The sequence below is a fragment of the Pelophylax lessonae genome, assembly GCF_965119305.1.
Source record: "Pelophylax lessonae genome assembly, chromosome: 4".
NCBI lineage: Eukaryota > Metazoa > Chordata > Amphibia > Anura > Ranidae > Pelophylax > Pelophylax lessonae.
In genome coordinates, this window is record NC_138771.1 from 494,564,118 (window position 1) to 494,831,760 (window position 267,643).

Genomic DNA, 267,643 nt, shown 5'->3' on the forward strand with positions numbered 1-267,643 from the left:
TAGGTATTCTATACCGGACTATATGCCCATTAAGGACCTTCCAGGACTAACTGTGGATCATTGTGGCGCCCACGGTCTTGCCGCTTACCAGCGATTTTCCACACTGTTCTCTTTCCCAGTGAACCATGTTTATGGGAGACTTGGCACTCCTCTTTCGGTGTATACCGTTTTAATCGACAGCCCAGTTATCTCTATAGGACTTCCTTTGGTAGGTACCCTTATTAAAAGATGATGACACTTCTTATAGAAATGGAACTCCTTTTTCAACATGTCTTTACCTGCATTATACTAAATGTAAATTTGTTTATATAGGTATAATTAGTGTATTGATTTTTGGTTGACCCCTGAACACGAGACCCCGAAACGTGTAGGGTCCAGTCCGGTTCTCTCCACCAATGGTACCTAGGAGTCTTCTGTACGGAAACTGGTCTGTCCTTGCATGCAATTTTAATTCTATGCATATCCAGCTGTTTGTTGGGTATACTGTATATAATTATGTATATGTAGTGATTGTTGGTTTTCTTTATGTAATAAAAATTTAATTTTAATACCTCACTGTCTAATCTTTCAGTGTTTTAGTGGTATTTAAAGTCCCAAACCATTGGGGGTACCCTTTTTGTATCTGTCTATCGGGATGATGGCCACTAACACTGGGTACTAAGTGATAGGATTTAACAATTTTTTCCATTAAATAATGAACATGTTTGTTGTAAATGCAATAGGAGATCAGAAGAAATGCTAATAATTGTACTGTAATATCATGAGGGAGAGTTAAGAGGGGAAACTGCAGTACAACAGTTAGATACACAGCTGAAACCTACAATGAATCTATTTAACCTGCCAGGAGGTTATTAATATATAAATTCAAACCAAAATTTATTTTTTAGCCTTAGATATTAGGTAGGAAACAGCTGTAACCACTAAGTGTGTCCCTTTTGTAGATTTTCCCTTACTTCATGTATAATGAAATGGTTGTCAATGGACAGAAGGTGAGAGAAACTCCCAAGTACTAGTAAAAACTTGCAGGTTTTCTAACCATTTCCTACTTTATCCAAAACTAAAAAATATGTTTTTGGCTTGACATACACACTAATGTACAAATAAGGGATGTGTGCTGCCCAGCCCTGCTTTGCTCCACAGTCACATAGTATAAGGAGGGTGACTTCGCTTTTCAAAGTCTACAAAGCCTGTTTCCTCTATAAACCTACACAAAGCCCCTCTCCCTCCTGCCTTACAGTGCAGCCACTCCCACTCCAAGCCTTATTTCAGATTCAGATTTTAGCTGGCATGTGGCAAGTCAGCATAAATACTAAGTTCAGGTAATGCCACCATAGCTTCTGAAAGAATCCCAGATGCGATAAAGGTGTTTTATGCAGTTGCATGATGTTTTTTTAAAGCAAGAAAAAACCTTATTAATATGTATTTAAAAAAAAAAATCTACAGCCAAATACAAACCCCACTAAAACAAGACAGCTAGAAACTTTGACACTACTTAACTGGTATGCAGCAATACAGATAGCTCTTAGTAAATAAGGCCTAAAATGTCTAGTAATTCGATATATCTTGCTGTATAATGGTAAAAAAAATATATATTTTCTATACATATAAAACAGAAGTAAATTAACGTTTAAACAGCTTATATTAAAATATACATCTCATTAAATCATAATCTAACTGCAAATTAGGCACCTGTGCAACCTTATGGCTGTAAGAAGTCCCACTGTGCAAAGGAAATCTTAAAGTAAAAATTGGCCCTTACCACACCTATTAGCAAGGCAATAAATCACGCTGGTGGACAAACAGCATAGGAGATGGAAGGAATAGTACGTTTCTGTGTAGATCTTCATACAACAAAAATGTGCCTACTTGCAATATTTTACTACCTGCAATAATCAATTTCTGCCACAAGATGGAAGCATTGCAAAGGTTCTATTTCAGCAAATAGTTACTGCATATTGAAATGAATTAGAAAAGAACATTTTAAATGTAAAAATATCTATATATTGAATACATAAAGTTCCATCCTAAATAATTTAGCATTTCATTTTTACTACATTGCACCCAACAAGGGCGCAGCATTCTGTGCAGCCTAATAATACTAATCATTTTGCCAATGACTGCAGTTAAAAAAATAATTTCACTGACAGTGTAATTATAAGGAACTTGCTGCAGTAATCAGAACTGAATAAAAGCAGTCAATAGAATTTAGCAGATAGAGCCCTGCTGGGCTGCTCTTTTCTCTAACACTAACATTAACAGTGGCAACCCCTAATAATGGACATAGCAGGTGTGCTGAGCTTGGAACACAGCACAGGGGTAGTAAGAACCCCTCATAAAGAGCTCAGCAGGGGTACAGACTTGAGAACTAAGTGCAGAAATCTCACCAATAGAGTCGCCTAAGGATAGAAAAGATTGTCAGGGGGTGTAACACTCCAGTATTTAACCAACCACTGAAATATCAGTTTTTTGTTGGTAATCCCTCAAAATATTTACAGCAGGTATGCAGACCTGGGAATTCAGAGCATAAATGGACTGGTAGAAACCCCTCATAATGGGCAGTGTAGGTGTCCAGACCTAAGAATTCAGCACAGAGATAGTGGGGACCACGCTTATTGGGCACAGCTGGTGTGAAAACCCAGGATTGTAGCACTGGGGGCATTGTAGGGATGGAGGGAACCCCTGATGCAGACCAGGGAAATCTCACCAACAGAGTCACCAAAGGATATAAGACAATGTCAGGGGTGTAATGCTTCAGTATTCATCAATGAAATATGACTTTTGGGTGGATTGAGCATTTACTTGCAGAGACTCATGTTTTATAGAAGAAATAAGAAATTCGTATTTGTAGATGAAATAAGCAGAATAATCAAATGAGAAATTACTGGATGTTTTCATATTTGTGCTGATGCAGCTGCAGATAGATAAAATGGCCCCACCTCTGATTAAGCCACTCTGTATTGCCTTCAAGACAACATCAATAAATGTAGAAATTTGATAATGAAAAGAAGTCTCTTCTAAAACAAACTACTGGATGGCTTCTCTCCCTAATAATTCAGGCTCTCAACAATGTTCTCTTGATGTGTGGTCTCTATGAGGCATTCCAGATTTCCTACTGATATTTACTTGGAATATCCCAAAATATATTCACCTATTCCAATAAAATACACAACTTGTGCTATTCCAAAGAGCGGGGCAATGACCAGGGCTCTGCACCAGGCTCCCTTCATAAATGCAGATAAACCTTCGTTCCTCCAGATCTTCCTATAGAGGAAAGGGAAGAAGATAGCGATTGGTGTGAGATAATACAAAATACAGCTATTTTCCTGTACGACATGGAATTACTATCACTTCTAATTCCTCCTGTAAAGCATGGAATTACTATCACTTCTGTTACCTCCTGTACAGCATGGCATTATTATCATTTATTTTCTCCTCCTGTACAGTGTTGGATTACTAGCACTCCTATTCTCCTCTGGTACAGTGTGGGATTAAAATCACTCCTAATCTCATCCTATGTGATTAATATCACTCCTATTCTCTTGTAAAGCATGGTATTTTTTTCACTCTTATTCCCTCTTGTACAGTATAGGATTAATATCACTCCTATTCTCCTCCTGTACAGTGTGGGGTTACTGATATTCTTATTCTCCTCCTGTACAGTGTGAGATTACCATCACTCCTATTCTCCTCCTATACAGTGTGAGATTACCATCACTCCTATTCTCCTCCTATACAGTGTGAGATTACCATCACTCCTATTCTCCTCCTATACAGTGTGAGATTACCATCACTCCTATTCTCCTCCTGTACAGTGTGGGGTTACTGACATTCCTATTCTCCTCCTGTACAGTGTGAGATTACATCACTCATATTCTCCTCCTGTACAGTGTGGGATTACCATCACTCCTATTCTCCTCCTGTACAGTGTGAGTTTACCATCACTCCTATTCTCCTCCTGTACAGTGTGAGATTACCATCACTCCTATTCTCCTCCTGTACAGTGTGAGATTACCATCACTCCTATTCTCCTTCTGTACAGTGTGGGATTATTATCACTCCTATTCTCTTCTTGTACAGTGTGGGATTACTTTCACTCCAATTCTCCTTTTGTACAATGTGGAATTACCATCACTCCTACTCTCCTTCTGTACAGTGTGGGTTTACCGTCACTCATATTTTCCCTTCTGTATAGAGCATGGGCTTTTTAGCACTCTTATTCCCTCTTGCACAGTGTAGGATTACCTTCACTCATATTCTCCTTCTGTACAGTGTGGGATTACTATTATTCCTATTCTTCTCTTGTATAGTGTGGGATTACCTTCACTCCTATTCTCCTTCTGTACAGTGTGAAATTACCACCACACCTATTCTCCTCCTCTACAGTGTGGGATAAATATCACTCCTATTCTCCTAATGTACAGTGTGGGATTACCATCACTCATATTCTCCTCCTTTATAGCATGAGACTTTTATCACTCCTATTACCTCTTGTGCAGTGTGGGATTAATATAACTCATATGCTCCTCTTGTGCAGTGTGGGATTACTATCACTCCTATTCTCCTCCTGTACAGTGTGGGATTACTTTCATTCCTATTTGCCTCTTGTACAGTATGGAATTACCACCACTCCTATTTTCTTCCTTTATAGCATGGGGTTTTTATCAATCTTATTCCCTCTTGTACAGTGTGGGATTAATAATACTCATATTCTCCTCCTGTACAGTATGACATTACTATCCCTCCTATTCTCCTCTTGTACAGTGTGGTAATACCATCACTCCTTTTCCCCTTCTGTACAATGTGGGATTACCATCACTCCTATTCTCCTCCTGTACAGTGTGGGATTAATATCACTCCTATTCTCCTTTGTACATTGTGGAATTACCATCACTCCTACACTCTTTCTGTACAGTGTGGGAAAAATCACTCATATTCTCCCCCTGTATAGCATGGGATTGGTATCACTCTTATTCCCTCTTGTACAGTGTGGGATTGCATTCACTCCTATTCTCCTCCTGTACAGTGTGGTATTACTATCACTCTTATTCTCCTCTTGTACAGTGTGCGATTACCATCACTCCCATTCTCCTTCTGTACAGTGTGGGATTATCATCACTCCTATTTTCCTCCTGTACAGTGTGGAATAAATATCACTCCTATTTTCCTCCTGTACAGTGTGAGATTAATATCACTCCTATTCTCCTCCTGTACAGTGTGGGATTAATATCACTGCCATTCTCTTTCTGTACAGGCTGGGATTATCATCACTCCTATTCTCCTCCTGTACAGTGTGAAATAAATATCAGCCCTATTTTCCTCCTGTACAGTGTGAGATTAATATCACTCCTATTCTCCTCCTGTACAGTGTGGGATTAATATAATTTATATTCTCCTCCTGTACAATGTGGAATTACCACCATTCATATTCTCCTCCATTACAGTGTGGGATCAATATTACTCCTATTCTCCTCTTGTACAGTGTGGGATTACCATCACTCCTATTCTCCTCCAGTACAGTGTGGGATTACCTTCACTCATATTCTCCTTCTGTACAGCATTGCATTGCCACTACTCCTATTCTCCTTCTGAACATAGTAGAATTACCATCACTGCTGTTCTCCTCCTGAACAGTGTAGGATTACCATCACTTATATTCTCCTCCTGTACAGTGTGGCATTACCATCACTCCTATTTTTTTCCTGTACAGTGTGGGATTACTATCACTTCTATTCACCTCCTGTACAAAGTGGGATTACTATCATTCCTATTTTCCTTTTATACAGTGTGGGATTACCATCACTCCTATTTGCCTCTTGTATGGCATGGCATTACTAACGCTCCATTCTACTTTTGAACTACATGGAATTACTATCATTCATATTCTCCTGTACAATTAAGGGATTACTATCACAGCCTACTCCTGTATTGTGTGGGATTACCATCACTCCTATTGTTCTCCTGTACAGTGTGAGATTACTTTCACTACTTTTCTCCACCTGTATGGTGTGGGATAACTGTCATTTGCTATTCTCAGCCTATATGGTTTAGGATAACTATAGCTCCTGTTCTCTGCCTGTGCATTGTAGGATTACGATCACTCCTATTCTCCTTCTGTGCAGTGTGGAATTATCCTCAGTCCTATTTTCAATCTGTACAGCTTGGCATTACTATTACTCCTATTCTCCTCCTGTATGGTATGGGATTACTATCACTCCTATTTTCTGCCTGTACAGTGTGGGATTAATATCCTTTCTATTTGTTCTTATACAGTGTGGGATTACCATAACTCCTACTCTCCTCCTGTATAATAATGGAATTCATATCACTCCTATTTTCCTCCTGTATTGTATGGAATTACTATCACTCCTTTTCACCAGCTGTGCGGAGTGGGATTACTATCACTCCTATTCTCTGCCTGTACAATGTGGGATTACTATCTCTTCTATTTTCTCTTGTACAGCATGGGATTATCATAACTCCTACTCTCCTCCTGTACAATTATGGAATTACTATCACTCCTATTCTCCTCCTGTACAATGGAATTACTATCACTCCTATTCGCCAGCTGTACAACATGGGATTACTATCACTCCTATTTACCGCCTGTATTGCATTAGATTACTATATGAAGTGGGATTACTATCACTCCTATTCACCTCCTGTATTGCATTAGATTACTAACACTCCTATTCTCCGCCTATATGAAGTGGGATTACTATCACTCCTTTTCTCCTTTTCTCCGCCTATATGGTGTGGGATTACTAGACATTTCCTCCAGTGATCAAAATATAACTTGCTTCCTTGCAGCATTGCCTCTGATAAAGCTTTGCCTTTCTGGCAAAGCATGCTGGGTTTTGTAGTTCCCCTCAAGATGGAGGGCCATAATATCAGTGTTCTTGCTAAAAGTTTACCTGGCGCAGTCAGTAATCCCATGATACGTATCTTCACCAATTCCCTTTTTCAGAGTCTGTATCCGCGTCTTTAGCACTGAAATAGATTTCACATTATACAATTATAATGTCTTTTGTTAATTAAAATACCTAAAACCAAGCGCTGGTTTAAACACTGACAGCTCCTTTTATGTACTGCAATTGTTTACACTGATTTCACTGCACGCTGAGCTTCTCACAATGTGCATCAAAAGCTGCAGCATGTGAGATAGAACCTAACCCATTTCTTGGAGAAGATATTAGGGTAACTGGCGCTGCCAAATGCTAAATTAAAAATGTAAAAGTGTGTCTCATAGATCTAGGTACATTAAAATGTTCCGAAAAAGTTATTACTGTGGGTGGTGGTCCCTATAATATAACTAATGGTCTTGATGGTAAGTCACAATAAATATTTAAAGATGTCAATAAATTAATAAAAAAATTAACCATTCATCAATAAATATCACAAATAAATACTTGATAGCAATACACTAATAAGGTAACCCAATCAATAAAAGCAGTAAAGTATCCCAAAAGTTCAAAAAGTGGTGACTCTTAAAATAATTGGTGTGAACACTAGGTGGCAGTGTTGATCAAAATTAAGTAGAGATGTCTGAGTGACTAGAAAGTGCCAGGTGCTATAATTAAGTCAAAAAACTAAGTGAAGTGCAAAAAAATGGGTATCTAAGCAAAATCAGATAAATATAGAAACAAGCCAAGTAGTATAAAAATGCATAAGATGTGCCAAGTGGATGATAAAAAACAAATAAATAGGTGAATTTCTGGTGGTTAAATAAATATGAATATAAATAATAATAAATTAGTCCATATTAAAAGTGAGAAAAAATCCAAAGCAAAATATATGCTCGATATAATAGTCCAAAAACGTGCAATATGGTGATAGGACGTGCCAAAGAAAATCGCATGGATAGAGGGGGTGTCTCCTGGTGTGGATCAGGATGTGGGTGCTGGGTGAGGGAATTCCGTGCTCCCCTTCCTAAAAAGCCCGCACTCACCAGAGAGCGGCACCCCTACAGGGGTAACCAGCGTTGGATAATTGGGGTAAAAACCCGGATGAGCCTCGGTAAGCCTCTCCCTTCCTGGTGGGACCAGTGGTATTTCCTCCCTCAAATGGTGGTTAATGGGGATGAGCGATGTGCAAATAGGGTAATGAGCAGCGCTCCAGCAAGGATGATGTCCGGGATTATATGGGTAAAGAAACACTCATATAGTGAAGTACCGTAATGTATGTTCATTTATTAAGCAGATAAAATCAAGTACTCACATTTAAAAACCGGATAAAGCTTCTGTAAGAAAGTAGGGACCGCGAACCCCTCGTATAGCGGTATATCCGGACGCCGTGCGCCTCAACGGCCGGATGTGCGTCTCAAGGTGCGGAACTGACGTGCCTACGCTCTACGCGTTTCGTCATAAGACTGACGTCATCAGGAGCACTGACGCTGCTCCTGATGACGTCAGTCTTATGACGAAACGCGTAGAGCGTAGGCACGTCAGTTCCGCACCTTGAGACGCACATCCGGCCGTTGAGGCGCACGGCGTCCGGATATACCGCTATACGAGGGGTTCGCGGTCCCTACTTTCTTACAGAAGCTTTATCCGGTTTTTAAATGTGAGTACTTGATTTTATCTGCTTAATAAATGAACATACATTACGGTACTTCACTATATGAGTGTTTCTTTACCCATATAATCCCGGACATCATCCTTGCTGGAGCGCTGCTCATTACCCTATTTGCACATCGCTCATCCCCATTAACCACCATTTGAGGGAGGAAATACCACTGGTCCCACCAGGAAGGGAGAGGCTTACCGAGGCTCATCCGGGTTTTTACCCCAATTATCCAACGCTGGTTACCCCTGTAGGGGTGCCGCTCTCTGGTGAGTGCGGGCTTTTTAGGAAGGGGAGCACGGAATTCCCTCACCCAGCACCCACATCCTGATCCACACCAGGAGACACCCCCTCTATCCATGCGATTTTCTTTGGCACGTCCTATCACCATATTGCACGTTTTTGGACTATTATATCGAGCATATATTTTGCTTTGGATTTTTTCTCACTTTTAATATGGACTAATTTATTATTATTTATATTCATATTTATTTAACCACCAGAAATTCACCTATTTATTTGTTTTTTATCATCCACTTGGCACATCTTATGCATTTTTATACTACTTGGCTTGTTTCTATATTTATCTGATTTTGCTTAGATACCCATTTTTTTGCACTTCACTTAGTTTTTTGACTTAATTATAGCACCTGGCACTTTCTAGTCACTCAGACATCTCTACTTAATTTTGATCAACACTGCCACCTAGTGTTCACACCAATTATTTTAAGAGTCACCACTTTTTGAACTTTTGGGATACTTTACTGCTTTTATTGATTGGGTTACCTTATTAGTGTATTGCTATCAAGTATTTATTTGTGATATTTATTGATGAATGGTTAATTTTTTTATTAATTTATTGACATCTTTAAATATTTATTGTGACTTACCATCAAGACCATTAGTTATATTATAGGGACCACCACCCACAGTAATAACTTTTTCGGAACATTTTAATGTACCTAGATCTATGAGACACACTTTTACATTTTTAATTTAGCATTTGGCAGCGCCAGTTACCCTAATATCTTCTCCATTTTCAGATATAGTTTTACTATATTTTTGGGGTAGGCTGCAGCCAACCACACAATTAGATCCATTAGCGCGGAATTCTTTCTTCACTAACCCATTTCTTGGCAAGAAACCGTCCAGCATTTCATCTAGCCCTTTCCACCCAAATCTTATTACAACATGTGGACGGTACCTAGGGCAGTTTGCATACAAATACATCCTCCCTAGGAACACCCATTCCACCAGGATGACATCCACCCATAAAGGTGAAGCCCAGCCAGCAGGCAGGAGAAGGACTTGTGTCTGTGCTGTGGATGAGACTTACACAGGCGCGGCTGCTTATTACAAAATATATAGTAACCAGCATTATGCCATCCTCCACCCACTAGGGGGGGGGGGGGGGTGAACCGAAGATGAGGACTGCCAGAGACACTGAGAAGTGTGAAGGATTGTGGGAAGTGTAGTTTCTACAGACTGTGTTAGCTTCAGACTCTAGATCAGGGATGTTGAATTCAATTTAATCTCAGGCTGCATCAGCAGTATGGTTACCCTCAAAGGGCCAGTTGTATCTCTAAGACTGTATTTATCCAGGCCTTTTTTCTGGTTTAACCACATCGAACAGTGGAAGGATCTTAAAGGGGCATCAAATACCAGGAGTTTGTTTTGAGTGGAGTTCAGAGATGCACTAAGTATAGGGTTTAGGGGTGTGCTATGCACAGAGTGCAGAGTTTAGGAGTGTGCTATGTACAGTGTTCAGGGTTCAGCTACCTTTCTTTATTGTACATCATGGGACACAGACGGTAATAATGACTATCTGGGTTATACGCTGCCTTTAGGTGATTGGACACTGGCAACCAATAGACAGGAAGTTACTCCCATATAACCCCTCCCATATAGGAAGAACCTCAGTTTTTTTGCCAGTGTCTTGAAGGTGGTGGTCATGGCTGTTAAAGCTCCTCAATTTTAAAAATAATGTCCCAGTTGGGGCATTCTGATCGGATCCATCTGAATGGCTAAGCGCTAAAAAGATTGTACCTGAGCCTCGGCCAAGAAGACCCGAGGTCTTGCCTGTAATGTGACCCATCTGGCACTGGACCCTGGTAATGGAACCCTGGTTATTATGCCAAGGAGTTTGCCAGCAGGGTGCTCTACAGGTCCAAGGGTGTAAACCCCATTAAAAAGGGGGACCCGGTCCTTGAACTGACAAAGCCCGCCGTGGTGGGTAAAGATTGGGTCCTTTAAGGATCCTGCGGCGGGGCTGGTAAGTTTTTCCCTCTCTTTTAAAAAAAAATTCACGCCCGCGCACGTCTGACGTCACAAGCGTGCACGTGGCGCTGGCTCAGTCAAAACATATGAAGTTGCTGGACAGGTTGTTCATGCCTCCAAAGAGATTTCCTTTGCTTTATCCTATGGAGGAGAAATTCAAGAGGAAGTGGTTATGCCTTTGGTAGATGCTGCCAGTGCCGGGACAAGGTCATCTGGTGCCCAGGGTGAAGATGGCAAACTGCGCCCCCCCCCCGGGTATAAAGAAAAAGTCAGTGTCATTTCAAAACCAATATTTCCCTTAGACGCCAATGTTAACGGCTTGCCGACCGACCGCCCACAGTATATTTAGTCAGTAGTACTAAGTCGCTCGCCCAGGAGCCTGCAGGAGGCGAGCGTGTGCCTGCCGCCGGAGGCGCGCTCCCGCCCCCGCTCGTTCACGGACACCCTGCGCGAGTGACCGGCCACTCGCGATCTGCCGCTGGAGAGGGAGAAAGGCAGGCGGCTGATGTAAACAAAGCCGCCTGTCATTCTCCTTGGTGTAACTGCAGAGATCATATGATCCTGCTATGTAGGATCGTATGTCTATGTGGTTACATCACAAGCCACGCCCCTTTACAGTTAGAATCACGCCCCTAGGGACACACTTAACCCCTTGATCACTAATAAAGTTAACCCCTTCCCTGCCAGTGTCATTTTTATAGTAACAGTGCATATGTATAGCACTGATTACTGTAGTAATGTCACTGGTACCCCCAAAAGTGTCAAAAATGTTAGTCAGGGGTCCGATCTGTCCGCCGCAATGTCGCAGTCCCGCAAAAAAAAAAATCGTAGATCGCCGCCATTACTTGTTTAAAAAAAACAACAATAAAAATGACATAAATCTTTCTCTTAGTTAGTAAACGCAATAACTTTTGCGCAAACCAATCAAAATATGCTTATTGTGATTTTTTTTACCAAAAATATGTAGCAGAAAACAAATTGGCCAAAAAATGTTAAAAAATTTTGATTTTTAAATTTTTTTGGGGGAATTTCATATAAAAAAAATGTGAAAAATATTGTTATTTTTTCAAAACTGACGCTCTTTTTTTGTTTATAGCGCAAAAAATAAAAATCACACAGGTAATCAAATACCACCAAAAGAAAGCTCTGTTTGTGGGAAAAAAAAGGACGTCAATTTCATTTGGGTACAGCGTCACACGACCGTGCAATTGTCCGTTAAACTCACGCAGTGCCGAACCGCAAAATAGGGCCTGGTCTTTGAGTAGGAAAATCCTCCCTTCGTGTGTACGGCCCTTTAGTCTTTAGGTTTTAAGATTGTAAATCTATATAAAATATAATAAACGCAATTAAAAAATAATAAAATAAAAAATATATATAATAAATTACAATTATAGACCAATGGCTGCATACATTTAGTGTCTTCACTCAACACAAATGATAAACTTAATAGAGAAAATGCAGTGCCAAAGGTAGGAATCCTATGAATTTTGGATTATGAGTTTTGTGCACTTTGTCACTTTCATGCACTAAATTTATTTACGATACATATTATTCACTCATTTATTGATTGTTATAACAACTTGTGTTTAAACCTTTCGCGCTGCATTTTCTCTATTTAGTTTAGGATTGTAAAGTCTTTGCACTCACCATCGAGTGGTGTCACTGCAACAGCAGCCACAGATCCAGCAATGCATCCCGCAAAGAAAGAGTGGTAAAATGGCGCTTTTTCTTGGGGTGATTTTTGTCCCAGTTTGTTGAGATTGGCAAAAAGTGGAAAATAGATGATGGAGAATGGGACATCTCTGTTCAGAAGAGAGAGAAGCGTTACATTTTTCAGAGCTGGCATTTTGGTTTTACATCAGCACAGAGGACTGGTTTCTCACCTGAGTAGTGTGGCCCCCAGACCTTTGTACACTCCAGAGATGCCCTGGGTACGGAGAAGGTCTCTCGCTATCCGTAAGGCGGAGGGTTTTTGGGCAGACTGAGAGATGGTGGCCTGTCCATCACCAGCTACAACTTTCTGTGTTGCTGCAACAGTAAAGTCCAGAGTTCAGTGGTAGAAAGCACAATGATTATCATATTGTTCCCTTAACATACATTCGGTTTTTCAATCCACCAGGAAATAGTGACATTGTTGTAGCATAAGCCAATTTGTGCCAAACACTTTGATGTAGTCACTAGTTCCTATTGTATTCATAATCTTAATTTATAATGAATATTGACTAGGCCTGCAATATGGCAACTACGACGATAACCCTGAAAGTAATTTAACGGGGATATTGTATATTCTCCAGCATGAAGCTGCTCTCCCGTACCCCAGATTACCCAGGCGTCCTGCATCTTGCAGCTGGATTTTCAGCATCTCCATGGGGGACGTCACCACCACCTGACAGGTCCCAGCCCCACATCCAGCCAACATTTCTCTGAACAGCGTCAGTTCCTTTCTGCAACCACAAGAGGGAGTGACCAACCCACAGGTCATATCAGAGCAATATTTCATATACTGAACTATATTAGAAAACAAATCAGGAAAGAGGACATTTTATACAACGAAAAGTATATACACTGCTCGAAAATATTAAAAGAACACTTTGAAAACACATCAGATCTCAACTGGGAACAATCTCATGCTGGATATCTATACTGATATGAACCGGGTAATGTGTTAGGAATGAAAATGATGCGACATCGTTTGATGGAAATGAAAATGATCAACCTACAGAGAGCTGAGATCAAAGAGAGCCCCCGAAAATCATAATGAAAAAATTATCAAGCAGGCTAGTCCATTTTGCTGAAATTGCATTGCAGCAACTCAAAATGGTACTGGTTTGTATGGCCCCCACGTGTTTGTGTGCATGCCTGACAACATTGGGGAATGCTAATAAGACGGCGGATGGTGTCCTGGGGTATTATCTCCCAGATCTAGACCACGGCATCACTGAGTTTCTGAACAGACTGAGGTGCATCTGGTGGAGTCGGATGGAGTAAAACATAATGTCCCAGAGGTGTTGCATTAGATTTAGGCCAGGTGAACGTGGGAGCCATTTAATGATATCAATTCCTTTATCCTCCAGGAACTGGCTGCCTACTCTCTCCACGTGAGGCTGGGCATTGTTTTGCATCAGGAGGAACCAAGAACCAACTGCAGCAGTGTAGGGTCTGCCAATGGGTCCAAGGATTTCATCCTGATACCTAATGGCAGTCAGAATGCCATTGTCTAGCCTGTAGAGGATCCTAAATGACAGCCCAGTCCCTCCCTTCTAAATGCCCAGTAAATAAAAAAGAACACAGTGGGTGGGATGTCACATCTTGATTGATGGATGATTGTTTTTTTCTTGGGTGGGTACATGTGATCAGCACAGGGCCAATCAGCACTGTCCACATATGTTCAGACAGAGAATTAAGGGTCTTGAAGCCTGATAGGACAATTGTGGGAGAAATGAGAAGTCCTCCTACAATCTATCAGCACTCACTGATACAAGTCACAAGATTGCTCTAATTCCTATATACAGCTGATGAAAAAAATGAATTTTTGTAAAATCTTACCGTAAAATTCCTTTCTCTGAGTCCTCTGACAGTCGCCGCCCACTCATACAGTCTTCACTTATGGGTATTGACCTCTTATCCACAGGAGTAAGCTAGGCAGAAGATTTTGTTAAAAACACAAAACTTTGCATAGACACACCTACAGGGGGTTGTCCCTCTGGTCCAATACCCCGACTAGCCTCATTCCCAATTCAGTTTGGTAGCAAGCAGTAGATAGTCCATGAACCCCAAAAGAGGGGTGGGCGCAGCGACTGTCAGAGGACTCAGAGAAAGGAATTTTACGGTAAGATTTTACAAAAATTCAGTTTTCTCTTACGTTCTCTGACAGTCGCCGCCCACTCATACAGTCTTCACTTATAGGATGTCCCAAAGCAGTGTAGACATGAGGGGTGGGAAACGCAACCGTCTCAAGGTAACGAAGCACCCAAGATCAGATAAAAGAACCTTATCTGAACCAGAAAGGTAACCCACTGGGTAACAGTAAAGCTCAACAGAAGCAAACAAACCCAGGAAGGTAAAATAACCAAGGGGGAAAAAACCCCCACAGAAGGGGACAGGCTAAAAACGTCATGTCTCCCCCAAAGTACTGCCGCACTCAGAACTTTGTGGCCAAAGGAGGCATCTGCCGATACTGAAACATCAAGTTCGTAAACTTTGTAAAGGTGTGCAGTGACGATCAGGTCGCCGCTTTGCACACCCGGGACACCGACGCCTGATGGCGAAAGGCCCAAGACGCACCCCCTGCTCAGAAGAGTGCGCCGTGACAGGGAAGGGCGGAACCCGTTCCCTAGGCGCATAAGCCTGTACAATCGTCCATCTGAACCAGACAGGAATGGTTGCCGCAGACGCAGCCATACCCTTCCGAGGCCCTCAGGAAGGACAAAAAGAGAATCCGACTTTCTGAAGGATTCAGTAGACGACAGGTAACCCTGATCGCCCTGACAACATCCAAGGGATGCAAGGCAAACTCCGTAGGATTCGCACACAGCGAAATCAAAACAATGTCCTCATGGAGATGGATTTCAGACACCACCTTCGGAAGGAAGGATTGATGAGGTCGCAACACCACCTTATCCCTATGAACCACCAGCTAGGGGGAGTGGCAAGATAGGACCGCCAACGCTGACACTCCGCGAGCAGATGTGATCGCCACCAGAAAGGCGACTTTCCGTGACAGTGCAGGCAGAGGAATCACCCGGATGTTCTCAAAGGGAGGACGTTGCAAAACGGACAGAACCAAATTCAAGTCCCAAGGGGTTACGGGCGCCCTCCGAGGGGGGGGGCCAGATGACGCACCCCTTGAATAAAGGTACGGATCAAGGAATTTGACGCCAAGGGTTGCTGGAAAAGAATGGCCAGCAAAAATTTACTGACCCTCAACAGTGGTCAGTGCAAGACGTAGGTCCACACCGGATTGCAGGAAGGCTAACACCCTCGCCACCGAAAAGTAGTGAGGATGGAAACCCTGCGATTCACCCCAGGCGAAGCAAGCCTTCCAGGTACGATAATAAATCTTACCGGACGAGGCCTTCCTAGCTCTAAGCAAGGTAGGAGTGACCTCTGACGAGAGACCCCGATCTCTCAAGATCTGGCTTTTAACAGCCACGCCGCCAAGGCCAGCGATTGTAAAGCAGGATGGAAGAACAGCCCCTGAGACAACAGATCGTCTCTTAAGGGGAGCCGCCAGGGAGGCTCGACGACCATTTGCATGACGTCCGCGTATCAAGGCCGGCGCGGCCAGTCTGGGCCCCCAGGACCACCAACCTCGGTTCCGAGACCAACCTGCGAAGGAACCGTGACAACAACTGGATTGGGGGGAAGGCATAAATCAGGAGATACTGATTCCAAGGCACTCCAGCGCGTCCGAGGCGGCTGCCAGAGGATCGCGTGTTCTTGCCATGAGCCTTCCCACCTTGTTGTTTAGAGGAGGCGCGCCATTGTGCACACAGCATCTGAAACGCCTCCGGGTGTAGGGACCATTTCCCCTGGTCTGGGATCTGGCGACTCCGATAGTCGGCCTGCCAGTGTTCCATACCCGGAATGTGAACTGCCAAAAGCGTCGAGACCCGCGTCTCGGCCCAAGGCAAATTCTCGGCCACTTCCTTGGCCGCCCGGACACTCCTGGTGCCCCTTTGGTGATTGATGTATGCCACCGCAGTGGTGTTGTCCGCCTGCACCTGCACAGGGTGGCCCTGAAGACGATCCCACCAACGGAGCAAACAGAGTTTGATTGTTCTCAGTTCCAGGTCATGTATCGGTAGGGAGGATTCCTCCTCCAACCAAGTGCCCTGGGTAGACAATTTTGCCCAGAACGCCACCCCAGCCCGACAGGCTGGCGTCCGTGGTGAGCACCTTCCATAACAACAGCCATAAGGATTTTCCTTCCGTCAGAGCCGGAGACTGAAGCCACCACAGAAGGTCCGCTCTGACCCGGTGACTCAAAGATATCCTCCTGTCCAAGGACTGAGGATGCCTGTCCCACCTGGCTAGGATATCCGCTTGCAGAGATCGCGTGTGGAACAGTGCAAACGGCATCGCCTCGAAGGCTGACACCATCAGTCCTAGGGACCGCATGCAGGTCCTGAGTGATTAGGATTCGTTGTCCTTGAGGGACCTGACCTCGTTCAGCAGAGTCCGGAGCCTGTCCTCCGGCAGGAAAACTCTCGCATGGGCGGAGTCCAGGACCATTCTCAGAGAAGGGAGACGAACAGAAGGGAGCAATGTCGACGTCTGAAAGTTGATGGCCCACCCGAACTTCGGGAGCGTCTGAACCGTGGTTGACAGATCGCGCAACAGAGTTGAACTTGAACTCGACCTTAACAGGAGATCATCCAGATATCCAAGGATTGCGACCCCCTGCGCCCGCAACAGGCCCAGAACAGGAGCCAAAGCTTTGATAAACACCCTTGGAGCCGAAGCGAGACCGAAAGGTAACGCCACGAACTGATATCGCTCCTCCTCGATTGCGAATCGGAGGTACCTCTGCTGACTCTCGAATACAAGGATGTGTAGAAACGCATCCTTGAGGTCGATTAAAGTCAGGAATCTCCCGGGCTCAGAGAGGCTGTCGGGGTTATTGGGGGTTGATTAAAATAATAATAGGTAAAAAGAAAAGTGATTTTAAAAGCCATGTATTCATATTATGCATAAGAGATTCTGAATGGTGCTGCATGGCGTCCATCTTGTTTTTAAGGTGAAACAAAGTTCATATATATACTTGTTAAACAAAATGTCTCTCACAGGCTTACAAAGGGTCTATGGTTTCAACAGAGATCTTTGTATTTCTATGTAATCGTAAATAAGATTTCTTTTGACATCTCGATCAGATAAAACTTAGTCAGTCTGACGCTATGTTAAGGGGGGATATCTCAGTCTGTCTATAAGTATATAACAATGGACAATACCCCAGTATATTCTAGCAGACATTTAAAGATGAACCATATAAGTTTTTATAGAAAACATCATCATATGTAAGATGTATATTAACGATAATACATTGTATTCTTATTAATATAGAAGTGTGAACTTGATACTTATATAATAATATTAGATATATAATATATATATATATATAAGTATACTTTTCTATGATGTGTAAGGACTTGTGTGTCTTAAAAACGAATTACTTCATGTTAAGGCATGTGGTAGGAGTGTTTATATAAGAATTGCTTTGGGCTGGTTTAGTGCTCAAGGTGTCGTAAATATTCCCAAACCTAGACTATGTCTGACAGCCCTATGTCACAATCCAAATAAGTAATGGCTATTCACTAGCTAGAGGTCAAGAGGTCATGAGATAAGAAGGATGGGTAATTGTTTCAAATTATGTTAAATACAAAATCTAATGAACGGTACGATACTGCCCTCTGGAGGCGAAATACCAGGTGCAGTCTTGAGATAATTTGAGATATTCCAATATAAAAATATTATATTGTGTTAAATAATATAATTATTGAAATGGCATTACTTGCCAAGATAAATGATGGAGATACAGGTGGACATTTATGTATGTACTGATAGTCTGGACAAAGTTTTATGTTGTGTTATATGATTAATCTCACATATAGAGAAATCATCCTTATTTTATTATACCAAGTTTTGGGTTAATTATCAAAAGAGGTGTGTCTCTGACCTCATCAGTTTAGGTATAGAATATCCCGACCAATAGGGATAATGTTTCATCCCTCTGGGTTTTACTTATGGTAATTTTTATAGCTCTTTGTTCTTACCATATAAAAGACCAACCCAGATGAGAGAGAGGACACACTTTACACTACTGACAACACACCTCACACTTACACCACACACGCTATTACATTTTTCGAAAGACTCATACAGACATACTCCCTGGTCCATCATTCATCTGAAACTTGAAGGGAATCCACCATCTTAAGAAAGGCATCCATCTTAGGACTCTGGTAACGATTTGAAGCTAGCAGCCATAAGTGTGGTAATTATGCCTTGCTATGTTATTTGATTTTATTCAACAATTGTTTATTCTTTCCTTATATGTTTTATATTGCATATTTAAGGGTAATGAGATTACAATCCCAGCCGTATAAACCATGGTAGATTTTTCTCTAAAAAGCTGATTTTTGTTTTTATACATTTTTATTAATATCAGATTAAATGCATTATTTGCAATTTTAAGTCTTCCGTTTTGCATGGCTTATTCTCATTTCATCTGCAGTGGAATGACTTTGGCTATGTGATTACGCAGACCATTGTAGTCTGTTTATATAGAACATTAATTTATGGCTTGTACTATACCTGGGAAGAAATGGTAATCTTGCTTTAGTTTTGCTTTCACTTTGTTTTAGTTTCACTTTGTTTCAGTTTCACTTTCATTATTGAGCTAAACATCACATTGCATTGATTATTTGAAGTTAGCATTTTTATGTAGAAGTTATCTTTTTGTGTCATTTCTTGTTTGATCATATATTGTGTTTGCACGTCTTGAGAATAAATATTTTTATATATATTCCACACTGTAGACTGTACTCACTAAGATTGGTATATGCTTTTAAAAAGAAATTAATCAATTAAAAAGAATTCACGACATTGATTTATGGCAATAGGTGAAGACTCTCCTTTTTCACAGATCTTTGCTTATTAACCATAAATAAATACACTGCTATATTCAGAGCAGTATAAATATTCTGACATAAGTACGAGCGCGAGATATTTATTATTAAATATTCTTACAAGGCCACCGCCGATCAGAGGGATTCCATACAGAATTTTTGAACCCGCACAAAGCGGTTCAGAAACTTTAGGTCCAGAATCGGACACACCTTGCCCTCCTTTTCACCGTGAACAGATTTGAGTAAAAACCCCTGAAAACCTGTCCCGATGAGACACCGGGACGATCCCCCCCTGGGCGAGGAGATCCTGAACCGCCAGTTGGAGATCTTGGAAACGATCTGGGGTCAATGAAGATTTGAGGGAAAGAATCTGTCTGCTGGGCGCGATCGAAATTCGATCTTGTACCCCGACCGAATGAGTTCCTGAACCCATCTGTCCTGAATGGCGGACAGGGCTGCCGTGCCAGAGTGGGCGGCTATAGACTTGCCTGCCCAAGGCTTCTTCTGGCCACCAGAGGCCTTGAAGGATACACCCTTGTCATGTGCCTTAAACGCATGAAAGGAACCCTGGTTAGGTTTAAAGGAAGGGCCCCGCTTACCGCTGAAAAAATCTTACCTTTGGACACATGGGGCAGCAGAGTGCTTTTACCCCCAGTGACCCCCTTCACCAACTAGTCCAGGGCGTCCCCAAAAAGGCGATTCCCTGCATAAGGGATGTCGGCCGACCAGCTCTACAGCCACACAAGGCGACGGATTATCACTGAGACAGCATATAAGCGTAAGACTAAACGGGCCTCATCCAAGGCCGCATCACACAGGCATAAAACCACCTGAACAATTTGGTCCACCATCTCCAAAGTAGCAGGAGGGGCGGAATCAGCCACAAGGCAGGGTGCATCTGAGCACCTTAGTCCACTCCACCACAGCTTGAGAGACCATTACTGATGTGAACACGGGCTTCAGCAAGGAACCTGCCACCACATAGGAGTGGCGGGCAAGAGATTCCACCCGCCTATCCCCTGGGTCTCTAAGCACCGGATAAGCCTCCATTGGCATCAGAGTGGCCTTGTGTAATCTGGATACCGTGTGGTCCACCTTAGGGGCCACAGTCCAGTGCGAATCCGTTGGAGACGCAAAGGGACAACAGAACTGAAAACCGCTTAGGTACCACAAAGGTGCGCTGTAAATTGCGCCACTGTTCGCTCACCGTTTCGTGAAACTCAGCAGGACAGGGAAATACCTAAGCCGCTTTCTGGGTGCGGGTCCCAAAGGAGGACCGCTTACCCGGCGGGTGGGGCTCATCCCCCAAAATGCAGTGTATCCTTAACAGAACTATAAGCGCAGACATTGCCGCGCGTTCTCTGGCCGACCCAGAGGGGGAGTCGTCCCCCTCCTCCTCCCCTCCGACCGAGAGGACTGAGACCCTTCAGGGGGTACACTGTCCATGGCAACCATATCTAGCTCAGAATAAGAAGACTGAGACAGTCTGGGTCTTTTTCTAGAAGCCCGCTCAGACATCAACATAGCCACTTAAGACGCTAAAGTCGCAAGTGCAGAAGGAAGGGAGCTTAGCGCAGAAGATTCAGGTGTACCTGAACCCTCCACCAGCGCTGGGGGGAACATGCTGCCCTGGGACTCCAAAAACCTACTTAAAAAAGTTTTTGGCGCTGGCCCTTAAAATCAGCGTCAGCAGCGGACCCCGCCGCAAAGCGGACCAGCATGTGCCGCTAAATATAGAGTAACATAGCTGCCAGCAAGGCATGACCCAGAAAAACAGCATAGAAAAAAATCAGCTCGATCTGACTGAAGAAAGGAAGTGATGTCACGCCGCTAGAGGCCCAAATAGGAACTGAACTAAGGAAAAATGGTTGCCCATGTAAAATGGCCGCCGAGCACATGAAAGATTACACTGCCACATTAAAGATGGCGCCTGAAAGGGCGCAAATACACTAGGGAAAATGGCTGCTGAATGCCCACACATGAAGCCAGAACAGCCTGCCCACACCCAAAATGGCGGCCCCGCTATTTTTACACCGCAGCGACCCCCACAACCATGCCTGTACCCCCAAAGTGACAAAAAACACTCCCAAGGGACTCAGGGACCCCCACAAACGCCCCACAGCGCGGTATGACCGCAAATAGCACCCCAGCAGGGACCGTGAGGGAGACACAGGGACCACACAGACAGACATGATGGGATCATACAGACTCTAAACAGACTGCCATCCCCATGAGAGAAGGCCCCACACACACACCCCCGGACATACAATGTATAGATAGAGGGGGTAGCATGTTACTCACCAATCCATGCGAATTCGTAGGTGCCACTATGCGAGGGGAAGCCTCCCACTCCTGGCGGTGGGGGTGTCGTCAACCAAACAGGATTCTAGCAACACGCGGCGTACCGCAGTTGAGGCATCCTAGCGAAGTGGCTACTTCGTGGGCTTGGTCCCTGAGGACAGGGACAGGTCGTTTGCGAGGCCTGGGCATACGCATAGCCTGCTAAACGCTCGATGGCAGGCTGGGATTCCGTAAGGCTTTAGTACAACCAGTCTGATTCCCAGCTCTGCAAATGCTGTAGTCTTCCGAAGTCTGACTAACTAAGCGCGGGAACAAATAAAAAGCTATTAGTGCAAAGAAAAACACACTTAGCAGAAAATAAAATGTAATAAAACAGAGAAAAGGCTGAGACTGTAGCCCCAGCACAGGGAAGCCTGCCTACTCCTAAGCTAGGCAAAAGACAAACTGAATTGGAAATGAGGCTAGCCGGGGTATTGGACCAGAGGGACAGCCCCCTGTAGGTGTGTCTATGCAAAGTTTTGTGTTTTTAACAAAATCTTCTGCCTAGATTACTCCTGTGGATAAGAGGTCAATACCCATAAGTGAAGACTGTATCAGTGGGCGGCGACTGTCAGAGGACGTAAGAGAAAATGATTTTACGGCGAGACGGGAGACCCGGGTGAGCCGTGGAAGGCGGCGGGAGGGGGGCGTCCCCTCCCGCTCCTTGTAATGACAGCCGAGCAGCTTCTCAGCCGCATCGGTTGTCATTACAAGTCAGCCGACCGTGGGCTATGGACACTGGTACCAGGGTGATGCCTCTAGCTGCAGGCATCACCCCAGGACATGCACTTTTCCTAAATATTGGCAATATCGGTAACCTCAGGGGCCAATTCCGATATATCGGGGAAAGTGCATCTCAGCCCCCGATATATCGGTGTTGCCGATAATTGGTCGATCTCTAATATAAATATATATTTTCAACAAATGAAAAATTATAAAACATAAGAAGACTGAAACATACAGAAAAGTGACATAATGAAGCAGAGCAGATAAGCTCCAGCATTGCCAACATTACAGGAATTTAGAGACAATCCAAATAAAATACGGGCTGTAAAAAAAGACCAAAATATCTGTGAATAACTATTGTTTTTTTTTCTGCAATTCAAAATCATAGTTACAAAGTTTATAATATTTCTAGACTTGATGTAGAACTGAAAATGTTTTTGGGGGCAGCTTTCCAAACAGTGGGCAGCCATAATAGGATTCCCGGTCTTGCACAGGATGAAGCCAACCTGCCTGAGCATTGTCACCACACATGCATATTAAAATATTATTAGGAAAGTGTTACCTACGAAGGGCCAGTGACCAAAATAAGCTCATAATATCACTGCTGGCAGGTATCATATTATGTTAATGGATCCCTAAAATGTCTGAGCCATCCCTCGTTTTTTGGACAGTTGTCCAAAAAAATTTAATTTTGAATTGGAACACGTAGAAGAGAGCAGAATGGAGCAGATGGGATCAGGACAGAACAGGGTAGAAAATAGAAGGACAAAGCAAGGCAGAAGAGGGAAAAGCAGAGCAATTGGGGAGCAGGACAAAACAGAGAGGAGCAGGAAAGGGAAGGACAGAGCAGAGGGGAGCAAGGAACAGTAGGGAAGGACAAAGCAGAGGGGAGCAGGGAAGAGCAGGAAAGGGAAGGAAAGAGCAGAGAGGAGCGGGGAAGAGCAGGAGAGGGAAGGACAGAGCAGTGGACACGAGAAAGAGCAGGGCAGAGCAGAGGACAGAAGAGCAAGACAAGTCAAAGTGCAGAAGGACAGAAGTAGAGGGGATGAAAAAAAAGGCAGTACAGAGGAGGGGAAAACAGAGCATAGGAGATGAAAGCAGAGGGGGCAGGACTGAACACAGCAGAGGAAAGGAGAGGAGAGCAGAATAGAGCCCAACAGAGCATAGGAGAGCAGGGCAGAACAGAGCAAATAAGAGAAGACAGAGCTGAGCAAAGCGGAGTAGGAGAGAACAGAGTAGAGAATAGCAGGACAGGGCCAAGCAGAAGGGAGCAGGGCAGAGCAGCAGACGTGAGCAGGACCGTTTAGACAAAAGAGGACAATAACCGTTTAAAGGGGAGCAGAACAGAACATAAGAGAGAAGTGCGGAGTAAAGCAGAAAATATTGGGACAGAAAAGAGAAGAGCAGGGCAGAGCATGACAGAGGAGAGCAGGACACAATGGAAGAGGGCAGGGAAATCCAGAGGTGAGGGAAGTAGGACTGAGCAAAGGAAAGTAGAACAGGATAAAGCAGAGGAGAGGGAATTGGAGCAGTTCAGCAGAGAGGAGAGCAGAACAAAGCAAAGAAGAGGACAGTAAGCAGGACAGTTTAGAGAGAAGCCAGAAAGAGCAGAGGGGAGCATGAGACAACAGATCAGAGCAGAGGAAAAGAGAGCAGCACAACAGTGTGGAGGACAGCAGGACTATGCAGAAGAAAGCAGAGCGGAGAGGAGCAGAACAGAGAAGAGGAGAGCAAGACAGAGCTAAGCAAATAGAGGAAGACAGAAAAGAGCTTAACAGAGCAGTACAGTGCAGAAGTGAGGAGAGAAGGACAGAGCAGAGAAGATTAGAATGTATAATAAACCTTACCCCTCTTGAGAAAGAATGTTTCGAAAGAAGTCATTAGCTGCCAGTTTAATTGCTTTTTCTGGTGTCACAAGCGTTAGATTTACAGCTGCACCTGTCAGTGATAGGCAAAAGGTGACAATTAGCACAAATGGCTGTACACCATATTTTTGAACATTGTACACAAAATGTAATAAGGACAAAACAAGAAAACATAACATACACCTAAAGCATAGTCGTGTGTATATATGTGGATATAGTCCTGTATAGAATAGATATATGGATATAGTTTTAAATAGATATAGGAAAATAGTTACATATAGTTATATGGATAAAAAGTTGTATGTAGATATATTTGGATATACTGTAGTTGTATATAGATATATGGATGTAGTTGCATATATGTAGATATAGGAATATAGTTGTATATAGATATATATGGATATAGTTGAATATAGATATATGGATATACTGTAGATGTATGTAGATATATAGTTGTATATAGATACTGTGTATGGATATACTGTGGTTGTATATAGATACAGTATAGGGATATAGTCATATATAGATAAATATGGATATAGTTGTAAATAAATACACTATATTACCAAAAGTGTTGGGATGCCTGCCTTTACACGCACATGAACTTTAATGGCATCCCAGTCTTAGTCCGTAGGGTTCAATATTGAGTTATCCCACCCTTTGCAGCTATAAAAGCTTCAACTCTTCTGGGAAGGCTGTCCACAAGGTTTAGGAGTGTGTCTATGGGAATGTTTGACGGAAGCGCATTTGTGAGGTCAGGCAACGAGAACTGATGTGAACAGGCAACTGATGTGAACGAGAAGGCCTGGCTCCCAGTCTCTGCTCTAATTCATCCCAAACATATTCTATTGGGTTGAGGTAAAGACTGTGTAGGCCAGTCAGGTTTCTCCACCCCAAACTCGCTCATCCATGTCTTTGTGGACCTTGCTTTGTGCACTGGTCCACATTATTTGGTGGAAGGGAAATTATGGTGTGGGGTTGTTTTTCAGGGGTGGATCTTGGCCCGCTAGTTCAACTGAAGAGAACTCAGCATACCAAGACATTTTGGACAATTTCATACTCCCAACTTTGTGGGAACAGTTTGGGGATGGCCCCTTCCTGTTCCAACATAACTACGCACCAGTGCACAAAGCAAGGTCCATAAAGACATGAATGAGTGAGTTTTGGTTGGAGGAACTTGACTGTGGCCTGCACAGAGTCCTGACCTTAACCCGATAGAACACCTTTGGGATAAATTAGAGCGGAGACTGCAAGCCAGGCCTTCTCAACATACATCAGTGCCTGACCTCATATATACACTTCTGAAAGAATGGTCAAACATTCCCATTCACACACTCCTATACTTTGTGGACAGCATTCCCAGAAGAGTTGAAGCTGTTATAGCTGCAAAGGGTGGGCCAACTCAATACTGAACCAGTGGTATCAGCAAGAAGCATCGATAGTTTAAAAAAACTATTAGATGGTCACCTTAAAGACCACAACATACAGGGGTATACAATGTTACGATTCATGTGTGTGTAAAGGCAGGCGTACCAATACTTTTGGTAATTTAGTGTATATTTGGATATAGTTGGGTGTGGATTTGGTTATTGTATATAGTATTTAAACAGAAGATATCTTTTTTTTCTGATATTCTGAAGAATTTTGCAGATTTTTACTTCTGTGCAGCCTTCTAGCTGTTGAAGTATAAGTCCCAGTATGTCCCACCTGCCTGCCACTGACAGCTTAGATAAGCTGGGACTTGTAGTTCTTTGGCAGCCACTGCAGTTCACTTTTGCCCTGGCTGGGGAAAGTGGATGGTCCCTTTGTCATACTTACATGAGTTTTTGTGAGTAGAAAATATGGAGCACAAATTGTGTATCAGTGAATATAACAGAAGGCACACGAGATGGGATCACAAGACTGCTGACTGTTGCATCACAGCCCTTGATGTTTGCCCTACAAGGCCTTGTGGAATTCCTCTGGGCCTTTGTTTTGGTAAAATAACATTGCAAAATAAAACTTTGATCTGATTCCCACCCAATACCTCTGTACATTCCAAAAAATCCTTCTGAGCGAACCGTCTTTATGAGGCAGTCAAACCTGTGAAAGGAGAGAGAGACAGAGGGGTAAAGAGAGGGAGAGTGGGGAAGGTGAGGGAGCGAGACAGAGGGAAGAGGGAAAAAGCAAGGAAGAGCAGGTGTAAAAAAAAGAGAATTGGAAAAAAAGAGGAGAGAGAGAAAGGGGGTGCAAGAGAGAATTGGAAGGGGATGTAGTGAGAGGGGGATGAGGAAGAGAGGAAGGAGAGAGAGAAAAGAGGAGAGAGTGGAGGAGAAGGGAGGGAGAGGAGAGTGGAAGTGGAATGCGGGAGTGTAGAAGGTATAAGCAGGGGGATGCAGGAGAAAAAGTAAGAGACAAACAGAGAGGGAAAATAGCGCAGAGGAGTAGATAAAGAAGAACGAGAGAAAAAAAGACGGTAGAAGGAAGAGCAAAGGGAAAAAAAGTAAGAGGGAGAAGAAAAAATTAGACGGAGAGTGGTTATGGGAGACAAGAACATAGATTTAATGAGTTGTGGGGAGGGGGGGGGGGCATGAGAGAGGGAGAGGATAGAGAATTAGGATATAAGAGGGAGAGATAAGTAGGATATAGGAATATAGGAGGGAGAGGGAAGTAGGGGATAGGAGGGAGAGAGAAGTAGAGGATAGGAGGGAGAGAGAAGTAGAAGATAGCAGGGAGAGAGAAGTGGGGGATAGGAGGGAGAGAGAAGTAGCATATAAGAAGAAGAGATAAATGGGGGATAGGAGGGAGAGAGAAGTGGGATATAGGAGGGAGAGAAAAGTAGGGGACAGGAAAAAGAGAGAAGTAGGGGATAGGAGGGAGAAAGAAGTGAGGGGATAGGAGGAAAAGAGAAGTAGGATATAGGAGGAAAGGAGAAGTAGGGGATAGGAAAAACAGAGAGTGGGTAGATAGGAGGGAAAGAGAAGTAGGGCATAGGAGGGTGAGAGAAGTAAAGGAGAGGAGGGAGAGAGAAGTGGGGGATAGGAGGGAGAGAGAAGTGAGGGGACCGGAGGATGAGAGAAGTAGGAGATAGGTGGGGGAGAGAAGTTGAGGATAGAAAAATGAGAAAAGTAGAATACAGGAAGAAGAGATAAATGGGGGATAGGAGGGATAGAATAGTATGGGATAGGAAAAAGAGAGAAGCAGGGGATAGGAGGGAGAGAGAAGGAGGATATAAGAGGAAGAGAGAAAAAGGGAGATAGGAGGGAGACAGAAGTAGGATATAGGAGGGAGAGAGAAGTGAGTGGAAAGGAGGTAGAGAGAAGTAGGATATAGGAGGGACAGAGAAGTAGGAGATAGGTGGGAGAGAGAAGTGGGGGACAGGAGGGAGAGAGAAGCGGGGGATAGAAGAGAGAGATAAGTGTGGGGAATAGGAGGGAGAGAGAAGCAGGGGGATAGGAGAGAGAGATAAGTGGGGGGATAGGAGAGAGAGATAAGCGGGGGATAGGAGGGAGAGAGAAGTGGGGGATAGGAGAAAGAGATAAGTGGGAGATAGGAGAGAGAGGTAGGGGATAGGAGGAAACGAAAAGTGGGGGATAGGATGGAGATAGACGTAGCATAATAGAAGAAGAGATAAATGGAGGATAGGAGGGAGAGATAAGTAGGGGATAGGAAAAAGAGAGAAGCAAGGGATAGGAGGGAGAGAGAAGTGAGGGGATAGGAGAGAGAGATAAGTGGGGGGATAAGAGAGAGAGATAAGCGGGGGATAGGAGGGAGAGAGAAGTGGGGGATAGGAGAAAGAGATAAGTGGGAGATAGGAGAGAGAGGTAGGGGATAGGAGGAAACGAAAAGTGGGGGATAGGATGGAGATAGACGTAGCATAATAGAAGAAGAGATAAATGGAGGATAGGAGGGAGAGATAAGTAGGGGATAGGAAAAAGAGAGAAGCAAGGGATAGGAGGGAGAGAGAAGTGAGGGGATAGGAGGAACAAAGAAGTAGGATATAGGAGGGAGGGAGAAGTAGGGGACAGGAAAAACAGAGAAGTGGGTGGATCGGAAGGGGAGAGAAATAGGGGATAGGAGGGAGAGAGAAGTAGGGGATAGGAGGGAGAGAAAAGCGAGGGGATAGGAGGATGAGAGAAGTAGAGGGTAGAAAAAAAGAGAAGCAGGGGATAGGAGGAAAGAGAAGTTGGGGATGGGGGGGGGAGAGAGAGAAGTAGGGAATACGAGGGAGAGAGAAGTGTGGGGTGGGGGGCAGTAGGAAGAGGAAGAGAGATGCAGGGGATAGGAGAAAGAGAAAAGTGGGGGATAGGAAGAAGAGAAAAGTGGCACATAGGAAGAGGAGATAAATGGGGGATATGAGGGAGAGAGAAGTAGGATATTGGAGGGAGAGAAAAGTATGGAATAGGAAAAAGAGAGAAGCAGGGGATAGGGGGAAGAGAAAAGTAAGGGATAGGAGGGAGAGAGAGAAGTAAGGGATAGGAGGGAGAGAGAGAAGTAAGGGATAGGAGGGAGAGAGAGAAGTAAGGGATAGGAGGGAGAGAGAAGTAAGGGATAGGAGGGAGAGAGAGAAGTAAGGGATAGGAGGGAGAGAGAAGTAAGGGATAGGAGGGAGAGAGAAGTGAGTGGAAATGAGGGACAGAGAAGTGAGGGGATAGGAGGAAGAGAGAAGCAGGGGATAGGAGGGGGAGAGAAGTAGGATATAGGAGGGAGAGGGGGGACAGAGGTAGATAGAAGAGGGGATAAGAAATGAAAGAGAAGTGGGGTTAAGAAGAACAGAGAAGCAGGAGCAATAGAAAGGAGAGAGAGATTTTAAGCAATTACTTTGACTTAATTGAAACATGGTTTCATAACTAGATATGTTTATAAATGGGCTAGATGCTATTTTTTTTACATTTGCCCAGTGTTCTTCAACTTTTTCAACTGTACACAAATGCTATCATCCTATAAAACACTAGTTTGATGACTGTACATTTTGTTGAGAGTTTTGCACTGACGGGGTGCGGTCACCACAAATAGTTCTCCTTTAATAACAAACAGATTCCACTCCATGCTGGAAGTGGTGTGAATCATCGCAGGAAGGAGGAGGAAATGCCAACTACAAAACTCCACTAAAGGATATTTACCACGCCGGCGGCTGCTGGGAAGTGGCTGGGAGTTTGAAAGCAGCAGAGAGCATAATCTGTAAAAAGTGTGGTAACCCCTAGCAACCAAGGAACAGTTGTGCTGTACTTTGAAATGGGTGAAATCTACATGTTGGTTACTCATCGTGGATTATCGTATCGTGCTGTACAGTAAAGATTACTTTTACAGCTGGAAGTTAAAGTGAAACTAAAGTGAAAAAAATAAAAAAGTATAAGCAGAAACATAGAAGCACGATGGTAGAAAAAAGTGCTCCATCAAGTCTGCCCCATTTTTTTAAATTTATATTTTTATATATATTTTGGGGTTGTTTTTTTTTATTTTTTTTATTTTTTGTGTCTGAGTATAGATCTGTTTGTCCCAAGCATATTTGAATCCACTTACTGTTGACTGATTCGCTACCTCTGCTGGAAGTCTATTCCAAGCATCATCTACTCTTTTAGTAAAATAATACTTTCCAAGGTTAGTTTTGAATTTCCCTCCTGCTAGTTTAAGGTCCTGTCCCCATGTTCTTGAAAACACTGCCCTCCTGAACCCATCATTAATTTCCGTGATGTATTTAAAGGTTTCAGTCATGTTTCCCCTTTCCCTTCTATCTTGCAGACTGTACATATTTTATTTGCAATACTCCTGCAAAGAGCCAGATCACTGCTTTAATGTATTGTGGGAGCTATGTACAGCACCCAGTTGGCCCTCCTTCCAGCCACGATCTGCCTGCATTGCATAGAGAACACAGAGATCCAGTGATGGCATTACTGAATATAAAGTAAGGTATGGAATGAAAAGTAATTTTTTTTTTTTATGTAATTGACACTTTGATGAGGAGGGCAAAGATGAACCAAGGAAGGCAAAATGAATGCAGATACAGAAATCACCTTTAACTTATTTAATTTGGGTTTGATTTTACACCCATTTTTGACCCACTTTCAAGGCTCCCCACAGAGCTGCAGTGAATGAATGCATGTCAGCATCTGAAGTGTTTTGTAGAACAACACATTGAGTATGAAGAGCTGCTGCATTAGAACTGCTTTGACCAGTGCTAAAAAAGCAGGGCAAACATGTCCCCTCCTATGAATGAGACCCTCCCACTTCCACAGCTATGAATATACAAAGTGCCCCTTGTTTGCATACAAGGGAAGCACAAGATTTTACTTGCCTGGAATTGTCAGGATTACTCATACTGACAATAATCGGAATGCACAGGTAACAAAAAGGAATAGAATGTGGAAAGATTCATACAATCAGCTGATGAGATTGATGGCCCTAGATGACCTCCTGCCCTCCCGTACCCTCATGCTGCTCCCAATTTTCTGTGCTAGACATAATCCTGCAATTGTTACACGTCTAGCTGACATATATCAGTGTACACAGATATGTGTGCAATATTGCAATATTATCATCAAAGTACCTCCTACTCATGCAGTCACCTAAATTCCTGCTGCTCTTAACAGTGAAAATGAAAAAATTTGTGCCCAGTGCTTATATACTGTATATATACAATCTCTATGTCAAATATTACAATTGTGTCATCATATCAAAAAATGACTAATCAATGTCAAAAAAGTGCTCAAAAATAGTGAATAAACAATAAATACTGAATTCTACATGAATGTCCACAAGTAACTGCCCATCTTCCATTCTTGTTCTGTAAGAAACATATTTTACAATTTGTTCCAACTACCATCAACCCTTGCGGGCCTGCTGCCACATTAATAGATGGACCTTTTAAACTTTAAAAGGTCCTAAGAACACATGTTCCCTTTACAACTGGGGAAAAAAAAGCTATAACCACAGGTATAAATCAGAATCACTCCATGCATGGACTTGTCTGGCTATGCCCCCGTTCACAGCAATGGCACTGTCCCAATCGGTGCGGCGCTGTACCGATTTCCAAAAGTAGTTCCTGCACTACTTTTGGCGACTTCGGGGGCAACTTCAATAGACATCTGTGCATGAACCCGCACTTTTTGACATTGAGTATCGATTTCTTTGTTTAGTACAATTATAATATTTGACATAAAGATTGTGTATATATACAGTATATAAGTGTGGCAAATTTTTTTCATTTTCAGTATGGCAATGTCCATTGTATTGGGACTGACATCCACAGCACAATGACCTCTCCTTCTCATCTGCTGATCCCTATCTCAGAAATGAATGGCAATAGCTCTTTAGATGAGCAGGGAGTGATACAAGCAATGTTTTGGGAAATCAAACATTCTTCCCCCTGCTCATGTGACAGAGAAACATAAAGCTTCCATTTCTATATCGGGTTGAAATTACATGCAGTGCTAAACCTGAGCTGACCTGAGTAAGCACATAGGCTATCATTGCTGACCTACTTGTGAAAATGTAAATTGCTTGGCTGTAATGTTGAGCCTACGGTTTCACTGCGATCATAATCTCTGACCTGAGACAAGCAGGCAGTCAGTGATCTCCACACATCTTCTGGGTCTTGGACATAAAGTACTGAAGCCATTGGGTTACCATAACTGTCATGCAACTAGATTTGTTATTAAGAAGTTCAGTATAGCAGCTGCCATGCTTTTTTGACTACACTGGGAGCTGTACAAAGAGACTGGTGAGAAGTATGCACAATTTGCAGATTTTGCAGGTCCACTATGTCTCCACCATACACTTACATCCCACGATAAATGCTTTGTCCTTGCTGGTTCTGTAGTCGTGTCTTTGCCAGATCTATTGGGAAGACGCAGGTGACTCCCACCAGACCGGCGATGCCGCCATTTATCAGTTTGGCCGGTAAGCTGTAATACAGAATTATTTATATTAATAGATATCTGAAGGAGCAGACAGAATTAAAAACTTCCAGAAACCTGCAGGCCTAAAACACTGCAATTGGGTTTCTTCCACTAAAACAATCATCAGTTCTTTGAAGTGTGCTCAAATATCAGCTGCTAATCACTAGCAACCCCAGAATTCTGAAAAAGGAATGTGGAATGTATAGACTAAAGGCTATAAACTGGTACCTCATCTATAATTAACACTCGCCACACAGCACACCATCAGCGTTTTTTGGGCTCAAATTGGCGCATGTAAGTTGCCAAAGATGGACACAGTTTGTTTGATATATATGATGTTACATGTTATTTCCTTATAATTGATTATTTTGCTTTTCTCCTTTGGATAGGCTAATTTTCTTTGCAGTCAAGATATTGAGGTCCTGAGGAAACAATGTATGTAAAACGTGTCAACCTCTTGAGTTACTAGCAAAGAAATATTGATGAAGCCTAAAAATGTCCTGTATTATCCAAATAAGCACCTATTTCATGGTTTTATGAATATGTTATCTTGACTTTTTTAAACTTTTTGTAATAAAGACATTTTTTTTATGAAATCTTGTTTCACTGTCCTTCTCTGGTACCAGTAAAGTCTGCAAAGTTTTAATATTTGGTTTTCAAATGTGGTCCCTTATTAACTGCCACCTGGAACTATTCATGTGAACTCCAAACAAGTGCCACCTGCCACTAGTCAAGTGATTTCTGAATAACTGTAACCAGTAACTGGCCAAGAGATCTCCCATTACTGGCCACCTGAAAATTGACATGAGAACTCTCATCAACTACTACCTGAAACTGGCCATGTGATCACTCATCAACTACCACCTAGAACTTGCCTGTGATCTCTGACACCTGCAAATCCCCGATCATCTTTCACCTTGATCTCTATAACTGTACCCCATGTCTGCTTATGTGATCTCCTTTATAATAGGCTATCTGCCACTGGCTATGTAGTCACACATCAACCGACATCTGAAACATTTAATATGATCTCTCATTAGCCTCCACCAGGAACTAGTCCTGTGATCTTTCATCAACTGCTACCTGAAACTGGCCATGTGATCTCTTATCAACTGACACCTGCAAATAGCTTTGTGATCCACCACCATTTTTCACCTTGAACTGGTTGCGTGGTTTCTCACCAACTATGACTAGTCATGTAATCTCTGTGTAACTATACCCCATATCTGGACATGTGATTTCAACGGGGAACTAGCCCAGTGATCTTTCATCAACTGTTAGAGGGACAGACTGGGTGATTTGTCATAATCTGCAATGGGTCATGTGCTCTGTTATTATCTGACATCTGAATCTGGTCAAGCGATTCCTCCTTAGCTGCTACGTAGAAAAGGTCCTGCAATCTTTCGTTACCTGACACCTGTATTTTATGTTATGTGATTTTGTATCATCTGCCACACCTCCAATAAAAATTCAAATGTAAGGTTGCAGCAAGACCCAATTCACTTGGATGAGTTGCCTTCAGCAGTGGTACCACATAAGGCATCTTGGCCACAGAATGTGTAAAGCCCCAAATGGCTGCATGCTCTTGTTCAGTTGGGAGGTAAAACCGCAGTGAATGAGCCCTTTCTGTTTTTTTTTTTTAACCCGCAGTGGTGCAAAAACCTTCAAATGGAAAATCCATTAGGTGAACAAAAAACATGCATGTAAAACACACACTAAAAAGTGTACTTAAGGGTGTGCTTTAGTCCACCCCCCGAAGGGGAAGGACCTTTCCCTGATCCCCCGGGGTGCAAGGCTCCTAACAGGGACATAGGGTGCCAATGGTCTGTCTAGCCAGAAGGCCCGGCAGGCCCCTTTCTTCAAGGTCACCTGAAGAAGACCATTGAATACTGGGTCGAGGGGCTCTCTCGAAGAGAGACCCCCTCCCCCCAAGGGCAGGGGAGGAAGGAACCAGAAGGCCACACATCCTCCCCCTAGACATTGAGAACTCCCTTCATCTTAGTGACAAAAAAACACACACAAAAGTAAAAGTGACAAACAGTGGAGGGAAAATAAATTAAAATAAATAAGTGGCCGTGCATGTGCACTGGCCAGGCCCTGAGCTCTGGAAGACAAAAATTGCCCCGAACTGAGCCAAAAGGCCCAGCCCTAAAATGCGCAGTGCAGAAAAAAAGTTTTACTGACTGTGACCATGTGCCTGTTCTCACAGTTGGATCCCACATCCAAGTGTAACTAAGAGCACCCCAAGGGTGACCACTCCCAGGGGGCAGAGACACCACAGATTCTCTGCCTTCCCAGCCTATGGCCAGACAAGGTAGGGCCACTCAAATCAGGAGGAATGGAGTTCTTCCAGTTTTCCTGGGAAAATTACTCTCGTGCCCCGACAGCTTGCGGGTGCCCTGATTTCTGTTCCAGCTGGTACTTCCGAGCCACCATTACTCCAGAAAGGGTACATAGCCAGCCACTCCAGCTCATGTCAATCCAGAATGACATCACCCTTACTGGTCACTAATAAGAATAGATAATATACTTGATCTTAGCCAAAAGGCAGATGAGCCCTTACTGTTAATGTTCCCAATCCTAAACATAACTATAAATCATTTAGTGACAGGTACTGGTAATATAAAGAATCACTATGTGTGATGGGCTTCTAAGACAGCAGATGGCTGGTAATGGTGACCTTCAGTAAGGTGTGAGATTATATATATATTTTTATGTCAGCCATCTTTAAATATTAGTTCATTACTTCAAATGTATGGCACTGCCATATTCCATAGTGCAGTACATACAGTAGTGTGACTGACCTGATCTTCTCAGGCATGGTGCCGCTGTCTTACAGGATGGGTGTGGTTTGTTTCTCCTGGCTGTGTAGCTGAAGGAATAAAGCAAGACAAAAGAAAAAAATGTAAAATACAAATTTAAACAAAAGCATATCATATCGACAATATTCATCAGAGCATCACTGAAGATCAGCTCAGACAAAATTCCAAATACTGAAAAAAAAAAAAAAAAAGCCAAATATCATCTTTGTTTATGTGCATCATAAAATATGAATGGGTACCCAGAGACCTATCCCACTCCTATGGGCCCTGCATGACCGTACATATCAAGAGGAGTTACAATTTCTGGTAGCTGTATAGCAGGGTGACCAGAAGTCCCCAGATTGAGGACACTGTCCCCAGACCAAGTCTGTCCCCGGTTTTGTCCCCGGATTCAGGGTCGGTGTTCTGTCAGAAAACCATACCCCATCAGATTTCCCTACCTACGTAATTTCCGGTGCGGGTACGTCATGCACCAGCTGTAGCCGCATCACACGTCCTACTGCGCATGTGCGGAATAGGTAGGGAATTTGGATAACATCGTAAGGGGGTCAGGCAAAAGTCCTACTGCGCATGCGCACCAACGGATCGGGCAGCGGCATCTCTTATAATAAACATCCATCCGATCTCCATGGCACACCCTGCGCCAAGCCGACAATGGGACAATCCTATTCCTTACCCACACACGCATGCCCACAGTCTCATTGTCAGGTTGGCGCAGTGTGGGGCATGGAGATCGGATTGTCGGGTCAGCGCAGTGTGGGCCATGGCGATCTGATGGATGTTTATGATAAGAGATCCCGCTGACCGACCCGTTGGTGCGCATGCGCTGGCGCATGCACACTAGGACTTTTGCCTGACCCTTACGATGTTATCAAAATTCCCTACCTATTCTGCGCATGCCCAATAGGACGTGTGACACGGCTACAAGCTGCTGCATGACAAATTCACAGCTGATCTCAACCGGAAATGACGTAGGTAGGGAAATCTGATGGGGTATGGAAATCTGATAGAACACCGGATTAACGTAGATAGGGCATCCCATGCTGGCTGAGAAACAGCCTGGTGGCTCGGATGCCAACGCCCCCTGCTGGACGATATCACTGCCGCTCCTGCTGCTGTTCAGTGGAGAAGAGGCAGAGCCAACAATTGACAGATGGGGTCAGAGCTGATGCAGCTGCTTGGAGAGATGGAGAGCTTAGCTGTTGTGGGGGAAGGGCTAAAAGGTGGCTGCAGAGATAAATTGTGAGAGAAAAGTGCAGAAGTGAGCTATGGATGTGGGGGCAGAAGTGTCCTCTGTGCATAGCAAACCTCTGAACCCTGTACTCTATGCCTAACACCCTCCTCTATATTATGTATTCCTGTGCCCAGTGCTCTGTGTATTATGTAGTCCTGTGCCCAGTGCTGTGTATTATGCAGTCCTGTGCCCAGCGCTCTGTATTTTATGCAGTCCTGTGTCCATCACTCTGTATATTGTGCAGTCCTGTGCCCAGCACTCTGTATGTTATGCAGTCCTGTGTCCAGCGCTCTGTGTATTATGTAGTCCTGTGCCCAGTGCTCTGTGTATTATGTAGTCCTGTACCCAGCACTCTGTGTATTATGAAGTCCTGTGCCCAGTGCTCTGTGTATTATGTAGTCCTGTACCCAGCACTCTGTGTATTATGAAGTTCTGTGCCCAGTGCTCTGTGTATTATGTAGTCCTGTGCCCAGTGCTCTGTGTATTATGTAGTCCTGTGCCCAGAGCTCTGTGTATTATGTAGTCCTGTGCCCAGTGCTCTGTGTATTATGTAGTCCTGTGCCCAGTGCTCTGTGTATTATGTAGTCCTGTACCCATCACTCTGTATTATGTAGTCATTTGCCCAGTGCTCTGTGTATTATGTAGTTCTGTGCCCAGTGCTCTGTGTATTATGTAGTCCTGTGCCCAGAGCTCTATGTATTATGTAGTCCTGTACCCAGCACTCTTTATTATGTAGGCCTGTACCCAGTGCTCTGTGTATTATGTAGTCCTGTGCCCAGAGCTCTGTGTATTATGCAGCCCTGTACCCAGCACTCTGTTTATTATGCAGTCCTGTACCCAGCCCTCTGTGTATTATGCAGTCCTGTGCCCAGCGCTCTGTGTATTATGCAGTCCTGTAACCAACCCTCTGTGTATTATGCAGTTCTGTGCCCAGCGCTCTGTCAATTATGTAGTCCTGTGCCCAGCGCTCTGTGTATTATGTAGTCCTGGGCCATTTGCCAAAAAAAAAATATATCCCCGGATTTAATTTTAAAAATCTGGACACCTTACTGTATAGGGTAATGACAGTATTCAGTATATGATGTTTTTATTTGGCATGAAATTGATCTATAATGTTATCTACATTTACATGCAGGCCATGATGTTCAGCAGTAGTGGCAGGGATAGGATTGAGACTAATCATATAACACTGCCCGGGGGTTAAAACGATCAGCTTCTATTCATGTGGTTCAAACCTTTTTTCAAAAAGAAAAAGAAAACTGTTGCAGTAACTGTTTTAAAAGTATAATATATTGTTTACTTAAAGTGTAACTTTACTCTCTCAAACAACATTAATTATTTCTAATCTTTATGCTAGCCCTAATAAATAGATAGGAAAGTATATTCGATTTTTTATTTTAAACTTTTTTTTACATTTCTTCAGTTACTTCCTGATTTCCTGCTGTGTTAATGCTTACTGAAAGACTGCATATAGGCAGGTGGTAAGGGTGGTTAGGGTATCACCGTTATACCCCCCCGACCAATGCCACTTCTCTGTCATGTTAGCGGTACTGTGGAGTGATGACACAAATCTCTGATCTCACAATCAATTCCTCGTTCACTCTCAGTTTTACACAAAGCAGTCACATGCCTGCCACCTATTACTGGTGCTAAAAGGAACCTCCAGACGCCATCTCGGGGAAGCTTGTGATCAGTTATGGCGCTTTTCCACTGCGAGTACCGGCTCGGCTCCACTCGGCACTGCTTGGCCCAGTTCGGCTCGGTTTGCTTTTCCACTGCGTGGTACGAGTCGGCCCGTTTCAGCACTGTATAGGCCCTACTCGGCTCGATTTGCTTTTCCACTAAAGTAGTAAGTGGGTGGGATTACAATGATTCTCTGACCAATCAGTGGCTAGTAGTGACAAACAATCAAGGCTGCATGCGAAGGATTGTGAGATATGGTATAGGTACGGCCCGCTTGGAACCCCAACCGAGGTGGTACTGTTTAAGCGAGCTGTACCGAGCCGTACCATGTAGTGGAAAAGCGCCGCTGTACCAAACTGTACCGAACCGTTCAAACACGTACCATGCGGTACCATTTAGTGGAAAAGCGCCAAAGCGAGCCATAACGAGCCGTACCATGCAGTGGAAAAGCCCCATTAGACATAAAATCTGGGAGGTCATCTGAGATTTAGTGTGATATATATACACATACATATATATATATATATACAGTATATATAGAGAGAGAGAGAATAAAACTACCTCACAGAGGTGCTCATTGTGGCAAGTGTGATTAGGCAGGCACAGGAACCTGTTTTGTTAGGGACAGCTGGGTCTCGGAGCGGGTAGGAGCTCTGTAAACCATTAAGCGGAAGAGGCATACATTATCACATGGGCGAATGGGCACTCCCCTATGCTCCAGCAGTAGACTGCTCATCGGGGTCCTCACATCCGACTACTTGCAGCATGGAGGAGCCTGCAGGAGTGGAGGATTGGGTAAGTTAAAGTGATTGTAAAGTCTCGTTTTTTTTTTTTTTTTTTAAAAAAGCTAACATGTTATACTTACCTACTCTATGAAGTAGTTTTGCACAGGGCTGCCCCGATCCTCTTCTTCTCGGGTCCCTCTTTGCTTCTCCTAGCCCCTCCCTCCTGTCGAGCAAGCAGCTTGATATGGGCGCACCCGAGCCGCGAAGCAGCTTCTTGTGTTCATTCAGACACGGAGCTGCGGTTCGGCCCCAATCCCTCTCTCTCTGGATTGGCTAACTGACTTTGATTGACAGCCATGGGAGCCAATGGTGCCGCGGCTGTGTCTCAGCCAATCAGGAGGGAGAGTCCCAGATGGCTGAGGGATTTGTGAACATCGCTGGACAGAGAAGGGCTCAGGTAAGTATTAGAGGGGGGGGGGGGGCTGAGGGGGACTGGTACACATGAAGGCTTTTTATCCTAATGCAAATAATGCATTAAGATAAAAAACCTTCTGACTTTACACCCACTTTAAACTGCTTTTCCCAGTCCACTAAACATAAATGAGCTGTTAATCCTTGCTGTGCAGTGGCAGCCCAACAACAAGGTTGAATTTTTACATTTCCTGGAGTTCAACTTTAAGTGTGCTCAGAAAACTACAGGAGGGGGCGGATAAAAGACCAGTCACCCTGTACAAGGAGAGAGAGCAGCAGTGACCAGTCTTTATTAGATGAAGCTCCTGCACAGAGGCAAGGTTTTTACACTGGGTTATTGCACAGATCTGGAAGAAATACAAAGCACACCAAGATTCAAGGAAGAATACATGTGATTGTTGTACTTAGACAATATTTGCTTATCCTGAAGTTCAGCTTTAACACTTCTACTTTTTTGGCTATTCAAATACTTAAAATAAATGCATTTTTCACCTCTTTTGCCAACCTCTTTTATTTAGGAAAGGTTGGACAGAGGCATCTGCCTAGGGAGATCAATGGTCGTCTTTTACATGGCCAGTTCTGTACTGTCATGGGACCTCGGTGACCAAGAGCCTGGCAGGCATGTGATCACATCAAACACTCTTATCTACAGGGGAGGAGAGGACAGGAGTGGATCTCAGATATCTGAGTACCTCTTCCCCTGCACCTAGAGCCAACAATGTTTTATCTTGTGACATGAATTGCAGAGCTTGAACCTTTGTTCTGGTGACATGGTCACAGGACATCTGTACCCAACACAATCAATGACACAGTCAGGAATGACAGAAGTTAAATCTCGTTTACATACCTCCCAACTTTCTGAAATGGGAATGAGGGACACCTACTAGCAAAAGTATGTAGGCAAAGGACACCCCCCCACCACGCTCCCTTATAGAAGAATTGTACAAAAAAAATGGTTGGCTAAACCAACAGGTGCTTTTTTATCACTACTATTGCATTATATTGGCTTTCAGAATTTTTATTTTTTCTTGTAAAAATGTTTATTTTGCAAATGCAGCAATTTAGAAATTGAATGAAAAGTTTAGCGCTGGGAAACACTTTTTGATAGATAAGTAGTGCATTTTATATACAACTGTATAGATCAGACCAAAATGAGGGACAAATGAGGAGGAAAGAAGGACAGAGGGACTTTGTTCCAAATTAGGGACAGTCCCTCAAAATCAGGGACAGTTGGGAGGTATGCATTTATAAAAGATCTGAACGCTCTAGGTCACTGATGGCGAACCTTGGCACCCCAGATGTTTTGGAACTACATTTCCCATGATGCTCAACTATACTGCAAAGAGCATAAGCATCATGGGAATTGTAGTTCCAAAATATCTGGGGTGCCAAGGTTCGCCATCCTTGCTCTATGTGATCCCATTTACCAAAATCAAGCTGGCATTGTATTTCAAGCTCAAATGTAATCTACAAATGTTTTGTCTTTCCTAGCTTTAAATTGGTGTGTATCTGACCAGTAGTGGCCTTCAATGGGATTACTGGCCAGGAAGTTAGCTGTAGGTGTTTAGATGTTATCTTACATTGACAGAACTTTCACTTAGGCTGGGTTCACACTGGTGCGATGCCAGACATTACATGTGATTCGCACCGCATTGCTGTGCACATCACATGCGATGTCTGTGTTATGTAAATTCAGACACACAGTTTGTATGGCCAAAATCGCATCGCATTCTGGCCCAAATGGTGCAGGACCCTTTTTTTGGCTTGCACTGGAATCGGATTGCATGGGTGTTCAGACTCATGTGATCCGATCCCGTCCGATTCCACAGTTTGCACTGCGTTCTGCAAACCGATTTGTGCACACCGGGTGACCCTGTTGTTTGGTGGAGGTGTTGGAGTCTACTAAGTGCTGAATTTGCTTCTACCATCCATCTTCTACAAATATTCCATATTGGACACTATATATTGGATTTTCACTCACTGTGATCCATTGTGGACTGTTTTTTGGTTGCACAATTATATATTTATTTATTTATTTATTTGCACAATTATATATTTATTTATTTGCACTCATTTTTATGTGGATTGTTAGGGGATTGCAAAGTCACATAATTATCTAATCGCATTTGCACTTTTGGTATTTGCACTTTATTTCAATTTATTCACATATGCACTTTATATTTATCACAACTTTGTGGTTCACCTAAGTGTATTTTCGGTCAAGCGCAACTTTATATTTAGCAATATTGATTTATCTCATTACACGTTTTTGTGGCTCCTTAATAGGAAAAAAAATGTTTCTACACGTTACGGATTAACTATCAAATTATTTATAATCATTATAAACTTTCCACTGCGCTGGTTTCTGTTGGTGCTTAACAGCATCATTTTTTCAGTTATCCGATTTAGCCTGGATGGAGATCTTAGAATAGAACCTCTTTGAGGCCGACCTTCAAGAGCAGGATAATTGTGTGGTGTATATTTTTAATCATATTTTTTTATTGCTGTCTGTGCCCCCGCCGCAAAGGCAGTGCGTTTTAAATGCGGGGAAGGAAACGCACACGGAACACACCTTTCCCGCACCGTGTTCTGGTTTTATCTAATGACAATTACCATTTTTCGGGTGCATGCAAGAAAGTGCATCAAGAGACCAAATTCTCATTGCTCTTAGCAACCAATCAGAATTCCTTTTTCGTAATAGGGCTGCAACTATAAACGTTAGAAGCCCATTGGTTGCTACGGAACAGCAGCCATTTTGTGGGCTCAAATAATATTAGAAAGCCTTTAATAATGTATTGCTTTTATGAGGTCTGTTTAAAATTTATCTCATACACTCTTATGTTTAGAAGACAGAAACACTTCAATGTGCCCTGAGCTTGCCTTATATGACATAATTAGTTATATTTCTGGAAGAAACCTCCCCCATTGAAGAAAGGGGCCCCAGCAGGGCCTTACAGGGTTACCCCGATGGTGCCCCCTTACTGGCGCCACAGTATTGGTATACAATGCCTTTGGGCATGCTGCCCTCTGGCCTGGCTGCTCTACAACGAACCGAACAAAAACCCATAGCCATGGAAACCTTTTGCTGCGCTGCCCATTGCCATGGAGACCACCTAGCTGCAGTGTCAGTCCAAATCTAGGCCAGGCCACAAGCCTTTGTAACAATATGCCAGTAAAGGGGGCACCGAGGTGGCCTTATCTATCTCCCCTTAGCTTTCTCATATTATCTACGCTGTCCCCGCCCACTGCGCATTATCTGTTCCACAATCACCATGTAACACAGCAGGTTCCACGTGGATAATGGAATCTTGTTTATTGTATTTCAAAATGTTTTTAGAATGTTCTGTGGGGAATTGTGTTAATCAGTGCCAGAGAATTGCTTCAGGTCATCACATTGTCTGCCTCAGCCGCCCTGGCAGCCCGCCACTGACATCAATAAAACACGCCTGGGTGGTGATGGCTCATGAGGAATATACAATATATGTTATTTTATTTCTTCATGGGTTGGGCAATGCAAGTGAGCATACTATCAGAGGGCCCTGCTGGAGCTTGTAGTTCCTGGCAGCACTATATGTCACGTTGTGGTCATTTAATGCAACAAATGGTATAGATTGTTTTGGAACTAGAGTTGTAGCCTTACCTCTAAATCTTTTAGATGAAAATACACCGCCTTGCCTGTTCCCTTCTACAACAAGCATAGTTCACCTTTCCAACAACAAAAAAAACTGCCTGTGCAAGTAAGGGGCATCTGTAGAGAAAAACAAACTGTGCAGCTTTCACCAAAGTTAGGTAAAGCTCTTTCTATAGGTGTAGGCCATTTGTTGCTAGGATGTTGCCAAGAGACTCCCAGTTTATCTTGTTCACTTCCAGCATCACAGGCAGGGCTGTCTTACCGAATGGGCATGCAGGGCAGTTGCCTGGGAGCCCCACTTCCCCGGGGATCACCACCTGCCCAGCGACCCAGCCCTAGCCAAGCGTTAGTCCCGACTCCCATGTGCATCTTACCGCCAAACTTAGCAGGTGGCAAGCGCCTGACGGCCCTGAGGTGCTGTCAGGCCACCTGGGCCATGGAGGGGGAGCCCACAACTGCAGGAACGACTGTCCGGAAAAAGGCACACATAAGACAGTCGAGTGTGACTCACCGGACCCAGCCACCAAACTTAGAAGCTGTCATTAGCCTGGCACTGCAGTACAAATAAATATCGCCTTATCGATAATTTGCATTTTTATTCTCGTGGGTGATTGTATAGGCAGGACCGCAGTGCACTGCATTGCCCAGGGGCCTATAATGCTCTTAAAATGGCACTGATCACAGGAGCGAGTTCTTCCTCTGATTCAAACCCTCTCACATGCACTTTCTCTCCCCTGATCCAGTAGCTCTGAGCTAGCATTTGAGAGCTCTCTGTGATGGTGGAGGTGAACAGTAACATCTGGGAATCTCTTAGCAACATCCTAGCAACAAGGCAGGAAGGGATGATGCGACCTCTAGGAGTTTTCCAGTCAGGCCTCATGAGGTATATTTACTGGCTACACTCATGGCAAAGTCATTATTCAACTTTGGTCAAAGCTGGACATTTTGTTTTTCTCCACAGGCATCCCTTACCTGCAGAGGCAGTTTTTGTTAAAGGTGAACTGTTTTGTTCCATAGTAGCTTCAAAACGTGTCTATACTTTCCCAGTGTAGTCTTGCGTTTCCTCCACTGCCCTGGAATAGGACTGTTTTAGTGCTATTTTGCTCTCAGCAGGAGCATTTTGTGGGGAAATAACCAAATGTGGAGGATAGAGAGACACTGCTGAAAGCACATGAGGAAACTAACTAGAAAGGCAACGTGTTTTAGACAGGAGTAATTGGTTAATTAAACTTTAAAGCCGAACTCTAGGCAGATATAAAATACACTAATGCAGCTTTGTAACCATTAATGCTTTACTAAAAGTATTTTTAAGAAAGTATTTGAATTTGATCTGGTATCAGCCTTTTGCAGTCTCTGAACAGCAGAGCTCAGACTGGAGGAGGAAGAAGCAGCTCAAGGAGCCAAACAAGTGTGTTGCAGTGCCTAAATGTTATCAAAGGGCATGCTGATAGAAGAAGGGAGCAGAGTGACACAGAGATGAGCTCATCAGTCTGCTGCTTCTCCTGTTACTGTCCAATCACAGGCTGTGATCTGTGATATAGGAAGAAGAGGAAGCTAGGCAGCTGAGATTATTATTATTACTATACAGGAATTATATAGCGACAACAGTTTGCGAAGCGCTTTACAACGTTGGGACAGACAGTACACTTACAGTATCTCACAAAAGTGAGTACGCTCCTCAAATTTTTGTAAATATTTTATTACATCTTTTCATGTGAAAACACTGAAGAAATGACAATTTGCTACAATGTAAAGTAGTGAGTGTACAGCTTGTATAACAGTGTAAATTTGCTGTCCCCTCATAATAACTCAACATACAGCCATTAATGTCTAAACCGCTGGCAACAAAAGTTATTACACCGCTAAGTGATTATATCCAAATTGGACCTAAAGTGTCAATATTTTGTGTGGCCTCCATTATTTTCCAGCACTGCCTTAACCCTCTTGGGCATGGAGTTCACCAGAGCTTCACAGGTTGCCACTGGAGTTCTCTTCCACTCCTCCATGATGACATCATGTTGCTGGTGGAAGTTAGAGACCTTTTGCTCCTCCACCTTCCATTTGAGGATGCCCCACAGATGCTCAATAGGGCTTACGTCTGGAGACATAATTGGCCAGTCCATCACCTTTACCCTCAGCTTCTTTAGCAAGGCAGTGGTCATCTTGGAGGTGTGTTTGGGGTCATTATCATGTTGGAATACTGCCTTGCGGCCCAGTCTTCGAAGGGAGGAGATCATGCTCTGCTTCAGTATGTCACAGTACATGTTGGCATTCATGGTTCCCTCAATGAACTGTAGCTCCTCAGTGCCGGCAGTACTCATGCAGCCCCAGACCATGACACTCCCACCACCATGCTTGACTGTAAGCAAGACACACTTGTCTTTGTACTCCTCACCTGGTTGCCGCCACACACGCTTGACACCATCTGAACCATATAATTTAATCCTGGTCTCATAGGACCACAGGACATGGTTCCAGAAATCCATGTCCTTAGTCTGCTTGTCTTCAGCAAACTCTTTTGCGGGCTTTCTTGTGCATCATCTAAAGAAGAGACTTCCTTCTGGGGCGACAGTAATGCAGACCAATTTGATGCAGTGTGGGGCATATGGTCTGAGCACTGACAGGCTGACCCCCCCACCCCTGTTCAAATTGGGCCCAGTTTGCCATTTTCCCTCCCCGGTGTCATGTGACTCATTAGTGTTACAAGGTCTCCAGTGTGAATGGGGAGCAGGTGTGTTAAATAGGGTGTTATCGCTCTCACTCACTCATACTGGTCACTGGAAGTTCAACATGGAACCTCGTGGCAAAGAACTCTCTCAGGATCTGAAAAAAAAGAATTGTTGCTCTACATAAAGATGGCCTAGGCTATAAGATGATTGCCAAGACCCTGAAACTGAGCTGCAGCATGGTGGGCAAGACCATACAGTGGTTTAACAGGACAGGTTTTACTCAGAACAGGCCTCGCCATGATTGACCAAAGAAGTTGAGTGCACGTGCTCAGCATCATATCCAGAGGTTGTGTTTGGGAAATAGATATAAGTGCAGCCAGTATTGCTGCAGAGGTTGAAGGGGTGGGGGGTCAGCCTGTCAGTGCTCAGACCATACATCACACACTGCATCAATTTAGTCTGCATGGCTGTTGTCCCAGAAGGAAGACGATGTACAAGAAAGCCTGCAAACAGTTTGCTGAAGACAAGCAGACTAAGGACATAGATTGCTGGAACCATATCCCTTGGTCTGTTGAGACAAAGATAAACTTATTTGGTTCAGATAGTGTCAAGCATGTAGCTGGAACCAGATGAGGAGTACAAAGACAAGTTTGTCTTGCCTACAGTCACGCATGGTGGTGGGAGTGTCATGGTCTGGGGCTGCATGAGTACTGCCGGCACTGAGGAGCTACAGTTCATTGAGGGAACCATGAATGCCAACATGTACTGTGACATACTGAAGCAGAGCATGATCTCCTCCCTTCGAAGACTGGGCCGCAAGGCAGTATTCCAACATGATAACGACCCCAAACACACCTCCAAGATGACCACTGCCTTGCTAAAGAAGCTGAGGGTAAAGGTGATGGACTTGCAAAGCATGTCTACAGACCTAAACCCTATTGAGCATCCAAGGGAAGATGGAGGTGTGCAAGCTCTCTAACATCTGCCAGCTCTGTGATGTCGTCATGGAGGAGTGGAAGAGGACTCTAGTGGCAGCCTGTGAAGCTCTGGTAAACTCCATGCCTAAGAGGGTTAAGGCAGTTTTGGAAAATAATGGTGGCCACACAAAATATTGACACTTTGGGCCCAATTTGGACATTTTGACTTAGGGGTGTACTCATTTTTGTTGCCAGCGGTTTTGACATTAATGGCTGTGTGTTGAGTTTTCTTGAGTGGACAGCAAATTTACACTGTTATACAAGCTGTACACTCACTACTTTACATTGTAGGCAAAGTGTCATTTCTTCGGTGTTGTCACATGAAAAGATGTAATAAAATATTTACAAAAATGTGAGGGGTCTACTCACTTTTGTGAGATACTGTAAACCCCAATATCACGCCTAATATCTGTCTAAGAAATTCTGATTATCCCTTCCTATACATCTAATGCCTCAATTTGCAGAATGTATTTCCTTCTTCCTGTAGTACACATTGAGGAGTGGCACATGGCCATACATGCCTCACTTTCACTTTCACACTTCAGTTGACTGAAAGGCCTCTTTCACACGGAGCGGACTGTATTGCGATCCGCTCCGGCACTTTTATTTTTCTTTTTACGGACACGGATGACACTTGTGTCATCCGGTCCGTATGTCCGCATATCATCCCATCCGTTTGCGGATGATATACAGACATAATATATGTCTATGGGATTGCGGATGTCAGCGGATGACACCGCTGACATTCGATTTTGCGTCCTTTCCGTTTTTTAAACGGAAGAAAAAATAGGGTTCTGTTCCGTTCCAAAAATAGAACAGAACTGAAAGGACGCAAATCGGATGTCAGCGGATTGTCATCCGCTGACATCCGCAATCCCATTGACATGCAGTGCTGTATCTTGGCCTAGGCCAACAAGGCCCAGGCCTAGGGCATCACTTTGCAGAGGGGCAGCAAAAAAGTTGATGGGGCTGCACTGATATGCTGCTCTGATGGGTACTGATATGTTGCACCGATGAGCATTAATAGACTGCACTGATGGCCACCGATGAGGCAGGACTGATAAGCTGCACTGATAAGGCAGCACTGATGGGCACTGATATGATGCACTGATAGGCTGCACTGGTGGCCACTGATGGGGCTGTACTGATGGCCACTGATGGGGCTGTACTGATGGGGCCGCACTGATATGCTGCACTGATGAGCACCGATAAGGCTGCACTGATGGGCACTGATGAAGCTGAACTTATGGGAACTGATGAGGCTGCACTGATGGGCACTGATAGACTGTGGTTGTGGTCTGTGGTTTACAGATGACAGGGCGGGTCATAAACAGGCCTTTACAGGAAGGGGTGGGTCATATTTAAATTAGGGGTGCCCAAGTTTAGTCAGCCTAGGGCAGCACAAAACCTGAATACACCACTGTTGACATGCATTATGTCCGTATATCACCCGCAAACGGATGGGGTGATATACGGACATACGGAACGCCCGTGTGAAAGAGGCCAAAGGTGCAGATTTACTGTAGATCTATTCAATCACTGTTTGGGAGAGAGTGATTACTGACCTGCAGGGTTTAAGCTAGCCATAAATTGACTGAAATTCGGCTGGCTCAGCAGGGACTGGCCAAATTTCAATCAAGGGGTAGCCACTGCAGTTGAAAAGAAGTTGATCTATCAAAGATGTATAGATAATGGATTCCCTGACTGACAGCCAGATTGAATGATAGAGTCAACCGCCATCGTGAAATCTGGGAACCCTGGCATCTCAGGGAGGACCCTCCATGAGGCCTTGAGCCCTCTCTCTGCTACAAATGTTGGGATCCTTTGGGCCCAGGAATGACGAGCCTTGTTTACTTGTCTATCTCTACTATATTTCTTTGTTCTTATCCTTCTCCTCTTCCTCACTATGTGTAAACCCAATGGGCACTTGTCAAGCCCCCTTGGGATTAGAATTTCTAGCTAAACCACATTGTGTCCTGACTCATTATGTTGCTCTTATGCTATTGGTTCACTCGACATACATGTGTCGCAAACAATATTTGGTTATGGTAATTTAAAGCAACTTTATCGGTTATCACACACGTTTAAGTGTAAATTTCTTTTATACATCCTATGTTAGTTTGCAAATGGAACTTTTTGTGGTTTCCAATGACTGCTATTTCTTTTTCTACTTTTGAATTGTAAAATATAAAAACCTCAATAAAAATTGTCAATTATATAAAAAAAAAAAAAAAAAAAAAAAGAAGTTGATTTACCGAGTAACTTCTGTTCAACCTCGAATGTGTGGATGGGGGATTGGTTTCAGGTTTTTTATATTCTTTCTGCTGGCGTAATGAAACAAAAAATAACCAGTTAATGTATTTGTTGTGATTGGCCAGGGCAATCTGAGCAGCGATAGCCACAGGGAAGGTAATAGTCACTCTAAAGCACAATTTGGCCATAGACAGACGGTGCCATTGTTGCAGCAGATAATACTTGTGTAGATGTAATCTTGTTGTATACAAAGAAACTATTGTTCCAACATTGTTATCAGAACAATTACAATTATTTCAAAGGTAAGAAGACTCTGTAGGTGTCCGACCCAGTTAACACTAATACGATTTCTCCTGTGTCTGCCGTCACGCTGCCATGCACAACAATGGAAATCACATTCTCTATGGAACAGTCAAATTTTAAAGTAAGGTGTCCAGATTTTTTAAATGAAATCCGGGGACAGGACTACATAATACACAGAGCGCTGGGCACAGGGCTACATAATACATAGAGCGCTGGGCACAGGACTACATAATACACAGAGCGCTGGGTACAGGACTACATAATACCTAGAGCGCTGGGCACAAGACTGCATAATACACAGAGCGCTGGGCACAGGCTTGCATAATACACACAGCGCAGGGCACAGGACTACATATTACACAGAGCGCTGGGCACAGGCTTGCATAATACACACAGCGCAGGGCACAGGACTACATATTACACAGAGTGCTGGGCACAGGACTACATAATACACAGAGCGCTGGGTACAGGACTGCAAAATACACAGAGCGCTGGGCAGAGGACTGCATAATATACGAAATTTGATTCATGTATGACCAGCTTAAAGTGATATTAAACCCCAAAACAAAAATGTAATATATAGACATAGTGGCTACATTACTTTTCTTTTTTAAACTTTTTTTTTTTCACTTGTTGATTAAGCCAGTAAAGCTCACCACGCACATTACCATCTGATTGAAAAAAATTGATTGGATAGATTAGGTAGGTCCTCCTATTACATAGTGTTAATAAATCTAAAATCGATTGTACAATGATTGTATGGTCAGATTGTAATGTGTATGGGGACCCTTAGTTGTTTAATTTGCAACTTTCTTCAACAGACCAAGCTGTCCAGCAAAAGTGGCAAACCATTTAAAGTGATTGTAAAGTCTCGTTTTCCAATAAAATAACAAACATGTTATACTTACCTGCTCTTTGCTGTGGTTTTGCACAGGGCAGCCCAGATCTTCCTCTTCTTGGGTCCCTGGCTAGAGCTCCTGGCCCTTCCCTTCTGTTGACTGCACCCACAGCAAGCAGCTTGCTATGGAGGCACCAGAGCCAAGCCACAGCTCTGTGTATCCATTCAGACACAGAGCTGCGGTTTGGCCCTGCCCCCTCTCTCTTCTCATTAACTGAGTTTGATTGACAGCAGCGGGAGCCAATGGCACCGCGCTTCCGTCTCAGCCAATGAGGAGAATCGGACGGCCAAGGCATTTGTGGACATTGCTGGATCAAGATTGGGCTCAGGTAAGTATTAAAGGGGCTGAGGGGGCTGCTGCACACAGAAGGTTTTTTTTATCCTAATGCATCAAATGCATTAAGATAAAAAACCTTCTGACTTTACAACCACTTTAACACTGACAGGGGTGCTTAAAATGGTCAGCTTTTAGTCATTTATGTAAAACCTTAAAGCGAAGTTCCGGCCTCAAAATTTTTTTTCCGATAAAAATACCCCTGGGACAGTCAAGGCTAGTGCATTTCAGCAATGATAGCCTCTGAACTGTCCCCGGGTTCACTTACCTTTTAGAAGAAATACTTACCTTGAAAATGTCTTGTCCAGCGCTGCCATCTCAGGTGCGGGTAGCTGAAGCCAGAGTGTCCTCTTCTGTGACGTCGGAGTCCCAGAATGCCCTGCACCAGCCCTGCTTGTCACGTCTGGTGCAGGCACGGCATGCCCAGAAACTGTTTAGCAGGGAATGACGCGCCTACACCGGAAGTGACGAGCGGGGCCGGTGCAGGCACATTGACTCCTGGGAGCGATGACGTTCAGCTCCCAGGAGTCAATGCAAGCAGGAAGTCACGGCGCAGGCTGCGGCCGCAGAGGGAGGAAGTGGAAGGAAGGTAAGTATATTTTCTTCAAAAACAAGGTAAGTAAAGCAAAAAAGAAAATCGTGATTATCCAATTCTTTTTCAGGTTACTTAGAGCAAGCGGATGTCAAATTTTCGTTTTGAGGCTGGAACTCCACTTTAATCTCAAGTTTCATTAGGCAGGCCATAGACAATGCGAAATTTGCACAATTCCCCCATCAACACAGACAGTGCTGACAGGGGAATCCCTCCTGCTGAGCAATTGTCTGCTCATGGCCGGGGCGGGGGAAGCCATCCCCACCAGGAGAAAACAGTGATTATTTCTAGTGGCTATACGATAATCGCAACTGAATCAAACAGGCTGGTTGTACCCAAGTTGCTTAATTGATCAACTTGGAACATTTAGGCTGCACACACTTGGTTCGAATCTCGGCCAGCCTTAGTCAAGTCAATCTACCTCTGCTAAGGCATCTAAATCCCCGTACACATGGGCCGAATGTCAGGCGCCATGGGCTGGTTCAATAGACATTCGGCCAGTATGTACTGCAGCTGGTCCAACAGAAGCCAATGGCTGGGAGTGCTGACAGGGGGTGGGGGAGTTGGCATGGCACCCCCCTATTAGAACAGCAGGGGAGATTGCTGCACTAACATCAGCTTGTTAGTACAGCACCTCCGACCTGAGCTGTCAAGTCTTTTTTTTTTTGTGCAGCCTACTGGGTTGAACGAAAAAAAACTAGCAGTGTGTACCAGACTTAAAGTGGAGTTCCACCCAAAAATGGAACTTCCGCTTTAGGTATTCTAACCCCCTGACATGCCACATTTGGCATGTCATTTTTTTGGGGGGGGGGGGAGCGGGTACCTAGTTTTGACAGGTACCCGCTCCCACTTCCGCTCGGAGCGCCGCGGCGCCCTGAACGGAAGTTCTCCTCTCCCCCTCCCTCCCTGCAATCTTCTGGGACATGTCAGAGGTCCCAGAAGATTGCCGGCCAATCAAGACGTGCAGCGCGACTCGCGCATGCGCAGTGGGTACCCGGCTGTGAAGCCGCAAACTGTCACAGCCGGGTGCCCACAGCAGTGATGCCGGCGCCGAGGGAGAGGATCGAGGCTTCGGGCGGCCGCATCGCTGGACCGTTGGACAGGTGAGTGAAATGGCTGGAACTCTGCTTTAACGCTACCTTCCCCACAGAGTGACACTGCACTGTCCAAAAGAGTCTCCATTGTCCCTCTATTCATAGTGGAGAAATGTGTTACTGGCCAGATCACCAGGGCATAATAATAATAATAATAAAAAAAAAACAAAAAAGGAAACTAATGCAGCCAATATATTTAAAGTTAAACTAAACCCTCCTATGCTCAACAGCCAAGGAAGTTGCCACCTTTCTGTCTGTTTAATCTGCAGTTGCCATGGTGCTGCACATGTGATCAGTTATGGCATTAGCCATTTGATGGCTTGACCGTTTAGTTAAGGGCTCTTTCACACGGCCTCTCCGTGTGAGAGCTCCGCTGCGGGACTTTTTTTTTTTTTTTTTTCACAGGGAGCGGATGACATTTCTGTCATCCGCTCCGTGTGCCCGCATATCATCCCATCCGTTTGCGGATGATATGCGGACATAATGTATGTCTATGGGGATTGCGGATGTCAGCGGATGACACCTCTGACATCCGTTTTTCCTTCCTTTCCGTTTTTTGAAAGGAACAAAAATAGGGTTCTGTTCCATTCCAAAAAAGGAACAGAACTGACAGGAAGAAAATTGTATGTCAGCGGATGGTATTCCGCTGACATCCGCAATGCCATAGACTTACATTATGTCCGCAAATCATCCGCAAAAAAATAGGATGATTTGCGGACATACGGAGCGCCCGTGTGAAAGGGCCCTTAGAGTTGAGAGCACAAGCAACCGTGACAATTATCATTCACGGCATGTCTTGAATGTAACTGCTTTGGTTTGGTAAAGGGATGGGTTTAGTTCTGTTTTAAGGATTGGTAGGCTGCAATGTATTACATTCTTGCATTTGGGTTTCTTATCGACTGTTATGTTCCCTGATATCTGTACAAGCCCTAAACATTTTCTCTTCTGTCCAGCAGTGAAAGCTCAATTTTTTGTTGCAGAGGAGTTGTCTCTACAGAGGAGCCTCCCACGTTCCTTGCGGTACCTAGCAAGACGTAAGCATTTCGCAGGACAGAGTGAACACATCTAGAGCGTGCGCAAACTGAGGGGCTGAGACTGGTTAGAGATCTTTTACACAAAGCTACACTAAACACTAAAACAAAAAGGTAGACGTTTTATCGAAAGCAATTACATTTTTCATCAAGCCAGCAGACTTGTAAAGTTTTGGTCACCACCCAGCTCTGAAAAACAAACAGTCCTGCATTTCCTAATAAGGAGAAGTGGACATTTTACTGTCAAAATAGTATTTTAGACCTAAAATAAAACACAGAATAATTTAACACAGAGACAACTTACCTTTCTCAGAATGTAGAATCGTTTTTGGGCACGGTTTACTGTTGGTGGCTCTTCTTCTCTTAGCAGATCTGCCATAGGAAAAAAAACAAAAAACAAACTTTAAATAAACTTCCTACAGGATGAACCTATTTTGGATGGTGCAGAATCTGATCTCTCCTCTACCTGCTAAGTGTGGTTACCTGGGTTTGTCACCCAGAAAGTCTCCAGCCTCTCTTCTCGTCTCCTTTTTTTTTTTAAACTTTCAGGATCCCCTTTTTTTTGTATTTGCAAATCTCTGGGATTGGCCTCTGGGAGGGACAGGAAAAAAGGGGAGGAGAGGAGAGCGGCTCCTGGTATACAATGCTGCCTTCAGTTTAAGGTTTACAGATTATCCCATTACCCTGATTGCTGTAAAAGGATCTGGCTCACACTTTATAGACCTCTCCATACACATGTAAAGCTCTTTGAGCATGATTTTCCTGATGCAGTCTGTTAATCATCCGCAGAGAAGAGGAAGGAAATGCACTGAGCTGTGTTGCATACGGTATCCAGGAGACTTTGGTGCCTGATGTTGTGTATATACATGTTACCACATATTCATTCCCCACAATAAATACAAATGAGAAAGCTAACACTAACCTTCAGGCACTTCTGAAAGACGCAAATTACAGAGGAGCTCCAGCCGTTATTGTGTTTATTAAAAGTCAGCAGCTACACTGTTTTAACCACTTGACCTTCAGAAGATTTACCCCCCTTCATGACCAGGCCATTTTTTGCTATGCGGCACTGCGTTACTTTAACCACTTCTGGACCGGAAGGATTCACCCCCTTAATGACCAGGCCATATTTTGCGATTCGGCACTGCGTTACTTTAACGGACAATTGCGCGGTCGTGCGACGCTGTACCCAAACTAAATTGACGTCCTTTTTTTTCCCACAAATAGAGCTTTCTTTTGGAGGTATTTGATCACCTGTGCGATTTTTATTTTTTGCGCTATAAACAAAAAAAGAGCGACAATTCTGAAAAAAAACAATATTTTTCACATTCTGCTATATAGCATTCCCCCCCCCCCCCCCCCCACAAAAAAAAAATGTAAAAATCAACATTTTTTAACATTTCATGCCAATTTGTTTTCTGCTACATATTTATGGTAAAAAAAAAAATCGCAATAAAGGTATTTTGATTGGTTTGGGCAAAAGTTATTGTGTCTACTAACTACAGGAAAGATTTATGCCATTTTTATTGTTTTTTTTTTTTACTAGTAATAGCGGCGACCTGCGATTTTTTGCGGGACTGCGACATTGCGGCGGACAGATCGGACCCCTGACTGACATTTTTGACACTTTTGGGGGGACCAGTGACATTACTCCAGTAATCAGTGCTAAAAATATGCACTTTTACTGTAATAATGACACTGGCAGGGAAGGGGTTAACACTGGGTGATCAAAGGGTTAAATGTGTACCTAGGGGCGTGTTTCTAACTGTGGGGGGCGTGGCTTGTGAAAAGACTACAGAGACCTGTGTTCCTATATAGAAGGATCACAGGAGCTCTAAGATCATTTCAGGGAGAAGAACGGTCAACTGTGTTTACAACAGCTGACCGCTCTTCTCTCTCAGCGGGGAACGATCGTGGGTGTCAGGCGGCAATCGTAGCCGCCTGCCCGCTGCATCGTGCTCGCCCCCTAGCCTCCTGCACGCGACTGACGTATACCTACGTCAATATGCCCAGGAGAGGCTGCCTGCCGCAGTATAACTGCGGCGGGCGGTCGCAAAGTGGTTAACTGAGAATTGCACAGTTGTATGACGATGTACCCAAATTAAATTGATGTCCTTTTTTTCACACAAATAGAGCTTTTGCTGATATTTGATTATCTCTGCGTTTAGTATTTTTTTGTGCTATAATTGTCAATTTTGAAAAAAAAAAAAAAAAACAATATTTTTTACTTTCTGCTATGAAACATATCCAATAAAAAAATGTACTAAATTTCCTGATAAATTTAGGCCAATATGTATTCTGCTACAAGTTTTTGGTAAAAAAAAAAAAAATCCCATTCCGCATATTTTGATTGGTTTGCGCAAAAGTTATAGCGTCTACAAACTATGAGATATATACTGGAATTTGTATTTATTTATTTATTTTTTACTAGTATTGGCGGCAATCAGCGAATTATAGCAGAACTGCAATATTACGGCAGACATTTGGACACTAACTGACACTTTTTAGGAAACAGTGACACTAATACAGTGATCAGTGATAAAAATATACATTCTCACTGTACTAATGTACTAAACAGTGTGGTGCTTTCACTAAGGCAAGTGCTTTATGGTGAAAGAAAATCCATTACTTCTCCACTGACATGACATGGCTCTGCCTTGTTTACATAGGCAGGGCTCTGTCCTGTGTAAATTCGGTACGATTGGCATGTGCCGGTGGTAATCCATTTGCCGGTACTCGCTGATCGACATCTGCTGTGTTTAATCATAGCTCGACCAGGTGCGCGCGAGTGCACCCCCTACCCGGAAGTGGCAGATCACGTACCTAGTACATGATCTGGCGCAGCAGAGCCACCTTTCCGCTGTATATCTATGTTATAGGGTCAGCAAGTGGTAAAAAAACACACACTTACATGTCCCAGAATCCAGCGATGTGATCACCCAAACCATCGCTTCTCTCCCTCTCCTGTCCCCAGCACTTCACAGCCAGGTGTGCACTGCGCATACGCAAGTCGTGCTACATCTCCTGGTTCGATAGTCTTCTGGGACCTGTGATGTGTCCCAGAAAACTGCATAAAGGGACATGGGCGTCCGCATGGGGGGCAAGTGCCCCCCCCCCCGGAATCTCAACTTTCCCTTTAAATTGGTTGTTAAGCCACTTTATACTACCCTGTCTGGTCTGTTTAATAATCCTGTGTCTGTGTTTAAAAAAAATAAGCTGTTCTTTACCAGTTTTCAGAGCGCCGATCGCCGCCCACATTACCCGCCAGCTCTCTCCTCTCCCTGTCTGACAGCTGCCTGCTGCGGGCGGGGCCAAGGATTCCCCACCAACGTCAGTCGGGAGGGGAGGAGGAGAGGCCAAGAGGAGGAGAGAGGCAGCGGGTCACATGAGCGGCGATCAGCGCTCTGAAAACTGGTAAAGAGCGACATTTTTTTCCCCTTTAAAAATAAATATTGGCGTGGTGTGCTCCCTTTGCTTACCTGGTCTCTGTTAGGGACCGCCTGATACATTTTAAGTTCCTGCATAGGATCTATTATACGCCGGCAAGGCTGGCCCGTATTTATCCAACATCCTCTGCGGAGTGCTGGCGTTGCTCCCACTCTCCGGCGGATTTTGGCCATATTTTCTGGCGTTGCCCGATGGTCTGGGATTTCTGGACTGCTGTGCTGGCCTGCATTAAAGCGGTGGTTGAAATTCCGGTTCCTAGCTCTGTTGAGGTCTGTCTTCTGGGATTGGTTGATGGATTGGCCCCCTGCGGGGGCCCTTCGTACGCTGGTCAGCTTGCTCCTCTTTTATGCCTGTAAGGCTCTGCTCCTACACTGGAATGTACCTATTGTACTTATACCATGGGATGGCTGGGGGATGAGTTATTGAATGCCTGTGTCACATTTGTCTGATGCACTGATATTGTCCATTTCTCCTTGACCACCTTTTTAATTGCTTCTCCTTTTATAATTGGGAACTGATGCTGCTATTTGCTGCTCGCTTGTTCTGTGATGTTTCTCTGCACTATAGAACTGCTGATGATGTGTTGAACTGACCTTGAGGGGTTGTCCTGCCTCCTTAGGGGGCTTTGTTTCTGCATAATGAGACCACTGGGTGGAGCCTGGGGGGGTGGGGGTTTGGGTGACCTGTTGTCACTTGTTTCTTTTTATGTGTTTGCCCTGTGTGGCAATGTGTTGTGTTGTATGTTGTATTGAAAAACTTTAATAAACATAAATAATAAAAAAAAAAATATTTGCGGCTTGCGCAGTGACTGACATCAGCAGCCGTGTGGACCACTGTCCTCAGCCCCAGGCCCCGGTGCTATCATTCCAGGAGAGGGGGAGCCCGGGGCAAGGAAATTGAGGAGATTTGTTGCCCCGTGCACAGAGGCACGGCACGTGACGTCACAGCACGTATTGACGTCACGTGCATGCATGCGCTGCCTGCATGAACCCAAAACAGAGGGTCGGCTTTGCTTCTGCATCAGGTTTCTCAAACCTTTGAATGCCTGCGCTGTATGTGATAATGACTGAGCCCCTCCTCTTCATGACATTAATGAAAAGGGGCAGAACATGGCTGGCCTTAAAATGATGTCAGGCAGCATCTTCCTGTTCAATAGAAACCAGCTGAAATTCGGCCCGTGTGTACTGCAGTTGGTCCATTCGGCCTGGTTTCTGTCGAAGGGGCATGACTGAAAAATGGTCTTCCGATCGGCTCCCGATCAGCGCTGTCTCCCTGTCTGAACACAACAAAACAGCTGGGGAGATTGCTGTACAAATGTCGGATAGTTAGTACACTTAGTACACATAGTTAGTATACATTTTTAATTCAGCCCTGCTAGGTTGAATGAAAAAAAAAAAGACTACTAGTGTGTACTAGGCGTAATACAGCTCCCTAATCATTAACACATCTTTAATGCAAACCATGTAAGGCCTCACGCACGCTGGATGTTTTGCCATCCCTCTTAGATGCCTTTCCTCCTGGCAATGGTGTTTTGGCAGAAAAATTGCTTATAAAGGCATGTAATGCGTTTAGGCATGCCAAGAGCTTGGGTGTTACGTAATTTAATTGGCCAGAATAATATATTTTTTTTATTAATAATTAATAACATTAGTTAACGCTCAAGCGCTAAATGTGCCTAGTGCCTAACGAGCATTTAGACGCATTCACAAATGTTTACACGCGTCAAATCTTTTTTTCTGCCAAAATGAGGCTGCTCCTGGACCTTTTTTTTTTTCTTCCTGTAAACGCCCCTGCCACTAAACTCCTCAAAATGCCTATGTGTGTATTGACAGATAGGCTAACATGGCAGGGGCTTTTAGAGGCAAAAAAAAAGTCTGGACGCCCCTTTCACATTAAATCAAAATGATCAGGGGGCTGTAGAGCCACTTGGATCACTCTTACCTGAAAGCCGTAGCCATGATCATGGTATAACCACTTATTCCCCACGGCTGGAAGTGGTTATTAATGGGCTTTTTATTTTTATTGGATCTTTGGCTGGAGTTCTGCTTTAAAGTGTAACTAGAGGCAGACATTTTTTATTTTAAGTTTTGGGTGGAGAGAGGATTGGAGCTCCTGACATTATTGTATTTCTGTGTTCCTGCTAGAGGGAGCCCCTTATTCTATGTGTCCTGGTGTCACTGAGACATAGAGAGGAAATCCAGAATTTTACAGCTGTCACCAGAATAGCCAGACATACATGCACCATCTCACAATGTTATAAAAGGAATAGGGGTGATGGCGCTGCCTATATAATTTAGATATAATAAAAAGCTGTGCTGCAAAGTGCCTTAAACTAAAAGCAATAATGTGTAATATTCAAACAATAATATATTTCATAAAAACTTCAATTAAGTGCAAGTGCAAGGTATAAAGTGCCTGCAGAAAGATTAGAAAGTGACTGGTGCAATGATGTATGAGCAATAAATAATATTTAACATGCAATATTGATGTGCTAAAAAATATATAATGTGCTAAAAAGTATAAAATATAATACTATATAAAGTGAGCTGTTCCACTAATACCACGTGTTGGTATGGGGAATAAAAAAGTGCCAACAGAGCAACAGTAGAAAGGAGTTATTATTTTAAAAAATACAGCTTGCAATGTCCAATAAGAAAGATCCAGTAGAAAAGTCTATTTCATGTGCGGTGACTTCAAAAGCAATAAAAGTGACAACACTCGGAACAAACCGACACTCAGGTGGAAAGGTGACCCCGTGGTGGGTGGTAAGGTGCTGGGATTCCTTTGATAAAATTGCACACTTACCAGAGACACCCACCCCACACAGGGGTATAGAGCGGGTGTATTTATGGGTCTGGCAACCTAGCGGTATCCTCCTATCCCTGGGTGGAGGGCGTGTGCCGAGGATCAGGCTGGTCCTGGTATGGATGTACCCTAGGATGGTCCCCTGTGTGCCTTCCTGCCTAGGTATATTCCGAGGGATCCACTCAGCTCCACTCCCGATATTTAAACCAGAAAATAAATGGTGGACATAGTGTAATTCCGCGATATGCTTTATTGAGCAGAAATTTGAAAAGGTACTCACATTAAACAGGAAAAAAACGAGCGTGACTGTATTGTCCGAGCGCTTGCGATCCAAGCCTCGTTCCCATATAGGTTTACCGGAAATGACTTGACACGCTGTACGCGTTTCGTAGCTTGTACGTCATCATCAAGCTACGAAACGCGTACAGCGTGTCAAGTCATTTCCGGTAAACCTATATGGGAACGAGGCTTGGATCGCAAGCGCTCGGACAATACAGTCACGCTCGTTTTTTTCCTGTTTAATGTGAGTACCTTTTCAAATTTCTGCTCAATAAAGCATATCGCGGAATTACACTATGTCCACCATTTATTTTCTGGTTTAAATATCGGGAGTGGAGCTGAGTGGATCCCTCGGAATATACCTAGGCAGGAAGGCACACAGGGGACCATCCTAGGGTACATCCATACCAGGACCAGCCTGATCCTCGGCACACGCCCTCCACCCAGGGATAGGAGGATACCGCTAGGTTGCCAGACCCATAAATACACCCGCTCTATACCCCTGTGTGGGGTGGGTGTCTCTGGTAAGTGTGCAATTTTATCAAAGGAATCCCAGCACCTTACCACCCACCACGGGGTCACCTTTCCACCTGAGTGTCGGTTTGTTCCGAGTGTTGTCACTTTTATTGCTTTTGAAGTCACCGCACATGAAATAGACTTTTCTACTGGATCTTTCTTATTGGACATTGCAAGCTGTATTTTTTAAAATAATAACTCCTTTCTACTGTTGCTCTGTTGGCACTTTTTTATTCCCCATACCAACACGTGGTATTAGTGGAACAGCTCACTTTATATAGTATTATATTTTATACTTTTTAGCACATTATATATTTTTTAGCACATCAATATTGCATGTTAAATATTATTTATTGCTCATACATCATTGCACCAGTCACTTTCTAATCTTTCTGCAGGCACTTTATACCTTGCACTTGCACTTAATTGAAGTTTTTATGAAATATATTATTGTTTGAATATTACACATTATTGCTTTTAGTTTAAGGCACTTTGCAGCACAGCTTTTTATTATATCTAAATTATATAGGCAGCGCCATCACCCCTATTCCTTTTATATCCAGTGTATAGTCTCCGGACTATCATCCAGGGAGGCTGCAGCCTATTTTTAGATATATATATATATATATATTTTATATTTCATACATTTACTACATATTTTTTATTTATTTATACACACATTTTTTTCACTTAATTATTCACTTATCTATCCACTTAATCCATAGCGCGGAAGTTCTCATTTTTCTCATCTCACAATGTTGTTTGACCCACCATACATCTTGAACAGGGAGATGCTGGTTGCATAAGCCTTCATTTAAAGCATATAAGGGGGGCTGACTGTCCTGCTGCTGGCCTATCTTGGATGAAACAATAGAAGGTTATCTAACCTGTCCAATCTCTTTGTCCCCAAACAATGGTAGATTTGGGCTGGAGGGCCTAACCCCATGAGCCCAAAAATAGCTAGATTCTGGGTATGTCAATGTAGGACTGTCCCCGCAGGGTCAGCTGTGTGATGACTTCTTGGGCCTCCTCTGATTACCTGCAGGCAGTCACTTAGGGACGGTTTACTCATCCATTCTTACTCCCAGTTGCTTGTTACTCAATAAACAGTCCAGGGGTTTTGGCCTTATGTTTATTGTGGAACTTAGATGGGAGAAGGGAATAGTGGAATACTCCAACTTGAAATATTCACCGTAGATAAGGACAACTCTCACTTGGCCTCACCGGGTTATTAGTGGAAGCAGACACACTGCTTTAATCATACTGCCACTTGCATGGAAAAACTAGGTCCTCTTGCTCTCTCTACCAGCAGACTTGATACAACTAAGTTATCTTCAGGACACTTTCTAGCATCCCTTTGACTGACATCCGTCCACTGACTCTTCTAGCAGAAGGGGTGGCCCTCTCAGAACAGACCCCATGACACAGATCTTTACTCAATGTAGGCACAATCAGATCCTCACCCCTTCCAGTCAGCTCTGCAGGACATCTGGGTTCAGCTCCTCTCTAACTCTCTCGACCACTTGAGGCCGCATTGCAGCTTCTACAAAGAAGGGGCAGCCCCCCCCCCCTTCCCCTGGGACCCCGCTCTCCATCTGAAAGACCCCGAGCACATGCACCCTTTCGTCTGTCAATTACCAGGGCTGTACTAGATGCCTGTGCACTTATTAGTCAGGTTCCTCCCACTGTCCAATATGCCTCCCTATTGGACCAGTGTGAAACACTTCAGACAAGCTGAGCTGCACCTGAACACCATAAGCAGACCTCACTAGCAGACCCTGCTCTCTGGTAGGCAGAGAACAATATAGATTTACCTGGAAATCTCTCTGGTAAGCAGAAAAGATCCAAAACTATACTCTCTCTTCTTTCTAACACCTACCTAGAAGCAGGGCCGGCCCTACCCCGGGTCCCGCTGGGTCCATTGGACCCAGGCAGCACTTTGAGAGGGGCAGCAAACTGATGACCCAACATTTTTTTTTCCAGCAGTTTTGTTTGTGACAACTGCCCCCTGGGCCATTCCACTGCCCTGTAAAAAGGCCACCCTGCTGCCCTCAACACACATACTCATAGGGTGCTCACACACAGTCAGTCTAACACCGGCTGTTAAACATTCAAGCACACATGAAGAGCTCAGGTGTGTGTACTGCCGAGGTGGGGTACCTACAGCAGATCCCTCTCCCACCAGCTCTGCCAGCAGCCGATGTTCGGGCGCAGTTTGCATTTCTATTGGGTGGAACCGGAGGAGTAGATGCAATTGGCCTTGTGCCCGGCCCAACTTCTTGCCCTTTGATGGGCATGATTTTTTTTGGGGGGGGGGGGGCAGCATTTCATTCTTGGACCCAGGCAGCACAATGTCTCGGGCCAGCCCTGCCTAGAAGGGTGGGCATCCTATCCTATAGTGCATGGGCAGCCTAAGGAACAAGAACAGAACTGCTTTATTCATCAATCGTTACAGATGTGTATGTGGAAGATATTTATCGAAATATACTGTAGAACAGCCTGCTTCCAGGTAAAAGTTGCAACAATAGTGACCCAGAATACAACAGGGAGCATTGCAATCAACAGAGGGGGGAATTATTGCACTATACTGATCTCCCACACTAAATGTTACATTATAAAAAAGTAACAAACACTTCAAAATGTGTTACATAAAATAGGCAGATTTTGTTGTAGCTATTGAAGGAACTGGTAAAGACTCAGTCTCTAATAAATTCATGGGCTGCATTGTCAGTGACATCACCAGTCTTTAATGAATGGATAGACTTCATAAGCGTAACTAGAACCTTCAGGGCCCCGTTGCAAGAAACCACAAAGGGCCCCCCCTTACCCTCCCATCCAAGCCCTGAGCTTCCAGTTCTAGGAGGGTGTCCATGGACATCCCCCCTGAACCCTGCCTCCTGCATTACAGCTAATCATGGTAAAGGGCCAATCACTACATCCCCTTCCCCTGTTATCAGCTGATCACATGTTTACAGACTTACCGGTTATCGGCAGTCCTTTCCTCCCATGCTGTGTCTGTGTGAGGAAAGGAGAGCCTTTAACTAGCAAGACTGTCAGTACAATGTTTACACTGATAATCAGGACACTGATCATCAGTGCAGCCTATCAGTGCTTCTTATCAGTTCTACCTATCAGAGCTAATCAATGCCGCCTATCAGTGCCACCTAGCAATGCTCATGCTGCCTATCAGTGCTCATCAATGCCGCCTATCGCTGTGTAAATTGACGGCGCTTCAGAAGTACCTGAAATAAATAAAAATAATAAAAAATAAAATATCTTATACCGAAAAACAGTTTACCAACCACTGTAACCCACCCACAAAATGGGCAACATTACCCCATAAACATGGACCTCCAATACCAAACAGTGTCATTGTTAACCAATAACAGACCAACATGCTTAGTCACCAAGACTCAAGCAGCAATATCTTACACCAACCAAATAACAGCAAACCAAATTACCCCACATAAAGGTGGGCTGTGATGAGCGGGACCAGGTCAAAGGATCTAAAAGGAAGCCTAAGGAGAATCCAAAGTCGAGTCCGGCTGACAGACCTGAGGTATATACTGACTTCGTCCAGTGACAGGAGAGGATATACAAGTGAAAGGTTACACTCAAGATCAAGTTGAACGGTCTTCTATCTGATCCCTTCCCCATTAATAATGGTACGGGGCAGGGCTGCCCTTTGTCCCCTCTCTTATTTGCCCTTTCGTTGGAACCCTTCCTTTGCACTATACGTCAGAATCCAGATATTCAGGGACTGAAGGTTGGCGGAAGTCAATACAAGATATCCGCCTATGCTGATGATCTTATGTTCTCGTTGACGAACCCGACCGTCTCCCTTCCGAATCTATTACAGGAACTGGCTAGGTACGGAACCCTTTCAAATTTCAAAATTAATTTTAGTAAATCGGAGGCGATGAGAGTGGGGGTCTGTCCTCCTCTCCTTCGTACTCTACAAACGAGCTTTGGCTTCCGATGGACCGATAGGGCCTTACGTTATCTTGGTACCTTTATTCCATCATGTTTGTCTAGGGTATATGAATTGAATTTCCCCCCTCTGATCGCGGAGACACGTACCCTCTTGGGCAAGTGGCATACGGGTCTCCACTCGTGGTTTGGCAGGTGTAACCTGATAAAGATGAGTATATTGCCTAAACATATCTATTTGATAAGGGCCCTTCTGGTTCGCCTGCCTGCTCGGTACTTTCACTTAATCCACTCTCTTTTCAAGTTTATTTGGGTGCAGAAAAGACCTCGCCTTGCGCGGATGCAATTGATCCTGCCAAAAGCTTGTGGTGGTTTAGCTCTCCCGGATATACAGAAGTATTTCCAGGCAGCTCACCTGAGCAGGGTGGTTGATTGGTGCCGACATCAAGCATCTAAACTGTGGATCACCATAGAACAAGCACAGACGAATATTTCTCTCCGTGAGCACTTTGGTGCTACCCAGACTTGCCATCGCAATTGCGTCTTCACCCTCTTCTGGGTACCACGTTGCGAATATGCCATCAGGCTAGCACGCGGTACTCTCTTTCCCTTCCTTGCTCTCCGTTATTTCCCGTGATTGGAAACCCCGCGGTTTCTGCCGGGCCTTTCATCACCGGACCTGGTGACAATGGGCGCATCCGGGTACACTCGGGCTTCCCAATTTCTGGTCTCGGATAGCTGGCCGACATTGGAGACACTGACGGCCGCGGATGGCCATTTTCAGCTTACCTTTTGGTCTACCTTGCAACTTCATCATTTCCTACATGCTTTACCGAATCCTACGGATTTCGCACGGAGTTTGACTATGTTTGAAGAATACTGCCTGAAAGGGGGGGTCCTGCCACACACGCTCTCTTTATTATATAGTTTACTAACGACACCGTTGGATAGATCCCCTTTGCCGTGTTTGACTAAATGGGCATCTGACCTACATCACACCTTCACACCATCGCAAACACAGAATATTGTCTTGTTATCCTTTAAATCATCTATCTGTACCAAAATCCAAGAGACCAATTTCAAGTTATTGACCAGGTGGTATTATACACCTCACAAACTTCATAGGATCTTCCCGAACGCGTCAGCGAACTGCTGGCGTTGTGGGGGGGGGGGGGGAACGCAACATTACTCCACATTTTTTGGTCTTGCCCGAAACTTTCAGCTTATTGGTCTGAGGTTAGGTCTATTGTTCAAAAATTTACGGAATATTCTATCCAGGAGGACCCGGCCCTCTTCTTGCTTCACTTATCAGACATTCCTATACAGCGATATGAGAAATCGGTGGTGCGTCATCTAATTAATGCAGCTAAGGCATGTATCCCCGCGCTGTGGAAAAGTTTATGCTATCCTACGGTAAAGGACTGGTTACGGAGGGTCGAGGCTATCAATAAGATGGAGGATCTGGTGCTGACATCACATTGTAAGCGGGAGCTATATCATGAGACCTTGAAGCTCTGGAACATCTTTATTTTGTCTGACGAGGGTATTGCCTTGTTACACTCATGAATGGAGATGGGGAGGTGGTCTCCTTAGTCAGGGACGATTTTCTGGCCTTTCTTATCTTTCTCTTCTGTACCTTTCTTTGGGTTTTTTTTCCTTTTTTTTTCTTTTTTTGTCGTTGTTTTGTTTGTCTTGTTTTAATAAATGAGGGGCAAACATGGGATGGATGGGCAACCTGATGGTTTATTTTACTAGTAAAGCAAATCTCCTGCGCTCAAGTAGAATATGACGGAGGGGAGAGAGGTGCACTTCAGACTCAGGTGGAAAAAAGCCAATGGTCTTGCTGCCCCCTCAAGATCAAGGGTATCCAGAACCAACTGAGAGAAAAGACAAAAGAGAAAAGGGGGCGCACCGACCTAGTGCATCACCACTAAAACCATTTATTAAAATATTAATTTATTAAAAAAGCAAATTGGCATGCAGAATGTCGCATGGGGCTGCTGTGGCTGGGCTGACACGTTTCAGGGGCGAACCCCCTTCCTCAGAGCCAGAAAAATTGCTGCACAGCAGCCCATGCGACATTATGCATGCCAATTTGCTACATATGGGACCTTGGCTACCTTGGAGATTGTATATGCAATGTTGATGTGTGTATTATCACACCTGCCTTGTGAGTATTTTGTATACTTTTTAATATTTTAATAAATGGTTTTAGTGGTGATGCACTAGGTCGGTGCGCCACCTTTTCTCTTTTGTCTTTTCTCTCAGTTGGTTTATTTTACTGCCAGCCCTGAATACATGCAGTAGGAAGGTATATAAATTCAACGAGACTCTCTTGTGTGAGTCTCCTGGAAGGGGCAGTGATGTTATAATTTATTTTTTATGATTGCCTGGTTCCTTATGATGGTTTGGTTGAAATGTACTTATTTTTGTTCCGCTGTATGCCCTTTTGTGTTCTAAAATAAAGTTATATTTGAAAAAATAAAAAAAAAAAAGGTTACACTCATTGGCTAGATGTTTCCCGCCAAAAAAATAGTCACCAATCCAGTGCTCAGCAGCTGAGGTAAATCTTCCTAGCAACTGCAGGCAGCTTGTCACCTGAAACACAAAACAGAAAGAACCAGCAAAGCAGCCCCTGAAAGACATGTACTTAACAATCATCATATCCCTCTATTAAGAGTAAAATGTATTTAAAAACAAATTGGTGATAGTGGTGACAATCCCATGGGGTCACTTCTGTATTTCTTTTTTTTTTTCTTTCTTTTGTGGCCCTGACATTCGTAGTGACATCACTGGTCTCTAGTGAACGGATAGGATGCATTCTCAGTGATGTCCCCTGTCTCCAGTGAATAAATAGAATACATTCTCAGTGATGTCCCCTGTCTCCAGTGAATGGATAGAATACATTCTCAAGGATGTCCCCTGTCTCCAGTGAATGGATAGAATACATTCTCAAGGATGTCCCCTGTCTCCAGTGAATGGATAGAATACATTCTCAAGGATGTCCCTGGTCTCCAGTGAATGGATAGAATACATTCTCAAGGATGTCCCTGGTCTCCAGTGAATGGATAGGCTGCATTCTCATGGATGTCCCTGGTCTCTTTTTTTTTTTTTTTAAATCAGATACTTTTTTATTGAAAAAATGTTTTTGCATTTAACAACCAAACCATTACATATCATACGTGCACCACTATTCATTCAGAATTACATAGACAACTAAAAAAACAACAATAAAAAAATAAATACATTTAGCCTATGCAGCTTCTTTATTACGCTATCATTGTAACTTACAGACTCTCAACATTTCAATGACTTATTGCTTACACTCTTCATATATAGATTCAGCTACCTTATAAGACTGGCCATTGTGTTTGATTTAACTTAGACATCTTAGCGACTTATATATCTGCTATCCAATGCCAGATTAGTATCCCTCGGTTTGCATTCATTCTGCGTTGTCAATAGGCTCAACAAATTTACTTGAACAAATTGGAATCTAGTCATCGAGACCAAATTTTTCCAGAATTGTTTTGGGCTTTTCCTATGTCTATATGCCAATTCCTATATGCCAATTCCTTCCTTCTTAAATTAATATCAATCACATCAACCCATTGGACAGTTGTTGGTGGGGAGTTGGATATCAATTTCTGCAGTATTCGTTTACAGCTATATACATAGACAGCAACCACATCTCATGCACTGTAGGTGGGAGAGTATCTTCCGAGATAATCCCTAACAGAGCTATTTTTGGATCTACTTGAACATCTGTAGAGCTTTTTGTATTTAAGATACCAAAAAAATACTCCCAATATTAATATAATTTAGGGCATCGCCACAACATATGTATAAGTGTGCCTGTTTCAGTAGTACATCTTGGGCAGTTTGGCGTGGTTGCTTTACCCCAAGTATGTAATTTTTTTAGGAGTATAGTGAGAACTATGAATGATAAATAACTGGGTTTAGACACTGTGAGGAGGATAAGGAGACTCTGGTCAGATTCTCCAAAGCATGTTTCCATTCCTTATCAATAATAGTCTCTATATCCCTAAGCCACCGCTCAAGACTACCACCCTGTGTATTAGCTTTAGATGTAGTATGTAGAGAGGTGTATATGTCACTAATAAGTTTCTGTTTGGAACTTCTTTTAGATACTGCTATAGTAAGGCTTATAGAGGGATTGTATTTTAATGGGAAAGTCGCTGACTGACTCTGCAGAGCATGCCTCAACTGCAAATACTGGAAGAATAGTTTGTTAGATAAATGATACTTCTCTCCGAGTTTATTAAATTGTTGTATAACTTAATTTTCAAAAAGCTGGTAGAGAAGGACAATACCAGCCCTTTTCCGTTAATCAAAGCTTTTAAGTTTCGCAACCTCTGGTAGTAATACATTTTTCCATATGGGCATAAATTTAGCGTATCCTTCATGATAAGTATATTGTTGCATCATAGTCCAAACTTTATGAATTAAGTGGAATGTAGGGAAGCAGCGTTTACTATAAAAATAATGAGCAACTATTAACTGCACCAGTGACTCCACCGAGAGTTCAGAAAGTATGGTTTGTTGTATAAAGTCCTCTAGGTCTATGACATTCCAACCATTTAAATGTTGCAGTTGTGAGGCCAGATAGTACAATCAAGCATTGGGAACAGCTAGCCCACCCCCACCCTTAGGATGCTGCAGAATTCCTAATCTGATCCGGGGGTGCTTATTCCTCCAAATGAAATCTCTAAAGAGAGTATCCACCAATCGAAAAAAGCTTTGGGGCAACCATACAGGACAATTGTGTAGAAGCTACAAGAATTGTGGCATTTAAACCATTTTTACCAGGTTGGCTCTACCAACTACCGATAAAGGCTGCTTACTCTATATTTTCCTCGTCTGTTTAAAACATTTAAGCAGTGGATCTAGATTTCTCTCTACATTTTCAGACATTTGTGATGTTACTTGAACACCTAAATACTTAAACGTGGAGACTACTGCTATTTGGGATGCGGAGCTTGGGATATCATTCACAAGAGGGTCTATCGGTAAAAGAACTGACTTGTCCCAATTTATTGTAAAACCTTAAAAAAAGACCATATTTAGTAATTAAGGACATTGCTGTTACTAGGGAGTGTGAAGTGTCTCCCAGAAATAAAAGCGTGTCATCGGCGTAGACGGCGATTTTGTCCTCACCTAAAGATCTGCAGAGCCCAATAATGTACAGCGACTAACGAATAGCAGCAGCCAAGGGTTCGTGAACCATATCGAAAAGGAGGGGTGATAATGGGCATCCCTGTCTTGTACCTCATTGTAATAAAAATGGGGCCAATATATGTCCATTCACCTGAAGCCGTGCCACCGGTGCAACATAAAGAATCGGTATCCAGCGTATAAACTGGGATCCAAATCCAAATCTCTGTAAGCAATGCCATAAAAATTCCACTCTATACTATGGAAAGATTTTGCTGCGCAAAACGACAGTATAGCTCTGTTAACTAAATTATCAGTTGGAACCTGCAAATTAATAAACATCTAATATTTATTGCAGTAGATCTGCTTGGAATAAAACCAGACTGATCTGGGTACACTATCCTAGAGATTACATTTGTCAATCTAGTGGCTAGCACTTTTGCCAATAGCTTCACATCTGATGTAAGTAATGATATTGGGCGATATGATTCTGGATTACTAGGGGTTTTGCCAGGTTTTAATAGAACTATGATGATTGCCTCATTCATAGAGGGAGGGAGGTGACCACACTCCAATGCTATATAATATACCTCCAATAGTTCAGGCAATAAGTTGTTTCCATATATTTTATAGACCTCCCCTGGTAACTCGTCAGCACCTGGGGCTTTATTTTTGGGAAAACTGGCAGCAGTGACCCGAAGTTCCTCCAGAGTCAGATGGAGTGGAGTCTAAAAAAGATTGCAGTTCAGCATCTTCATAAGATGCTTTGCTGCTATATAAATCTTTATAAAAATCACAAAACACAGACGAGATCTCCAAAGTAGTACGTGCCATTTTTGTTGGAGATTCTTGTAGTTCTACCACATGAGTCGAGGGTTTTTGAGCTTTTATGATTGTAGCTAAGAGGTAACCTGTGAATAAAACCAAATTAATGCAGCGCTAGCAACAGATTAATAACAAAAATTACAAATTATTTAAATTGAAACCAATCTATATCATGTGAATACAATATGTAATAATAAAATATATTAATCACATTAAGGTGCATAAATTTCTATAGAAATAATTTAAAGTGCATATTTAAACTAAAAAAATAAATAAACATTCAAAGTGTGAGATTTAAAGTGCCAAAATGGTGGAATAAAGTCCTTATAGATGATCCAAAAAGGTGCCAAAGTGCCAAGTAAATAAAGGTGCTTGTGAGGTGAAGGTGCCCTCTTGGTTCCCCACTCACCGGAATTAGATAGTATAAAAGCCCTTGGTTTTATTGCACATTTGCCCAGGATCAGATATGGGATTCCTCCGATGTGTCCTCCGTGTGGAAATCGTTCCCGATAACACCATTAAAAGAAAAGAGGGCCATACATCGTGAAGTACGTAGGTATAATTTTATTCCCCAAAAGGCGATTGAATACTTACAAGATCAAAGAATAAAAATGGCATATAGCAAACAAAGGGCGGAGTTATTATTCTGATACACAAACGCAATCCTAGTATCCTCATCTCCTCCCACTACGACGAGCATGGGCATGTCGCTGTACTCCAGCTACGAACACTCCAACAGACATGGGCTTTGGTGGGTTATCTATGCCCCCAATTCCCCCTCTAAATCCTTTTTTCAGTCCCTCACGCACCCTACCTCCACCTTCCACTGCTGATGGTGGGGGACTTCAACCAGTGTATGAACCCTCACGAGGACAGGGCAGGAAACTCTGTTCCTCCCTGTACCTCGGCGACCCCCCATCCCACCCCTCTGTCCTCTTTTGCCACTAGCCTTTCCCTCACAGATACGTGGAGATTGTCCCATCCGATAGACAGGGAGTTTTCATTTTTCTCGCACCCCCACAACACGCTGACCCGATTAGATTATGTGTTTGCAAATGATCCCATGCTACCCTATACATCTCACTCCCACATTCACGATAGTGATATCGGATCATGCCCCAGTATCGGTCACGATCTCCTTCACGCCTTCTGCCCCTGGCAAGAAGTCGTGGAGGTTCCCTTCCTATCTTGCAAAAGATAAGGACATTAGTACCATTTTGCACGACACATGGCAGGATTTTCTGACCCATAACTCTACACCGGATTGTTCCCCGACCCTCCTTTGGGAGACTAGTAAGGCCGTTCTGAGGGGACGGGTTCTCTCCTATGCCACGGCCTACAAGAAGAGGATAAATGCAGCCTATCAGGCGGCCAGTTCGTGTCTGCGGCAGGCGCAGACTGAACTTAACCGGACCAATACCCCTCTCAACAGGGAAAACTGGAAAGAAGCTAAGCTTCGATTTGAACGGTGGGCCGAGGCGCAGGAGAGCCTCCACTCCTCGTTCCGCAAAAGGCAGTTTCACAGGTATGGGAACAAGCCGGGAAAACTTTTAGCCTCCCTCTGCAAGCCTCCACACACTCAGACACATATTCCCGCTCTCAGGGACCCTCAAGGCACGGTAGTGGACTCCCCAGATGCAATAGTCAAGGTTCTGGAGCAATTCTACAGCACGCTTTATAGTCCCGATCCTATAGATGAGGATGCGGCCTCTGAATTTCTTACTTCAGCTCAACTACCTAAGGTCTCGGAAGATCACCTAGAGTCCCTAATTGCCCCTTTCACGGTAGAGGAGGTCCTAGCCTCCGTTAAAGCGCTGCCCCCTGGGAAGTCCCACAGTCCGGATGGCTACACCTCTGACTTTTATAAGCTTATGGCCCCCTCCATAGCTCCCACCCTTTGCGCGGCTTTTAATCATATTTGGCAGGGGCACCCCTATCTTCCCACGGGCTTCCAGGCCCATATTAAATTGATCCCCAAAAAAGGAAAAGACCCTTTGGACCCTGGCTCATTCCGCCCCATCTCCCTTCTAAACCTAGATTCCAAACTGCTCTCTAAAATGGTAGCAAACCGATTGGCAACCTTCCTCCCTACCATCATTCATCCAGCCCAGTCAGGCTTTACACAAGGTCGTTCGGCCACTTCGAATATTCGGAAGGTTCTGGTTGCTCTGGAAACGGCAAGAGCTGACCCTAGCTTGGATTCTGCCATTATCACCCTTGATGCCGAAAAGGCATTCGATAATGTCAGTTTCCGTTGGCTGGAGTTGGTCCTGAGAAAATTTGGCTTTACCGGCCCTTTCCTCCACCTGATCCAAGCAATGTATGCTTCCCCCTCTGCCCAGATTGTGGCCGCAGGACTCTCCTCCCAGCCCTTCCGCTTATTCAAAGGAACCAGACAAGGTTGCCCCCTATCCCCCTTACTCTTTAACTTGGCACTAGAACCCCTCTCCAGGATTCTCACCTCCCACACACAGTTGCGGGGAATCCGGGTGGGAGACATGGAGCTCCGATCTGCACTCTTTGCGGACGATGTCCTTGTTTTCACTTCGGACCCCCCCCATGACCTCCCTATTATTCAATCCATATTTGAGTCCTTTCGCCACTGCTCTGGCCTACGTATAAATTTTTCAAAGAGCGAAATTTTGCCTCTGAATACGACTAGGACCCCCCATTGGGCCTCTTCTTCTCCACTTAAATTGGCCAAGACCCATATCACCTATCTGGGAATTAAAATAGGTCCCCACCCTTCCTCCATTTACAGGCTCAATTTATCTCCCACTATCGATAGGTTGGTTGCTGACCTTTCCAACTGGAAATCCCTCCCCATATCCTTCTTTGGACGATGCCACCTCTTTCGTATGTCAGGTTTCCCTAAATTGTTGTACCCTCTACAAACCATCCCGCTCCTTCTACAACACAAAGATGTTCAAAGGCTGCAAAAGGCCCTTACCTCCTTTCTGTGGAACGGCCGCCGCTCTAGGATAGCTCTCAACAAACTATTTCTCGCGAAACGGGAGGGAGGGATAGGGCTTCCAAACATTAGGTTATACAACCTGGCCAGCCTGTTACGGGGATGCCTGGACTGGATACCACAAGAATCTAAATATACTAACTATGAGTTGGAACAACAAATGATGGCTCCTTACGATTTGACCTCTCTGCTGCACTGTGCTCACAGGGATCTACCATCTCATCTTAGAGCCAATTTGTTGCTTAAGGATACTATTGCGGCGTGGAGGGCAATTCGTAAACAGCTACACTTCCCTATGAACATCTCCCAGTTCCTGCCCATTCAGGGACACCCCTTGTTTCCCCAAGCCCATCATCAAGGCCTCTGCTCTACCTGGTCTTCAAGGGGGTTGACCAAACTCTCCCAATTGTATGACCCTATCTCCGGAACCCCCCTCTCTCTTACGGACCTCTCTAACCTCTATGGAGTCCTCCCTCAACACCACTTGTTTGTACAGCAATGTCTTAGTTTTACGAACTCTCTCTGCCCCTCCAAATTTTTGAGGTTCAAAGCATCTCAACTGGACACCTGGATTTTTTCACAGAAACATAAAATTTCACACCTATATCATCCACTCAATGCGGACAGTCTCTGCTCAATTGCTTCGCAAATTTCATCGCCTTGGAACAAGGCACTGAACTCACCTCTTGCTCAACAATGTGCATTACAAGGTTATCTCTACACGTGTCGTCATATCCAAAATGAATTCTGGAGGGAACAACAATTTAAAATCTTACACAGGGCCTATCTCCCCCATCTCCGTGCCTCACCGGATCACCTACGCCACTACTGTACGTTGTGTAAGTCTCTTCACCCTACTCTACTTCACAAGTTTTGGGAATGTCCCTCTATATCTACCTTCTGGGATAAACTGATTCTCTTTGTCTCCCGCCTGGTGAACTGTACTCTCCCTAAGGATGTCTATGCTTTGCTCTTTGGCCACTTGGACATACAACTCAGTACTATACCTTCCCACCGCAGGGCCTCCCTGCTACACTTTAAACCCTGGCTCTCCACTTGTTATATGATTGCTCGCAGAGCCATATTAAAACACTGGATTGACGCCTCTCCACCCACTCTCGCGGAAATTAGAGCGGATCTTCTTGCACTCTGGAAACTGGAACATCTGGACGCGTCTATGTGCTCTCACCGGCACTCTTCCAAACTTCTGAAAAAGTGGGATGGACTCAGACCAGACTCTGGCCTCTTTCCAACGCCCCCTGCCACAGGGGATCTGCATACTCAGCTATCGTATTCGCTGCTCACTACCTAGCCCTTACACATTCCGATTGAAATGACTGGTTGACACCTTTGACTGGGAACTACACACTACTCTGATGTTACCTTATTGCATGTATGTATTTTCCTAGTTTTGACAGCAACATGACTCCATATATTGCTTTAACATGTGTTGTTACATCCTACTTTTCATATTCCATACTCCTGGACCTTTCAAGCACTTCTACCCCCTCCCCCCTACCCTCCCCACCTCTCTTACCCTTGTCTACCCCCCCCCACCCTTACTTGTGGTTGCATGTCTGGCCCTATGGGGTCGGGCACTTGTACACTGTGGTACTTTTTGTTCTAGAAAAGAAATGTTTGAGACTTGTTCCTCACCTAGTTATGTTTTTCAGGTGCTGGATTTCCTCTATCATTTTTGATTTGTTGCACTGTATATTGCACTATCGTATTTCTGTACTGCCTTTGACAAGTTTCAATAAAATGTTGTTAAAAAAAAAGAAAAAGGGTCCGGAGCTTCTTTGGGGCGACCAGGAGGCGACCGCCATAGACTTCAATGTTATGAAGTCCATGGCGGCCGCTCCGAGGTCGCGGCTCGGAGGTCGCGGTGCGAAGTAGCGTTGCCCCTATGTGAACGGGGCTTAACAGTGTAAATTTGCTGTCCCCTCAAAATAACTCAACACACAGCCATTAATGTCTAAACTCCTGGCAACAAAAGTGAGTACACCCCTAAGTGACAATGTCCAAATTTGGCCCAAAGTGTCAATATTTTGTGTGGCCACCATTATTTTCCAGTACTGCCTTAACCCTCTTAGGCATGGAGTTCACCAGAGCTTCAGAGGTTGCCACTGGAGTCCTCTTCCACTCCTCCATGACGACATCACTGAGCTGGTGGATGTTAGAGACCTTGCACATCTCCACCTTCCGTTTGAGGATGCCCCACAGATGCTCAATAGGGTTTAGGTCTGGAGAGATGCTTGGCCAGTCCATCACCTTTACCCTCAGCTTCTTCAGCAAGGCAGTGGTTGTCTTGGAGGTGTGTTTGGAATCGTTTTCATGTTGGACTGTGGCCCAGTCTCTGAAGGGAGGAGATCATGCTCTGCTTCAGTATTTCACAGTACATGTTGGCATTCAAGGTTCCCTCAATAAAACTGTAGTTCCCCAGTGCCGGCAGCACTCATGCAGCCCCAGACCATGACACTCCCACCACCATGCTTGACTGTGGGCAAGACACACTTGTCTTTGTACTCCTCACCTGGTTGCCGCCACACACACTTGATACCATCTGAACTAAATATGCTTATCTTGGTCTCATCAGACCATAGGACATGATTCCAGTAATCCATGTCCTTAGTCTGCTTGTCTTCAGCAAACTGTTTGTGGGCTTTCTTGTGCATCATCTTTAGAAGAGGCTTCCTTCTGGGACGACAGCCATGCAGACCAATTTGATACAGTGTGCGGCATATGGTCTGAGCCCTAACAGGCTGACCCCCCCCACCCCTTCAACCTCTGCTGCAATGCCGGCAGCACTCATACGTCTATTTCCCAAAGGCAACCTCTGGATATAACGCTGAGCACGTGCACTCAACTTCTTTGGTTGACCATGGCGAGGCCTGTTCTGCGTTGAAACTGTCCTGTTTAACCGCTGTATGGTCTTGGCCACCGTGCTGCAGCTCAGTTACAGGGCTTCTGTCAGTTACCTTGGTGGAGGCCGAAGTGCTGAGAGGGCTTCCCTTGCAGCTCGGTGCGGATCACCCCTGGTGGTGAAACAGGAGATGACACGTCCCAAGGACGGATGGATCCCGGATGGATGGATGGATGGTGATTTAGGAACGCTTCCAGGAGATCTATATATGCTCAGAGAAAAGAGACAAGGTTAATGCCAGGCCGAGGGTCATACACAGTAAATCAGTCCGAGGAAATGGAGGTACAGAGGGGTAAGACAAGGAGAGAGTCCGTGGAATCCAGGCCGAGGTAGGTACACAGAATATCCAGCAGAGGTATGGTTCAGGCAAAGAGTCGTCAGGCAAGCCGAGGTCAAACAAGGAGAAGTGCAGATGGGTCAAGGAGCAAGCCGGGTCAAAAGCAGGAACGCAGATAAACAAACAGGTCACAGGTACTAGAGCTGATGATAAACCAGCACTGAAGCACAGCCAGAGAGTGCTTTATATAGGGCCAGGGCTGGGAAGATGGGCGTGGTGACACACCTGATCTGCCTCCAGCGTTCTATTGTTGCTGAATGGTAATTCCTTTCCTGACAGTGCCCCCCCCCCCCCCCGAGGGGCAGCCTCTGGATGCCCTACGACCACACTTTCCCGGAAACTTGTTGTGAAAATCTCTCAGGAGTTTAGGAGCATGTATGTTGCCTAATGGTTCCCAAGAATTGTCTTCCGGCGGGTATCCTTTCCATTTGATTAAATATTGAGTGCGATTGCCTTTCTGTCGACAATCTAGGATGGTCTCAACCTCGAATTCAGGCTCCCCTTCTACCGAAACTGGAGGAGGTGGTAACTCTTCTCTTCCAGGGTAGGGGCTTGGTATCGCCGGTTTAAGCAGCGAAGCATGAAACACTGGATGGATCTTAAGAGAGCCAGGCAGGATTAACTCAAAGGCTACAGGATTCACTATTTTTTTTACCTCAAAAGGACCGATGAATCTGGGCCCCAACTTCTTGGACGGGCAAGACAATCTTAGATTAACTGACGAAAGCCAAACCTTGTCTCCCACCTTGTATGCTGGGTCCTCCTTCCGTTTGAGATCACAGAACTTTTTATAGGCCTGTGGTGCCTTCAGAATATTGTCCCGTAACAACTGGAGATTAGCTGCAATGGCTGCTAGCCGATCATGGACTGCGGGAACCGTAATTTCCTGATCCAGATTGGGCAAAAAGGATGGATGGAAGCCATAATTAGCCCAAAATGGGGTTTGGTTGGTTGCGGAGTGCACAGAATTATTATAGGCGAACTCCGCGCATGGAGGCAGGGAGGTCCAGTTGTCCTGAGCACTGGTGCAGAAGCATCGGAAGTACTGTTCCAGGGTTTGATATGTTCTTTCAGTCTGCCCGTTGCTTTGTGGATGATAAGCAGATGACAGGGACACTTCAACCGCCAAAGATTTACAGAGCTCCTTCCAGAACCTAGAGGTAAATTGAACGCCTCGATCCGAGACTATATTGTTCGGAAATCCATGAAGCCTGACCACCTCTTTGATAAATGTATTGGCTGTCTCCAAGGCAGAAGGGGTACCCATCATTGGTAGGAAGTGAGCCATTTTAGAGAGTCGGTCTACGACCACTAAGATGGTAGTAAACCCTTCTGAGGGTGGAAGCTCGACTATAAAGTCCATAGATAGACCCTTCCAGGGTAGTTCCGGAATTGGCAATGGTCTTAACAGTCCCCATGACTTTACTTTTGCCCCCTTGTTGCGTTGACAGGTGATGCAGGAATCCACATATGTTTTACAGTCCTGGTGTAATTTAGGCCACCAAAAGTGGCGTTGAATGAGTTCGAAGGTCTTCCTTACCCCAAAATGCCCTGCAAGTTTGTGGTCATGGAAGGTCTTGAGGACCATCAATCTCACTTGTGTGGGAACAAAAATTTTCTCCTGAAACCAAAGGAACCCTTCCCGCTTATGTAGAGATTCGGCTTCTTGTCCTGTATAATGGGTAGAGGCTTGCTGAATTGAGGACCGTAAGTCCATATGGATCAGAAAAAAGTTTTGAGCCGACAGGATGGTATTGGGCTCTGTTGTATCGGGAGTGTCTGGAAACATCCGGGACAGGGCATCCGCTTTTCCATTCTTAGACCCTGGCCTGTAGGTAATGTGGAAATTGAAGCGTGAGAAAAATAAGGCCCACCTGGCTTGCCGAGGTCTCAACCGTTTGGCGGCCCTCAGATATTCGAGATTCTTGTGGTCCGTGAATATCATAATAGGGTGCACTGCCCCTTCCAACAGGTACCTCCATTCCTCCAGGGCAGATTTAATGGCTAGAAGTTCTCGATCCCCCACATCATAATTCCTCTCAGGAGGTGACATCTTCAGAGAGAAAAATGCTACCGGGTGTAGTAAGGCCTTTGTGCCTTGTCGCTGGGACAGAATAGCCCCCCGTGGCTACTTCTGGGGCATCTACCTCGAGAATGTAGGGTAAAGCTGGATCTGTATGTTGAAGAATCGGAGCGGTCACGAACAGGCTCTTTAATTTATCAAAGGCTAACTGGGCCTCTGGCGACCAGCGGAAACGGATCTGCTGACGTGTTAGCTGGGTGATGGGTGTGACAATTGTTGAGAAGCCTTTTACGAATCTTCTGTAGAAGTTAGCGAAGTCCACAAATCGCTGAACTCCTTTCTTATCCGTGGGGGCTGGCCACTCCAGAATTGCCTTCACCTTCCGAGGATCCATCGAGACGCCCTCTGTTGAAATGATAAGCCCCAGAAACTGAATAGATCCTCTCTCAAATTCACACTTCTCCAGTTTCACGTAGAGTCCATGTTTCCTCAGGGTGGTTAGAACTTTTTTAACATGAATCCGATGAAGTTCTAGAGAGGGGGAGAAGATCAGGATGTCATCTAGGTAAACAATTAAGAAGTTATCCAGAAATTCACGGAAAATGTCATTTACCAGATGTTGGAAAGTGGCCGGGGCATTGCACAGCCCGAATGGCATGACCATATATTCATAGTGGCCAAAACGGGTTCTAAATGCAGTTTTCCACTCATCCCCATCTCGGATGCGGATAAGATTGTATGCCCCTCGGAGGTCTAGTTCAGTAAAGACTCGAGCATTCCGGAAGCGCTGGAACAATTCTGGAATTAGCGGGAGAGGGTAGCGGTTTAATGGTAACTTTGTTGAGTTCCCGATAATCAACACAAGGTCTTAACGTACCGTCCTTCTTCTCTACAAAAAATATTCCAGCGCCAGCTGGGGAGGATGAGGGCCTGATGAACCCCTTTTTCAGATTCTCATCGACATAGGACCGGAGAGTTTCTAATTCCTTTTCAGATAGGGGGAAGATTCTTCCAAAAGGGATCTCAGCCCCTGGGAGAAGCTCAATGGGGCAGTCGTAGGGCCTGTGAGGGGGTAGAACATCAGCTTTCTTTTTGTCGAAAACATCCTTAAAGTCCCGGTAAGCTGCAGGAATGTCTTCGGAGGAATCTGAGGCCGGCTGGATGGCTAGGCAAGTGGCAGGAGCTTGGGATTCGGAAGGGAAGCAATGATCCAGGCAGTATTTGGATGAGAAGGAAATCCTCTTCTTAATCCAATCAATCTGTGGATTGTGGGCTTGGAGCCATGGTAGGCCTAGGATGACCGGGAATAAGGGAGAGGACAGGACATCGAAGCGGAGGAGCTCTTGATGACCCGAGTCCGTGGTAGTAAGGACCGGGTAGGTCTCCCTGGTCACAGGTCCGGAACTAGGCAGGGATCCGTCGGCCAGGAAAACTTGAAGCTGTTGCTCCTTGGCTTGCAGGGGTACCCCTAGCTTCGCAGCTAGTGTACAATCCTGGAAGCAACTGCAAGCTCCGGAATCAATAATTGCCGTGAGCTGGATCCTCTCTTCTGCTACCTGTAGGGAGACAGGAAGGATAAGGTGAGCAGGGGATGGCTCAGAGACCTGACAGTTCGGGACAGACCGTGAACAGCACTTACTAGGACTCACAGGGCAATTGCGGAGGAAGTGGCCGGAAGCTCCGCAGTATAGACAGAGGTTCGCCTGGCGACGGCGTTGTCTCTCTTCGGGGGTCAGGGAGGAACGAATGAGCCCAATTTGCATAGGTTCCCCGTCTGCCGGGGCATTGACAGCTGGTCTTGGTAGAGGAGAGGCCAGAACGCCTTGAAGGCGTTCTGAGCGTCGCTCCCGCAGACGCCTATCCATTTGGATGGCAAGAGCGATTAGATCCTCTAAGGATGCAGGTGTTTCTACCCGAGCCAGCTCGTCTTTTAAAGCTTCCGAGAGGCCATGACGGTACTGGTATTTCAATGCTGCCTCGTTCCAGTCCGTGTCGGCTGCCCATCTACGGAAGTCTACCGTATAGTCCTCGGCTGGGCGTTTGTTTTGCTGGAGGGCATGCAGGGCCGATTCTGCCGTGACCGTACGCTGGGGATCCTCGTATAATTGGGCCATAGCCTCAAAGAAAGAGTTTGTGGAATTCAGGATTGGACTCTTCTGTTCCAAGAGATTGTGTGCCCAAGTCTGAGGTTCTTCGGCCAGTAGGGAAATTATGAATCCCACCTTGACGGACTCAGAGGAAAAGGTCCTAGGTTGAAGGGCTAGGTATAATAAACAAGCATTCTTGAAGGCCCTGAATTTCCTACGCTCCCCACGGAAGCGTTCCGGCGTGGGCACCCGTGGTTCCGGGGGCGGAGCTGAAGCCGAATGGCCGGAGCTAGCTTGGTCCGTTTGGGCCGGAGCCGGCAGCGAGCTAGTGGATGGCTGATTCGGATCAGGTGGAGGAGAAGGGCCGGCCATGTTGAGTACTCGACCCTCTAGCTGGAAGTACCCATCTTGTAGCCTTTGCACAGCTTGGGTCAGGGCTGAAACCTGCTGGCATAGGGCCTCGAGCTGGGAAGCACCTCTGTCGGCCTCTGACATGGCTGGTTTATGCTGTCAGTTACCTTGGTGGAGGCCGAAGTGCTGAGAGGGCTTCCCTTGCAGCTCGGTGCGGATCACCCCTGGTGGTGAAACAGGAGATGACACGTCCCAAGGAGCACTGGATGCGGATGGATCCCGGATGGATGGATGGTGATTTAGGACCGCTTCCAGGAGATCTATAGATGCTCAGAGAAAAGAGACAAGGTTAATGCCAGGCCAAGGGTCATACACAGTGAATCAGTCCGAGGAAATGGAGGTACAGAGGGGTAAGACAAGGAGAGAGTCCGTAGAATCCAGGCCGAGGTAGGTACACAGAATATCCAGCAGAGGTATGGTTCAGGCAAAGAGTCGTCAGGCAAGCCGAGGTCAAACAAGGAGAAGTGCAAACGGGTCAAGGAGCAAGCCGGGTCAAAAGCAGGAACGCAGATAAACAAACAGGTCACAGGTACTAGAGCTGATGATAAACCAGCACTGAAGCACAGCCAGAGAGTGCTTTATATAAGGCCAGGGCTGGGGAGATGGGCGTGGTGACACACCTGATCTGCCTCCAGCGTTCTATTGTTGCTGAATGGTAATTCCTTTCCTGACAGCTTCTTATAGCCTAGGCCATCTTTATGTAGAGCAACAATTCTTTTTTTCAGATCCTCAGAGAGTTCTTTGCAATGAGATGCCATGTGACCAGTATGACCAGTATGAGAGAGTGAGAGCGATAACACCAAATTTAACACACCTGCTTCCCATTCCCATTCACACCTGAGACCTTGTAACACTAAGTAGTCACATGACACTGGGGAGGAAAAATGGCTAATTGGGCCCAATTTAACCACTTAAGCCCCGGAAGATTTTACCCCCTTCCTGACCAGGGGGTATTTTGCGATTCGGCACTGCGTGAATTTAACGGACAATTGCGCGGTCGTCCTTTTTTTCCAACAAACAGAGCTTTCTTTTGGTGGTATTTGATCACCTGTGCGATTTTTTGATCATGCGCTATAAACAAAAAAAAGCGTAAATTTTGCAAAAATAGCAATATTTTTCACATTTTTTTATATGAAATTCCCCCCCAAAAAAATGTAAAAAATCTAAATTTTTTTAACATTTTCGGCCAATTTGTTTTATGCTACCTATGTTTGGTAAAAAAAAAAAAAATCGCAAAAAGCGTATTTTGATTGGTTTGCGCAAAAGTTATCGCGTTTACTAACAAAGGGAAAGATTTTTGTCATTTTTGTTGGTTTTTTTTTAACGCGTAATGGCGGCGATCTGCGATTTTTTTGCGGTACTACGACATTGCGGCGGACAGATCGGACCCTTGACTGACATTTTTGACACTTTTGGGTTTACCAGTGACATTTCTACAGTAATCAGTGCTATACATATGCACTGTTACTGTAAAAATACACTGGCAGTGAAGGGGTTAACTTTTTTTAAAAGGGAGGGGCTATGTGTGTCCCTAGGGGCGTGCTTTCTACTGTGATTGGCTGTGGCTTCAGATGTATGAACAGTGATCAATTATACATACATAGTAGAACCGTATGATCATCCTTCATACACAGGGGAGAATGACAGGCAGCTTGTTTACACTAGCCGCCTGACTTTCTCCCTCTCACCCGACGATCGCAGAGTGACCGGCGGACATCGGGTCCGCCGGTCACACGCGCGGGGGGGCGTCCATGACCACGCTCGCTCGCTCCCTAGACCCTCACAGGCTAGCGACGTAGACCTACGTCGCTTTGCCTGTGAGGGGCTGACCGCTGACGTAGATAGTCGTGCGGCGGTCGGGAAGTGGTTAAACATTTTCACTTTTATTGCCAGCGGTTTAGACATTTATTGCTGTGTTGAGTTATTTTGGGGGGACAGCTAATTTACACTCGTATATAAACTGTACACTCACTATTTTACATTGTAGCAAAGCGTCATTTCTTTAGTTATTCACATGAAAAGATTGAATAAAATTTTTCCAAAAATGTGAGGGCTGTACTCACTTTTTGTGAGATACTGTAGTTGTATATCAAGCATAATATCTTCCGTTGAAGGAAATAGGTCTAACCAATAAGGGTTAATTTTCCATAGGGTGCAAATCTGGTCAGAATGCATAGTTAATTTAAGAAACAATGGAGAATGGTCAGATAATCCCCTAGCTGCATAGGTCACTTCAGTTATCACTGGTAACATTGTGGCTAATGTTAAGTCTATTTGAGATAATGTTTTATGGGTACTGGAAAAACAAGATAAAACTTTATCAAAAGGATGTAACATTCTCCAGACATCTACCAAGCCAACAAATGAAGTGTACACTGGATTCACCTGTCCCATATTTATCTAAGGAGGGATCAGAATAATTATTAAAATCTCCTACCAATCTCCTACCATCAACTAAGGGACATCAGATTTATCAAGGGTAAAATGTAAACATTCTTTAATTACCTCTGGTGAGTATAGGGGAGGTATGTACCACATATGGTTTCCTATATATTGTACAGTATAGGAAAATATAGTGACCTCTAATATCCTTAAGTACCTGTGTGCAGGCAAAATCAGCATAGTTTGCAATCAATATAGAAACACTTCTAGAATATGTAGTGCAAGTAGAATGGTATTGTGTGTTAAATTGTGCCAGTTTCAGATAGTTTAAAGCAGACAATGTTAAATTAATTTCCTGCAGGTAGATAATGGATGGAGAAAACTGCTTTAATGTGTAGCACTGCCCCCTTGAGGACTGCTGAATATTACACTTTCAAGTCCCCCTGGATTGCCGTTAGCAATACTGGCCTTCACAATATAACACTTTACTTCTTGGCTCAGTCAATGATAAGTCCAGGAATATGTAGTTGTTGTTGGTGTTTTATTTTAAATAGGGATGGGAGAAGGGAATAGTGTGATACTTGAAATTAACTATTAACAAGATACGGCCAGGCTGTTGATTCACCCTGCCACTTAGGTGAATTTGGGGTTAAGTTTCTATCAAGATGACTTGATGAACTAAATTCTCTTCAGGACACTTTCCTTGCATCCTCTTTCTCGACCACTGACACCCATCCTCTGACTATCCTACTCCGGGGTGGCCCCCCTCCGGTCAGGGCCCTTGACACGATCCCCTGTACTCACTATACTGTTTTTTTAGGCTCTCCAGTGTCTCCCCCTCAGTCAGCTTTCCTGTTCCTCTGGCCCTCAGGACGACCTCCTGATGCCACGTGCCACTGCTACAGAGGAGGAGGCAGCAGCCACCTTCCTTTCGGGACTCTGCTCACCATCCAAAGACCCCACAGCACATGTGCTCCTGGCTTTTATACAGTATCCCAGAATGCACCAAGACAGCCAGTCTCCAGGACTGTATCAAAGCCTATGTACCCATTGGTCAGGTTTCCTCCCACTGTCCAACATGCCTCTCTATTCGACCAGTGTGAAACAATCTCCAGACCCAATGAATCACATACTGAGCACACTGAGCAGACCTAAATCACAGATCCTGCTCTCTGCTAGACAGAAAGCAATACTCCTCTGGCTCAACTAGGTACAAACTTGGGCCACTTGAGAAAAATGCCGCCTAGCGCTGTCTTGGCGCCGGCTGAATGCGGACCAACGCTTACTGGCGCTTGTGAATCTGACTTGCTGTCTGTGAATTGAAACTTGACTTCTGATACTTCCTTACAGCTCAAAAGTCCTTTACACTGCTCCCTGTAGTCTTCACTGACCGAGGTAGCTACTTGCAATGCTGCTGCAACACTTCAGGGCCCAACTGCTGGCACCCCCTTTACTCTTTAGGGTTATCACTGGCACCCCCTTTACTATAATCCTGCACAGGCTAGCTAGTAAGCTCCTGGATCCTTCTGACCTTCTCCGGAGTGGTCCCCTCTGCTAGGCAGACCCCAGGGGCAGTTTGCAGTACTCACGACTCAGAATGCTTTCCTGAAACTCAACCCCAACAGCTCCGCTGGTCCTCAGCACACCTGGATCCTTCTGCAGCTCAGCTCAGCCCTGTATCCACTCAGGCCAGCCGCCTGGGACACCCAATTCTTCCCGACAGGAGGAGAGACAGCTGTCACCTCCCTCCTGGGACTCTGCTTCCCGCCAAAGACGCTGCGTAATGTGCTCCCCTCAGACTTATATCCTCTCCCAGAATGCTGTGTGGCATAATCTGCCCTCCTGGGATAGATACAAGCCCGGGTGTGCCATTGGCCGGGTTTCCTCCACTGCCCTCATTGGGTTACAGTGGGGAGACTCCCCACTCCCTGTCTCAACAGTCACACCTGGGAACCATGACAACCTAACTGCAAACATGGCAATGCTGATAAGCAGACAAGGCCCACTATACTTTACCTAGCACCTACATTGGAGGGTGTTACAGGAAAAAATATAAAGAAGTAAAACAATGAAACAAAAATCAGTGCAAATCTCACTTGACATCAGAGAAAGAAAAAGTGAAAAACCCTCCACACGGAAGCTAATACCAGAGATAAGGTCAAGACAATATAAACACAACGGCTTAACTCCTAATCTGTTAATCATAAAGAAAAAACTTTTAAAACTGCTAAAGTCTGTATTTTTTTCATAGCCATAGGTTTACGGAGTAAAAAAGAAAGGAGAGAGAAAACATTTTCTTTTTTTTTAAAAAGTGTCCCCCCCCCCCAAAACAAAAGGAGAGAGAAAACATTTTCTTTTTTTTTAAAAAGTGTCCCCCCCCCCCAAAAAAAAAACAGCATGTGGCAATAAATAAACCAGAGGGCTTGTATATGCCCATGCCCTCTGGCATTGAGGAAAGAAAAAAAAATAACTAAATAAATAAAAAACAAAACAAACATTCCTCGCAGGGAACAATTGGAGGGAGTCAATTCTTTTAGGGCCGGTTCACACTCTTGCGAGTGCGGCGATCGCATGTAATTCGGAGCGCACTGCTCCTTCATTACATGCGATCGGATGTGCGGATGCGAATTCAGCCATACACTTTGTATGGCTGAAATTCGCACTGCACCGACACAAAAGACGCACAGGACCCTTTTTTCCAGCCGCATCAGGATCGGATTGCACAGTGGTTCACACTTGTGCGATCCGATCCTGTGCGAACTGTCAGATCGCACTGCGATATGCGATCAAACTGGGGGTGTCGTTAACATCTAATTGACACCCCCTGCGTATCGCATATGGCAGTGTGAACTGCCAGATGTGTGTTTACAATGCGGGAACAGGCTGCGAATTCGCAGCCTTCCCGCATCGCACAAGTGTGAACCGGGACTTACTTGTTGGACTCGCTCCCCCAGCTCTGTATGATGGATACATAAAATAGGCCCGAACATCTCCCAATTATATACAGTATATAACAAAAGTGAGTACTCCCCTCACATTTTTGTGAATATTTTATTCTATCTTTTCATGTGACAACACTGAAGAAATGACCCTTTGCTACAATGTAAAGTAGTGTGTCCAGCTGTCCCCTCAAAATAACTCAACACAGCCATTAATGTCTAAACCACTGCCAATAAAAGTGAGTACACCCCCCTAAGTGAAAATGTCCAAATCGGGCCCAATTAGCTTATTGTCCTCCCCGGTGTCATGTGACTCATTAGTGTTACAAGATCTCAGGTGTGAATGGGGAGCAGGTGTGTTAAATTTGGTGTTATCGCTCTCACTCTCTCACACTGGTCACTGGAAGTTCAACATGGCACCTCATGGCAAATGGGGGAAGGTTTGGGGGGGGGGGGGGGGTCAGCCTGTCAGTGCTCAGTCCATATGCCACACCCTGCATTAAATTGGTCTGCATGTATGTTGTCCCAGAAGGAATCCTCTGCTAAAGATGATGCACAAGAAAACCCGCAAACAGTTTGCTGAAGACAAGCAGACTAAGGACATGGATTACTGGAACCATGTCCTGTGGTCTGATGAGACCGAGATAAAATTATTTGGTTCAGATGGTGTCAAGCGTGTGTGGCAGCAACCAGGTGAGGAGTACAAAGACAAGTGTGACTTGGCTACAGTCAAGCACGGTGGTGGGAGTGTCATGGTCTGGGACTGCTAAAGTGCTGTCGGCACTGGGGAGCTACAGTTCATTGAGGGAACCACGAATGCCAACATGTACTGTGACATACTGAAGCAGAGAATGATCCCCTCCTTTTGGAGGCAGTATTTTAACATGAAACACACCTCCAAGACGATCACTGCCTTGCTAAAGAAGCTGAGGGTAAAGGTGATGGACTGGCCAAGCATGTCTCCAGACCTAAACCCCATTGAGCATCTGTGGGGCATCCACAATTGGAAGGTGGAGGAGTGCAAAGTCTCTAATATCCACCAGCTCCGCGATATCGTCATGGAGGAGTGGAAGAGGTCTCCAGTGGCAACCTGTGAAACTCTGTTGAACTCCATGCCCAAGAGGGTTAAGGCAGTGCTGGAAAAAAATGCTGGCAACACAAAATATTGACACTTTGGGCCCAGTTTGGACCAGGGGCAGATTCCAGAGTCTAGTCTCAGGAGGGGCACTGCCATAAAATATGGTGTTGCTTACAGAAATGTTTTTAACATATTATAGGGTCCTAACCGGCGGGCGGTACTCTTTACGATAAAAATGGTCCCAGCGGCAGATCCGCCACGGGATCACTTTTATGAGCGACGGGAGAGGTGCCCACCCCCCTCCCGCCACTTTCCGGTTGTTTTCCCAGCTTACTGGAGCCATCGGTAGCGGGGAAAACAATCCAATCTGCTGTGTGGATGGGCAGGATGTTGAATGAGGGCATGATGGCCCCCACTCCACGCCCATGGAGGATCAGAGCGACGTCAAATATCACTTCCGCCCAACAGCATTAAAGGGCCACATTTATTTCATTTTTTTTTTTTATTGCTTTTAAGTGTAAATGTGAGATGTGAGCTCTTTTTGGCCCCAGATCTCACATCAAGGAGGACCTGTCCTGCTTATTTCTATTACAAGAGATGTTTACATTCCTTGTAATAGGAATAAAAGTGATCAAAAAAAAATATTTTTAAAGGGACAGTGCAAAAATAACAAATAAAATAAATAAGAAAAAAAAAAATTGTAAGCACCCCGTCCCTCTGAGCTTGCGCGTAGAAGTGCAAACATACGCAAGTCGCGTCCACATATGTATATGGTGTTCAAACCACACACAAAAGCTGCAAATCGTTAGAGCGAGAGCAATAATTCTAGCACTTGACCTCCTCTGTAACTCTAAACTGGTAACCTGTAGAAATTTTTTAAGCGACGCCTATGGAGATTTTTAAGTACCAAAGTTTGCTGGCATTCTACCAGCGTGGGCAATTTTGAAGCATGACATGTTGGGTATATATTTACTCGGTGTAACATCTTTCACATTAGTGTTTTCTTATATTTTTTTATTCATACAAGTGTATTTTTTCCCAAAAATTGTGTTTGTAAGACCGCTGCACAAACACGTTGTGAAAGTATTGCAACGAACTCCATTTTATTCTCTAGAGTGAGTCTCTGCCTACAAAAAAAGTAATTTTTTAGCAAACAATACTGATTTTAACTTGTAAAGTGACAGAAATAGGCCTGGTCCTTAAGTGGTTAAGATTGATGGCAAAGGGCAGCACTTTTTTTTTTTTCAATAAATACCCAATGATGTGTGAATTTAAGGCATGTATTAATTAAATTATACTCACTTTTATAGGTTCATTCACTCAGATTCTCGGTGCTGGCCTGGAGAAGCTGGAGAGAGGAGGTGGGTGGAGCCAACACTCCACTAAGCGCACAGTGGAGGAGGAAGAAGACTCCGCTGTGAATGCTGGGGCCTCGCTCTCCTCCTCCTCAGGTGACGTTACTGGTTGCTAGACGCTAGGCGGCGATCAGTTTAGGGCGGCGGCGGTACTACAACAACAGAAGCTTTCGGCTCCATCGCCGCTGCTGGCCTGCTGGAGGAACTCGGGCGGCACTCGGAGAGGGAGACTCAACTGGAAACTGGAGTGGGTAATATTTTCAGGGGGGGAATTGACCCGTTGCCCCCCTGGACCCACCGCTGATTTGGACATTTTAACTGCACTCACTTTTGTTGCCAGTGGTTTAGACATTAACCACTTGACGACTGCCAACAGTAATATTAGTGCAGCAGTGCGGCTCCCCTGCGTCCAGTCACGTAGTACTACGTGACTGGGGTGCAGGAGCCAGGCCATGCGAGGAGAGGCGGCGATTGCCGCCTTCCTCCCCCGATAATCCGGGAAACTGAGAGAAGACCCGCCTGCTTATGTAAACAAAGCAGGCAGATCTTCTCTCAGACAGGTAGGGGCAGATCATCAGTTTCAGCTTAGCTGGAACTGCAATCTGTCTGTCACAGAACCCCCCCCACACACACACAGAGTTAGTAAGCATATAGGCATACATTAACCCCTTTGATCACCCACAGGGTTAACCCCTTCCCTGCCAATGGCATTATTACAGTAACAGTGCATATTTTTAGCACTGATTACTGTAGTAATGTCACTGGTACCCCCAAAAGTGTCAAAAATGTCAGTTAGGGGTCCGATCTGTCTGCCGAAATGTCGCAGTCCCGCAAAAAAAATGCAGATCGCCACCATTACTAGTAAAAAAAAAAAAAAACAATATAAATGACAAATCTTTACCGTAGTTAGTAGACGCAATAACTTTAACGCAAACCAATCAAAATATGCTTATTGCGATTTTGTTTACCAAACATATGTAGCAGAAAAACAATTGGCCTAAAATGTTAAAAAATTTTGATTTTTAAATTTTTTTTTCTTTGGGAATGTCCTATAGCAGAATGTGAAAAATATTGTTTTTTTTTCACAATTGACGCTCTTTTTTTGTTTATAGCGCAAAAAATAAAAATCACACAGGTGATACATACCACCAAAAGAAAGTTCTATTTGTGGGAAAAAAAAGAACGTAAATTTCATTTGGGTACAGCGTCGCAGGACCGCGTAATTGTCCATTAAAGTAACACAGTGCTGAATCGCAAAATAGGGCCTGGTCAGGAAGGGGGTAAAACCTTCCAGGGCTGAAGTTGTTAATGGCTGTGTGTTGAGTAATTTTGAGAGGACAGCAAATTTACACTGTTATACAAGCTGTACACTCACTACTTAGCACTGAAGAAATGACACTTTGCTACAATGTAGTCACATAAAAAGATAAAATAAAATATTTACAAAAATGTGAGGGATGTACTTACTTTTGTGAGATACTGTAAATGAGCTGCAAAAGGAAGAGGAAGAAAGAGAGGAGAAAAGAAAAAGCAAGGAAAAAAAAAAGTTTACCCACCCCCCGTCCTCATTATGCACATATATTCCAATTTGGAGTTTTACATTATAATATTTCAATCTATTAACTGTAGTGCCTATCTAACCATTGAGTGGTGGCCCCTGGAGTGTCAAAAACATGAACTGCCAAATTTGCCACCACTCTAAGCTTGGCAGGATACATCATTTATTATTGCATTTGTAGTCTTTGCAACCTTTTCTTTACTTCCTGGTATTTAGTGTTTTTGAACTTCCGGGGAGAAATCTGGAAAAAAAGGAGGCACCACCTCCGAGGGACGGACATCCTAAACTGCTGTTCCACCTCCAGAGGGTGCACATCCTAAACAACACTGCCCCTAAGGGGAACTCATCCTCAGAGGCACCACTTCCGAGGGGTGCACATCCTGAACTGCTCCAGTTAGAGTGGGTGCACATCCTGAATGCTACTGCCCCTAAAGGGAGCCAATCCCCAGAGGCAAAACCTCTTAGGGGGATATATCCTGAATGGCACTTCACACTTAGGGGAGAACATAACCAGAGGCATCACCTCCGAGGGGTGCACATCCTGAACTGTTCCTCCTCCAGGGAGGCACACCCTGAGCAGCATTGCCCCTAAGGGGATAACATTCTCAAAGGCACCACCTCTGAGGAACGCACATCCTAAATTGCTCCACCTATAGGGGTACACACTAGGAATGGCTCTACCCCTAAGGAGAGCTAATCCCCAGAGGCACCACCACTGAGGGGCACATATCCTGAATAGCACTGCCTCTAGAGGAAACTCATCCCAGCAGCACCACCTTCAGAGGTTGTATGTGCTAAGCCCCCAGCACCCTAATGGACTGCTTATTCTAAGCAGAGCTCCTTCCTAAGGGCATACATCTCAAGTGGCACTACCTCTTCTGCACACCCTATGGATCCTGGTCAATTACCTGTCAATGGACCCATACTGTGAAATATTTGCTGGATTTTCTCACAGTTTAAAGATTTCCTGAAGAATAAAGAGCAACATTCTTGTCAAAATTGAGAAAGTCACCTGATTTACTGTACTTTCTTGAACATTCATGTTTCTTTCATGAAAAAAAAACCCGGTACGAAATGCAGCCTGTTGTTGGCGACCACCTGCTGAAAATGCTAGGATACTCTGAAAGAGACAACTGATCTATACTGCACTCTAATGGGGACAACTGATCTATGGGGGGAACTGATCTATAGAGATACTCTAACGGGGCCAACTGATCTATGGGGGGACTTTGATGGGAGCAACTGATCTATGAAGTATTCTGATGGGTCAAATGATCTATGGGGGTCTTCTGACAGATGTAACTGATTTATGGGGGTACTCTAATGGGGCAACTGATTCATGGGGGCACTCTGATGGGGGCAACTGATCTATTGGAGCACTCTGATAGGGGCTACTGATGTAAGAGGGCTTATCTGGTGGAGCAACTGATCTATGAGGGCACTCTGAGGAGGCAACTAATCTAAGGGGGTACTGATCAATAGAGTGAACTCTGATAGGGGCATCCCATTTATGGGGGTACTCTAATGAGGCAATTGTTCTCTCGGGGTACTTTTATGGGGGCATTTGATCTTTGGGGATACTCTGATGGGGACAACTGACCTATGGGGGTACTCGGATGGGGAAACGATCTATGGGGGTACTCTTGACGGGGGCAACTGATTTATGGGGGTACTCTGATAGGGCAAGTGATCTAGGGAGATATTCTGATTGGGGCAACTGATCTATAGGGGGTACTCCGATAGGTGCAACCCATCTATGGGGGTACTCTGATGGGGACAACTGAACTATACGTGCAATCTGATGGGGCAACTGACCTATGGGGGTACTCCAATGGGGACAACTGATCTGTGGGAGTACTCTGTTGGGGCAAGTGATCTATGAGGGTATTCTGATGGGGGAACTGATCTATGGGGGTATTCTGATAGGGGCAGTTGATCTATGGGGTTACTCTGATGGGGCGCAACTGATCTAAGGGGGTAATCTAATCGGGCAACTAATCTATGGGGATACTCTGATAGGCGCAACTAATATATGGGGGTACTCTGATCTTTGAGGGTGCCCTGATGAGGGCAGTTGATCTATGGGGATACTTTGTACAATTGATATGAGGGTATTCTGATTGGTTTACTGGATTTATGTGAGTACTCTGATGGGGACATCTGATGTAAGGGGCAATCTGGTGGGGACCCCTGATGTAAGGGGGCACTCTGATGGGGACACCTGATGTAAGGGGCAATGTTGATGGGGGGACACCTGATGTAAGGTGGCACTCTGATGGGGACACCTGATGCAAGGTGGAACTCAGATGGAGGAAGCCGATGTTCAGTGACACTTATGACACCTGGTTTAAAGGGGTACCTTGAAGTAACTGATGTAAGGGGATATTCTGATGGGGGCGTTTAATATGTGGGGAACATTGATGGGAGAAACTGATCTATGAGAGTTCCTTGATTGAGGTTCCTGAATAATGGAGTACTCTAATGGGGGAACCTGATATAAGGGGGCATGCTGATAAGAGTGCCTCATATAAAGGGATTCTGTGCAGAGGTGATAGCCACCAGAAAAGCTACTTTCTGGTACAACACAGGCAGAGAGATTTCTCTGATGTTCTCAAAGGGAGGCTGTTGCAAAATGGACAAGACCAAATTCAGGTCCCACGGAGGCAAAGGAGCCCTCCACAGGGGAGCCAAATGACGCACCCCTTGAATAAAGGTGCGAAGCAGGGAGGTAGCCGCCAAGGGACGCTGGAAAAATAAAAACTGAGACAGGAGTCCCAGCTGGGAAACCTAGTCCTACTCCTAAGCTAGGCAGCAAGAAACTGAATAGCAGAACTGTGTGGCTAAGGATAATGTCTAGAGGGACAGCCCCCTAAAGGTGTGTCTTTGTGTAAAGCTTTTTGATAAGTCTTTCACTACCCAGCCTACTCCTGCAGAGGGCGCCATTACCCAATGGTGAAGGAGATCTGAACGGGCTGCGACTGTCAGAGGACGCAAGAGAAATAGTAGTTTCTTCACAGCTGCATTACCCCCAAAAGATTGCATCACTAAAGTCCTAACAGGAATCATCCACGAAGGACAGTGCTGCACAATCCAGGACAGTGCACACCTCAATTAACCACTGAAACATTAAACGTTGAATAAAATATTCGCTGGACACTTCCACTTTTATCTCTGGTGTCCCAGGAGGACAGTTTGAGGTATAGGCATCTCTACCACCTGGCTATCATCTCTGCCCCAGTCCTGACATTACAACGCCCACACTGTTCAATTTTCAACTGCTTGTTCTCCTCTCCCAACCACACTTCAGAACTCAAATTTGGTGGCTTTAGTGCTCAAAAGAGGTAGGCACTTCTCCAGACAGCCAGCAGCTAAAGGACCCCACTGTCCATCCCACTTCCCACCCCGTTGCCTCCCATCTACTCTATTGCCCCTCTGTCCACCACACTTCACTCCATTGACCCCCCCCCCCCTCCTCCCTGTTCACTATCTATAGATGGGCCTTTTTTCTGACCACTGATAGCAGGCAATTTTTCCTCCCACTGGACACTGATAGTGGGCAATTTATTTTTCATCAAGCACATAGCAGGCATTCTCCAACCATACATACTTGCCATTTTTTCGCCCCCTGACCACATATAGCAGGCATCCCTCCCCTTCCCCTGACTCCAACTGAGCAATGAGCCTTAACAGCTTTTCAGTATACATTGTGCTGTGCATTATATTAGTGCTGACTGCTGTACTCTATATATTGTGCTGTACATTACATGCTCCTGACCAAAGTGTTTATTGTCTCAGCAGTTGCTGGTTGCAGTTTGACTATTTTATTAAAGGTCTTCCTTAAGGTCAAGACAGGGTTTTAGCTGTCAGCCCATATTCAGTTTTACTTTTTCAAAATGGTTCTTTAGGTTGCATGTGGGAATCGCCATTATGAAACCCGAATTGAGGAGTATGTTGTGGGTACAAGGATGGGGTCTACCGCTTTAGGAAAGATTTCCAGCTTTGCTCTACAGTTTTCAGAATTCTCCACAGTACACAGCCTCTTGTGCTTTGGCCGTTTAGTCTTTGTGCCCAAGGATGCAGCATATTTGTGCAGGTGGAAGGCACAGTTGCCCCATTCGGCCCCGCTACTGGCAGATTGTATACGTCTATGAAAGGCTGAGAGCTGCTGTAGCTGGAAAGTGTACAGAGTGGTGCTAATGCTTAAAAGCCATACACACCCAGGAATAAATGTCTGAAACACAAGCAGTCTGTGGTGCAGGCATTCATCCTGAGCACATAAGGCCCTAACATTAGTACATCTCCAGCACCCTGGGTATTCACCCCTAAAACACTAGTACAACTCAGTACATAGCCCGGCCCTGTCTAGCTACAATGAAGTTCAGTCTGCCATAGACTGACAGGCAGGAGGGATGGGCATTTTACCTGTACCTCCCTGGCATACCAAAATCCTAGGTTTGGAGGTACAGCAGCTAGATGCCTCATGTGAGAAGGGACAGTACAGACTAAAGGTTGTAGCTAGATAAACACATAAGTCATTTAAACAATGAACAATACCATGTTAGCTGTATTTCTGTCTCCATTTTAATAAACCTTCCTACACTTTAAATAGTAGAACCATGCTCATTTTAAACACATGACCTACCCCTAATTAAAGTATACGTTCCCCTCAAAAAACAAAAAAAGAAGAGGCTCCATTCACACTTGTGCAACTCCAAAGTTGCAACGGTGGAATTGTAACATGTTACACCATGATTATGGGTGTAACATGTTACAAAAGGTGAACTTATCCTTTAATAGTCATTTTCCCCCTCTAATGGCTTGCTAGACACCCAAATACACAGCCAAAAAAACTAAAACGTAAAAAAGGTGCCCCTGGAAATTCTTTCCAAAAAATGGCAACTATGATGAATTGATTCGCAGTGCATTTTTAGTGATGTCACTGGTCTCTAGTGAATGGATAGGCTGCATTATCAGTGATTTCACAGTCTCTAGAGAATGGATGTGATGCATTCCCAGTGATGTCACCGGTCTCTAGTGAATGGATAGGTTTCATTCTCAATGAGGTCACGGTTTTTTAGTGAAAAGGCTGCATGCTTAGTGACGTCATCGACCTCTAGTGAATAAGCTGCATGCTCCGTGACATCACTGACCTTTAGGCTGCATTCACATGTCAGCTTATAATCGCGGGCAGAACCGCCGCGGTTCCGCCCGCGATTCGGAGATTTATTGCAAATCGCGGAACGCCTAGCGTTGCCCGTTGATTTGCAATAGCCCCCCAAACGCCGAGCGATGTTGCCGCGATTTACGCCCGCCGAATCGTGGCAACACCGCGCAAACAAAATCGCGGGACGCAATACGCTCCAAAGAAGCTCTTGTACTTTTTTGGAGCGTATTGCGTCCCGCGATTTTGTTTGCGCGATGTTGCCGCGATTCGGCGGGCGTAAATCGCGGCAACATCGCTCGGCGTTTGGGGGGCTATTGCAAATCAACGGGCAACGCTAGGCGTCCCGCGATTTGCAATAAATCTCCGAATCGCGGGCGGAACCGCGGCGGTTCTGCCCGCGATTATAAGCTGACATGTGAATGCAGCCTTAGTGCGTGGATAGGCTGCATGCTCAGTGATGACACCAACCTCCAGTAAATGGATAGGCTGCATGCTCAGTGATGACACCAACCTCCAGTAAATGGATAGGCTGCATACTCAGTGACGTCACCAACCTCTAGTGAATGGATAGGCTGCATGTTCAGTGATGTCACCGACCTTTACTGAATTGATAGGCTGCATGCTCATCAGTGAGGTCCCCAATCTCTAGTGAATGAATAGGCCCCATGCTCAGCGAGGTCACTGAATGAATGGTCAAAATGCATTTTTTATGATTCAGTAAGTTTTAACAAATGATCTTTAAACCACTTAAATATAATAAACTATGACAAAACTGTTGACACTTCTCAATACAATATACTCAGAGAACAAATAAGTACAAAGTAGACAATTCCAGCAAAGTCAACTAATGCATTTATTCTAAGAATTTATTTTATACAGAGGACATCTCTTCACAGTGAAAAAAAATCTAATCTGACTTGCATTCTTTTCTTCATGGTATAAAACAAAATTTTCGATCAAAACTTCATAACAAAAAAAACAAATACAATGTATCACACACGGAATTGCTGAGGTAACTGGAGGTTGTGTGGACAAAACTGATGAGAGAAACAATAATCAATATATACAAAAGGTTTTAAAAAAACGAAAAAAAAACACCAAAGCAAATAAATATAATTCACATTTTCTGGGAGGCCTGGTGAAGTCTGGCAGGCTTTGAAGGCAGATATGGTATGAGGGAACATTTGACTTCCAGTGACGGATTTCGGACATTGTGGGTTCGGTGCCACAATGGTATCACACGATCAGAGATGTAGTAAGGGGGTATCCTTATGTATAAGATACACATTTGGGTACTGATGTTAAACACATTTATTCTATTTGTAGAGTGAATGTAATTTTTCAAATGTAGGCCTAGAAGCATTAAAGAGACTGTTGGTGACAAAAACATCCTGCTTTAGGGGAGAGCTTTTATACTGGCATCTCTGGTGGCTCATGTCCCCCTCTGCAGCTGTGGATCCATCCTCTGACCACTCCAACATCACTAAATCCTATAGTGATGTAGGGGCTTGGAGGAAAGAGCCACAGCGCGCTGCAGGGACAAAGGCATCCGACATTTCCAGAACTGTTGAATGCCAAAAAGTCTTAGGAAGGGCGCATTGATGGAATAGAAGGGATGTAGGTGGCTGGAGAGGTTAGTAGAATACCTTCTTTCTAGCAGGGAACTTTCAGCAGGATGTCTGTAACCTGACAAGGTTCCTTTTAAGCCAACAGCAGACCAGATGCTACTAAGTGACATTAGAACATTGATTCATAGTTCTGCTGAAACCAAATTAGGTGTACATGGAATAATCACACTCCCCATAACTTCATCAGATAAGGAGTTCTGGCCCTGGAAGGAAACATTTGCCTACGTACACAGGTGACTTTCTGGTCATAAGACAATATAGTGACCAGGAAGTCACCTGTGCATATAGGCCAAAAGCTATCATTAACATAATGTCATTTAGCTTTTGTACAGACATGGAATGTTTCAGTGTTGCTGACCTTGTGTGGTATAACAAATCAATTTAAAAGTTTTAGGGAAAAAAAATGGAATATGGAATAATTTAGACTGAACTGAGCAAACCAAAAGAAAAGCTCTACTGAAAGAAAATATGGAGTCAGTACATGTTCGTGGGAGAACGCAAAGTAAATTCTATCACCTTGCTCAGTCTATGTAAAATGTAGGTACAGTGGGACATTGTCGCTACTGCCAACACAGGAATTTATCTGCGGTCACCGGTTTCTGGATAAGTGACTCGGTAAAGTTTAAAAAAAAAAAAAAAAAAAACTGTGGCCAAAAGTGGTTAACAGGAAAAGTAGTATTATACACAGACCTCTCCGGCAGCAGTTTCTTCAGCATTTAACACCTACGGAAGCATTGGATGACTAACAGTTCCCCAGCAAAAGAAAATCTAACTAAACTGTGTACCTAATCAGGAAAAAAAAAACAGAGGATGTGTTGCATAGGTTTGCAAATACATACAAATGCCAAGCCATGGTTTCATCTGCCGGCCTTATGTCACTGCCAAATCCTGCAGTGATGCAAGGTAGGAGAAAGGAACCAGCGAGTAGCGGGGACACAGGCATCTGACACTTCTGGAAATGTCAAATACTTAAAAGACTGCAGCAATAGAACAGAGGGGGACCAAGAGGCACCACAGGCCACCAGAGAAGTAGGTAAAATACTTTCGCTTATAGGGAACTTTCAGATGTGCATTTTTAAAGTGTTTCTAAACCAAAAACAAAAATGTAATATATTGAAGCTCAAAAGTTATTAGATTTGGTGGCTGCAGAAATATAAATATATCTACTTATCTTAAAAATCTTTTTGGAGTTTATTGAGGGATACAGCTTGATAACTTAGGGTTATAATGCCACCTACAGGAGAAACGCAACACCAGGTTACTTCAGTGGAATTCCAGTGAAGAATATTATTCTCCCACAGATTTCTAGAATTACAGTCATCCACTACTGTCTGATCCACTTTTTACTTTTATAAATGGTTGATTAGAAACAAGGATCTAATCCATTCCAATCCATTTAGGATCCCGCCTCTCTTGGACCAACAACGATTCCTTTAAGCAGGCAAATGTGACTGCTCACTGACTTTTCCCTTCCCTTTTCCGTTGTTGGTCCCAGATCTCCCAGCTAGCCAACTCTGCTCTGCTGCACTCAGTCCGCCTTTCTTTTCCCTTCCATGTGAGGTATGTATATATGTAGGTATATCACATGCTTGTGTGCAGTTGTCTGTCATAGCACTCCCAGCCAGCCAGTCGCCTCACTCAGTCCCACCTTTAATCTACCCTTCCACTCACATGCCTTCTCATGAATTACGGAGCTAGAAGATAATATGCACGCCAAGCAGCTCTGGTTGCCAGTGCAGGGGGACTACAGTCATGAGAAAGGGAGCAAAATTGCAATAAATAAAAAAAAAAAAAAAAAAAAAAAAAAAGGTACAAAACCAGCGATATTTTACTTTTGGAACATATCAGGAAGGATATTGATTTCTTAGGGTTGCAATGACTCTTTCAAGTCATTGAGGCTTTACAGCCACTATATCATCAAACAGCGTCCTTCAATGGGCAATAAACTTTGTTCTCCTTCTTGGGTAAATTTCCTTCCAGCCTGTGCAACAATCATGGCTACCCTCATAGTAAACAACGGAGATGTAAGCGTAGCCACCCTAAGACAGGAAGAGTGTTATTCGCTGGATCAACAAGCGAAAATAAAAAAGTAACAGCCTGAAAAAAGAAATAAGAAAAACAAATGTAGCCACCAGATCACAGGACTGGTCAGCTGCAATAGATGACATTTTAGTTTTTGGTTTTCCTCTGCACTATAAATTGTTACAAATTTGTGACTGCCTCTACTATGGTTGCCACGCGCGTATTTTTAGGACATCATATCAATGATAAACCAAGCAAGTCGCAGACCAGAGACTATCTAATGGATTTAAAACAATTGCCAACGGCTTTTGATCGCTCAAATATCTGTGCAAAACTGCAATACAGTTTGGAATTCTAAAAATCAACAGTTTATACATTCATAACTGACTTTTTTTTTTTGACGGTTTCAGTGGGTCGCAAAACTATAACACAATACCATGTATGCGGCTTCGTTTGATATTTTAAATAATAAATCACTGTTTGCAAATCGCTCACAGCTAAAACGTTGACAAAATAGGAGCTTTTTGTTTCCGGACTCAATAGAAAAAAAAAAACTTACCAAAAACGTTTCATACCTATCAATTAAGCATACCACAAATTTATTGTTCCAGTTACTCATACCCACAATAAACAAAAAGGCAACTTGTATTTTATTTTCCTTGTCCTAAATTGACTGAATCCATCTCGTCACTGGGCAAAGTCTAGGTTACTCAACCACAATGGTGCCGGGAAAGAAGAGATCCATAAATCTCTATAATACATTAGTTGCAAAACAAAAGAAGATCCCAGAAAGAAACATGAAAGGGGGAAAAAAAAAAAAACTCCAGCACAAACATCAGGGAAAACGTGTGGATGAAGGCAGCAAGACGTAGCGTGTAAACAGAGGAGGCAGTGAAACCATGCTCCTCACTTCCTGAGAAAAGCTGTCTATGAGCCGGCCCCCACGGAGCAATTCAGTGTTATCCAACCACATACTGGGGCTTCTATTTAATAGGACACTTCGTAGGGGGGCTGCAGTAGTTCCACAAGATTAAGCCACATTGGTAGGAGATCCCAGAAGGCACACAGGCCCGGAATGGGCAATGGAAACTTGGTCTAGTGGGCTTTCTTCCCTTCTACACTTCAAAAAGACAATCTGTCAAGTCCATTCCTCTAGGTCTGTAGGAAGAAGAAAATATGTTTTTTTGTGAAACAGATAATCCTAATTTCCTCAGGAAGCACAGAAACAGTTTAGTATGAAATTCATTAAAGACATAGTTACCATCAATTATTTTATTACTACACTCCTAATACTGACATATTTTGTAGAACTGAACAAATAGCCATTCACATCAGTCTCTGCACCAGAGTAGCGTACACTCTAATGTTTGGCCACAGTCAGGCACTAATAAATGGATTTTTGTAAGATCTTACCGTAAAATCCTTTTCTCTTAAGCTCATTGACAGACGTAGCCTTCTTGATTCTCAAGAGCTGGGTTATGTTGTCTCCTCAGGAGTAGGACTAGGCAGAAAGACAAAACGTTCTGGCTCCACCTTAGGGGCAGTCCCTGAGGGTATATCCTCCCTCTCTCTGCTACAGGGAATCAGTTCTGTTCTAAAGCAGTAACAGAGAATTTAACCCAACCCAACTCAATGATAGAGGGGCGGGTACTACGTCTGTCAATGAGCTTAAGAGAAAAGGATTTTACGGTAAGATCTTACAAAAATCCATTTTTCTCTATCGCTCATTGACAGACGTAGTCTTCTTGACTCTCAAGAGCTGGGACATCCAGAAGCAGTGCCACAAATGAGGGGTGGGATTGACAAAAATCAAATCCAATCTAGAAGGCCCAACCGGTGCCAAACTAGACGTTTTAAAGGCTCATTATAAACAAAGAATGAGACTAAAAAGAAAAATTTCCAACGGAAAAAACCCTCGAGGCAGACCACTGGTCTCCTCAAATGGCGGCCTGCAAAACCTTGCGGCCAAACACGGCATCAGATGATGCCATTACATCAACTTTATAATGTTTTGTAAAGGTATGCACCGACGACCAGGTAGCCGCCTTGCACACCTGGACCACTGACGCCTGATGGCGAAAGGCCCATGACGCACTAAGCGCCCGAGTGGAGTGCGCCTTAACAGGGAACGGGGGCTCCCGACCCTTAATAGAATAAGCCTGTACCACCGTCTGTCTGATCCATTTGGAAATGGTCGCGGCAGATGCAGGCAACCCCTTTTTGGGTCCATCCGGGATCACAAAAAGTGAATCCGTCTTGCGAAACGAGTCTGTCGTTTTCAAGTATACCCTGATCGCCCGGACCACATCCAAGGAGTGTAAAGCAAACTCCCGAGGATGACTGGGCTTAGGACACAGGGAAGGTAATACAATTTCTTCATTCAGATGAAATTCTGAAACCACTTTTGGTAGGAAGGATGGATTCGGACGAAGAACCACCTTATCTCTATGAACCACCAGATATGGTGAACGACAAGATAATGCGGCCAGTTCTGACACCCTGCGTGCAGAAGTAATAGCCACCAAGAAGGCCACCTTCTGGGACAACTTAGGTAGAGGAATCTCCCTAATATCTTCAAAGGGAGGTTTCTGAAGAACCGACAACACTAAATTAAGATCCCAGGGTGGTAACGGCGCGCGCACTGGCGGAGCCAGATGTCGCACCCCCTGGATGAAATTCCGCACCAAGGAATGAGTAGCTAAAGGCTTCTGAAAGAAGATAGCTAATGCTGAGACCTGACCCTTGATAGTACTCAAGGCCAGTTTCTGCTCAACCCCTTGTTGCAGAAAAGCTAATATTCGACTAATCGAATAAGACCGTGGACGGAACCCCAGAGGTTCACACCATGCAATGTAGGACTTCCATGTACGATGATAAATCTTTCTGGAAGTCGCTTTCCTTGCTTCAACTAGAGTAGGAATAACTGAAGCTGACAAACCTTTGTCCTTCAGCACCTGGGTCTCAATAGCCAGGCCGTTAAAGCCAGCGATCGTAAAGCAGGATGGAAGATCGGTCCCTGAGACAGTAGGTCCTCCCTGAGAGGAAGTCTCCACGGGACGTCCGCCACCAGTCTGACCACGTCGGCGTACCAAGCTCGACGAGGCCAGTCCGGAGCTACCAGAATTACTGGAATTCCTTCCTCCTCTATCCTGCGAAGAAGTCTTGGCAGTAACGCGAGAGGAGGGAAGGCATACATTAGCTGGTATTGCCCCCACGGGGCGATCAGTGCGTCTGCGGTCTCTGCTAGAGGATCGCGGGAGCGAGCCACGAATCTCTGAACTTTCCTGTTGAATCGTGATGCCAACAGATCCACATCCGGGGTGCCCCACCGTAGGCACAACTGGTGGAAAACGTCTGGATGGAGGGACCATTCCCCCTGATCCAGAGTGACGGCTGAGATAATCTGCCTGCCAATTCTCCACCCCCGGAATGAACACCGCAGAGATCGCTGGAACAAGTCGTTCCGCCCAGCGAAGAATGCAAGCCACTTCTTTGGCCGCTCGGACACTCTTGGTGCCCCCCTGGTGATTGACATAAGCCACGGCCGTGGCATTGTCCGACTGGATCCGAACCGGGCTGCCCTGGAGCTGCTCGGTCCAGTGAATCAGACAAAGTCTGATCGCTCTCAGTTCCAATACATTTATCGGCAACCTGGATTCTTCCGGGGACCAAAGTCCCTGGACAGATAACTGACCGAGAATTCCTCCCCATCCGGATAGGCTGGCATCCGTGGTCACTATCGTCCAATATATTGGCAGAAATGACTTTCCCTGGCTGAGCATCGGAGACCGAAGCCACCAGACCAGAGACTCTCTGGTCTGTTTGCTCAATCGGATCTGATTGTCCAGGGATTCCGGATTCCGATTCCATCTGAGAAGAATCTCTTGCTGTAGAATTCGGGTATGGGACTGGGCAAATGGGACTGCTTCGAAGGAAGCCACCATCAACCCCAGAACCCTCATGCAAGTCCGAAGGGAAGACCAGCTGTTGGATAGTAACAACTGGACTGCTGATTGAATCTTTCGGAGTTTCCCTACCGGAAGGAAAACTCTTGTCCTGACTGTGTCTAGAATTAGACCCAGATATTCGAGCCTCTGGGTGGGAACCAGAAATGACTTTTGCTGGTTCACCAGCCACCCGAATTCCTGTAAAGAAATCATAGTAATTTCTATGTTTTGTAGCAAGGTCTGAGGAGACTCTGCATGAAGCAGAAGATCGTCTAGGTAACCAAGAATCGATATGCCTCTTTGGCGCAGTAGTGCCAACATTGGGGCCAACACCTTCGTGAAGACCCGAGGAGCCGTGGCGAGACCGAAAGGTAACGCCACAAACTGATAGTGGTTGTCTTCTACGGAAAAGCGTAGAAACCGCTGATGTCCTGCGAAAATGGGAATGTGAAGATATGCGTCCTTGATGTCTATGGACGCTAGGACATCCCCTGGATGCAGGAAGGCTGCTACTGTGCGAATGGACTCCATTCTGAATCTTCTTATGTTGACAAAAGAATTGAGTGCCCTTAAGTCCAGAATTGGACGCACTTTGCCCTCTTTCCTGGGTATTGTAAATAGGTTTGAATAAAACCCTTGAAAACGTTCTGTCCAAGGAACGTGGACTACCACTCCTTGTTGTAGTAAATCCGTGACTGCTCTCCGCAGATCTTGTAAACGATCCGGGGATAGTCGAATATTGGAAGGGAAGAATCGCGCCGGTGGGAGAGATCGAAACTCGATCTTGTACCCTGACCTTATGACTTCGCAAACCCACTTGTCCGGGATTCTGGAAAGCCATGGATCCGGGAACCGGCGAAGACGTCCCCCCACCCCAGTTATGGGTGGGGGCGCACCTTCAGGCTTTGGACGATTTATCTTCAGGTCTGGAGGGGGCGGGCTTTTGCTTGCCCGACCAACGACCCCTGACGCCTCCTGAAGGAGCTTTGGAGGACTTAATTTTTTCACCCGCGGGACGAAAAAACCTCTTGTGAGCAGAAAAAGAAGGCCCTCGTCTTTGACGAGTTCCTTTACCTTTAAAATTTTGCGGTAAAAAGGTGCTCTTTCCACCCGTGAGATCCTTAATGATCTTATCTAAGTTGGCTCCAAATAGACGCTCTCCTAAAAAGGGGATATTAGCCAATGCTTTTTTGGAACCTTGGTCGGCTAACCAACCTTTTAGCCACAGTGTACGCCTGAGAACCACTGCTGAGACTGATGCTCGCGCCAATAATGGAGTGGCGTCTAACGCCGCATCACACACAAACTGTAACCCCTGTATCATTTGTTCCAACAAATCTGATACCGCCTGAGGGACCTCTTCTAAGTCCCGGCGTAACCACTTGGTCCATTCAGTTACAGCCTGCGAAACCAGACCAATAGCTATTATAGGTCTGAAAGCTGATCCAATCAAGGAAAACATGGTGCGAGACATAGCTTCTATCTTGCGATCCACTGGATCTTCATTTAGAAATAGTAAAAGTGCGTTTTGGCAGACGCCATTCTTCTTCGATTGGATTGCCAAAACATTTGGGCAATGGAAAAACCTTCGCCACTTTGATGCGTTTTTTAGTCCCAAAAGGGATCTCAGTTTCAGCTATTTCCGACGGAATACCCTGTAATCTTAAGGTTTCTTGAACAGATACAATGAGTGCGGTTACCAACGCTTCCTCTCTGGCTATGGCTGATGCCGAAACATCCTCCTCACTGTCTGAAGAGACAGTACCCGAGACACCAATCCCAGATGAAGTACCTGTAACTGCAGAAATAGGCTCAGAGTCTGAATCCGAGGTTTCAGATAATAAGGGGTTAGGCGGGGGTCGCTTTCTTGCGCCCTGTCCCTGACAAGCCACTTCCACTCGGGACACAAAAGTTTCCATAATAGCTGACCATGATTCAACCATCAGTGGGGTGCTGGAGGATCCTGCAGACCCCTCGAGGGGATCCGGAGGAGATACATGAGTGGCAGGGTCCATGTTAATTCAGGACACCTTTGCCAGAAAAAACAAAAAAACTTTTTTTTTTTTTTTTTTATGCGTCTCCCCCTAGCGCAATAGCGCCCCTCAGAGTACCTGCTTCTCGATCCCCACAGAGAGAGAGAGGGACCCCCAAGGCTCACCAACTGATGCAGTGAAGTTTCCAACCAACTGCAGTCAGCGTCTGTCTTTTACAGACTGGAAGGAGCTGTTGCTTTTCCCCGGGTAGAAGGACGTGGCTCCGCCCCCTGTGTACGCCTTCCGGCGTTCCCAGCTCTCCACGAGGTAGCTGGGCTCATGAAACATGGCCGCCCCCATACAAGAGACATAAGACTCCAAAAACATGGCGGCCGGCGTGACCTGAGGACATACATGCACTTGGTCTACGGCAAAATGGCGGCGGACCGCCGAAATCGTTTTCCCAGCACATCCACCTGCATCTCTGCTAAGTGGCGATATATGGATCTACAGGAGATACACTACAAATAAGGTAGGATTATACCTCCTATGTCTGCTGTAATGTTACAGTCTGCTGGGTAGAGTGTTAGCTTTCAAACCAAGTCCACTTCCCACAAACACATACTGTATTTACAAGGGGGACTTTTTAGTGTCAGATATATACTGACCATGTATGGAGGGGCCCATAATTCATACTGCCTCATAACGAGGAAAGAAAAAAGGGAACGTTTACTCACCATACCAAACCAACAGGCACCCTCTCTTCACAATACCCTCTCCACCGGGGTGGGGGGTTGTGGACCACTCCGGATGCCTCGACTCTCTGGTTCCTGGCGTCCAAGCGAGACTTTTAACTCGCAAGGTCAGTCCCTCTACTGGGACTCCGTCGCGGCCGACCCAGCGCGGAGCTCTGGTCTGCACGCGCTCGTAGGCAGAAACCGGGGTGACCACTGGATCTCAACATCCAGCCCGTCGCCCGGCCCCGCATACTTACTTGAATGTGTCGCGGCCGACCAAGCGCAATGCAATGGTCTGCGCGCGCTCGTAGGCCGGCTGGGGTGACCACAAGTGTCGCCCAGTCCGGCGTTTTTGCTTGAAGATCTCACAGGAAAAAAACACTGGAGAAAAACTACCTAAAAAATGTTTTTTCTAAAGAAAAAAATCTTGCCAGGACCAAAAGATCCCAGCAAGGAACTTAGGTCCTTACTCCTGACTAGACAGAAAAAAACTGATTCCCTGTAGCAGAGAGAGGGAGGATATACCCTCAGGGACTGCCCCTAAGGTGGAGCCAGAACGTTTTGTCTTTCTGCCTAGTCCTACTCCTGCGGAGACAACATAACCCAGCTCTTGAGAATCAAGAAGACTACGTCTGTCAATGAGCGATAGAGAAATTATTATTATTATTATTATTATACATTTACACTGATCAGCAATAAAATTATGAGAACTGGCACGTAAAAGTGAACAACACTGAATATTTCATTACAATGGCATCTGAAAGTAGGTGGAATTTATGAGACAGCAAGTAAACATGTTGTCCCTGATCTTGATGTGTTAAAAGCAGAAACATAAGCAGGCATTAGGATTTAGGTGACTTTGACAAGGGCCACATTGTAATGGCTGGACGACTGGGTCAGAGCATCTCCAAAACTGTAGCTCTTGTGAGATGTTCCCGGTCTGCAGTCGTCAGGACCTACCAAAAGTGGTCCAAGGAAGGAAAAACAGTGAACCAGCAACAGGGTCATAAGCAGCCAAGGCTCACTAATGCATGTGGGGAGTAAAGGCTGGCCTATATATTCTTAATCCAATAGAAGAGCTACTGCAGCTTAATTCTTGAAAAAGTTAATGCTAGTTCTGATAGAAAGGTGCCAGAACTCACCAGTGCATCACTGTTTGCTGTGCATGGGGCTGTGTAGCCATAGACTGGTCTGTGTCCATGCTGACCCTTGTCCACAGCAAAAAGGGCCCACAATGGGCACATGAGCATCAGAACTGGACCACAGGAGCAATGAAAAAAGATGGCTTAGTTTTTTGAATCGCATTTTCTTTTACATCATATGGATGGCCGGGTGTGTGTGTCCCTTACCTGGGGAACAGATGGCACCTGGATGCAGTATGGAAAGAAGACAAGCCGGCAGTGGCAGTGTGATGCTTTGCACAATGCTCTGCTGAAAAACCTTTGGTCCTGCCATTCATGTGAATGTTACTTTGGAGTTCATGCCTAGGTGGGTCAGGGAGTTTTAGCAGGAAAAGGGGAGCTACTTAAAAGCAGAGTTCCACCCTAATTTTAAGGTTAATAATTTACACCATCAATAACATTAAAACATTTCAAAAACGAATTGGATAATTTTTTTTTTGTTTCACTTACCTTATTTTGAATGAAAATTAACTTGCGTTCCTGCCACTTTCTCCTTATGCGGCTGCCGACATAATTTCCTACTTTGCATTGACTCTTGGGAGATGAGTGTCATCAATCCCAGGAGTCAATGCGCCTGTACCGGTGTCCCTCGTCGATTCCGGTGCAGGCACAAGAACAGATTCTGGGCATGCGCAATGACAAGAAATCCAGCTGTGGGATGACGCGCCTGAACCAGAAGTGACGAGGCATGGCATTCTGGGACTCCTAAATTCAGGAAGAGGGACACTGTAGCTTCAGCTGCCCACACCGCAGATGTCAGCGATGGACAAGAACTTTACAAGGTAAGTAATTCTTCTTACAGGTACACTAAACAGGGGACAGTTCAGAGGCCATCGTTGTTTAAAGAGGAAGTAAACCCTCCTCTGCAAGTTGACATGTCGCCGTCATACAGGTAAGCAGACTGCACGGCGGGGGCTCATTCTAAGGTAAGTATTGCATAATGAGCTAGTATGTGATGCATACTAGCTCATTATGCGTTTCTCTTACAGGTCGCCAAAGAAAAAAAAAAAATACGGGTTTACAACCTCTTTAAATGCACTAGCCCTGACTGTTCTGGGAGTATTTTTAGGTTAAAAAAAAAAATTTGGGTGGAACCCCGCTTTAATATTAGGTGGGTTGTCATGAGGTTATGGTGGGTGGACAGACTGCTATGGCCAATTGGTGAATATAGCTCCGACATTCTGCGGGACTGTGCAGAAAAAAAAAAACCACAGAGAATCACTCTCTCTGTACCAGATGAGCTTACATATTAATGTTCCCTCTATAGTCATTTATTACTACAACTAAACATTTCTATAGCTCTGACATATTCCAGTGCTGTACAGAGAACACCGAGCTGTGGAGGCACAAAAAGTAGGCCAACAATTTTGGGCAGAAGCTAGTTAACCTACCAGTGTTATTTTAGCTTGTGTAAAGAAACCACAAAACTTAGAAAACAAGCCACACAGACCGCAGGATGGAGGGCTGCTCCACTTCTTGTGTGGATAGTGGATCTAGGCAAAGGATACGAAACTTGCTGGACATCTTTATAATACCTGGTCAGTTTGTTCTTCTCTCTTCTCACCCAAGAGGATACACAGACTCCACCATTCAGCAGTCCAATATGAGAGTTTAATTGCCATTAAGGTTCACACAGGACTGCTGACGTTGAAGGAGCTTGGCTCCAAGTCAGGGAAACATCATGCCCGTTTGGTGTGTGCCCAGGATCCAGGCGGTTCAGAGGACTGCCAGTAGTGTTTGTTCATTTTTAACCAAATTATAGGTTAGCTTTACCCTACTGTGACATATGTTGGCTGATAGACGAAGTTATAAATAAGTAAAATAAATGCTGGCAGCTACTCACCTGGTCCAGGGGCACTGTGGGTGGTCTGTGCATTGTGTCCCCCTGTGAGTGGGCTCTTTCCTTGTGGAAAGGTGGGAGCTGCATCTGGAGACGCATTCTGAGGAGGAAAACAAAGTCATATTAGTGGCAACGTATTTTTGGTGGTCTCAGAAGTGTAACTACTGAGACCCAATTCCATTAGCTAAATCCTTTCAAGTTATCGATGTGTAAGTGTAACAATGACATAGCACACGCCATTCATTATACAAATAGAATACCACTGAAGTGATTTAGATACAATATTTCATTTTTATCTCATTGTATTTATTGTGAGATTGCATCTTATACACACACCTCTGTTTACCTTTATTACATACCATTACACACAATTTTTTCTGCATCTATTTATACACTTTTGTAAGATTGCATCTCATATACACCTTTGTCCACCTTTTATACACCATTCATCTTTATTATTCCAGCACAATGCACTTTACCTATTTGGCCCATCACCGCATGTAGTAATATTATTTATGATATATTAGTGATTTTATTAGTTTTCAGCACAATTTTTGAATAGCGCATCATCATTTTCTATTTATTCATTTGCACTTTTTGGCATTGGAATTTGCCATTCCCGGTGTCTGCAGCTGTTCTATAAAGATTATTTAATTTGTAAGTGTGATCGTGCGTGGGTACCCCCCTTTTCTGTTTTGTCACCTTTTGAATAGGTTACATGTTGCACCCGTATTTAGGGTGTATATAGCTCCGACATTCTGCAGGACTGCGGTCACAGATCTTACCTGTTCTGGCAGGCTGTCACTGGGCTATATCTACAACTGGAATGACATCTTCCCCTCAACCTTCCCCTCCAGAGTTTCTAGCTCTCTTCTAGCACTTTTCAGGGGTTAAGAACCCAAAGGTGGAGCATCTTACTACTGAGGGGGGGGGGGGGGGGGTGCACACCTATGTGAAGGTGAAGTGCCTCTAAAGAGAAGGGGGAAGGAGGAGTGAGGTGGGAGGGGGGGGGGAAGTGAGGGAAAGTGAACTGGAGGGACTAATGTTGGGAAAGTGTCAGGAAAAGAAATCCAGCCAAGGAAGAGGTTGTAAAAGACTAGACTTTGGCAAACCGTCTGGCTGGGAGAAGGTAGCGAGGGTTAATAATTATCTGACAGGAAAGCAGCTTGACAGGCAGAGAGGAATAGTGCGAGGATGAAAGGGAGCAGGTTGGGATAGTGGCTGAGGCAGGGAGGAAGATGCCGGAGTGGGAAAAAGCACTGAAGACTGCTGGAGATGGGAGAAATTGATAACGGAACTGACCTGTAATGCAAAAGAGCTGACCAAAACAAGGGGAAACTGTTCAGGACACTGCTGGGAGGAAACTTCAAGGCCTCTCCATACACCTAGGACCCCTGAGCAGTTTCTAGAGGTGCCTGTGAGAAATGACAGCCCTAGCTCTCAGTCCAGACACATCACTTGCTTTCCTGCAGCCCTCGGCGGGACCGGAAAGTGCTGGAGCGCCCAAGAACACAGGGGGATCATATGTGGCCCAGACAGGGAAGCTGATCGATGTGGTGTGGCAAGTACAGGAACAATGTCTTGTGTCTCTTCCTTTGGCATTCAGCTGCTGGAGGGAGAGACATACAGGGCATCGTTCCTGTACTTGCCACACCACACCGATCCACTCCATGTCTGGGTCCCCCTGTGAGCCCGAGCCCCCTACAGGAGGACTGGTGGTCCCCCCCATCAGTGGCCCTGAGTGTGTACCTTCTATAAAAAGGGAGGAAGAAGGTGGCATATTACTTGGTTAAAGAAGCAGATTGTGTACCATTTTGTTCTACTTTTGAGCAGTGTGAAAAAAAAAAAAAAAAAAAGATAATATAAAGTGGTAATGAAACAAACTGGCATTGAGAGGCATTTTGAATAGAAGATCCTTGAAGGGGAACAGTATATCCCTGGGAATGTTAACAGGAAGAATGCTGAGGTATTCTGCCCCCTGGTGGGGAATGTTCATTTGACATATGAGCTTTCCCATTGATATATGACATAAGGGTCAGAATTTAAAGTCTGTTATTCTTATAGGAAAAAAAAAAAAAAAACACCAACATGTTCTACTTACCTGCTCTGTTGCAAACTGTTTTGTGCAGAGTAGCCCTGACCCTCCTCTTCTTGGGTCCCTCTTCTGGCCCCTCCCTCCTGTTGGGTGCCCATTGGGGCAACCGAGCCGAGTCACAGCTCCTGGTGTCCATTCAGACATGCAGCCTAGCCCCGCCCCTCTCTCTCTCTCCTGATTGGCTAGCTGACTGACTGCAGCCAATGGCGCCGCTGCTGTGTCTCAGCCAATCAGGAGGAAGAATATTGGACGCCTGAGACACTGGTGGACATCGCTAGACAGAGAGAGACCTCGGGTAAGTGGAGCTGCGGCACACAGAAGGCTTTTATGTCCAGAATGCGTTAACATAAAAAACCTTCTGACTTTACAACCCCTTTAAAGTGAGAACATAAAGAGCATGGTGTGATTGGCACAAGGGGAATTTAGAAGAGGTGTTTTCAATCATAATTAAGATAACAGTGGAACACTATTAAGAGACTGGTTTGAATTTTTTGTAATTATATTTTCATGGTGAAGGTGTTTTATAATTAACGAACATAACGGTTTAAATTACCTGCATCATCAAATTTTTTTTTGTTTGCCGTTATCACTTTATGTGTATACCTGATTCCAACATCAAAGTTACAATACAAAGTACTGAAACGTGTGGCTCTTCTTGCCCAGCAAGGTAGTGCCACAATAGAATTAGGATTTTTTTGATAGGGTAGTAGATATGTTTTAGCCGTGTTTTTCTTTTGATGTGTTTATTATCTACCTCCTTCCCAAGCCTATTCGGACACTTCGCTCCTACATGTAAAAATCTATTTTTTTTTGCTAGAAAATTACTTGGAACCCCCAAACATACATATATACATATATGGGAAAAAGGGGGGGGGGATAAGGAGATATATACGTAAATACTATAGTATCTTGTCTTCCTGCTCATGGGTCCTCTGAATCAATTCCACTTACCTATATTTCACTCTAGCACCAGTTTAATTCATTTCTATTTATTATCAACCCCTTTTACACTATATATTTTGTCTACAGAATTTTCTGGTGGTATTCTCCTGAGATCTTCAACTATCTGGTTAGTTTATGTGCCCTGGTGGCCATGGATTCGGTTTCTTCAGTTCCCGACCAAGATGTTTCCCAGGGATCTCTGGTGTTTTCACCATGTAATGCTGACATTAGGCTTGACTGAGTACACTGGCCGGAGACATCCCAGGCTAGGGATAATCATATCCCTTCCCTATGATTTTATAAGTATTATTATCATTATTTTACATGCTGCTTTAAAAGGATTCTCTCTTTTCTACAGCAATGTGTTGCACCTGCTCCCGAGGAAGTGGAACGTATTCCGTAACGCGTAGAGCTTGTTTGTGGTGCATCCTATACCTTTATACCTTTGGATCCTATATGCTCATGGATTACAGTGCTCCATTTCAGTTTACAACCAGTCAGCCTCTCTACTTATTTATTTATTCATGTATTTGGTCTGCCAATACACCATTTATCTATTGTCCTATTTACAGTTATGCCCTAATGTCATTCTATGTATTTTTGATCTTACAATTAAATTGCTTTTGTACCATTATGTTAGACCCGCCTCTAACTTTTATTGATTTGTATGTCTATGTATCATATTATCTGCACACCTCATCTAAAGTCCCAAATGTCCCCCCTTATACCTTGATCTACTTTTATGCAACAGCTGGCTTAATAATATAATAAATATATATATATATATATATATATATATATATATATATATATATATATATATATATATATATATATGGATTTTTGTAAAATCTTACCGTAAAATCCTTTTCTCTTAAGTTCATTGACAGACGCAGTCCTCTTGATTAATATCAAATTGGGTTATACTGCCCTCTACAGGAGTAGGACACTAGGCAGAAGGAAAACGTTCTGGCCACACCTTAGGGGCAGTCCCAGAGGGTATATCCTCTCTCTCCCTGCTACAGGATGTCAGTTATGTCACAAAGCAGTGTCAGAGAATTTAACCCAACCCAACTCAAAAGTAGAGGGGCGGGTACTGCGTCTGTCAATGAGCTTAAGAGAAACTTTACGGTAAGATTTTACAAAAATCCATTCATGAGGGGTGGGATAACAGAAATCAAAATCCAATCTAGAAGGCCCAACCGGCGCCAACTAGAAGTTTTAAAGGCTCATCAGACAAAAGGATGAGACTCAACTGAAAACCCAACAGAAAAAATCCCTCGAGGTAGACCAACAGTCTCCTCAAATTGCGGCCTGCAGAACCTTGCGGCCAAAAGAGGCATCAGACGATGCCATCACATCAACTTTATAAAATTTTGTAAAGGTATGAACCGACGACCAGGTAGCCGCCTTGCAAACCTGGACCACTGACGCCTGATGGCGGAAGGCCCAGGAAGCGCTAAGCGCCCGAGTGGAGTGCGCCTTAACAGGGAACGGAGGATTCCGACCCTTAATAGAATAAGCCTGTACCACCGTCTGCCTGATCCATTTGGAGATAGTCGCAGCAGATGCAGGCAACCCCTTCGTCTTACGAAACGAGTCCGTAGTTTTCAAGTATACCCTGATTGCCCGAACCACATCCAAGGAATGTAACGCAAACTCCCGAGGATGACTGGGCTTAGGACACAGGGAAGGTAACACAATATCTTCATTCAGATGAAACTCTGAAACCACTTTAGGAAGGAAGGATGGATTCGGACGAAGAACCACCTTATCCCTATGAACCACCAGATATGGGGAACGACAAGATAATGCAGCCAGTTCTGACACCCTGCGTGCAGAAGTAATGGCCACCAAGAAGGCCACCTTCTGGGATAACGTAAGCAAGGGAATCTCCCTGATATCTTCAAAGGGAGGTTTCTGAAGAACCGACAACACCAGATTAAGATCCCAGGGCGGTAAGGGCGCGCGGAGCCAGGTGCCGCACACCCTGGATGAAATTCCGCACCAAGGAATGGGTAGCCAAAGGTTTCTGAAAGAAAATTGCCAACGCTGAAACCTGACCCTTGACAGTACTCAAGGCCAGCTTCTGCTCAACCCCCTGTTGCAGAAAAGCCAAGATTCGGGTCACTGAATAGGCACGTGGAGGAAAACCAAAGGATTCACACCACGCAATATAAGACCTCCATGTGCGATGATAGACTTTTCTGGAAGTCGCTTTCCTTGCTTTAATTAAAGTAGGAATAACTGAAGTCGACAATCCCTTGTCATTCAGCACCTGAGTCTCAATAGCCAGGCCGTTAAAGCCAGCGATTGTAAAGCAGGATGGAAGATCGGTCCCTGAGACCGCAGATCCTCCCTGAGAGAAGTCTCCAAGGAGCATCCGCGACCAGCCTGACCAAGTCGGTGTACCCGGGTCTACAAGGTCAGTCTGGAGCTACCAGGATAACTGGAATTCCCTCCACCTCTATCCTGCGAAGAAGTTTCGGCAGCAACTTGAGAGGAGGGAAGACATACAGTAGCTGATACTGTCCCCACGGGGCGACCAGCGCGTCTGCTGCGTCCGCTCGAGGATCTCGGGAGCGGGCTACAAGCCTCCGCACCTTCCTGTTGAGCCGAGCTGCCAACAGATCCACCTCCGGGGTGCCCCAATTAATGCACAGCTGGTGAAATACCTCTGGATGAAGAGGCCATACCCCTTGATCCAGAATCTGATGGCTGAGAATCTGCTGCCGATTTTCCACCCCCCGAGTGAATACCGCGGAGAGAGCCGGAACAAACCGTTCCGCCCAATGAAGAATGCTGGCCACTTCTATGGCCGCCAGAGCACTCTTGGTGCCCCCTTGGTGATTGACATAAGCCACGGCCGTGGCCTTGTCTGACTGGATCCAAACCGGGTTGCCCTGAAGCTGCTTTGTCCAGTAAATCAGACAAAGTCTGATCGCTCTGAGCATCGGAGACCGAAGCCACCAGACCAGAGACTCCCTGGTCCGCTCGCTCAACCGGATCCGATTGTCCAGAGAATCGGGATTCCGATTCCATCTGAAAAGAATCTCCTTTTGGGGAATTCGGGTATGAGACTGGGCATACGGTACTGCCTCTAAGAAGGCCACCATCAGTCCCAGGACCAGATAGTTCAATCTCCTGTTGGGAACTAGGAATGATCTTTGGGAAAAGTGAAGAAAACGTTCTGCTCAAGGAGCGGGAACTGCCGCTCCCTGTTGCATCAAATCCATTACTGCCCCCCACAAAGCTTTTAAGCGATCCGGGGATAGTTGAATGTTGGAAGGAAGAATCGCACCGGTAGAAGTGATCGAAACTCGATCTTGTATCCCGACCGTATGACCTCGCGAACCCCTTAGTCCGGGATTCTGGAAAGCCATGGATCCGGAAACCGGTGAAGATGTCCCCCCACCCCAGAGATGGGTGGGGGCGCACCTTCAGGCTGTATTGGTCTTATCTTCAGGTTTGGCTGAGCCGGACTTTTGTTTACCCGACCAGCGCCCTTTGAAACCCCCTGAAGGGGCTTTGGAGGGCTTCCCTTTATCGCCCGCCCCAGCGGAATGAACAAACTTTTTGTGAGCGGAAAAGGAAGGTCCTCGCCTGTTACGAGGTCCTTTACCCTTAGCAGTCTGTGGCAAAAAAGTGCTCTTGCCCCCAGTGAGATCCTTTATAATCTCATCCAAGGTGAGATTAGCCAAAGCTTTTTTGGAACCTTGATCCGCCGACCAGCACTTTAACCACAACACGCGTCTGAGGACCACTGCTGAAACCGATGCACGCCCTAGCAAGGGAGTGGCGTCCAGGGCGGCGTCACAGATGTACTGTAACCCTTGTATAATCTGCTCCAGCAAATCTGATACTGCCGGGGGGATACTTCTCCCCTTTATGTCCCGGCGTAACAATTTGGTCCATTCTGACAATGTTTGTGAAACTAAACCAATGGCAACCACTGGCCTAAATGTTGACCCTATCAGGGAAAAAATGGAGCGGGATTCCGCTTCCACTTTTCGATCCACCGGATCCCTAAAGGACGGAGCATCCTCCAACGGGATAACAGTGGCTTTATTTAGCCTGGAAATCGGTGGGTCCACCACTGGTGGTACCGTCCATTTTTTAAGGAGGGATTCCTGAAACGGATAGCGCCTAGCAATGCGTTTGGAAATAGCAGGGGTTCGTTTCGGATGATCCCATTCTTCTTTAATTAGATTACCAAAACATTTGGGCAAGGGAAAAACCTTCGCCATCTTAGTAGGCTTGCTGGTACCAAAGGGAATTTCAGTGTCAGCTACCTCTGCCGGTGTAACCTCAAGACTTAAGGTTTCCCGGACAGACATGACTAGTGCGTCCACCAACGCTTCTTCTTGCGCTATGGCGGAGGCCGAAACGTCCTCCTCACTGTCTGAGGAGACCGTACCCGAGACAGCAGCCCCAGAAGAGGGACCTGCAGCTGCAGTGACCAGCTCAGAATCCGTATCTGAAGTGTCAGATGAAATAGGGGTAGGCGGGGGTCGCTTTCTTGACCCCCGTCCCTGACAGGCCACCTCCACCCGGGATACCAAAGACTCCAAAACTGCTGATAATGCATCAAATCACAAGTGGGGTACTGGAGGGTCCTGCGGCCACCTCGAGGGGATCAGGTGGGGATACATGTGTGGCAGGGTCCATGATTATTCAAGACACTTGCCAGCAAACAAAAAATAATTGCAAAGAAAAATTTTTTTTTTTTTGTAATCCCCCAGCGCAACAGCGCCCCTCAGTGTTACCTGCTTTGGACCCCACAGAGAGAGAGCGAGAGAGAGAGAGAGACCCCAAGGGCTCACCACCTAATGCACAGAAGTTTCACCAACCTGCTCTCAGCGCTGTCTCTTACAGACAGGAAGTCTTTTGGATCGTTTTTCCGGGTAAAGGAGGCGGCTCCGCCCCTTTCCACGCCTTCCGGCGCTTCCCATGCTACTCCTCGAGGTAGCTTGGTCATCTCCAAGATGGCCACCCCCCATGCCGGAGACACGAGGCTACGCCAAGATGGCGTCCCCGTGCGACCTGTGGGAGGATGGCGGCGGTCTCTGTGGAAAGATGGCAGCGACTGCTATATCCTGTGGCCTGCGGAAGGCAGGCATCGGCCTGCGGGAGGATGGTGGTGGCGGATGGCGGTAGTCTAGGCATTGCAACCTTATGTATCAGGTAGGATCATATCACCCTCTTACATGGCCATCCTAACAGTAATGCCAGCCACTGACTTCAGTCATGGTCCCTTTACAGTGCCCACTCATACAGTGACTTCGGATCGTCAGCTCCCAAACCAAGCCCCCTGGTTCTTATTCACCAAATCACCCTCAAAAAGGGGGATCTGTGACCTGTTATAGGATAGAGTTGGGATCCAGGATCATGAGGGTCCGATCATCCCAGGGAGGGGCCCGCGTCCACCCACAAACCCGTCAGGGGGAGAGGGGGGAACATTTTACTCACCATACCGGAACAGGCGGGCGCCAACTCCTGACAGAACCCCTTTCCACCGAGGTGGGGGGGCTGTCGACCAATACGGACGCCGTGACTCAGTTACCAACTGGTCATCGGCATCCCGGCGAGACGTTTAACTCGCAGGGTCAGTCCCCGTCCAGTGGGACTATGTCGCGGCCGACCCAGCGCGGAGCTAGGGCCTGCACGCGCTCGTAGGCTGACTGGGGTGACCACTGGATCTCAACATCCAGCCCATCGCCCAGTTTCAGCATACTTGCTTGAAGATCTCACAGGAACAACTGGAGAAAAAAAGCTGCCCTAAAAAAAATGTTTTTCTAAAAAATCTTGCCAGGACCAAAGATCCCAGCAAGGAACTTAGGTCCTTACTCCTAACTAGACAGAAAAAAACTGACATCCTGTAGCAGGGAGAGAGAGGATATACCCTCTGGGACTGCCCCTAAGGTGTGGCCAGAACGTTTTCCTTCTGCCTAGTGTCCTACTCCTGTAGAGGGCAGTATAACCCAATTTGATATTAATCCAGAGGACTGCGTCTGTCAATGAGCGACAGAAATATAGAATAAAATGGTGTGTGTTGCAATTTTTTGTCACACAGCATGTCACGGCGTTTTTCAAACGCAATTTTTTTTTTTAAACAGTAAAGTTAGCCCTTTTTTTGTAGAATGTGAAAGATGATGTTATGTCGAGTAAATGGATACCTAACATGTCACACTTTAAAATTGCGTCTGCCCGTGGAATGGCGGAAAACTACGTTTACATATGCGTGCGGAAGTAACGCATGCATTCGCATTTGCACGTAAGCATGGTGGAACGGTGGCGCTTCAAATTTAGTTTTTTTATTTTATACAAATTTAATTTTTTTACTTTTTGTACAAACTTTGCTATTAGAAGGGATGAACAACTTCCCTTGTGATAGCATGGGCCATGAGAGAACCTCTTTATGGAGAGATTTGGGGTCAAATCTCTTCTCTGCCCCCCCCCCCCCCCAATGCAGCTGATCGGAAAAAAGATTGGTCCGACTGGCTGCTTCTCTGGCCTCTGGTGGCCAGGTAAACAAAGGAGCGGAGCCGGAAGTGACGAATACTCGTCGCTCCCGGTTTCCAGGGTTACAGAGGAAAACCATGTCAGTTCTCTCTCTGTCCCAGGCAGCCTTTGCCGCTGACCGATTCGCTCTCGGCCTCCGTGATGGGACCGGAGAACCCGGGAGAGGCAGCAGCGGGAGGGGGGTGGGACCCTCTTCCACCACCCGCAGAAGTGATGGAGAGGCTAATTAGCCACTGAGATAACTTCTACAGAATCGCCGGCTGATAATCATGGCACCAGGATGATGCCTGTAGGTGCAGGCATCATCCCGGTATAACCACTGTACGTCCTTGGGTGGAAAGTGGTTAAAAACATTTTGTATGATCACACAGCCCTGGTAATCTTTGGGAAGATTTGGGATTTTACTTACAGCTGTGGCCTAAAGTTTCGAGAATGACAAAAATAATACATTTTCAGAAAGTCTGCTGCCTCAGTTTTTATGATGGCAATTTGCATATACTCCAGAATGTTATGAAGAGTGATCAGATGAATTGCGATTAATTGCAAAGTCCCTCTTTGCCATGAAAATTAATCCCATAGAAAAGCATTTCCACTGCAATTGTGAAGAAGGCTTCAGGGAACACAAGAAAGCCCAGCAAGAACCAGGATCACCTCCTACAGTTGATTCAGATGTGGGAACGGAGCAGCACCAGTGCAGAGCTTGCTCAGGAATGGCAGTAGGCAGGTATGAATGCATCTGCACGCACAGTGAGGAGAAGCCTTTTGGAGGATGGCCTGGTGTCAAGAAGGGCAGCAAAGTCATTTCTCTCTAGAAATAACACCTGGGACAGACTGATATTCTGAAAAAAGTACAGGGATCGGACTGCGGTAAAGTCATTTTCTCTGATGAATCCCCTTTCCGATTGTTTGGGGCATCTGGAAAAACCCTTGTCCTGAGAAGAAAAGGTGAGCGCTACCATCAGTCCTGTGTCATGCCGATAGTAAAGCATTCTGAGACCATTTGGGGTTTCTTCTCAGCCAAGGGAGTGAGCCCGCTCACATTTTTCCCAACACCACAGCCATCGATAAAGAATGGTACAAAAACATCCTGAGAGCAACTCCTCCCAACCATCCAAGAAGAGTTTGGTGATGAACAATGCCCTTTGCAGTACGATGTAGCACCTTGCCATAAGGCAAAGGTGATACCCAAGGGGCTTGGGGAACAAACATTGAAACTTTGGGTCCATGGCCAGGAAACTCCCCAAACCTTAATGGCACTGAGAACTTGTGGTCAATCCTCAAGAGGCAGGTGAACAAAAGAACCCCACAAATGCAAAAAAAACTCCAAGCATTGAACATGCAAGAAGGGGCTGCCATCAGTCAGGATGTGGCCCAGAAGCCGATTAACAACATGCCAGGGGGAACTGCAGAAGGATCAACACTGCAAATATTGACTCTTTGCTTAAACTTAATGTAATGGTCAATAAAAACCTTTGACACTTATGAAATGTTTGTATACTTTAGTATACCATAGTAACATCTGACAAAAAGATCTAAACCCACTGAAGCAGCAAACTTTGGGAAAATTAATAATGGTATTATCTCAAAGCTCTTAGGCAGGGCTGTACTGTACACAAAATAGTACCGTATGATTTGTAATGGCTCTGTACTGAAACGTGTGGCTCTTCTTGCCCAGCTCACAGCTATGACTGGAAAAATCATCTGCCTTCCCATAAAATCGCTGCCATTTGCCTTTAAAAACCCACTTTCAATGTTTCCTCGTGTATTGTTTCCAATTACCCAAAGGAAGGGAGCAAAGCTTTTTATGGCGTACAAAATATCTGACTGACACCTGGTGGCGATATTATTCGTACTAAATGAAAAAAACTGAGCTGGAGTAAAAAAACATTAGACAAGCAACATAATTTTGCGTCGTGGGAGGCATTCTGTTCTCCCAGTCTTATGCACCTGAAGCCCCTTCTGCACTGCACAGTCAAGTCCCTGATCCTCCAATTCATAAGCAATACACCTCAGACCAGGATCTACCCCGATCCTGCTGAACGGACAATGAAGGACAATAACCAGTCTGCTCTCTCTTCTAACCTGTAAGCTCCCAGTGTTAGATGACATTATACATGAAACCAAAATTAGACAGATTCGGGTACTTATACTGTCTAATTAAAACTTCATTGTTCAACAAATAGAGAACTGCATTAAAAAAAAAAAAAAAAAAAAATTATCTACATGGAGTGCAAATTTAGGACTATGTCACATTTGAACTATTTTGTAGCAATGATTCGAACGGTTAGCCAATTCTAAGGCTGGCCATACATTATACAATATTTTTATATTTAAATTTTCTTTAGACTTACTTTCAACTACGTAGTGCAAGGGCCTGCCTGACTGCATACAAATTGAAAGTGTTTAGGTGTGAACTCCTATTATATGGTTTTGGTAAATCTAAAGGAAAATTGTTCAAAAGAATTGTAAAATGCATGGCCAGCCTAAGTCTGAATTGCAGTAATTCTGGTGATGCGGAGTTCACAGAAGATAGTTGGGAAATGCGATAGCATTGTTCGAGTTTTCAGTTCAGTAATCAGGAAGTTAAAAGACACTAGAATTCTCACAGGATAAAACGGAATTTTCCCGTACATGCTGAAAATGTTCTCCGCCTGAAAAAAGAAAACCAATGTAGCCACCACATTTAAGGACTGGTAAGTTGTTCTTGGGTCTAGAGACTTTAATGGTTTCTACCAGTAAAACAATGTTCTGCTTTTAATCTTACCCTTGTTGATGGTACATCTCCTGGAACTGTGGCATGCTCCCTCTCTGCTCCATCATCACAGCATGGAAATGGCCCCTGTTCTCCATGTGTGGATAATTGGGCACCATTCTAGGCTGGCCATTGGTTTGTCCATGCACAGGGTGGCGAGCTGGATGCAAGGGCTGCTGGGGGTACCCATGGGGTTGGTGGTGATGCTGGGGTGGGTAACGAGATTGGGTCATCATATTGGATGGTGGTCGGAAGTTTGAGCTGCCCCAATTGCTTGGTACACCATAGGGAAAGCCCCCACTTTGTCTTTTGTGACTGTCCAAGTCCAGGAATTGTTTTGGGCTCTCTGGCCTCTCCAAAGATCCTTCACTCTTTTCTTCCACATCTTCGGAGCTGTCACCAGGGACCGCCCTGGGTTCTCCCTCCAGCAGAGGAGACATTAGAAGATTCCTCATTTCCCCCATGCCCTGAATGGCCACTGACCCACTTGGTTGGGAATAGCCTCCTGGGTGTTGAGGAGCCTGGTGGGAAGAATGATGCCAACTTTGGTATTCCTGAGTGTAATAGGGAGGCCGCTGGTAATGTTGATATGTTTGCTGGGCATGCTGTGGGTGGTGGTATGGATACGCCTCAGCTTGGTGGTGGAACCGAGGATATGATGCTTGGTGAGGCTGTTGGTGTACATTCCCAAATCTCGGTGAGAATGGGGATGGCTGATAACCGGGGGGCCTTTGAAAACCAAAACTGTGGTCCATAATAGGTCCAGGTTTGTGACCACCAGATGGATAGATAGGAGCCATGTCAGTTTGGTGTTTTGGTGCAAAAGTATTTACTGAAGGCGGGTGCGGTGTAAGGTCTTGGTGCTTAACTGGCTGCAGTGCTGTTTTGGTGGCACCAAGCAATGACTCCTTCAGCTTAGGCGTCTCAACTGGCTTTTGTGGCACAGCTGCATCATCAAAACCATTTAAAGAGCTGGGTTTTGGATCCATGTCCTTTTCAACTTGGCTGTCAATTTCAGAAGTCCACTGCTTCTCCCCATTCTTCACACCACTAGGCAACGTGCTGCTTGGAGGTGGAGGGTTCTCCTGGGTTGGCAGAACTGTCACATGCCCTCCATTTGTAGTTGGTGAAACATCTGGCGTGGGCGGAGTCTCTGCTTGCAGAGTTGGAGGAGGCAATGATGGTGAAGGCAGTGGAGAGTCTAAAAAACAAAAAGTTGAGCGACAATGAGAGCAATTCTATATTATTGCAAGGAAAGACTGCATTTTAGATGAAAAATTCATTACAAAATAAAATAGGACAACCCCTCTGAGACCTTCGCTAAAATATAAAGAGACCTTTTATCTGTGGTAGTCCTGAGAAACTATAACTCTACCTAAAACTATCAACAATACAATTATCTCATTACTAAACCCTCAGCACAAAAGCTTACATATATTTGTGTGCACCAAATGTTTTTGCAAACTCAATATTACTTTGTAAAAGTAGCCGTGAAACATCACTGGGCTGTACATAGCCTGTGAAGAGACAAGAACTCACTGCTCAAGGTGGTGTAATTGCCTGATGACTGAATTACCTGATGTAATGATTAAGCCCACAGTCAGTGTGTGAAACGCGTCTACCTTGTCACGATTGTCATATTTGGATGTCCAGTCAATAAAAATGGATTTTTGTAAAATCTTACCGTAAAATCCTTTTCTCTTAAGCTCATTGACAGACGTAGTCCTCGTTGATTAACAACAACTCGGGTTATACTGCCCTCTACAGGAGTAGGACTAGACAGGAAAGAAAACGTTCTGGCCACACCCTAGGGGCAGTCCCAGAGGGTATATCCTCTCACTTCCTGCTACAGCAAATCAGTTATGTCACAAAGCAGTGTTTAGAGAATTTACCCCAACCCAACTCAAAAACAAACAGAGGGGCGGGTACTACGTCTGTCAATGAGCTTAAGAGAAAAGGATTTTATGGTAAGATTTTACAAAAATCCATTTTTCTCTGTCGCTCATTGACAGACGTAGTCCTCGTTGATTAATAACTCGGGACGTCCCAAAGCAGTACCACAAATGAGGGGTGGGATAACAGAAATCAAAATCCAGAAGGCCCAACCCGGAGCCAACCAGAAGCATCAAGGACTCATCGAGCAAAAAGATGAGACCTAAGTGAAACACCCAACAAACCCTTGAGGTAGACCAACAGTCTCCTCAGATTGCGGCCTGCAGAACCTTGTGGCCAAAAGATGCATCTGACGATGCCATCACATCAACTTTATAAAATGTTGTAAAGGTATGAACCGACGATCAAGTCATCACCTTGAAAACCTGGATCGCTGACGCCTGATGGCGGAAGACCCAGGAGACACTAGGCGCCCGAGTAGAGTGCGCCTTAACAGGGAACGGAGGATTCCGACCCTTAATAGAATAAGCCTGTACCACCGTCTGACTGGTCCATCTAGATATGGTCGCGGCAGACACAGGCAACCCCCTTCAAGGGCTATCCGTGATCACAAAAAGTGAGTCTGTCTTACGAAAACAAGTTAGTAGTAGTCAAGTGTATCCTTCTGAACCCCATCCAAGGAGTGTAATGCAAACTACCAAGGATGGCTAGTCTTAGGACACGGGGAAGGTAACACAATATTTTTATTCAGATGAAAACTCTGAAAACCACTTAGGAAGGATGGATTTGGAAGAAGAACCACCTTATCCCTATGAACCACCAGATAGGGGGAACGTCAAGATAATGCGGCCAGTTCGGACACCCTGCGTGCAGAAGTAATGGCCACCAAGAAGGCCACCTTCTGGGATAATGTAAGCAAGGGAATCTCCCTAATATCTTCAAAGAGAAGTTTCTGAAGAACCGACCACACTAAATTAAGATCTAAGGCGGTAAGGGTGCACGCACTGGCGGAGCCAGATGTCGCACCCCCTGGATGAAATTCCGCACCAAGGAATGATTAGCCAAAGGTTTCTGAAAGAAGATTGCTGAAACCTGACCCTTGATAGTGCTCAAGGACAGTTTCTGCTCAACCCCTTGTTGCAGACAGACCAAGATTCGGGTCACCGAATAGGTATGTGGGGGAAATCCAAAGGATTCTCACCACGCAATATAAGACTTCCATGTGCTGGAAGTCGCTTTCCTTGCTTTACCTAGGAGGTAGGAATAACTGAAGCTGACACTCCCTTGTCCTTCAGTACCTGGGTCTCAATGGCCAGGCCATTAAGCCAGCGATTGTAAAGCAAGATGGAAGATCGGTCCCTGAGACCGCAAATCCTCCCTGAGAGGAAGTCTCCAAGAAGCGTCCGCGACTAGCCTCACCAAGTCGGCGTACCAGGCTCGACGAGGTCAGTCCAGAATTTCCAGAATAACTGGAATTTCCTCCACCTCTATCCTGCGACGAAGTTCCCGCAGTAACTTGAGAGGATGGAAGGCATGCCGTAGCTGATACTGCCCCCACGGGGCGATCAGCGTTTCTGCTGCGTCCGCTAGAGGATCGCGGGTGCGAGCTACAAACCTCCGCACCTTCCTGTTGAGCCAAGGTGCCTACAGATCCACATCCGGGGTGCCCCAATGAAGGGACAGCTAGTGAAAAACCTCTGGATGAAGAGGCCATACACCTTGATCCAGAATCTGACGGCTGAAATAATCTGCCTGCCGATTTCCCACCCCCGGAGTGAACACTGCGGGGAGATCCGGAACAAACCGTTCCGTCCAACGAAAGATGCTAGTCATTTCGATGGCCACCAGGACACTCTAAGTGCCCCTTTCTTGACATAAGTCACGACCGTGGCATTGTGCGATTGGATCCGAATCGGGCTGCTCTAGAGCTGCTCGGTCGAGTAAATCAGACAAAATCTGATCGCTCTCAGTTCCGATACCCTATTGGTAACCTGGATACTATCGGAAGGAATGACTTCCCCTGGTTGAGCATCGGAGGCTCCCTGGTCCGCTCGCTCAACCGGATCCGATTGTCCAGGAAATCGGAATTCTGATTCCATAAGAAAAGAATCTCCTTCAGGAGAATTCGGGTATGAGACTGGGTATACGGTACTGCCTCTAAGAAGGCCACCATCCGTCCCAGCCAATTGACGGACAGTAAGATCCGAATCGTTGACTGAACCTTCTGGAGCTTTTCCGCAAGGAGAAACTTTCTTGCCCAGGATGTATCCAACATTCCAAGTCCAGAATTGGACGCACCTTGCCCTCTTTCCTGGGCATTGTGAACAGGTTCGAATAGAACCCCTGAAACCGTTCAATGTTAGAAGGGAAGAATCGTACCGGTGGAAGTGATCGAAACTCGATCCTGTATCCTGACCATAGGACCTCGCGAACCCCTTAGTCCGGGGATCTGGCAAACGGTGAAGACATCCCCCCACCCCAGAGATGGGTAGGGGCGCATCAGGCTGTATTCTTCAGGCTTGGCTGAGCCGGACTTTTTGTTTAGCCGACCAGCGCCCTTTGAAAAACCCTCTGAAGGGGCTTTGTAGGGTTTCGCCTTATCGTCCGCCCTCACGGAACGAACAAACTCTTTATGAGCAGAAAGGGAAGGTCCTCGTTGGTTACGAGGTCCTCTTTATCCTAACAGTCTGAGGCAAGACAGCAGGTGGTACCGTCTATCCTTTAAAGAGGGATTCCTCAAACGGATAGCGCCTAGCCATGCGTTAGGAAATAACAGGGGTTCGTTTCAAAACTACCCCATTTGGGTAAAGGAAAATCCTTCACCCTTTTGGTAGGCTAACAAGTACCAAAAAGGAATCTCAGTCTCAGCTACCTCTGCCGGTGTAACCTCAAGACTAAAGGTTTCCCGGACGGACACAACTAGTGCATCCACCACTCTTGCGCTATGGCGGAGGCAGAAACGTTCTCCTCACTGCTGAGGAGACATTACCTGAGACAACAGCCCCATAAGAGGGACCTGCAGCTGCATTGACCAGCTCCGAATCCGTATCTGAAGTATTAGATAAAAAATAGGGGTAGGCGGGGGTCGCTTCTTGACCCCCGTCCCTGACAGGCCACCTCCACCCGGGATACCAAAGACTCCAAAACTGCCGATAATGCATTAAAAACAAGTGGGGCACTGGAGGGTCCTGCGGCCACCTTGAGGGGATCAGGTGGGGATACCTATGCGGCAGGGTCAATGATTATACAAGACATTTGCCAGTGACAAAAAATGACAAAGTAAAAAACTTTTTTTTTTTTTGTATCCCCCAGTCGCAACAGCGCCCCTCAGTGTTACCTGCCTTTTTGGACCCCACAGAGAGAGAGAGAGAGACCCCAAGGCTCATCCCTGATGCACAGAAGTTTTCATCAGCTTGCTCAGTGCTGTCCTGTTACAGACAGGAAGTCTTTGGCCCTTTTTCCTGGGTAAAGGAGGCGGCTCCGCCCCTTAACACGCCTTCCGGCGCCTCCCCCTGGCTCCACGAGGTGTTTGGTCACCTCAAACATGGCTGCCCCCATGCTGGAGACACGAGGCTACGCCAATATGGCGGCCTTGTGTGCTCTGCAAGACAATGGCGGTGGCCTGTTAGGATAGCGGCGGCCTAGCAGCGGCCTGCGGGATGCTGTATTCGGCCTAGCGGCCTGCGGGAGTGCATAGGCCCCCCAAACTTCACCCTGGATGGTGATCAGCCTGGCCGGCGGTACCGGACCCTGGCGGGCCGCATGCGGTCCGTGGGCCGTCGGAAGGCAGCCTACCCTTGCTGGAGGAATGCGATCTGGACTGCAGTTATACATGCATAGACATCGCCCTGTGAACACCTCTGACAGGTAGGATACCTTATGCTACCACAGTAATATTCTAGTACTGCCACTGACTTCAGTCATCTTTACAGTTTTGAAATGACATTAGATAGTCAGCTCCCAAACCAAGCCTCCTGGTTTCTTGTTCACAAAAATCACACTCAAATAGGGGGATCTGTGACCTGTTATAGGATAGAGGGGAGACCCATCCTTACCATTTCAGAGAGGGGCCCGCGTTCCCCACAAACCCGTCAGGGGGAAAAGGGGGAACATACTACTCACCATACCGGAACCAGGCGGGCGCCAACTCCTGACAGTACCCCTCTCCACCGGGGTGGGAGGGCTATCGACCAATACGGACGCCGTGACTCATGGTCATTGGCGTTTAAGCGAGACATTTAACTCGCAGGGTCAGTCCCCGTCCAGTGGGACTATGTCGCGGCCGACCCAGCGCGGAGCTATGGCCTGCACGCGCTCGTAGGCTGAACTGGGGTGACCACTGGATCTCAACATCCAGCCCGACGCCCAGTTCCAGCTTTCTTGCTTGAAGATCTCACAGGAACACTGGAGAAAAAAAGCGGTCTAAAAAATCTTTCTAAGAAAAAAATCCTGCCAGGACCGAAGATCCTAGCAAGGCATCTAGGTCCTTACTCCTAACTAGACAAAAAAAACTGATCTGCTGTAGCAGGAAGGATATACCCTCTGGGACTGCCCCTAGGGTGTGGCCAGAACGTTTTCTTTCCTGTCTAGTCCTACTCCTGTAGAGGGCAGTATAACCTGAGTTGTTATTAATCAACGAGGACTACGTCTGTCAATGAGCGACAGAGAAATCTGGATTTTGACTCAACCTGGAGTGCTGCCAATTCCTTTTCCTTTATCAAGTTGTACATAGCCTGTGCAGAGAGCAGAACTGTGGGAGGGACCCAGCAGGCTCCACCCACTACATACTGCCAGAAGAAATCTACAGGAAGGGGCAGAGTCCAGACCAGACACTCTGCACGAGGAGAGAGCATGACAGTGACTGGTCTTTAGATACATGCAGCTTTTGTACTTACATAGTTACATAGTAGGTGAGGTTGAATAAAGACAATAGTCCATCCAGTTCAACCTGTGTAGGTGTGTGTGGCTGTAAACCCTGAATGTTCTGATCCTTGAGATGTACGTCTAAGAGTCTTTTGAAAGCCACCATACTACCCGCAGAAACCACCTCTCGTGGTAGAGAATTCCACAATCTTGTAGCCCTAACAGTAAAGAACCCCCCACGTTGCCTGAGGTTAAAACGCTTCTCCTCTAATCGCATTGTATGCCCTCGAGTCCTCATGCAATCCCTTCGACTGAACAGCTTTTTTTCTAAGCTGAGATCCCCATTGAGATATTTAAAAATTGCCATCATGTCCCCCCTCAGGAGTCTCTTCTGCAGGGAGAATAAATCAAGCGATTGCAGACGCTCTTCATAATTAAGGTCTTCCAATCCCCTAATTAGTTTAGTTGCCCTTCTCTGGACTCTCTCCAGCTCAAATACTTGGACAATATTTGCTGAGTCTGGAGTTCACATATAAACTATATCTAATTTGGATAGCAAGGGGAAGGGCTAGAACCTTGGTTACGATATTTATCCAATCTGAGCCCCCCACCAATGGGTAGATTTACACACTTTGTATGCAGTTGACCATTGTCACCAGAACTCAAGATTCTTTTCTGTACAGAACTAAGACGGGATTTCATGACCTTTAGAGAAATTTTCTCTCTTCTTGGTGCATCTCTAGCAGTGGAATGAGGGAAAATCTCCAAATGATACAGACAGCAAAATCTGACAAACTCAATGACCTGATATTGGCAGGAATAGGTTACGTGTGAGATAATCGCTTTTTGTGTGTGTCCAGGACTGACGTGTGCCTTTGCACGCGAGTACAGGGGGACTGGGGGCACCAAAACTTTATTTCAAAAAAGCATCCGCGCACATGTTTATGGCAGCTAACAAACAAGTATGAGACACAGTTCTGGAACAAAAAATAGAAAAAAAGTTTGCAGCGCCAAATAAATAAGTCACTTAGCTTGTAAAACTGTTCACATCAAAATTAGACGAGTTCTTCAGCAATATAGATGCAGCTTCGTGCAGTAAATCACTCAAACTGGAATAATCCTCAAATCTTCTCTTCCACTTTGTGAGAGCAAGTGAACTGGGTCGCGAGTGCCCGATAAGTGAAGATCTGCGAGTGAGCTGATCTGGGATCCCTGATACTGCTCTGACACCATCAGCTGGGCTGTGATCTGTGAACAGGTGTATGCAGGAAGAAAATCCGTGATTATATCTATCCTGACTACCTATATGCTGGTTGAACACCAGTAGCTGGTGAGTGTCCATTGCATGGGGGAAGCAGTAAGATTTTTTAGAACAGTACTTTAATCAGCCTCTCTCCTTCATGGGTGTGACCCTCCCCTAAAAATAGTGTTTGCTTCTTGAGATGGAGTTGCGCTATGTTGTATATCTTGAGGTTTTTTTCTATGCTCCACTACTGAGGGGTGATTTGAGGATTGTTCCAGCTTATGAGTGATTTACTGCACAAAGCCACATCTACATTGCTGAAGAACACTTCTAATTTTGATGTGAACAGTTTTACAGTTTTTACATTTACTTATTTAACGCTGCAAACTTTTTTACTAAAACTTTTTATTTTTATAGTGTCAGTTTTTTTGTGATCTCTTTTCTTGCCTTCACAAGGAATGTAAACATCCTTGTTACAGCAATAGGCATGTGATAGGTATGCTTTATGGAGAGATCTGGGGTCTACAAGACACCAAATTCCTCCTCTGCCCTTAAAAGCGTTTGATCACCAGATTGGTGTGATTAAATGCTTTTCATTTTTAAAAAATGACACAGTTTACATCCAAGGAAACCTGAAGTCAGGTAAGGTCATCGCTTGCAGTTCAGTATATCATAGAAATAAACAAGGTTCCAGTATTGGTTCGTCTCTATGCTCAGACGTTGATAGCTGAAGTGGGACGTCCCCGCCAGCTGCTTGTAATGGCAATCCAGAGGCTAGTTAGCTGCTAAGTTTTCTTTTACAAGAGTCAGCTCTAAAAAAAAAAAAAAAAAAAAAAAAAAAAACCAAAAACAGTACCAGGATGATGCCTGCAGCTGCATGCATCATCCCAGTGTAACTACTTAAAAAGTATAGCGACGTACAGGTACGTCTCTAGTCAGTAAGTGGTTACTGTATATGTTTAGCTAATTTTGTAGTTTTTGGGCATAGAAGGGTTAGAACGTCTAAGGTTTTTTTTTTTATTTTTTTTTTATTGATGTGTCCCCGCTGTGGAGATTTACCCTCACTATTGGTCACTGCCACAGAAAATGTGAAATTCAACATCTTACAGTGGTTACAGGAACAGGATGTAAGAAAATCTTCTGATTTTTTTTTCCCAGTGACAGCTGTCCAAAGGAGGAATTCCCAACATTTTGTCTAATATTACACATTCAAACAGAAGTAAATATGTGGCACAAGCGGCAAAAAATGAACACTTTGACTAGTTTATACATTAAACGTCTTGGAGTACAATACAGAACACAGGACTTGTGGTCATAGATCATGAGTTATATGACACTGGCAAAAGCTTTGCAGGGAACAGCCCAGTGCATCCTCACAAAACCCCACCCACTCTGTGGGACGCCAAAATATGGAATTTACAGGCAAGTCACAATTCCAATGATCTTAGGGTGTTTTCACACTTGGTGCGATTGCCTGGTCCGAACCAGAGTTCGATTGCTCCCCCCTCTCCCTGATGGACTGTTTACATTTTATTTTTGTATCCGAACCGCGGTACACTTGTGTCATCAAGCTGCAGCCGGCGCGTACTCATGTTGCTTGGCAACCGCTGTGAACGAGAAGGTGCCAAAATGGATAGAATTGCTCACTTTGGTACGATTGCGTTCTCATCAGCAGCGAACCGTACTGGAGTTCACATGAACCGTACCCCAGACCACCCTTTTTAAGTGGACTCGGGTACGGTTCGCGGGTGCGCACCCAAATTCAAAGACAGTGTTCACATCATCAAAAAGAACCGAATTCCGACGTCAATTGAACCCGGGTGTGCACCAAAAGTGCCAGGGTGAAAACGCCCTTACTTGTATAGTGCAGGACCCAAGATTTGTAATCATAGACCATGGGACGTCCCCAAGCAACCAACTTGAGCGACGGCATAGCAAACAAAAACAAAAACATTGGTCAACAGACCCAAAACTTGCAGGTTTTGGTCACAAGGTGCTTCAAACTGAATCAGCATAGGCTTGGGGATCCACCTAGTAAAACTTTGAAAAAGGAACAGAGGACCAGGTGGCTGCTTTGCAAACCTGCAAATTGGATGCTTAATGCTGAAAGGCCCCAGAAACACTGACGGATCTGGGGGAATGTGCCATAATAAGAAAGGGAGGTAACCCTTACCTTGAAAGCAAATACTCTGGAAATCAACTGCCTGAGCCAACTAGCAATGATAGAAGAGGAAGCAGGACGTTCCTTCTTGGGACCTTCAGAGACCAAAAAGGGTTTTCTGAAGGAAGTTGTTGCCTAAATAAATCTGCTTGGTCAGATAGGCCATCTTTTGCAGGCCTGAGAGTGAGCTAGAATTAGAGGAAGGGCGCAGTGTCAATATAGGACTTGCTCTGGTGCAGGGGAACCGCTATTAACTTAAGTGTTTTGCTGGTTTTCCTTAGTGCCATCGGTAGCACAAGTGCAATTAGGAGTTTTTTTTCTCAGCTCTTCTGTGCCTGGTCTTATCCATTGCCAAATATGGGGATCCCCTGTGCGGTACTCACAAAATAAATACAGACTGAAACTGTTATTTGCATGTCGAGGAATGGAGCCACTATAACCCAGACTCTGACCTACATCCTGTTGCTGTCTCTCTTGCATAGTTCAACTATGCTCTGTGGCAGAGCTTGGACAGTGACGTCCTCACGCATGTCTGTGGCCTGGAGCAGCGTGCAATCTGTGGACCGATTTTGATATACTTGATGTTTAAAACCAACTGTAAGTGTGCATTCTATTTGTAAATTTAATTTACATAGGTTCATGCATTGTGGGATTTTCTATTTTTGCATGAGAGCGGCTTATGTTGGAGGAACATCGAGTTGTAAGCGGTACTAGAGGCATTTATTCTGCATTTTGTGGCGCATCTCTAATGATCTTGGAGCCAGGCTTAGTGGGTTGGGGTGGCGTTGCCTGAGGAGTGAACCTAGAATGTGTGTGGGCCTATAATGTGTCGCTACAATCTCTGTTAAGCAACTTGAGTGCTCACTGGTCAGGTAAAGGTGCACTAAAGTAGTCAGAAACCGGCAACCGGAGATCCAAATCAATTTGGATAGCCAGGTGAACAGTTTTTGGACTATTTATAGTTTATTTATTACACTGATGACTTTATTTTGGTGGTGGTTTCTTTAGTGGCCAAAAGGCAGGAGTAGATCCCCTTACACATGGAGTTGGCTTATGAATTTTTTTTATTTTTTTTTATTAATTCACTTCTTTTGTATATGGATGAATTTATTTATGCACATGTAGCACTGCCCCCTAAGGGACTGCTGAGAATTACACTTTCTGGATTCCCCTGGGTTACCCTTTGCAACTGATAGCAGATAATTAGCATGGAAAGTCCTTAGCTCAGTCAATAATCAATCCAGGGGATGTTGGTTTTTGTGTTTTTATTTGGACTATGAACTATCTTGAGGACAACTAGCTGTCGTGTGTGGCAAGGCTGCTGCTTCACCTTGCCACTGAAGTGAAGATAGAAAGTATGATCCTGCTTGAATTACTCTTCAGGGTTCTAACTTGGAACCCCCTTTCTCACTTGCTGTGTGTGCTGACACCTGTCCAATGACTCTCCACTGGAGTGGTCCCCTTTCTGGGCAGACCCCCGGAAAGCTTCCTGGTACTCACAAACACTGTTTTTCCCTAGGTTGCTCTGCCTCCAACTCCACCAGTCAGCTTTCCTGGACCTTCTGGCTCAGTTCCACACTCCTGACTCACAAGGCCAACCGCTTGTGACCACCATCCACAGCAGCAGAAGGAGAGACAAATGTCACCCTTCTTCTGGGACCTGGCTTCCCATCCAAAGACACCCTGTCACATGTGCCCTTGGCTTTTATAACACATCCCAGGATGCACCACTGTTTGTGCCAACCCACTGGGATAGTTACAAAAGCCTGTGTGTCACTGGCTGAGTTTCCTCCATTGTCCAACAGGCTCCCCTTTTGGATACAGTGGGGACACTCCCTCAGCCCAGATGAAATCACACCCTGGACACATGCAACAGGCATAAAAATTAATCAGGCTCCCCTGATAAGCAGATGGAGACACTAGGCTTTACCCACCTAGCACCTACCTAGGAGGGTGCTACACACATAAGCACTTTTATATGTTTTTTGCACAATTTGTCACATTTGATTACGCACTTCATAAGAGTTAGCGGATCTGTTTGAATTTCTGTGTATATTTAGTGTATCCCTACACTAACAGTGTGCAGCTTTCTACAGCAAGTAGATTACACCAATTGATTTTGCTTTGAATCATTTTTTACTTACACTAAGCACAGAGGGTTTTAAAATAATTTTTGGGCTCACAATACTAATTGGACAGCATGCTAAGGTGAGCATCAAATGCAGAATCCAGATCCCAAAGGAAATATTATTACAGGCTGACCCACTACTGAGGGGTCCGGGTTTGGTTCCCGAGATGTACATTAAGGTTGACTGATCCAAAAAGGGATAGTGAGCACTAAGGCAATAAGAAGTTGGATCGTGTCAGTCAAAGCAGTGAAGAGAAACAAAAACAAATGGTTTAGAAACTTCTCCATAGCAGAAGAAATTCCTCATCTAAAGGACTCTAGCAAAAAACGGGAGTCCTACAGAGTAGGTGGGGTTATACAAGGGTGTTCTCAGCAAAGCTTATGCCAGTGTCCAATCACTTGAAGGTAGCAACACATGACCCTTGGCTTATGACTACGTCTTGTGTCATACTGTAGGATTAAAATAAGCCATATGTTTTAACCCTTCCCTATTCCACTGGGTTGAAAAACATTTTGGCTATTATAACACTTAAAGTAAATCTAAACTGAAACATGCAAAGGTATAACAAAAAATGAATAGTGACTGAGAATATAACCATGTAGACTTGGCTTATTTCCACAATCTAAACACACATTTGGAAAGCATGAAGTGGTGTATACATATTACTTTACCTTTTTCATTTAACAAATCCTGGTCAGAAGGTACAGCACTCACATCTGGTTTACTATTTAAGCCTAGTTTTTCACTTGGCTGGTAAGGCGTAAGCCCTTCCTGAGATGGGTATGGTGTAAGGGGTGTTGTGGTTGGGTGGAGGTTAGATGGTGGTGAAGGTGGGCAAAGGTCTAACTGTGCCTCAGCTGGCAAAGATGAGGTTGCTGATTGGGATTGAGAGACACTAGGAGATAGCTTGGGTGAGTAGGGGGTAGAAATTTGTTGTGATGTGTAGGGGGTAGACTGTGGCTGGGATGGCTCAGGTGCCAATCGGGTTGTGCAGGGTGTACACAATGGTTGGGTGGGGCTAGACATAGCAGAAGGCTGGGATGGATCTGGTGGGGGTGTTGGTTGGGTTGGGTATGGGGTACACAATAGTTGAGATGGATGTGAGGGAGGTACTAGCTCAGTTGGGCAGTTATTTGTTTTTGGCGAGTTGGGGCACTGGACAGATGTAGGCTCGAATGGGTGTGGTGGAGATATTTGTTGGGCTGGATGGGGTGTAGATGCCGGTTGCGTTGGGCATGGGGCAGATGCTAGCTGAGAAAGCGGTTGTGGTGATTCTGGTTCTGAAATGCTTGGTGAAGGTCCTGCTTGTGTTGAATGTGGGTTAGATATTGGTTGACATGACTGGGGAGAGGGTGCTGGTTGGTATGAGTGGGGGCTAGGGGGTGGCTGGTTTATGTGAGTATTGGGTGCTTGTTGCGAAGGATATGTGCCAGATGATGGCTGGGTGGGGTGCAATGAGGGTGCGGATTGGTTTGGATATGGAGTAGATGGTGGAAAAGATGGATATGGTGAAGATGTAGATGTAGATTTTGCTGGGAATATTGCATGTGTTGGTTTAGTAGGATATGGTGTGGACTGAGCCTGGGATGGCTGTAGCGGGGGTGTTGATAGAGTTGAGAATGAGGTAGATGGTTGTTGAGATGGATATGTTGAGGATGCTGGCTGGTTTTGGTTGGATGTAGTTCCAGACTGAGATGGGTATGGTGTAGATGCAGGCAGGGATGGGTAAGATGGGGGTATCGGTTGTGACGAATAGGTTGACTCAGGAGGGCAAACAAAAGAAGTCAATCTCTGCATCTCAACCATTTCTGGACTGTCCATCATAGAATTCCCAGAGCCACTGAACAGGTACCGGCCATTCAAATTGGATCTCGGAGGTCTTATGAAGCGTGGCTCTGGTGGCTGGGAAAAGTGCTGTTGCCCAGCACCAGCAGAGTGGCTTGGCTGTCTGTTTTCATCCCACATAGGAGGTCCACGTCTATACATTTGGAATGAATCGGCAGATGGAGGCACTTTTCCATCTGGTACCAGCGGTGTCATTTGCGATGTATAACCAGAAGAATATGGAGCTGGAAGGTGTTTATCTTCATAATCGGGTGTCCTCACTGGGAATGAAGGTCTTGAAGAATTGTGTGGCTCCTGAGAGGGTCTAACGTCCAGTCGTTTATTGTCTGACATTTCAGGAGTCCCTGAAATAGGCTGAAAAGCGAGAATACCGGAAAATGAATAAAATATACAATTCTCATTCAAAAGCTAAACCCTCCAAGACACAGCAGTATCAAACAATACAGTATTTTGAAAACATGGCACTCAGACCCCAAAAAATAACCTCCGCAATGCCTTCTTCATATTGGCAATCAGTGGATACTCCCTTCTCTATTGGCAGCCAATAAAATGTTCCCAGATAAGTTTGTCTATAAAAATTCCTTCTATTTATGGTTAAGAAAGCACTCCTGTCCAGGGAAAGCCCTCCCTTTCCATAGGCCATCAGGGAAAGCCCTCCCTTTCCACTGGAGGATGGTGGTACAAATTGCTCACTTTCAGGCAGCCTGCTCTAGAGTACAAGTGGTGGGGGTACAAGGGGTACAGTGCCATCACTTGCATGGCAGCTTGGAAGATATGTTTAAGCAATGAAGACAGCAGAATTCAACAAAACATTGGTCTTTAGATCTTTTTCGCTTTTCTATATCCTAGGCTGACTTAGCAGACAAGGCTGTTAAACTCCAAGTGCCTACTTAGACCACTATTATTTGAGAGCAGCGATTAACAAATTGTGTTCTGCCATTTGCAAGACATGCTAGCAGCAGATCATGGCATTCAGGCAGTATGCAAAGTTAAAAAAGCTTTTTAAGACTGTATTAAATTGTACAGTCTGCTCTGTTTAGATAGAACTGTACAGAAAGATGAAGAGAATAATATTCAAATCTAAAAGTTCCACCACTTACCATGTCCACTGGGTAGAAAGGTGGCCTCTGCGTTCCTCCATAATGCAGGACGTGAGGGTACGATTGACCTTTTGAAGATTTATTGGTGGTTGGCGGCAAATGGTCCTCTCCATCCTCACTGGGTGAGGACTGATGCACCAAGCTGCTCTCTGAGCTTTGCCTCTTCCGGCCGCTTTCCAACTTTGACTTTCTCCAACCCCCGGCCTTTGAACGCCTTGCCTGGCTCCGCCTCTTGTAGGGCTTCTCCCTGTTATCGAATCGAATCCAGCTATCGCCATCAGAATCTCCTTCGTCTTCTGGAAGATGTTTGATTAACGCCTTTCTAAAACATTGCTCCAAGTTCTCAGCCATCTGTGTGTACTCTGCAATAGCCACAAAGTTCAAACTTACGTTTAAAAATGTTTCCTCCTGCCTACAGAAGACTGATGGCATGTATACGTATATGGTGACATCAAGAATATAAAATATTAACTGCAAGATTCTAGGACCTATCTATTGAGTGGAATATTTATGAGAAAAAAAAATATTAAATTCCTAAGGACACAGGCTTGCAATAGTTCTAGGTGCAGAAACTATGATTGCACACCATTGCCATTTGTATGTATCTGAACGTAAGAAATAAAAACTATAGAGTGATAATGTAATGAGCACAGTTCAAATCACTTGTGCAGCAGAATAAACAGATCCTTTTTTTATCATGCTACTACATTGCTAGGAATGTCTATGGTCGTGGCTCTTTGGTGACTACAGCAATATGAAAATTTGATAATGATGTAAATTGTTTATGAATATTCATTTGTACAATATCACCCCAAGAAACAGTGAACATCAGCAATATTTTTAGATGTTTTTAAAGCAGTGAATGTTTTCTCGTTTTTTGACTTACCGCTATCCAACCCATTGTACTTGACGCAGTTCCTAAACATGATTTTCAGGTCGCTGACAAACTGATCCTTTGTGAGATAGTACCCAGAGGATAACCTTTGCTCTACTCTGGACAGGTCCATCGGACACTAGGAGAGAGAGGACACAGTTAGGAACATGAAGCTAAGATTGGAAAGGTTAATTGGCCCAGGACATGGATTACAGTCTAGAAGGCATGTACAGGACTACGCTCTACTTGGTTGAGCTACCATAGTGCACAACAGAACCAAGCAGAAAAAAAATATATATACAAAAACCTATTTTTAAAAAGACCCTGTCATCAGACCATTTATTTCAACAAAGTCTTCTAAAAGTTTGTGTGCACTTTATGCATATTATTTACCTATTAAAGTCCCTTGTGCAAACATCCAAACACCTTGAGACGGCTGTGTGCCGCCATCTTGGATGCAATGTCAGCCACCTCAGAGCGGTCACTCCAGTGACATTCTATAGCATTACCCTTCACTCCTCCCCCAACGGCTTAATAAAATTGTTCTTTAGCGAGGTGAAGGAAGGGGCAAAGGAGCAAGGTCAGCACAAAGTGTAACTGGACATTCTTAGAATAGGAGAGAATTATGACGATTAAGTAGGGAGGTGGCTGTTCCAAAGAGAGGAGTATAATAGATTTAAAATACTTAATTTTTCTGTGCTTACACTTTTTTTGTCATTTCTGTTAAGCCATTCTTGTGATTCAGTTACGCCTGCAACACTGAAAATCCAGTAGAGTGACACCACATTCCCTGTTACAGTTAAGGTGATTGTAAAGGCAGAAGGTTTTTATCTTAATGCATTCTTTGCATTAAGATACAAAACCTGTGTGCAGCAACCCCCCTCAGCCCCTGTAATATTTACCTGAGCCCCCTCTCGATTCAGCGATGTCCACGAGTGTCTCGGCCTTCCGGGACTCTCTCTCCTGATTGGCTGAGACACTGCAGTGGCGCACTTGGCTCCGGCTGCTGTCAAAGTCAGTTAGCCAAAGAAGCAAGAGGGGGGGGCGGAGGGGAAACTGCGGCTCCGTGTCTGAATGGATACACACACAGAGCTGCAGCTCTGCTCGGGTGCCCCCATAACTAGCCACTCACTGTGGGGGCACTCAACAGGAGGGAAGGGCCAGGATTGCCAGTGAAAGGACCCGAGAAGGAGATGTTCTTGGCGGCCCTTTGCAAAGCCACTGCACAGAGCAGGTAAGTATAACATGTGTAGCACTAGCCCCGTGGGGATGGGGGGGGGGGGGGGGGGGGGAGGTTGCTGAGTATATATTTCCTTGGGTCTACCTCCGATTATCCTGCAGACAGTTGCTTAGGTTTTTTCACACAGCTAGGTGAACACTCATCCACTCGTTATCCAATGACCAGTTTAAGGGATTGGTTTCTTTTTTTATTTGTTGGTAGAACTTGGATAGGAGAAGGGATTAGTGGAATACTCCAACTTTAACTATGCACAGAGGAGGACAACTCTCACTTGGCCTCACTTGGTTGAGCTGAATTAGCAGACCCTCTGCTGAACCATACAGCATTTGCATGGAAGAATAAGTTCCTAGCTTGTGCTGGCAGCAGACTCAATGAACTCTGATTCTTCGGGGCACTAACCAGTATCCCCTTTAGCTGGCACTCGTCTGTTGACTTTACTAGCTTGAAGGGATGGCCCTCACAGAACAGGCTCCTAGACTTAGGTCCGTACTTAAGTAGCCAGGAATCTTCTAGGTGTTTCTCCCTCACAGTCAGCTCTGCAGTACATCTGGGTTGAAGCTTCTGTGACTCTGGCCCTCAGGTCGACCACCTGAGGCCGCATGGTAGCCTGTACATAGAAGGGGCAGTGACCCCCCTCCCGCCGGGACTCTGCCCTCCAGCCAAAGACTGAGCTCACTCGTGCTCTCTTGGTATAAATACAGTCATCCAGCATGCCTTGAGGCACCTTTCTCTGCCAATGGCCAGGGCTGTATCTACACACATGCTCCCATTTGTCAGGTTTCCTCCCACTGTTGAATATGCCTCTTCCTATTGGACCAGTGTGAAACAGGCAGACAACATGAGCAGCATCTGATCACACTGAGCAGACCCCATCAATGGAGCACTACTCCCTGTCAGGCAGACAGTACCTAAATGTGCCTGACAGTCCCCCTGTTAAGCAGGGAAACCCAAAAACTATGCACTCTCTAGCACCTACCTAGGAGGATGCTACACATTTGTTATTTTTAAAGAAAAAAAAAAACAAGACTTTAATTGATCACTTTAAGGAACACAGTACCGTCACCTCTACACCCCAATTAGTTGTGCTACAGTGCTAATACATGCTGATAAATGGTGACATCAAAGTGACAAAGATCATCATCATCAGTTTCTCCTTTCACTGTCCAATCACAAGCTGGGGAAGGGACAAGACCTGTGTCACTGGCAAAATTAAGAAAAACAGATCTACTGCCTTGCCGGACAGGGCTGTGCTGTATGACAGAGCTGTATAAAATCTCAGTACTGGATGGACAAAAATACAGGTAAAACAGCCCCTATATACAGTATGTATTTCAGCTATATATTTGGTTAGAATGTAGAATGATTTACTAGATTTCATTTAATAACTCTAAACGACACAAATGTTTAGAGTGCTGCACAGTGAGAAATTCCCCAAGTAGCACACCAATCAGCAGGGAACTCTCTTCTCTTTGGTCTAGGTTGGGGATACAGAAATCACATGAAATCCTTTGCCATCTGCAGAGCATAAATTACTTATGGCTTTATTGAGAATCTTTTAAGTTCTGTGTGAAAGGGAGAAAAAAAAAACTTTTACTTAAATAAATATTCCAAATTCAGAACAGTTGGCCACCTCCCTGGCTTGCGTGTGACGTTATACATACTTTTACACTCTGGTTTTGGCACATCAATGAGCTTACCGTGATAATATCATAATAATTGGGAGCATAAGACTCATCCACCGGCTCCAGGAAAGGCCAGGAATCCTTATGTGCCTTCACAGCATCCAAAACTGTCAAAGGAAACAAAAGATGAGAATTTCTCAGACTTCGATTTTTTAACAAGCAATAAGAACATACAGAAGGATCAATAAATCTCAAATGAGGCTTACTGTGTATCACATAGCTACTGGTAAGACAAAGTCATGGAAGTCCAAACAGTAAGTAACAAAAGGAAACTAGTTTCAGGGAGGCTCATCTTGTGATGCCACTGCTTAGACAAGACCTTAAAACATGGGTCCATCTTTCTGATCATGTTTCATGTTACACCCATATTTAGGACGGAATATGACATTTTGTCAAAGACCACATCTCCCCCACCCCCAAACACAAAATCCAGGGGTTCTTCTCCCCCACTTGCTTCCCTGCAATGCCACATCATTCATTTACTGTTCTGAGCATGACCAAACTACAAGTCTCATCTGCCACTGTGGCAGAGGGACTAAAGTTTTTAATGGAGCTGAGATTCAAACCAGGTATGTGCAAAGGCTGATTGTAGATTATTCTAGATCATTGACAGATTTATCAACTTGGGTACAACCAGTCGGTCAGATTTTTCATGTGCTTATTGCCAGTGGCCATTGCCGCTAGCAAATAATCAATGTGTGTTCTCTCAGCCCGGATGGCTACCCCTTACCCTCCCCCCCAGAAGAACACAATAGCTCTGCGGTAGATATTCCCCTATCAACACTGACTGTGCGAAACTGGGGGGAAACAGAGATTTGCGTTGCAGGAAAGAAAAAAAAAAAATAGAAAAATCAGTGTCTGTGGCTGGCTTTACAGTCCATTAATATTTTCTCCAGCTCCAAAGCTGAAGGTATGCAACTCTGTGCAGACCCAAGCTGGAAGATTTGTCTGTAGGAGTCAGAGCATTGCACCCACAATCCACTAATGACAGTTGCAAAGCTTTGCAAGCTTCAATGCAATAAAATGAATAAATGCAGGTTTTAGCTTTGTGCAATATTGATGAATTTATTACTCTGTTGCAAAAGGTGGGATTCTCCTTTAATTTTTAGGGATAGCTGACAAGGAAACAAAGTAGCACCCCTCACCTTTGTACATGGCTGTATAATGGTCATCAAGTTCAAAGCTGAGTCTGAGTAGAGAGAAGAAAGATAGAGAAAATATGAACAGTGCAGAAAACATTAAAGTGAACTGGTCAATCCTGAAAACATTGGCAACCATTTGTAAAACGCAATTTTTAGGCTTTTAAAGTAGAACTTGAATAAAAAAAATGCAAAGAGGCAGGATTTTTATTACAGAAGAGACATACTATACTAAGTATTAGAGCAGGAGTCTCAAAATGGTGGTCCTCCATGTGTTGCAGAACTACAATTCCCATGAGGCATTGCAAGGCTGACAGTTACAAGCATGACTCCCATAGACAGAGGCAATATGGGACTTGTAGTTCTGCAATAGCTGGAGGGCCATCAGTTTGCGACACCTGTATTAAGAGTATCCTTACCCATGTCTTCACACTGTATCCCATACATGCAGCTGTGTACAATTTTGGCACCTGCCAAGCAGTGTTCATTTAGTTGGCGAAAATATTTTAGTTGACTAAATGAACACTATTTTAGTCGACTAAAATACAACCAAAACAAATCAGATGACTAAAATAGGGCTTAAATGAAATTGAAATTTGACGTAAAAATGAACACTGAACTACCACATAAAAATAAGTAGGGGAAACTACTGTACTAAGCTGCTAAAAATAAGAAAATAGGCTATTATTTTCTTTTAATATTTAAGGCTGGTACTATATTCAGATAATATGTACAATGGCAATACAGCCAATGGAGTTTACAGTTTTATTTTGTTTTTTACATTATAAAGTTGCACTTCTGTTTGTCAAAAAGCAATATTTTTGTTTGTTTATGAAAAAGAAGTTATGGTCAAGCCTAAATTACATGTTATTTGATTTTTACTCCAGGAGTATAAAATGAGTTTGGAAATTCTAGAGAAATGCTTAAATAATGCATTACAATTTAACTAAATCCATTTGACTGTAGATTTTTAAAATATAATATGACAAACAAAATAAGATGACTAAAATACTAGACTTAAATATGACTAAAACTAAAATGACATTTTAGTCAAAAGACTGACTAAAACCAAATTGAAATTTGACGTAAAAAATTAACACTGCTGCCAAGATGAATGAACTGGTGCATCTCAGCCCAGCCAAAGATCTTCAATTCCCTTTTTTTTTGATGCTGCCCACAGCATTGGCAATTTTGGATGCTTTCAATCTCTCAAAGACTGCTCTAACTTGGAGTTCTACATACAGCACATCGCTGCAGCCAGTTTCTGCAATCTGAGAGCTGGAAGGGGCAGATTTCAGTTAACCTAGTTTACATGTTCAGAGGGTCAGGAGTTGGTGCTCCCACAACAGCAATATGGGCTCCTTGGTGCAGTACAGTTTTGCCTTCATGGAAAAGCAAAAGCCTTGAATAGGTGGCCATGTTCCCTACATGTATCCCAGGTTCAAAGCTTGAAAGGAGCACTGTCAAGGCAAACATCTCCTGATTGATTAGGCTCTGATGAAAGTAGCCTTACCTTTACCCAGGATGCATAAAAAATTAAAAATACCAACATCTACAACTCTGTCACATCAACTCCTTCTTAAAATATCACCCAAACCATCCTTTCTGCTTCTCCCACAACCTCCTGCTCTCTAGCTCCCTTGTTACCATCTCCAGAACCTCTTCTCATCCTCTGGAACACTCTACTCCAATCTATCTGGACATCTCCTACTTTGGCCTCCTTTAGACAATCCCCGAAAAATCATCTCTTCAGGGAAACAAGATTTCCTCCAACAAAAAATAGTACTTATACTTCATTAGCTCATCCTTTACAATTATTACCATTTGTATCATTTGGCTATCCCTTTTAGATTGTAAGATTTTATGAGCAGGGCCCTTCTAACCCTATTGTATTGAACTGTATTGTAACTGTACTGCCTCCTGTCTCTTTATAAAGTGCGGTGCGAACTGTTAGCACTATATAAATCCTGTATAAAAATGATAATAAATGCTAGTTTTGGGGCTGTTGCCAATCTATGAAAGAATAACTTTTCTTACTGGAGATCAAGCAAAATTAAAATCATGAACATAAAACCTAGGAGAAGAGACACTCACAGATCGGGGACTCTGTAGTCCTCACGTAGTGGGGAGTTGGGCTCCAGGTGAGTCAGTTCTGGCGGTAATTCTTTGCCCTGCGATAACAGCCACGCTCGCTCCTCTCGCAGCTTTCGTCTTCTTGCCCGCTCTGCACACACCAAAACAGGCAACATTTATTTCAGGGCCAAAAACAAAATGTTGCGACGAGAGTTTTAGCCTTACCTTCCTTGGCCTGGTCTCCACAACGCCCCAGGTAATGAGCAAATAAATATAATGGAACAGAGCCTGATCACTCACCTTCCACAGATCGGACCTTGTTTGCCAAAGCTCTCTTCCTCTCCTCCTTCTGGAACAGTTCCTGCTCCTTCCTCTGCATCACCAGCAAAAGCTGCCGCTCCTCCTCTTCCTCCTGCACTTGGGACCCATCCACCCCCTGCAGGGCCATAAGTATTAAAGTGCTGTTAAATATACAGTTGAAAGCATTTATCTGTTCGAAGTGCAAAAAAACATAAAAAAACTCTTGGTCCTGCCAGAAATCTTGTGAACTGATAACATCTTGCATGGTCTGTCTGTGCAGACTGTGATTAGTTACAATGTTCCCAGGTATCTCTGTGCACTTCAGAGCACCTTCTCCCCCATTCTAGTGAAAAGGAGAGGGAATTGTTCTGTCCTAGAGTGATAACGCTCTATAGACAACGTACAGTGGGTGAGCATTGTTGCCAAGGATTGGAAAAAAAAAAAAAAAAGAAAACCAATGCAGTAATCACATCGAAGGAATAGTAAGCTGCAATCTATAACAATTTTGTTCTTGGTTTAGATATACTAGAACAGTTACAACTGTTGGTGCTTATCCATAAAATGTTTTGCTTGTAAATCTTTATCAATTAAAGGCATCACTAAGGCCCCATTCACCCTTGAGCATTTTGTAGCTTGAAGCTCCAAAACGCTCAGCATCCAAAATCCTATGTACTTCAATTGTGACTGTTCAGGCTTGAGCTCTGATGCTCCAAAAGCTACTTTTTGGCTCCATAAGTTTGAATATAAATGCTTGAAAATGCACAAATCAAATTGTTTTCACACTTTTTAGCTTGTAAGAAATTGTCTCCTCTCCCTAGTGGTTTTTTTTTTTTATTAGCTAAAACAAACACCTGAAGCTTGAACACAAAACCATCTGAAATACTCGTATGCATGCTTAAAAATGCTAAAGAAAATGCCTAAAAATCACTTTGCTCAGGTGTGAATGCAGCCTAAGGGTTTGTTTAAGTTTGCTTTGGTTTTCAACACCCTCTTAAAAATTATCTGTGGCAGTTGATATATAGATATGATGAATCCTTACTGCCTGTTCTAACCACTGAAAAGCCATAGCAGTACACTGCTACCACATGCATGACACCCAGCTGCAGGCAGGTTTCGGTGCAGCTCTATTCATATGAATTGGTCACATTTGGTGGCAGTACTGCCTGCCAACATGACATTGGGTATACATTTTGTACAGTTCCCTCCGGCTGCAACGTTATGTTAAAGTGGTTCTAAAAGGCAGAAGGTTTTATATCCTTATAAACTTCTGTGTGAAGCAGCCCCCCTAATACTAACCTGACCCCCATCTTGATCCAGCGATGTTGCACAAGAGTCTCAGCTGTCTGGGACTCTCTCTCATTGGTTGAGACAGCAGCGGGTGCCATTGGCTCCTGCTGCTGTCAAAGTCAGTTAGCCAATAAGGAGAGAGAGGGGGCAGGGGCGAGCTGCGGCTCCACATCTGAATGGACACACAGAGCAGTGGCTCAGTTTGGGTGCCCCCATAGCAGGCTGCTTGCTGTGGGGGCACATGGCAGGAGGGAGGAAACAGAAGTGCCGGTGAGGGACCTGAGAAGAGGAAAATATGGGCTGTTCTGTGCAAAATCAACTGCACAGAGCAGGTAAGTATAACACATTTGTTATTGAAGGAAAAAAAAAAAAAAAAAACACCACAAGATTTTAATATTACTTTAAAAGGTGAGTGGTAAAGCTATAGCTCAATCACCTATTTTTACTGTCCCCCCAGCCGCAAATGTAAAACAAGCCCTATTGAGATGGGGGGGGGGGGAATTGGGACATATGGTGAATGTAATACCCATCCCACTTAAGAATGTAAGCTCCTCTGATGCAGAGGCTGCTGTGACTGGCTCAGTATTCTCTGTATTGCACTGCAGTATACACTGATACATTTTGACCACCCACCTAATACTAAAGTTGCCCCATTTTTGCCACCAAAAACACCCCTGACTTCTCAAGGCATGATCTCCACTAGACCTCTGAAGGAATGCTGTGGTATCTGACAGCAAGTCATCAGTAGATTCTATAAGTCTAGTAAGTTGCGTGGTGGGGTCTCCATGGATTGGACTTATTTTTTAAGCACATCCCACAGATGCTCAATTGAGATCTGGAAAATATGGTGAGCAGAGCCAACACCTTCTACTCTAATTGGTGTTCCTCAAATCATTATTGAACCATTTTTGCAGTGTGACAGGGCACATTATCCTGATTAAAGAGGCCACTTCCAACAGGGAATATGGTTACCATGAAGGGGTGTACTAGGTCAGCAGCAATGTTTAGGAAGGTGGTACTGGTCAAAGTAACATGCACATGAATGGCAGGACCCAAGGTTTCCTGGCAGAACATTGCCCAAAGCATCATGCTGCCTCTGCCGGCTCGTCTTCTTCCCATAGTGTAACCTGGTGCCATCTCTTCCCCAGATAAGTGAACCTGGCCATCCGCATGATGTAAAAGAAAATGTGATTTACTGGACTAGGCAACCTTCTTCCATTGCTATGTGGTCCAAATCTGATGCTCATGTGCCCATTTGTAGGTACTTTTGCCTGTGTGGACACAGGTCATCAACTTTATGGACAACATGTTTACTTGCTGCCTAATATATTTCATTGACTTCAGACGCCATTGAAATTAAATTATTCCATGTTATTCACTTTAGTGGTCAGTGGACATAATGTTATGGCTGATCAGTGTAGAACAGTTATATAAATAGGAATAGCAGTGTGTGATTGTGGGGGGACATTGGAGTGTAAGACTGGTTCAATGATCTCTGTACAACATCCAGAACATGGAAGAGCTATAAAAAAAGTGTGCGACTGTTGAATAGAAGGTTTTTTTATGTGAATGGATCACTGAAATAAAAAGATTTGCGTTTTAAAACATAAGAATTACAAGCAGTGTCCAGCAGAGGGCGAACCCACACCTCTAAACCATCTAGATTTCCTTTCTTCATTCATGCCTCTCCCCCCTAAATGAAGTCTCTTCTATAGCACTGACATATACCATGGGTACCCACCTCTGGCTGAAACGCTTCAAAACCAGGGTGCTCCGATAGCCTTCTATAGGTGAAATGGCCCGGCTCTTTCTGGATCTTTGTGTCCTGGATAAAACAGAAAGGTTAGTCAGCCAACCCTCTCTTTGTCAGAGTATCCCCATTACCCAGCACGTTCTTCATCTCACCCTCTGAGATATCATACTGCAGATCTCCGGGAGGAATTCTTCACTTAGAATCTTATACAGGTGACGCTCTTTTGGGGAAACTTTGTCCCGGAAGCTCTCCGTCAGCTCCCTCCATTCTTCCTCCGTCTGGCACAGTAGACACCAGGATCCCTCACCGGGGGAGCCGACTGAGAAAACAGAGGGAATCCAAAACCAGGGAAAAGGTTATAGTGACGAGGCTGATGAGCAGAGAAAATTCTTTATCTTATAATAAACTTCAAAGCAGAGCTAAAAAACCTTTGCATGGAAGAAGCTTTGCCATGTTTTTTTATTGACAAATCCCTAGTAGAAATTCTACTCACTTCCTGTCCTAGTGACCAAACAGGAACTGTACAATTTCCTTGTACAATGTCTGTACAGTCTTTTAGATTTACCTTCAGCTATGTGGTGCAAGGGTTTGCCTGATTGGATACAAACTGAAAATATTTAGGTTTGACCTCATATTATATGTTTTTTTTTTTTTTTATAAATCTAACGGAAAATTGAACAATAAGATTGCATGACGCAGGGCTCAAAATTTCACGTCCTGAGGCACTAGCCAGGCCTTAAGAGTTACTCGCCACCAGTTGTTGCCCCACCCCTACCCTGCCCCACCAGGTTGAGAGGTGCGCAATGTACAGAGTGCAGGGTTGAGAGGTGCGCTACGCGTACAGAGTGCAGGGTTGAGAGGTGCGCTACGCGTACAGAGTGCAGGGTTGAGAGGTGCGCTACGCGTACAGAGTGCAGGGTTGAGAGGTGCGCTACGCGTACAGAGTGCAGGGTTGAGAGGTGCGCTACGCGTACAGAGTGCAGGGTTGAGAGGTGCGCTACGCGCACAGAGTGCAGGGTTGAGAGGTGCGCTACGCGCACAGAGTGCAGGGTTGAGAGGTGCGCTACGCGCACAGAGTGCAGGGTTGAGAGGTGCGCTACGCGTACAGAGTGCAGGACTGCTTGTGGAAGAGAATTCCACATCCTTACCGCTCTGACGGTAAAGAACCCCCAAGTTCTCCTTCAGTACAGAGCTCACCCCTCTTTCCCCATTCCAGTACAGAGCTCTCTTCCCTACACATCGTCTGAAAGAGTGGGGCTGCTGCAAAAGAGCAGCTACAATTTACCTGCCTCTGCCAGCAGCTTGCACTGATAAGAAGGCGCTTCTGCTGGAGCTGGCAGGATCCTCTTCTCCTACCGCTCCCCCTCTTTGCAAGACACCTTTATGTGGCCGTGCCTCACCCACCTGAGCAAACCGGACCCAACCTGCCCCCTGTCTGAGCTGAAAAAACACTCGCCCTCAACTTACCTCCACTTGCCAAATGCGAGCGGAAATTTAAGGGCTGGTTAACCCCTTCATGACAAAGGTCAAATCCAAACTTTGACATGTGTTAGTACATATCATGTGGTAAAATAATATATATCTTCTGATTTTGTTCACTTATCAAAGAAAAACTGCCCAAAATATTATATATATATATATATATATATATATATATATATATATATATATTTATTTTAAGATTTTTATGCCATTACAATGACCCACCACCAAAAACACCTACATAATACATTTTATCACTCCTGATGATCACATGTGTGCATTACTACTTTTTTATACCGATGGGAGGGCCAGGAAACAACAGTAAGCTATTTATTTTTGTGTGTGGTGGTACCAAGTTGTGGCTCTCAGGATCACCCCACCAAGGGGTGAATAGGGACAAGGAGGCTACAGTGCAGAAACAAGAGACTAGAATGTTGTAGGTAGGCAGCAAGCAGAGAGTAGTTGGATGTCCAGGTTGGCAATACATAACCAGTACACGGGGCAATACATAGATTACACTGGGCAAGTGTGGTTCCCTGGGCCAGAGCAAGCGTAAGCTGCTTGGAGTGCTTGGTCTATCAGGAACATATACTTTGGCAACTGCCATAGTGGCAGCAGGGCTTCACTAATTACTCGGGGAGAATGGTCCTCTCACCGTGTATCCTGCAAGAATAAGTTGTCACTGTGGCAGCTTGGTCCTGCACAGTGTGGGTGACTGTGGAAATAGGAGAGGCTCCTACCCCAGTTGTGCTCCCCCCAGCACAGAACACAGGAATCGGTTATGGCAGAGTGTGGGGCCAGAGTGGAGCTGAGCCAGAACACTTGCCCTCAACTTTTTGTTGAGTGGAAATTTTGAGGGATGGCATAATGTACAGGGCTGGGATAAGGGGTGGGCGGGAGAGGCGGTTGCCCTGGGCGCAATGGTTTACTGAGTGTAGGACCCTCTAAGATTGCACATAATGAATGGGGGAAGGGGGTGCCATTTGGCATCTTTGCTCTGGGCACTGGATGATCTTGTACCGGCACTGATAACGTATAACCAGTTTAAGCCCATATAAAAGATAAAGTGTGCAAACTGCAATGACTCTCAGCAATCAGTGAGAAGTGACTTCTCCTGCCATTCTGATAAAATAAAGGTGCCAAGATTAGAGAGGTGTCCTCACATCTAGTCACTGCCTTAATAGATTTTAAAAACAAAACCATAGAAAATGTCCGAGACACAAGATGACAAAAACATTCTTACCATTCCTGGGTGGTTCCATTTCCACCGCTGTTGGAGCTGCCAGTTCTGGCTTATCACTGGAAAAGAATGACTACAAGTTAAAGTTGTATATCAAGCACATTAAAAAACAAAATGGCTGACTCTCCACTTAAAGCAGCATATCGACCTACCCTGCCTAACCGGTGTAAAAATAATGATTTGTATGCCCGCTCTTGTCTGGTCATGTGATCTTGGGAATCTTTTTCCCGTGTCAGTAAGTGACTGCTGCAAGGGAGAGGCGAGAGCACTGATAACTGATTTATGGGAGCTTATGGGTGATTTCAGAGCTCCTGGAATTTACAGCTGTGATCAAAAATGACCTAAGCCAGAGCTGCAGGACCACGTAACCAGACCGCAGGGGATAAAAAATTGAGAAGTACACAGATCTTTTTTGTACAGGTTAGGAATGGTGTAAATGTGCCTCGTTTTTTTTTTTTGGGGGGGGGGGGGGGGGGGGTACAACTTTCTATCAAGTTTACTATATGACCATTTAGGTATTTGTACATTGTGATCTGATCTTCGTTTAGTAGAGACACCACAATCCACAGCTCCACTCAAGTCAAGAATCACCCCTCCTGTACATGGACAATTTGGTTGGTTGCGGCCAGCAGGCCACTATAGTATGTCTCCACTCCCCATCAGAAATAAGAAAAAAATGCATCAGCCACACTGCACTCTAAGCTCTAGACTACCCCTATCCACATCAGCAAGCCAGAAGTGGTGAAACACATCAAGTGCAGACGTTGTATCCAATGGCAAGAGTAACTAAGAGTGGAGTGCGGCTGAAACCCGGTGGCAACAGGGGAGAGGGAGGAACAGCGACAACAGCTGGACCAGGAGAACCTATGAGTGATGTCACGGTTTAGGAATTCTCAGGTGTTGTCAAGCGTTCCCTCCTCTCCCCTGCAATCATCACTCCCTGACCCAGGGGGATCACGTCACTGGACAGGAGTGATGTAAAATTATTTTAAAGAGTCCCACTCTGGCCAGGCTCTGCCCATCCCTCTGTGTATGCGCAGGTGCACCTGCCGGCTCTGGCAGAACCAGCTGACGCACTGCATACACGCAAGGGATTTTCGTGCACGTGTAAAGACAGGGAAGGATTCACACCTCCTGTTCCTGGTCTTTGTGCATGCCTGGGAAACCCTGTGGGTGTGCATTTGGCCCAGGAAACCCAGGAGATATGAGGAAGTCCCACAGGGTGCTCTAGAAAAACGGAGCCCTGCAGCACATTTGCACAGGCACAGGGGGTGGGGAGCCTCTCGCTTAGGCAAGAAAAGTAATAGTTGGTGCTTTGAAGCATGAATAAAGTCTATAGGTAAAAAACAATGTCCATTTGTAAGAGAGGGAAGGGGAAGACAAGCCAGCACAAGATTTAATTTAGGGTGAAAGTTTGCTTTAAGTATACACAGCTTTTTTTTTTTTCTTCACACATAAGATAAAATAGGTAGCAGTAAGGGGAAGGGAACATTAGGTACAGTTAGTGTTGGCTGGAGTTCCACTTTAACATGTAGTTTGAATTGATTAGAAAAAAAAAAAAAAAAAGATTTCTTGTCACTGCTTTGCCTTAAACTCACTGGCCCATGGAAGGAAATTGATGTCACATTACCTAGGCTGAATAGCCAGGGCAGACATGGGGCAGTGATTGCATCATAGATTGGGGAGAAGACTTGAGGCAATAGTAAAACAGCCAATCAGGGAGGCAGGTAATACAGCGGGAAGAGTTACACATATGTAGACAGCTCTAAGTCACACCCACAAATAACATTACTAGCGTAGCAAAGCTGGCCCACTGGTCCAACACCATACACTTTAAAGCTGTGTGTATGCAGCATCAACTAGGAGTGGCAGCAAGTCCCTGAATGGGCTAATGTAGGCAGAACACGGGATACAATTTTAGGATCAATTGTTAAGGTAGGGATAGTGTCAAGTGTATGGATGAAGGATAAACAAATCTAGACAAACTATTGCTCATCTGTGAAATATTTTTACCATTTGCCTGCCTGATATGGGTCGGCGACTTAGTATTGCGGACGTAATCGCCACAATAATGCCCGTGATTCCAAATCGCCACAAATCACAGGATGCGCTTGCTATCCCAGTTCCTGCCAATGGCACCCCAATTGCGGCGTGATTTTGCCACGATTAACGCACGAAAAATCTTGGTAAAATCGCGCACACAGAATCACGGGCAGAATTGCTGCGATTACGACCGCGATCTGGAATGCCATAGTGTGAATGGAGCCTTAGGGAAGATGCAAACAGCATTTTCAGGTGGTTACAAAGTTAGGCTTTCGTCTCTATACAGCTTTCCTTTAATCTGACAAAAAGTGAAGCCTGGTTGGCATTGGTAACATCTTTACAGGACCATTGTTCCTCCCGTGGAGATGTTCCCCCATCACTCACCTGATCACAGCTTGTTCCAGCAGCTTCTTCTTCTTAGGAGGGCGCCCTCTCTTCCTGACCGGCTTCTCTGGCACGGCAGCGGCTCTGAAACACCAACAATATAATCAGAACATTTTCTCAGGAGCAGGCCCCCCCAGTGTCTTTCTCTATGTGCCCCCCCCCCCCCCCAATACCCCATTTTACTGACAGCACATCATACCAGTGGAAAGGGAACCTAAAGCCCCGTACACACGATCAGAATATCTAACGATCTGTCATCCGTTTCTTGTGCCATGCTAGTCTGATGTGGAAAGTGAAGAGGTTATTTTCATACGAATTTTTCCGTACGACAGAATTCTACTTCAGAAGTGATGTCATGTATTGGATTGCTTTGTATGTGTTCTTTCTCTCTGAGCATGCCTAGTCTTGCTCTTAAGATTTTTTTCCGTCGAAATCTGTACTGAGACGAAAATCGGACGTTGTATTACGGACGACAAATTTTATAGCCTGCACATCAGGATTTTGTCAGCCGAAAAGTCGGAGTTGGCTGTCGAAAGCACCATACTAACAATCAGAAAATCGGCAGATCGGTCGGACGAATTTTCCCTTCAGATTTTCTTATCGTGTGTACGGGCCCCTTAAGACTACATCATGAGACAAACCTTCCCCAGCTCTGATCCAGAGAAAAAAAGTCACATAAAAAAGGTCCAATAGGAAATCAAGACCCTGTGTGTATATATATGTATATATGTATATATATATATATATATATATATATATATATATATATATATATATATATATATATATATATATATATATATATATATATAAAAAATTCTTTTTTTAAGTTTCAGATAAAGTAAAAAGGTTTAAGAACACTTAAAGTGGAGCTCCACCCAAAAGGGGAAACTGCTCGTCTACTGCCCCGCCGCAACAAACGCTTCATTGCCGGTTTCTCCTAGTCAAGATGGTGGCACTCAATAGCCGACTGATTAATTGGTTCGGGTGGTGAAACCGCTGGATGCCTGCACAGGTAAGTGCCCTAATATTAGTCAGCTGTTCCAGTATTTGCAATTCGTAATGTTTTCGAAGGAGCCTGGAGCTCTTCTTTAATCTTTTATCATCTCACTGGGAAGATTGGTCTTTACTTCCGGTTCTAGATACAACAGGAATTTAGGAGTAAATTTTTTTTTTAGCCTAATTTCTAATCCCTAATCCCTTTTTGTCTCAACAGTAGAGAAAGAAGTTTTTAGAATGTAAAGTCTAGCCACTCTTCCTCAGCTGGGAAATGTTGTATTACGCAGCAGGAGAGCTATCAAAATGTAGCCTCACGTGTGTAAAAAGTCTAAAAAAAGTGTCACTGATGTCACAGTGGGGGAGATTTACTAAGCCCTGGTTCACACCAGTGCGGCTTTGAAAAGGCGCTATTTCAGCACGATTTTGATCTTCGATTTTATTGCAGCTTTAACAGAAGTCATTGCAAGTCGCAATAAAAAATTAGTGCAGGAACTTTTTTTTAAAGGTGCAGCAACTTGAGTCGCAACAATTTGAACGGTTCCATTGCTGAAAATAGGGTGCAACTTGTCATGCTATTTTGAACTGTCAGAATTTTGAACTGTCAGAATGGCATGAGAAATCGCATTGGTGTGAATGAGGGTTTAAACTGGTGCACACAGAATCTGGTGAAGCTGTACATAGTAACCAATCAGCTTCTAGGATTTAGCTTTGGTTTACACCAGTGTGGCTTTGAAATTGCGCAACTTCAGCGTGATTTCAAAGCTGCAGATCTATGCAATTTGCACCTCGGATTTCATTAAAGCTTGCGACTTAGTTTAACAGAAGTCTATGCAAGTCGCAATGAAATTGGAAAAAAAAAGTAGTGCAGCAACTTTTTTCTGGGGCAATTTAAAAATGGTACCTTTGCCGGCAATGGGGTGCGACTTTCCAGGCAATTTAGAACTGCCAAGGGCTTATTAAAGCCTAAATTAAACAAGCTGAATTTAGAAGCCTATTGGTTACTATGCACAGCTGCACTAGATTCTGTGTGCATCAGTTTTAGTACATCTCCCCTGATATGTCAATGTATAGCTTCACTGTATTTACTTTACTAGTTACTTTGATTTGCATTTACCATAACAAATTAAAAAAAACTTATTTTTTTTTTTTTTTTAATATTTAAAAAAGGTATTTCTCTATTTAACCCCTAGGCAACCTTAATCAACCCTCATTACCTCCTTAGCTATCATTTTTCTACAGATTTTATTAATATTTTTAACTATTATTTTTCCCATTTTAATTTTTGTTTGTTGCCTTTTTCAGGGTCGGGGGAAAAAAAAAAAAAAAAACACAACTCAGTGTGTATGCATTACTTCACTCTCTCAATCTAATTGACCATTTTTAATCCTTTTGCTGTTAGCATATAGATAGGAAAGTGTATCAATCTCTAACGAGTAGGGCCCTCCAGTTCCTCCTGTTTTGAATTGTATTGTAACTGTATTGTCTTCCCTCACATTGTAAAGCGCTGCGCAAACTGTTGGCGCTATATAAATCCTGTAAATTAATAATAATCATATTTACTGGTTTTAAACTTTTTTATATTTCTTCAGTTGCTTTCTGGTTTCAAAGCCTAGGCAAAACAGGTCATACATCCCAGGAGTCTTCGGGAGGGGGTATTCCACCTAAGCACACCTGCATTCATGTGTGACCAAATGGCAGATGGATTTCAGGAAGTAAATGGTACATGAACCATCTTCCCTTACTCAAGATGGTCACTGCCAGAAATGCTAGGTGATGTTTTTCAAAATGATTTTCCAGCAAAACTAAAGCATGGAGACATGGATGGATAACTGGATGGATGGATGTATGAATGAATGAGCTTCCTTTGAAATTTTAAAAATGAATTTATTAGGGTTTTTGGTGTTCAGATGCAGTGTAGTGCTGCTTTAAAGCGATGCTAAACCCTCCTATACTTTACAGGACAGGAAGTGACGGCGCGGGCCTCGGCCGCAGAGGGAGGAAGTGGAAGGAAGGTAAGTATATTTTCTTCTGAAACAGTAGAGAGAAAAAAAAAAAATTGGGAATATCCAATTGTTTTTCAGGTGACACTAAGTAAGCGGATGGCACAAAACCTATTCTAACGATTTTGCGTCCGGAACTCCGCTTTAACGTAAAATCCATTTCTCTGAGTAAATTGACGGACACAGCTCTCCATTATTCAGAACCATAGGGTTATATTGCCCATTACAGGAGTAGGACACTAGCCTGAAAAGAAAAAATTTGGCTATGGGCAGTCCCTGGTGGTATACTCCCCTCTCTGCTAGAGGCCTTCAGTTTAGTAACAAGCAGTGTCAGATGCATTATAACTCTATAGTAGGGTGGGTGCTGTGTCCATCAATTAACTCAGAAATGGATTTTAAAGTACAAAAATCAAATTTTCTCTTTCGTTCATTGACTGACACAGCTCTCCATTATTCAGACCCATAAGACGTCCCCAAGCAGTGCCAAACACGAGGGGTGGGACAACAAAAAAATCCCAAGGCTAAACTAATAGCAAACCAGGTAAAACAGGAGCCCCTACAAAAACAAACTGCAGCCCAACCTGAACTATACAACCCCCCCCCCCCCAAAGAGGGAACAAGCCCTCTAAACAGCAGCCTGCAAAACTTTGCAGTCAAAAGGAAGCATCCGCAGATGCCAACACATCCAATTTGTAGAATCAGTGAAAGTGTGCACCGACGACCAAGTGAACGCCTTGCAAACCTGCGCCACTGACACCTGATGACGAAAGACCCAGAGGCACGAAGCACTAAGCACCTGAGTAGAGTGCTGCATCGCAGGGAAAGGAGGAATCTGACCTTTGATAGAATAGGAGTGAGCCACACAGTCTGTCTGATCCATCTGGAAATGGTCGCAGACGAAACTGACAGCCCAAACAGTGACTCTGACCTCTGAAAAGACTCAGTGACTTTCAGATAATCCCGAATCACCTGAACCACATCCAGGGTATGCAAATCAAAATCCTTAGGGTGTTTGGGCCTGGGACACAGGGAAGGCAACACAAGGTCTTCATTCAAATGGAAATCAGACAACCTTATGAAGGGACGGACACGGGCAAAGAACCACCGTATTTTGTGGACCACCAAATAGGGGGTGCGACAAGATAACGTCGCCAGCGCCGACACCCTGTGAGAAGAGGGAATAGCCACCAAAAAGGCCACCTTATGGGACAGCATAAGCAGGGGAATCTCCCAAGCAAACATTTTCAAAGGGAGGCTTCTGGAGAACTGAAAGCACCAAATTCACACCAAGGAGTGCGTGACCAGGGGTCGCAGAAAGAAGACCGCCAAAACCGACAGGTGGCCCTTGATGGTACTCAAGGCCAATTTTTACTGAACACCTCGCTGAAGAAAAGTCAAAATCCGAGCCACCGAAAAACAACAAGGGTGAACACAACAAAATGAACGCTTTTCACGTGCGATGGTAGATCCTCCTAGAGGTAGACTTCCTAACCTTCAGCAGTGTCGGAATCACCGAACTAGACAAACCTCTGTCCTTCAGCACCTGGCTTTTAACAGCCAGGCAGTCAAAGCCAGCTACTGCAAAGCACTATGGAATATCGACCCTTGGGACAGCATATACTTCCTGAAAGGGACGTCAGTGACCAATCGCACCAGGTCGGCGTAGCAAGACTGGCAAGGACAGTCCAGGGCCACTAGAATGACTGGAATCCCTTCGGCCTCGATACTGTGTAAAAGCCTGTGACAAAAGCTTGAGAGGAGGAAAAAGCGTAAATCAGACAACACCAGCCCCATAGGGCCGCCGGAGCATCTGTGGCGTCCACCAGTGGATCCCACGACCCTGCCACAAACCTCGGTACCTTTCTGTTGAGCTGGAAACCAACTGATCCACCTTGGGGGAGCCCCACCAAAGACATATCTAATGAAACATGTCCGGTTGAAGGGACCAGTCCCCTTTGCCCAACGCCTGCCAACTGAGACAGTCCGCCTGCCAGTTTTCAACTCCTGGAATATTTACGGTGGAGAGTGCCAGAACGAAGCGTTCTGCCCACCGGAGGATGCCAGCTACTTCCAGGTGCTACCAAAACACTTTTTGTACCGCCCTGGTAATTGACATAGGCCACCGCCGTGGCATTGTCCGACTAAAACCGTACCAGTAGCCTCCGAAGACTCAGTGATCCAGGTACAGCCTGATCGCCCGAAGTTCCAAGACAATGATCAGTAATCTGGACTTTTCCAGGGTCCAACAACACTGAGCAGAGCTCAGTCCCAGGACACCTCCCCATGCGGACAGACTGGCATCTGTGGTGATCACTGTCCAATATAAGGGGAGAAAGGATTTGCCCTGGCAAAGAGCCGGGGAACAAATCCACCAACTAGGGACCCCCTGGTAAATCAGATTGTCCAGGGACCTCGGACACGCTTTTTTCAAGGATCTCCCTTGGAAGGGACCTCCTGTGGAACTTTGCAAACAGAACCGCCTCGAAGGTGAATACCATCAGGCCCAGCACCCGCATGCAAGTCTGGAGGAAGGACCACCTGCTGGACAGCAGTAGATGAATCGCAGAATGCAACTTTTGGCGTTTGAAAAAAAAAAAAAAAAAGAAGTGCTGCGCTACTAAGCAACGAGCTCCTAAAGAAAAATTGTGTTGCAAATAATCATATACAATTGTGTATAACAAAGATATCAATTAACATACGTGCATAGAATTGTGCAAAAAAAAAATGCAAAATAGCAAATGTGCAAAGAAAACTTTCAAATAAAAGTCTAAATATGTGCAATATTAATAAATATACAGTGTGACAATAGTGGAAATGAATCAAATTCCATCAAACAAATTGAAAATGCAGAAAAAGATGAATAGTCATTCAAGCAGGAAGTGGTGTCACTTGTAGTGCAATGGACTCAACAGTTGTCACCCTCTCCTCAAGTCTTTTGATAGGCATAAAGGAACTAATGTACCCAAGAAAACAAAAAGCCTCTTCATAGTTTAAAACCATCAAAGATGGACTTTTTTTAAAAAGTAGAAAAAAACGTACATTCTATTAATAGTTAGTAGGCGATAATGGTACAAAAGTATCGTGATCACAAAGATATCCAATTGGCGCAATGTCATGGAGCAAACTCAATGAATCCAACACGTTTCGTCCTCTTAGACTTCAACAGGGGTGTGAGTATGTGTCCATCCATTGCACTTTTATATAAAAGTAGTGTAATTAATTAGCTCCGATTGTACACTCCCCCGAAGTGAGCCCCGGAAGGACCGTCAACCCCAGGGAGTACCTGCGCCCCACTTACCGTCTAAGGAGAAGGGAGGGGCCATCTACTTACCGGTCCAGCATGTGTGCGGGTTACACCCCCAAGACAGAACCACCTTGCCACCGAAATGAGGGGCTGTCGACCAGGGTAACACTGTGATGCAGACTATCGGTGCCCGGTCATATGTGTCCCTGCGAGACTTTTACGTTGCTGGCCGCCCCAGTCCAGGATAGGGCCCATTGCGGCTACCCAGCCCAGAGCTTTGGTCTGCACGTGCTCACTGGCTAGACTGAGGGGACCACTGGATCAAGATTATCCAGCCTGTCGCCCAATCTGGCAGGTGATTGTAGATCTCGCAGAAAAAAAAAAAAAAAAAGCCATTGAAAAAATAAAAATTCCAGGACCAGAGATTCCAGCAGGGAACTAGGTCCTTAATCCTGACTAGGCAGAAAAAAACTGAAAACCTATAGCAGAGAGCCTAATGTCCTACTCCTGTAGTGGGAAAAATAACCCTATGGTTCTGACTAATGGAGAGCTGTGTCCGTCAATGAGCGAAAAAAAAAAAAAAAGTATTTGTTTTTTTTTATATTTATACAAAAATATTTTGCCTTTCATTTCTATTTTAACCTAAATGCAGGTAAGGGATGTTTGAAAATTAAAACAAACTGTACAGCTCTAACAAAAGATGAATACAGCCCTTGCTTTAGGTGTAGGCCATTTAAATACCTTATGAAGCCTAACTGGAATACTCCCAGGACGTTGCCAAGTACTCCCAGGTCTAGTCCCCACTGTTCACCTCCACCATCACAGGAGTGAGCTCTTAAATGTTGAGCTCAGAGCAACTGCATCAAGGGAGAGAAAGAGCATGATAGGAGGTTTGAATTAGAGCAAGAGCTCATTCCTGTGATGGTGGAGGTGAGCAGTGACCACCAGGCCTCAGTTAGCGACACCCTGGAAGTACTTTGCAACGCCCCGGGAGTACTACAGTCAGGCTTCATTAAGGTATGTAAATGGCCTACACCTATAGCAAGGGTTTTATTCAAATTTAGTCAGAGCTGCAGTTTGATTTTATCTACAGATGCCCCTTATCAGCATAGGCAGTTGTGTGGTAAAGGTGAACTCTCCCTTTAAAATCACTTTAAGATGACCAAGTTCCCTTCAAATAAACAAACCCATAAAATAATGTAAAATTTGTTCTGGTCCATAATGGGTATACAGGTACGAGGGCTGTAGTGGTAAAGAACTGATGTGTGTTATCTTACTCTTCCAGCGCCCGCTGCCGCTTCTCCCAAGATGGCTCCTCCTTGTACAGACGGGTCCCATAAAAATACCAATACAGATTCCCCTGCGAGTCCTCTCCGAGGGGCTCCACGCGCAGACTGTCCGCATCCAGACCCTGCCACACATAGAACAGTACACGTGTTATAACCACACTAACCCAATAGTGTATACTGATGAAAAACATGAGCAAACTTTTGCCAATCTGACTCCCATATACTGGAAACAAGCTGGGTGCCATGGGCAATTGCAACGTGCACACAAACCGCTGGTTACAACTTGTGTTTTACGAATATTTACAGATCAGGTACAGACTGGGGCCTATGAATGCCCAAGCAACCAATCTGAATCCTTTGTTTACAGTTCAGAAATGATAGCTAGAAGAAGTCGCTTGGTGGCTACTGTAATACATTTTCTTACCAGAACACAAGCCCCCAACTGATCAATGACTGCTCTGTATTTGTTGCTATAGTGATCAGATCACCCCTTTTTTTCCTCCCTTAATGCATTGTTGAGGGCAGCAACAACAAGCCCCTGTAAAACCTAACTGATGACTGTAACCTTTAGAGGTACCTGTCAAATCTCAAATACAGGAACTGACCACAAGCAACTACAGGGCTGTCAACTTCATCCTTCGGCTACTACCTGATGCACCACTGAAATAGAAGTATGTGGGCTGAAGCTCCACATTCATTGGGTGCATGCTTTGACAATTCTCAATCAGCAAATCATAAAATGGAAAATAATGGTCTACTAACACATTTTCCCACCTATACTGTAGTACAGTGGCTCCATAAAACAGCAATACCTTGAGGAGCTCAAACACATCATCGGCGTCCAGTCTGTAGTCACAGAGTCGGTGCAGAATCTCCACCCTGGTGCGCAGTGGCAGTTGATGGAAATTGACTCCTCTCAGGGGGTTGGGTTTCCCCTCCTCTAGTTCCCACCGGTAGCTGATTATGTCCTCCAGGTACATATGGAAGGTCTGCGCCCTGCGAAGAGGAATACACTCAGGTATCAGAAAGCTGCAGGACGAGGATTATAGAAGAGGATGACCAAGACATATGTATAAGCTAAAACACTTTAAAGACTTTTTTTATTTTCTGGTTGTAATTTTTTTTACCTTGCAGTTTCTGTAGATCAGGGGTGGGGAACCTTTTTTCTGCCAAGGGCCATTTGGGTATTAATAAAATCATTCGGGGGCCGTACAAAATTATCAACTTAAAAATGTGCCTGTTATATTTGGTCAAACATTTAATTAACTCACCCCTAATGTGATGGCTACAATTGCTTCTCTTTGGTGAGGTTTGTGAGGTTAGCTGGTATTGATGATGTTGCTACTCGCTACTGGTTTTCCAGGTTTGCGTCGGTCAGTCTGGAGCGCAGTCGACTTTGTGGTGGTAAGTTTTGAAAATAACTGCTGGCGGGCATAGCTGGCTGGTACTGCTGGTGGGTACAGCTGGCTGGTACTGCTGGCTCAGGCTGGTACTGCTGGTGGGTACAGCTGGCTGGTACTGCTGGCTCAGGCTGGTACTGACACAGACTCAGCTGCATGGGGGGCCGGACCAAATGACTTTGAGGGCCGCATTCGGCCCCCGGGACGTAGGTTCCCCACCCCTGCTGTAGATACTGGACATTTTCAGTACATTAGCTGAAATATTGCAAAAGGAGAGCCAAGTTCAGCACTCTTCAGGCATGCAAATATACAAACTTTTAATGCCTGTGGCTTACGAATGACATCTCAGCCTGGGCAAAATCACTAATTTGATCTTAACCACTTAAGCCCCGGAGGATTTGGCTGCTAAACGACCAGAGGGCATTTTGCGATTCGGCACTGCGTGACTTTAACGGACAATTGCGCGGTCGTGCGACGCTGTACCGAAACGAATTTGGCGTCCTTTTTTTCCCACAAACAGAGCTTTCTTTTGGTGGTATTTGATCACCTGTGCGATTTTTTGATCACGCGCTATAAACAAAAAAAGAGCGTAAATTTTGCAAAAATAGCAATATTTTTCCCTTTTTCTTATATGAAATTCCCCCAAAAAAAAATGTAAAAATCAAAATTTTTTAATATTTTCGGCCAATTTGTTTTATGCTACCTATGTTTGGTAAAAAAAATCGCAAAAAGCGTATTTTGATTGGTTTGCGCAAAAGTTATTGCGTTTACTAACAAAGGGAAAGATTTTTGTCATTTTTGTTGTTTTTTTTTTAACGCGTAATGGCGGCGATCTGCGATTTTTTTTGCGGTACTGCGACATTGCGGCGGACAGATCGGACCCTTGACTGACATTTTTGACACTTTTGGGGTTACCAGTGACATTTCTACAGTAATCAGTGCTATACATATGCACTGTTACTGTAAAAATGCACTGGTAGTGAAGGGGTTAACTTTATTTGAGAGGGAGGGGCTGTGTGTGTCCCTAGGGGCGTGATTCTAACTGTGATTGGCTGTGGCTTCAACTGTATGCAGAGTGATCAATGGATCTACATAGTAGATCCATGTGATCAGCTCTCATACAGAGAGGAGAATGACAGGCAGCTTGTTTACACAAGCTGCCTGACTATCTCCCTCTCCCCCGCCGATCGCAGAGTGGCCGGCGGCGATCGGGTCCGCCGGTCACGCGCGCGGGGGGGTCCGTGACCACGCGGGAGCGGGAGCGCGCCTCCGGCGGCGCGCGCTCGCTCCCTAAACCCTCACAGGCGAGCGACGTAGACCTACGTCACTTTGCCTGTGAGGGGCTGACCGCCCACGTAGATAGTCGTGCGGCGGTCGGCAAGTGGTTAAAGAGGTGTTTTTTTTAAAAAGTCAGCAGCTACAAATTCTGTAGTTGCTGACTTTCAATATATAGACACTTACCTGTCCAGGGAGCCTGCAATGTCAGCACCCCAGCCGACTTTAGGATCGGCTGCCACAGCCATTCACTCCAGGGGAAACCGGCAATGAAGCCTTTCGGCTTCACAGCTGGTTCCCTACTGCGCATGAGCGAAAAGCGCATTACATTCACATTGGCTCAGCGGCGGAGAAAGGAAAAAGGGAACGGAACTTCAGGGGGACAGTGCCACGGCTCTGTCTCCTGGGAGTGGGGAAGAATATCTGTCAAAAACAGGTACTCATTCCCCCCCCCTTCCACCTGAAAGGTGCTAAATGTGGCACCAGAGGGGGGAAGCAGATGCTTTTTAATTCTTTTTTTGTTTCTGAAAAATGCTGCCAGTCTAGGGATGATCGAACTTTTGAAAAGTTTGGTTCGACCAGAACACCCGAACTTCCCGAAAGTTCGGGTCCGGATTCCAGAACCCCATTGAAATCAATAGGACCCGAACTTCGGTAATCAAAAAAACACAATTTTGAAGCCCTAAAACCCAATAAATGTCCCTAAAAAGTGCCTAGGGTTCTGGGTCATGCCCCAGGGACTATTAATCACACAAAAAAAGAAACAAATTGTCATTTTTTGATAGAGAGCCAATTATTGAAAAAAAAAAAAAAAAAAAAAAAAAAGATCTTTGGATTTAGTGTCTAGGGTGTCTAAAAAGTGTACCTGTGAAGTTTCAGCTCTGTAGCATGTCCAGAACCAGAAAAAAAAAAGATAATTTTTCTTACAATTTTTATTAGCACAGGGATATGGCTCCGCTCCTATCACACCTATATGTGTATGTGTATATATACGTGTGTGTGTGTGTATATATACGTGTGTGTATGTGTATATATACGTGTGTGTATGTGTATATATACGTGTGTGTGTGTGTATATATACGTGTGTGTGTGTGTATATATACGTGTGTGTGTGTATATATACGTGTGTGTGTGTGTGTGTGTGTGTGTATATATACGTGTGTGTGTGTGTGTGTGTGTGTGTGTATATATGTGTGTGTGTGTGTGTGTGTGTGTGTGTGTGTGTGTGTGTGTGTGTGTGTGTGTGTGTGTGTGTGTGTGTGTGTGTGTGTGTGTGTGTGTGTGTGTGTGTGTGTGTGTGTGTGTGTGTGTGTGTGTGTGTGTGTGTGTGTGTGTGTGTGTGTGTGTGTGTGTGTGTGTGTGTGTGTGTGTGTGTGTGTGTGTGTGTGTGTGTGTGTGTGTGTGTGTGTGTGTGTGTGCCCCTATACAGAAGTTCAGATGTTATGCCTGCCTCCAAAGACGCCCAAAAAATGCCCAATAAACGCCTGCAACAACACACCTGGGCGTTTTTGTTGCAGGCGTTTATTGTGCATTTTTTGGGCGTCTTTGGAGGCAGGCATGACATCTGAACTTCTGTATAGGGGTATATATACACACACACATATAGGTGTGAAAGAAGCAGAACCCTATGCCTGCGCTAATGAAATTATTTGCAGGGATAGGGTTCCGCTACTTTCACACCTATATGTGTGTATGTGTATATATACATATATGTGTGTGTATATATATACCCCTACACAGAAGTTCAGATGTCATGCCTGCCTTCAAAGATGTCCACAAAAAAGCCCAATAAACGCCTGAAACAAAAACGGCCAGGTGTGAAAGTAGCGGAGTCCCATCCCTGCTCTACTGCAATTCTAAGACAAACAATCTTTTTTCTCTGGCGGTCACCCTGACATGGAAGAGTTTGGTCACCCTGCCATAGCAGTCAGAGTCAGTTCACCCTAAACTACACTACGGTCACCCTGACACTTAACACTTTCCCTACAGAAACTAGATTATTGAATCTAACTATAGTGGTATATAGTACCCTAACTACACTAGATATCCCTTTCCTCACACTAATAATTGCTAAAAATGACACTTTTGCAGCAGGGGTAACAGAACTGCTTCCACTCTCTTCCACAGCCCCTGTATTACAGTGCTAGAGATTTGGCGGGGCTATGTTATATACTGGGGGGTGTATTCACTACTGATTAGCCTCTGGACCCCCTAGTCACTCCAATCACATTCCTAGTGAAAGCCCAGTTCCTGTCCCATTGCATTTTGGTCGGTTCTGGTTGCCGAATTCCGAACTTTTTCCACAAAAAGTTTGGAATTCGGCCGAATTTCGAACAGTCAATGTTCGGGTCGAACCGATGGTCGACCGGAACCATTCGATCATCCCTAGCTGCCACTGCTGTATATTGTGATGCGTCAGGAATTTATTTGTGCATTTCACTCACGTGATATCACGGCGCTGGTAGCAGCCCTGAAGAAGACTCGCCACAAGCTCGCTGAGAAACTCCACGTTGTTTTGATACAGTGCATCTTCCAATTCCTGCAAACAGAAAGAAAAAAAAAAAAAAAGGAGATCAGCCTAGAGACAGAACAAAACCAGCTGCAAAGTTTGGAACCAAATTAGAGGATGGCAGAATACGCTAATATGACGAAAGCAAAGCTTTGGGTTCCACATGGAGTAGCACTCTGGCATATTCTTGCTGGTTACAGAAGGGAGACATTTAGTATTCTGTAGACAGCAGATCATTAATCATTGTAGCAGCCAGCACCATGGCAGATCTTTCCCCGCAGGGAGCCAAGCACGCAGCTTCTAGATATAATGCATGAATCCACTATGGGATGCATTGGAGACATGTTGTGCTGTGTGTTTGAAGAAGAGCATCGCAAAACCACAAAACAGGCTAGAGAAATGTCAGAGGGGTATCTAGGGGGCATAGATGGAGCATGGTGGGGCGAGTCAGCCCCTGGCTTCTTATTTGCCCCCCACTCACCTTTGTGTGTCCTGGTTTCTCCTGTTACATTCTCCACAATATAAAATTAAAATAAAGCAAGGATAATGGGAGCCCCTCATTATTGGCACAGGGAGTGTGCATATCTAGGAACACAGCATAGGTATGGTGGGAACCCCTCATAAATGGGCAAAGAAGATTTTCAAACTCAGTACAGGGATGCTGGGAATCCTTCAGAATGAGCACTGCAGTTGGGAAAGTTGGGATACAGTGCGGGGATGGTGGGAAACCCTCATTTTGGATACAGAAAGTGTGCAAATTTAGGAGCCCAGTGCAGAGATGGTGGAAATTCCTCGTAATGGCACTGTGGGCAGACCCAGGATTGAGTGCAGGGATGGCGGGAACCTTTCATAATGGGCAAAGCAGGTGTGCAGACCTGGGAATTTAGTACAGGTATGGTGGGAACATCTCATAATGGCACAGCAGGTGTACAAAGTGCAGGGATAGTGGGAATCCCACAGAATGGGTACAGCAGCTTTGCACACTAAAGGCCCGTACACACGATACGAAAATCGGAAGTAAAATTTCATCCGACAAACAATGTGCCTATTTTCGGATCATTAGTATAGTGCTTTTGACAGCCGGTTACGAATTTGCAGACAAAAACCGGATGTGCAGGTTATAAAATTTTTATCGTATGTGAACACAAAGTCCGATTTTCATTTAATTAGTACAGTTTTCGTCTGAAAAAAAATTGTAAGAGCAAGACTAGGCATGCTCAGAAATGAAAGAACACATACAAAACAATTCAACAGATGACATCACTTCTGAAGTACAATTCTGTCGTACGGGAATTTTCGTTTCAAAGTAACCTCTTTACTTTCGATACGAGACTAGCATGCAACAAAAAACGGATCGAAGGATCGTCCGATAATCTGATCGTGCGTACGAGGCTTTAGGAACCCAACACAGAGCGCTTACTGATTTTGTGTATATACAGTATAATCTTGACTCCATACTGGTGCTACCACAGTGACTCAGCTATGACTGTAGTCTGAAACAGTGATGGCGGCAAAATTTACATAAAAATAAGCATTTTGTTTCACACCTTTATCAATATTTGAGCATTACGGGAGGTCCGTAAACTCATGTGGGAGATTTAGGGCAGATGCAAAAGAATGATCATCTGTTTGCCCATACAAATTCATTGAACGCTCGTGTGAAAGGGGACTTACCAAAGCTGGTGTAGCTGTGTATAGTAACCACTCAGTTTTTAGGTTTGAGCCCCCATTCACATCGGCGTGATTTGACAGGTCAAATGGCAGCCTATTGCGGCAATGGGAGAGTCCAAATCGGTGCGGTGCCGCACTGATTTCCTGAAATAATTCCTGCACTACTATTGGTGACTTGGGGGGGGGGGGGGGACAATTTTGTGCATGAAGTCAGACTGAAATGCGGCTTTGTTAATTTCAAAGCCACGTTCAGTGTGAACGAGGGTTTATTGTCAAAGCTGAATTGAACACTTTGAAGTTAGAAACTGATTGGCTACTATGCACAGCTGCACCAGATTTTGTGTGTGCATCAGTTTTAGTAAGGCCCCTTTCACACATACGTACCGTTCGTTCGTTTTTCATCCCTCCGTTGACGGATAAAAACAGACTTTAATGCATTCCCATGGAAAAACAGATGACAATGGATGATTATCCATTTACATCTGTTTTCATCCGCTTCCGTCAACATCTGTTTTTTTTTTTTTTTGAATGGATGAAAGCCCTATTTTCATTCGTAAAAAGAAAAAAAAATATGACAACGGATTATAAACAGATGTAAAACTGATGTTGACTGGGGGAAAAAAAAAGAAAAGAAAAAAAAAAGTGGGATTTTTTTAAATTACCGTAAAATCCATTTCTCTGATGTTCATTGACAGACACAGCTTCAGATCTTCATAATCTTTGGGTTATAATGCCCCCTACAGGAGTAGGACACTAGGCACAGAAGTCCGAAAAAGTCCCAGGGGTTATACTCCCTCTCTCTGCTATAGGCAATCAGTTTAGTTACAAGCAGTTTCAAAAGAATTTCAACTCCACAGAGGGGTGGGTGCTGTGTCCGTCAATGAACAGCACAGAAATGGATTTTACAGTAAGTCAAAAATCCCATTTTCTCTTTCATTCATTGACGGACACAGCACCCACCCCCTCTGTGGAGTTATAATTCTTTTGACACTGCTTGCAACTAAACTGAGTGCCTATAGCAGAGGGAGGGAATATACACCCCTGGGACTGCCCATTGGCTTTGCCAGACTTTTCTGCCTAGTGTCTGTCAATGAACATCAGAGAAATGGATTTTACAGCAAGTCAAAAATCCCATTTTCTCTTTCGTTCATTGACGGACACAGCTTCAGATCTTCATAACCGTTGGCACGTCCCAAAGCATTGTTAAACATGAGGGGTAGGAACAGCAAAAAAAAATTCCCAAGGCTAAACAGTAGCCAACGAGGCAACAGGAGCTCAACCAAAACAAATGGAGCCCACCTGAAAAAAAACAACACACCCTCGAAGAGTATCAGGTCCTCTCAGCAGCCTGCAAAACCTTGCGGCCAAAAGAAGCATCCGCAGATGCCAACACATCCACTTTATAAAACATTGTAAAAGTGTGCACCGACAACCGACAACCAAGTGGCCGGCTTGCAAACCTGCATCACTGACGCCTGGTGACGGAAAGCCCAGGGTGCACTATGTGCCTGAGTAGACTGCGCCTTAACAGGGAAAGAGGAAACCTGACCCTTAATGGATCAGACAGACAGTGATTCAGGCCTATTCCATCTGGAAATGGTCGCAGAGGAAGTGCACAACCGTTTACGAGGTCTATTCCGGAGCACAAAGTCTGACTTCCTCAAAGACTCTGTACCTGCCAGGTACACCCAAATTGCCAGACAATATCCAAAGCATGCAAGGCAAATTCCTTTGGATGTTTAGGCCTGGGACACAAGGAAGGCAACACAATGTCTTCATTCAAACGAAAATCAGAGACAACCTTTGGAAGGAACGACGGACAGGGGCGAAGAACAACCTTATCTCTGTGAATCACCAGCTAAGGTGAAAGACAGGATAATACCGCCAGTTCTGACACCATGATAGCCACCAAAAAGGCCACCTTCTGGGACAGCGTAAGCAGGGGAATCTCCCAAAGGTTCTCAAAGGGGGGCTTCTGAAGGACCGAAAGCACCAAATTGAGGCCCCAAGGCGGCAATAGAGCCCGCACTGGAGGAACCAAATGTTGGACACTCTGAAGAAAGGTACACACCAGGGAGTGAGTGGCCAAAGGTCGTTGGAAGAAGACCGCCTGGCTCTTGATGGTACTCAAGGCCATTTCTGTTCAACCCCTTGTTGAAGGTCGGTCAAGATCCGAGCCACCAAGAAGGAGCGAGGATGACCCTCAAGAGACTCACACCACGCAATGTACGTCCTTTACGTACGATGGTAGATCCTCCTTGAAGTAGATTTCCTAGCTTTAACAGTGTAGGAATCACCGACTCAAATAAACCCCTATCCTTCAGCACTTGGCATTCAACAGCCAAGCTGTCAAAGCCAGGGACTGTAAAGCAGTTTTGAAGATCGGTCCCTGGGACAGCAGATCCTCCTTGAGAGGAAGCTTCCAAGGAACGTCGGCGACCAGCCGCACCAGAAGCCACTAAGATGACCGGAATCCCTTCTGCCTCGATCCTGCGTAGAAGTCTTGGCAGAAGCTTGAGAGGAAAGAAGGCATAAATCAGTGGATACTGACCCCCAAGGGACCACCAGCGCGTTGTACGTCCGCCAGAGGATCTCTTGACCGAGCCACAAGCCTCTGCACCTGTTGAGCCGAGACACCAACAGATTCACCTCAGGGGTGCCCCACTGGAGACACAACTGATGAAATGCCTCTGGATGAAGGGAGCACTCCCCTTGGTCCAACTCTTGCCAGTTTTCCACCCTGGGAATGTGTATGGCGGAGAGGGATGGAACAAACTCTTCTGCCCACCTTAGAATGCCGGCTACAACCAGAGACCTCCCAAGACACTTCTCGTGCCCCCCCCCCCCCCCCGGTGATTGACATAAGCCACTGCCATGGCATTGTTCGATTGAATGCGCACTGGACATCCCTGAAGACGATCCATCCAATGGTCCAGACACAGTTGATTTGCCCAGCCGAAACGGAGAATGAAGCCACCATATTAGGGACTTCTTCTTTCCCCCGACTCAGCCAGATTGGGTTGTCCAGAGACTGTGGAGTCTTGTCCCATTTGGTCAGAATTTCCCTTTGCAGGAACCTCGTGTGGAACTGTGCAAATGGAACCACCTCAAAGGCAGACCCCATCAGGCCCAGAACCCGCATGCAAGTCCAGAGAGATGACAATCTGTTGCAAAGCAGGAGAGGAATTGCAGCCTGCAATTTCTGGAGTTTGTCCAGAGGAAGGATCACTCTGGCTAAGGCCGAGTCCAGAGTCAGACCCAGATAGTCCAGCTTTATGGACAGAACCAGGGCAGACATCTGAAAATTCAGAATACAGCCGAATTCCCGCAGAGTTCGTATTGTGATCTCCAGGTTTTCCACCAGAGCAGACTCCGCTTGCAAAAAGGAGCCCAGTACCACGAACCCCCATTGTGAAGATAGGCATCTTTTTATGTCAAGAACCAAGGAGCAGAGGCGAGACCAAAGGGTCTAAGTAGCCCAGTACCGTAAAAACAAAGGGTCTAAGTAGCCCAGTACTGCGATCCCCGTTGGCGTAACAAAGCTAGCACCGGGGCTAAACACTGTGGTGAAGACCCGGGGAGCGGAGGCGAGATGAAATGGTAATGCCACAAACTAATAATGCTCCTCTCCCAAGGCAAAGCAGAGGAAGCACTGGTGACTGCCGCATATTGGAATGTGAAGGTAAGCATCCTTGATGTCAATCGAGGCAAGGAAATCCGACACAGGGATGGTGCCACAGTGCGAACGGACTACATTCTGAACTTCTGCACCCGCACAAAGCAGTTCAGCGTCTTGAGGTCCAAGACTGGACCCACTTTGCCTTCCTTCCTAGGAACTGTAAACAGGTTTGTGTAAAAACCCTGAAAACATTCTGAAGTTGGAACTGGGACAATCACCCCTTGATGTAACAGGTCCTGTATCGTCCCAAGCAGACCCTGTAAGTGGTCCGGGGACAGGTGCAAGTTGGAAGGAAAGAACCTTGCTGGGGGACAAGAGCGAAACTCGTTCTTGTAGCCGGACCGAATTACTTTGTGGACTCACTTGTTTCGTACCAGGTAAGTCCACGGGTTCATTTGGATCCTACAGAAGAGGCCCTGAAAGGCGTCCAGCCCTTGTCAGTCGACCCTGAGGAACGAAAAAAACTTCTTAGGAGCCAAAAAGGGAGGCCCACGTCTACAATGAGGTTCCTTGCCCTTAGTAGCCTGCGGAAGAAAGGTACTCCTACCCCCCCTGTGAGACCTTTTATGATGTCATCCATGGTAGCTCCAAACAAGCGATCTTCTTGAAAGGGAAGATAAGTCAAGGCCTTTTTAGAAGTCTGGTCCACAGACCAGCATTTGAGCCAAAGGACACGCCGAACGACCACTGCCAAAACAAGAGAGCAAAGCCACTAGGGGAGCCGCATCCAAAAGAGGCATCACAGATAAACTGCAGCCCCTGGACCAGCTGATCCACCAGCTCAGCAAAGCAGGAGGGAGCTGTTCTCCCTCCAGGTCATGGCATAAAAGCTTGGCCCACTCGGTCAGAGTTTGCGACACCATGGCAATGGTGAATACCGGCCTAAGTGCCGAACCAGCCAGAGTGTACATATTGCAGGCCACAGCCTCCGCCTTCCTGTCAGCCGGATCCTTAAAGGCCGGGGACTCTTCAATCATAGTTGCCTTATTCAATCTGGAAAGCAGAGGGTCCCCCACCGGTGGAACAGTCCACTTCTTAAGGAGGGACTCCCCATAGGGTTAACGCCTTGTAAAGCGCTTAGGGAACCCATGGGGATGCTTTGGTCATCCGCACTCTTTAGCGACCCCACAAAACTTGTAAAACACTGCAAGGGACAAGCCCCACTGCGCTGGCAGCACCACCCAGGCACAAGCACCAAGTGATCCTCAGCAGAGAGGGAAAGAACGCCGCCAGACCCACCACCCAGCAGAAACAGGCACCTGCAGCCACCAGTATAATATGCACTCCATGCACGGCTATCAGGAAGTGAAAGGATCCAGGAGTCAGCACCAGGGGAGGAGGAGGGCTCCCACCACCGAAGTCGCCACCCACAGGGGCCCACATCCACCCCAAACCCCCCCAGGGGGAGAGGGGGGGGCACAGTTACTCATACCAGGAGGGCACCGCTCCAGCCAGAACCCCCTCTCCCAGAGGCGTAACTAGAGCCTTCAGGGCCCCGATGCAAGAAACCATGAAGGGCCCCCCTAGATCCCTGGCCGGGGCCCTTCCCTTCAAGCCCAGGGCTCTTCCCACTAATCCTGGGGCTCTTTACTCTCGTTGCATGGCCTTTTATTACGGTCCCGCAGCAGGATCCTTTCACAAGTTCTGCAGTGGGCTCCCTTCCTGCAATCTTTGGGCCTCCCCACAGTGGTGCAATGCCAGGGCCCGGTCGCAAATGTGACTTTTGCAATCCTGGAAGTTCACCCACTGGTTTGCTACTGGGCCCCCTGGAGCATGGGGCCCGGTAGCAATCGCAACCCCTGCAACCCCTGTAGTTACGCCCCTGCCCTCTCCTTCTAAATGGGGGGCTGTCGGCCAGGAGTAACGCTGCCACTTGGGCTGAGACCCAGTCGTATGCAACCTCGCGAGGCAATTAACTCGCAGGCTAGCCCCCGTCTGGTGGGGCTATGTCGCAACTGACCTAGTGAGGAGCTGAGGTCTGCGCGCGCTTGCTGGCCAAACTGGGGTGACCACTGGATCTAGATTATCCAGCCCGTTGCCCAGTCTGGCAGTTGACTGTAGATCTCACAGGAAAAATTCAGGAGAGAAAAAATTTCTATCTAAAAAGAACAAAATTGCCAAGCAAGGAACTAGGTCCTTACTCCTGACAAGGCAGAAAAAAACTGAGTCCCTTTAGCAGAGAGAGTGAGTACACCCCCCTTGGACTACCCACGGGCGTAGCCAGACTTTTTCTGCCTAATGTCTTACTTCTGTAGGGGGCAGAATAACCCAACGTTTATGAAGATCTAAAGCTGTGTCTGTCAATGAATGGAAGAAAAACAGGTGACAGGCAGAGTTTCCAACCAGGCCCTTTAACATATATGGACCTGAAAATTTCTGGATGTAACAGCACTGTGTGTAATTGCTAGCTAGTCTGTACAGCAAACAAACACATTAAAAACAGAAAGCTTTTTCTTTACAGGAATGCCAAAAAGCAATAGGAAGGGGAAAAGGCAGATGGTAAAGTGCTGCATAGTGTACATATCCCAGAGTTTTCTACTTTACCGAGGTTTGGGGGCTGCAAAGGGCCCCCATTAGCCACGCACAGGAGAACCCTCCCTGCTACAAGCAGCAGATGAAACAAACAGGCCATAAAAGGGAGAGCCTATAAAAGGGAGACCTTTAACAGAAGGCCGAGGCCTGCCGAGAGATGGAGCCTCATTGTGCCTTCCTGCCGAGAGCAAGACAAAAGGGAGAAGAGACAAGAGAGGGGCCCTCCGCCTTCTGAACTCGGGTGAAGAGTCACCCCAACGCCTGGCAGACCAAGGACAGAAGAACAGATACTGGGGGGCAGTTTCTCCTACACCAAACGAAAGGACACTTTCAATTTTGTATGCAATCAGGCAGGCCCTTGGCACTACATAGTTGAAGGCAAATCTAAAAGGAAATTGAATAAGAAAATTGTATTGGTCAAAATTCTGATTGGTCACCCCTCAATAGTAAATAAAAACTGAACCTATTGTCAGATTTAATTTTCATGTTAAATGCAGCCTGCTTAGTAATGTGCCAGTATAACACTTCCAGGTATTTCTCTCACAGAGATCAAAGTGCTCCCCCAGACAATGCCATCATCTGCTTTTCTCTCCACAAAGACAGCGCCATCTTTGTTCTGGCATCACCCAGTGTCACCTCTATGCCTCGACTGAGATGCTGGCTCAGAGATTACTAAGGAAATGCTTTCTCCTGCTTGCAGCAGATTGATGTCACCATCTCAGACTTGACACAGTCACTGGTCCTTAACACCAGTTGATGTATATTGTAACAGGACAAAAACGTATTCATGCAGACTTCCAAACATCCACTCTAAAGCTGCATCTGGGAAACAAATGTAGGAAACCTGCAGTTTTGGGTGGAGTTCTGATTTAAAAAAACCCTCAGATTCCTCAATGTGCCTCAAACCTATAAAAAAAAAAAAAAAAAAAAAAAAAAATCGCTTTTCAATGCTTTTCACTAAGCCCAAAGTGCCTACTTATTGCTGACGTCTCTCAAGGCAGGGCACCCATACCCTCAGGTTGTGGAACTGATCCCTGCGTCAGTTCTGCATTCAGAACAGATCTGGCCTCTACGACCAGGAGGGCAGAGGCTGTGTGGGAATGAGACGGCCTTCCCCCTCTACCCCCACCAGACACATGCCGATGTCCGGCTGAACTTCTGACCCAGCAGCAGCCAAATTCCTGCACCCACTACCCCTTTAACCTCTGAGTGGCTGGAATATCACATTCTGCTACCTGCAACCAGAAGCACCTTCACTCAACACACAAGATCCAACTCCCATCACTCCTGATTCCTTACTCTCCATTTCTTCCCACCATTTATAATTCACATATATTGTAATCAATGGCAAATTCAGAATCCAGCTGCAGCTTTTAAACATCTGGAGGCCACCAAGGCACTGATAGCAATAGAAAAGGTTTGTTATATGGCTCATAGCTTTACAGCTGAAATGTATTCTGTTTAGATTTTGCCTCCTCTGCTTCCTCTAGCATCACTCCCCCCTAATGATAGAGATATATATATATATATATTTCTTTTTTTTTTAAACTGTTTTTATTACACACGTTTAGACTCATGACATAACTGGGTCACTCTGCTTCTCTATGCAATAGATCAGGGGTCTCCTAACTTTCTAAACAAGGGGCCAGTTTACCGTTTTTCAAGCTTTAGGGGGGCTGGACTGCAGCCATTGGAAGTACAAATTGTCCCAGTTTCAGTGGAAGTAAACAGTACAACTTTGGCATCAGTGGCGAGGAATGGTGCCCCATCATTGGCATCAGTGGCGAGGAATGGTGCCCCATCATTGGCATCAGTGGCGAGGAATGGTGCCCCATCATTGGCATCAGTGGCGAGGAATGGTGCCCCATCATTGGCATCAGTGGCGAGGAATGGTGCCCCATCATTGGCATCAGTGGCGACAATGGTGCCCCATCATTGGCATCAGTGGCGACAATGGTGCCCCATCATTGGCATCAGTGGCAACAATGGTGCCCCATCATTGGCATCAATGGGAGAAATTATGCCCCTTTGTTGGAGTCAAGGGGAGCAAAAATGTGTCCCAGAGGGCCGGATAAAAGCAAGCAAAGGGCTGCATCTGGCCCTCAGGCCACAGTTTGGAGACCACTGCAATAGATCATGGCTGGTAGGGTGCCGTAAATAGGTTAATGAAAACATCACAGCATCCTGCCTCAGTACTCCTCTTAAAAACCCCCAGCCTTGATGCAAGCAGTGGTCTGGCTCTTGGGAGGAGTGCCTTCATGGGTTGAGGTCACTCTAGAGTGGTGGACTTTTAGGCCAACTGTACTTGCAGGCAGGCCACCCTTGTTAATGCCCACAGGCGAGAGGGGGGCTGACTGGGGCTATAGCACCGAGTGGGCACCCAAAAATCCCAGAGTCTCGTATTGCTTCTTATTTAAAATTATTAGCCCCAAGGCCTGGGGTTGGCAGGGAACTCGGGGCTACATACCTCAACAGTGTAATATCTATCCAGCATCCAGTGATTGGTGGGCAAGCCAAGGGCGGCCACAATGAGAATGAGTGAAGCTGTCAAATTAAAGCAATGATGTTGGGGGAGGATAGGGCCGATATGTGGGGCTCTGCCCCTATGTCCATTTCATAGGAAAACAGCCGCTGGCCAGGGAGGAAGGTGGCAGGAGGCGGGACCAATTCTAACTACTGCATGTGCACCCACAGCAGTGTATAATAAACCCGAGTTATACACTGCTGTGGCATTGCATAAAGTAGTTACAATTGGTCCCTCCCCCTGCCGCCTTGCTCCCCGACCAGCAATGTATACACTCCGCTGGCGCCGACTGTTTGTCTATGCACGGTACAAAAGGTGTAACGCACCGCATATCGGCCCCGACCATCCCCAACATCAATGCTTCAATTTGACAGCTCCAATCACTCTCATTGTGGCTGCCCCTGGCTTGCCTACCAATCACTAGCTGTGCTGGATAGTCGTTACATCAGATGCCGCCATTCTTCCCTGGCTCCTGTATGCTGCGAATCAAGATTTTAAGACAAGCGTGCTATATTTAAATAATTTCTAAACCTCGCACTTTGTACAACTCGGGGGGGGGGGGGGTCTTGGTGCTTCGGGTTTGCTGTGTAATGCAAAAGGGGCCAAGAGGTGTGCGTGTGTGGGGTTGTGTAATGCAATAGGGGTCTAGAGTTATGGGGGGGGGGGTGGCTGTGTCATTTAGGGGGTGAAGGGGTGTGGAAGGGGGGCTGTGTAATGTATAATGTTCCACAGGTGTAGGGGGGCTGTGTAATGCAAAAGGGGTCTAGAGGTGTAGTGGGTGGCTGTGTAATTTAAAGGGGTTAAGGGGTGTGGGAGAGGGGGGCTATGTAATGCAAAAGGGGTCCAGAGGTGTGGGGGGTGGCTGTTTAATTTAGAGGGTCAAGGGGTGTGGGGGGGGGGTGCTGTGTAAAGTAAAGGGCTACAGGGGTGTGGGAGGGGGACTGTGTAATGTAAAGTGTTCCAGAGGTGTGGGGCTGTGTAATGCAAAAGGGGTCCAGAGGAGTGGAGGGGCCCTGTGTAATGGAAAGGAGTCCAAAAGTGTCGCCCCATCAAAATGCTCTAATTGGTGTTACACTCACCCTTAATCCAGTGCTGGGCAAAGCTCCCTGGCGCTGATCTTTACGCCCCCTTCTGATGTCGGAATGTGGCGTCGTGGGATCAAATTTACCTTTGGGCTGAAGTCCCTGGTCTTTTTCCTACCTAGCAACACCCCTGCCCACAGGCGATGCTGAACCTCCATGACTGACAGAGCTGGAATCCAATGAATGAAAGAGGCGGACCAGGGACAGTCTAGCTGGGGAGGAAAAGGCTAGATGATGCTGGATGCCCTGCAGCCAGGAAATGATGGGCTCAAAATGACTTGCTGTAGCTTCTATTGCACCTTTTGAGAAGCTCACAGTGTGCAGTGAAATCAGGGTGAATAATTTCAGTCCAAGAGAGGAGCCTGTACAACTGTGCAAGACTAAGCCTGGGTTCACACCTGGATTCCGCACCGCATCAAAATTACAAACCCGTTTATGCAAATCGCTTGCGGAGCGTATGTTAATTTATTGACACCCTACAATCAGATTTACAGAATTGGATCACATGGGTATGAACAACCATGCAATCCGATTCTGGTGCAGACAAGAAAAAAAAAAGTCCTGCACGAGTTTGGTGTGAATGCGGTGGGGATTTGAGCCATACAAATCCATGGCTCAAATCGAACCCCGGAGATACCGCATGTAATTCACGTAGGAATGTGCTAGGATTCCTGTGTGAATTGCATGCAGTGTCCAACACCGCATCCATGTGAACCCGGGCTGAAGGGAATTCTGAACCCCAGCAATAATAAATTTTGCATATTTAAAATGACCAGCTCGGCCCAATGTGCGAGACCCGTTAGGATCCATTCACATCTGAGCGTATCCTTTTCAGGCGTTTTTTTGGTTGTTTTTTGCAGGTGTTTGGAGGCAGGTATTGACATCTAACAAAAACGCTTGTAATCTGCCAAAAAAGAAGCTCATGTACTTTGAGCTTCAGGTGACAAAACGCTCAATGTGAACAGGGGCCATTAAAAAGAATGGGGTTTTGCTTGTTGGGCATTTTGAGATTTCAGAGATGAGCGTTTTACGAGCTGAAATACGCCCAGGTGTGAACAGGGCCTTAGGCCTATATGCTGTGCAGACTTCACAATGGAAGCCTCTTACTTCCCGCACTAGCCAAGCTACTCCGAGATTTCAATACAGATCTATCACTGACAATTGACGGCAGACATTATAAAATCCTCTGTCTCTCTTCCCCCCCCCCCCCTTCCTTCCCCCTTTACTGTAGAACAGAATATCACAATTGGTTTCAGCCTCCAGGGAATAGAAGAAGAGGTTAATGCCACTTCAAAAAAGTCTTATGAAAGGATCTATTTGGCATATCAAAAGCAAAAGGCCTAAAGGGTGTACTGGGTGTTTAAAACAACCCAAATCCCCTCTCCCACTGGGTGTCATCCCCCATTACTTCCCCATAACAAAAGCTTCAACAGCAGCGCCCAGCGAGGTGTGATGCTCTGAACACCTCTGCAACAGCCGAAGCACAACAGACTCCCCTGTGACATACAGGTCCGACACGACAGCTTCAGGGTTTCGCTAAATTTGTCCTCAGCATCTGACAACGAAGGCCAAGATCTCCACCTGGATCATTCCATACACAACTATTAGGATCTCCCAACCCAAATAAAATTGATCATTTCTATGTGTCCGCGTATGTGTCTATTTTTTTTTGTTTATTATTGGTATTTATATAGCGGTCAACTTATGCAGCGCTTTACACATACAGTATATAGTACATTCACATCAGTCCGTGCTCTCAAGGAGCTTACAATCTAAGGGCCCGTAGGCCCCTTTCACAGGGGCGCCTCTGCTTAATGGAATATGCTTGCTCAGCGGGGGATTGCTCTGCTGATCTCTGCTGATCTCTGCTGAGCAGGCGGATGACAGGTCTGTGTCCAATCCACTGGGGAGAGCAGATACGGACACAGCACGCTCTTCTTTATGGGGAAATCAGATGGAGACGGACAGCTTGTCCATTTCCATCCGATCCTCCAAACGGATGGAAAATAGGACCAAAATCTGTTTGTTTTTGGCGGATCGGATGGTGGTGGGTGTCAGTGGACATATGTCTGCTGACATCTACTGCTCCATAGAGGACAATGCAGTGTCCAAACCAAAAATTGACAGGTGGACCAAAGCAGACGGCCCGTGTGAAAGGGCCCTAACTCACATACATACATGGGCCAATATAGACAGGAGCCAAATAACCTACCAGCATGTCTTTGGAGAGTGGGAGGAAACCAACGCAGGTACAGGGAGAACATGCAAACTCTAGGCAGGTAGTGCCGTGGTTGGGATTTGAACCAACGACCCCCTAGTGCTGCTAGGCAGAAGTGCTAACCACTTTGTAGAGCTGCACAATTAAATGTTAAAGAAAAAAAAAAAAATTGTGATCTCGATACACCCCCCCTCACGAGCTTAAGTGCCGGTTCACACTCTTGCGGCTGCGGTGATCGCATGTAATATCGGAGCGCACTGCTCCTTCATTACATGCGATCGGCTGTGCGGTGCGAATTTCAGCTATACACTTTGTATGGCTAAATTCGCACTGCACCCGCACCAAAGTCGCACAGGACCCTTTTTTTCAGCCGCATCAGGATCGGATCGCACAGTGGTTCACACTTGTGCGATCCGACACTTTAATGAATTAAAAAACAGTAAAGTTAGCCCAAGTTTTTTGTATAATGTAAAAGATGGTGTTATGCTGAGAATCGTAATCTTAATTCTAAGCAAAAAAAAAAAAATGGATTTTTGTAAAATCTTACCGTAAAATCCTTTTCTCTTAGCTCATCGACAGACGTAGTCCTCGGTGATACACCACCTTCGGGTTATGTTACCTCCGCAGGAGCAGGACTAGACAGGAAATTAAAAAGCTCTGGCCACACCCTAGGGGCAGTCCCAGAGGGTATATCCTCTCTCTCTCTGCCTCAGCAAATCAGTTATGTGAAAAAGCAGTGCTTAGAGAATTTAACCCAACCCAACTCCAAAACAGAGGGGCGGGGACTACGTCTGTCGATGAGCTAAGAGAAAAGGATTTTACGGTAAGATTTTACAAAAATCCATTTTTCTCTAGCGCTCATCGACAGACGTAGTCCTCGGTGATACACCACCTTCGGGACGTCCCAGAGCAGTATCACAACTGAGGGGTGGGAAAATGAAAATCAAATCCCAATCTAGAAGGCCCAACCGGTGCCAACTAGAAGTTTACAATGCTCATCCTTAATGATGAGACTCAACAAAAAAAGGGGAAAACAATTTTTTTTTTTTTTCAAACAGAAAAAAACCCTTGAGGTAGACCACCGGTCTCCTCAAATAGCGGCCTGCAAAACCTTGCGGCCAAATGAGGCATCCGCCGATGCCGTCACATCAATTTTATAGAATTTTGTAAAGGTATGTACCGACGACCAGGTGGCCACCTTACATACCTGGACCACTGACGCCTGATGGTGAAAGGCCCAGGAAGTACTGAGCGCTCGAGTGGAGTGCGCCCTAACAGGGAACGGAGGACTCTGACCCTTAATAGAATAAGCCTGTACCACCGTTTGTCTAATCCATTAGGCAATGGTCGCGGCAGATGCAGGCAAACCCTTTCTGGGGCCATCCGTGATCACAAAAAGTGAATCCGTCTTACGGAATGATTCCGTAGCTTTCAGGTATACTCTGATTGCCCGAACTACATCCAAGGAATGCAACGCATGTTCCCGATGATGCTTGGGCTGAGGACACAAGGAAGGTAGTACAATATCTTCATTCAGATGAAAATCTGAAACCACCTTGGGAAGAAAAGATGGCTTAGGATGAAGTACTACCTTATCCCTATGAATCACTAGGTATGGTGACTGGCATGATAATGCAGCCAGTTCTGACACCCTGCGAGCAGAAGTAATAGCCACCAAGAAGGCCACCTTCTGGGATAAAGTAAGCAAGGGAATCTCCCTGATGTTTTCAAAGGGAGGTTTCTGTAGAACCGACAAAACCAAATTAAGATCTCAGGGCGGTAAGGGCGCGCGGACTGGAGGAGCCAGGTGCCGCACCCCCTGGATGAAATTCCGCACCAAGGATTTGGTAGCTAAAGGCTTCTGAAAGAAGATTGCTAATGCTGAAACTTGACCCTTGATGGTGCTCAAGGCTAGCTTCTGCTCAACCCCTAGTTGCAAAAAGGCCAATATTCGAGACACCGAATAGGTACGTGGAGGAAATCCTAAAGATTCGCACCACGCAATATAAGTCTTCCATGTGTGATAATAGACTTTGCTGGAAGTCGCTTTCCTTGCTTTAATAAGGGTAGGAATGACTGAAGTAGACAAACCTCTGTCCTTCAGTACTTGGGTCTCAATGGCCAGGCCATTAAAACCAGCGACTGTAAAGCACGAAGGTAAATTGGTCCTTGAGACCACAGACACTCCCTGAGACGAAGTTCCCACGGAACGTCTGCGACTAACATGTCCAAGTCGGCCAGGCCGGCTTGAGGAGGCCAGCCTAGAATTTCTAGGACCACTGGCGCTGATTGGATCTGAACCAGGCGTCCCTAGAGCTATCTGGCCCCGACCATCCGAGAAAGTCTGGTCGTTTTCTGTTCCCACACATTTATCAGATACCTGATAGTTATCAGGAAAGGTGATCTTTTCTGGTTGAACCTCAGGGACCGAAGTTACCCGACTAGAGGCTACTTGGCCTATCTGGTCAACCAGATCCGATTCCTGTGAGGTATCGGGACTAATCTTAGGAAAAGGTAAAGGAAAAGATCTTTTCAGGGAACGGTAACTACCGCTTCCTGTGGTACTTAAATGTTGGAAGGGAAGAATCGCACCGGTAGTAGTGGTTGATGCTCGATCTAATGTCCTGAATACCGGTGAAAACGTCCCCCCACCCTGAAACCAGGTGGGGGCGCACCTTCAGGCTGTGTACTCCTTTACTTCGGGTTTGGCTGGGTTGGTCCCCTGCTTGTCCGACCAGCCCTTCTTGAACCCTCCTGGAGGAGTCTTGCCTTTCCCGCTAGTACCAGCCGGGCGCCCTTTATGGGCGGTAAAGAAAGGTCCTCGCTTGTTGCGAGGTCCCTTAGCTTTTGCAGCCTGTGGCAAAAAAGTGCTCTTGCCCCCAGTGGCATCCTTAATGATTTCATCTAGGTTGGCCCCAAATAGACGATTCCCCTGAAAAGGGAGATTGGTCAAGGTCTTTTTGGAACCTAGGTCAGCTGACCAGCATTTTAACCACAGCACACGTCTGAGGATCACTGCTAACTTAGATGCATGCCCTAATAGGGGAGTAGTGTCCAAGGCTGCGTCACAGATAAACCGTAGCCCTTGTATGATCTGTTCCATCAAATCAGATGTCTCCTGGGGAATATCTTTTCCCCTAAGATCTTGGCGTACCATTTTCGCCCATTCCGTAAGTGTCTGGGAAACTAGACCAATAACGATTACTGGTCTAAATGCTGACCCTATCAGAGAAAAGATAGTGCGGGACTCTGCTTCTATCTTTCGATCCACCGGATCCTTAAAGGACGAAGTGTCCTCCACTGGAATAACCGTGGCTTTATTCAGCCTGGAAATAGGCGGATCCACGATTGGTGGTACCGTCCATTTCTTAATGATGGATTCCTCAAACGGATAGCGTCTAGCAATACGCTTGGAAATAGTAAAGGTACGCTTAGAATGCTCCCATTCTCCTTTAATCTGATTACCAAAACATTTAGGTACAGGAAAAGCCTTCGCCGTCTTGATGGGCTTATTAATACCAAAAGGCATCTCTGTTTCAGTTGCCTCTGCCGGTAAAGCCTCAAGTTTTAAGGTTTCTTGCACTGCCACAACTAGTGCGTCCACCAATGCTTCTTCCTGAATAATAGCAAGAGAAGAAGCGTCCTCCTCACTTTCTGAGGGGGCTTTACCTGGGATAGCAGCCCTTGCAGAGGAACCTGCAACTGCCGTGACCATCTCTGAATCTGAGTCAGAGGTGTCAGATAGTATAGGGGTAGGCGGGGGTCGCTTCCTTGACCCCCGTCCCTGACAGGCCGCCTCCACCCGAGCCACCATAGACTCCAAAATTGCTGTAAATGACTCTATACTCTGTGCACCGGCGGGTCCCGAGGCCCCCTCGAGGGAAACAGGTGGGGGAATATGTGTGGCAGGGTCCATGATAACTCCAGTTACTTCCTGGATAATATAATTCAAAAGTAAAGAAAAAAACTTTTTTTTTTTTTTTTCTTTTCTGACCCCCAGCGCCACAAAAAGCCCCTTAGTGTTACCTGCTAGCTATCGATCGAGAGAGAGAGAGATAGACCTCCAGGCTCACCACCTGATGCTCAGAGTTAAACTGCAACAGCTTACAGCGCTGTCTTGACAAACAGGAAGTCTTTTGGCTGGCTGCCCGGGAAGAAAGGAGGCGGCTCCGCCCCTCTGCACGCCTTCCGGCGCCTCCCCCAAGCTCCACGAGGTGTAGGATCACCTCAAACATGGCCGCCCCCATGCTGGAGACACGAGGCTACGCCAAAATGGCGGCTCGTGCGATCCTGCAAGAAAAAATGGCGGCGGCCTGCTGAATGGCGGTGTGCTGCAGGGCACACAACACTGTCTCTGCCTGGGGATATGGCGTGGTTGGCGGTATCGGCCCTGGCGGACCGCATGGCCGTTCGGGAGGCCTGCTAATAGCTGGAGATCTGATTTGGAAGGCAGTCTACATGTCCGTGGCTTCTGACTGGTAGGTAGCTTATACTTAACCCATAAGATTCCCAGAATGCCACAGATTACATCTTTTAAACATGTATACAATAGATTGTTAGCTCCCAAACCAAGCCTCCTGGCTTTTTGTACACAAAAAATCACACTCAAAGTAGGAGGATCTGTGACATGTTATAGGATAGAAAGGACTCTTTCTTACCATACAGAGAGGGGCCCGCGTTCACCACAAAACCCGTCAGGGAAAAAGGGGGAACATACTACTCACCATACCGGAACCAGGCGGGCACCAACTCCTGACAGTACCCCTCTCCACCGGGGCGGGAGGGCTGTCGACCGATACGGACGCCGTGACTCATGGTCTTTGGCGTTTCAGCGAGACGTTTAACTCGCGGGTTTAGTCCTTTTAATGGGACTTTGTCGCGGCCGACCCAGCGCGGAGCTATGGCCTGCACGCGCTCGTAGGCTGAACTGGGGTGACCACCGGATCAACATCCAGCCCGTCGCCCAGTTCAGCTTTCTTGCTTGAAGATCTCACAGGAACTGGAGAAAAAAAGCTGTCTAAAAATCCTTTAAGAAAAAAATTCTTGCCAGGACCTAAGATCCCAGCAAGGTATCTAGGTCCTTACTCCTAACTAGACAGAAAATAACTGATTTGCTGAGGCAGAGAGAGAGAGGATATACCCTCTGGGACTGCCCCTAGGGTGTGGCAAGAGCTTTTTAATTTCCTGTCTAGTCCTGCTCCTGCGGAGGTAACATAACCCGAAGGTGGTGTATCACCGAGGACTACGTCTGTCGATGAGCGCTAGAGAAATAGTGATTCTCATATTATCCAGAATGGTGCAGCTCTACCACTTAGCCACTGTGCTTTATCTCTCTCCAGCAAGATATACGGTTCTCGTCTCCAGATTCCATCAATAGGTTTCACTCCTGCTGCAGAAAGAGAAGTCTGTCTTTTCAAGCTACATTCTACTAAATTAAAAAAAAAAAAAACATTTCAGCAGGCACAGATTTCCAGATAACTTCCCATGCTCCACTCATAACTGTCCCCTAGATGCTATTATGAGTCGTACACGTAAGAAAATCACGTTTTGTTTGTGCATGGTAGTCTCATATCAAAAATCAAGAGGTTACCCAACTTACAAAAGCTCTCATACGACAGAATACAACTTCGGAAGTGATGTCATGTGTTGTACTGTATTCTTTTGTTTCCAAGCATGCGTGGTCTTGGTTTTCCAATTTGTTCCGTACGAAAACTATTGATTAAAAACGAAAAATCGCACGTTCAGGTAACGCACGAGAAAAATTTTCATGTTTGTCCCTAATAATTTGGGATGAACTATCGTGATCGGCTCTCGAAAGCTGTGTACTAATGATCATATTATCGTACGAGTTTCATCTGCTCCTGTTAGGCCCCTTGCACACAGGGACCATCCAGCTGCAGTGTGTTCCTCCCAGTGTTCTAGTGTGCCCAGGAGGTACAGGTGCAGCATCCAGTCCGCTGCAACCGGATGGCTCAGTGTGAAAGGAGCCTTACATTCTCCATTATGAGTCAAGAAGGATGGTAGAAGCCCCTCATAGTGGGCACAGCATGTGTTCAGACTCAGGGCAAGGATGGTCGGAACCCCTTAAAGCGGTTGTAAACCTTAAAAAAAAAAAAAAAAAAACCCTGCAAGACAAAGGCATAATGAGCTAGTATGCATCACATACTAGCTCATTATGAATTACTTACCTTAGAACGAAGCCCCGACACGAACCCCCGGACACCGCTGTGGGAGCCGACATGATCCCTCGGCGTCTCTTCCGGGTTCGGCGGCTCCAGCGCTCTGATTGGCCTGAGCCGCGATGACGCCACTCCCGCGCATGCACGCGGGAGTCATTTTCCTGCAAGCAAGGAAAGGCAAGGAAAGCTGAAGGTCCGCTGGACCTTCAGAGCGCATGAGCCGCTCGCGTGAGCGGCTGCATGCAGTGCAAATATCTCCTAAACCATGCCGGTGCAGAGATGGTGGAAACCCCTCAATGGGCCCAGCAGGTGTACAGACCCAGTGCATGGATGGTGGGAATCCCCCAATGGGCACAGCAGGTGTGCAGACCCAGTGCAGAGATAGTGGGAACAGCAGGTGCAATAGACCTCAATGGAATTGCACCAGAAACGCAAGTGTTGTGTTTGGCATGCGATTTTTGATGTGTTTCGCAGTTTATATTCCGTGATGCTGTATATAGCTGGTTGCTAAGGAACAGGCGGGGAAGCCGGCCAGGGTTGTGGGGGGAAGAGGTCCTTGTCCCCATGGGGGGCAAGGTGGTTTGGGTGGATGCATGGGTGCCTCCCCCCGCTCAGAAGCAATCATCCCCCCCCCCCCCCCATGTGGAGAGCATGTTGCCTGGTATGGTGCAGGTGGGGGGGGGATCCCACACCGTGAAAAAAAGTATACATTTTTTTTTTTTTTACATTTAGCTATCAGCAGGAAACCCCACTGACAGCCAATGACTTGGTTGTTATGGATGCAGGGGCTAGCTTCCCAGTCCACTCCTTCGCAATCAGCAATAGACAAAGTGTTTAAAGAGAAAAAAAAAAAAAAACTGCATGCAAAAACGCATAAAAAAATAAGGGTTTAAGAACGCAGTGCAAATCATGCCCGAAAAACACATCAAGCCCAAAAGCATATTTGGAGGCTGTCCCAAATTAGGGACTTTCCACACCCAAATTCCCTATAAAGATGAAGATGTGAAGATGCCTGAGTGGAGAGTGATGGAGGCACCATACCGAGGCAGGCAGAAGCTTCATCCTGCAGATGATGAAATACGCTTCACTCAGTGGAAATCCTGCACAACCCATCAAAGCATCAACTACTGGAAGAGGTGGGTAGAGGAGACTGAACCGACAAAACTTTTTCCTTTATACATTTCCGATAGCGTGGAGATGCTGGGCTGGCAACTTCTACACCAGAAAGGGTTGCATAGTAACCTTAGGGTGTAAGAGCTTTAGAAGTTTAGAATTGAAGATCAGCACGGCGATGTTAAAATCCATATAAAAATTTATTGTGCAATCCAAATAAAGTCTACAAAGCCAATATGTTTCAGGGGCTTATAGTGGTAGTAAAGTCTCATTAAGCCCTTGTTCACACCAGTGCGATTTGTTAGTTGCAAATTGCATTTCAAGTCATACCCCATTGCCTTTAAATGGAACCGTTCAAATTGCCACGACTGCGAAAAAGATTCCTGCACTACTTCTCCCTCCCCCCCCCCCCCACTTCATTGCCACTTGCATAAACTTCAGTTAAATGAAGTCGCAAGTGCAATGAAATCAGGAGGTGCAAAGTGCACTGATCTGCGGCTTTGAAATCGCACTAAAGTAGCACCTGTGTGAACCAGGGCTTAGAGACTAAAGATTATTTATTAACTATTTGTATATTTATGAGAGACTTGCCTACAGATGAAACCATCCAGCGCTGGGCTATCATAGCTCTGTTCCACAGTGCTTATACGGTATCTCACAAAAGTAAGTACACCCCTCACATTTTTAACCCTACGGGGCCAGGATTCGCCAGATGCCTGGAACAACACCCCGTTAGGCCTCAGCGAGCCATTGAGAGCCTGAGCCGGCAGCACCCCGCCCCTCCAAAGATCAGTGCTCCAGTGAGCGAGGAGAGGGCAGAGCAGAGAACAGTGACTGACAGTCAGATGCTCTCTGCTCAGGGAGTTGTCAGAGGCACCAAGGGACAGATGCTGCATCCACTAGGCAAGTAAAAATTTGAGGAAAACACCAAACCCATACATTTCTTTTAAAGGAGTTGTAAAGTCTGGAAGGTTTTTTTTATCTTAATGCATAAAAAAACCTTGTGTGTAGCAGCCCCCCCAGTACCCCTAACATTTACCTGTGCCCCCCTCTCTGTCCACAAGTCCCTCGGCCGACCTGGGACTCTCCCTCCCGATTGGCTGATATACTGCCGCGGCGCCATTGGCTCCTGTGGCTGTCAAAGTCAGTGAGCCAATCAGGAGAGAGAGGAGGTGGGGCCGAATGGCAGCTCCGTGTCTGAAAGGACACACGGAGCTGCAGCTCGGCTCCAGTGCCCCCATAGCAAGCTGCTTGATGTGGGGGCACTAGATAGGAGGGAAGGGCCAGGAGCAGGAACCAGGGACCCAAGAAGAGGAGGATCCGGGCCACTCTGTGCAAAACCAACATGGTGTTTAGGTACAGCTGTTTGTCTGAAGTGTTTCACACTGGTCCAATAGGGAGACATATTGGACAGTGGGAGGAAACCTGATAAATAAGTGCACAGTCATTTAGTACTGCCCTGGTGATTGGCAGAGGAAAGTGCCTCAGTGTATGCTGGGATACTGTATAAATGCAAAGGGCACATGTGCTCGGGGGGGGTCTTTTAGCTGGAGAGCAGGGTCCCGGAGGGAGGGGACGGCTGCCCATCTGCAGAAGCGGCCTGCGGCCTCAAGTGGTCCACCTAAGGGACCTGAGAGTCAGAGGTGCTGAACCCAGAGGTCCTGCAGAGCTGACTGGAAGGGAGACACTGGAGAGGATCTGAATTCTACCTGCAGTGAGTACAGATCTGTGTCGTAGGGCCTGTTCTGAGAGGGCCACCCCTTCTGTGGAAGAGTCAGTGGACAGGTGTCGGTCAAGGGGATGCTAGAGGGTGTCCTGAAGCTAAAAGTAGTTGCAACAAGTCTGCTGCTAGAGAGAGGAAGAAGACTTAATTCTTCCATACAAATGGCAGTATGGTTAACCAATTGCCGACTGCCGTCAGTATATTTACTGCAGCAGTCAGCCCCTCACAGGCAAAGTGACGTAGGTTTACGTCGCTCGCCGGTGAGGCTCTAGGGAGCAGGCGCGCTCCTGCCCCCGCTCGCTCACGGACAGCCCCGCGCGTGTGCCCGGCGGACCCGATGTCCGCCGGTCACTCGCGATCATCCGTTACAGAGGGAGAAAGGCAGGCGGCTAATGTAAACAAAGCCGCCTGCCATTCTCCCCTGTGAAACAGCAGAGATCAAACGGTCCTGCTATGTAGGATCGTATGTCTCTGTTGTTACACCACTAGCCACATCCCTTCACAGTTAGAAGCACGCCCCTAGGGACACACTTAACCCTTCCCTCTCCAATAAAGTTAACCCCTTCCCTGCCAGTGTCATTTTTACAGTAACAGTGCATATGTATAGCACTGATTACTCTAGTAATGTTACTGGTATCCCCAAAAGTGTCAAAAATGTGAGTCAAGTGTCCGATCTGTCCGCCGGAATGTCGCAGTCCCGCAAAAAGACAAAAATCTTCTTCTTTGTTAGTAAAACCAATCAAAATACGCTTTCTGCGATTTTTTTTTACCAAACATATGTAGCAGAAAACAAATTGGTCTAAAATGTTAAAAAATTTTGATTTTTTTGTGAAAAATAGTTATTTTTGCAAAATTTACGCTCTTTTTTTGTTTATAGCGCATGATCAAAAAAAAAAAAAAAAAAAAAAACGCACAGGTGATCAAATACCTTGAAAGCTCTGTTTGTGGGAAAAAAAGGACGTCAAATTCGTTGAACAGCGTCGCACGACTGCGCAATTGTCCATTAAAGTCACACAGTGCCGAATCGCAAAATAGGCCCTGGTCAGGAAGGGGGTAAAATCTTCCGGGGCTTAGGTAGTTAAAGCAGTATATCTGCTTCCACAAGTAATCTGGTGAGGCCAAGTGAGAGTTGTCCTCATCAACTGTAAATAGTTCAATTTGGAGTATCCCACTATTCCCTTCTCACCATCCAAGTTCCACAATAAATATAAAACCAAAACCCCTGGACTGTTTGAGTAACGAGCCATTGGGAGTAAGGATGGATGAGTGAGTGAACTGCCCCCAAGTGACTGTCTGCAGCTAATTAGAGGAGGCCCAAGAAGTCATCATACAGAAAGCCCTACAGAGACAGTAATACACTTAGAACTCCCAAATAGGATATGCTTTCTGAAAGCAGAGACCCTACAGAATAAAATGGTGACTGTTCCAAATTTTTTTTTCATTTATATTGCACAATATTTGTGCAGCAGTTTATTAAATGAAATACACAAGTGAATTTTAGTGCACACAAACACAATAGAATACCCAATTTGTTTGGCAACATAAAACATGATGTTGCGTTGAGAAACTAGATACCAAACATGTCAAGATTGCTCACATGTGAAATGGCAACTATGGTGCCTAAAATTCCCCAAAGGCAATGCTTTAAAAGCCTTTATTAGTTCTGGCTTTAGAGTCAGGCTGGGCTCACACTAGCTGCTGCCACGGTTCGCAGCAGGAGGTCCGATGCATCCCTGTTCTCCATTTCAAGTACGAATCAGGTCCGAATTCAGGAAAAAATTCAGAACCAAAGACACACAGGACCCTTTTACAGGGCGGACCACAGCAGCTTCGGAGCTGCGTGAACCAGCTCCATTGAGAGGCAGTCACACTGTCCTGTCATGCAAATTGGATGCGGGTTTCAGCCTCAAATGTGAGCTATGGCACCAGAATTATTTCTCCCAATCCAAAGTTTGCGGCGATGCCTCACATGTGGCACAATCACGGTTTACATAAATTTGCCGGACCTAAAAGCGCGTTTGCATTTGCGTGCGAACATGGGGGGGATGCTTTATGTTTTTTTGCTATTACAAATAGTGATAGCTTTGGGCAGAAATAGCTACTTTTTTTATTAAGACGTCAGGGATGTATGAAACCCTTGATATTTCCATTATTTCCATTCCCCTGGCTGTACCGGCCAAAATTACTGCACAGAAAATGAAAGTGACAAAATCCTTGTCACTTGTGGCTTTATTAGTCACAGAGGGCAACAGGGGACTGGATGTTCCTCCCATCTCCTCTGTGGGCAGCTAATCTCACTGCTTAGAGCAGTCCTGAGTGTTTGTATTATGCAAATGTATTGCCACTGATGCATTAGTGACTGACCAGTGGCAGTTAATTAACCCCTTTGTGCTGCCTTAGTGGCACTAGTGTCAGTGTTAACACTGGTTGCACTGACACTGATTGCACTAATGCAGCACAAAGGGTTAATTAACTGCCACTGGTCAGTCACTAATGCCATTGAAAACTACAGCACTTTTTGCTAGAAAGATGCTAGAAATGTCCAGAACTTGAAATTCTGTTAAATTGTGGCAAGTTTAAATACAGTGGGTACGGAAAGTATTCGGACCCCCTTAAATTTTTCACTCTTTGTAATATTGCAGCCATTTGCTAAAATCATTTAAGTTCATTCTTCTTCCTCATGAATGTACACATAGCACCCCATACTGACAGAAAAACACAGAATTGTTGACATTGTTGCAGATTTATTAAAAAAGAAAAACTGAAATATCACATGGTCCTAAGTATTCAGACCCTTTGCTCAGTATTTAGTAGAAGCCCCCTTTTGAACCAATAACAGCCAGGAGTCTTTTTGGGAAAGATGCAACAAGTCTTTCACACCTGGATTTGGGGATCCTCTGCCATTCCTCCTTGCAGATCCTCTCCAGTTCTGTCAGGTTGGATGGTAAACGTTGGTGGACAGCCATTTTTAGGTCTCTCCAGAGATGCTCAATTGGGTTTAAGTCAGGGCTCTGGCTGGGCCATTCAAGAACAGTCACGGAGTTGTTGTGAAGCCACTCCTTCGTTATTTTAGCTGTGTGCTTTGGGTCATTGTCTTGTTGGAAGGTAAACCTTCGGCCCAGTCTGAGGTCCAGAGCACTCTGGAGAAGGTTTTTGTCTAGGATATCCCTGTACTTGGCCGCATTCATCTTTCCCTCGATTGCAACCAGTCGTCCTGTCCCTGCAGCTGAAAAACACCCCCACAGCATGATGCTGCCACCACCATGCTTCACTGTTGGGACTGTATTGGACAGGTGATGAGCAGTGCCTGGTTTTCTCCACACATACCGCTTAGAATTAAGGCCAAAAAGTTCTATTTTGGTCTCATCAGACCAGAGAATCTTATTTCTCACCATCTTGGAGTCCTTCAGGTGTTTTTTTAGCAAACTCCATGCGGGCTTTCATGTGTCTTACACTGAGAAGAGGCTTCCGTCGGGCCACTCTGCCATAAACCCCCGACTGGTGGAGGGCTGCAGTGATGGTTGACTTTCTTCAACTTTCTCCCATCTCCTGACAGCATCTCTGGAGCTCAGCCACAGGGATCTTTGGGTTCTTCTTTACCTCTCTCACCAAGGCTTTGCTCCCCCGATAGCTCAGTTTGGCCGGACGGCCAGCTCTAGGAAGGGTTCTGGTCATCCCAAACGTCTTCCATTTGAGGATTATAGAGGCCACTGTGCTCTTAGGAACCTTAAGTGCAGCAGAAATCATTTTGTAACCTTGGCCATATCTGTGCCTTGCCACAATTCTGTCTCTGAGCTCTTCAGGCAGTTCCTTTGACCTCATGATTCTCATTTGCTCTGACATGCATTGTGATCTGGAAGGTCTTATATAGACAGGTGTGTGGCTTTCCTAATCAAGTCCAATCAGTAATCAAACACAGCTGGACTCAAATGAAGGTGTAGAACCATCTCAAGGATGATCAGAAGAAATGGAAAGCACCTGAGTTATATGAGTGTCACAGCAAAGGGTCTGAATACTTAGGACCATGTGATATTTCAGTTTTTCTTTTTTAATAAATCTACAACAATGTCAACAATTCTGTGTTTTTCTGTCAGTATGGGGTGCTATGTGTACATTCATGAGGAAGAAGAATGAACTTAAATGATTTTAGCAAATGGCTGCAATATTACAAAGAGTGAAAAATTTAAGGGGGTCTGAATACTTTCCGTACCCACTGTAGATCAGGCTGGGTTTAATATGTCCCCGCAATAATGTAAACAAAAAATAAATCAAAAATCTGTTCGGACAGGCCACAGAAGAGAGAGCTGGTAGTAGTAGGAGTTAGGCAACCGGTACCATGAGTTGTTGTACTCGGTTATGTATATAATTGATGGGTAGTGTCAAGGCATGTTGGGATGTGTAGTTCTTGCGCAGCTGGAGGAGCATCAACTAAGATAGATAGATAGATAGATAGCTAGATAGAGAAAAAAAACACACCCTTGCTGCCTTCTATACACCTGTAGGCGTGAATAGAAGGCAGAGAATAGAAGGCAGAGAAGAAAAAAAAAAAACACAGCAGACAGCCACATTACCTTCCTCCGCAGCGCACACATGAAGGGAGGACGTGGGTGGAGCGATTCAGCAATAGGCATGGAGGAGGACGAGATCCTCCTCCACTGTGCATGCTGGGTCTTCTCCCGGGGACGTCACTGGTTGCTAGATGCCAGTCGGCTGGCCATCCTAACAACCAGTGTAGCTCACAATGAAGCACCTGGCGCAGATGGAGGATCAGGTCGGAGCGGTCAGCACAGATACCCGGAGATGACAGGGAAGTGAAGGGCTCACTTTTTACAGATATTAGCAGCCATACATTTTTGGCATCCTTATCGGCTGAAATGGGATAGGCCCATTTTCGGCCGAAAATATTGGTTGCCGAAATTTCGGTGCACCTCCTATATCTATATCTATATATATATAAAAAACATTGGAGTGTCCAGCTGCAGAACTGCATCCCCCTAGTTACGATCAACACCACTGCTAAGAGTCTCCAAGAAATACAAGATGCAGACCTGTTAATTTGCCCGCTGGCGGATTTCATCTTCAGCAGCTGCCCATCCAAATTAAATCTCACATTTTACAATCTGATTGCTGTAATGATCTCCCTTAGAAGCCACACATCACTGTCCATAGTTGTTGGTAGATCGGACGCTGGCCATACATCTTACAATCTGATTGTACAATCTCCTTTAGATCTACAAATATTTATGATCAGATTGTAAAGTGTATGGTGACCCCTATATAATGTTGTACAATCAGCCTGTTCTTTTGAGTATACTGAGACTTTGACTACCTTTGTAAAGCCTCAAGGATTTTCACCTTAACGCATTCTATCCATTAAAGTGAAAAACTTTCTGTGCTGCAGCTCCCCCCTAGACCCTTCTTATCTGAGCCAGATCAGATCCAGCGATGTACATGAGCGCAGTGGCTTCAGCCGCAGTCTCTCATTGGATAGATTGATAGCAGCAGAAACCACTGGCTCCCACTGCGGTCAATCAAATTCCGTGACACAGAAGCGGGGGTGGAGCCGAGTCCCGCTGTTTGTGTCAATGGACGCAGCAGCGGGATTCGGGAACAGGCCTTCACGGGTGCCCCCAGGGAAAGTGGCTTTCTGTGAGGGCACCCGATGAAGAGGAGGGGCCCGGAGCGCAGGCGGGGGACCCCAAAAGAAAAGGTGGTAAGTATGTTTGGTATTTTTTTTTTTTTTTTTTTATATAAAAAAAGGGAGGGTTTACAACCCCTTTAATATGAGCCTGTGAAAATGTAGCCAGTGTGTTCCCAGATTCCAGCACTTCTTTCTCATTGGTCATGGAAACTCCCCCCCCCCCCCATATATACTGCAGCATAGGGGGGGACAGCTGCATTAGCAAGAATCACATGACTTAGTAAGATGCACTGTGAAAAGTCTGCTGATTCTGGTCAATATGGATCGCATGCAGCTCCTACAGTAAAACGTATAGATTTTCCTTTAGGTAAAAGGTAAAACAATCATACCAAAAGTGAGCAGTTCCTATTAAACCTTTTTGCAAGACAGTCTGCAGTGGCTCGGAGATGCTTTTTAATCATTAATACAGGAAAACGAATTAATGAAAATATTAATGAGACACAAAACAAAGTGTCAGCTGTGAGCACTCTCTGCCCACAAGGAGTTAATGGTGTGACAGGATGCTGCAGGGTTGTTTATGCGCCGAGCCTGCCTGGGCTCCTCCAGGGCCCGTGTGACACGACTGCTGATGAGAGACTTCTCAGGGTTTGTGGCGGCTTTATAGGTCCCACCACACCCCTATAATCAGCCTGGCAGCTGCTGCGCTGCACTGAGGCTCCGGCCTCCTGCACCTGGGGATCTCCCAGTTGGCCGCGTGGTAACGAGCGCCGCGTACAAAACAGCCTGGGAGACGTGCAACTGAAGAGCGAGAATTGCCACAAGAATCTTTGTTGTGGGGTGATGGCAGAGGTAACAATCGAGTGCCGCTCCGCTCACAATAAAAACAAACCAAAAAGTGAGTGTATCTAAGGCCTCATGCACACTTTTTACAGCTGCTGTTTTTGGCGTTAGACTTTTTCTGCAGCCAGTAAACTCCCCAGCATGTTATCATATGTGTCCATGCACACACAGGCTGTTAGCAGTTTTTGGCAGGGGCAATTTCTGGCTGTAAAGAAAAAAAAAAAAAAAAAAAAAAAAAAAAAAAACACACGAAACTAGTGGGTTTTGAGTGGCATTTTTCAGCTGTAATGTCAATAAACGCCAGAAAACGCTGCTAACTGGCATTTGAAGTTTTTTTATTCCATTGCTTTTTTTTTTTTTTTTTTTTTTTTTTTTTTTTTAAGCCTGGCTTCTGTTTTGAGGTATCGTTCATGGAACATAGCCTGGGTTCACACTGGTGCATGCTGAACACCGTATGTGATTTGCACCAAAAACACACTGCATTCCTGTGCATATCACGTGATCTCTGTGCAATGCAATTTGAGACATATATTGTGTATGGCTCAAATTGTATCACATTTGCACCAAAATGTTGTAAGACTTTTTTTTCTCCACATCTAAGTCGCATTGCATTTTGCAATCTGTTTCAGGGTATCGTTCATGGAACATGAAGCCCTGTTGACATTGTGCTGATTTGGCATGCAATTTGTCATGTCGAATCGCATGTCAAATTGGAACCCATTGCCGGCAACGAAACTGGCTCACACTGAGGGCGGGTTTGAAATCACTCAGCTGAACGTGCATGATTTCAAACTCGCATGTCAGTGCAACTTCGGGTGGCGATTTGACAGACATCCATATGGGTTTATGCACAGATGTCTATTGAAATTGCCCTGAAGTCACAGGTGCAGAAACTACTTTTGGAAATCGGTGCGGCACCACAAAGTCAGGGTTGCACCAATTCGGACAGTGACGTTGCCATCAAATCGCATGTCAAATCTGCCCGATGTGAAAAGGGGGCTTAATGTTCTATGAACGACACCCTGAAACAGATACAGTGAACTTGACAGGATTGCATTTTGATGCGGGGTAAAAAAAAAAAAAAAAGTCCACATTTGCACCAAAATGTTGTAGGACCCATTTCCCCCGCACCTAAATCAGGGGTGTGAACACCCCAGCGATGCAATTCTGGTAAACTTTGCATTGTGGGAAAGTGGGAGTTACTTTTGGCTAAAAACGCTGAATAACGCCAATGCAAAAAAACTTTGAAAAACTCACTACAAAGCTACTGGCGTTTTTATAAAGTGTGCATGAGGCCTTAAGCTGAACTTCCAAGCTAAATAATTAAATACACAGATGAGATACATATAAGAGTTATTTTACCTGTCAAAGTATTTTTATTTTGTTATATTCACCCAGCACACAGCCCTGTCAGGCAGGCCTTATTCCTCCACCCTCTGTGACTGGACAGTGAAAGGTGAAGCAGCACACTGATGAGCTCAATTCATGACCACAACTGACAGACTCCTTGTGCTACTTATCTCCCCCAGTAAAAGTACTGCAGGAGGCTGATACAAAGTCAAACTCCGGCACCTTTACTATTTGCATTGAAAAAGATATTCAACCACTTCTGGACAAGAAGATTTTCCCCTTAAAGTGGAGTTCCACCCTATTTTTATACTTACCTCCATCTTCTCGCTCCGGGTCACCTGAAAAAGAAATGGATAATCGCATATTTTTTTTTTTTTTTACTTACCTCGTAGCGAAGAAAATATACTTACCTTACTTCCTTCTTCCTCCTTCCTCGGCCGCGGCCCGTCGTCACTTCCTGGCTCTGCAATGATTCCTGGGAGCTGGACGTCATAGCTCCCAGGAATCATTGCGCCTGCACCGGCCCCGACGTCACTTCCGGGTCGCGCGCGTCATCCCCTTCTAAACAGCTTCTGGGCATGCCCAGAAGCTGTGGAGGGGTGACGCGCGCGACCCGGAAGTGACGTCGGGGCCGGCGCAGAGCATCGTGGGACCACAGAAGGCGGAAGAAGACGCCGAAGAGGACGCGCTGGCTTCAAGCTGCCCACATCTGAGATGGCAGCGCTGGACAAGACGTTTGCAAGGTAAGTATTTCGTCTTGCAGGTAAGTGCAACCCGGGACAGATCAGAGGCTAGCCATTGTGGAATGCACTAGCCCTGACTGTCCCGGGGGTATTAAAAAAAAAAAAAAAACAAATCCAGGGTGGAACTCCGCTTTAATGACCAGGCCATTTTGCGATTTGGCACTGAATTTAGCTGACAATTGCGCGGTCGTGCGACGTTGTACCAAAATAAAAAACGAATGTCATTTTTTTCCCCCACAAATAGAGCTTTTGTTTGGTGGCATTAGATCACCTCTGCGATTTTAATTTTTTGTGCTATAAACAAAAATAGAACTAAAATTCAGTAAAAAAATAAATAAATAAATATTTTTCACTTTCTGCTATAGAACATTGGCAAAAAAAAAAAATTAAAAATCAAATTTTTTAATCATTTTAGGCCAATATGCGTAGTTATGGGTTGAACTGGATGGACTGATGTCTTTATTCAACCTCATTATGTAACAAATAGTTTTATTTGCGCAAATAATAGCGCCTACAAACTAGGGGAAAGGCTTATGTCATTTTTATTTTTTTTTACTAGCAATGGCGGCGATCAGCGATTTTTAGTGGGACTGTCACATTGCGGCAGACAGATTGGACACCTGACACTTTTGAGGGGGGGACCAGTGATTACTACAATAATCAGTGCTAAAAAATATGCACTGTCATTGTATTAATGACACTGGCAGGGAAGGGGTTAACACCAGGGGCTTTCAAATGGATAAATGTAAGCCTTGGGGGTGTTTTCTAACTGTGTGTGGGGGGCTTATGGAATCAACACATGGACCTGTGTTCCAAATAGGACGAACACAGGAGCCCTGTGTTAATTGCTGACAGAACAATGGTCTGCTATGTTTGCAACAGCAGACCTCTGTTCTATTTCCAGAGGTGTCAACTGCAGGTGCCCGGCGGCAATCACAGCCACCATCCCCGCAGATCAGCTTCCCTGCTGGCAAATTGGCACGCACGCCCACACGATCGCTCCTGCGAAGCGATGTACAGGTACGTCATTTCACGAGAATCTGCCGCCGTAGATCTATGGCGGCTGGTCAGCAAGTGGGTTAAATGACCCATTAGTGAATACAAAATTGTATTAGGCTCATACCACTGATGTGGTTTTCAGCGCACTTATGCAGTGCGACTTTGGATGCGGTTAGCATCTTCTATGGAGCCATAATGTACTGGAAATGGCACCAAAAGTAGCATAGGAACCTTTTCCAAAATTTCACTGCAGAGTCATATTGATGTAAATGAGAAACATAGAAACATAGAATGTGTCGGCAGATAAGAACCATTTGGCCCATCTAGTCTGCCCAATATATCTGAATCCTATGAATAGTCCCCGACCCTATCTTATATGAAGGATAGCCTTATGCCTATCCCATGCATGCTTAAACTCCTTCACTGTGTTTGCAGCTACCACTTCTGCAGGAAGGTTATTCCATGCATCCACTACTCTCTCAGTAAAGTAATACTTCCTCATATTACTTTTAAACCTTTGCCCCTCTAATTTAAAACTGTGTCCTCTTGTGGTAGTTTTTCTTTTAAATATGCTCTCCTCCTTTACCGAGTCGATTCCCTTTATGTATTTAAAAGTTTCTATCATATCCCCTCTGTCTCTTCTTTCTTCCAAGCTATACATGTTAAGGTCCTTTAACCTTTCCTGGTAAGTTTTTTCCTGCAATCCATGTACTAGTTTAGTAGCTCTTCTCGGAACTCTCTCTAGAGTATCTATATCCTTCTGGAGATATGGCCTCCAGTACTGCGCACAATACTCCAAGTGAGGTCTCACCAGTGTTCTGTACAGCGGCATAAGCACTTCTCTCTTTCTACTGCTTATACCTCTCCCTATACATCCAAGCATTCTGCTGGCATTTCGTGCTGCTCTATTACATTGTCTTCCCACCTTTAAGTCTTCTGAAATAATTACTCCTAAATCCCTTTCCTCAGATACTGAGGTCAGGACTGTGTCAAATATTCTATATTCTGCCCTTGGGTTTTTACGCCCCAGGTGCATTATCTTGCACTTATCCACATTAAATTTCAGTTGCCAGAGTTCTGACCATTCTTCTAGTTTTCCTAAATCCTTTTCCATTTGGCGTTTCCCTCCAGGAACATCAACCCTGTAACACATCTTTGTGTCATCAGCAAAAAGACAAACCTTACCATCGAGGCCTTTTGCAATATCACTTATGAAGATATTAAACAAAATTGGTCCCAGTACAGATCCCTGAGGTACCCCACTGGTAACAGGACCTTGTTCTGAATGTTCTCCATTGACTACAACCCTCTGTTGTCTGTCACTCAGCCACTGCCTAATCCACTCAACAATATGGGAGTCCATGCTCAATGACTGCAGTTTATTAATAAGTCTTCTATGTGGGACAGTGTCAAAAGCCTTACTAAAATCTAGATATGCAATGTCTACTGCACCTCCACCGTCTATTATTTTAGTCACCCAGTCAAAAAAAATCTATAAGATTTGTTTGACATGATCTCCCTGAAGTAAACCCATGTTGTTTTTCACCTTGCAATCCATGGGATTTAAGATGTTCCACAATCCTATCCTTTAATAGGGTTTCCATTAATTTGCCTACTATTGATGTCAGACTCACTGGTCTATAGTTGCTCGATTCCTCCCTACTACCTTTCTTGTGAATGGGCACAACATTTGCCAATTTCCAATCTTCCGGGACGACTCCTGTTACTAATGATTGGTTAAATAGATCTGTTAATGGTTTTGCCAGCTCACCACTAAGCAATTTTAATAATCTTGGGTGTATCTCATCAGGACCCTGTGACTTATTGGTCTTCACTTTAGACAGCAATCTTAGAACGTCTTCCTCTGTAAAGACACATGCATCAAATGATTCATTAGTCATCCTTTCAAGTGGAGGTCCTTCTCCTTTTTCTTCTGTAAAAACTGAACAGAAGTATTCATTAAGGCAGTCGGCTAGCCCTTTATTCTCTTCTACATACCTTCCGTCCTTTGTTTTTAATTTAGTTATTCCTTGTTTTAATTTCCTTTTTTCATTTATATATCTGAAGAATGTCTTATCCCCCTTTTTCATAGACTGAGCTACTTTTTCTTCTGCCTGCGCTTTAGAAGTTCTTATAACTTGCTTGGCCTCTTTCTGCCTAATCTTGCAGATTTCCTTATCTTCATTGCTCTGGTTTTTTTTAGAATTACAAAATGCTAGCTTTTTATTTTTAATGATTTGGGCCACTTCTGCTGAGTACCACAGTGGTCTCTTCCTTTTTTTGCTTTTACTGACAAGTCTAATGCAATTTTCTGTTGCCTTCAATAATGCACCATTTAAGTAGTCCCATTTCTCCTGGGCTCCATGTAATCCGTTCCAGTCTGATAAGGACTCATTTATGACTAATTTCATTTTTGAAAAGTCTGTTTTTCTAAAATCTAAAACTTTTGTTTTTGTGTGGTGTGACTCTTTCACAGTTCTTATATTAAACCACACTGACTGGTGATCACTAGATCCCAAGGTTTCGCCTACAATGACATCATATACCGAATCCCCATTTGTGAATACCAAATCCAAAATGGCCTCCCTCCGGGTCGGCTCCTCAACCACTTGTTGCAGAGACAACCCCAGTAGGGAATTTAGAATATCTGTACTCCTGGTAGAACTTGCTATTTTGGTTTTCCAGTTTATATCTGGAAGATTGAAACCTCCCATAATGATAACTTCTCCTTTCATTCTCATTTTAGCTATTTCTTCAACTAGTAGATCATCTAGTTCTTTAACTTGACCAGGTGGTCTATATATCCCACCGACACGAGTTACTGCATGATTAGCAAACTGCAACGTAACCCAAACTGACTCTATGTTGGCCTCACCAACTTGTATTAGGTTAGATTTAATGCTATCTTTCACATACAGGGCCACTCCTCCTTTCTTGCCTTCTCTGTCTCTTCTGTATAAAGAGTACCCTGGTATGGTTATGTCCCAGTCATTTCTTTCATTAAACCATGTCTCCGTAACAGCCACTAAATCTACATTCTCAGATGCCATTATTGACCCAAGTTCATTGATTTTTTTACCTAAACTGCGAGCATTTGTAGACAGGACTCTGAGCTTATCATTTCTTAACCTCTGTGCTTCTGACCTGTTCTGGCATTGTTTCGGGGGGCAATTGGACTCTTGTATTTCCACTCTTTTGCCCCCCCCCTTCCTAGTTTAAATACTCCTTCGCAAATTCTTGGAGTTGTTCACTAAGTACATTTGTTCCTTTGAGAGAAAGATGCAAACCATCTTTTTTGTACAGTTCCTTTCTATTCCAAGTAGAGCTATCATAACAAAGCCAAATCCTTGCTCTTGACACAATGAGCACAATGAATAGAATGCAATTTTCCCTGGTCATTGGATTCTGTGCGACTTAAGTCATATTAGAAATCCCACCAGTGTGAACCAGCACTTAAAAAGTGTTACTAAACCCGAAACCGTAAAATCAGTCTGTAGATGCAGTAAATCATATTTGATATACACTTAGTATTGGGACGCCTGCCTTTACATGCACATGAACTTGTTGTCATCCCAGTCTTAGTCCGTAGAGTTCAATATTGAGTTGGCCCTCCCTTTGCAGCTATACCAGCTTCAACTCTTCTGGGAAGGCTGTCCACAAGGTTTAGGAGTGTGTCTATGGGAATGTTTGACCATTCTTTCAGAAGCCCATTTGTGAGGCCAGGCACTGATTTTGGACTAGAAGGCCTGGCTCACAGTCTCCGCTCGAATTCATCCCAAAGGTGTTCAATGGGGTTGAGGTCAGGACTCTGTGCAGGCCAGTCAAGTTCCTCCACCCCAAACTCGCTCATCCATGTCTTTATAGACCTTGCTTTGTACACTGGTGAGCAGGCATGTTGGAACAGGAAGGGGCCATCCTCAAACTGTTCCTGCAAAGTAGGGAGCATGAAATTGTCCAAATGTCTTGGTACGCTGACCCCTTAAGAGTTCCCGTCACAAAAACTTAGGGGCCAAGCCCAACCCCTGAAAAACAACCCCACACCATAACCCCCCCTCCAACAAAAAGATTTGAACCAGTGCTCAAAGCAAGGTCCAAGGTCTGTTATATACTGCTGATGAGAAAAGGTATTTAACAGTTTATATTAAACTAAAACGATTGCATTTCCATGTTCTATGTACTATGGGAGACCAGATATAGTGAATGCAGGCTCCTGGGTTTAGGAACACTTTAAAACGCATATTGTGGATCTGCTTGGGAGTTCAGCTTTAATGGTAGCAATGACTTTACTAAGCTTCTGCACAAGGTTATTTTTCCTGGCTTCAAAGGTAGCAGTCCATTTCTACACAATGGATGAAATATATACTAGGAGGTAGATATCCTCGCGCCTCTGGAAGGTATAGGATATGATGAATAAATAAATAAATAGAACAATTATAATGTTAATTGTGATAAACGTTAAAGAGCAGCTGCTATAGTTTTAAAAGGACAGAGGGTGTACCCCCTAAGGGGCTAATCTAGCGCTTGCTGATTTTTGGTCACAAACCTGAATGGTGAGTGATTCTGTGAGGGAATATTGCTATTCCTTAAAAGCGTACCTTCATTTCTACACAATGTTATCAAGAATCCTCACCTCCCTACTTCTGGAATTGACTCGGTACCACAGAGCTTCAAAAGTTGATCAAGAAGTTAAAAAAAAAAAAAAAGGGGATAGGTTTTATCCCTCAGACCTTTCACCATTTTTGTTACTCATTTCTTGACTCGTTCTATCAAATATATATTTTTGTAAGTGAGGTCTCCAAAATGGACAACTTAGTCTGAATGAGGTCCAACTAAAGATCTATATAGAGGAATCAGGACCTCCTTCTCCTGGTGGAGATCCCTCTAGTGAAAAATCAAGATCTATACAGAGCAGCAGCGGGCAACCTTAGGGAGGTGGAGATCTACCAGAACATAGACGTCAAAGATCATCCTGCACAGTGTCACCCAAGGTCACCTCCTCACCCCCTTTTAAACACACTCCGATCGCTTTACAGAGGAGCAGCAGTGCCTGCCATGCTTTTGAATGAACCCACTTAGGGCTCATTCACACGTGAGGTTGGGGGGTGGGTAAAAACCCATTGATTAAACCTCAGTTTTACCACACCCTATCCCTAACCCCTTTAGCTGCAGAGGCAGCAGCCGAGGGTGTACACCTGTGGCCGCAGGATTATACTATCTGTTGCTTTCAGCAGGCACTACTGCCTGCCGATCATAACCTATCCAAGTGAATGGGGCCATTGTGCAATGCACACGGTTTCAGCATGCTGGTGTGGGGTCCAAGGGGTTAAAGCGATAAGTGAAGAGGTGATACAATGCCTCCTCGTTGCCTGCTTTTACCTCTTGGTTGCTGTACTGCCAAAGGTTGCAGAGCGCTTGCAGTGTGGCCGCATTTACTTGAATGGGTCACACTTGGCTGGCGCTACATCTGCCAAGCACCACAGAGTGTACAATTCCTGCTGCGGCCACAACATGTGTACACCCCATACCACTGGAGTTAAAGATGATGCCAAACTATGGTTTTACTGCCCTCAAACTCTAAGTGTAAACAAACCCTTACAGTCCTGAGCCCCTTGTTGCTTGGTCGGTGATAAATGGTGTATGCCCTTGATGACATTGGTTTAGTATTGTGTGTGGGCTTCACTTGAAAGACATACTGACCTGAACTAAAAGCTTAAAGATAATACAGGAGAGGAGTTTATAGTCAGTACATCAGAGTTCTTCTAATTAGTCTCTTGCAGCTGCTGCCACTCCAGTCCAACTATAGCAGGGATAGAGAAAGGCGGAGTGCAGGTGGATATCACTCCAGTCCAACTATAGCAGGGATAGAGAGAGGCGGAGTGCAGGTGGATATCACTCCAGTCCAACTATAGCAGGGATAGAGAGAGGCGGAGTGCAGGTGGATATCACTCCAGTCCAACTATAGCAGGGATAGAGAGAGGCGGAGTGCAGGTGGATATCACTCCAGTCCAACTATAGCAGGGATAGAGAGAGGCGGAGTGCAGGTGGATATCACTCCACCTGCAGCTGGAACTAGAGAAGCAGTGTTGACAGATGCAGCCACCTTCTCTCTGCGGCCAGTGCTGGTCCCACACAAAGTTAAAGGCTTTGAGGTTCTGAAACCAGCTGGTTGGCAAGCCTAGGGTGCGATCTACCAGTCACCTGGCCGCAACCGACTAGTAGATAGCAATCAATCAATGGGTTGGCCAATTTGGACCCCCTTCCTTCTGCAGGTGATCCTTCTAGTGATAACTAAAGATCTATATAGTGGAATCAGAATGTCCCTCCTTTTGCTGGCGGTCCTCCTATTGATAACTAAAGAGATATATATATATATATATATATATATATATATAAATATACACACACACACACATCTATGTATGGGGGGGGGGGGGGAGAATCAGTACCCCCTTCCTCCTGCTGGTGGTCTAGTAATAACTAAATATCTATATGGGGGGGGGGGTCTAGGACCTGCTTCCTTATGCTGGTGGTCCTTCTAGTGATCAGTTCTATATAGGGGAATCAGGATCTCCTTCCTTCTGCTGGTGGTCCTTCTAGTGATCAGTTCTATATAGGGGAATCAGGATCTCCTTCCTTCTGCTGGTGGTCCTTCTAGTGATCAGTTCTATATAGGGGAATCAGGATCTCCTTCCTTCTGCTGGTGGTCCTTCTAGTGATCAGTTCTATATAGAGGAATCAGGATCTCCTTCCTTCTGCTGGCGGTCCTTCTAGTGATCAGTTCTATATAGGGGAATCAGGATCTCCTTCCTTCTGCTGGCAGTCCTTCTAGTGATCAGTTCTATATAGGGGAATCAGGATCTCCTTCCTTCTGCTGGCAGTCCTTCTAGTGATCAGTTCTATATAGGGGAATCAGGATCTCCTTCCTTCTGCTGGCGGTCCTTCTAGTGATCAGTTCTATATAGGGGAATCAGGATCTCCTTCCTTCTGCTGGTGGTCCTTCTAGTGATCAGTTCTATATAGGGGAATCAGGATCTCCTTCCTTCTGCTGGTGGTCCTTCTAGTGATCAGTTCTATATAGGGGAATCAGGATCTCCTTCCTTCTGCTGGTGGTCCTTCTAGTAAGAACTAAAAAGGTCTATATAGGAGAATTGGGATCTCCTCCCTGCTGCTGGTCAACTAGTAGTGTACCCCACAATACTATTATAATAATAATAAAGGATAATAATACTATCCTTTCCATTGCTAGACAACAGTTTTACCCTGTATTTCTTCAAATTATTAGAATTATTTCCCCTACAGCATTATTTTGCATTTGGAAACACTGACCTGCAGTCTCCACTGCTCCAACCAATATTCCAGCAACTCCAAGTCATGTTACAAAATGCCTGCCCTATTGTACACCTTTGTGTCATCAGAAAAAAAAAATAAACCCTACCACAGCATCCCCCTGGTCTACAAGATTTGTGACAGTCAATAAATTCACATCCAGAAACTTAATCTATGCAACAAAAAGGTTCAACTCATATTGACATATTAAACAATTCTGGACAGAACAGGAAATTTCTACCATACAAAGGCTTTTAAAAACATCAACATGTGCACTATATGAGCGCTATCCAAATGCTGAAATTTCAATCGACTGAGCAAGCCTCAGTACAGTAACTATAAAAGATATTTTGTCAGGCAGCCAAATCTCTGACTAACATTTTATAAGACTTAACACTGTTTTTTACAAGTGTCAGCGATGCGTGTCAGGCACGGTATACATTCTGCAGTTTGCGTTCTGTGTGGTCCCATTCGAAAAGCATTGGCATGCTCCAAACTTTAAATTCCCTTATTTGTCAAGGTTTTGGAATCTTGACATTGCTTTCAGTTAGTTTGTGGCAAGATTTACCAATATCATAAATAAAAAAACATTTGGTAATTAATCTTCTGACCCACTTTTATATAACCATAGAAGAATAAAAAAGGTAAATTACATTAGGTTAGCTGTCATACATACATACACAAATATTGGGACATCGACACAAGTCTAATCTTTTTGGTTCTATACTCCACCACAATGGATTTGAAATGAAACAAACAAGATGTGCTTTAATTGAAGACTTTCAGCTTTAATTTGAGGGTATTTACATCCAAACCAGGTGAAAGGTGTAGGAATTACAACAGTTTGTATATGTGCCTCCCCCTTTTAAGGGACCAAAAGTAAATGGGACAATTGGCTGCTCAGCTGTTACATGGCCAGGTGTGTGTTATTCCCTCATTATCCCATTTACAAGGGGCAGATAAAAAGTCCAGAGTTTATTTCAAGTGTGCTATTTGCATTTGGAATCTGTTGCTGTCAGCTCTCAATAGGAGATCCAAAGAGCTGTCACTATCAGTGAAGCAAGCCATCATTAGGCTGAGGAAAAAAAAAAAAAAAAATGAGACCCATCAGAGAGATAGCAAAAACATTAGGTGTGACCAAATCAACTGTTTGGAACATCCTTAAAAACTCTTAAAAAGAAAAAACGCACCGGTGCGCTCAGCAACACCAAATGACCCAGGAAGACCACGGAAAACAACTGTGGTGGATGACCGAAGAATTCTTTCCCTGGTGAAGAAGACACCCTTCACAACAGCTGGCCAGATCAAGAACACTCTCCAGGAGGTAGGTGTGTGTGTCAAAGTCAACAATCAAGAGAAGACTTCACCAGAGTGAATACAGAGGGTTCACCACAAGATGTAAACCATTGGTGAGCCTCAAAAACAGGAAGGCCAGATTAGAGTTTGCCAAACAACATCTAAAAAAGCCTTCACAGTTCTGGAACAACATCCTATGGGCAGAGGAGACCAAGATCAACTTGTACCATGCAAAGGAGTAAATTAGATCATATTTACAGTATTACACAGGGATAGATAGTTCAATTATTTCCTAGGACATGGCCCCCTTCAAAGGCTGCAAATTGCTTTCTGTGCATTGACAAAGTTAAAAAAAAAGGTCTGAAAATTAGCCTAAAAAACGGAAAAACACAAATCTGGACAGAAATGAGTCGGACGCCCAAGGACAAAAAGACTAGTCCTATGATTTATCCACAAAATGCAACCCCCCCCCCCCCCCCCCCAAGATTGGCACAGATTGTACATTACTAACTGGATACTGTTGCAAATGTAACTGTTTTTTTTCTTAATCTGTAAAAAAAGGACCTGATCTCGGAAGCAGACAGGAGCCATCGCAGTTTTGGGCATCTGAAGCCCGCTCGTGTCTATTTCCTGGATTAGGTGCAGCTGGCTACCCAGCATGCACCTCCCGATCTCGCGCCTGCGCAGTGTCCGACTGCAGGATGACACAGCGATGGCGGCGGCAGCAAAAGTCCCCGCCCCATTGTTATGGCAACCTGTCAATCAAAAGAGAACCAGACGCATCCCTTGGACTTCTGGGATCAAGGACACCGATAACCCAAGAGTCCAGGGAACCGGCTAATGACGATATCGCCTAGGCGGCCGGGACCGGAAGTGCTGCTGACAAGTTTAAAATAAAAGGTATTTGGACATCATTAAAAAAAAAAAAAATGAATATCCATTTAGAGCTGCACTGCGGATGGGCATGGGAGTAAAAGCAACTTGCAAACATAGGTGGAATTACGCTTTAAATCCTGGCATCTGTGATGCAGTCAACAACCACAGCACTTTTGCAGGAAGGTTCATCTTGCGAAATCAAATGGAACAGAAAGATTGGGATTGGTGCAGCTCATGAACAGATGTCTCAAAACCACTTTGTTGAAGCTGGCATTCATATGACGGGCCAAGAAACGGTATAACTCAATTAGAACTCTCAGGTAGATATCCTGACTTTTGGGCTCTTTTTGCTACACCTTGCGGTCTTTGTTGTGACAAATTTTTACTCCCATGATGGCGGCTGAGGCAGCAGCGGCTGCTCTGGGAGGAAAGGCCTCACATGCTTCCTGAACTCTGTAACTTCCTGTCTACCAGTCAGATTCAAGCTTCTAAAAATACACCTAAATCTAATAACTTGTTTTACCAGCTGCACACATCGATCCAATCATTTTATAAAAAAAGAAAGAAAAGAAAAAAAAGGAAAAAAAAGGAGGAACTGACCAAATATTTTTGCCACTTTTAAGGTGAACTTCAGGATATAAAAAATATTGTCTAAATACAAGAAGCAGGTGTATTCTTACGTGAATCTTAGGGTACTTTGTGTATTTCCTTTACATTTTATTAAGCCAGTGTGAAGATTTACCTCTGTACAGGAGCTTCCTATAATAAGACTGGTCCGGTCCTTGTGCAGGGTGACTGGTCTTCTCGCCACCCATTTCTGTACTTTTCTGCAGGCAGCCTGTAGTGGGTGGGGCCTGTTGGGTCCCTCCCACAGCTCTGCTCAGGCTTTGTAAAGCACAGGGATGGTGTCACAGATACGTTTACAAGGAAATATCTAGGTGAGCAAAAATTTGTGATCACAAACTGGATTTTTATGCTTTGTGGCTAATGAGGAATATATTTAAAATATTTTTTTTTTTTAGCCTGAGCTCAGCTTAAAGCCTGTCGACCAACCTCATGGCATCAAATTCAGATAAAAAAAAAAAAAAAAAAAAATGGAGAAAAAAAAAAAATTGGATGGGCCAACATTCCAATTATTTTGGTGAATAAATGAAGCTTCCAGAAATCCAGGACAAAAAGGGTGTTCCTGGCAGGATCGATCACCATGGGAAAATAAAAAGGAAAACTGCCTGAAAGAAAACAAATGCAGCCACCACATCTAAAAAGGACCAGTAAGCTGCAATATACACTGCTCAAAAAATGTAAAGGAACACTTTGAAAACACATCAGATCTCAAAAGAGGAAAAATCTCATACTGGATATCTATACTGATATGGACTGGGTAATGTGTTCGGAATGAAAGGATGCCACGTTGTTTGATAGAAATGAAGATGATCAACCTACAGAGGACTTAAAGACATCCCCAAAAATCACAGTGAAAAAATGATGCAGCAGGCTAGTCCATTTTGCTGAAATTTCATTGCAGCAACTCAAAAGGTAGTCAGTAGTTTGTATGGCCCCCACGTGCTTGTATGCATGCCTGACGTCGGGGCATGCTTCTAATGACACAACGGATGGTGTCCTGGGGTATTTCCTCCCAGATCTGGACCAGGGCATCTCTGAGCTCCTAAACAGACTGAGGTGCCACCTGGCGGCATCGGATGAACCAAAACATAATGTCCCAGAGGTGTTCTATTGGATTTAGGTCAGGCGAGTGTGGGGGCAATTCAATGGTATCAATTCCTTCATTCGCCAGGAACTGGCTGCATACTCTCGCCACATATAGCGGGGCATTGTCGTGTACCCGGAGGAACCCAGGATCAACTGCACCAGCGTAGGGTTTGACAATGGGTCATTTCTTATGAATTGTTGCAATTGGCTCTCGAAAGCTGCGTATTAACAATTCGATTATCGTACGATGGCTTTGAAAGTGGTATTTTTCATACAAATTTTCTGATCGTGTGTATGGGCCATAAGACACAATATTTTATATTCAATCCCTGGCTATCACCAATACAATGTTAGGGATGAAGATACTATACCCCCCTAGATATGGAAAGTTTATACACCCATTTGTGAGTACACAAAAAGATGTGAAAAGCTAATAACTGGGGGCGAAACAACTAATCGATTAATCAACAACTAATTGATTATGAAAATAGTTAACTATTTTCATAATCAATTAGTTGGTTGGCCAATTAGTTGGCTTGCATACAGAGTGCAGTGCAGCAAACCTACAGCTCAGTACACCGTTCATATATGTCGGAAGATACAGTGCAGCACAGATACAGCTCAGTACACCATCCATTCAGGTCAGTAAGTGCCTGAGGACCTGTGAATGTTGAGAAGAGGAATGCCTCATGGGACATGTAGTCCTGGGAAGTGAGTGGTTCTAAAAGGCAGAAGTTTTTATTTTACATTGCTATAGGGGCACTGAGGGCACTCTAAACTATAATTTGCAGCTTGCTATTGGGGCACCCTGAAGGTAGGAGGAGCCAGAAGCATCAGTGGGGGACCCCAGAACAGGAGAATCAGGGCTGCTCTGTGCAAAACTATTACACAGAGCAGGTAAGTATGTTTGTTTAAAGTGTTTTTTTTTTTTTTAAAGACGGTGTACAGGAAGATCAGAATCTGAACCCAGAGAAGGTGGCGGCTGATATGATAGACTGTAGGGAATATAAGGAATTACAATGACATTTTAAGAAAACCCTTTACTAGTATTGTGCATGATTTAAAATGATCATATCCATGAAAAAAAAAAAAGTCTCAGCTTTAAGTACTTTAGTTTGTGTGTTAGAATATTATTTCACAGATAAAATTAACCCCTTATCTGCTCTTTTTGTACTATAAAAGGGCTAATTTTGCTTTTTTAACCCCATTATGACAGGTGATATTTTTGTATAGACAGCACAAGTTACAGCAGGCGCAGTGAGCTTTTATCAAGCCACCTGCCTATCAGCAGAGAGTCTGTCAAACATTATATTACAGTTCTGTCTGAAAATCGTCAAAAGTCTAGAATTTTGTTTTTTTAATTTTAAATAAAAAATTTGATCTCGGAGTCTGGTGATTTTTACCAGATTCAATCGCTAATAATATACAGTAGATCTCTTCTGTCTGTTATTCTCAGACTGGATTAGAGATTTTGCCCTCTAACCATATAGCTAGTTATTTATCACTACATTTAAGAATAAAATTGCTTTTTTTTTTAAAAAAACTTTACATAAAAACAAATTATACACCACACTTTTTTTTTTTTTTTTTTTTAAAAAGGTGGTTATCCTATTAAATCGAAGCCATAAATCATCCAACTAATCGATTATGAAAATAATCGTTAGTTGTAGCCCTACTATTAATGCACATTCATTATGCGGGCAGCACAGGCTACGTGCAGCAACAATCTGTGCTTCAGCTCAAACCCCCCCCCTACATCACCCAGGGGGGAGGAGTCAGGGGGTACTGGGGGCGTCGATCATTTACATAAAAGGGGTAGAGCTTAGCCTCCATCCCTATCATAACACAATGCCACGTGCGTGCACTCACATCGACCTAAACACACAGAGCTGGAGCAGGCTGGCTGCAGGATTATCCCCCTCCGCCCACACAAGGGAAACCCACCGAGTTCTCCTCGCTTTGACAAAAACAAAAAGAAAGCCACATTTTCCCAACTCAGAAATTAACTTCAAACTGTACAAATTGTTTCTGCAGTTACAGATTTTTTTTTTTTTTCTTTTTTATTACGTCAAGAATATAAAGATTTCAGAAAGATCAACATAATTTTTTGCAACAAAGGAAATTTATCTAAAACAAAAAAAGTTAAAGCAAAGTAAATGGTGTTGAGGCTAAAATTACCCGATTATTCTTAATAAAAATTAAGAAAGCTTGAGGGGTAAAGCAGGGTACACACTAGTAAAAAATCTGCAGAAAACTCCCGCCCGATGTGAAATCGTATGATTTTCGCCTAGTGTGTACACAACTTTCAGCAGCCGATGCTGACATTTTCAACGAAAAAAAAACGGAGGGACAAACACCAAAATTTTTTTCGTCCGTCCCCAGACGACCGATTTTCGTTTAATGTGTATGCAGTACGTCCGTGAAAAATCGGATACGAAAGACCGCGCATGATCTAAAGTTGCTAACAACCCGGAAGTCTAGGAACAAATGTGCCAAAAAAAAGAAAAAAAAAAAAATCGGACGAGAAAATTTCGTGAACATTTATGCACTGTCCACTAAAAACGGTAATATTCCCAAATTGGTGGAGAGAATTTTAAGAGACTCTGCATAAGATTTTAAAGAGACTTTATATATTTTTTGTGTGGAGGTTTACAATTTTACTATCTGCGCTACTTTTACTAGTTTTTGGTTCGTCATTTGTGACTTTTTTCTGGTAAATTTAACATAAAAACGGTAATGAACGCTGAGAAGACAGAAAAATCGAAGGATATTTCATCCGATTTTCGTCAAGTGTGTCCGGCCCTTTAGTTATAAACAGTGATAAAATCTCTTAGGTTTTGAATATATCCCCATTCAGATCTCTAGCTTCACATTACCAGAGCCATAGTGGGCACAGATGACCTCAAAGCTGGCAATAAATAGCAGTTTTAATCAGCTTTAATTGAAATTTTCAGTGAGCCAAGGCTGGCCATACATGTACAATTTTCTGTTAGATCTAGCAAAAAAACATAAAAATATGAGGTCAAAACTAAATAACACATTCAAATGTATCCAATTAGGCAGGCCTTTGTACTACATAGTTGAAGGTAAATCTACAGAAAATTGTATAATGTATGGCCAGCCTTAGTGAATGCAATCTGCCATTAACAGTTATTAACACAGTGGACCAGCAGATGACATGGCTCCCAAAATCATCACAAACTGTGGAAACTTCATACTGGACCTCATGCAACTTGGATTCTGTGACTCTCCACAGTCTGTAATGATTTAGGGGGGGCCATGTCATCTGCTGGTGTGGGTCCACTGTTTTATCAAGTCCAAGGTCAGCGCAGCCCTTTACCAGAAAATTCCAGAGCACTTCATGCTTCCGTTTGCTGTCCAGCTTTATGGAGATGCGGATTTCATTTTCCAGCAGGAATTGGCACCTGCAAAACACTGGCAAAGGTACCAATGCCTGGTTTATTGATCATGGGATCACTGTGCTTGATTGGCCAGCAAACTCACCTGACCTAAACCCCATAGAGAATCTGTGGGGTATTGTAAAGAGGAAGATGAAAGACACCAGACCCAACAATACAGATGAGCTCTAAGCCACTAACAAAGCAACCTGGGCTTCTATAACACCTCAGCAGTGCCACAGGCTGATCGTCTCCATGCAACGCCGCATTGATGCAGTAATTCATGCAAAAGGAGCTCCGACCAGATATTGAGTGCAGACTATACTGTACATGGACACTTTTCAGTAAGCCAACATTCCCGTAATAAAAACACTTTTTTGTCTCATGTAATATCCTAATTTTCTGAGATACTTAATACCAAGATACTGATACTTGAGGCTCTGGTAGGTTGTTCTAATCGGCTTGGTTGCTTTTGTGAATCAGGCCGCATTCACACCAAAGCATGTGTGGTAGTATGCACCTTCAAGATTCAACATGCACTGGTGTACGTGTCTCTCTGTGTGATCCTACCCATTTCCTATGGGCCATCAAACTGCATCCATGCATCAAAAAGATGCCGCACTTTCCATCAAACTGCACTGCATGCATTGTGGTGCAACGCAGGAAAAATAAATTTGTGCTTTTATTGTTGCATTTTGGAGGGGCTCTTGGAAATTATTTGGTCCATGGAAAACAAAGCATATACAGCACTCACAAGCAATGTGTATTGATGCATGAAAACATGATGTACCGTATATACTCGAGTAATAAGCCGAGTTTTTCAGCACATTTTTTTGTGCTGAAAATGTCCCCCTCGGCTTATACTCAAGTCAAAAAAAAAAAAAAAATTCCCAGCCGCTCCGACGTGTTTAAGATTTAAAAATGGCGCCGCCCGGCGTATACATGTCACCGCGCATGCGCCACCGCTCGGGACAGGCCGGGAGTAGCCGAACATATACCAGCTTTCCCGAGCGGCGCGTGGGCAATGACATGTTGGCACCGGGCGGCGCCATTTTTAAAACGAAGGCGCCTCTGGAACAGGTAAGTGAAACACAGCCGCACTAGTATGCCCGCAACCCCGCATCCTCTTGTACCATGCATTCTCCTGTACCATGCCAGCCACACTGCATTCTCCTGTACCATGCCAGCCACCCTGCATTCTCCTGTACCATGCCAGCCACACTGCATTCTCCTGTACCATGCCCGCCACCCTGCATTCTTACCCTAGGCTTATACTTGAGTCAATCATTTTTCCCATCTTTTTGTGGTAAAAGTAGGGGCCTCTGCTTATACTCGAGTATATACGGTATGCACATATTCTGGTTAAGAGGTAACTGCCCGTGTACATGGCGTTCCTAAAGCCCGGTTCACACCTGTGTGTCCTTCATTGCGTTTTTAGTTTTGCAGAAAGGCACTACAGTCCATTTAACATTGTATCCTATGGGTCATGTTTACATAGGTGCCACTGCCCACCGATGATTTTTATATTAAAAAAAAAAAAAAAAAAGCGTCAGGGACTTTTCTGCAGCAGGTTGCCTTTTTGGTTCCACAGACTTAAATGGAAATGCATAAAAAAACGCAGTGTTTGCGTTTATGCTGGTTTCTCCCACAGGACACCTCCGAAAAACGCATGTGCAAAACGCATCAATCACTTCTAGATTGTAAGCTCTAACGAGCAGGGCCCTCTAGTTCCCCCTGTTTTGAATTGTAACTGTATTGTCTTCCCCAACATTGTAAAGCGCTGCTCAAACTGTTGGAGCTATATAAATCTTGTATAATAATAATAATAATAATAATAATAATAATCACAACCTGCATAGGTGTGAACCAACAGATACATTTGAGAAACAAATTTGCCATCAACATCTCCGTAATTTGGGCTGCCATGCATTTCTAGATGCCTTTTTCAATCTGAGTTGACTTAAGAAACTGCATTACAATACACCCAAAACTAAAGCTATTTTCACAAAGTTTTGCAAAAGGCACTGCGTCCATTAGAATGAAGCACACAAAAAACAAACAAAACTCATGTATTTCTCTTTCAAAGCATTACCCCTGTGATGGAAAATGTAGTATAGCACAACTGATGAGAGCTAGAACCCTCAAGAAGCCCCCTCAGTGCCCCAGGAGGGGTTCGACCTTTCAGACAATAAAATACAGCAAAGTGGAAAAGTTAAACTTTTTTATCAGAGGTAATCGGCTCCGGCAAGCGAACAGTTACACGCCCCCCTCCCTGTGAAGTTTTTCAGGCTCCTCCAACCACATTAACACTACAAAGAGAAGCTGCATCACCCTGCCAACTGACAAGAGGCTATAATGACTTCACTACAGCTGGCCATACACACAGGGATCTGATGTCTGGAAGGGAAAGACCCCATGTTACCCAACATACGCATCTAATATTCCAGGCGATCGCCCAATTACTGGCTGTGAGGGAAAAACCAAGTTAGCTCTACACTTTGCAAAGAGCAACATCCATGGGTACCGACCTGATTAGTTTGTCAAAATGATCAATTACATGCCATAAACAGGAGGACTGTCTCGAAACCTCATGGGAAATGTAAAAATACTAAATACACCAATACAGGCATACTAAACATTGGCATGAGTACTTTTACGTACTTATGCAAATGCTCCAATATCTAAAACGGATAACTCTTTTGCGAGGCTCCATGCGATTGGAGCCCATACAAAATGGATGGACTCAAACCATACCGCACAAAAAAAAAAAAAAGGAAGGTCTCGGTATTCGATAAGTACTTAAGGAAAAGTATCGGTACTCGTACTCGCTCTAAGATAAAGATTATACACTACATGGCTCAAAGTGTGTAGACCCTGCTCCCAATAATGGAGTTCAGGAGGTTTGAGGTGCTGTAATACTACAGCAAACCAAGACAATTTGGGGAAGGTCCTTTTCTGTTACTGCATGACAAAACCAGCTCCAAAAAAGACCTGCTTGGACTAGTTTGGTGTGGAGGAACTCAAGTGGTCTGACCTCAACACCACTGAACAGTTTTGTAATGAATTGGAACATTGACTGCTATCCAGGTCTTCTCATCCAACATCAGGACCTTACCCCGCAAATGGGCACAAATTCCCCCAGACATCCTCCAAAATCTTGTGGAAAGCCTTCCCAGAAAGAGTGGAGGCTGTTAAAGCCAAATAGGGGGGCAAAGTCATATTACTGGCCATGGTTTTGGAACGGGATACCCAACAAGCTCCTATAGATGTGATGGTCAGGTGTACATTACCTGGTGTCCACATACAGAGATTTTTCTATGGCGCAGACAATCACTATTCCAACAACCTTGTTTTTTTGTTTAATAAAACATGAGTGCTTTATTGATCAAATAAAGCAATACAGCATAAATAGTCACACAGATAAGGTACAATGCCATACCTGGGTATCAGTCAAATACAAAAGCGACAAGACCCAACCGTACAGTCCTAAGAAAAATTTGCCCCTTACGTGAACAGTAACGCTACACCTAAAAAATGGGATCCAGCACAAGTTTATGACGGACCAAGCAGGTAAACCACCAGTCTAATTGCTTAGCAACTAAAAGAAAAACAAAAAATAGTCAGCAATGTTTAATTAGGCCCCGTTCACACTGGGGCGATCCGACTTCCCAGGGCGACCTCCGAGGTCGCGGTGCGAGCAGCACGCCTCGACCTCGGAGCGGCCGGCACGGACTTCATAACATTGAAGTCTATGACGGTCGCTCCGGGTCGCCCCAAAGAAGCTCCGGACCCTTTTTCTAAGTCGGAGCGACTTGTGTCGCTCCTATTAGAACGGGTCCGCAGCTTCCCTATGGAAGGCGACCTACGGCGACCTGTAAGGTGACCAGGTCGCCTCACAGGTCGCCCCAGTGTGAACGGGGACTTAGAGGTCCAAGAAGACCAAACCTTCTGATACTTCCAGGGACAACCCCAATTAATATATGTAAAGTCTATACATAGGTAAGGCATCATCTACCATTGCTTCCCAGGAGGACACCACTGGAGGGGGGTGGAGGAGGTCCACTTAAGGCCCGAACACACTTGACGGAAATCGGACTAAATATCCTCAGATTTTCCGACGAAATATCCTCAGATTTTCCGAAGAAATATCCTCAGATTTTCCGACGAAATATCCTCAGATTTTCCGACGAAATATCCTCAGATTTTCCGACGAAATATCCTCAGATTTTCCGACGAAATATCCTCAGATTTTCCGACGAAATATCCTCAGATTTTCCTCTCTCTGTTGCTCAGCGTTCATTACCGTTTTTTAGTTGACAGTGCATAAATGTTCACGAAATTTCTCGTCCGATTTTTTTTTTGGGACATTTGTTCCCAGACTTCCGGGTTGTCAGCAACTTCAGATCATGCGCGGTCTTTCGTACAGTATCCGATTGTTCACAGACGTACTGCATACACATTAAACAAAAATTGTTCGTGTTGGGGACAGACGATAAAAATTTTGGTGTTTGTCCCTCCTTTCTTTTTCGTTGAAAATGTCGGTATCGGCTGCTGAAAGTTGTGTACACACTAACCGAAAATCGTACGATTTTACCTCGGATGGGAATTTTCAGCAGATTTTCTACTAGTGTGTACCCCACTTTAAGGAGGATTTTTTTTTTTTTTTTAACGTAATATAGGGGGTATGAAATTAGCAATTTAGTATGATATGGCCTCTGTTCATCCTCATGGATGCCCAAAAGTGCCAGCTCAGGGCCAACAATCCTGTTTAGGGAGCATTAATGCAAAGACAATGCAGCATACCATCTGCATAAACAGCTACTGGTTGGGATTTTCAATGCAGAAGACGAGTGTGAACAGGTTTCTTATCCGTTAGGGTTTTATCTAACAATCAGACATAGTTTAGCTTCTTCCACAGCTGGTGGGTTGTACAACTTTGTATCTCATGGTATAATTGTTGCAAGTTACAGCATCCGAATAAGTTAAAAAGGGACAATGTGAAGTAACAATCTAAATGGGTTAATGCAAGTGCAACTTGTGCACAGCCCTGTCCCCCACCTCGGTGACATTGTCCCCCTCCCTGAAGCAGTGCTGGCCCTAGATGACACAAAGTGGCCAGAACAAAACAAACACAGGGGCTTCCCCTAGTGCCAGAGCCCCTCCACCCAGCCCACTCCCCTCCACCAACTATCAACAGGACCCAGAACAAAACCCTTCCATTACATCCAGCAGATTGCATCCCAAAAGAGAGCCACAGGAGGGAGCAAGGACAGCCCCGCACTCCGCCGACTTAACCCTTCATGGACAACTGACAACAGAGAAAAGGCCCACCTCCACACTTCAGCAAACTCTAAAGACAAAAAGGTACACAACGATATATGCAATTTGTAGATTTGTTTTCATCCCTCTCAACCCCAAAATATGAAATCTGCCCCTGTGCATTTGTACTAATGATTAAATAGATATGTTTATACACGGCCATCAATTGAGGAAGAATGAAAAGTTTTCCAATTTACAATCACACCTTTTGACCATCGTTTGAACCCGTTAAAAGGAGGAGACAGAGAGCCTCTGTTGTCATGCACATTGCTGGATCGAGATGGGGCTCAAGTATGTAAAAGGGGGGGCTGGGGGGGGGGATCTACATCTAGAAGGTTTTTTACCATAATGCATGGAATACATTAAAGAAACGTTCTGCCTTTAGAACCACTTTAAGTGCCACCAAAGTGCAGGTCGAGGTCTCTAAGATGAAGATAGTCTCGTTGATAAAATCGACTAGGGGCCATTCACACTTAGGTGTTGCACTTGTCCCAACACAACACTACGTGCAGTGCATTGTTACGACATTCCCTGGGAATTGCACCCTAACACATTGTACAGTACAGCCCAAGGCACTGTGCACCATGCATTGTGGTGTGATGCATCTTTAAAAAAAAAAAAAAAAAAAAAAAGGGGTCATTACCCATTGTGGTGTGTTCATAATGACAGAGTTCCCTAAAGCCCCGTACACACGTACCGATCGTCGGCCGTCTTTTGTCCCCGGGCTGTCGTGTCCGCTGAAAAGTGCAAAAGACTGCACACGAATTTTGTCGACCAACAACAGCCGACTGCAGAAGTGATGTCATGTGATGGTTAACTTTCCTTGTCTTTTCTTTTCTGAGCATGCCCAGTCTTGCAAATCTGTTGTCTGTCGGCCGAAATCTGTACTGACTGACGAACAATCGGCCGTTCTGGTGTCGGCATACAAAAATTTTAATGCTTGCACGACAGATTCTGTTCGCCTGAAAGTGCGCTGTCGGCAGCATCATACTAACAAGCCGAAAATCGGCCGATCGGTTGTCGGCCGAATCTTTTCGGCCGACAATCTGCACGTGTGTACGGGCCTTTAATTCAATGCACGTTACCATGTGCCATAATGCGTATTAAAGCATGTGCAATAATGCACGAGAACAGACAGCTTATAGTGGATATACACCTGACATAAAAAATATAAACAAAGCACATGCCTCTGTACTTGTCCCAATCCAGAGCACTAAAGTGGGGTACACACTATAAGAAAATCAGGCGAACAATTGTCCAATTTTCCACTTTGTTTCACAGCAAATTGGAACTGATGAATGAAAGTTCGTACAAAACCTCGTACAACAAAGGCTTTTTTTGTTGCTGATTTCGAATGATCATGCGCAGTCTTTCTGAGATTTTTCTTGTACATAAATCGTACGAAAACGGTACACATTAAACAAAAATTTGCTCCCGTACGAGAAAAAGTTTGGAGTTTACCCCTTTGAGAATTCTGGTCCAAAAATTCGGAATCGGCTGCTGAAAGTTCTGTACACACTATACGAAGTTTTTTTTTTTTTTTTGGATAAAAAAAGTTTGCCCAATTCTCTTATAGTGTGTACTAGCCTTGAGTGTCATTTCTGTCTGCTGCTTCATTCCTCTGCTATCAGGAGTCATTTCTGACACGTTTTTCTGACACCAAGAGAAAAAGAAAAGTGACAGGGAGGGAGCTTCAGCACACAGCCTGTGATTGACAGCCTCAGCTCTGCTCATGTGAGAAAAAGGGTGTGTCCCTTCCCTCCAATCAGCTCTCACTGAGCTCTGCAGTGTGCAACATCAGCTCCCCACCTCATGCTTTCCGGAAGCTGAGACCAGCTGTATAAATTCTGGACTTTAAACGGATGTAGAGAAGACTGCAGATAAACCGATACAACCTATGCATTGGGATTTGTTTAATCTCTGCATCACCTGAGGCCAGTCACTTCACTGGGTTTATGCAAGCGTATACAACCGCTTCAAGTGTGAATGGGCTCGGTGTCCCTGACTAAGAAATCTGCAGAGTCCCAGGTCTCAGGACATGTGTACAAAGGCTCAGTTGACAGTCAGGTCTCTTACAGACATTTATGGAACCAAAGTAACGTAAATTAGGGAGGTAGGTGTAATTCACATCATTATGCAGCCCTTCCTCAATTTAAGAGACCAGACTTGATGCCTATGACTATTAAACCATACCATACATGGCAAGACATTTTAATATATGCATCAGTTTCCCAGAAGCCAGCCCACTGCTTGTATTGGTGCTGAGGGCTCTTGGAAGGTAAGTTAAGGCAGGAAGCTATGTACAGCACCCTTCTGGTCCCTCCCACCAACTATGATCTGCCTGCATTGCATAGAGAAGCATAGAGACCCAATGATGATATCACTGGGGCTAAAAGAAACCATGTAAAGAAAACAAAGGGGTCGGGGGGAGGAGGAAACAGGGAAGGCAAAAAATAAGCTTGGGCAATCTCCCCAGGCAGCACTGAAGACAAAGTGGCAGGGAATGGTATCTATTCACTCTTCTATACAAAACTAATTAAAGAAAAAAAGTTTTGTTTTTAAAAATACTTTTGAAAATAATACAAGACTCCCACTGCATGTATGTAAATAAAATGACAAAGAAACATTGTAACGAATGATGTGATCACTAAACAACTGCCAGTTTAATCACAGAAGAGCATCAAGCTGCACAGTAAGCCTAGAGTGTAAGCTCTTTGGGTGCAATACTTCTTTTTAGAAGCTTTATATCAGGTTACAGAAGGACCAGAGCGCCCAATCAAGTAGCTGCTCAAAGATAAAGCTAGACCTATGACATCACCCCCTTTCAGCTCCTGTGATGTCATAACTGCTGGAAGCTGACAGCACGGAGAGGGGTGGTAGCTGAAGGGGCTTCAGAGATTTCCACAGAGACTAAAGTTCCCCGTTTCTGCAGGATGAACGGGATTTGTGGAGTCACAGCAGAAGATGACCCCGAGACACAAAGACGGGAGATGTGACACGATGCCTGACAGACGGAGTCCTAAATTTTGGGACCAACTGCTGCCTGGCAGCGTCTGGCAGCCAGATGGGTCAGAGAGAAGTCCAGTCCCCACCCACAGCACGAGGCTCGGGGGGGGGGGGCATAATCCACCCAAAACAAGAAGCATTGGCAGAGCATAGGAGGTGCCACATGGCCAAGTACCCTGACGTGACCCCACACATCCCAGGACTGGGCAATCAGTGCCCACTGGTAGTTCCCTGATCGGAGAGGTCTACAAGCATGGTCAGCTCTTTACACTCCACATACCCCCAACACCTGAATAAATACCCACAGATAATGCCCAGACTGGGCCAATACAGCATTTCCCCTAATACCCTCATAACCCACAATGTCAGTCCCCAATATTCCCTGCACTGTTCCCCTATACACTCCAATTACCCCCAGCACCTTTCCCCTATACACTCCACGTACCCCCAGCACCGTTCCCCCTATACACTCCACGTACCCCCAGCACCGTTCCCCCTATACACTCCACATACCCCCAGAACCATTCCCCCTATACACTCCACGTACCCCCAGAACCATTCCCCCTATACACCCCACGTACCCCCAGCACCGTTCCCCCATACACTCCACATACCCACAGCACCTTTCACCTATACACTCCATGTACCCCCAGCACCATTCCCCCTATACACTCCACGTACCCCCAGCACCATTCCCCCTATACACTCCACGTACCCCCAGAACCATTCCCCCTATACACTCCACATACCCCCAGAACCATTCCCCCTATACACTCCACGTACCCCCAGCACCATTCCCCCTATACACTCCACGTACCCCCAGCACCATTCCCCCTATACACTCCACGTACCCCCAGAACCATTCCCCCTATACACTCCACGTACCCCCAGCACCGTTCCCCCATACACTCCACGTACCCCCAGCACCTTTCACCTATACACTCCATGTACCCCCAGCACCATTCCCCCTATACACTCCACGTACCCCCAGAACCATTCCCCCTATACACTCCACATACCCCCAGAACCATTCCCCCTATACACTCCACGTACCCCCAGAACCATTCCCCCTATACACTCCACATACCCCCAGAACCATTCCCCCTATACACTCCACGTACCCCCAGCACTATTCCCCCTATACACTCCACGTACCCCCAGCACCATTCCCCCTACACACTCCAAGTACCCCCAGCACCATTCCCCCTATACACTCCATGTACCCCAGCACCATTCCCCCTATACACTCCACGTACCCCCAGCACCATTCCCCCTATACACTCCAAGTACCCCCAGCACCATTCCTCCTATACACTCCATGTACCCCAGCACCATTCCCCCTATACACTCCACGTACCCCAGCACCATTCCCCCTATACACTCCACATACCCCCAGCACCATTCCCCCTACACACTCCACGTACCCCCAGCACCATTCCCTCTATACACTTCATGTACCCCCAAGCACTGTTACCCCTATACACTCCATGTATCCCCTATATACTTCATGTACCCCAAGCACTGTTCCCCAATACACTCCATGTATCCCCCTGGGTTCTTCTGCCCTAAAGACTTCATGTACCCCTGGCACCGTCACCCTCCCTACATCCTAGGCACCCTCAGCACTGATTCTCTAATACATCCCCCCTACATCCTAGGCACACCCAGTACTGTTACCCTTTCTTCATCCTAGAAGCCCAAAGCACTGTCACCCTATACTAGGTACCACCTATACTGTTACACCCCCAGCATCGTCAACCCCCCCCCCTCTACAACTTGGATACCTTCAGCACTTTTACCCAATCTACACCTCAGACACCCCCAGCACTGTGAACCCCTCTACACCCCAGATACCCCCAGCACTGTCACCCCATACTAAGCACCACCAGTACTGTTACACCCCCTGCATTATGAACCCATTTATGCCACTGATACCCCAAGCACTGAACTCCTTTATACCCCCTGATACCCCCAGCACTTGTTACCCCCATCTAAATCCCAGATACTCCCAGCACTGTTACCCCCTCTACAACTTTAATACTTAAAGCACTTTTACCCCATCTAAACCCCAGCACTGTAAACCCCTCTACACCCCAGATACCCCCAGCACTGTAAACCCCTCTACACCCCAGCACTGTAAACCCCTCTACACTCCAGCTACCCCCAGCACAGTAAACCCATCCTCTACACCACAGATACCCCCAGCACAGTAAACCCCTCCTCTACACCACAGATACCCCCAGCACTGTAAACCCCTCCTCTACACCACAGATACCCCCAGCACTGTAAACCCCTCCTCTACACCCCAGCTACCCCCAGCACTGTAGACCACTCTACACCCCAGCTACCCCCAGCACTGTAAACCACTCTACACCCCAGCTACCCCCAGCACTGTAAACCACTCTACACCCCAGATACCCAGCACTGTAAACCCCTCTACACCCCAGATACCCCCAGCACTGTAAACCCCTCTACACCCCAGATACCCTCAGCACTGTAAACCCCTCTACACCCCAGATACCCCCAGCACTGTAAACCCCTCTACACCCCCAGCACTGTAAACCCCTCTACACCCCCAGCACTGTAAACCCCTCTACACCCCCAGCACTGTAAACCCCTCTACACCCCCAGCACTGTAAACCCCTCTACACCCCCAGCACTGTAAACCCCTCTACACCCCCAGCACTGTAAACCCCTCTACACCCCCAGCACTGTAAACCCCTCTACACCCCCAGCACTGTAAACCCCTCTACACCCCCAGCACTGTAAACCCCTCTACACCCCAGATACCCCCAGCACTGTAAACCCCTCTACACCCAGATATCCCCATCTACATTCCAAATACCCCCAGCACTGTTAATCCTGCTACACCCCCAATACTGTTATCCTATACACTTCCTAGGCACCCTCAGCAATGTTACTCTAATCCATCCTTGATACCCCCAGCACTGTTGGCACACCCAGATATTACTGTTACCCTTTCTTCATCCTAGAAGCCCCCAGCACCGTCAGCCAATACTTTAGGTAGCAGCAGTACTGTTACACCCCCAACGCTGTTCCCCTATACACTTCACCCCCCCCCATACCCCAGCACTGTGACCCCGCTACACCCGGCACTCTCTCCATCCCCGGTACCCCGGGCACTATGCCCCCTCACTCACTCTACCCCGAGGAGTTCATACAGACCCCGGTGATGGAAGTCGTCCTATTCACACCGCAATCCAACAACATTGCGAGCGAACTTTTAGCTCTCCCCCCACCCTCAGTACTATAGTAAGCACTGCCCCCACCCCCGACCCAAGCACTGTGATAAGCACTGAGCCAGGACTTACCTCTATACTGAAGTCAGGCAGAAGGAAGGCGGTACGGAAAAGTGAACAGAAGTGGGCGATGGCCGGGACCCGCCAGCAGGAGCGGAGCTCCCCCAGACCCTCATCCGGGGGCATCCCGAGCCCAGCGGCGCCCCCAGCCCGGACACGGCGTGCGCCCAGCTGCGGGGACAATGTGAGCGGGGCGGGGACAGGGGCGGGGCCTGAGCGGACCACTGTGCAAGGACAATGTGAGCGGGGCGGGCCAGAAGGAAGGGCCTGACTCTTCAACGTGCACGGACAATGTGAATGAGGCGGGGTGAAGGGAGGAGCCCCGAGTAGATCAGCGGGATTTCTAAATAGAAAGGGGAGGGGTCTTGGTAGATAGGAGCACGCCCTCCGGAACCCGCCCACTACTCCGCTACTCCGGACAACAAAACGCTGAACTGAGCAACACAATACAACAATGTACACAATTACACACTGTATACTACGCAATGTACACAACAACACACTGTATACCACACAATACAATGTACACAACAACACACTGTATACTACACAATACAATGTACACAACAACACACTGTATACCACACAATACAATGTACACAACAACACACTGTATACTACACAATACAATGTACACATCAACACACTGTATACTACACAATACAATGTACACAATTACACACTGTATACTACGCAATGTACACAACAACACACTGTATACTACACAATACAATGTACACAACTACACACTGTATGCTACACAATACAATGTACCCAACAACACACTGTATACTACACAATACGATGTACACAACACACTGTATACTACACAATACAATGTACACAACTACACACTGTATACTACACAATACAATGTACCCAACAACACACTGTATACTACACAATACGATGTACACAACACACTGTATACTACACAATACAATGTACACAACTACACACTGTATACCACACAATACAATGTACCCAACAACACACTGTATACTACACAATACAATGTACACAACTACACACTGTATACTACACAATACAATGTACACAATTACACACTGTATACCACACAATACAATGTACACAACAATACACTGTATACTACACAATACAATGTACACAATTACACACTGTATACTACGCAATGTACACAACAACACACTGTATACTACACAATACAATGTACACAACTACACACTGTATACCACACAATACAATGTACCCAACAACACACCGTATACTACACAATACAATGTACCCAACAACACACTGTATACTACACAATACGATGTACACAACACACTGTATACTACACAATACAATGTACACAACTACACACTGTATACCACACAATACAATGTACCCAACAACACACCGTATACTACACAATACGATGTACACAACACACTGTATACTACACAATACAATGTACACAACTACACACTGTATACCACACAATACAATGTACCCAACAACACACTGTATACTACACAATACGATGTACACAACACCCTGTATACTACACAATACAATGTACACAACTACACACTGTATACCACACAATACAATGTACCCAACAAAACACTGTATACTACACAATACAATGTACACAACAACACACTGTATACTACACAATACGATGTACACAACACACTGTATACTACACAATACAATGTACACAACTACACACTGTATACTACACAATACAATGTACACAATTACACACTGTATACTACGCAATGTACACAACAACACACTGTATACTACACAATACAATGTACACAACTACACACTGTATGCTACACAATACAATGTACCCAACAACACACTGTATACTACACAATACGATGTACACAACACACTGTATACTACACAATACAATGTACACAACTACACACTGTATACTACACAATACAATGTACACAATTACACACTGTATACTACGCAATGTACACAACAACACACTGTATACTACACAATACAATGTACACAACTACACACTGTATGCTACACAATACAATGTACCCAACAACACACTGTATACTACACAATACGATGTACACAACACACTGTATACTACACAATACAATGTACACAACTACACACTGTATACTACACAATACAATGTACCCAACAACACACTGTATACTACACAATACGATGTACACAACACACTGTATACTACACAATACAATGTACACAACTACACACTGTATACCACACAATACAATGTACCCAACAACACACCGTATACTACACAATACAATGTACCCAACAACACACTGTATACTACACAATACGATGTACACAACACACTGTATACTACACAATACAATGTACACAACTACACACTGTATACCACACAATACAATGTACCCAACAACACACCGTATACTACACAATACGATGTACACAACACACTGTATACTACACAATACAATGTACACAACTACACACTGTATACCACACAATACAATGTACCCAACAACACACTGTATACTACACAATACGATGTACACAACACACTGTATACTACACAATACAATGTACACAACTACACACTGTATACCACACAATACAATGTACCCAACAACACACTGTATACTACACAATACAATGTACACAACAACACACTGTATACTACACAATACGATGTACACAACACACTGTATACTACACAATACAATGTACACAACTACACACTGTATACTACACAATACAATGTACACAATTACACACTGTATACTACGCAATGTACACAACAACACACTGTATACTACACAATACAATGTACACAACTACACACTGTATGCTACACAATACAATGTACCCAACAACACACTGTATACTACACAATACGATGTACACAACACACTGTATACTACACAATACAATGTACACAACTACACACTGTATACTACACAATACAATGTACACAATTACACACTGTATACTACGCAATGTACACAACAACACACTGTATACTACACAATACAATGTACACAACTACACACTGTATGCTACACAATACAATGTACCCAACAACACACTGTATACTACACAATACGATGTACACAACACACTGTATACTACACAATACAATGTACACAACTACACACTGTATACTACACAATACAATGTACCCAACAACACACTGTATACTACACAATACGATGTACACAACACACTGTATACTACACAATACAATGTACACAACTACACACTGTATACCACACAATACAATGTACCCAACAACACACCGTATACTACACAATACGATGTACACAACACACTGTATACTACACAATACAATGTACACAACTACACACTGTATACCACACAATACAATGTACCCAACAACACACTGTATACTACACAATACAATGTACACAACAACACACTGTATACTACACAATACGATGTACACAACACACTGTATACTACACAATACAATGTACACAACTACACACTGTATACCACACAATACAATGTACCCAACAACACACTGTATACTACACAATACAATGTACACAACTACACACTGTATACTACACAATACAATGTACACAATTACACACTGTATGCCACACAATACAATGTACACAACAATACACTGTATACTACACAATACAATGTACACAATTACACACTGTATACTACGCAATGTACACAACAACACACTGTATACTACACAATACAATGTACACAACTACACACTGTATACCACACAATACAATGTACCCAACAACACACCGTATACTACACAATACAATGTACCCAACAACACACTGTATACTACACAATACGATGTACACAACACACTGTATACTACACAATACAATGTACACAACTACACACTGTATACCACACAATACAATGTACCCAACAACACACCGTATACTACACAATACGATGTACACAACACACTGTATACTACACAATACAATGTACACAACTACACACTGTATACCACACAATACAATGTACCCAACAACACACTGTATACTACACAATACGATGTACACAACACACTGTATACTACACAATACAATGTACACAACTACACACTGTATACCACACAATACAATGTACCCAACAACACACTGTATACTACACAATACAATGTACACAACAACACACTGTATACTACACAATACGATGTACACAACACACTGTATACTACACAATACAATGTACACAACTACACACTGTATACTACACAATACAATGTACACAATTACACACTGTATACCACACAATACAATGTACACAACAATACACTGTATACTACACAATACAATGTACACAATTACACACTGTATACTACGCAATGTACACAACAACACACTGTATACTACACAATACAATGTACACAACAACTCACTGTATACTACACAATACAATGTACACAACAATACACTATATACTACACAATACAATGTACACTACTACACAATACATTGTACACAACTACACACTGTATACTGCACAAAATGACGCCCCGGGCGACGTCAATCTATGACGAAACCGGTCGGGCGATACCAGACGTGACGCAACCACGCCCCCTGAGATGCCGGCTTTGATTGTAAATGCGGGATGCCGCGGTTCTGCTGTTTTTGGCATACATTTTCTGCGTGTCCATTCTGGACGTTTTGTAAGTGTTATTTTATTAAAGCCTTTACTATAGTATCTTGTGGGATTACGCTATGTGCTCTCTTATTTCTCTTTGCCTACCCGCCAACTGTTATCCCTGGATTTGGTTATGAGATACCATTTGTGATGCAACATTGTATCTACACCTTCCATACATCCATATTATCTAATGATACCCGAGGGGAAGATTTACTACTGCAGCTATACTACTCCTATACCCTAAGCGCATGTGGCCTATCCATTCATTTGGGGGCCTCAGGTTCTGGTAAGCAGCCATTTATATACCTTCCACGGGTGCACCTTTGGCTCACATCTTCCTTGGGATTAAGGTCTCCTATCTACCATCACCTATGCTGGGACTTGCTGTCCATTTTTGTAAATGTGCTAATTTTTTCCATAAACTTTATTTTTAATATATATATTTTTTCACATAATAATATTTTGATATGGACTTTTCACTGATATGAATTTCCATTTTCACGAATATTTTGATGATATTTATGTTCACAACTATTTCCCTTTGATTAATCACTGCTTATGTTAGCGCTACACATTGTGTTATTATTGTTTCTGATTTCTTCTATAGATCAGTGTACTGCTGCTTTCGTTTTTTTATCATTTCTTATCGTTATTTCCGTTTCTATACACATCACTTAGCGCAAGATTTTTTTTGATTATTATACTACACAATACAATGTACACAACAACACACTGTATACTACACAATTCAATGTACACAACCAAGCACTGTACACTACGCAATGCAATGCACATAGCTACACACTGTATACTGCACAATACAATGTACACAACATTACACTATATATTACACAATACATTGTACACAACAACTCACTGTATACTACACAATACAATGTACACAATTACACACTGTATAGTACACAATTCAATGTATACACCAATACACTGTATACTACACAATGCAATGAACACAACAACACACTGTATACTACACAATACATTGTACACAACTACACACTGTATACTACACAATATATTGTACACAACTACACACTGTATACTACACAATACAATGTACACAACAACACACTGTGTACTACACAATTCAATGTACACAACCAAGCACTGTATACTACGCAATGCAATGCACATAGCTACACACTGTAAACTACACAATACAATGTACACAACAACACACTGTATACCACACTACACAATACAATTTATACAACAACACACTGTATACTACACTACACAATACAATGTACTCAACACTACACTGTATACTACTCTACATAATACAATGTACACAACTACACACTGTAACCTACACTGCACAAAACAATGTACACAACTAAACTCTATATACTACAAAATACAATGTACACAACAACACATTGTATACAACTATATACACTATACAATACAATATACACAACTAAACACACTGTATACTACACCACACAATACAATGTACAGAACACACTGTGTACTACACACTTTGCAACACAATTGAATGTACACAACACTTTTCATACTGTACTACACACTGTATACCACTCTACACAATACAATGTACACAACACACTGCATACTGCACACTGTATACTACACCACACACTGTATACTTCACTATACAATACAATGTACAAAACACACTGTATACTACACAATACAATGTACACTACACACTGTATACTATGCAACACTATACAATGTGCACAACACATTTTATATTATACACTGTATACTACACAACACAATACAAAGTACAAGTACAAAACACACTGTATACCACACCACACAATACAATGTATACAACACACTATATACTACACCACACACTGTATACTACACAACCCAATACAATGTACACAACACACCACAATACAACATACACAGTACACTGTATACTACACAACACAATACAATGTACACATAACACTGTAAACTACACTACATACACAGTACATTATACACAGTAATGTATACTTTATAGCACAATGTACACAGAACTGTACAATAAATCACAACACATCGTACACAGCACTGTCCACTACACTACGCAGCACAATACAATGTACATAGCACTGCACTATATCACACACTACAATGCATATTAATGTACATAACGCAGTGTACAACACAAAACAAAGAGATGGCCCCTGCATAATACAATGTACAAAAATATGCACAAGACAGTATACTATACAACACAATAGTGTACATACTATATTCAACTACATGTAAAACATACTATAATCTTGGAGATTAAACATGAAATATATCCAACACTATACAATGTGTACTATGCACTACACTGTTGTATACTGTCCTATACTTTGCACTGTATTATAATTGCAGTTTTCTTCCTGAGCAGTGCTGGATAAGAACAGTGCTAGACACAAGAGGGCTTCTTCCCAATGTTGTTTGTTTTATATTTATTATCATTATTATAATTATTATTATTTTGTTTTGCACAATGCCGTCCTGTAGAGTGGACCTCCAGGCGCCATGTTCAGGTATAGTCATGGTGGAAATATTTCTTGGGTATTCCTCAGGATTGGGGGAAGATAATAATGTTCAGACCCAGGAGGGACCTGTTAGATCTGACCTCTCTGAGTCACACACAGTCTGACTCACATTTACTGGTATTGTCTCCCCCTCCATCCTCTACCCCGGGGGCCACACACATACCAGCAACCTGGGCCATGTCTTCACAACTTCACCCTTTGCCCAGTAAAAATATTGACTGGAAACTTCCAGCTGATCCCCTGTTGTCCTGTAGCTGTAGAAAGGTGTTAATGTTCATTGGGAGCAGAGCTGTCCATAAATTGTTTGTGGCTCTCCTGAAATGTAAAATTTTCCAACATACTTATATTTCTTTTAAACCAGTAATTAGTGAGCTTCTAAGTAAGCTACAAATTACTGGTTGCTGATTTATAGTTGTGCTGCAAAATATACCTAAATGGCGGGGAGATCTGATTAAATCGCACTCTGCAGACAGAGGGTCAGGGGTCCTGCAGCCTCATAGGACAGTCAGAGGAGAATGAAAACTCCTCCTACAAGCTTTAATCAGACACCGATAGAACTAGTCACAAGACTGCTTTAAACTGCTGATGAGAAAAGGTATTAACAGTTTATATTTACTAAAACTATTGCATTTCCATGTTCTGTGTACTGTGGGAGACCAGATATAGTAAATGTAGGGTCCTGGGTTTAGTAACACTTTAAGTGTCATTTCTGTGTAGCACCCTCCTAGGTAGGTGCTAGAGAGAGAGTATAGTTTTTGGGTCTTTCTGCTTACCAGAGAGATTGCCAGGTAAATTTATATTGCTCTTTGCCTACCAGGAAGCAGGATCCATTAGTGAGGTCTGCTCATGGTGCTCAGGTGCAGCTCAGCTTGTAATAAATGTTTCACACTGTTCCAATAGGGAGGCATATTGGACAGTGGGAGGAAACCTGAGGAGTGAGTGCACAGGCATTTTTTACAGCCCTGGTGATTGGCAGAGGAAAGTGCCTCAGTGCACGCTGGGTAACTGTATAAATACCAAGGGCACATGTGCTTGGGGTCTTTCAGTTGGGGAGCGGGGTCCCGTAGGGAGGGGGGCGGCAGCCCCTCCTCTGTAGAAGCTGCCATGCGGCCTCAGGGGGTTGACCTGAGGGCCAGAGAGTCAGAGGAAAACTAAACCCAGAGGTCCTGCAGAACTAGCTGGAGGGGAGACACTAGAGAGGATCTGATTCTGCCTACAGCGAGTACAGATATGTGTTGTGGGACCTGTCCTGAGAGGGCCACTCACTTCTGCTAGAAGAGTCAGTGGACGGGTGTCAGTCAAGGTGATGCTAGAGGGTATCCTGAAGATAATATAGTTGCATCAGGTCTACTGCTATAGAGAAGCAAAAGGACTTTATTCTTCCATACAAGTGGCAGTATGGTTAAAGCAGTGTGTCTGCTTCCACAAGTAACCCGGTGAGGCCAAGTGAGAGTTGTCCTCATCTACTGTGAATAGTTCAAGTTGGAGTATCCCAATATTCCCTTCTCCTATCCAAATTCCACAATGAAAATAAAACCAAATCCCCTGGACTGTTTTTTAAGTACTGAGCAACTGGGAGTAAGGATGGATGTGTGAAATGTCCGTTAGTGACTGTCTGCAGGTAATCAGAGGAGGCCCAAGAAGTCATCACACAGCAAGCCCTATAGGGACAGTGCTACATTTGGGGGCATCTTCCGGGATTTCCTCTGAGTTATAGCAGTGGCTGCTACTGGCAATGACTGGATATTTACCGATGAAGCGCTATGTCTTCTCAGGTAAAGTGCTGGAGTGTCAGTGAAGAAATTAATGTCTGCTTTACAGTGATCAGTGCAAGTGTGCTTTCAAATTATGGTCAAGAAAGCAGTTACCTGGGCCATGGGCTTGTCAGGGGTTGTGTCAGTATATGTGCTAGAGAAGAAAATGTCTGCCACGCAGTCGGTAACAGCAGGACATATTTTGGTTTAATGATTATATTCTTATATTTCTTTGTATATTTTTCTTTTTTAGAAGTAGCCCTAAACACATCCCCTGAAGAAACCGTATCTGGTGAAACATGTCGGGATTGCTACTTGGCGACTATATCGCTAATAATCTATGCAATTAATTTTGAGAAAGATCTACACAGGCATTGTTTTTTTTTTTTTTCTAATTTGTGGTCTATTTATGTATTTTAAATCTTTGATGAATAAAATGTATATTCTTTTAGACAATGTTATGACCTGAGTTATTTGGCACCTTCAAAATCCCTAGCTCTCCTTCCCATGGAGGCTTCTCTCCCCCTCTCTTGTATATAACAGCAGGACAGTTTTCAGCAGCAGTGGGGGAGTTCGGTTGGCATGTGAACGTGGGTGGATCCCCAGAGCCAGCGAGGACATGGCTCAGTTTGGCGGGGGGTGGATGTAGCACCCTCCTAGGTAGGTGTCAGAGAGAGAGTATAGTTTTTGGGTCTTTCTGCTTACCAGATAACGTGCCAGGTAAATGTATGTTGCTCTTTGCCTACCAGGGAGCAGGATCCATTAGTGAGGTCTGCTCAGGGTGCTCAGGTGCAGCTCAGCTTGCCTGAAATGTTTCACAATGGTCCAATAGGGAGGCATAATGGACAGTTGTATGAAACCTGATGAGTGAGTGCACAGGCATTTGTTACAGCCCTGGTGATTGGCAGAGGAAAGTGCCTCTGTGCATGCTGGGTGACTGTATAAATGCCAAGGGCAAATGTGCTTGGGGTCTTTCAGCTGGAGAGCAGGGCCCCTCCTCTGTAGAAGCTGCCATGCGGCCTCAGGGGGTCGACCTGGGGGCCAGAGAGTCAGAGAAAAACTGAACCCAGAGGTCCTGCAGAACTGACTGGAGAAGATCTGATTCTTCCTACAGTAAGTGTAGATCTGTGTCGTGGGGCCTGTTCTGAGAGGGCCACCCCCTTCTGCTAGATGAGTCAGTGTAAGGGTGTCAGTCAAGGGGATGCTAGAGGTATCCTGAAGATAATATAGTTGCATCAAGTCTACTGCTATAAAGAGCAAGAGGACTTAATTCTTCCATACGAGTGGCAGTATGGTTAAAGCAACGTGTCTGCTTCCACAAATAACCCGGTGAGGCCAAGTGAAAGTTGTCCTTGTCTACTATGAATAGTTCAAATTGGAGTATCCCACTATTCCCTTCTCCGATCCAAGTTCCACAATAAATATAAAACCAAATCCCCTGGACTGTTTATTGAGTAACGAGCAACTGGTAGTAAGGATGGATGTGTGAAATGTCCCTTAGTAACTGTCTGCAGGTAATCAGATGAGGCCCAAGAAGTCAACACACAGCAAGCCCTACAGGGGCAGTGCTACATCTGTCTGCCGCATTGTTCCTCTGCAATCAGCATGAATGACTTTTGACAAGTTTTCCTGACACCAAGAGATAAATGGTGACGGCTCTGTTCCTATGTGCTGTGGGAAAAGGGTGTGTCTCTTCCCTCCAATCAGCTCTTGAAGATCTGCTCACTGAGCCCTGCAGAGTGTAACTACAGCTCTCTGCCCGATTTTCTGGGGGCTCAGGTATGTAGAGAAGAGAAGACTGCAGATAGACAGGTACAGCTTTGATTCATCTCTGTGTATCACCTGTAGCCAGTCAGTTCACTGGGTATATGTAAGGGTTTACAACCACTTTAAAGTTTAATTTGTAAGGAGTAGGGCAAAGGTTAGTGAGCAAAGTGCAGCTACCTACAGCAACCAATGAGAGTTTATCTTTCCCTGATCTGACAGTAAGCAGTAAATCATTGGTTGTTCTGGGTTTCAGAACTTTCCACATTATCACCGCTTCATACTGAATATTCCCCATAAAAAACAATCCTTAGGAGAGTTCATTAATAGGTCAGTCCACCCAAAGATGATCTTTCCATCATAGGCAGAGTCTGTAGGATGGCGTCACCTGGTGGCCTTTTATACCTCGACCCCAAATATTCAGATGGGGACAGAGGAGGCAATGCAGTGTATAATATAGAGTAGTGCAGTGCACAGTATTGTGTAGTGTTGTGTTCAGTGTAGTAAAGAGGACAGTGTGTAGTATAGGGAACAGGGCTCAAGTCCTGCGAGAACGCATGGGAACGGCATTCCTGTACTTTTTCTACAGCAGGAATGCCATTCCTGTTAGCAGCTAGTCCCCCGGACACGATTCCAGTGCCTGGCACCATCTCCTGCTCTGGGATGGCGAGTCGGCAAGCCCAGATTTCAGGTTCCCGACCCACCATCTCCGAGCACTGTGTGAGCTTGTGAGTAAAAGAGCCGCACAAGGAAGAAGGGAAGAAGCAGAGCAGATGCCTCCTGTATAGCGCCGACTCCTGTCACAGGCGAGTGATACCAAATGCACTCTGCCTGTGACAGGAACAAAACAGATGCAGATGAGAGGGGGAGGTAGAGAGAGAGAGAGAGAGAGAGAGCGAGAGAGAGAGAAAGATGGAAATAGAGCGATATAAAGAGACAGATGGAAAGAGAGGGAGGGATGGGGGAGAAAAGAACAAGTGAGAGAGAGAAGAAAGAAAGAATAGAGAGGGGTGAGAGATAGAGAGGAAATAGAGAGGGAAATTTGCAACTCAAAGTATACGTAACCCACCATAGTACCCACCAGCAGTACCCACCAGCAGTACCAGCCAGCAGTACCCGCCAGCATTACCCGCCAGCAGTACCCACCAGCAGTACCCACCAGCGGTACCAGGCAGCAGTACCCACCAGCAGTAGCCACCACCAGTACCAGCCAGCTGCACCCACTTGCAGTACCCGCCAGCAGTACCCACATGCAGAACGAGTCAGCAGTACCAGCCAGCAGTACCCACTAGCAGTACCCGCCAGCATTATCCGCCAGCAGTACCAGCCAGCAGTACCCACCAGCAGTACCAGGTGGCAGTACCCACCACTAGTACCCACCAGCAGTAGCCACCAGCAGTACCCGCCAGCAGTAACCAGTACCCACCAGAAGTACCAGTCAGCAGTAGCCACCACCAGTACCCACCACCAGAACCAGCCAGCAGTACCAGTCAGCAGTACCCACCAGCAGGAACAGTCAGCAGTACCAGGCAGCAGTACACACCAGCAGTACCAGCCAGCAGTAGCCACCACCAGTACCCGCCAGCAGTACCAGCCAGCAGTACCAGGCGGCAGTACCCACCACCAGTAGCCACCAACAGTACCCGCCAGCAGTAGTCACCACCAGTAGACACCAGCAGTACCCACCAGCAGTACCAGTCAGCAGTAGCCGCCCCCAGTACCCACCACCAGTACCACCCAGCAGTACCATTCAGCAGTACCCACCAGCAGTACAAGCCAGCAGTACCCAGCCAGCAGTACCCAGCCAGCAGTACCCACCAGCAGTACCCGCCAGCAGTATCCACCAGCAATACCCACCAGTAGTACCAGCCAGCAGTACCAGCCCTGGAGGACACCCAGTTAGCAGCCACTAGCCATACCCACCTGGTGGGACAGCAGCAGCCAGCAATACCTGCAGGAACCCAGTTCAATCCACTTAAAATAACAGAAGGGGATCTGTTCCCTTCTGTCTGCGCAGATCAGATTGGAGGGCCCATAGAGTAGATCAGGCTGTGTCTGTGTCTGCTCTGCATATGCTGACATGGACCTGTCATCTGATCTGCCCGAACCGCTCATTGTGGCCCGTGACCGGTTACCAAGTCACTAAAGTGGCCCTCGCTCCTCAAAAGGTATATATACACGAACACACACGCTTTTTTTAATTTTTGGTGGGGGGGGGGGGGCATCCCACACTTTTTTTTTCCAGGACTTAACCCTGATAGTTAAGCTCAATGTGTAGTATAGTGTAGTGTGTGTAGCACTTACCCCCACAGGGGCCACTGGTGATGGTGGGTCTTCTGTTCTGACTCGACTCTCTTGACTGCTCGATCCCCACCGTCACACTTGGTCATATACTAAGTGCCGTGTGACTCAAGCATTAATACACTACCACTATATAATTAGGCACTGAAATTAGATTTGACAAAAAACAGTGCAGCGCAATTTCATATATCTTCAAAACTGCTAAAAAAATGCTCATATAAGTGCAAATCAGTCCATCAAAGAGGGTCCGTTATACAGAAAGATCTGATGTGATAGGTAAATCCTTAATAATGACATCAAACACCCAAGTGCTGGAACGACTTGAAGCCATGCAAAGGACATACAAATGGTGTATATACTCCCTTCACCACAAGTATCACTGCCTCTCACCTCCACAAGGCGACCCTGCAGGGTCTATGCGCATATAAGCATGTACACAGGAAAAGGCAATCCTCCTCTCTCTCTCTATCATATTGTTCTGGAAGGAGATATAGATTGCCTTTTAGTGTTCAGCTGCTGGTTTCACTGCATTCAATATCTTCAGTTCAGCGCTGAATATTCTATTATTTTTTGTTACTGAAATTAGATTGTTAGAATGACTGAATGTATCAATAATTATCAATAGTTTTGATAATGCAGACAAACAAGGTGTAAATCAATAAACAAGTAATTGCTTAGACTCACAGACACTGGGATAGATAAATGGTCAATGAACAACTAACTTGCACTTAAAAGAACTAAAGCAATGGTAAATTGAACCATAAAAGATGCAACTAGAGTCTCTAGAATGGCATCAACTACCTCAGAAGAAAAAAAGGGTCTTTGTGTATACGCTATGCATGTGTAACCCCTATGGTGAGAAGGTGTATGCATCTCTAGTGTATGGGGTATCCCTGAATATGGCTGAAAATACCTAGTACCTGATATTCAAGGTTGGCTGGCTTCTGGTAGGGCCCTTCTTTAGGTGGTGCACTTAAACTGTCCCTTTAGAAGCGGTTTCTATTGTGATAATTGTGTTAGGCGGGTGTTAAAGAATGTAGTTCAGCTCACCGCTCCTGGAAGGCAACTCGTCTGGTCCCAATAGATTGGAGATTACCAGGTCCCAGCAATCAGGTCCCAGTGGCTCAGTCTTTCGGCCCAGATCCACACACAGGGTGTAGTCTACCAGAGATGCAGCAGCTTTCTGAAGATTAGTCTCTGGGGGCAGCTCTAGTAGACTTAGATGCAGGTCCATCCTCTCTACCTGATATAGGTGGACAGGAACAACAGCAGGTCCCCTTAGCTCTTCTCCATGGCTCTGGTCCCTGGGATGTAGAGCACTGACCATGACTATAGGTCATTCATTCTTCTCTCTGAACTGGTCCTGATCTGGATCAATTTGCCCAGGAAAAACATTGAAGCTCCTGCTACAGGTGCAAAGATTCGTGGGAATTGAATTCCACAGCCTGTTAGCCTCTATTAACAAGAATTGTGCAGGGTTCCTTTAAGAACTACACTTCCCATAATCCAAGGCATCTGCACAGCAAGTCCTCCCTGATATTCTCATTGGCTCTTACTCTCCCGCCTCCTGATTGGATCTAATCTGCACTGCAGGAGGGAGGGAAAAAGAAGCAGGACCAGGGAGAGTTTTACACACGGCCACTCACAGCAGGAAAGCTCAGGGTGAGGTGAAAGCCAACAGACGCAGCCACCCATTTACATAGCAGCCCCACTGGGTAGGGAAGTGGGGGATTGAGCACACACAGAGCCCCTCTGTTTATTGCTCACAGCAGGGGGTGAAGGAGGAGAGCAGTCACATGAAGCACATACAGTAATTCAAACTCAATCCAAAATTAGCAAAAATGTTTTGCCTTTAGTTCTACATTTAGTGCAATGTAGAGAATAGTGCAGCACAATGTATGATATACTGTAGTTCATTTGGTGGTATAGTGTAATGCAGTGTATAGTATTGTGTAGTGTAGTATCTAGTATAGTACATGGTAGTGAAGTGCAGTGTGCATTGAATAGTATAGTGTAGTTTAATGTGTAGTATGGTGTAGCATGCACTGAATGGTATAGTGTAGTATGGTGTAGTGTGCAGTGAATGGTATAGGGTAGTATGGTGTAGTGTGGAGTAAATAGTATGGTTGAGTGTGCAGTGAATTGTATAGTGTAGTATGGTGTAGTATGCAGTGAATGGTTTAGGGTAGTATGGTGTAGTGTGCAGTGAATGGTATAGTGTAGTATGGTGTAGTGTGCAGTGAATGGTATAGTATAGTGTGCAGTGAATTTTATAGTGTAGTATGGTGTATTGTTCAGTGAATGGTATAGGGTAGTATGGTGTAGTATGCAGTGAATGGTATAGTGTTGTATAGTGTATTGTGCGGTGAATGGTATAGTGTAGTATGGTGTAGTGTGCAGAGAATGGCATAGTGTAGTATGATGTAGCGTGCATTGAATGGTATGGCATGGTGTGCAGTGAACGGTATGGTGTTGTATAGTGTATTGTGCGGTGAATGGTGTAGTGTAGTATGGTGTAGTGTGCAGTGAATGGTATAGTGTAGTATGGTGTAGTGTGCAGTGAATGGTATATTGTAGTATAATGTAGTGTGCAGTGAATGGTATAGTGTAGTATGATGTAGCGTGCAGTGAATGGTATAGTGTAGTATGATGTAGCGTGCAGTGAATGGTATGGCATGGTGTGCAGTGAATGGTATGGCATGGTGTGCAGTGAAAGGTATATTGTAGTTTACAGTGAATGGTATAGTGTAGTATGATGTAGTGTGCAGTGAATGGTATAGTGTAGTATGGTGTAGTGTGCAGTGAATGGTATAGTGTAGTATGGTGTAGTGTGCAGTGAATAGTATAGTGTAGAATATGTAGCGTGCAGTGAATGGTATGGTGTAATATACAGTGAATTGTATAGTGTAGTTCAGTGTGTAGCATGGTATAGTGCAGTGTGTAGTATAGTACAGTTCAGTGTGTAGCATAACATAGTTAGATGTGTAGTATATTATAGTGTAGTGCAGTGTATAATATAGTGTGGTTCAGTGGACAGTATTGTGTATTGCAGCCTATACAGTATGTCTCTCAGGCTGTGGCACACAGTAGAAGCTGAAGATAAAGGCACCATCTGGCATCTTATGACACCTACTATCGAAGGAAGGGAGGAAATTCAGCGCTCCATCCTCCAGTATATCACTTTTGGGTGGCGTGACCCTTTTATGCCACCTCCCCACAATTAAGCTGGCTATAGACAGCTTTCAAAATGTGTCCGGTTCAGCAGAGAACAGCCAATTTTTGATTAGTGTGTGACTGTCCTTGCTCAACAGATCATTTCAGTGACTTCGGTCGAAGGGTCATGGGACCTGAAAACTAGTATCGATCAGTGGCTGTAGCTGACAATTACTGTATTCTGACACTGCCAGGTCCCACTTTTTTGTTTGTGTGAATGGAGGAAAAAACTCCCCATCTATGACTAGCTTTAGTCGGGAGCTGGAGTTAGTGACGCACACATGTTCTCTGCGGTGATGGGGTTCCTCCGAAGGTTCCAGTGGGACACAATGACCTCATGTGTGCATTCAGCATGACACCACCCCCCCGGTGTCCCCCTCGTTATCCCAGGCTCTGGATAAAACCAGCTGCAGTGGGGTGGGGCAGCTGCCAGATCTGTTACTTTGTGACACTGACCCACTTATGAGAGAACAATGTCAAGTCACCGGGAGTACCAACAGTCTTCCACACCTGTGCTGTTGTGCCACAAGAAGACTGTTCAACACACAAACTGTAACTCTGTACGTGACAGTGCTTCTTCTTAGGGCCCATTCACACCATTGTGTTTTATGTGCTCTGCAATGTAGGGCCACAACATGCTAAAGGCCCCTGAAAACTAGTTACTAGGATCATGAAAAAAAACTCCTCACATCAGTGCATTGGGTTAGTGGGTAATGCCTTTCATTTCTGAAATATCCTGCTTGCTGCATCTGTTATGCGCTTTTGGAAAAACTCACGTTACATTATACTCAATGATGAATGGAAAATGCACTAAAAATGCAACAGGTGTTTTAATTAGTGAGTTTCAAGTCACTTGTCTATATTCCCAACAAATACAGACACTGCCCACAAAATAAAGACTGGAAAAGACAAAATTAAAAAGGAGAAAAAGCATTTTGAACACATGTGTAGCTCCCTCTAGTGTGCAACTAGGGTAGGTACATTTATTTGGCTGACTCATGCTAGCTGTGTGAGTCTGTAATTGGGTCAGGTTACTCCAGGTCAGGCTGGAGGGCTCTACAGGGCAGGTCTCTCATTCCTCCCCCTGGTTCTAGAAGCTTGGAGAAGCTTCTGAAAGTTATTGGGCGGAGGGTAGGAGGTCCTGATCTGCATCCTTGAGGTAATCTGGCCAATTCCCAGGCAGAAGGCACTGGCGGTGTGGCTGAGTCAGCCCTTAAATCCCATTGGTTTGATGCCTGAACAGGAATCTTGCTCAGTGTATCACAGAGCAAAGGACAGTGTGAGTACCTCAGCACACCCAGAGGCATATAAGGGAAGAGATTGCCAGATGTAGCATACTTTCCAGGGACAGCATTGTGTTTAATCCCTTGTCCAGGGGCATTCTTCACAAGCAGCCAGGTGGGCTGGTAGTATCTGGAACTGTCAGAATGGTGTGAGGTTCTACTGAAGAGACACGATAATCCTGTATATAGTTTGCAACTTTGTGCTAATTCTTTAGTCCTTATACACATTGAATGCAGCTTTGAAATCATACCACTTTGGGTGTGACTTTGAAGACTTCTGTGCAGCTTCATGCACAGATGACTATGCAAGTCACACCCAAAGTCACTAAAAGTAGTGTAGGAACTACTTTTTCAAATCGATGCAGCACTGCAAAGTTGGCGTTGCATCAATTTAAACATGGCCATTGCCCACAGTAGGCTTGTCATGCGATATGTCATGCGATTTGACCTGTCAAATCACATGACATATCGCTCTAATGTAAACCAGGGCTTGAAGGGGACTGAGAGCTCTTGGTTCCTAAAGGTTCTTTCCACTGATCCATAGAGATTGTGTTATTCTGGAGGGAGTACAGTCCAGGATCCTAATTTTTTTGTACACAGAGAAAGAAGTTGTCTTTATCTGATGTTGTTCTTCAAGGCAAGTTGGGCATCCCATAATTCCTATACCCTATTCAAGTTGTTTTCCCGATAAAACAACAAAAACAAGCCCATGGACGGATTACACTGTGTTTGGATGAAAGTTGGAAATGCGTGTTGCCTGGCTGTGCAGGAATAGGGGGAATCAAGATCCAGCGGCTCCTGCGGGGTAGCACTGCGCATGCAAAACGCATGTATATTGCACATTGCCAAAAATGCATTTTTCACTTTTAGGAAAATGCATGTGCATTTTGTGGGGTGAACGAGACCTTATTGTAAATTATTCATTCCCTGCATTAGGGTAAAAAAATGTTTTGTCATTTGCTGTGCCCCCCCAAATACCTAAATTCTGTATCGGTGCCAGTCTTCTGTGCCCTCTACCCTCTCTCACAAGCTTGGCTGAGAGCAGTGGGAACCATTGGCTCCTGCAGCCATCAGTCAAATTCAGTGAGCAGAGTGGCTGTGCTGCACTGTATGTGCAATGGACGCAGATTTTCCAGCTGGAGATTGAGCCCGCACGTGTGCCCCCATAGAAAGCGCTTACTAATGGGGCAAACACACAGAAGAGGAGGAGCCATGATCACCAGCAGGGGACCCCAGAGAAAGAAATTTGGAACTGCTGTGTGCAAAACCATTGCACAGAGCAAGTGAGTACAACATGTTTTCTATTTTTTTAAATAATAATAAAAAAAAAATAGCCTTTACAACTGCTTTAATGCAATGCACATCAAACGGCAAAATATTGCATGTTAACGCACCTGCAGTAATGTACTGCAATGGACGGCAAAAATGTGAAGTGGTCATAAAAATAGAAAATTAGAAAATTTATAAAAAATGTTTCAAACTAATTGTCCTGTGAATTTGCATTTGCATTTATTTTGTGCTAATAGGGCAAACTGAAATATTATTAGTTTTTTTTCTCTCTGAATCAAATGTTATTATGGCCACTAGGTGGCACTGATGATCATAGTGGAAATATCCAGTACTTATTTACTATGATCATCAGTGATATCTAGTGGCCATAATGTAGTATTTTATTTTTTTTTGTGAATGAATACCATCTGACCTGGGGAAAAAACAGCCTAATAGTATGGAAATGTTGCCCCTGTTCAGAGAACAAATGTATATGCAGTTCACAGAATGGAATGGTCTGCAAATTTTTTTAAAAAAATACACCCTTATATGTCTTTTCAGTGAAATCCTAGGACCAGTAAACGGCACCTAAACCCAAGAGGGGTACAAAGGATCTGCATGTTTTTCTGTCAGAACAGTGTTTAACCACTTCTGGACTGGAAGATTTTCCCCCTTAATGACCAGGCCATTTTTTGCGATTCGGCACTACGCTACTTTACCGGACAATTGCGCGGTCATCGATTTTTAGCGGGACTGCAACATTGCGGCAGACAGATCGGACCCCTAACTAAACTTTTTTACACTTTTGGGGGGACCAGTGACATTACTAAAGTAATCAGTGCTAAAAATATGCACTGTTACTGTATTAATGACACTGGCAGGGGCGATCAAAGGGTTAAATGTGAGCCTAAGGGGTGTTTTCTAACTATGGGGGGGGGGGGTGGGCTTGTGAAATCAACACAGAGACCTATGTTCCTAAATAGGAGGAACAGAGGAGCTCTGTGTTGATAACTGAGAGAACAATGGTCTGCTGTGTTTACAACAGCAGACCGCCGTTCTCTCTTCATTGAGAGCAATCGCAGGTGGCTGGCGGAAATCGCGGCCCCTGGCCATGTGGATCGGCTTCCCTACTTGTGCGTGCGACCCTTTCGGCAGCACACCCCCAGGATCGCTCCCGCGAACCGCCGTACAGGTACGGCGATTCGCGGGAACCTGCCGACCTGCCGCCATATATAGGCGGCTGCTGGTGGGCAAGTGGTTAATGTATAGAAAACAATTTTTTAAAAATGTACTGTTATTCTTGGGAGCCATTAAGACATGTCTGCTTTTTGCGTTGCATTAAAGTGGTTGTAAACCCTTACATATATACCCAGTGAAGTGACTGGCCTCAACGGATAAATGAAGATGAAGCAAATCCTCCTACATAAGTTGTACCTGTTTCTGCAGTCTTCTCTTTTCTACATCTGTTCAAAGTGCTGAATTTATGACGCTTGTCTAAGAGATCAGAAAAAAGCAGTTGGAGAGCTGAAATTGCACTCTGCAAAGCTCAGTGAGGAGAGCTCCGAGAGCTGATTGGAGGAAAGAGACACACACCCCTCACACAGCACACAGGGACAGAGCTGAGGCTGTCAATCAGCTGGAGGTCCCTCCCATGTCACCATTTGTCTATTGTTGTCAGGAATACTTGTCAGAAGTGACTCATGCTGATAACAGAGGAACAAAGCTGCAGACAGAAATTACACTTTGAGACAAGTACACACTATAGAGGGATATGCTTTGTTCATATTCCATGTTTGAGTTTTACAACCACTTTAAGTGGGCAGCTAATGCACAAGAACTGACCAAATAATGGGCCTGCGGCATTTTTTCAAGCACAGCTCACCAAAACACACAGTAGTACATTATGGTACAAAAAAGAACAAAAACGAGTGCAGCACTAAAAATAAAACACTCCTATCAAAAAATTATAAACAATATAACAAAAATATTCTATAATAGTGGTTGTCAACTTAAGAGCTAAAGGGGTCCTTAAATGCAACCCCTGGCATCAAAAAAGGGCCGCACATAATGTTCAGTATAAGTAATGATTGAGAAGACTCTCAGAAACTGCAGACCTAATAGCGGAAGGGTCAGAGAGTGTGGACATGCTACATTTGTGTCTGTTGATATGCTGCAGAAGACAAATACGTTACTGGGAACGTTTCATGAGGCTAGTAGAGATCAATGCTATTACCCTAATCAATGTTCCTGCTACAGATTGCTGAAGCCAGAGGGCCACACATCATATAGCAAAGGGCCACAGGTTGGGCACCGGGGATCTATAACATATATAACGCATATCCTAACCATACATCCAGCAATAAAGAAATATATGTATGTGACTGTGAAAACAACTCCTCAATACACCTCATATATGTATCCAAGTCCAAATATAAAGCCCCCTCAGTGACATCAAAGTTTAAATCTTCTTCTCATAAATGCATAAATAACCATAAATCTTCCTGTTAGTTACACACTCTTCTCCGTGATATCCTCCACCAGATGATGGTCCCTCACTTTCAGAGATGGACCTCAATATTATAAGTAGGTCATAAGCGTGGGTTGGGGCCCGACGTTTGGTACCCAGAGAGGAAAAAATGCACACAGAGAGACAGAGGCGTAACTGCAGGGGTTGCAATTGAAACCTGTGCGGCTCCCCTGTACACCTGGATAGGAGGGGCGGCGGGGGCAACATCCAGAGAAATCACTGTCCTCCTTTTTCCTACTGTAGCTGCAGGAGGGAAATAAATGGAGTAGATTGGTTCCTCTATATGCTGCCCCCCGCCACTCCTCCTATCCAGTTCACTTGTGTTCTGCTGTCTCTGGGCCCCTGTGTGCTCCCCTGGAGCCCCCCCCCCACCCCCACTGTGCTGCCCCCCCCCCCCCCACTGTGCTCCCTCTCCTGCCGGCTGCTGCAGGGGATGTGTCACAATAGAGAACCAGGAAGGGGTCGGTAAATATGTAATTTCCCAGCTCCTTCCTTTTCTTAATGGACAGAGTCATAGTCAGTGACATTGTAAAAAAATAAAATAAAATTATAAAAAATAATACAATTAAAATATAAAAAAATAAAAACTACTGACACCAGTGGGTGAACATCCAGAATTGCAAAGGTTACACTTGCAACCGGGCCCTGGCATTTCAACACCGTGGGGAGGCCCCAAGATGGCAGGAAGGGGGCCCACTGCAGAACTTGTGAAAGGGTCCCGCTGCGGAACCGTAATAAAGGGCCCCGCAATGAGAATAAAGGGCCCCAGGATCAGTGGGAAGAGCCCCAGGCTTGAAGGGAAGGGCCCCAGCCAGGGATCCAGGGGGCCCTTCATGGTTTCTTGCACCGGGGCCCTGAAGGTTCTAGTTTCTCCTCTGCAGAGAGATCAGGGATTGCAGTAACGTGACAAGGTGATAACAAAGTCAATGTAACACGGCTGAACAGCACTTACAAAGACCTAGCAGAGTATTCCTAAAAACAACTTGTAACGCCTGCAGCATCTGAGAAGGTGGATCGACCTGGCAACAAAGCACTTTGATGTAGAAGGGCTCTTAACCGACGGCACATCCAACCAGCCTCTACCCTGTCCCTCCTCCACTGGAATATTTTCCTTCGCTAGACACACTGTCCCTGATCAGTGGGGTCCTGTCCCTGACCTAGCCCCTTTGCAAATGCATGGCAACTGAAGGGGACGTGCTATTTATTAGCACTGCCCACACTAGATGGCCACTGCGGTCATCCAGAGCAGCAGCATCCAATAGGACAGCTGCTGTCCTGATGACACCTATGAAGGCCTCAGAGGAACATTAATTCCCACTTCTCCTCTTCTCCTTCTGCATGGTGGCTGCCGAACACTGCCACCTCTGCAGCTGCTTCCCCTTCCCCCCTTTCCTTTGACAGATGTTGTGCTCTGCATCAGCAGCCAACAAGCAGTAACAACAGGATACAACTAGTCATGGCACACAAAAGAACAGTAATAACAACCAACGTGCTTATACAACATAATCTGAGTACTTACCCGGCAATTGCCCTCGGCTGACCAAAGAAAGCAGCAGCCCTCACCAGCATTGTCAAGCTCAGTGTCAGAATTCTCATCAACAGGAGGATGCTCCAACACCTCAGGTGCATGGGGGTTATCATGTGTAGCCATAACACCCTCACCTGGGCTGGTACTTGGGTCTCTAAGGGAGTCCAAGGATGTATCCAGACACTTGGGTTCCTTGCACCACTCTGCAGTTCAACCCTCTGAGAGAGCAGCAGGGGGTTCGTCTTTAGGGCTGTGGGAGTCTTTAGGTGTGGCTTTTATGGGAGGCATGTACCATTCCACTGGAACTTCCAGGAGAGAAAGGATGTCAGCTATGCCAGCATCCCTCCAGTCAACTTGGGGCTTAACGGAACAATCTCCGCTCAGCACACATTGCCTTAATAGCTTTCGATAGAGAAATTTCTTGTCAATTTTGGGGCCTTCTAATACTACCTCATAAACAGGGGATGATAGAAACAACTGTATTTCTACTTGGTAGGGGGTGCATTCTAAGCGGGGCTATAATTTGCCTCCTCTTTAAAATTGTGTGTTTTTTTACCAACACCCAGTCCCTCGGGGGCAGCGGAAGCAGATCTAGAGCAGCTTCATGAGCCGTATCTTGGTGACATTCAAGGACTAGCTGTTGAGACTTTCTCAACCATCCCCACTGTTCTTGTACCTACTCATTGGGTGTGTGGGGAAAAGTATACTTTGGGGCATCCAAAATGTAAGTCTACTGGCAGCTGCCCGCTACATCCAAAAATCAGGAAAAACCGTGTGTATTCTGTGGCAGTTGCACTATGTTACTGTAGGCCCACAAACCATCCCAGACAAGTTGGTATCAGTGGTCCCGATGCCCTTGCTCCAGAGTCTGTGGCATACCCAACTATGTTAGATTGAAGTGTTTACAGACCCCTTTGCCCTGCGGGTGATATGGGGGAGTGTGTGATTTGCGTATCACACTTAAACAGCACAGTTCTGAGAATACCTGGGATTCGGAGTTAGGGTCTTGGTCCGACAGATTGCACTTGGGGCACCCATAAGGCTGGGCAACATGGTTCCCGAAGAACTTAGCTGTGGTCACCGAAGGCTGATCCTTAGTTTGCACCACAACAGTGAACTTTAAAAATGACTCACAAATACCAATGCACAAGGAAACATGGGGAGGAAGCTGTCATCATTAAGAAGTCCATCAACACTTGGTCATAAGGGTTCTTTGCTCTGGGGTGGCCCTATGTGGAATGCGGCCTGAAGAGCACTCGCGACAGGCTTACTGCACCCATTCCGACATCCAGGGGCAAAAGAATCTTCTTACATTCGCTTCAGTGTGGTCCACTCCAAAATGCCCAATCGTGGCATGCATCACTTGACAAACCTGAAGGATGTGCGACTTGGGGACCACAATTTGTAGAATTTCCTGTTTGGTAGGAATACAAGCTTGATGGTATTCCTGTGACATTGGTTTCTGCTGCTGGGAGAGGAATCATTGTATGTGGGAAATGTCCAGGTCCTTCTGCCAGAGGGTGGCCCAGTTGACCAGGGAATAAACTTCAGCCACCTCTGACAGTGGAGCCACTTGTTGTCCACAGGAAAATTATGCAGAGGGGGACTGTGGGGCAACTTCTAAGTTCTCCCGACACAGGTCTGTATCATCAGTGGGCTTCTCCCCTGGGAAATGGGAGAGGGTGTCAGCATGACTGTTGAGTAGGCCTGGCTTGAAGTGTATTTTATAGCTAAAACAGGCCAACCGGGCAATCTTTGTTCCAGGGCCTCAATTTTGTGGACTCCAAGTAAGCAAGAGGATTGTTGTCGATATAGACCTTGATCTCAGCCCCAAACTTTTTAGTGATAGCCCACAGCAGAGCTAGAAGTTCCAGTTCAAATGAACTGTAATGTTGTGGAGATTTTGCTTGGAGGGCTAAAGGTTGCGGCTCGCACAATCGATAACTAACTCACACTCATCTTGCTCTTGTGCGAGTACAGTGCCTAAGCCTTGCAGGTTTCCATTAGTGTATATCCGGAAGGGTTTGCAATAGTCTGAATAGGCTAAGAGGGGAGCGCATGCCAGGCTTTGTTTCATGGCAACAAATGCTTGTTGTTAAGGCTCATGCCATTGGGCCTAGATGAAAGGTGAGGTCAGCAGTTGGGTGAGAGGTGCTGCGATATGGGCAAACTTAGTGATAAACCATCTGGAGTACCCCACTAACCCTAAAAAGGAAGGAAACTTTGTAAGCATCTTTGGGGGCATGTCACTCTTGGACCACATGAACTTTGGCAGGGTCTGTGGAGACACCCCCAGACTCCACGGCATGCTCTAAGTACGGAACTTTCTGCCACATCAGACGGTACTTATTGGGCTTTAGTTACAACCCATATTGGGAAAGACGATTAAACATCTGGTCCAAGTGCTGAATGTGTTCCCCTTGTAACTTTTTGTGAACCCTGATAGGCAAAGACTACACAACTTCTTGAAGAGGAGACCAGTAGTAGCTTCTGTTTCAGGTGTGTGTGATCAATGCCCACTTGTTTGATCTGCCACCTGCTCGCTCATTGGTAGGCCTCATAGGCCCGAATCACATTGAGCCAGACAGTCAGCAAGCCACAACTCTGTTTGGGCTTGCACAACTGTTCGACTTCTGCTAGCTGGTGGGGCAAGCCCAAGTTTTTCAGGATGTTAATGCCGAAGACAACAGGCACTGAGGACACCACCAGACTTTGGGTAACCACATCCCCTACTTTCTCTACCACTTGGTCAAGGAGCTGGACCTTCACCCATCATTGGCAAGTTGTTGTCAGCCTTCACGGACAACCACGACGGATCTAACTGGTCCGGAGTACCAAAACAGCGTACATAGAAAAATCATATTCCATGATGGTAACCTCAGATCCTGTATCGATTAAACAAGGAACCAACTGGCTGTTCACTAGGGCTTGGGGCAGCCATGGTCTCCTGTCTTGTGGGACATTGGTGTGCAGTTCCTGGAGTTTATCCCTCCACCCGGGAAAGGCCTTATGTACACTGGACGTTTGAAAACCTCTTCTGAACACTGGAACTTGACAGCTAGTAAACAAAGTTAAAAAACTTTTACGTGTGCCACTTTTACGCGTTAATCAGCGTTTTTGTTTGTACGCGTTTTTGCAGATAACAGACTTTACTGATCCCAAATGCCTACAATGCAGGGTCTCTCTCTCTTTCTCTCAATCTCTTTCTCTATCACTCTCCCTCTCTCTCTATCAATCTCTCTATCTCTCTCTCTTTCTCTCTCCCCCCTCTCTCTCTCTCTTACTCTCTCTTTCTCTAGCTCTCTTCCTCTCTTTCTCTCTCTCTCTCTCTCTATCTCTCTCTCTCAATCTCTCTCTGTTTTTCCCTATAGCAAATGGTCAGCAATGTTTTCCTATTACAAACACCTATGAACAAAAACGCTTTAAAACATTTCTTTCACGTTTGGACGCGTTTGCAAGCTGTTAGAAGCATTTCACATTACAAATGCCTATAAACTTCAGTCCTGAACGCATTTTTTTGCTTGAAAAAAAAAATGCTTCTAAATGCAACTGCCTCTAAACGACTATACTAAACTCAGTGTACATGGACAGATAAGATAACATAGAGGAGAGTTCAGGGGCTGCTGAAAAAAAACGCCCAACTGCTCCTAAACGTCTGTTTATCAGCAGCAGTGTACATGAGGCTTTGCTTTGTGCACTGATGCGCAATCATGTTGGAACAGGAAAGGGCCATCCCCAAACTGTTCCCACAAAGTTGAGAGCATGAAATTGTCCAAAATGTCTTGGTATGCTGACGCCTAAAGAGTTCCCTTCACTGGAACTAAAGGGCCAAGCCCAACCCCTGAAAAACAACCCCACACCCTAATCCCCCCATCACCATATTATTTGGACCAGTGCACAAAGCAAGGTCTATAAAGACATGGATGAGCTAGTTTGGGGTGGAGGAACTTGACTGGCCTGAGCAGAGTCCTGACCTCAACCCAAAAGAACACCTTTGGGATGAATTAGAGCTAAAACTGCAAGCCAGGCCTTCTCGTCCAACATTAGTGCCTGACCTCACAAATGCGCTTCTGGAAGAATGGTCAAACATTCCCATAGACACACTCCTAAACCTTGTGCACAGCCTTCCCAGAAGAGTTGAGTCTGTTATAGCTGCAAAGGGTGGGATAACTCAATATTGAACCCTATGGACTAAGACTGGGATGCCATTAAAGTTCATGTGCGTGTAAAGGCAGACATCCCCAATACTTTTGACAACATTGTGTGTGTGTGTATATATATATATATATATATATATATATACAGTGCCTTGCGAAAGTATTTGGCCCCGTTAAACTTTGCAAACTAGTTTTGCCACATTTCAGGCTTCAAACATAAAGATATAAAACTGTAATTTTTTGTGAAGAATCAACAAGTGGGACACAATCATGAAGAGGAACTAAATTTATTGGCTATTTCAAACTTTTTTAACAAATAAAAAACTGAAAAATTGGGCGTGCAAAATTATTCAGCCCCCTTAAGTTAATACTGTGTAGCGCCACCTTTTGCTGCGATTACAGCTGTAAATCGCTTGGGGTATGTCTCTATCAGTTTTGCACATCGAGAGACTGAAAGTTTTGTCCATTCCTCCTTGCAAAAAAGGTCGAGGTCAGTGAGGTTGGATGGAGAGCGTTTGTGAACAGCAGTTTTCAGTTCTTTCCACAGATTCTCGATTGGATTCAGGTCTGGACTTTGACTTGGCCATTCTAACACCTGGATATGTTTATTTGTGAACCATTCCATTGTAGATTTTGCTTTATGTTTTATATCATTGTCTTGTTGGAAGACAAATCTCAGTCTCCAGTCTCAGTCTCCAGTCTCAGGTCTTTTGCAGACTCCATCAGGTTTTCTTCCAGAATGGTCCTGTATTTGGCTCCATTCATCTTTCCATCAATTTTAACCATCTTCCCTGTCCCTGCTGAAGAAAAGCAGGCCCAAACCATGATGCTGCCACCACCATGTTTAACAGCGGGGATGGTGTGTTCAGGGTGATGAGCTGTGTTGCTTTTACGCCAAACATAACGTTTTGCATTGTTGCCAAAAAGTTCGATTTTGGTTTCATCTGACCAGAGCACCTTCTTCCACATGTTTGGTGTGTCTCCCAGGTGGCTTGTTGTAAACTTTAAACAACACTTTTTATGGATATCTTTAGGAAATGGCTTTCTTCTTGCCACTCTTCCATAAAGGCCAGATTTGTGCAGTATACGACTGATTGTTGTCCTATGGACAGAGTCTCCCACCTCAGCTGTAGATCTCTGCAGTTCATCCAGAGTGATCATGGGCCTCTTGGCTGCATCTCTGATCATTCTTCTCCTTGTATAAGCTGAAAGTTTAGAGGGACGGCCAGGTCTTCGTACATTTGCAGTGGTCTGATACTTCCATTTCAATATTATCACTTGCACAGTGCTCCTTGGGATGTTTAAAGCTCTGGAAATCTTTTTGTATCCAAATACAGCTTTAAACTTCTCCACAATATCTCAGACCTGCCTGGTGTGTTCCTTGTTCTTCATGATGCTCTCTGCGCTTTAAACGTACCTCTAAGACTATCACAGTGCAGGTGCATTTATACGGAGACTTGATTACACACAGGTGGATTCTATTTATCATCATTAGTCATTTAGGTCAACATTGGATCATTCAGAGATCCTCACTGAACTTCTGGAGAGAGTTTGCTGCACTGAAAGTAAAGGGGCTGAATAATTTTGCACGCCCAATTTTATTTGTTAACAAAGTTTGAAATATCCAATAAATTCCGTTCCACTTCATGATTGTGTCCCACTTGTTGTTGATTCTTCACAAAAAATTACAGTTTTATATCTTTATGTTTGAAGCCTGAAATTAGGCAAAAGGTTGCAAAGTTCAAGGGGGCCGAATACTTTCGCAAGGCACTGAATATATATATATATATATATATATATATATACATACATACACACAATATACAGTATATATGTAGCGCTCTGCGTACATTGATATATAAGTACCTGTAATAATAATAAATAAATGCATGCAATGTTTTTCCACCATTTCTATACTGTGCAGAATGATTGCTCACATGATTAAAGTGGTAGTAAATGCTTAGAAATAAAACTAAAATCTGGTTCCCCTGCAATTTAATTTTATAATGTGCTACTATGCAATTTTGTGATATGAGTGTTTATTTTTAGTGCTGCACTAGTTTTTGTTCTTTTTTGTTTACTGTGGGAGTGGGTAGATCAGATTGGTGCTGGTAGTTTGGGAGAGGGTTTTTTTAGTGTCAACGCAGGGTTATCAGTTTATCTTTGAGTACATTGGGGTGCGCTGTAATGCTTGTACGTCAGAGCTGTGCTGCTGTAGTGCATTTAGTTACCCTTCAAAATGCACCAGATCACAAAAGTGTGTTTTTAAGCTGTTAAGAACATTCTGAGGCCAATGTACACAGATCTCATGTCCTGTGCTGCCCTCTTGTGTTGAAGCTCTAAAACAGAATCTCTTCCCCTCTAAAGCAACAAAGATGCAAATCTGGCCTTAGGCTGGTGAGATTCACTCAACACGTTGTTTCAATATCTATATCACTTTAAGCTCCGTTCATAAAGATAAAACACTAGGATAAGGAGGTCTGAAAATTTCAGTCATTCAGACACGGCTGAAATAAAGATCCTTATCCTTGTGTAAAGCTTTATGCATTGGAGGTTTATGAATTGTCTTTAACCACTTTACCACCGGAGGATTTTGCTGTCTTACGTCTGGGCCACTTTTTGCGATTCGGCACTATGCGACTTTAACTGACAATTGCGCGGTCATGCAACGCCGTACGTCCTTTTTTTCCCACAGACAGAGCTTTCTTTTGGTGGTATTTGATCACCTGTGCGATTTTTACTTTTTGCGTTATAAACAAGAAAAGAGCAACAATTTTGAAAAAATAACAATATTTTTCACATTTTTTTATATGAAATTCCCCCCTCCCCCCCAAAAATGTAAAAATCAAATTGTTTTATCATTATAGGCCAATTTGTTTTCTCCTACATATTTATGGTAAAAAAAAATTGCAATAAGCGTATTTTGATTGGTTTGCGCAAAAGTTATTGCGTTTACTAACTAAGGGAAAGATTTCTGTCATTTTTGGTGTTTTTTTTTTTAACGAGTAATGGCGGCGATCTGCGATTTTTTTTTTGCGGGACATTGCGGCGGACAGATCGGACCCTTGACTGACATTTTTGACACTTTTGGGGGTACCAGTGACATTACTACAGTAATCAGTGCTATACATATGCACTGTTACTGTAAAAATGACACTGGCAGGGAAGGGGTTAATTTTTATTGGAGAGGGAGGGGTTAATGTATGCCTGGTGCTTACTAACGTGTGTGGGGAGAGGTGACTGAGTGACACAGGGACAGATCACAGGTTCAGCTACGCTGACCCCTGCAATCTGACCCTGCCTGTCACTTAGGAGATCCGCTCGCTTTGTTTACACAAGTGGGCGGATCTCCACACTCGATTCCCCGATGATCGGGGATGAGCGGCGGTGATCACCGCCGCTCCTCCCCTGGCCCGACTCCCGCTGTGACTGAATACAGCGGGAGCGAGCCTCCGGCGGCGTGCGCGCGCCACCGAGAGAGGGGAATGTCTGGCGACGTTATCGAGTCACTTTGCCGCAGTAGCAGCTCAGTGAGCAGCGGTAAAGTGGTTAAAATGTCTCTTTGACTCACTTTATGGGCATAAAAGTGATGACTTCCTAGTAATGACCAGAGAGTCTGAAATTTGAAGGATAAGTCAAAGCTGAAATTGTTAGTGCTATAAAAAAAAGAAATAGTGAAATATAGTTATTATACATTAAAGTAGCTCTAAAGGCTTAAGGTTTTTTTTGTTTTTTTTATATATATTAATACATTCTATGCATTAAGGTAAAAAGCCTTCTGGGTGCAGCTCCCCCCTCAGCCCCCTCTATACTTAAAGCGGAGTTCTACCCTAAAATTATACTTACCTCCATCTTCTTGGAGGAGCAAGGACTGCTGGGACCCAAAAAGAAGAAGATCGAAGCTCCTCTTTACAAAACCATTGCACAGAGCATGTAAGTTTAATATGTTGTTTTGTTTTTTTTCTAAAACCTCATTCCATCAATCAATATTGACTATTTTTAATCCTTATGCTGATAGCATTAGTAAATAGTTAGGAAAGTATATCATATTTACTTGTTTTAAACCGTTTTCATTATTATTTTTTTTCTTAAGTTACTTCCTGGTTTCAGGCCTAGGAAAATTATGACATACATCCAAGCAGTCTTCAGGACGGGAAGAGGGACTATCTTAGCTAAGCACACCCTTCTGCCGTCATGCCTGAGCTAAGGGCAGATGGATCCCAGGAAGTAAATGCTACATGAATCACCTGCCCTTTCTTAAGATGACCATGGCGAGAAATGCTAGGGAGTGTTTTTCAAAGGGATTTCTCAACAAAATAAATAATAAACACATGCATGGATGGATGGGTGAGTTTGCTTTGAATGTTAAAAATTATTATTATTATTATTATACAAGATTTATATAGCGCCAACAGTTTGCGCAGCGCTTTACAATGTTATGGGAGGACAATACAGTTACAATACAATTCAATACAGGAGGAATCAGAGGGCCCTGCTCGTTAGAACTTACAATCTAGAAGGGAGGGTCAAGTGAAACAAAAGGCAATAACTGTGGGGGATGGTCTGATGGAGAACATTATAGTATAGTTGTTAGGTGTGGGTAGGATAGGCTTCTCTGAAAAGGGAGGGTTTTCAGAGATCGCCTAAAAGCTAATAAAGTAGGATATAATCGAACAGATAAGGGTAAGGAGTTCCAAAGGATTGGAGAGTCTCTGGTAAAGTCCTGGAGGCCAGCATGGGAGGAGGTGACAAGGGAGCTAGAGAGCAGGAGGTTTTGAGAGGAACGAAGAGAGCGATTAGGTTGGTATTTTGAGACTAGGCTAGTGATGTAGCTGGGGGTTAAGCTGTGGATGGCTTTGTAAGATGTTGTTAGGATTTTGAATTTAATTCGTTGGGTGAGCGGAAGCCAGTGGAGGGCTTGACAGAGAGGAGCAGCGGACACTGAGAGATTGGTAAGGTGGATGAGCCTGGCAGCAGCATTCATGATGGATTGAAGGGGGGATAGCCTTTGTAGAGGTAAGCCAATGAGAAGGGAATTGCAGTAGTCGAGGGGCGAGATGACCAGGGAGTGAACTAAGAGCTTTGTTGTGTCTTTGGTTAGAAAGGGGCGTATTTTGGAGATTTTGCGGAGGTTGAGGCGGCAAGATTTGGACAGCGATTGGATGTGGGGCCTGAAGGAGAGTTCAGAGTCCAGGACAACACCTAGTACCTTGGCATGCGGGATGGGCTGATAGTAATGCCATTGATATTGACAGAGAGATCAGGGGAATGGGCACGTGGTGGAGGAAAAACTATAAGTTCGGTTTTGGATGCATTGAGTTTGAGGAAGTGGTGTGACATCCAGACTGATATATCTGATAGTAAATTAGTGATACGTGAGGAGACTGAGGGAGAGAGCTGAGGGGTGGATATATAGATTTGGGTATCGTCAGCGTAGAGATGGTATTGGAAGCCATGGGAGGCTATCAGCTGACCCAGAGAGGAGGTGTAGATTGAAAATAGGAGGGGTCCAAGAACAGAGCCTTGGGGGACCCCAACAGAGAAGGGAAGAGGAGAGGAGGAAGTAGAATTGTAAGTAACGCTAAAGGTGCGGTTGGATAAGTAGGAAGATAACCAGTGAAGAGTACAGTCACGTAGACCAAAGGCATGGAGTTTTTTGAGGAGGAGGGGATGGTCAACCGTATCAAAGGCAGCAGAAAGGTCCAGGAGTAGGAGTACAGAATAGTGTCCATTGGTTTTGGCCGTTAGTAGATCGTTTGTCAGTTTTAGGAGAGCAGTTTCAGTGGAGTGTTGAGGCCGAAATCCAGACTGAAGGGGATCAAGGAGGCTATTCTCGGCAAGGTGGTAGCACAGTCGGTTGTAGACCAGACGTTCAAGGAGTTTGGATAAAAAGGGGAGCAAGGAAATAGAGCGTAGGTTGTTAAGATTGGTTGGGTCCAGTGAGGGCTTTTTAAGTATGGGGCTGACTAGTGCATGTTTTAGAGAGTTGGGGAAGATGCCAGAAGAGAGGGAAAGATTGAAGATGTGGGTTAGAGAGTGTAGAATAGGGCCAGAGGGTGAATGTAGCATTTGCGAGCGAACAGAATCCAGAGCGCAGGTGGTTAAGTGGACGTTAGCAAGTAGTTTAGCAACCTCATCTATAGTTGTGGGGTTGAATGCGGGACGTAGTGATCGCACCTGTGGGCATGAAGCGTAAAGCATGGAAGGTATTTGAACAGCAATGATCTTCTTACGAATTGTATCAATCTTCTGTTTGAAGTGGTTGGCAATCTCCTGGGCAGTGAGTGAGTCAGTGGGAGGAGGTAGTGGAGGACGGAGTAGAGAATTAAAAGTAGCGAAGAGTTGCCGGGGGCGGGATGACAAGCTGTTAATGAGAGTGATAAAATAGGTCTGTTTGGCAGTGTGGAGACTGGAATTGTATTTTTGGAGGGCAGATTTATATTGGTTGAAATCTTTCTGAGACCTAGTCTTACACCATAGGCGCTCAAGAGCACGGCTGTGCTTTTTCAGACTTCTAGCGTTATCTGTTTGCCAAGGTTGAAGGGGTTGGGCCTGATTCAGTGTGTAGTGAGGGGGGGCCAGTGTGTCCAAGGAGGCTAAAAGTGAAGTGTTGTAGACAGAAGTGGCTAGCTTGGTGCAGGACAGGGGTGCGATTTTGTCATAGAGGTAGTTGGTAGCAGAGTAGAGAAGAGAAGGGTTGAGATGGCGTAGGTTTCTGAGTGTAACTGTAAGGTAGCTGGAGGGAGAGGAGGTGGAGGAGAGGGAGATAGTGAAACTAATAAGGTAGTGATCAGAGAGAGGGAAAGGATTGTTTAAAAGGTTGTGCGGAGTGCATAGGTGGGAGAAAACAAGGTCAAGGATATTGCCTTCAGAGTAGTATTAATAGGGATGTTGAAGTCGCCAAGAATGATTGTGGGGATTTCGGAAGAGAGAAAGTAGGGTAGCCAGGCAGAGAAGTCGTCAAGAAAGGTCGATACTGGTCCAGGGGGGCAGTAGATCACAGCTATCCTTAGAGAAACAGGGAAGAAAAGACAAATGCAGTGTACCTTAAATGAGGAGAGTGACAGAGAGGGAGGTGGGTGAAGTACCTGAAAGGTTCTATGTAGGGCTAGCAGGATCCCAACACCCCCTCCCCCCCCCCCCTTGCGACCATTTGGTCTGGGGAAGTAAGTCCAGAGAAGACCACCTTGGGATAAGGCAGCAGATGACGTAGTGTCGGATTCGTGAAGCCAGGTTTCGGTGATGGCGAGTAGATTAATTGAGTTAGCGATAAAAGGTCATGGAGAGAGGTGAGTTTATTACTGACAGAGCGGGCATTCCAAAGGGCACAAGAGAAAGGGATTCTGGTCTTGGGAAGGAGAGAGATGGGAACTAGATTGTGCTGATTTCGGCTGCAGCCATAGGGTGCAGGGTAATGGGTGTGTTGAGCACAGGTAAATGATGGAGGCCCAGGGGTTTGGGGATATATCTCCAGAGGTTAGGAGAAGCAGAAAGGTGAGGGTGGTAATATGAGAGTGTGATTTATATGAAAGGACATGCCCCAGTGTCCTTGAGGTTTTGTGTGCGTGTGGATTTAGAAATAGCAGGAGATGGTGAGTGCAGTAAAAAGGAGAGGACAGAAGTGAGGGTGATATATATAAGCTGTGGGTTGGAGAAGAGGGGTGAAGGAGAGAGAGTTTATGGATAGAGGACACGGCTGTCAGAAGAAGTGGTAGAGAGTGCATGTTACAAGGAGAGAGAGCTGAAGGGGTCAATAAGGTCACCTGTAGTCTGTGTGGTGTTTATCTCAGCCTTTCATTTGTTCATTCGCTGAAGTGCTCCCACTTAAAGAAATTGCCCCACTTTGAGAATGAGCCCTAAAAGCAAACGTGCCCCCCCTTGCAAACGTGCCTTCCCCAAGAGATGCTATTCTTATATACTGTTAGGCTCCATGTACACGGGACGTTAGAAAAAACGTCCTGCAAAGCTATTTCTGACGCCGGGAAAAAGCAGCTGTTAAACGTGCTTTCAGTAGCTTTTTCCATTTGCGTTATTGCACGTTTGGCCACGTTGCTTTTAGCAGCGTTTTTCTGCCTCCATTTAAAATCAATGGCTCCCTATGGGAGCCTATTGATTTGAATGGAAGGCGCACCGCAAGTCAGATCAGGATGATCCGACTTGCGGCGCGACCTGCACTGTGAGAATCTTGAGGGGGAACTCCACCCAAAAATGGGAAAAAAATTGCGTGGGGTTCCCCCCCAGGTTCCAAACCAGGCCCTTCGGGTCCGGTATGGAATTTGAGGGTAGCCCCACGCTGAAAAAACGGCGTGGGGTCCCCCCCAAAATCCATACCAGACCCTTATCCGAGCATGCAGCCCGGCAGGCCAGGAAAGGGGAGGGGACGAGCGAGCGGCCCCACCCCCCCTGGACCACACCAGGCCACATGCCCTCAACATGGGGGGGTGTTGGTGCTTTGGGGCAGGGGGAGCTCTGCACCCCCCACCTCAAAGCACCCTGCCCCCATGTTGATGAGGACAAGGGCCTCATCCCCACAACCCTGGCCGGTGGTTGTGGGGGTCTGCGGGCAGGGGGCTGATCGGAATCTGGAAGCCCCCTTTAACAAGGGGGCCCCCCAGATCCCGGACCCCCTCCCTGTGTGAATGGGTATTGGGGTACACTGTACCCCTACCCATTCACCCCATAAAAGATAGTGAATGTAAATAATGACAGGAGACGTTTTGGAAAGTTTATTAAAAATCTTCATCCGGCTCTTCGGGGTCTTCTCCTCTCCGGGGGTCTTCTGCTCTTTTGCTGTCCGCCCTTCTGCTGTCCTCTCTTCTTGTCTTCTCCTCTCCGGGGGTCTTCTGCTGTCTTCTCTCCGTGGGGTCTTCTGCTCTTTTGCTGTCCGCCCTTCTGCTGTCCTCTCCTCTCCGGGGGTCTTCTGCTGTCTTCTCTCCGTGGGGTCTCCTGCTCTTTTGCTGTCCGCCCTTCTGATGTCCTCTCTTCTTGTCTTCTCCTCTCCGGTCTTCTGCTCTTGTGCTGTCGGCTGTCGGCTGTCGGCTCTCCTTCTTCCTCCGGTCCTCCTCCGACGACGTCTCCAGCGATTATGCCGGCCTCTGGTCTCTGCAGCTTATTATATAGCCATTAGGGGCGTGGCCTCCAGATGACGTCATCGGGAGACCACGCCCCTTGTGTCACATGTGACGTCACATGTGACACAAGGGGCGTGGTCTCCCGATGACGTCATCTGGAGGCCACGCCCCTAATGGCTATATAATAAGCTGCAGAGACCAGAGGCCGGCATAATCGCTGGAGACGTCGTCGGAGGAGGACCGGAGGAAGAAGGAGAGCCGACAGCCGACAGCACAAGAGCAGAAGACCGGAGAGGAGAAGACAAGAAGAGAGGACATCAGAAGGGCGGACAGCAAAAGAGCAGGAGACCCCACGGAGAGAAGACAGCAGAAGACCCCCGGAGAGGAGAGGACAGCAGAAGGGCGGACAGCAAAAGAGCAGAAGACCCCACGGAGAGAAGACAAGAAGAGAGGACAGCAGAAGGGCGGACAGCAAAAGAGCAGAAGACCCCGGAGAGGAGAAGACCCCGAAGAGCCGGATGAAGATTTTTAATAAACTTTCCAAAACGTCTCCTGTCCTTATTTACATACTCTATCTTTTATGGGGTGAATGGGTAGGGGTACAGTGTACCTCAATACCCATTCACACAGGGAGGGGGTCCGGGATCTGGGGGGCCCTCTTGTTAAAGGGGGCTTCCAGATTCCGATCAGCCCCCTGCCCGCAGACCCCCACAACCACCGGCCAGGGTTGTGGGGATGAGGCCCTTGTCCTCATCAACATGGGGGCAGGGTGCTTTGAGGTGGGGGGTGCAGAGCTCCCCCTGCCCCAAAGCACCAACACCCTCCCATGTTGAGGGCATGTGGCCTGGTGTGGTCCAGGGGGGGTGGGGCCGCTCGCTCGTCCCCTCCCCTTTCCTGGCCTGCCGGGCTGCATGCTCGGATAAGGGTCTGGTATGGATTTTGGGGGGGACCCCACGCCGTTTTTTCAGCGTGGGGCTACCCTCAAATTCCATGCCGGACCCGAAGGGCCTGGTTTGGAACCTGGGGGGGAACCCCAGGCAGTTTTTTTTCCCATTTTTGGCGTGGAGTTCCCCCTCAAGATTCTCACAGTGCAGGTCGCGCCGCAAGTCGGATCCGACTTGCGGTGCGACTTCCATTCAAATCAATAGGCTCCCATAGGGAACCATTGATTTTGAATGGAAGAAAAAAAACGTATAACGTGGCTGAACGTAGGTTCATCACGTTCAGTCACGTTTAGTCACGTTCGGCCGCGTTTCTGCGTTTGAAACGTCAGGAAACACACGTTCGAACGCAATATAATTGCGTTCTAAAAAAAGTCACTGAACGCAACTGCCTGCAAATGACTGTAAACTACCATGTGTACATGGACAGATAAGATAACATGGAGCTGCGTTCAGGGACTTCTGAAAAAAACGCCCAACTGCTCCTAAACGTCCATTTCCAGCGTCCCGTGTACATGGAGCCTTAGAGATGGGGTGGGTGCTTTCCAATTAACTAATCAGGAATTCATAAATTAAGGCTGGATAGACAGAGCAGGATTTTCACTTCAGAAACAGATTTATAAGCGGACAGCTAATAGAGATAACTCTAAAGGTTAAAGGCTATAAAAGGCTATAAATTAAAGGTAAGAGATAAAACATTGCAAATAACAGTATACAGATGGTTAAACAAATAAACATACCACATTTAAAGACAAAACATAGGAAACGTAGGTTTTTGAATTTCAGCATTGGGTGGAATAAGCAGCAGTTTGAACATACCACATTTAAAGACAGAACATAGGAAAAATGATTAAATAGGAAGATAAAGCATTTAAAACACACAACATGCATGTAAATTGCACATTACCTTACGTTTCAACATTACAAATGCGCCATTCTTCACTTTGATGAAAATGCATGTATACTGAGCTGTTTTGATGTGGTTCTAAAGGTAAAACGTTTTCTAGATTAGTGCTTTCCCTGCTTTAGGGTAAAAAACATGTTTTGCCATTTGCTGTGCCCTTCCCCTCCCCTAAATACTTACCTGAATCCTCTATCGATCCAGGGCTTGACCTTCTGTTGGTTTTCTGTCCCCTGTCCCTGCTCTCACAGGCTTGGCTGAGAATAGTAGTAGCCAATGGTTTCTCTTGCTGCCATTCAAATTCTGTGAGTAGAGAGCAGGAGGTGGGGCTGAGCAGCACTGTGTATGCAATGGATGCAGACAACCCAGCTTGAGATTAAGCCTGCAATCGCTTGCTATGGGGTCAGACACAGAAGAGTATATACTGTATTTATTTAAAAGTCCAAATATAAAGCCCCCTCAGTGATATCAAAGTGTACATTTTCCTCTCATACACAGAGCTGCTGTTAGAAATCACGAGACACCGTACAGCCTACCTGGCAGCCCCTCCCCCCACATTTATCAAGACAATATTTTCACTAAAAATACACTGAAATCATTATTAACAGACACAAACATAACAGAGAACCTGTGTGAAATAGCCCTTTTTTAGAGTTTTTTACATTTAAAAACAAAACGTTTTTTTTTTTTAAGACCCCATTCAGACAGGGGCGACGCAACTTACTGGGGCGACCTCATTGAAGTCAATGCAAGTCGCCTCCAGGTCGCTCCAAAGTAGTACAGGACCCTTTTTCTAAGTCGGAGCGACTTGTGTCACTCTTATTAGAACGGGTCCTGTGCTAATCAATGGCAGGCGACCAACTGCAACTTGTCAGGCGACCAAGTCGCCTGACAAGTCGCGCTAGTGTGAATGGGGTCTTAATGTTAAAAATTTTTACAATTATTTTATTTGTAGCAGTACTCCCATGGGAACCGCTGAGTGTGGGTTCCCCTGGGTTACCATTAGCAACAGTAGGACATTTAAGCATGTTTCCAAGTGTGATTACCTCAGATAAGATCCAGTTCAGTTTCTTTGTTTTTTTAGGGTTTATTGAGAACTTGGATGGGAGAAGGGGTGAGTGGGATACTCCAACAACTGAACTATGCACAAAACAGGCAGGAACTCTACAGAATTACTGATTGACGCTGGTTAGCACTGACTGAAGCTGATTAAAGCTGACTGACATTGGTCACGGCAATGCTGCTTACTTTAGCTTCACTTTTGACTGTGAAAAGTCCTTTAAGCTCCCTAAGGTACTCTTTTCTGAGGTAGCTGACTTGTAGTGCAGACTACTGCTGAGACACTTCCGGGCCCTTCCTGATGCCCTCTTTACTCCCTATTCTTCAAGGCTTCAACTTGGCACCCCCTTTACTGCAACATCCCGGGTTACCTTGCTCTCTAATCCCCTTGACCGCTCTGGAGTGGTTCCCTCTCTTAGGCAGACCCCTGGGCAGATCTTGAGTACTCACAACCACTGGTTTTCCAGAAGAATCCTGCCCCACAGCTCCACTTGGTCAGCACACACTGGATCCTCCACAGCACAGCTCATCCCCTGGTTCCTAGGCCGACTGCCTGGACCACCTTCCTTAGCAACAGGAGGAGAAACAGCCGTCACCCTCCTCCTGGGACCTGGCTTCCTGCCCAAAGACACCCTGTCACATGCTCCCCTCCTATTTATGTCCAATCCCAGGATGCATTGCAGAAATGCCCTCCCACTGGAACTGACATAAAACAGAGTGTGTCACTGGCTAGGTTTCCTCCACTGTCCAATCAGCTCCCTCATTGGCTGCAGTGGGGATACTCCCTCAGACCCAGTGAATCACACCTGGAAACGCTAACAGGCTAACTAACAGATCAGACCCTCCTGATAAGCAGAACAGGGCCATAACTATGCTTTACCTAGCACCTACCTAGGAGGGTGCTGCATCTTTAACAATATTAAAAAGGGGGGCACACAGGAAGGAGGGGGGGCAAAAACAGGCAGAACAGGGAGGGGGATCGGTGTCAGAGAAGCAATTACAGGAATGATTCCCTGTGTCTGTGTCTCTCCCCGCAGCAGCTGAAAGCTGACAGGAGGGGGAGAAACTGGCTTTCAGCTGCTGCAGAGAGCCACACAGGGCTTTCTTCTGTAATTGCCACTCCTCCTGACCGCACCAATTCTCTTTGCTATTGTATGCCCGGGCCCCCTACAGGAGGACTGGTGCCCCCCCCCCTATCTGCAGCCCTGCTCATACATGCACAAAGAACCATAAATCTTCCTGTGCGTGTGCGCTACACACTCTCTTCTGTGATAACCTCCACCAGCAAGTACTCTTACAGATGGTCTCTCCCCTTCACAGTTCTCCTCACAGGACTCCAATATTGTAAGGATTTAATAAGTGCATAAACCAATATCCTGATTACTGGCAAAAATCCACATTACTGTCAATGTTTATCCCCATCAAGCATGTGATTTGTACTCTCCCGATGCCTGCAGCAGGATCCGGGAGAGTGCAGATCCCATGGTTGATGGAGATGAACATTGACAGGAATGTGGATTTTTGCCAGTGATCAGGATATTAGTTTATTCACTTATAACCTCCTCAGTGGCGTAGCGTGGGGGGTGCAGGGGGTGCCGGCCGCACCGGGCGCAACATCTGGGGGGGCGCATCCGCATTGTCACTCTGTCTGACTCTGACATACACAGTTCACGCACTGTCTGCAGCTGCCTCCATCTTTAGGCTGGGAGATGTCCAGCGCAGCCCGCCTATGGCTGAAAATGGCGGGTCGGGGTGGGGCTGGACTGTGCCTCACCTGTCCATTGGTGTAGGGTGGGGTGGCGTTGCAAGCCAAGCCCCGCCTATGCCGCCTCTCTTCACTGCTCATTCAGTTTAGCAGCGAGTGAGTCAGCAGCCTGGCGCTGTCACAGAGTGGGGTTTTTTTTTCTAATCACCTGGCTTCAAAAAAGGGTGGACCCAGGGCGCAGAGCAGTGCACCCTGAGCCCACCCATTATGTGACAATAGCGAATGAAAATTTGCTATTGTCACACGGATCCTCCTCCTGGCCAATCAGGAAGCGGGTCCGAGACCTGCTTCCGGATTGGCCGAAAGGCGATCGCATGCCATTGGCCGAGGAGGAGGCGGGAGGACTCGGAGAAGCGGGGAACTGAGGAAAAGCCGCCGCTGCAGGTAAGTCTCTCTGGTCTGTCTGCATTGAAAGGGGGCCCGATTATCTCTCTGCATTGAGGGTAGGCGCACTGGTAATTCTGCATTGAAAGGGGGCACGCTGGTCTCTCTGCAATGAAAGGGGGCATGCTGGTCATTCTGCATTGAAAGGGGGCATGCTGGTCATTCTGCATTGAAAGGCGGCATGCTGGTCATTCTGCATTGAAAGGGGGCACGCTGGTCTCTCTGCATTGAAAGGGGGCACGCTGGTCTCTCTGCATTGAAAGGGGGCACGCTGGTCTCTCTGCATTTAAAGGGGGCACGCTGGTCTCTCTGCATTGAAAGGGGGCACACTGGTCTCTCTGCATTGAAAGGGGGCACGCTGGTCTCTCTGCATTGAATGGGGGCACGCTGGTCATTCTGCATTGAAAGGGGGTATGCTGGTCTCTCTGCATTGAAAGGGGGCATGCTGGTCATTCTGCATTGAAAGGGGGCACGCTGGTCTCTCTGCATTGAAAGGGGGCACGCTGGTCATTCAAACTTGTATTTAGATGCATTTTACTTTAATTACATCAGTATTTTCATAACAAACAATACATGTGCTTAGGGGGTAAGGGTTTCTTTACCTAATCTAGTGGAAGAGACTCGAGTGCTAAAATCCCACGGGTTAGAGGGCGCAAATTACTTGCCTTGCCCCGGGTGCTGACAACCCACGCTACGCCACTGAACCTCCTTATAATATTTGGATCACTGTGAAGGTGAGGATCCATTTGTAAGAGCACCTGCTGGGGAAGATTATCATGGAGGAGAGTATATAGTGCATGGGAAAATTTATGGTATCCCATGCTTAATGGGGATGAACTTTGATAGGAACATGGATTTTTGCAAGTTATCAGGATAATGGTTTATGTACTTATGACCTCCTTGTAATATTGGGGTCCAACTGTGAAGGTCCATCTGCCTAGACATGTGACGTCTGTCATAGGCGGGACTTCCGATGACTGCGCTCGCTCATTCTCTCTTCTCCTCGGCCCGGCCCGCCCCGCCCCCTTCTGCTCTTATGACAGCTCGTCCTTCCTTCTCCTTGGCCCGGCCCGCCCCTTCTGCTCTCGGCGATGCTCTCTGGCCTTTTTTTTTTAATATCGGTGTATAACACGCACTGCTGCTTTTTCCTCCATTTTTAGGAGGAAAAAGTGCGTGTTATACGCCGATAAATACGGTATTACAAGGCTTCACTATGCTTGTTCATTCATTTGGAGCTGCTACTAAGCAGCCACCGCCTATCTCGGATGCCGGGTTATTTTGTCCTTTTATGACTATTAGAATTTATGGTCCATGCTATCTGGTAAGAAGCGTATGCTAAGCGTTGGTGCTTGATGGTGCATTTCGTCAATCAACGTTACTTATACACTTTTTTGCAATTTTGGACACTCTTGTTTAATAATGAAAAGGACTTTTTCATTGACAGGACTTTTTATGTTCACCTAACACAATGGATTTTGAACCTATTTAATTTCATTTTTTCAATGATATATTTTGCTCATAATTTATTCACTGCATGTTTAGTTGTTTTCATGATTGCACTATAAGGATTTAAGGCCGCTTCTTATTTTTATTGATCATTTACAGCTGGTATCATAGTTGGTTAAGTGGCTGCTTAACTTTTCATTCTTTTTGCTTGACCTAGTGCGGATTTTTTCCTGTTTTATATTGTTACCCAGCTGTTTCCAGCAAGATAAACACGGAGGGGTCTATAGCTTTCCTTGCATAAAATAATAGGAGACCAATCAGCGTTCTCTCTGCCACTCTAGGAGATAAATCCTCCACCAGGCCTAATAGGCCCACCTTTTTTTGGAAGGAAATGTTGTTCACTGTATAAATAACAGAGAGCATTTGTGTCCAATATAAAGTGCTTGCAGCACAGGTCCCCTTAAAGACAGCCACAGCGCCAACATGCTGAAGAATGGGCAGGCCCCCTTTTGTGTAAACGATGGGAGGTGAGATAAGCCCTATGTACCAGCTTTTAACTGAATGATACGATCTCTAAAGCCTCGTACACATGATCAGATTATCGAACAATCTGTCGTCCGTTTTTTGTTGCATGCTAGTCAAAAGTGAAGAGGTTAATTTCATACGAAAATTCCCGTTTGACAGAATTCAACTTCAGAAGTGATGTCATGTGTTGAATTGTTTTGCATGTGTTCTTTCGTCTCTGGCATGCCTAGTCTTGCTCTTACAATTTTTTCAGACGAAAACTGTACTACAGTAATTAAACAAAAATCGGACGTTGTGTTGACATACGATAAAAATTTTATAGTCTGCACATCCAGTTTTTGTCGTCTGAAAATTCATAATCGGCTGTCGAAACACTATACTAACAATCCAAAAATTAGCAGATCGTTCGTTGGACGAAATTGTCCTTCCGATTTTTGTATCGTGTGTACGGGCCTTTAGTGAAACTAAAATCTTGAATGGGTAGTCCCATACTTCCTCCCAGTCCACAGAATCCAACTCAGGAGCATCAACGGACCAACGCTGGCAAAGCGTTGTAAGCTCAAGGCAGGAGGGGTGTTGGGTGCTTGTGCCAAAAGGAAAGGACCCCAGTGTAACAACAGATAATAAGTTGGAAAGTTGAAACGATCAGGGACTGCTGGAGCTTCACAAATGCGGATGTACTTCAGGGCAGCTCTGGCAGGCAAAAGATGGAAATCCCGCTGACAAACAAGGAAGAGAAACAGGCGCCACTGAGTGTAGTATAAAAGTTTTAATACATGAAATAATATAGCAACTCACATGGGAATTAGCTTGTGTCCATATTCTTAGATCGCTTCCTGTGTAGACGAATCCGCATACCGACTGGCCCGCAGCCGGGAGATGACGTTGCAGGAAGGACCGTGAGGGAGCTGGATCGGGTGGAGGCTGCGGTGGACCGCAAGCCCACCGGAAGTGATGTAATGCGTTTCGGAGCATGCGTACTAGGCTCCTTCATCAGACGTCTTCCTGCCTGCATGCCTGAGCTAAGGGCAGATGGATTCCAGGAAGTAAATGCTACATGAATCATCTGCCTTTACTCAAGATGGCCACAGCCAGAAATGTTAGGGGGGAGTTTTTGAAAGCAATTTCCCAGCAAAACAAATCATAGAAACATTTATGGATGGGTGAGGTTTTTTTTTAATATTAGAAATACATTTAATAGTATTATTATTTTTATGGTGCTCAGATGCAGTGTAGTTCTGCATAAATCCAAACCTTTTCATCATTTTAACTCTCTTCGCCTGAAGTATGCTGCATTGCTTTTCCCTCTCTAGCTATAGCTGTCCACACACTGATAAAAACTCTGCTCCTTCCTCTATCTAACTCTTCTCTCCTGAGATACTTGGTTCTGCTGGAGGACTCTGCTCCTTCCTCTATCTAACTCTCCTCTGCTGAAATACTCTGCACTGCTGGAGGGCTCTGCTCCTTCCTCTATTTAATTATCCTCTTCTGAAATACTCTGCACTGCTGGAGGACTCTGCTCCTTCCTCTATATATTTCTCCTCTCCTGAAATACTCTGCACTGCTGGAGGGCTCTGCTTCTTCCTCTATCTAACTCTCCTCTCCTGAAATACTCTGCACTGCTGGAGGGCTCTGCTCCTTCCTCTGTCTAACTCTCCTCTTCTGAAATACTCTGCACTGCTGGATGACTCTGCTCCTTTATCTATCTAACTCTCCTCTCCTGAAATACTCTGCACTGCTGGAGGGCTCTGCT

The 267,643-nt window shown here is 45.0% G+C and overlaps 2 protein-coding genes across 2 annotated transcripts; both read right to left on the reverse strand.

Annotated features, from left to right (window-relative positions):
* Positions 1 to 3,104: 3,104 nt before the first annotated feature.
* SLC25A18 (solute carrier family 25 member 18) lies at positions 3,105 to 53,596 on the reverse strand. Its single transcript, XM_082255752.1, has 11 exons — positions 53,455 to 53,596; positions 53,293 to 53,360; positions 35,076 to 35,143; positions 32,155 to 32,277; positions 26,421 to 26,476; positions 24,377 to 24,467; positions 13,162 to 13,280; positions 12,720 to 12,864; positions 12,484 to 12,638; positions 6,912 to 6,987; positions 3,105 to 3,261 (listed from the first exon to the last, which is right to left on the reverse strand). The coding sequence occupies exons 3-11, from the start codon at positions 35,090 to 35,092 to the stop codon at positions 3,120 to 3,122; spliced, it is 924 nt and encodes a 307-aa protein (XP_082111878.1). The 5' UTR covers positions 35,093 to 35,143; positions 53,293 to 53,360; positions 53,455 to 53,596; the 3' UTR covers positions 3,105 to 3,119.
* A 45,849-nt stretch (positions 53,597 to 99,445) lies between these two features.
* Positions 99,446 to 222,950, reverse strand: CECR2 (CECR2 histone acetyl-lysine reader; the record flags this gene model as incomplete). The annotated part of the gene is made up of 18 exons (XM_082252707.1): positions 99,446 to 100,001; positions 108,525 to 108,621; positions 120,845 to 122,033; positions 133,793 to 135,320; positions 136,067 to 136,428; positions 136,953 to 137,079; positions 139,878 to 139,969; positions 141,008 to 141,051; positions 143,096 to 143,225; positions 143,375 to 143,510; positions 146,403 to 146,486; positions 146,567 to 146,733; positions 149,140 to 149,195; positions 151,564 to 151,647; positions 159,084 to 159,217; positions 159,908 to 160,091; positions 164,215 to 164,309; positions 222,837 to 222,950. The coding sequence occupies 18 exons, from the start codon at positions 222,948 to 222,950 to the stop codon at positions 99,996 to 99,998; spliced, it is 4,629 nt and encodes a 1,542-aa protein (XP_082108833.1). The 3' UTR covers positions 99,446 to 99,995.
* Positions 222,951 to 267,643: the final 44,693 nt, after the last annotated feature.

Bases quoted from the DNA above. Each gene is read 5' to 3' on its own strand.
- SLC25A18 (XM_082255752.1), bottom strand. The intron at 24,468-26,420 runs GTATTGGGTGGG...TATCACTGACAG, and splicing joins ATTTTTTGGAATGTACAGAG to GTGCAGCTGTAAATCTAACG. The intron at 6,988-12,483 runs GTGAGTGCAAAG...AATCTATTTCAG, and splicing joins TGCAGTGACACCACTCGATG to TGCTAAAGACGCGGATACAG.